The following is a 215,148-nucleotide window of genomic DNA, read 5'->3' on the forward strand; positions in this document are numbered from 1 at the left end:
GTTGCCTGTAGGTAACAAGTATAGATCAATGTGTAAACATGATGTATTTGTCAAACAAACACAGTTTACTAGAGGAAAAAAAATTACCAAATTTATGGAAGCAGTGCACCTTTTCCCATCAACTGAACAAAAGAGATTGGTAAGCAATATTTAATAACTAGAAAATTCTACATAATTTATTGATATTTATTTTATGATTAGTAACTAAAATTTTATAATTTCTAAGAAGCAGTCTGTAATAAATACAGCTGTTAGTGTTACAGGCAGCTGAGAGTCAGGATGAACTTTTCAAAGGCACTTACCCCTTTATACTGATTATACGAGCACACATCTGAACAGAGGCACTTGGTCATGGAGAGTATTAGGCAATAGGAGTTTATTCTGTCCTCTTTGTACTTGAAAGAGCACCTAGGTTTGTACTAATGAAATGCCAGCAGGTTAAGAGAGGTGATCCTGCCCCTCCATTCATCCCTGTGAGGCTCATCTGGAGTGCTGTGTCCAGTCCTGGGCTCCTCAGGACAGGAGGGACATGGAGCTCCTGGAGCGGGTCCAGCAGAGGCTGCAGAGATGATTCAGGGACTGGAGCATCTCCCTGAGGAGGAAAGGCTGAGGGAGCTGGGGCTGTTCAGCCTCCAGAGGAGACACTGAGAGGGGACCTCATCCATGTGTGTCAGTGTGTGCAGGGAGGGGGCAGAGGATGGACCAGGCTCTGCTCGGGGGTGCCCAGCAATGGCACAAGAGGCCACGGGCAGGAACTGATGCCCAGGAAGTTCCAGCTGGACATGAGGAAGAACTTCTTTGCTGTGCAGTGACCGAGCACTGAACAGATTGCCCAGAGAGGGTGTGGAGTCTCCCTCACTGGGGATATTCCAGAGCTGTCTGGACACAACCCTGTGCCATGTGCTCTGGGATGACCCTGCTGGAGTAGGGAGGTGGAACCAGATGACACACTGTGATCCCTTCCAACCTACCAATTCTGTGATTCTGCTCTTACATTTCTTCCATCTTCCCATCTAATTTCAAGGGTCCAGGTAGCATGATGATGCCCATTGCCTCACTTCCTGCATTTGGTTTATAGCTTTTGATACACAGTTCCTTGGCTACACTTACTATTGTGATTTTAATTACAACTGGAGTGCTCCGTAATTATTATTTTCTTTGACAATTACCACTGATGTACAAGTGGAGGAGTAGAACTTAGAGCTACCTATCAGTCTTTCACAGTACTTAGGATTCTACCACAATAACAAAATTGCTTTTACCTTATAATTACATTTGCATCTTTTATGAAATAATGGAAGTTGAGAATTACAAGAAGCACAGTACATGACTGCAGAATAGCTACACTGATATCAGGAGGATTATGAATCACTATATTATAAAACCACACCTACTTTTTAATACTAAGATGAGCTGCCTTTAATAACATAATCCAGCAAGTCACCTGATATGCGGGTTTTGTCCTGCATCTGATAATGCTCGTAGAGCATTACAAAGATCTGGAAATTACCAACCATTTACAGCTGGATCTTGTAAAAGCATTTTTTGTGCTGATTTTTCTGTGAAGAGACTTGCCAGTTGGTGGCCAGATGTGACAAAACATCCCTAAACTAACAAATACTTTCCAGGAGCGTCACTGGTGAACTGCGGCTCACAGGTGAAAAACAAACTGGGGTCCCCTGTGGGGCAGGCTGTGACTTATGTCGTTACCATGGTGCTCTCAAATGCCTCCTGCAACAGAACAGTTGAAAAGTAAAGCAAGTCCTCTAATGAGCAAACTTTGGTGCCTGGCTAAAGCCAAACTTTGCCAGCTTCGGGAGAGCAGTTTCTCAAGGATGGCTTTACTTTAAAACAGGAGAGAATAAGGGAGGACCAAAACTTTGCACAGAAGTCCTTGAGAGGGAAGCAGTTGTGAAGTATGAAGTCCCTGTGTATGTAGCAGTCCCCAGATTTTTCTCAGATGTCTTGGATGTTACGAGTTCATGTCTGCAACTGCTGGACATCAGGGAATAGTGAAGGGCTGACAAAAGAAAAGGACAAAAGAGGGACAGACCAAAGAAAAGCTCGCAGTCACTCTGAGGAGTGGCAGGACTGCTATGGGTATAGGATATGGAGAAGAAAGAGCATCATGGACAGAAATGGAGCCTGCTGGGAAGGGCAGAGGTCTGTGGTGGGCAGGCAGGCAGTCCTGCAGGAGACTGGTGTGAAGGTAGGGCAGTGAATATGCAGAGGCCAGAGTTAGGTGAGCAGGTCAAGCACTGGTGAGGTGAAGCAGTTACCGTGTGTTGACCCGTGTAAGCTGAGCAGTGTCACTGGAGGGAGAGAGTAAACATTATCCAGTGAACTCACAGAGACCTGTGACAAGCAGGCAGGCTTGCCAGAGCTGCAGGGCACTTTGAGCTGTGCTGCAAAGGCTGACAGTACACCTACATAATAAAAAATATCATACAAAATTTCATAGGTCCCACTTACCCAAGTGTGCACAATGAAAGGATGCAGAAGCCTTCCAGTGACCTTCCATAGGTACACTATCTTTAGGACATTGCTTTGTCCTGCTGACCTAACAGGGTTCAGTGGCAGTTGAACATGTGCAAATCTTGAGAGGTAAGTAAATAGTGCTTATTCAAAGCCTGTAAATGGAAGTATGGAATATGAGAGCTCTAAAAAGAAAAGGAACACCAGCAGTGTCCAAGTCAGGCATCAGGGCTTTACAACTTACAAATGAGTGAGAATAATGGGAGTGAGCTGAGCAAGAGAGAGAAGCAATTACACATAAATCCAGAAAAACTAAAACCTGAAAAACTAAAGGTGACCTACAGAACATACCTGGAGAAAGACAAGTAATCTTTCACGTCCTGTGACCAGTTTCAATGGGAGCAGACTTTGAGTGATTTGAGGAAGACTCCTAAGTTATAGGATTGGGAGGGATATTCTTTCCCATTTTTAAGGGTCTAAAGAAAAATAACAGTAGTTTGAACCAGCACTTCAGAGATGTCAGCCTGGAATCCCCAAGTATTTGCAAGATCCTTAATATATATCCTATATCTCTGAGATGCTAATTTTTCTTTGTATTATTAAACTACTCCAGCTAAACCATGACCGAGCTTAGTGGACATGTAGACAAAGCCTGCAGAGAAATCCTCCCTGTCCCCACTGGTAAAATGATGCCATGTCTAAGGGAAGTGCACTGTGCTTCTCCAGAGGAGAAAGATGGTGGTATTCTTCCAGTGCACTCAGTGCTGGCACCAACCTATGGAAAATAATGGCCACCTCTCCATTGTCAGGAGAATGCTCACAAGTGGTGTCCTTATGTTCCCCCTAGAAAGGTTGTTGTTTCCAAAGAAAATAAGGAATATCAGTCTACAAAGCTGTTCAGTTGTTTCTCCCCTAAATACAAGTATGTCATTCTCTCTCAAACCTGTTTTGCTCATTTGTTTTACCACGGGACACCTTGTGAAATTCCAAGATCATCTAACTAAGAATTTCCTTAAAATATATAGTATATAGGTCTCAACCATTTTAGTGATTCTATAATGTTATAACATAATTACAGAGATCCAGGCATTATGGGAGAAGTCAACAGGGAACTGATGAACTAATTCCTAGATGGCAGATCTTGAGTATTAAGCCCAAAGCAAAAATATCCACCATTTCCATGAACAAATAAACAAAAACTCCCAAAACCAACCAAACAAACAAACAAAAATGAGAAGCCCCACAAAAACGACAAATAAAAATCCATGCACTGGTTCAAAATAATTAATTGTGTCAAACTGTTTGGTTTCAGGTGATTAAATCATTGTTATATTAAGAGTAACCTGGAATAACTGCATTAAAATTACATAATATTACAGAATACAGCACAATATTGCATAAATCGAGTTCTAATATTATTTTTTCTTTGGCCTATCACCATGAGCACACACCTGCACACATAACAGTGATTTACTGGAGTGCACACATTTATCAGCACTGGGTATCAAGGAGAGAACCCACCCCAAAGGGTAAACTTTCCATGCTGTGAATGGGGATTTACTCACCAAACTCCCATTAATGTTAATGGGAAAACTGTGCAGCCTGATGCCACTCTGCTAAATTATTTTCTTTCCTTGTTGTTCTATTTGGGACAAAACAATTGCTGACCTGGGACAAGTGATACAGTTTTGCATTATTTACCCTGTCCTATGATTTAATAGACTTTGTAATGACTGGCAAAGACATTGAAAACAACATGATTACAACTTCTATGTGGCTTAGATATCACAGTTTCCTTTTTTATCAGGATGTGGGCATGTGGCACAGTTAATTAACCTTTCCCTCTATGGCAGCTTTCCCCCACTAAATCTGTGCTCATCCACAGAAACTACTACTGGGTGGCTGGAGCTCAGCCCCTACCTAGAACTTAGGTCTGCAAAGGATATAAAAAGCAGTTTGTGTTGAAGAGGGTGTGCTGAATTCTGAGGGGAAATTACTTTTTTTTTTTCTATAAGAGACCCCTCCACTGTCCATGCTTAACACCTTGGATATGAATCCAGTTTTTACTCCAAAATTCCTCCTTCTCATATACAATATAACACTTGAAAATGTACACAACGTAAAATATCTTGTTGTGCACCTGGAAGGGGAAAATTCCTTCTGTACTGTGTCTCACTTCCTGAATGAATATGCTTGCCTGTCTAGGTACAGTGTCATGAGAAACAGACCTTCTAATAATAACTCAAATTTGGGCAGAATGACACACACAGCCATTAGAGTAATCAGTAAGACAAGAAGACCTTAAAAGATTTCAAACTATACAAGAATCCCACAAGCCTGAGTCATTATTTACATTACCTTTCCCTGGATCTAGCAAAAGACAGCAAATTCCACCCCCTCACTCCTCACACACACGAACAGTTGGTGTTTTCCCATAAGACAGTCCTATCCTTCAAAGACTAATTTCCATAGCCAGATTCCCCCCAGCCTTTTCTCTGCTGGAATCTGTTCCTGAATCCAAGACAGCAGAAGCTGGTGAGTGACACTTCGTGGAGTGCCTTTTAATCTGTTTTCTTACAGGTCAAAAGAACAGAGAGGCACAACCTGAGCTCAGATCTTTTATAACAACAACATAAACCAGTACATAAATTAATGTATATATGTATAAAAGCAACATATTAAAAACAGGGACCACTTATCTACAGTGTTGCATCCACTCCCAAGGAGGATTCTCAGCACTCTTATTTATGCAAAGGAGTTGCAGGAAGGCCTCCCTGCTTTCCTTTGCATGATGTATGAAATCATGGCTAACCAGCAGTGCCTCTAAAAAATTAGCAAAACCACAGAGTAATTATCCAATCAGCAGAAATGCAGAAGTGAGCACTCCTTTGGTACCAGAGACACCCGGAGGGCTGTTTGCTGCTACAGACAAAGTAAGCAGTGTCCTGGGGACAGGAAAGTAAAGCCCCTTTTTCCCTACAAAAGAAACTGTGAGATTCAGGATGTCTTACTCGGACAAAGAACAGGTTGAGGTGCATGGGGCAGCAGTTTGGGGCAGTCCTCACACAGCACCTCACCCGAATCAACAGCAGCGTGACTCCTGTCCTTTAACATTTCAGAAAAGTGACAAATCACAGGACTAAAATCCCTAAACTGTCTCATATTTTACTACTTTATTTCCCTGAAACTACTACTGTTCAAGCTGCACTGGCCTAACCAGCTTACAGAAATTTTCACTCCTTCAGCCTCCTCCGCAGGCACTCTGGCTCCGGCGGCGTCACCAGCGCACTGTGACGTCCCTCAGGGCTTCAAACCATCCCCGTGGATTTAATCTGCAGATTAAAACTTCTGCTGCAAACAAGACCACTGATAATTAAAAAATGTTTTCAGGGAATCATCTGTGAACAAGCCAAGCAGCTGATTTTGTTACTCTTGTCTCTTTTCACTCCCTATCCTGCAAGCGTCCTGCTATGCCCTGACAGATGTACAAAGCCATTTCTGGGGGCTTCTCATCCACCTAGAAATGGATGTAGTTCTTCCAGCAGGTGACAGAACTCAGCACAGGACACAGAGAAATGAAGACACGAATTAAAGAGTCTATTGGTCACTTCTACCAGGCAAGTCTGATAGAAACAGCATTATTTAAAAAATACATGGCCCGACTCCCACTGTAAATACCACCAGAATGTACACCCCAAATCTACCACCATATGAAATTCAGGATATTGATGCCTCCATTTCCCAGTCTAAAGAAAATTGATTACCTTTACCACTGCTGGCTCAAGAGCTTTATAAATATTATTGATAGCACACAGGTGATTTTCGTACATCTTTTCAATTTTCTCTAAATCCCTTAGAAGCCACTTTGACTAAGATACTTCATAGCTGAGCATTAAGTGTCTGGATGGTAATTAAAACACACAGAGTGAGTCTGTCAGCCCATTCATCTGTTCAAGTCACAACACAATCATTAAAAAACAGGATTCATAATATGGACTTTCCAGCTTTGACAGCAAAGCCATTTTACCTCACCACCTTTTATCATGGAGCATTATTTTAATGCTGATTGAATCACACCTAACTCCCATGGGGCTACTCCAAAATCCTCTCTAAAATGGAGACATAATTTCCTCTTAAATAGTTCATCAACTTGTCAATATTTTCATCACATTCACTTCACTATCACTGAAAACCTTGCCTTGCCTGTTCAACTTTAATTTTATAAGAGCTGTGTATTACATTTCAGCTCCATATAACACAAAGGAGCAGAACATGTTTTAGCTAATTAATGTTTCTGTAACAAGAGTGGTTGAAAAATATGCATCAAATATTTATATAATTGGCTCCCCAAAGCAGTATTGCCTTGTTCTGAGTGCTGAGAGACTGAAATACAAAGTCCAAAGACCTGGAGCACAAAAGACCCCCGTCTGCTTTCAATACTACATTACCCTGTGTGCATTCTCATGGGCTTTGGGAGGCATTCATTAACATGGATAAAGGTCTTGGACTCATATTCAATTTCCCTACCCTTTTAAAGTTAATGTTAGCTAATATTAAGATTTCCTCTGCACCTTACAGGAATTAATATTTTGAGACAATTAAAACTTTCACACTGAGTTCTTGCAAGATGTCTCACATGTAGTAAAGGCATGAGACGTTTTTACTGGGATTATCCAAAAATCACGTTGATTTAGGAAGAGAACATCACTTTTTTTTCAGGGTTTTAATTACTCCTAAATTAAGGAATATCTATTATATTATTTTTGCTACTTTTCCCCTTTACAGCTGGCAGAAGACAAAGCCTTTTCCCACTGACAAATGGGGAGCACCTTAGTACAATGAAATATTGTAAATTTAATCCCATAAATAAAATGTAGCTGCAGCACTATAGGCATTTTTTTTGGTTCAGGTTGGGGGTTGTTGGGAGGTTTGTTTGGCAGGTTTGGTTTTTAAGTTTGTGCATTTTTTTCCCCACAAAAATTCAAAACCACATCTTGGAATATGAAGAAGAAAAATCCAACCACAACCATCACCATCAGTAATATTATTAACAGTGCTGCACAAGCTGACACACTGAGGATCTTAAGGACTTCCTTCCCTTGAAGTGTAATGCAATCAAGGAAGTTTAATGAGGCATTTTCAAAATGATGCTAGCTCTAAAATTCAGATTAGATGAGTTTCTTGGAGGGTAATTTACTCTTTGTTTTAGAATTGTCATCATCTTCCCCTTGAAATAATTTTCATTTCCTAGTTGCTTTTTAGCAAAGTACATTTAGAATCACAGAATCATTTCCAATGTGCTCAAAAATTATCCTACTTTGTCCAAATGCCAAGGTGCATCTCCAACCTCTTCTTATTCTGTGCCTATTATGCTTTGCCATAAGTAATACTAATTGAATACAGTGTGTGTTGCATTTGCAGTCATTAAAGCAGCAGTGCAATTCAAATTTAAGGGAGCTACTGGTGCTCCACATTAGGTAAAACACAACAGTTTCCCCAGAAAAAATAACTAAAAAAAAAAAAAATCAATTCCAAGAACTGCCTGCAATATCCAGGGTATTTATTGTCTCTCCTGGGAATTGAGATGCAGTTTTTGAGGGCAAATTTAAGAGTCCTACCAGGTTTATTTTATCTAAACTTCTAACATTGTAGACTGGTCAAACGGGCCAGCCACAGATTCAAACATTATTTTAACTCGTGGCAAACCATGCAAAACAGTAGTTTCTTATGCTGCTGTCATCAGAATTGAGTAGGGAGTTGCCTCTTCTTTCCACCAAATATCAGTTCCGCATAACCCTAAATTATCCAAATTCAGTTGTTTTCATGAGCACAGGCTATACTGGACCATCCAAATGTTCAGATGTGAAGAGACAACCAACCAAATTGCTCCTTGAACCTGATCTACCCCTTCTGGTCCCTGACACACAGCACATCAAGACTGGAAATTGATAGTGGAAGTATTTTTTATGACACATGAACACATGCTGTGGATCAGATGTGATTTGGACATACAAAATATAATCTCAGTTTAAAAACAGGAAAAAAAACCCCAAAACAAAACAAAACCCACCACAAACAAACAAAAAGTTGCATTAAAAGAAAAGAGTTTCTCTAGAGGATAGCAATAACAAATGATAGAAAGTTATTAGGAAGTTGAAAAATTAGTCAAAAAGTCCTTAATTCACAAATAATAACTGGGTGGTTATAGAGACAGACCATAATCTTATTTTCCACAAATTCAAAAAAGAGTAATCCACTTCTCCCCACACACAAATTGTATATCTTCACTTGTTTTCCTTTCTCTATTCTTTGACACAATGAATTGACAATACAAATGAGAAAGATGTTTGTCAGTAGTTATTTAGCATATAACAACCATAATAACACCAAATGTTTAAGAGCATCATGGAAATTCCCACTATTGCAAAACAAAAATAAAACCAAAAAACCTGATGTTTTAGGGCTATTCTGAGTTTAATGAACTTATAGACACATATTTTTCCCACCAATAAAATCAGAAATTGTTCTCATATCAGCTCAACATGCAATTTTAATCAATATATAAGGCCAGCTGTCCCCTTCACATGTTCCTAATCAGCATTTTCTATGAAATACACAGCAAGAACCTTCAGCATGTTCCAACATGAATTAACTAACAGAAGAAAAAAAACTCAACAGTGAAGTCAGAAAAAGAAAAGGAAGTAAAAGCCACATGTCATGGGCAGGGAAGAAAAAGGATAATGCATAGTCCCTTCCAGTATTCTCAGGAGATTCTGGAGGAAAAAAAACCTCTTTCCCCTTTTGATTAGACAGCTTATGTGCTGGGACAGGCAAGGGCAGGGCCCAGGAGTGACTCTGTACATACACAGTTAGAGAAGCGATGGAATTATATTTTTCGTAATTTTCGAAGTCAATCAATTTTTTTTCTCATTAAAAAACTGAACAGCAAATGGTTTCCTGAGAACTTCCCAGTTCATTTACAAAAAGCGTTTTCCTCTTCGTGAGGAAAACTGTGACAAAAGGTTTTTTTCTTCATCAACACTCTACAACATCATTTATCATTTTGTATATTATTTAAGAGCATATGTCATCACTTGGAAAGGAGCTGAACCAGAATTTGTATCCAGCTGGACTTCGGGTAAGTAATGAGTCAAATAATCAAATCCAAATCTCCTGCTAGACTTTTTGGGTTCTGATGAAATTCAGAACTGAAAGAAGTCTCCAGAAACAGCTCTTCTCATGGGTTTTATGAAACTTTTTTATAAAAATCATAGCAGCAAGACAGCCATGTATTGAACCATAAGCCAAATGTTCAGCATAAAAGAATCAGGATCTGAGATCACCCTTTTCTCTTCAGTGCAAGGATGGCTTAGCCAGGCTGTGCAGTGAAATACAACCCAGAGCCACCTGCAACCCAGCAAATTAAACAAGGAAAATGTTAAGAGTCAAAAGCCTTTTCTGTTTCTTTCCATCCCTGCCAGTGATTTAACCTGCTCACACTATGCCAAGTCAGTCGGACTCACATTTTCAGACGCAATCTGTGATTTGCTTCACGTTTTGGAAGTGTTGACTGGATGCACTGGAAGCAACACGAGCTGTAAGTCCTCAGCACCTAAGTTACTCAAGTTTGGTGTAACAAAGCAATAGAGCACCTCAAACTAGAACCCAGCAGGGACTTCCAACAGATGTAAATCCCCATGGCTTTCAAGGAGGTACAGAGGGAGAGCACAGCACTCAGTGCAACAACAGGGGATTTGGAAGACCTGAGCCCAAGTAACCCAACCACAGCTCCCAGCTGACACGACCATAGAACCAGGCAACACCATGCACATGTGGGGGAATAAAAACATGAGAGTCTGGGAGGTTCTCCTGTTGCAGCACAGGAGCTGTTCATTTCATGGATGGAACAAAGAAAGGACACAGAACTTACATATGGCTGATAAGAAAACTGAGAGTCACACTGAAAATCACCGAGTTATTCTGAGGAAATATGAAATGTCTCAACGGTGCTTTGTGTTCCAGCAAAGTATCGAAGAGATATTTTCTTCATTTTAACAATATTTAAATTTATTTTTTATATATATATGTAAGAAAAATGTGTTTGCTGCATGTCATAAGAACAATAGATAAAGAAATATGTTTTCTGCTGAAGAGTGAAATTGCTACTCAATAGCACATTGAACAACAATAACAACCAGAGGTTTTTCAGGTAGTAAGAACCAAGCAACACAGAAACACCTGTGGCATCTTCTTGGCTTCACACTGTATTTTAGGCATGTATAAATAATATACGTAATACACAAAAAATATATAATATATATTTAATAGCGTGGGCAACATCTTTCTGGAGATCCCTCATTGGGGATGTTCAGTACTGAACCACTGTTCAGCAGTAACAAACTGTCTTCAGGACCAGCTCCTCAAGCTGGGCATGAGACCCATCTCCAGGACATCCCACATTTTCTGTGTCTGCAGAAATGATGACATGGGAACCAGCGAGGATGCGTTATGAGGAAAACAGCATATTTTTAAGAGATATTTAAAATATATTTATTTTTAAGATGTATTAAAGAGATGTTTTTAAGCAGCGATTTTTAGGAAAGGGCACGGGTGTGATTTGCCTCTCAGTTAACATCGATGCAAGGCAAGAGGGAAGCACAGCCGGGCTCCTGGCCCAGCCATGGCCACGTCCTGCACGTGGCCACCTCTGACACCAAAGTGGCCATTCCCATCGGGACACCCAGTGCCAGGCACAAGGCTCCAGCCTCCCCCTCTTACCTCAGGGTCTTTCTCAATCTCCAGCCCCGCTTCCACCAGGTTGCGTTCGAACTCCTCCCGCTGCAGCCGCTTCTCCTCCTCCAGGGCGTCCAGCGGGCTCAGCGCCATCGCCTCCACCCCTGGCAGCCCCGGCCACTCCTGCAGGGCCTGCTGGCCACCGTCCTCCACACAGCCCTTCCCGGTGCCTCCGTTGGAAACCAGGGCCAAGGAGGCAGATCGGCGGGCGCGCTCCGGTGAGCCTGGCCCCGGCGGGGGCCGAGCGAGGCGTTTTCGGTAGTGGTAGGCTAACACATAGTCCACCTTCCTCTTGCTGTCCCTGAAATGCATCCCACTTGGAGATGCCTTGTCCATGGCCCCTCTTTGTGTCCTGTCCAGGTAGTTGTTGATAATCTGGGAGAGAAACACAGGAGTCTCACAGACAAGACACCAAAAAAGCCCAAGGAGAAGGTAGGTGTGGGGTCTGGCTCCACACAAGCATGTGAATCATAGAATCAACCGGGTTGGAAAGGACCTCCGAGATCATCAAGTCCAACCCTTGATGCAACCCCACCGTGGTTACCAGACCATGGCACTGATGCCACATCCAGTCTCATCTTAAAAACCTCCAGGGAAGGAGAATCCACCACTTCCCTGGGTAGCCCATTCCAATGGCTGATCACTCTCTCTGTAAAAAATTTCTTCCTAATATCCAACCTAAACCTGTCCTGGCACAGCTTAAGACCGTGAAACTGTGAAGAATCCAGATTGGAGGTCAGCTGGGGGTAGGTGTGACCTACAAACATTCACTGCACACCAGCTTCAGTCACACTTCATTCCTCCTCTGACCATAAACAAATGGCTGGAGACAGTGGCCTTATCCCAACATGTGGGATGCCTACCCCAAGGGGCAGGCACAGAGGAGCAAATCCTCACTGTCTCTATGTCCTGCACATACACAGACCACACAGGAGAAGACACCCACACTTTGAAATGGGATGGAGAAGTGAGAATAAGGATCACATCAAACACTGGGAGATGAGAAAGCATGTGCTGTGGAGCAAAGCAGGGCAGGGAAGGGAAGCAAAAACCTGTCAGATGCCAAGAAACTGATCTTGGCTGGAACAAGAGAAATATCTTCAATGCAGTTCAAGGTCAAGAAGGGCGGGGATGGACAGAAACACTTTGGAAAACACCAGGGATTAGAAAGGGTACGTGCCATGGATGGCTAACAGTGAGAGTTGACTTGTATTTTAAAGTATTATGAAAAGACCATGTGACTGATCAGTAACACTGCAAAAGGAAATCAATTATTAATAGCATTCAAATCACCTAAATTGCACTCAGTTTCCTCCTCAGACCATCCCTGCTTCCTCATCTCCACTCTCTGAACCTTTCTGGGATGAAGTTGCTCCAAAGCTGACCCTGCCATCGTGCCCCATTCTGCAGCACCCGTGTGGAACTCTGACACCTGGGCACTCACTTGCACTTCTTGTTCACTAAGGGAGCCCATAAGTTTTCCAAAACTGGTACCAGGTAACATTCCCAGCACAATCCTGTAGTGCAAGACCCTTCACAGAGCTCTCCATTCAAATAGGGTCAACCTGATCCAAAGTAACCTAATTCCAGACATTTATGGTTCCTATAGGTGGCTAAACAGGCAAAATCTTGACAGGTACCAGTTACAGGTTTCTTCTTTCCCCTTCCATCACCCACACTGGTAGTCCCAAATGCAAAGTTAGCCACACATGCTGCATGGAAATTCTCTCATTTATTACCACAATACAATTTTTTGAAGGTATTTTATATAATACCTTCATATTATTATATATGTATTATTATTATATTATTATATCTGTATTATTATATATGTAAATATCTCCCAGATTCTTGTTTTGCTTCACTTAGTTTTCCACAAAGTAGCTTTCAGCCATCATATCACTAAATGAATCTTGGTTTTGCATACTACATCCTTCATTCTCCCACTAAATTACCACCAAATGATTTGTTCTGCATATTACACTTACCACACGTTTTCTGTATATAGACTTCATATGTATACACACTGTGCATACAGACTTTATGTAGCCCCTTTAGGTATATCTAAACTTACACTTTCTGGCAGAATATAAAACTGCATTTTATTGCCACTCCCCATTTCCTAATTAGATATGTTTTCATGTAGTACTCACGGGCAGTCCATGCAAAGCTTCTGGATCCATCTCTGCCACAGTGAAGAAATACCCTCCTTGTGGAGGCAGATTTCTAGTCTCCCTCCCAGAGAGTTTCAGGCTATAGAGCACAGGAGTAATGACATCACCACCACCAGGCCACTGGCACAAGGCAGTGCATTAGCTGGTTCTGGAGAAGATGAGCTCTAAGCATCCTCTCCTCCTTTATTGGAGAGTGTGGGCAGAAATGGGAAGCACAGAAAAAAAAAAGCTTGAGATGGAACAAGGAGGTTGGAGAGCATAAAAAGTCACTCAGAGGTTTTCCTGTTTATTACCGTGTGTAGCCAGCTGCCACATCCCAGCCACCTGAGAGAGCACCATAGCAACGTTTGGTGTTGCTGGAGTTACACAGAGCAATAGGATGAAGAGGTTCAACAACAGCTCTCTCGCCCTCTCTCTTGTCTCTTTTCCTCCCTCTTACCAGCAAAGTGCTATCCCCCACAATTATGGGTGTCTGTTGCACAGAATGCAAATCAAAATTCCCATAGATTTTAGTGAAGACATTTCCTGGCCCTAAATTGGCACTGCTTTCCTTACCATGTGACATTCTGGCTCAAGAAGACTTTAGTAGGGAGGAATGCAAAGAAGTTGCAATTTTCCAAAATGCCACTGAATGAACTATCAGGATCTTTTGCCCCTCTTTTCTCACAGTCATTGCAAAAGTCAGAAACAACAATTTAAATTATTATCTTTGGCATCACTTTCACTGCTTCTAGTGACGTTTTCAAGACAAGAAGCCTTCAAATAAAGCAATAAGAAAATGGAACGGTAGGATCAGCATTTCATGATGATTTTATTGTAGTCCTCTGATAGCCAATATATCACTACAAATACATCCCAACAGCTCTGTTCTGAAGACTGCAGCCACACTACATTTCTGTCTTCCAATCCAGGCCCCCCTAGCCCCTGGGCATGTCCTGGCTCAGGGTTTGAACAGACACACCCAACTTAGTCATCAACCTGCAGATCTTTTCCTACACTAGAGGTTATGGCAACCCCCTTCTCTTGCTCTGAAGGATTTTGGCTAAAGCAAACAATTAAGAAAAGCTTGGTGAGATTACTACTGCAGCAATTAGTTCTTCCTGTACACTGAGAGAGACAACTGAACCACCTGGGGCTGTACTATCAATTTACTTTTATAGTGGCTTTCCCAGCTCTGGATGGATTTGATTAACACACAGGAGGAGCGCACCATGCTTTGCTCACCCTGCTTCAAGCCTCTTCCTCATCTCAGAGGCATTTGAGGTAAGTCATTGAATATTAAATCCTACTTACAGAGCTACTGTAGGATGCCATTTGTGCTTCAAGAGCTCCATTGGTCCTGCTGCTGTGCAAGGAAGTCCTGTTGTGAGGAACAGTGAGGTATTTGCTGTTGTAGGCTGAAAAACAGTCCCTTGCTGGTTTTGCTGCCTTCTGTCCATTCAGAGTTGGGTGTGAGGAGGGTAGAGGAAAGTCTGAGAATGAGAGATAGGTGTTGTTGTATCAAGCAGGTTTAGTGCAAGTAGTTCCCCAAAGGACTGGAAAATACAGTTAAAAGACACTGTTCAACTTCAGCTGCTGCACTTCAGTAAAGGGAGAGGGGTGAATACAACTGCAGAGGAACAACAGGTGTGAACTGCTGGGGAATGGTGAACAATGGGGTACAGCACTACCCTGGCTGGTCAACAGCATTTGTACTCCTGAAATTTGGTCAAGAGGTTAGGAGCTGGAAAGTGTGCTTGCAGCTGGCTGAGCACCTCTCAGGACATCAAAGAACAGAACCATAGGTTACTCTGAGTTGGAAGGGACCCACAAGGGTCATTGAGTCCAATTCCTGGCTCTGCACAGCCCCAAGAATTCCACCATGCGCCTGAGAATATTTGCAAAATGCTTTCCCAATCTGTGTGTCTCCAGTGACTGCACCCTGGTTCTCTGGATGCAGTGTTCATGGCAGGTGGAAGCCAAATGAACACCAACCAGTCGTGCCACATTTGCTTATGGCTTACAGCTAGGCCTGAAATGGATGGTGTTTCAGTTGTGGTGTGAGGTGAGCAGATCTAGTGGCATCAGGTCGGTATAGAAATTTGTGGATAATGGTGATTTTCCCCAAAGTAGTCTCTACTTTTGGACATGTAATGGTGTGAAATTCTCATTAAGTACATCTAAGTTTATACCTATATATTTTGGTTTGAGGGACTAATGTCTGGAATCCTTTACTTTTAAACTTGTTCACCATCTCTTGTATTTGACAAATTACAGGGCCACAGTGCAGCATAACAGACCTTAAAGTTCATTTAGTTCCAACCCCCTGCCATAGCAGGGACACCTTCCATTAGACCAGGTTGCTCAGAGCCCCATCCAATCTGGTCTTGAACACTTCCAGGGACTGGGCATCCACAACTTCTTTGGGCAGCCTCACCACTCTCACAATAAAGAATTTCTACCTAATATCAAATCTAAACCTACTCTCTGTAAGTTGGAGGCCATTCCCCCTTGTGCTGTCACTCCAGTCTCTCTCCACATTTCTTGTAGGCTCCCTTCAGGTACTGGAAGGCCACAGTTAGGTTATCTCAGGGTCTTTTCTTTTCCAGGCTCAACAATCCCAATTCTCTCAGCCTTTCCTCATAAGAGACGTGCTCCATCCCTCTAATCAACTTGCTGGCCCTGCTCTGGAGTCACTCCAACAGATCAATTCCAGACATGCAGTAGCACAGTGAAAAAATGCTGATAGAAATGGATAGAGAAACTGTGTTGACATGCAGATGTTTCATACTCTTTCCCCCTCTAGTGGTGCCATAACTGAAACAGGGTTGACTGATCTGTACCCACAGTTTCTTTGAGAAGCTCTTACTGTGGGGGAAAAACTACAGCTTGGTCCTTCCAGCATTAGTGTTTTATCCCAAGGAGAAGACAAAGATGTAGTGCACCCATCTGTCCACTACCACTAGAGAGACAAAGCACCGGTGCCTCCCCAGTCAGGTCGTTTATCTTCCCCAGGAAAAAGAAGTAACAGCTCCGGTATGTCCAGAGAGACACTGCATCCATAGTGTATTTCCAAAGTCTGGAATCCATATTTCCCCCTCATTTAACTGAACTCCTTCTATGCCCTGTAAATAAGCTCGATCTACTTACCCACAACCATGAGACAGTGGGGAGACAGTGGAATGCTGAAGAAGGAGAAGCTTGGAGATGGAGGGAGCTGCCCCCTAAATGTTATGATTATTCTTATGTTTCCTATCAATAATAGAATAGGGTCCAGCAGCACTTGAATAGTACAGTAGACTGACTCACCAGGCTTCCCTTTCTGATCTCCCAAGGAGATTCGTGCTTGGTTTACTTTAATGAAGCACATAATGATGCCACAAGGGAAACTCCAAGGAAAATAATTAATAAGTGAAGGTTTCATTCCCAAAGGCCACACACAATGTTTCTCCAGTATTTTCAGACTAAGTCTGGGATATCTCACAAGACCTTTACACAGTCAATTAAAGACCTTTTTTATTTCCAGTCCTTTTAACTAGGCCTAGGAAAAAAGCTGCAGTTCGTTTATAATAAAATGATTTCATTTCCATTATGCTTCCCAGCCTCCAGAAACTGTGTCACAAATCTGAGCTTAGCACTGAAACTGGTGAGGCAGTGAGGGACTCCCAGTCAGAATAAGTTTTTTGATGGAAATGCAATTGTCTTTTCTGAATTTGGAAGACTCCTGTTCTCTCAAAAGCTTTTCATCTTAGCAAAACAAACTGACTGAACCAAAATGTTTTGTTTTGAATGAATTCCACATTGATAGAACTTGCCTGTGGTACTGCAGAGCCTCAGGGGCTTCTGCTTCAGATGCTGCCTGACCTCATTCTACCCTGTAAGGCTTTACTACATCTGGCCTTACATGTTCTCATTCTGTAAATATTCTGGAGGAATTAGTACCGATAGGAACAAGCTGTGTGTGTATGTATGTGCATATATATAAAGATTTTATATATGCACACATGCATAGCTTTGGTGTATATTTATATGTCTCCCCAGAGAACAGCAGTACAGTGAATCTTGAATTCAGACTGGAAAACAAATGTTCAAGAACCACAATCATTCTAGAAAAATAGCTGGGGAGCCATCCCTCCAGTCAAACTTCCTGAAGTTGTAAATGGCTTCCAAGGACGAGACACCTCAAGGACAGAGATCAGTGACCAGGTCTGACTCCAGTGCCAACTCACAGCCAGTCACCACCTGTTTGCTCACTCAGTCTCTCTGCTCTCCTTTGCTTCAGCTTTTTGTAAATTTAAAGGTTGCCCACATGTGCACCAGTTGAGCTCCCTGCCTGTGTTTCCAAGTCCTTGTCCAAAGTGCCAGGATGAAGATGTTGCACATGCTGCCAAAAGCAGAAGGACTGAGAGGGTGTGTTAAAGGACCACACGGCTTGTAAAATAAGCAGTAATGGAGTCTGCCTAATTAGGAGCTCTGTATTAAATCCTGAGTAACAGCCAATTAACTGATCTGAGTGGTCCAGATGATCAGATTATCACAGCACAGCTACTTGCAGAATACGCTGTGAGTGCCATCCAGGGTGCAGACAGTAGCCTGCTTTCATTTATCTTCCTCTCTTTCCAGTTAAGTATTAAAAATTCCCTCCATTTCTGAAAGACACCACAGTTAGATTATTGCACAGACTCCTCTGCAAGGCTGTTCAAAAGATCTGCAATTTAGGAGCACTGTTTGGCAAACTTATTCCTTCCACCCTCTAAGAGGGCAGGAAAAATAACTACTTGAATTTACTGTTTCTATGGAGCTTTACTCAAACATATCTTTTCTAAAGGATATATATATATATATATATAAATAAAAAGATGCAATATGGTTGCTCTTTAGGTCTCCAGTAAACAAATGACTTCTCACCTCTGGATATGCACATCTAGAGTTGCTGATTTCAATATAGCCAGCTGCACTTGTATAACTGATTTTAGATAAGTGTTCTCAGAAGCCTTATTTGAATAACAGAAGGATAGAATTTGACAGTTAAATTTCAAATATCTGGTATTTCTTTTTTTTTTTTTAGGATGGTTCAAGAACTATTTAGGTGTTTAGTCCTTTACTACTTAACTGCTACTAAAATCAGTCCCATAGTTAAACTCTGCATTGGATGGTTCTCTTTATAAAGAGTATTTCTTCTCTAACCATATTCTGGAGATTGGGAAGGAAAGGGGGAAGCACCATTATGAAAGGTCAAATGCAGAGGAAGACAACTGAGATACTGATTCCTACCCCAGAGATCCTCCTTGCTGATTGTCCTTGAGGCTCAGCATGTGGCAAATCAAACTGGGTGTTGGGAAGTGGTTCAGACAGGCAGATTCACCTAGGCTGTCCAAGGCATTACTCAGGACTTGTCACAGGTGGTTTTGCCCTTTTCCTCTGCAGTCTGAGAGGTACTCCATAAGCACTCAGATTTGCCTTGTGTGTCTCTTGGTGGGATCACAGGTGAGTGGGAACAGGGAAGAATTGGCACACCTGAAAAATTATGTTTTCTGCTTCTAGCTCCACTTCTTCCTCCCTTTGGTTACATCCCCAGTTTCATTCCCCAGGAAGTCTGCTAGCCCAGGGCATATGGCTGGGACAGGGTGCTGAAAATTAAAGTGGTCAGGGAACCATGTGAGACTGCTGCCTACATCAAGCCTTAGCAGAACTGTCCATCTCTGATCTTGTCTTAACCCTGATTTCTTCCAAGTCACACCTATACTTCAATTTCCCTGAAGCTTCCTAAAAGTTCCTCCTCTTCATGGCAGTTTTCATACCTTCTAAGCTGAAATTTGCTTTAATCTGTACCATGCTGCATTAGATGGTATTAGAGACAATCAAAACAGCCCTGTCTTTAATTCCTATGATTCTTAAAAGGCACTGAAATGGTGGTTTTGAAGACACAGTGGAAGAAATCTCACTCTTCTGGAGTTGTGTTGAGTTTGATGGAGATAGATTTGCACGAGAAGTAATTCTGGAACAAGCTGGGCTTCTTCATCTACATAATACAACTCTGTCTATACCTTTTCAGACTCCTCTCCTGCTGTTTGTGGTTTTTTCTTTGTTTGTTTGTTTTCCAATTCTACTGTACATGTAGACATTACAGAAAGCACCTCATTTTTCTGACCTAAAGCCCATATCAGGACTAACTTTAACAGTGAAGGACCTGAGATAGAAAAAGGGCACTGGAATAACTCAAAGATCAGCAGTAGACATTAAATCTAGTGCAGTGACATTAAATCTAGCACACTGTGGTCTGTTATAGATATAATTTTAGGAAAGGAACTGGATGGGAGAGCACAGAAATAGCAAGATTCTGTGAGCTGTGTAATAGTTTGGAAATCACAGCAGAGATACAGCCCCAGCAACAGTGAGATAATGTGGAAACAACCACAGAGTTTAGACTGTAACAGCAAAGCAATAGTGACTCAACATCAGCTGAATGTTATTCTAAACTTGAACACTGGGAACTCAAACACAAAGGTTCTATGCACTGAACAGATTTGCTCCTCCTGGATGGGAATTGAGAGCTCGCTCCTGCACATTGTCTTCTGGAAAAGGATATTGCTCACTCCTCACAGTTGCATTGCAATAAGGCAAATGCAGGGGGAAGCAGGAGAAGTCCAGCACAAGGCATTTGCCTAGTGATTGTCTTTTCCACATGGATCACAACACTGACCCACAGCTGCACTTCCTGAGGCTTCAGAAGAAATGAACTCTGCACGTTTTATCTCTGAACTCTCTGTATGTAACCTGGGCCATAGATTTCACTTCTCTTTTCCCCAAATGTCCTGAAAGAAGGCAGAGGAATCCTTCCAAAGTATTCTTTTCTCTGTTCCCCACCCCCTTTCCACCCATCCCACCTCATAGGCAGCAATTAACAGAGAAGCAGAGAATAAACTTACCGGGCATGTGTGTTTCCATGTTGCCTGGAGGTTTGGCTGGAAGTTGCGTCAGTGCTAATAGGATGTGGCTATGCTGATCCTGAGCACAACCTGCACTGGCTTAAGCAGTGAGCAGCACCAGCAGCTATTTCCATCCTGGCTTGATCCTGCTTTAAGCAAACCACAAACAAGCTAATTAGCGAGACCTTCTGTTTTGGTGATTACCCTCATGGAGGAAGGAAGGGGGAAAAGACAATGCTCCCATGACATGAGGGGCCGTGGCAGTTCTCTGCTGGAACTTCAGCGTCTTGTCTTCATGCTCCACAACGCCTCAACAAGCAACACAACAGGCATGTTTTGTCCTAACTCCCCAGAAGGCAGTGAGAGGGAGTGGAAGAGAAGAAGCAAAAAAACCAGCTAATGCAGAACCAGGGCTCTACAGCAGAGCCAGCTCTATCCAAAGACCCATCATTGGAGGCTTAAACCATCTTGGAGGTGGTTTCTGTGGGGAAGAGTGTCTTTATATCTGCAAAGCTTTGCAGTGCTTCCAGGTAGGAGGTAAGTGCAGAAACCTTTCTATAAAGCTCTATTTCAAGTTCTCAAGTTACCTTACTGCCTGGGTGCAGCACTGTCATTTCCTGCATGAAATATTCAGGGGATTATCTTGTAATCAACAGTCTGATCAGAATAGGTGATGGGTCCTGCTTAGCCTTCAACCTTACAATTTAAGCAATATATTGGGAAGAAAAGTTATTGATGCCCAGTGCCATCCAAGAAAGGACTTTTAGTTGCTAATGATAATTGGAGGGAGATGTAATTAATTGGACCTCAAATATTTTTCTTCTTTTAGCTTATTTATGATGCTATTATGATTTTTCTAATGTGAGAGGGAGAAATGGATTTATTCAATGACTGAATAAAGTCCAGTGGTTCTACTAGCTTGTGAAGTAGGACCACGCATTCTGTCATGACTTAAGGAAGGAATAGAAGTTGTCTGTGTCACATACAGATGTGCTGATGCTCTCTGGCTGTGCTATCAAACATGCTGAGTGTATAAAAGGATCACTGCAGCTGTTGTGTCCCAAAAATTGGGCTGGGTGATGTAAAATTTTCCCAGAATGGCTGAGAAATCTGTATGGTGCTCTAAACTCATTCATCTACCCCACTGTTCTTAGTCCCTCCTTTGGAATAGCATTTCCTAATTTCTAAGTAATGTATCAATAGGTATCAAACACTTTTTTCTTTTTACCCCTGCTAGTAACTCTCAGAACTTCATTCAGAAGTTTTGAAAACAATTAATCTCTTTCCTAGATAGAGAACAAATCTACTGCTTTCTATACACTTATCTCAGGGAGAGGGAAATGAAAACTTTCTGAAAATTACACTATTTTATATCCACAATCTACACTGCATCTACTAAGCACAAAACCAGAAAGGCATACCTGCTAATTTTGGAACAGTATAGGAATGTAGAGCCAGGTCCTGCTGGGATCACTATGGATTTATAGCTCTGCCTGCACAGGTTCAAATTACTATGAGCCATAAGGATGGGTGCATTACAGGTAACACAGTTAGCTCAGGTAATAAATAATATACACAGCACGCAATATGATAGGAAGCAATATCCAGGTGGTTAGAATGGAACTGGGATTGTAGTCTATTTTAAAGACTTTCCAATGGAGAAAATCATATCTTGGCATCACCGTGTTTCCTGAGGTACCTGGGCATGATGTTAGTTGATAAGGCAGAGCTGTGACAAATAATACCAATATACTAGATTGTGTTTCACTGCTGTAGAGGAGTGGTGCTTGCAAGTCTGTAAAAGTTAGCAGAGAGATTAGGTGCTTTTAATTATTAAGAAGTTATGTAAGACTCCTCCCCAAATCCATTTGACATTCCTGTAAATCTATCCTGTAGCACACTCAACAATCCAGACAGAGTTCTGAACTGCTGGGATGTGTCCCGAATCATTGGTGGAAAGGCAAGGACTAGGGTAGCTCCAAGCCATCCAGAATCACAAACAGTCTCTACGAGCTGGAAAACAATACTTGGGGGGAAAAAAGCTTGGATTCATGCTCAGATTATGCAGCTCTGTACTAAGCAGAGTAGCAAGTCCAGCAATTGTAGGCTGGACTACGCTCTTCACTTCTGTCAGGGAAGGATGCTTCTGAAAATATTGGAGCTGCACTAAATGCAACTGCTCCATGAGAAAGGCAATGAAAGGTCCATGGAGGGGGTTGGAGCCCATGGTCTTACCAGCACCACCTGAGCCTTAGGCAAAAGACACCTCTTTTAGGGCAGGCTGCCTGAAAAAGTTTAGTTCTCATGCCAGCAAGACAAAGCCAAAAATGTATGTACACCTCCTCGTTCTGCTAAAGGAGATGTAATATTCCCTTCCTCTTTTTCTTTCCTGCCTGTCTGTTCCTATGACAGGATTTTCAAGGAAGAAGCTTCTTCTGGCCTTGAGCACAACAGGGATTTGGAACACATAGGCACTAGCCAGGCCTGAGTAATAACACATAAACCACCCCAAAGTCCACAGGACTCTGTTCTGTAAGCAAAGCCAGCAGGTTCTCATGGTCTAAGCCGGTGCCTGACTCACACAGTTATCTGATTAGAAGACCTGTCTGCAGCCATGAAGCCTGAGGCTGCAATCCTGTCAGCTTTCATGAGATAAGAAGGGTCAGTCTGGGTGAGAAAAAAAGGAGCATTCCAGTAACAGTAAGAGGAAGACACTGCCTTTACCTGCTATCCACTCCTTTTCATGGAATCAGAGAATGGTTGTGGTTGGAAGGAACCTTAAAGTTCACCCAGTTCCAACCCCCCTGCCATGGGCAGGGACACCTTCCACTATCCCAGGTTGCTCAGAGCCCCATCCAACCTGGCCTTGGACACTTCCAGGGATGGGGCAGCCACAGCTTTTCTGGATGAGCTTCTTTGAACTCTTTCTCTCATTTGCTCTGCATGGCTCAGGCTGTGCCAGTGCCTCACTGCCCTCAGGGGAAAGACTTTTTTCCTAATATCTAATCTAAACACACTCTCTCTCAGTTTGAATCCATTTTCTGGTCCTCACCATTGCAGGTGGCTGTTCCAGGACTTGCTGACCTGCAGCTTCAGATGAACTGCTGTGCAATGGGTGACCCAAACCCATCTGTCAGGGAGCTCAACATTCAGAGCCAGCTACAAGAAGGAGCTGGTGTGAGGATGGAGGTAACCTGGTGACAGAGATCTACTGCAGTAAGTGGGGCTGGTACCATTTAAAACTTAGTTTCTCTCCCTGGTGTTATTGTGGTCCTAGAGCAGAAGATAGAGAGATGCACAGAAGGCCTGCACTTCTAGCACTGTCCAGCAACAGAGGACATCTTGAATGAACAATAAAGACAAAAAGGGCTTACAGCTCAATGTGTGTTGAATCCACAGCTGAATGGCAAAACAGAAGAAGCAGGGATCTGCCTGGTTCCACTAAAAAAAAAAATACATCTTACCTTTTCAGCTGAAAGCACAGGAGTTCTTGCTTGCTCCCGAAGAGAGCCTTTCATGCAGATGGGGAGGTGTTTTGACTATTTAAACATGTGAGAGTGGCATTCATTATTAAAAAAACGTTAATTAAATGAGACGTTTAAATAATCCTTGTCTTTCAAAAGTGCAAATGGAATTAACAAACTTCCCTCTCTAATATTTTTGAGAAATTAGTGCTTCCCAGTGAAACTCCTTCACTGACACCAGATTCCTCCAGGACCAAAAACATTCTGGAAAATCTTTTGTGTTCCATGGCCTGGTCAGACAAATTGGAATTTAAATCCTGGAAAATTTATCCCTGCTAGCAGTAACTACATTAAACCTGCTACGGATAATTCTGCATTTGAAAGAACTCTAACTTTTGTAATTAATACAACAGATGAAGTTCTTGTATCTGGAAATAAGGGAGATAATCACTGAGCTTTCTCCTCAAGTTGGTCTGTGGTAGGGATGAAGTAAATAAGACTCTCCCTAACCCCGTTCACAAGTACTGAGGACTTGCAGAATTTACACAGCCTGTCCTCAGCACACAATTTCTTTGCATCCAGCTTCAGGAGAAACATGTTCATGCATTGCAGAAATGTATTTGGTTGTCTGAGCCATTACCAGTACTGCTTGTGTATCAGGAACATCATGCTTTTACTAAGAAGTACTATGACATAAATACTGTAGTCCCTGAATAGAGTTGGGGGGAAAAAAAACTTAAAGTGTGTCACTCAGGACTGAGGTGGGGAATGCAAGGGTAATGCCTCTGAAGAGAATGCTGAATGATTTGGGATATGTTCTTTAAGTATAAGCAGCTGATTCAGGGTTTGATTTTTTTGTTTATGGTTGTTGGTTTGAGTTTTTCCTTGGACTACTTTCCACGGAGAAGATGAAGGGGAACAATACAATCTGAAATATTTCTAGTATAGAGCACCCCCAGATGAATCAGAAAATACTCTGTTGTGCTAGTAAGTTTTATTGTTTGCTGTGTCGATACAATTAGTTAGTCAGGATTCTACAGGATAAAGACAGTCTACAGAGAAAATGAGGCTTGCACTGTGAAGTTCCTTCATGATAAAACTTCAGATTAAACAACTGGGCTTCTGGGAAGGACTCATTCTGTACACTTCCGAGAGTAGCATTCGCACTGGGAGGCAGAAGGGATGTAGTGCTGCACCACCGTCCCGTTGGCACATCGGAACGGGATCGTGACTGTGGTGGTTTGAGTGGCCTTACAGCAGCTGCACAGGTCTTCCCATTTCTCTGTCTCAAGAGAGTACCTGGTGTTGCTTCTGCACTTGCCCTAAATGGAAAAAAAGAGATAGGAAGGCTGAAGAGCGCCAGACCTCATTCCACTCAGAATCCCAGTTCTTCCCTTCAAAACATCCGCGGACGGCTTTGCCTGAGTTCTGTAAGCATGAACTCAGAAACAGGGGCCTGATTCCAGAGTGTGGGATGCTGCTCAAAGAGTGATGTCTGATGAGCATAAGCACAGGAGAGGTGAAGAAACTGGTCACACACACAAAAAAAACCCCGTAACTTCAGTTATCACAGGGCTGCTGTGCTGGCTGCTGAGCACATACGGTTATCGTTCAGCTGTATGAGATCAGACATTCAGAAAATGCTTTGGCCCAAATGGTGCAAACCACACATCCATTGTTGTCCTGCTGGCTGCTATTTTTTCTTGTTCTACTTGTCTGGCCACTTTAACAACTTAGAACAAGCTGTCAATATCTATAGCTATAACCTTTCATGCTTTAAAAAGAAATGGCCCCATATCACACTCTGACAGAGTCCACTTCTTTCTGTAGCTCCTATTTCTGACTCTAATGAAATAAAACAATACATATAAAATCTGTACTTTTGCAGGTGAAACTTCAATACATATCACTTTATGGCTAAGGACCACTGACTTTGTGGACAGGACAAGAGGTCAAGAATTATTAGTTATGTCATAACTTGGGCTGTATACAAGAGTTGATTAAAATCCCTGTATGAGGGTTGGTTATCTTGGACTGAGCAGCTTTCCCGCTGCAACCCAGTCTGGGAAGAGAATGTCACCTTTGGTTCCCAGTCTCAGAGAGATGGGAACACCCAGAAGGGAAGCCATGCTCCTGTTTCAAAAGGAAGTTGCCCTATAAGGTATAAGCAGTGACGGGCTGGAAATTAACCTTTTAATCTGATTATGGAAGAAATGCACAAGACATGTAGAACACAACAGCTTAGTGCCAAGGCTAACAGAGAGTTATGTAGCTTATAGAGCACAGAACTCAAAACATGGCACTCTAGTTTAAAGGTCTTTTAAAGTATCATTCATCTAAATACCTATTTATGTTCTCCTAATGAACCTCAGAGCCTCGGTGCTTAACTATGGACTCAGATTCAAAAATCAGCTTTACCAATGCAAAGATAAAAATTATTTTCTTTTTTTGTAGAAATTCCTCACAGAGCCACTTCAGAGTCATTAATTTCCAGTGGAAGCAAAGGAAAGTGGGATGAACAGAGCCTTTGTGTCTAACATATATGCCTTTTCTTCATGCTGGTTTGAATAGGGAAAATTCAGCATCACCAAAAAAATGTTTGCTTTCACAGGAGAGAAAGTGGGGAAGGACAGGTCTTGGGGCAGAGGGTGGTTGCTTTTGTTAGTTACCTCACAATGAGAAATGGGCACTTCCCTTTCAGCCACACATCCGTTGATATTCCCATACTGCAGTCTGGTACTTACTGGCCTACATTCCACTTCCACACCTAAAACAAAGCACAATTAAAAAGTGTTTGACACTGCTGAAAACTGGTTTTTGTAACTCAGTTCCCCTTATTCCTGAAACTGCAGGTAGCAAGATATTATTCCTGGTAAGATCCTTAGTGAGGGGTGTCTCCTTAGAGGAGTTAATGTAGAGTTGTGTGACTGTATCACACTGCAGCCCTGAAATTCCACTGGAGAGCAGGGTTCCCCTCATGTTTCTTTTCAATTGACTGCTTTGTTTTAAAGTCACCTTGGCCATCTAACACCTGCCTTTTGGTTTCTGTGTTACACAACTCTCCTTTTAAAGACAGTTCAGTGGCACACGGGGCAAGCAGGAGTACAGGGAAGGGTGACACACGTGGGAACCCCAACATCCTGATGAGAGAAACAGAGCACCCTGAGCTGGCTATCCCTGTGCCTGTCACAGGAGAGACATCCCATTGCCTTGGGATGATGCCCCTTCAGGGACAGTCAGTGGGAGCAGCAGCTCTGCAGGTCACCTTAGAGACTGAGGAGTGCCACTGCCTTCTGGGCTGGGTGGGACTCCTCATGCAATGCTAGGGAGGAACATGACTGACTTGGCATGGGATTTTTAGGAGAGGAACAAAAGGTGGGGGAAGAGGAGGATTAAGTGGTTTGGTGAGGAACAAGCAGGGGGGAAAAAAAAAGAAAAGAAAGTCAGTGTTTCTGGCTCCAGGGCTGGAACTACAATTTCTCTTTCAATGATTTCATCACTTCAACTGATAAAAATTGTCCACCTGGAAGGATGATTGTGTCCACCCAACTGTCATGAGATGAAACACAGCTTCATCCCCTTTTTGATCCTGACTTATCAACTTGCTTTTGAGTTACTTTATTACTCTCATTTACTTTTTTTTTTCCTTCTAGGCTGTGCCTCCTCTGCAAAGGCAAATGCTTGTAACTTAACAAGACAAATACAATTGGGATCAACAGAGAAAAGGTGTAAGAAGCAGAGATGCAACTGTCAAGTGGTAAAATAAGGAATATCCTTTGCAATTATCAAGTCCTCTGCCAGTTCCACAAAAATCCAGTGAGAAAATAAGCCCGTCCACTGACCACTGTCGTGCTCCTACGTGCTTAAAACCTGGACAAAAGCCCTCAGACAACACTAACAAACTCCAGTTATGAAGGTATTACATAGAAAGGGAAACTGGCTTCTGAAACAACCTTTGCCTAAAGACATGTAGGACTCTACTGAGCCAAAGGCATCACCCTGGGCTTGAGAGGAGTTCTTTGCCCAGTTCTTATGGTACTGAGACATTTGGAAGATAGACTCTCTCAAGATCTTGCAAAGCAATGTAATCTGTGTCCATGAGAAGCTAATTATGCTCTTGTCAGACTTTAGGAATAATTAAATTGCTGTGGTTTTACAGTAGCTTTGCCAAGCCTTGGTGTTCCCTGGAGAGGATGTAACAGGCTGAGTGTTGCTACTGAGTGCCCTGGTGGCAAGATATAAATACAGAGGAGGGAAAAAGAGTGTCTGCTGTCTAAAAGTATCTGTTTGATTCAAAGCTATGTGTTAATCACCATCCTTCAATTGGTAACCCATAGTTAGCTGGCTGGAGGCAGTATGCTGGGTTTTCCCTTATGAAAGGCCCTGAATAGGGAAGCACAGGATTGTGCTGTAATACAGGGCTTTTCAGTTTTGACAGACCTCTATCCAGGCAAACAGCAACAGGAATAAGGATTTGAAGGTCCATACAATATGGGAGTTTTTAGGTGCGGAGCACTTCACTCAGATCAGTTTGCTTTTGCTGCTGCAAGGAGGTATCACCTTTAAATAACTGTTTAATGGATATTTGTATTGAGCTGTGCTCATTTGGGACTGGGTTTCTCCTCAGCTACTGATTGGCACTCTCAATTAGTGCAGCCTGCCCACCACCCTTCTCTGAAATCTTAAATCTGTTTTTGTTAATAAATAATTTTGGGTATTCCTTACTTGAAGCCTGGTAGATCAAAGCTCTCTCAACTAAATTACCTCTTTGATCCATTTGATGACAGTCTATCTCAGTAGCTTTCTATTTCTCAAGCCAGAGCTCAGTGATTATATAGACAGGCAGTGGCTGCAAACTCCCTAGGAGTTGACATCCTTCATCAGGGGTATTATTGCAGCAGTTCCTGTGCCAGTGTGGTGATGGGCTGCTATGCTGGCCATCTTTTATTTATTAGCACATGCATAGCAAAAAAAAATAGAAAATTTAAAAAGTAAAAGACATAACAGGACAGGCAGGCAAGATGTTGATATTCTGACCTTATAAGAGAATACCAATCTTTTGTTACTTCTTTTAAAATTTTAAATATCTACAGTATTATTAATTTTTTACTTACAGGGAGAAAACTGAGAGGTTTTCTGTTCACAAAAGCATCAGAGATTCATTTTAGAAATGAGAACCCAACCCTGCAATCCTTCCTTATGTAAGCAAAACCCTTTCCTACACTCACAGCCTGACTGACATTTGGATACACGAAATTAAGAGTTGCAGGACTGACTCCTAAACTGCCAAATTTAAGATGCAGCCAGGCTGTTCCATAGGAATGCACCTTTGTCAAGCATTTCCCCTACCATTTTTTGGTTATTATATCATCAAAAAACCAGTACTGCTACTAGGCTTTGGGGTTTGGTTTTTTCTTTTGCTAAATTAATTTTAAGTTGATTGATTATTCATGAAGTGTTTTCCTCACATATTCAGTAGTATCAGGTTATGTGCCTTGTCAGGCTGTCTGTGCAGTGCTGTTCCTGTTATCACCAGAGGAACAATAAAATAAAGCATTCATAATTAACATCTGCATAAAATGTGGAGAGTATCTATTTCTTTCTAAGCACTTGTGAATACTGTCAAAACACGTGTTCTAGATGACAAAACATGACAGCAGGATCCCAATCAGAGGGTGGAATTCTTTGCTGGTTTATTACAACCACACTGCTGAGCTCTGTTTCATTTAACTGCACATTATGCAAAATGCAGCTCCTTACACAGTAGCTTACACACTCTGCAATTTCCATACAAGACTCCTGGCTCATTTACTTACATGTGTCACAGCAGGTGTTACCAATTTTTGCAATTCTGCCCTAAAACAACAAAAAAAACCAGAAAATTCAAATTTTGGCACAAGCGATACACGTTTGTTCTGCTGAAAGAACCCAAAGAATGGGTATAACAGGATATTAGGGGGAAAAAAAACCACCTGTATCTATATTGTATAAAAATATAAATCTACTTTAATAGTCTTTTCTTTATCCTTTTTAATGCTTTGAACTGGTGGCTGTATTTGCTGATAGCTGATTTGAAATAATTTATTACATTAGCAAGTTCAACACCAGAAAAATCTTGCTTTCACCTTCTAGTAGGAGCCCTCTAAAGTAAAAACATCGGATATAAATAAATTCCTGGAAACCAGAGTGATAAAATCAATAGCATTCAACTCTTATATCTGTTTAAGAAACGAAGTTAAACAGCCATTCATTATTATTTCAGCAGTATAGATGAAAGTATGTCTATTCCACAATAGCTGAAAATGTACGAACAAATCAGCATAAAACATCACATCTGTCAAGCCAAAAACTTTGTTTCTTGTTTCACTACTACCATTCAGAAAATAATTCTCAGAAATATGTGTATGGTGCAAATTGTTGAAAACCCATAGTGAAAGGAAAAAAGGAGCAATATTTACTCTGCAGGATGATGCCATTGTTGTACTAAGCCCCTGAGCTTCCTACAGCATTGTAAAAATTCATTTCCCTAACCTCAGAAAAAAAATGTCTTAGCATTTCAGATGCATATTTATTTGGAAAAAAAAAAAGAAAGAGGGGTTGATCTGATTGTTTTCTCAGTTTGTGTAATTATTTACTGAGTTTTCCTCTGGACATCAAACTGAAAATTATATTTTATGTATTTTACATAAATATAAAATTTTATATATATATATAGTTATATATATATATATGTTTGATATGTTTGATACCTCAAGTAGTCAGATTCATATTAGTCTACGATGCTTTATAACAGAATTACTTCTCCACCACAGTACTGCCCCACAAAAAAAACAACATATATTTTAAACAGAGAAAACTTATATCTTTCTGAATTTCAAAGGAAGTTCAAATTCAGTTTAGCCAAGGGGTTGGGAGAGGGCTGGGGTTTCCCACCCTAACACACATAAGGTACCCATATACAGCACCATAAACATGACAGAGTCCATCAGAAATCCTGGAAACAGGAGCCATTTCACTACTTACTCCTTCAGCCAAGCATCTTCTGGAATCAAATGGAGGACAGCTCGTGATTCTCCTTTCCCAGACAAATTCCCCTTTCTCGTTGACTCTGCAGGAGTGACTGTCACAGCCATCCTGAAGGGTTTCATTTGGCTGTAAAGATTTAAGGGTTGTTAGCTTCACACAGAAACAACCGGGGACAGGAAGTTTTCATTCATTTACTGATATTTCAATTAACCTACCATGGTGGTGACATTATAAAACACAGAAATCTTTAGTGAACAGAATTGTTTATCAACTATTTACTCATCTCCTATTTACTTCCACAGCCATATTGGTTACAGCTCTGTCAAGACTGCCAAAGCCTGACCTTTTCCAGCTCTCAAAAGGGAAGAAATTTTCCATTAACTTGAATGAGAAACTTCTCTAAGTGAGAAACTTGGGAGTTTAGCCTATGAATTGTCTTTTAAAGAGATTAAAACATTAAACTATTTGCCTTCTGACTGAGTTGGGAGCTTCTTAAAAAAAATACATAAAAACACGCCCCCACCAACACCCAGGATCATTTAGGTTGGAATAAACCCTTAAGAACAAGTCCAGTCATTAACCTCACACTGCCAAGCCCACCACTAAACCATGTACCCAAGTGCCACATCTGCACACCCCTTAAATCCCTCCAGGGATGGTGACTCCACCATTGCCTTGGGCAGCCTGTTCCAGCGCTTGACAACCCTCTTTCAGTGAAGATGTTTTTCCCCATATCCAATCTAAACCTCCTCTGGCACAACTTGAGGCTGTCTCCTCTTGTCCTGTCACTTGTTACCTGAGAGCAGAGCCCGACCCCCACCTGGGTGCAACCTCCTGTCAGGGAGTTGTAGAGAGTAAGAAGGTCCCCCCAAGCCTCCTTTTCTCCAGGCTAAACATCCCCAGCTCCCTCAGTTGCTCCTCACAGGACTTGTGCTCCAGACCCTTCACCAGCTTCATGGTTTTTCCCATACTCTCCCCATGTAAAAGTTCTCTCAGGAAAGGAATGAAGGAAAATTTTACATGCTGTGCCTTGTGACAGATGATGGGTTTTAACCAGAAAAATATGCATTCCTGTTTAAGGACCTATCATGCATCAAGGCCAGGCTGGATGGGGCTCTGAGCAGCTTGGTCTAGTGGAAGGTGTCCCTGCCCATGGTAGGGGGTTGGAACAAGATGATCTTTAGGGTTCCTCCGAACCCAAACCATTCTAGGATTCTATGCTGAATTTTTTCTTTTTAAATTCCTGTTTTCAACCTAAATTATCTATGTCACATTTTAAATTAGATTTTAATTTCCTCTAAGTACTTGTATTGCAGTGAAAGTTCCTTGTTTGCAGGTACATCTGAATGTGGCTCTATAATTTTGCACTCTGGTATGAAGCAGCCTATTTTCTCATTTACTAACAGACTAACTTTCTTGGTCAATCATCCTGAGATATAAAAGAAAAAGCACTAGTAATCCCATGCTACCTAATCAAAAAGGAGGAGGAAAAAAGCATTTTCCTTGGGTTCAGCAAAAGCCTGTGATACCTTTACATTTATTCATAAATAAAAGAAAAAGTACTTAAAACTTACTTGAAGATATTGAATCCTTCCATCTTTCAGCCTGATGGTACAGGAAGTTGGCACACATTTTCCACAGCAAGAGCCAGGGATATCCTGCCTTCTGTAATTCTAGAAGGTAAAGGACATTTTTCTGGATTTATTTTGTTTTAACTATGCATCCTACATTTATTTTAAGAAGGATTTTTAGAAAAACTAAAATACAGTGGATGAAGTGATAGCCAGCAAAATGCTTTTTTAAACAGTAGGACTAGACTTGCTTAACCTAATTAGTTGCATACTTTTCCTTTTTAAAAGGCTGGCATTAATCCTTGTACTGATTTATTATACAATGGAGAAAAAAGTTTATTTCCAAGTACAAAGCCTCCTGTGCCCACAAAATCCAACATTTTTTGACTATAACAGTTGCAAGGTCAGGATCACTAAACAACACACAACAGTAGGAGAGGGTAGCTTGGAAAAGTAGTTGGAAGTGCTTAAATCAGGGAGAAAAGGGCAGGATAATCAGTGGGGAGGGAAAGGGGAGGAAAAGGCTAGGGTGGAAAATTTGGACTATGGAAAGAAAAAGGAAATGGCTTGATAAAACAAGGAATTAAAGGGCATCTGAGGGGCTATGATATAATAGGGAAGGGAGGAAGGGAGAGGGAGAAAGGGAAGAAGAAAGGGAAAGATGGGAGAAAGGGGTAAAGAAGAAAGGAAGGAAGGAAGGAAAAAAAGCAAGGAAAGAAAGGAATATGGAGCCCCATAAGCAGCACAGAAGGAAAAAACAGTGGCAAGGAAAAGAGCATGGGAGAATGACCAACACTGTATGGAGAGGAAGAAAGATAAAGAGTGGATAATGGAAAGGAAAATAAAAAAAAAAACCAAAGCAGAAAAGAACCAAGTTAACACGTGAGGTGTCCCACAGTAATGTCTCCAGCTGCTCCACATAACCAACAGCTGCTTATGATGAGCTGAACATTTTCAAGACAACAAATACTTTCTTCTTGAGTGAAGGCATGCATGTCATCCATATGTTTTTTATAGAAAGAGAATTTGGGAAAGGTGGGGGGGTTACTATTAAATCATTGGGAGAAAACATAGTTCATTGTTATTTAGGTGAACTTGCTCTACTAGCAAAAATGCAAGCACCTAAAGTAGGTCGTAAAATGTCCAAAAAAAATGACCCTCCTGAGCAGAATATGCTGCAGTTGGCTGCACTTCAATTACCAGTGCATTTACTTTCACAACTTCAACATCCAGGAGAAAACAGGTGCTCCTGAGAGAATATGTACTCTAGTACATATCTGGTTTTATCCATTATGAAGGAATTGCTGAATTGCTTTTGATCTAGGTATACCATGAAGTCAAAGACTTTGAGACAGCAACGATCCTAGGTCTGTGTGTGAATCCCACTGGCCTTACAGGGAAACATTCTGTGTCTTATTTGATATTTTTTACCCCTCAAGCTCCACAGATTCATTACAATGGCTAGAAAGGGATATCTATACCTAGACCTGCAACTTCCCTTGGGTAGCTGCACATCTCCCAAACACAAATTCATAGCCCTTAATAAGCCCAACTGGAAATGGCCTTTCCTTCAGGGCTTTTTGTTCAGTCTGTGCTTTTGGGTCAGGTGAGGGAAAGGAGTTGTTTGGGAATTGTGTGGGTGGTGAAAGAAGCAGGAGTGGAATGTTTCCCCATTCTTTTTACCACGTATTATATTGATTCCTCTACCTTTAGTTCCTACAGCTGGTTTCTTGCACTGAACAGCAAGAATGAATGTTTGTGTATTTTGTGTGTGGGAACATACATATGCATACGTGTTTCTGGCCACAGATTCATTCTAGTGTATCTGGTTTTTTTCATGGATCTGCCAGGTTATATTTTGTGGAAGTGAGAAAGATGCTCAGCACTGAGCTTGGCCATTTATTTACCCTTCAGAAGCTTGTGTCTATAATCATATCTTACAGGAGGGGTGATATTAGAGTCCAGAACCACAAAAAGCATTCCAGATTCTCTCTTTTCCCACAGGCCACATCCACATCAGCAAATAAAAGGGCTCAAGGCCAGCTTTCTGGCCCTGCAGACAAGCAGAACACATATGTGTGACTAATCTGCATTGTCCACACAAAACAGTCTGGCCTTGGGCTGTCCTGTGCCCAGGCACTATTTGGAAGTTTTCTAGTCTCAACAGGCCATCTGGGACACTGCAGACAATTCTTCAAGCTAAGGGGTGTCAGGACACAACCTGAGCCTGCAGTTTTGCTCTATTTTGTTAATTAGTAGAGACGAATCTCTACAGAAACTTGACTTACTACATTTCCAGTCTTTTCCATTTCTGCTAAGGGATTGAAAATTGAACTCATCCAAAACGCTGCCCCTTTATTTTCCAGGGACCTTATCCATGTATGCCTCTCCTGGACATCAGCCAGGAATCCCATATGATCATATTAGAGATGTGGATTTTTGGTGCTTGCACAGGCCCCAGGGTTTGGTTGGGCCCACTGGACTTCATCCATTACCCAGGAAAAGGCAGAAGAGAAAGGGGCATTTAAGCCTTTTTCTGTGAAACCTAGTTGCTGGTTTGTGCTCTTGGGACATGGGGAGATTAAACCATCCTATACAACTTGCTCAGGTCTCCTTCTACTTGAGGTATTGGTGTCAAAAGAGAAAACTATTTGATTTAGCAGAGCTGGTCAGGCCCTCCACTCACGCAGTTGGTCAGTGAAGTAAAAATGGGAGATATTTTCCTTTGGCTTTCCCAGTCAAACTCATTCCTTGCAGGTGATGGCAGCAAAGCAGCAGCAAAGACTTCAAAAATTCAAGTGGAACTGATGGAGACAGTCACCTCAAATCACCTAAGGCATGGCTGGGAAGTGGACAGAAATACTAGTGAGCCCAGCTATTGGACAATTTGGAATAGTCATGGAAAAGCCCTGAAGGATGGAGATCTGGCTGAGCTGCCAATCCCTGGAGAGACTGTAGGAAAGGGGACACAGCAGGTCCTGTTGCAAATGATTTGCCAAACATTATACTGCCTTAAAGGTAAGTAATCCAAAATACACAATAAAATGTGCCCATGGAGCTGACAACCATGTAAAGTTATCTTTCCTGTGCTGTGGATTTATATCAGATTTGGTCTTATATCATCTAATTCATGGGAAGAAGGACACAGAGCCATGACTTCTCAGAGAAACCTGAAGAAAGGCAAAAGGTCCCAGAGTTATACCAAACAGAAATTGGTGTGTACAGTGAAAACAGGACCTTCTCATCAGACAGTTCTTAATAAGAACATCCAGACTGCTCTCACTTACCACTGGGCATGGTGGGCAGCTCACTTTTGTACATCTCAGAGTGTATTTCCGAGGCATTGGCTGGAAGTAGCAGTCACACGTTGTGCACTGATCCACCATCAGGCGCCTCCCAGCCTGAAACATCAGAACCAGCCTGTCAGTGAGTGACTGTCTCTTCAGCAAAACTCAAATAAACAAGCCATTTTATCTAGGATAAATCTCTTTCATTAAATCTTGCATTGTAACTCTTTGCTAGACAAACGAGAAAACCAATGCCCTCAGTTTCCAGAGACCCAAACCTTTGCATCTCTAGTTCCAGAACAAGCAGCACAGCACAAGGCTATTTTTCAATAAAGCCCTTTAGAAGTTCTTAATCTGAGAAATAGCACCAGCATTTCTTACTCCGTTGCTTACAAAGCTAGCAAGCAAGAAAGGAATCCTTGAAAGCCATGAGGAAGATCTTATCATGAGCTGTCCTGACTGTGTGGTTGCCAACAGTTCATTTTTCGACTGTAATGAATTGGTTTGCCAACAGGTTTTTATTCTTGAGCCACCACAACCCACAGATGATGGGTAGAAATTGCTTGTTATTGTTCTTGTACTAATACTGCTTGGAATCTCTAAAGCCTTAAAAGCTTAAAATTGAGAAAGGACAAAATAAAACAAAATCAGAAACAGAATTACTGATTGAAGGACCCTACTTGTCCATAGTTACAAGCAAACCAGTGGCTGAGCTGGCCCACAGTGCAAATTCCCTGAGCTCTTCCCCAACACCTTCTTTGCTGGACCCCATCACCTTCTCAAAGCAAGTAAACTGACATTTCAAATGTAGAGCAAAAATGCCAAACCATTAAACGTGAAACAAAAGGATGTGGGGTTAGTAATTGGATTCCCATCACTGAAAGGATTTCTAAATACAAAGTCTTTCTTCTGCCCAAGTGCAGAGCCTTTCATTTCAACCCCAAAATAACAAACCACTAACACTGAAGGGACAAAGTGGGAGAAGTCTATTCAAGATTTTCGCAAAGAACTTCTAAAAGCTAATAAATAAGGTAAACAGACATTTCATATTGCTAGATTATGAAAGCTTTGAGTTGTGCTTCAAAAATCAATGGAATGCCACTGCTGACTTCCTTTGGAACAGGAACTTCCCATGCTACATGCTGTGCATATCCTTAGATTCCTTTTTTAATTATTACACACTAGTAAATGTTCATGGAACAAATGGAGCAAAAATAAGAAGCTGGATAAAGTAATTGTGTAAAGGTAATGCACTTGTGGGTAGTTTAGAGCCAATACTCTGACATATACCCTCAAGGACAAATGTTCTGATTAATGGATTTTAGCTACCTTCTTATTCTGTGCCCCAGGACAACAGAGATCCTCAGGCCTCAGCCATTTTCTATAAAGCACCAGCAACAGTCATGGCTTTTTTCTTGTTTTGTGGAGGTCTAGAAAAGAGATCCTCCACATACAACATGATGGAAGAGGCAATACCAGTGGGGGGAGATCTCACCTTGAGGCCTCAGCATGGGACTCAGTTTTCCTGGTTTAACTTTTTGCAGTGAATATCATTAAGCTGGAGCATTAAGAAACCTCAATGGATACAGGCATGAGGATACACTCCTATTTCACTATGGGAGAGGGATGGTGGGCTGGTTTTGGCTGGGGTAGAGCTAATTTTCTTCCCAGTGGCTACTGTGGGGCTGTGTTTTGGATTTTTAATGAACAAATTCATTGTGATAATATAGATGATATATATTTTACACACACACACATATATATATGTATATGGTGATAATATAGAGCTGGTTTTGCTGTTGGTGAGCCATTGCTTGCACAGAGCCAAGGTCTCTTCTGCTTTTCCTGCTGCCATGCTGGTGAGGAGACTGGAGGTGCCTGGAAGGCTGGGAGGAGACAGAGCCAGGACAGGTGATCCCACATGACAAAAGGGATATTCCAGACCACATGGTATTATGTATATAAAGTGAAGGGAAGATGGAGGAAGGTGTGGACGTTTGGAGTGATGACGTTTGTCTTCCCAAGTCACTGTTACACGTGATGGAGCCCTGCTTTCCTGGGGATGGCTGAACACCTGCCTGCCCATGGGAAGCAGTGAATTAATTCCTCATTTTGATTTGCTTTGCTTGCATGGCTTTTTCTTTCCTTGTTAAACTGTCTTTATCTTAACCCATGAGTTTTCCAACTTTTACCCTTCCTGTTCTCTTCCCGACCCCGCTGGAGCGGGGAGTGAGTGAGCTTGGTTGATGGCTGGGGTTAAACCACAGCAGATGGATAGCAAATACCATATGAAACTCCAAATTTTTTGTTTCATCTCAGCATTGGAAAGCATTCAGGCACCGGAGTGATGGTCCTAGGACAGAACACGTGGCATTCAACCCAGTGACACGAGCATTGCTCTCCATGCTCGCAGCTCCACACGCTCGTGTACATGTACACATGTTGTGGAGTCAGTAACTGGACTCCTTGCAAATCTGGGAGATGCCCTCATCATGTTGACCTGCTTCAAACTGTGGCTGGATTTGTTCAGTTTAGTACCACAAACATACTTAATTCAGGCCTTCTAGAAGAATGCCTCAGCAGCTCCAGGCTTTAACACCACAAACAAAAGGTTTATAAAGCCCCAACTGATATTATAATTGATATCCTTGTCGAATCTTCTCATAGTTCTGACAGTCCAATGAATACAAAATAGATAGATAAAGTTGAGTTTATATCAAAAATCACTGTTACAGGCAGGAATACAGAGATTACTAGAGACATGTTGAAATGAAATCCTCACACACAAGCGCCTCAAACTTTAGGGGACAGGTCTTACCTTGATCCAAACTTTGCTTAGCATGGCAGAACTGAATGAAACAATGGATTGATACATCTTTTCTCCTTTATATAACACACCTATCATGTGTTTTCTTGGCTAATGTGAAATGAAATGTCAATATCTGCTAACCCCTCGCAACCAAAATAACCTGCATAAAGCCCAAATCTACTCAGGTCTGCCTCAAAAAATGCCACTCAGTAAAAGCCTGGGAACATAGATGAGCGATACAAATACAGCCACCTGCTTGGAATTCTGCAGTTGAAACCCAAAGCATTGTTAAGAACAGCAGAGTGAATGCAGTGCAGCAAATTACTGGAACATAATATTGGTAACCAGACATAAGACAAAATGTAAAGGGATTAAGGACACAGTCAGTTACCAGCACGGCAGTAAAAGACTCAAAATTTGGAACTATTCAGTGCATGAGTTAAAGCAGCAAAGTTTTCCCTTGATATAAAATGAAACTTGAAACCTGTTCTTAAAGGACCCAGAATAAAGGTTTTGAAATCCAGGAAGTAAAAACTTCTGTGGACAGCACATCTTTCCTGACCAGGACTCTGGAACCAGTCACTGGAGCAGAGAATAGTACAAGGCAAAGCTGTAGTAACGCCAGCTACTTGAAAGCTTTCAGACATACAGCCAATTAACTTATAATATCTCATTAAATTAAGCTTAATTGAAAAGTTCATTCATTTTAGACAAGTTCTAATATAATAAGAATTAATCAAAATGAAGTTTTGTTCAGCTGAAACACTTCATAAATTTAATTATAAATTTGGATAATTTGATTAAATAGGAAATTTTTTTTCAATACTGTAGAAGCAGAAATGTTTTGAAGTCTCAAAAATACAGGTATCTCTCATTTCGCCTTCAAAGTGGCATTTTGTTTCAAAATTTGCTTATACTTTATTTTAAAGTATTTTTAAATATTTCAAAACACTTGAGAAGAGGAAAAAAAAAGACTTTACTTGACAGATCAGGTAGAGGTTTTGTTGGAAGAGGAAAAAAATAGTTGGTCGTGAAAGTACAGCATGCAAGTGGAGAGACAACTGTTTGCAACACAGAATTTAGATATATATATATATGTTTATCCTATATAACAGAAGGTGGCAGGAGCTGGGCATTACTATCCTGCTTGACATTCCCTACAAGTACGGTCTCTATAGAAAGCCACAACTAGTTCTAAAAACACACTATAGAGGATACAAGGAGAAGGATCAAAGAAAAGAAGATTTTTTCAGATTTTTACCACTTTTAAGCAAGTGTTCTGACAAGAAAGGCAGGGTTATTTCTTGGATTTAGTTCTCCAGGGAAATAATCCCTACATAGAATGATGGATGCTTGATGACATGACTTTAGCTCTAAAATACTGATAAACTATGAAAAAAAAATCCAAGCCAAGGGAAATAGATGGAGAAATGTTCCCCTGCCATATCTCCTCTAAAATAGAAGGAGATTTGAGTAAATTCACCTTTAAATAAATGAAAAAGGAAGACATATGTTGACAAAGCAGGAATACAGAGGCTAAAAGTTAGGTTAAATGACTAAAAGAGAACCTGTTTCCCTGGGGGATGATGAGAATATTTAGAGCTCCTTGACACCAGAGGTGCTGCCAGAATATGGATTTAGGGAAACAATGGACAATTGACAGAGCTCGCCAAAGATAAATTCGGCATAAATGAGATCAGATGCTTAACTCCCATCATTCCCACTGCCATGGGCTGGGTTAAACATGTCTTAATCTATCCATTAAATACACAGTTGAGGAAAAATTTCCTCAGAGGGCATATCAGCAGGGATCTTGAAAGGGAAAAGAGGTCAAACAGTGAGGAAGCTCAGCTTTCCTGTTCCTGCTAATAGCCAAGGAGGGATACCTCTCCTTCCACACAGGTGGAGCAAGTCTCCATCCTTTTTTAATCTGCCTTATCCTCTAAACAGAATATGGGAAGTTTTTGCTTCCCTGAAGTGGGCAAGGATCATTTCTGAGATTAACCCTCACAGATAGTTTCCTGTGTGTTTGGTAGTCTGCAAACCATGACATAATGCAGATTATCACAGTTTCTAAGCACTTTTCTCAAGCATCCTTTCAAGATAAGGAAACATTGCTGTCCCTATTTTGCAGAAATACTCACTGTCATATAGGAAGACCATGACAGGGTCATGAGCTGGACACAGACATGCTGAGCCCCTTGCCACTGGTTTTACTCCAAGGTCTCCCTTGCAGAGATTGTCTATGAAAAAAGCTGCCCTTTATTCTCTCTGTGTATATTCTGGGAAGTGTGTTTCCTTCAAAAGTTCATTCATATATCTAAATCTCTTACCATCACAAGTAAAAGGAATTGTGTCTTACCCCAATTACAGTGCCATTCAAAGGACAACCATTCAAGGGGACTGAAAAAGAAGACAATATTCCATTTAGCATTACCATTATAATGACAGTACCAAGATTTAATCAATCACAGGTATGACTTATTATAGTTCCAACTTGAAAAAATGTACACCAAGTTTCACTGTAAAGAGTCATATCTGAGCCCTCTTACATTATACCTTGAAAGGCAGCAATATTTGTCAGTTATCCTTAATTCCACATCAAAATATCCCTTGCTGAGCTATTTTTTAACAAGTACATGGTACAATGTAAACTTTCCCCTCCAGTTCAAGCCTCAGAAGATGCACCCAGGTTTTCTGCAAGTTAGAGTGTGTATATCCTCTCCTCTTCCACTGCTACCTCCTCACTCTGTGGTTGCACACATAGTTGTCAACTAAACGTGACTGTGAGTCCTCTCAGACTGATGCCACTTAGCCACATCTTTAGATTTGGACTTTGGAGCCAAGTCTATGCTAGGAATCACAGAATCATAGGCACATTGGAAGGGATGAAAGATCATCTTTTTCCAACCCTCCTGTCATGGGCAGGGATACCACTATCCCAGGTTGCTCAGAGCACCATCCAGCCTGGTTTGGAACACTTCCAGGGATGGGGCAGCCACAGCTTCTCTGGGCAACCTGTGCCAGGGCCTCACCACCTTCACAGGGAAGAATTTCTTCCTAATACCTACCTAAACCTGCTCTCACTGTTTGAAGCCATTGCCCCTTGTCCTGTCACTACCTGGTAAATAGTCTCTCTCCATCTTCCTTGTGGGCTCCAGAGCTGGAGGCAGCACTGCAGGGGGTTCTCCCCAGAGGGGGCAGAGGGGCAGAATCCCCCCTACCCTGCTGCCCACACTGCTTTGGGTGCAGCCCAGGGCTGGTTGACTGCCAGCACACGTGGCCAGCTCATGCACAGCCACAATCTCAGAGACAGGCAGAGGACACCAAGGCTGCCTGCAAACTCCCTTTTCCTGGTAGGCACTGGAAAGAGCTTTGAACCTTCACAGGCCAAAAGCATCTCAAGATTTCTCAAATGCCTAGCAATGCAGAAACAAAGCCCAGTATGTGTCTCTGAAGCAATGCAAAAGAGCTTCAACAACACATGGTTCAAAAGGAGACAGTGAACAGCAGCTGGGAAGAAGCTGGAAGGAATGCTGAGTTGGAAGGGACCCACAAGGGTCATTGAGTCCAACTCCTGGTCCTGCACAGGACCATCCGTTTGTCATACACAAAACCTTACCACATCTGCAGGAAGGACAGCAGTCAATTATTTGGTTGCACTGCAGCTCAGTTCCCTCTGGGCAGGCAGGCACATCCATCTGAGCACAAGAAACATTCTTTTCCTGCACAAAAACCTCATTGTTCACCTGGACACAGGAGTTGATAACGCAGCGGTTGAAGGGGGATCGCCACTCTGAGCCGACCTGATGGGAAATTATAAAAGAATTTAATATAGGCAGCAGTGTTTGTGCCACTGGAGAGAGAGAAAACCACCATGGCCAGCATGCTGGTTTGCCAAAAGCACATTTACTGCATCAGAAACAGCCTGTTCTCCACAAATCCTTACCATGACAATCACTTTATAGAGCTGCTTTGTTTGTAGAGAATAGGAATTACAGGAATAATTCCTAGAGGTGGAAAATAAAAGGACAGGTCAAATCACATATGTAAAAAGTACTCCTAAGTAGATTTAAATCTGCATTTGTTGCCTGGTAGCTGGATGCACTGCATTGCTGTGTGGCTGAGCTGGCTCTCTTTTTGCTGGAGCCTGCTGCAAATGAGCTCTGCCAAGCCCAAAGAAGGCTTTGGCAATAGGCTCTAGACCTGAAAACACTTGTAAATGTAGAAGAGACCAGATCCAGGATCTGTTGATAGTTTTACTGATTATAATCACCCATGGGGTCAGACAAAGCAGGAACTTCAAGTGCTATTTATGGGAAGGGACATCACCACAGATCAGAAAGAAGATGCTGCCACAGTTCAGTGCTGGGAGGAGCTGGTCACTGCTTTGCAGCTTTATGCCTCCACTGGTACCATCCCAAACACACTTCAAGAACAGTGAAAGTGAAAATCAGACCCTCAACTGCAGTAAATTCAAACATCTTTGCTCTCAGGCTACACTTTCCTCTCGTGTGTTAAATATTTAGTTCTCAGTTAATGACAAAAGATTTCAAAGAGGACACAGCAAGAAAGAGACTGCAGAGTATAACACAGTGGGACATTAAATAGGGCTTCTGAAGACTTGTTTTATGAAAGTTATTGATCCACATTAAGAAATGCCCTTGTTAAAATCAGGGAAGAGGCAGGCTGCAAAATGATATGGTAACATGTCTGGGGTTTTTTAAGACAGCAGCAGATCCCTTTGTCAAAGAAGGAATTAAAAAGTTAATACTAAATATGTGAAAGTGAGATGTAGATAAGGACACAGACACGTTATAAAGAACAGCACTTGGAGGAAAACAATATGGAATGGCCTATTATTTTAAATATATTTAATTTACTGTTCTTGCCTTTGTTGAATCCAAAGCTCTACACAGGATTAAGCAATTTAAGGCTACTGAGGCTGGCAAAAGCTTACCAAGGGTGGCTGGGTTAGGGATAGAGTGCTGAATAGACTGAAGGAATTAAAATTGTAGGGAAGAAAAAAACTAATGTCCAAATAGCTTTGCAGAGTGGTAGAGTATTTGCAGTGCATTTTAAATGGGTGTTGCATGCACTCACTTCCTGGCAAGTCTTTGAATCCTCAGGGAAGAGGCACATTGCTGAAAATAAACCATTATTTTGAGGAGAAAACAAGTGTGGCCTGGACCACTGTGGTCTGATCTGACATGCAGCAATCATCTTCAGCAACCAGAGAATAATTCACCTTTCTATCCTCATTGATTTCCTGATATTTCAGTGTGTACCAAATAGGATATTCTATTTGAATAGGACTGTGAAAATCAAGCATTCCACTGCCCCATCCACCTGCTGTCCACAGAGCAGTACAAATTAATTGGGATAATTTAAGCAAATAGCTGACAGCATTATGTCCCACTAACATTCCTTCAAGCTACCATTTCTGAAATCAGTAATTTTACACAAAACATACTACCCAGAAAAGGGTGGGGAAGGTTTACTTGTTAGAATCAAGTGGGTAAGTCACATGCCACGTGAACCATTGCTCCCCAGTGCTGCTTGATGTGTAGAAGAAATAGCTGGTGTCTTCTTCACCTCCTTCTGTGGAACATGAAACAATTCCAGGGTGTTTCTGCTGGAAGAGGAAGTGTCCACACCACTGGCACCTCACCTGATACAGAGGAGGATCTGCATCCCCCCGAGGCCGAAACCGCGGCTCCTCACAGGCAACCTTCTGGCACCTCCCACAGCACTCCCCTTCTGGGACAACATACTTGTATCCCTGGAGGAGAAAAGAAGAGGACTGACTGATCCAGGAACAGAAGACAAATGAGAAGATTGATCCTAAAAGGGTTCAGTGTTTAATGTCAGCACCAGTTCCTGAAAAGGGGAGCTTGAAAAACAACTGTAAGGCCACACGTTGCTATTACAAGTGGTTGACCCAGCACAGCATCCTGTTAAACCTTTAACATTACCTGTCAGAAGAGATAAATTAAAATGCACACAACGTTAGAAGCAGAAATTCTTATCTCATTAGTTCCTGCCTCATCTGTATTTTGAAGACACATTCACTGCAGCTACATGGACTAACTCGAGATGCTGTCCTTGCTCAGGTCATGCCAATCAACAGGTGGGCCTTGTGTAGTTTCTTTTAGCAAGCTGTAAAGAGCAAGTCTTTCCAATAATACAGTCTGACAGAGGAGTGCAGAAGAAAAAATAAGTCCACCTCTAAGGTTGCCAGAATTTCCCTGCTATTAGGTAAATTTTGAGAGAAAACTACATGTGAATATATATCCAGTTTAAACAAGCCCACTAGGTTAAGTCACTGTTTTTACATACAACACATATATAGTTATGAGATTTATTTTTTATTTTAAAAATATTTTACATTATATATATAAATATATTTATATAAATACATATTTTATAAAAGAAAATTAAAAGGGAAAATTGTTCTTTTGGTATCTTGGAGATTAGTCAGCACTCAGAACTCCCCTTCCCACTCCTGAGAATTCAAGGGTAGAATTCAGTCTGAGCACATTCAAATATCTGACTGCCCTGTGCTTAAGCAGAGAGAAAAGGTTGGTCAGATGTAGTCCAGGGATCAGTTTTGATTGATCATTTCATCTTTTCATACAATCACAGAATCATTTAAGTTGAAAAAGACCTTTAAGATCATCAAATTGAACCATTAACCCAGCACTGCCAAGTCCAAAACAATATAAGCCCATACATTAACTGCAAAAGGTATTTTAAAAAAATTCTAGAAATTAAGATAAAATAAAATGAAACTACTATGCAACACTAGAGATAATGTAACTTATCGAAGTCTAACACTTAATTATGGAAAATTAAATAAGCAGCATGAAAATTATAATTGAACAGCAGATACATTCATAGAGCAGAGAACTAAAAAAATCTTGTGAATTCAGGGAAATTATAAATAGGTCAAATTAAAAAAAAAAAAAAAAGAAAAAATACCACAGAAAGAACAGGAATCCCAATTCTCACTTTTAATACATATTCATCTCCTGAAACAAGTAACCAAATACTTAAACATTGGAGTATATAAGTGAAAGAAAGCAATGAGCTTTAATCTAATTAGAAATAATATATTCTACATTTAATAGCCAAGCAGCCTCCAAGGGGCAAAACATAACACTGATTTCAATACAGAGTTGAAAGAAAGATGTTCTACCATAGAAAATACTGTTCATGTGAAAAATGCCAATGAAAATAAGCATTGAACTGAATTACTGAAGTATTCCCAACTGCTCCCTCCCTTCATAAAATATCCCCAATTTGCAACATGAAGCACATTAGCAAACCTTGGTAATCAGTGAACTTTGATATGGAAGTGTATTTCATATAATATTATAAAATGTGATGCCAGAGTTTGACCCAGCTTTGGGGGGAAAGTTGTGTTTTGTGTTTTATGCTACTTTTAGCTGCTAAATACAGGTCTGAAGCATTGGAAGTATCACATGCAACTTTTTATTTGTGTGGCAAACTCAGAGAAGTAAAAATCCATGACATGTTTGTGTCTAGAATAAAGCAAAATCCAGCTGCAGGACCCAAATTTCACTAAGTTGGTTTGAACAGAGACATCTTAAGTGCAAAGAGGTGCTACACAGCAGACTCCAGGGGTGATTTGCACCTCTAAGGCAATGACAAGATCATAGAATCATATAATGGCCTGTGTTGGAAGGGACCTTAAAGATCATCTCGTTCCAACCCCCTGCTATGGGGGCTTCCACTAGACCAGGTTGCTCAGAGCCCCATCCAACCTGGCCTTCAACACTTCCAGGGATGGGGCAGCCACAGCTTCTCTGGGCAACCTGTGCCAGGGCCTCCCCACCCTCCCAGGGAAGAATTTCTTCCTAATATCCAATCTAAACCTACTCTCTGTCACCTTGAAGCCTTTCCCCCCTTGTCCTGTCACTCCAGGCCCTTGGAAATCGTCTCTCTCAATCTTCCTTGTGGGCTCTCTTTAGGTACTGAAAGACTACAATTAGGTCACCCCAGAGCCTTCTCTTTTCCAGGTTGAACAATCCCAAACTCTCTCAGCCTTTCCTCACAGCAGAGCTGCTCCATCCCTCTGATCATCTTGGTGCCTCCTCTGGACTTGTTCCAGCAGGTCCATGTCCTTCATGTACTAATGTAGGGTTTGGACAGTTCAACCTGCCTGAGTGGCCCTTTTGGAGCTTGGTGTGTTCAAAACCTGAGGACTCTGATTCCTAAGGGGAAGAAACACAGGAGATCACAGTTCCCAATCTCAGCGCCTGCTGAACTTGTAACACACCCCTTGAACCACCTGCAACAGCCTATGAGCTCCTTAAAAAGCAGAGCAGCTCTCTGTACTTGAGGAATAAGGTGGACAGTGACTCCTCACACTCACAGATCCTCCACAGCTTTAGAAAATCCCACCTTTTGCACCTCACACGGTGGAAATTTTGGCCCACAGGAACAACAAAAGCTTTATTTTACAGGACTAAACCAATTTTCCTGCCCCAGGAGGGAAGGGGTGAGGCACCACAAGGCAGCCCTTGTGTTTGAACTCCCTCCTTTATTCTAGTGTTGCTCAGGACACGTAGTTCATCTCTTCCAGAGTGCTAAGGCTTTGGCCAGAAAACTCTGTCCTGCCTGTTGGCCAACAAAGCAGGAAAGAACAGAAATTATTCCTCCACATAGTGTTTTGAAGAAGGCTCCACTGTTTGCCTTTTACATATTGAGATGATGATACCTAGAGAGTGTTGGGAGGAACCAAAGACAATGAAAATGGCACCAGTAAACTGAGAAAAAACCCATTGAGATGGATAGAAGTCAACTTGAAATGCTGAAAGCAAAATCTTCAGTGGTGATGAGCCAGGACAATTCTGGAGACTTCCCTGGAGCTGCACTCATTTACCACAGGTGAGGACTTACAAACAGAGTTAAGTCTCTAGAACATTAAAGTACCATTTCCTAATTCCCATAACAAAATATGCTTTAAAATGCAAGCAGGATGTTTGAAATTACATCCTGAGACTTCCACAGATTTTAAATGAGATTCTGCACATCTAATATTCAGTCTTCCCTTTACATTATTTTCTTTGGCCTCCCCTTAATATACGCTATTAAGCCATTTACTACCATGCTTTATATGCTACTTCAAAGCAGAATATTCCTTTAAAATACGGGAGATTAAAGTCCTAGCTTTTGCAGTCAATATATATTATAACCATCATTCACTATGCTTTTGCATGTAAGGCACAAATATTCTTTATTTTAAGTTAATTGATCAAGATGCTTGGAAATCTAACCTAATTAATTTACAAACATTTGGCCAGATGGTTTTGTCTTAAACACTTACCCCAGAAACCTATGCTCTATTGTTCTCATAATCATCTAATACTTTAAATTATCCAATAAATTCGTTCATTTAAATGAAACATCCACCTTTTTTCCATAGCATTTATTTACCTTACTCCAAAATTACAGATATGATTTGATTCGAGTTTTGCCATGCTAAGGACAACAGTACCATCTTTCATTCATAAACATGAAGAAGCTAGTACAGATTATGGGATTTTGGGGTTCTTTTTCCTCTTTTTGTGTAGCTAGACAAAAAAACTCCAAACTGTTTTCACAAAAGTCAGAGGACACAGTCATACAAGATACTGCACAACTTTAACACCTGACAATGAAATTAATGACCATGAGCAGCAGAGAACCTAAATGTCACCTTACTAATAATCTATGATTAAAGTATGTATTTAATGCAAGTACAACTTTCAATGCCATTTAATCTGCACTGAAAAATAAGCTTTAAAGTCTATTCAAACTGCATTACAGCACTACTGCTATCCTTGATACGTATATCCATGAATCAGGAATAAGCAAAGGAAAAAAAAATCTGAGCTATCCAGGTACTCCAACAGCCACAGTTTTGGTTGTACAACTTTGATACCATTAAAGGAGCAAAAGAAATGACAGATTCCCAAAAAGAACTGGCAGCATTTCCACCTAGTCTTTTTATTTGTTCTTAAACAGGTTGGGGGGTTTTTTTTGATACTGCAATGTCAAGGAACTGCAGCTCTGCAATATTTTATTGAATAACAAATCATTGATAAAGTTATGGCTATGAGCTGAAACACAGCCAGATATTTCAGATCTAGTATTTCATAGTAACTGCCATACTAGAAACAACAAACTGAAGGGATTCTCTTGCAACAGCTGAAAACTCTCACATCTACCCTCATGTTTTCACTGCATTTGGCAACCTCAGAACTTTCTCATCCGACTCTGCACTTGCAGAAGCATTTAGTGTGGTTTGTTAGTTTTTCTTCAATGGACTGGGTTTTTGCTCTGGCCCTAGAGAATGATGCAGCATTTAAGACATAGCAGAGGAAAATATCATTCAAAAAAAGTTTATATCTTGTTCATAGCATCTCAAGTACACACATATGTGCTGTCCAGCCTTGTTCTGGTACAGAGACTATAAGTTAAATTATATTGAAACATAGTTGCATTAAGGCATTTGAAATTCTTTGAAAACCAGGGCACAATTATCTTAATAGAGTTCAGAAATGAGAATTGCTGTACAGATATTGGTTTGCTTAACTGAAAAATTCATAGTCAAATTTCAGTGCATGATTTACTGGTTTAAAATACATAAATAAATTTAAAAGATAATTTAAAACTACTTAGACAATTCGAGGTTTCTGCCAGAACATTGAGTCTTGAGGTGCTGCACATAAATGCTCTATGCCCAAGGTCAATCTCTGCCTCCCAGACACATTATTAAAGATGTTACAACACACATTTGGAAATGTTGCTTGGTCAACTGTTTGAATTTTGTGGGTCTGATGCAATATGTAGCCTTATACAAACCTTTTAAAACTCAGATTTGAAGAGCATTAACCAGCTCATCTTTGCTTCTGCACTGGGTAGTAAAACAAATTAGCTGCTTCTGTATTTCAGTTCATGGTTCAAGGAAGGACAAACTCATGGGGAAAATCCTGGGTCAAAAAAGACCTCAGAGAATACTCTGAACCCCAAACAGTTGCACAACACATGGACCCTGCACAGCCTCCTCAACCTGCAGATTGTGAGCACATGAGACCACAGATATGGAGGAGCTGCTTCAAGTCATACAATCATGGAATATTCTGACTTGGAAGGGACCCACAAGGATCACCAAGTCCAACTCCTGGCCCTGCATAGGACAGCTCCAACAATCCCACCATGTGCCTGAGAGTGTTGTCCTTGAACTTCTTAGACAGGTTTGGTGCCATGACTACTTCCCTGGGGAGTCTTTTCCAGTGCTCAACCACCCTCTGGGTGAAAACCTTTTCTTAGTACTCAAGTCATATTCCTCCACCAACTTTTTGTACCAATTATCTGTCTGTTCCTGCTTGACTAGCTATGTCAATATAACAGAGCAGCTCATACTTCCTTTGCAGGCTTCCAAAACATGGAATTTTATGGCATGTAGCAGATGTCTGAGCGTAATAAAGGCCACAGCATGTGGTGTTATTACTGCTACAATGGGCTGAGCTGAGCAACAGACAGATCTGAAATGTGAACTTCAGAAAGTGAACTTGAGCTAGAACAGACATTTGTAATTGAACTTCAGGCATCATGAACACTTATTGTGCAAGTGGTGTAAATGACAGACACTTCAGGATGCAGTTTTTCTTTTATCAAAATACAAAATAAACTTGTCACTGATTTTCTTGGCAGCAGGATACGATCCTAAAACAATAACACTAAAATCAAGTCAGTAATGCTCAGGCCCTCTTAGACTCCGTTCCCAAGATAATTTCGTTGCTACAACACTTATTTTCTATTTTTCTCCGGTTTCCCTGTAAACAAGCAGGTTTTAAAGCAATCATTTCAGATCCCCATCAGGGCTCTGCTGGCTAAAGCACTGTTTAGATGTTTACTCACCCGAGAGCAGAACGTGTTACACACTTTGTCGTGACATTCCATCATCTGAAGTCCTGTAACATCATCCCTCATACCAGTGCAAGAGCATTCCCTGCAACCATCTTCCCAGGTCGTTCCAACGGAGTAGATTATGTTGTTGTGCACACACACCTATTAAATGCAACAATTAATACATGAAAGAGCACACTGCTGCTGTAAGGGCACACTGCTGCCTCCAAAAGGCTGCATTTTAAGGTGTGAAACCCATTAAAAATTTTATGGAATACTTTGACCCCCTAGAAATGCTACAGGTCTTAAAACTGTGGCCATTCTGTTAATGGAAAGGAAAAATAAAATCTAAAGCTTTCCAAAGAATAAACTGGAGAATTTTATCTGCAGTTGGTGGAACTGCCTGGGGTCTGACTCAGTTTCCCTGTAAGTATAATGTGACACAATATTTAGAGATACCAAACAGTGAGTCCTGTAGAAGGAGCCTTGCATGCAAAACTTCTTCCAGCTAAATCATCTGACCTGGAAAGATCCTACCTGGGGCTAAAAGCACTCATTCTCTTGTATCCTTAGGCCATCACAGCTACCCCAAAAAGCAGGGCCATCCCTTCTATTGAACCTTCTATTAGTACATTTTACAGCACAGTGTCAAAGAGAAGAGCACCACTTATTTTTACAGATATAGCAAGTAAGTCCCAGAGACATAAAATGAATTATGCAAGGTCATGAAGTACTTAGAAACAGGAAAAAAAAAAGCTAGAACTCCTGAGATGCAAGAAAATGTAACCCTATGTTAAAGTTTAATGAGAAGGCTCGCTTGCCCTGCAATTTCTCCTCTAAGCAAGCCTACCTTAAAGGTAGACATAGTATAAAAGCTTAATAAAAGGTATGCAAAATAAGAAAAATATACCCTAGTGAAGCTTTAACAGAGTGAAGTATTAATTTGGCAAAATCTTAAAAGTGGCAATATAGTTCTTATAAGATACAACACCTCCAGCAGTAACAAAGGTAATCAGCAGGCACAAGGAGTTTAGGTCTAAGGTATACCAAATATTTCCATAAATTTAGTATGGGATTGGAAGAATATATATTAACTGTAGTGATGCAAAGACATGTAGCTCTGTTATCCCAAACCAAATTGGAAATCTAAAAATTACCGTTGAAATTCCTGTTTGAATGACCTTTAAGTTTCAAATGGTTTGGTACATATATATATATATATCTCAAATATATATGTATTTTATATATATATATATAAGTATTTTATATATATATGTAAGTATTTTATATATATGTTTATACTTTTGGGTTTTTTTTTTAAAATTTGGTTGTTCCAAAGCCACAAAAAATGGATTGGTTCTGTCAGAATAAATGACTGTAATAGAAGAAGCATCAGTATATCTTTCAGCCACATGTAAATTAAAAGTGCCCTGGCACCATTTTCCAGCAGTCTCATCAGTTTGTTAATACCTGCTTACTTCGGTGCTGCCACTCCATGTATAAATGACACTGTCACCTGTGGAGAAGACGTTTCTCTTCCCTTACCCTGTCTGGAACGCAGGTGGTGGATACACAGCCACAGTCATTGGTGAGAGACGTGGAGAGATACCCCAGAGGGCAGCTCACTGTCGAGTTCCTGCAGTTGCAGGTGCACTCATATTTATCACAGCACTCGGTCTTCGTAGCAGTCAGCTCCCGATGCGGGGGGCAGGAAGGTCTTGGAATTGAGCTGCATGCTTCCCTGTTGCAGGCTACCAGGAAAAGGTGAGTACCATGTCAAACTCATGGAATCCCAGAGCACTGCTAGAGAACAAGACAGTTCTCTGGCAGCAAGGCACTTATTGCTACTGCAAGCTGTTGTAAATCTACTTAAAGACTAAGTAGTAACACAGATATAAAAGGCTCAGGTCAAAGATTGTGCTGCAGGTTCAGGAAAAGTTCCTGCCCTGCCAAAATATTCTTGTCTCATATACAAACAAGATGTATAAAATAAGCATAAAGGTCAGAGCGCACATGTCCAAGAACAAAGTGTTTCTCTAGTCTTTAATTCAAAAGTGTACTCAGAAACTGCCAACACCCTTCTTTCAAGTATGTGAAATCATTACATGTCAGTTGGCTTCAAAATTAAACCTTTCAGAAGGGAGAAAAATAATGTCTAAAGGAAGTTGTCAGTGTTGCTCAAATGCAATGCTCCAGTCTCTCTCCCTGCTAAGGAAAAATATCTTACCACACGTATAATTTGGTCTGCATTCTCCTGGGTTGGTCAGAGCAATCTGCTGGCCAAACTCACAGACAGGGGCAGGAGGCAAATGACAGGAAACCAGATCACAGACTAAGAACAGAAATTGAGAGTGTTTAAGACCATGCCTGACTAGTCAGTTCTCAAGACACACACACAAAATGCACATCCCCATTAAACTTTTTTTTCCTACACTCAATTGCTGTCCTAAAATATGAAGTATATTAGAGTTCAATAGGTCAGAGTTTGTTTTCAAAATAGCTTAGAGAAGAGTTCAAGCTTGGGTTATGGGGATTAAGGTTCTAATGTTATATTTAATGTACAAATATAGACCATGCAAAAATAGATACTTGAAAAAAGACCATTCTAATGTCACTTAGACAAAACCAAATTGTTCCGTTCCCTTCCTCAACTGTTACAGAAAGAGGGACAAAGCTGGAAGTGAAGGGAGAATCACATCCTTAGGAGCTCTTTCTTTTTCCACACGGATGACTACACAGTCATTCAGTGGTTTCAAAAATGCAGCATTTAAATAAATTTAAAAAAAAAAAGGATTGTAAAACTTAGGAATATCTGGTAAAAGTACAGACAGAAGAATCCAAAAGTTTATGAGAACCTACCACACTCGTACTCGGGGCAGCACTGGCCGGGGCCCCAGCGCAGATGAGGGATTTCACACGGACCACACTGAGCAGCTGGAGTGAGAAAAAAAAATCCATAAAACAAGTTTGGATTAGAACTAGAAAACCAGGGTACCAAAGACATCAGTTCAAGCCCAGTCATACTTAGAACAAAATGGATTTACGTTTGAGAGTTGGGCAAGGTCGGACCGTGCAGTTTATTTTCTGGTTATCAAGACACGTGCAGATCATGCAGGGCTCATCAGCAGGAATCCATGTTTCCATGTGCTGCAGGAAAAAAAAACCAACAGATTGTTAGAAAGAAATCAAATATTCTGGTCACTGATATGTTAGTGATGGGAGGGTGTGAGTGTGAGCAACAGTAACTTGGAAAATCAGAAGTCTCTGTGGAGGGTTGGCTGGTTGCTCTGTTAACACTAAGAAACTAAGGAGACACATAATTCTGAAGTGAGTGTAGTGTACCAACTTAGCAAAGGATGTAAAGAATGCATGAGTGGGATGAGGAATTACTATTGTTTTAAGCACGAAAAATGTTCAGATGTTATACATGCAATTGCAGGCTATTGTGAGTAACAGTAGAGCAATTATATACCATGATTGCACATTCAGGGGTAATAAGGGAAACATTATTATTCTGGGAAATACATAGAAGTGTCTGCTTTTCCAAATTAGTAATACTTGAACACAGAGAAATAAACAGTGCAGTTTGTTTTTTTTAATTAAGAATATTTGGAGTGTCATCACTTGATTCTCCAGTGGACTGAAGTCTAGAAAAGCACTATAGTAAACCCCAAAACTGAAACTATCATTGTAGTGACTACCTGGAGGTGATAAGCATGTTCAGAAACCACCAGTAAAGTGATTTTTCAGCCACTGCTCCTTCCCACGAGAGAGAGGAAATCATTGATGTTGAAGATGTAGTTGCCTCTACAGAACTATCGACATTTAACACCAATGTGAGTAGGGAGGTAAGAGGGAAAAGATGCATTATGGGATAATAATGTTCATTTGCACAACTGAACCAGGTTAGGATGGCACAAAGGCAAATGGTTCATCCAGAAAACTCTGGAGCAAAACTAAATGCTCTGCTGAGCCCTTGAGTGATGAGAAGAAAGGAAGGAAATATCTCAGCATGCTGCCACCTGTACCCAGTGATATTTATATGTTTTAAGCCATCCTAGGAGTCAAAAAAGCAGTTTCTTTTCCAAGGTTAACCACATGGCAAGGATAAAATGCCAAGCATGTTAGAACAAGCCAACCAGAGGTTTAACAAAGCTTAGGAACCAAATCACATAGGGCTGGTTAATCTATAGAAAATACATCCCAGTCAAAGAAAGTTTGCATCAATGTATTGACAGTAAACTATCTTGGGAAAACCACTCTGCCCTCTGCCAGGACACTCCATGGCCTCAGGGTTTAACAAGTCCTGAGAAGGCAGCAGACAGAGAATTCCTACATTTGCAGGTGGGTGTGTGTAAAGATTGTGGCTATTTCATTTTTCTCTTTCTCTCAGAAAGAGAATCACGACATTTGCTCTAACATTTTCAGCTGGTTTGATCTTCATGCAGGTTTTCTTCAGTGTAAGGAGGAGTCTCTCCCTAATTACCAGAAGAAATTACAAGAGAGCACAGTGTTAGTAAAGCTCTTTATGAGTGTTGGTACTGAGAATCCAGGCACAACTTGGGCTAGAAAAGAACAGAGGAATGAAGGGGGTTAAGGAAATCATGACCCATCCCCAGTTGCACTGCCTGTTGTATTGCTCACACAACTAATCCTTCAATGATGGAGACACAAAACAACTGTGTGAGCTGATCCCTCCTGCCCTCCACCAGGCAGCTGCTCCTGAGCCTGGCCATTGGGGAATAGATGAGAGGTTGTTGAAGTTAAAACCCAATAAGGGACCTGGGACAACTCCTGAATTTCAGAACTCCTGCAACAACAAGTAGGTATCACTGCAGACATTATTTCCAAGGTGTGCACTGAGCTTTTCTCCACAAGTGCTTGAAACTATTATTTAAAAGGAAAATGCACTGCATTTCCTGAGGATTCAGGGATTTCAGGCACACAGATTCTAGACTTTAATCTACATTTGCAATAACTGTTTCATATAGAATTATGGTACAATAATAGAGTTGTCAGGATCACCCAGGAGTTGTGCACAACTGATTTGTGTTTAGAGCAGTGATTATACACATTGCAAGCTATATTTTCCTTCAAGAGAATTAGTTATATTTGCAAGTCAAGGGGAGTGATCCTGCCCCTCCACTCAGCTGTGGTGAGGCACATCTGGAGTGCCATGACCAGTCCTGAGTTCCTCAGGACAGGAGGGACATGGAGCTCCTGGAGTGGGTCCAGCAGAGGCTGCAGAGATGATTCAGGGACTGGAGCATCTCCCTGGGGAGGAAAGGCTGAGGGAGCTGGGGCTGTTCAGCCTCCAGAGGAGACACTGAGAGGGGACCTCATCCATGTGTGTCAGTGTCTGCAGGGAGGGGGCAGAGGATGGACCAGGCTCTGCTCGGGGGTGCCCAGCAATGGCACAAGAGGCCACGGGCAGGAACTGATGCCCAGGAAGTTCCAGCTGGACATGAGGAAGAACTTCTTTGCTGTGCAGTGACCGAGCACTGAACAGATTGCCCAGAGAGGGTGTGGGGTCTCCCTCACTGGGGATATTCCAGAGCTGTCTGGACACAATCCTGTGCCATGTGCTCTGGGATGACCCTGCTGGAGCGGGGAGGTGGGACCAGATGACCTACTGTGATCCCTTCCAACCTGACCCACTCTGGGATTCTGTGACATGGGGCTGCATCAGCACAGCTCTGGCCTGGAACACTTGCCTCACTAAGTCAACTGCATCCCCTGTTGGTACCCTACCACCTAAAGAAAGGTGTTCACTCTGTCAAGTTTGATGCTTTTTTCATTATGTTAATCAATGCAAACAAGTATTTAAAAGAGATGTTTAAGCCACTGCTTCCTTTCAGCTTAACCGTAAATATTCATAATACATCATTCTTTCTGAATGAAATGTGTGTCTAAATTTGCATGTGTAAAATGGAGTTATTCAGAATACATACATTCATTTAGCTTTTTGTAGTCTATCTTTTTACTTAAACAATAAATATCCACACACAGAGGTTTCTGTTATTTACAGAAGATCTAAGTTAGAAAAACTATTACACCTTTGACAACAAACACAAAGGTTTGGTGGGCATGAAAAAAATCCAAAAATCTCATTAAGAATCTAAAACCCATAAAACATTGAAAGTAGAGTCCCTTCTTCAAATCCTGTAACAAAAATGTAGGTTTCAGAGGACTGGCTGATTTATGTGCAAACTCCCTGAGCTGAGTAGTTGGGGGTGAAGAGGAACCACCCCTGTTACCTGGAACAGGGGACACAGGGAGGAGCTGTCACACCCTCTGTTTGATGCTGGAATCAACAGCACCCATAGGTCTTCCCAGTCCCACACTGACACGGAGAGGGCTGACTTAGCTGAGCAAAGTGGATTTTCAGAAGAACTAAAATGATGAATTTCATCAAAGGAATAATTCTCATCAAAAAAAAAAAAAAAGGATATAGACAACTGTGACTTGACGTAAGGTTGTCTTGTTCTCACTGCTCCCCATCAATACTGAAAATATTTTGTAGAATCATAGAATATCCTGAGTTGGAAAGGACCCACAGGGATCATCGAGTCCCACTCCTGGCCCTGCACAGACACCCCAACAATCCCACCCTGTGCCTGAGATCGTTGTCCAAACACTCCTGGAGCTCTGTCAGCCTTGGTGCTGTGCCCACTGCCCTGGGGAGCCTGGTCAGTGCCCAACCACCCTCTGGGGTAAGAACCTTTTCCCAATATCCAACCTAACCCTCCCCTGACACAGTTCCAGCTGTTCCCTCGGGTCCTGTCCCTGCTCACAGAGCAGAGATCAGTGCCTGTCTCTCTGCTGCCCCTCCTGAGGAGTTCAGTAAACTTAGCCAAGACAACACACACATTATAAGTAAGGGTTCCAGATTTATGATTAAATTGTCATTACAGGCAAAAGCCTGCTGAATGGGGGTTATGCCATCCCTCCACTCTTTCCTCCAGACCTCCCTCCACATGGATTTGTCGTGCCTTTCCAGGTCTGTACAGTCCCAGCTGTGAATTTTATATCCATCCCAGCCAATTTCACAGTAGGGGAGCTACAAGGGGCTGACAGACAGCCAGTTATGAGGAACTGAGCTAGAAGATAAAGCATCCAAAGGGGATTAGACTTGTAGGACAGATTTACTTGTGAAAGTACAAACCCCAACCACTCACAAAGGTAAGTTGCCACGTATGTAGTTACCTGGTGGCGTGTGCCATCTTCGGTGACACACTGTGTGCAGACCTCTTCACTAACACAGCTGTCACCAAAAATCACCTGTCCCTCTGGACAGAAGCAGCCTTCTGTGGGATAATCCTTGCAGACACTGACTGTGGTACTGTTCTCACAGCTCTTCACGCAGGCTCTGTGGCAGTGATCATATGTCAAGTACGTGGCACATTTCATTGCTGAGGAAGACAGAAAAAAAACCAACCACCTTTATCTAAAGAGATCTGAAACACAGATCAATCTTTCCATTCAAGTTTTCTTTAGGATTCTTTGGATTTTAGAAGGGCATCAGCCTTTGCAGACACTAACATCCTGGAAAATACATTTTTTAAAACTAACAAAATCCACAGTGGAAAGTGATGGAAGGCATTTGCCTCTGTTACAGTCCATGCAGAAATCAGCAAACCACATGAATAAACAACACATGACTTACTCTGACAATGATACAATGGTTTGAATGAGTTGCTCATCCAACTCATCCTGCGTAACTTTGTTTTCAACACTGGGCCAGAGACATAAGAATTTAGAACCACTTTTATGTGTATTAGAGAAGCACTGATAACTGCATGATTAGAAAACATCCAGGACAGACTAAAACATTGAATAAATTTTTGATTATTTTTTTTTAAAAACAACTTGATAGGCCACAGTGTTCCCAGGAAACTAAAGAAAGCTGAAAACCATTTTGGTACTTCAAAACTGCACCTGCTAGATTTCTGTTTCTTTTTAACTGAATTGCCACATTAACAGAAGTAGCTGAATTAAGGAAACGTGCATTCACCTCTAAGTCCTTCTAAAATTTTTGCTGGTGCATTCACAACACTGGGACTATTGTCTCTATAAGCAAACACAAAATTAAGGCTCCAGCTATTCAAGAAACCTATGGATGCAGCTTCCATACTGTGTACTCCCTCAAGCCTACTTTATTTTTTTCTACAGCTTCAATTAGGAAAAGTGTTTCTTATTTCCCAGTCTGTGACTGCTGTGAGGTTTATAAAACTTTTTTTCAGTCCCCTGACAAAAAACACTGAACGAAAATTACTGAATGAAGACCTGAGATGCCAAATAAATGTTCATCAGCTGAACTATCTACACACACCCTACTTAGCAGCCAAAGGAAACAGAAAAGTAATGTATTTAATATTAACCCTTTCCTCCTTCATAGGAATCCAATTATTTCATAGAATCATAGAATGCTGGGAGTTGAGAGGGACCTTAAAGCCCATCCAGTTCCAAATCCCTGCCATGGGCAAGGACACCTTCCACTAGACCAGGTTGCTCAGAGCCCCATCCAACCTGGCCTTGGACACTTCCAGGGATGGGGCAGCCGCAGCTTCTCTGGGCAACCTGTGCCAGGGCCTCCCCACCCTCCCAGGGAAGAATTTCTTCCTAATATCCATCTAACCCTACTCTCTGTCAGTTTGAAGTCATTCATCTTCATCTTTCTTGTGGGCTCCCTTCAGGTACTGGGAGGCCAGAATTAGGTCACCCTGAAGCCTTCTCTTTTCCAGGCTGAATATATTTGACTTCCAGAGAGTATATTCACCTATGCAGGCAGAGCAGTGACAAAGGTCTTGTACTGCTTGGAATGTCCCAATATGGCATGACAAACCCCCAGATAAAATGCTAAAAGAATGACAGGGACTCACTGGACTGGGGAGAGGGAAGCAAGGTAACCCAGAACCAAGCCATTGCTATTAAACATGTTTTGGTAGAGTGATTAAGCTGTACTATTCAGTCATTAATGTAATCTGTATAAACCAAATGTTGGCAGTTTTATTTTGGCAATTGCACACAGGCATGTGCTTGAAGGAAGATGATGATGCTGTTGTTAAGACACTAAAGACTTTTATGCAACTAGTGTTAAAATGAGCAACTCTTTGTCTATCCCTATACACGCTGTGGCACCAGAGGGGAATTTGAAAAATGCAGAGAGTTATTAAGGTAATCCATTGACATCCAGCTTTGGATGTTACAATTTGCAAAGTCTGACTGAAGCACTGAATTTGGATACAGGCTGGCAACATTCTCTCTCTCCTTTCTAGGACTATACTCCAAACAGACTGTGTTCAATATCCTATTATTCCTGAAAGATATTTTAAAAATTAACTGGAGGCTCAGACCAAATTCACATTCTTGACTTCCTATCCTATAATTCCCTCAGTCTGAGTTTAAAACATGAACAAAAGCAGAACATGGAGTGATTTTTTATTATATCATGCCATTAGGATCCTGGTTCTCCAGTTCTGAAATGGAAAGTACCAGGGCAGAAAGAGGTAAAGAAAGCAAAGCAACAAGAACCAACTAAACTAGAGAGGCAGGAGATGTGAAAACCAACTGGGACAATCAAGACAGAGTAATGAGGAGGTGGCTGGGAAAGAAAATACCTACATACATATACATCTGAGATACTCATATGAACCAGAAATACTGAGTGAATATCTGAATGTCCAGTGCCATCACTGCAGACAGTGAGAGGAGAAGAAACAGGAAGATAAAGCAGAAGCACTTGTCTATAAGAACTTAGGACAGTAGGCATACAAAGCAACAACTGTTTGAATTTGGCACTTGTCTTGCTAGTCTTGATTGGGTTCTGGGTGATTTGCAGGACTCACATCCTGCTATGTTCCCTTCTCACAGCACAAACTTTTCACTTCCAAAACACAAGCAACACACAGGCAGAAAGAGAACCGCATCTGCAGAGCAAATTACAGCTGGTTCAAACAGCATAGCATGGCATGTCCTGGCAAGAAATGACACCACAGAGAGTGGCCTTTCCCAGTTTCTCCCTGTAGCAGAAACTTAAAATCTCACTGGTTCTTCCATCACATTCTCAAAAGTTTAGGCTTTGGTTGAAATGGAAGGAATTTTATGAACCAACTACAAAGAAAAGTCTTATTGCGTGTCATTATGCACAGGTATGGGAAGCAGTTCCACTAGTCCAAAGTATGAGTTTCCATGGCCACCTCAGACCCTCCAATGTCTGCATCAAAGCAAGGACATCTGCTGCTAAAACAGGCAGAATGAGAGCAGGCTCTCAGCCCAAACCTGGTCCCATGATGGTTCAGTGGCTGCAGAGTCAGGTATTCACACAGTTGTGTGTACCTGTGCGCAGCTTTCACAGTATTTTTATCTCTCTAGCCTGCATTTTACTAGTTAGCAGCCTACCAACTTTTCCACAATATGCAGCTCACTGGATGACAAACCAGTTATCTGATCCAATATGACCTGTACAATAAACGTGATCTGGAACTTCTGCCCTGTTGCAAAGCCTTCAAAAATCAATATTACACTGACAAGACAGTCACTGTCACCCCCATCACACAGTGAGACGATTTCTACACCAGTTTGAACGCAGAGTAAAACCCTTACGACAGATCTCGGGTGTTCTCCAGTGCACGCAGACATCGTGCTCCCTGCAGAGGTGAGCGTAGGAAGTTATCATCTCACAGGCTTCGTCCTCATAGCAGCTGTTCTCCATGCAGGCCTCGTAGAACATGTTGGGGGAGATTATCCTGTGGCACTCCACAAACCCATCGGAGAGCAGGAGGTGGCAGAGGCTCGTGGCGTGCTCAGAGCACCTGTCTTCCCTCCGGATCTCACAGACCTTCCCTGGCTCTTGCACTGCCCAGTCTTGGATAAACACGCTGCTGTCAGGAGTGACAGAGCTGTTGCGCAACGTGAAGTCGTTGACATGGTTCTGGTCACACACCCCTGTAGGAGGGTGAGGAAAAGGAAAAGGAAAAGGCTGAATACAGTCAGCAATAAAGTAAACCTGGAGAAAACAGGGGCAGGACAGATGACACTGGTTGGGGCGGCTCAGTGGCTACCAAGGGGGAGAGGAATGAATGATCACAGAATCACAGAATCAGCTAGGCTGGAAAAGACCTCTGAGATCATCGAGTCCAACCTTTGACTCAACACCACCTTGTCACCCAGACCACGGCACCAAGTGCCACATCCAGTCTCTTCTGGAACACCTCCAGGGATGGTGACTCCACCATCTCCCTGTGCAGCCAATTCCAATGTCCAATCACTCTCTCTGTAAAGAATTTCTTCCTAATGTCCAACCTAAACCTCCCCTGGTGCAGCTGAAGACTCCACTCTCTTGTCCTACTGCTGGTTCCTGGGAGAAGACACCAACCTCCACCTGGTTACAACCTCCTTTCAGGGAGTTGTAGAGAGTGATGAGGTCTCCCCTGAGCCTCCTCTTGTCCAGGTTGAGCCCCCCCAGCTCCCTCAGCTGCTCCCTATAGGACTTGTGCTCCAGTCCCTTCACCAGCCTTGTTGCCCTTCTCTGGACACACTCCAGCCCCTCAATGTCCTTCCTAAATTGAAGGGTCTAGAATTGGACAGTTATATCCCTTATCATTCCTATTATAAATAGAGGCACAAAAATGGTCTCCATTCCCATTTCCTTTTTAATTGAGGTACAGTTTATGCCACAGAAGTTTAAGCTATACCATAAATTATATCTATGGTATCTTGAGGATACCATAGAATTAATTCTCCCAGGTAGTAGTCCCCCTCTCAAGCATTTCACCTTCCCTGCAAGCATAGGTCATGCCTCTTGTAAACACATATGCAGCAATCTAAAGTTAAACCCTCACACAAAAAAAGCCACCAATCTCCTTGAAAATATGCCTTTCTAAGGCATTACTGGGAGTCAGTGGTCAGTGAGCTGTTACACTGCTGGTCATAGCAGAAAAACTACACAGATTTGCAGTGCTCCCTCAGCAGTGGGGGATCAGTTCAGCCACAGAGTTTACAGCTTCAAAGCCACACAAGTTACAATAAAATAAATAGAAGCTCGAGCCCAAGTGGGGAGCTGTTAAAACTACTACCTTTGAAACTTACCACAAAGGCCTTTTGTTCCTGAAGAAAAGCTCTTTGGATTAAGTTTAAGAAGAAATTCATTGTTTATTGGAGTAAATGTGAGATTATGTCCAAGATGGAAGAACTGGATTTCATGGATTACTGCTCCATAGACAGTGACTCCAAACAAAGAGTTAGAGTAGGGGATACGAACCCTTTCACCATTAACAGTCACCTGTTTTCAAAAAAGGCAAGGTCATCACATCAGTTTTAGCAAGCAGTTAAAAATCAACCCAAATTTACAGCTGAAGCACATTTTGACTTCACAAGTACTTGAAGGTTCAACTGAGTCTGGATATAAGAATCAATTTTGCTGAAATTTTCTATTGAGTCTGAAAACCTACAGAAGTACTTGACCTTCATTTTGTGAATTCTATGAACAACTCTTTCAACATTTTCCCCTATAAGTGCACTCCTTGAGCATCAAGTATTGACAGAGTAGCAATCTCATGCCATGAAGTTCAAATAATGCCTACAGGCCCTGATTATCAATGCCTCAGTGAAAAGTCAAGGCTGCCCATCATCATGCAGAACTGGGTGTAGGTGTTTTGGTCCACCCTATTTTGCTACATAAGTCAGAAGTGATCATCTTTGCAAGTTAGACAAGTTATGTCTGAGGACCCAGAGATTGAAAAATGGGTCATACTGGGTTCGAATACTTCTCTGCCCATAAAACAGATGTAATGCATACTAAGATGTTCTTTCTTCTGACACTTAGGCCCAACCACACAAGGTAAAAACCACCTCTCTTCAGTGAGCCAGTCATTCACAGCTTTGTGAGGAGCAGAGTGCTCTCCCACTTACCAAACAAAAACACTGTATAAAGGACCTCTGCCAAAAGAGGAGAATCACGGTGCACAATGCCCTGTCTATAATCCCTGCCTTTCTGGATGAAATGTCAGGGAGATGCTGCCAAACCCTATGTTCTTGACATTGTCACACCAGCACAACGTGGAGAACAAGAGGAAAAACGTTATGTGAACGTTATGGCTCGTTATGTGAACATCGACTGTATCATGAAAAGGAAAAGAGGCATTTGCTCAGAAGCCTAAAAATAGGCTGAAAGGGTTCAGAAATTAGATAAAGGGAAAAAATTGTCCTCATAACCTGGATTCTATAGCATGAGCAGCCAATGCACAGATCAGTTCATTGTGTTTAGCTTACGGCCATGTTACTGAAGAGCTGAACAGATACACCACGATGTTTCACTTCCATGGAGTCCATGCAGTTCATCTTTGGGGCTGCTCTGCAGGGTCCTTCATGGAGGAGAACTTCAACATCGTGTTGCATGTCTTGAAACAAGGTGTAGGAGCAATTGCCAGCCAGCTTAAAATTCAGCCCATCGAAGGTGACAATGTGTCGAGAAGAACTTCCCATACAGACACCTGCAAACAAACAACCACCAAAGAAAGCCATATAGGCATTTGCTTTAGTTTAAATTAAGACACTTTCTCCACAATCATTATGGGCATGTGGAACCAATTAATTGGGAAGGCGAGGAAAGTAATGAATTGCAAATGATCCAGCACATCATTGACAAGAAATTTTGGTAAATACTTCATCACACGTGGTGTTTTTTTGAAATATCTTTGTCTGGAACAATTACTATTACAAGAGATTTAGATAAACCCATAGAAAATCCCTTTGCCTGAAATTTGCTCACATTGAATATGATTTAGTAATAGATATTATATGAAAAATAAAACAGGGAAAATCCCTTCCATATTTGTAGAAAGACCATAACACAATTTTATAATTTTTGCATTGTTTCTTAACTATGGCATTCTATTTTATTCTGTGTAGTATTGCATTTGAAACCAAATAACACTATTTCACTCCTATCAAACATATGTCCCAAGTTAATACCTGGGGACTTTTTTTTTTTCCCAATTGGAAACAGGAAAAAAGCAAGAGAAATAATATGCACAGGATAAACCAATGGTCAGCTGACAGCTCAGTGTTCTAGTCATTAGGTGGTAAACACCTCCTTGTCTTCACAAACTAGAAAACAAGGAGAATTATAATCTCAAGAATGCCAAAACAAAACCTGATGCTTCTGGCTCCTATGTTTTCAAATCTCTTGCCTAAAGATAATAAGGACAATAAAAGCAATGCCAGCAAAACATGTAAGGAAGAAAATTATCATTGTTAATAATTCAGTACTTGGCTTCTAATTGAGATCTGAGAATAATCAATGACCTTCAAACTTAATTTTCCAGGAAAAACAGCCAGTCTATCTTGTGTACTGCTGGGCACTGAGTTGTCAAGAGATACATCCCTTTGAGAGCACTGGAGCATCCTCAGGCATTTTACTGTATCTGCTTATTAAGTTCATATATAAACAACAATGTTTATAAAAAAAGCTATAAAACCATGTTTTGCAACCTTTGTTTATTCATGGACATCTAAAAAATATTCTAAGGATAATGGGAATCCTTTCAAAATTCTCAAAGGCATTCTGTAGCACAAAATGCACTAATGCAATTTATTTTAAAGTAGCCCAAGAGCACACAATACTCATGGGTCACACACTGCAAATCACGTTACTATAAAACTATAAAGCTTGAAACTAGTTCAGTAAGTTATACCTTTAGTTACACCTTGGTAGTCTAGTTACACCTTTACAGTGTAACTCCTGAACTATTCTCTGAACTTTTAAACGACATAAGAACTCTTTTTCAAGTACTTCCTCTCTACAAAACCATTTGTCACATCACCCACACTGTCAAGCCATCACTTGAAAGCATGTTTTAGCTCTCTAAATAAGTGAATCACAAGTCAATTTAAGATGCATTGCCGTGATTCTGCTGTGGGTTTTGGCTCTGACTTCAGCACACACAGCATCAAAATCAGCCTTTCCACCTGCTATGAATGTTGCTTTAGTTGACCCAGCATCACCCTGGTTGCACTAAGTTGTCATTAAAACAAGGGGCCTTGACCCAGGAGTTCTTTAATCACCTGGATGAGGTTGGGGTTTTTTAATTCTCTTCTTCTATATCATATGAAAATTTACTATTTTTCCCCTCACATTCTGCACCATCTTAGGAAAAAAAATATTTGGGTATTGTGGCTCATTAAATTCATAAAGAGTTGTTAGGTCTTGTTAAATACCAACAATCTCAAGTGAACCATAGGTCTTTTCCTGATAATCAGCTAACTGTGCAAATGATAATTTTCATTTCAGCTTTTCAGAAATTTTTTATAAAGGCACATTTTGCATGCCTAAAGTAATGTCTTCATGTTGATCCTATGTATGTAGCAAGGATCAAGAAAATTATTAAAGATGGGTCAGTAACATAAGGATAATATTTCAAACATTATAAAATACTTAAGACTATCTAACTCAAGTCTTTCTGCCTTTCTGAAATACTTATATCAAAACAGAAAGGTTAGATTTAAAGGGTTTGGATAATCAAACACACTTTTAGGAAATGCTAAAACTTGGGGTGTAAAAATTTTGTGTGTATAACAGTTCAGGGATCAAAATCCAGCTACCAGCTTAGTTATTTCAAGCAGTATTTGGAATAAATTGTTCTTAAATCAACCAGTTCAGGAGAGGATATTTTAAATTCAGGTTATACTTTATGAAGACAAGTTATATATAGGGTTGTGACTTACTTTCAAAAAGCAATCTTATTACTTAAGATGTAAGCTATTTTCTTTTTAATGAACTGGTCACCAGCCTCAGGGCTGCATCTCTGTACCCTGTAAGTGTGAGTGGGTACATTTAATTTCTGTTCCTGTCATCCCAGCCAAGGCACCACTCACACAGAGTGTGAGATTATATGGAGACAGGGAGCATTTTTTGTTGATGTTTCTATAATACATGTGTGTGACTGAGGTCAGGTCAAACCCTCAAGCCTAGGGGCCGAGCAAGAATAAATCACTTGCTTACAGCCTGCCAAGGTAAATTCCTGTTTGCTTCCATACATCCTCCTTCCCAGTACACACAGCTTTGGAAATGGAGTGTGAGATTCTCTGATAAAACACTGTAGATCCACTAATGCAAAAAATAAGCTCACAGCAGCCCCGAACTTGCAAACAGCACTGGACATTCCAGCAACAGGGCAACTGTCATGCTCCTAGTTATTTTGGTTAATCACTGTGCAGCAATTAAACAGCAATTCCTCCCATCCCAGCCACCTTTGATGTGTACAACGGCTGAGCAGCTGCACTCAGCATCACATTTCTGAGAAAACATTTCAAGTGATGGGGAAGGAGAGGCCACACATGCAAAGAGAGATACTCACAGGGACACATCCAGCGGCAGCCACACGTTTCTTCAACCTTCACAGCAGGGAGGTTGCTGTGACACACCGGCTTTGCCATCCTCTCACAGTTAATGTGGTGGCTCTCCAGAACTGTGTAATCTCCTGGAAAGCATGTCACAGTGTGGCACTGGTCTGGCAATGTCCATTTATCACCAGGCTGGGTAGGGAGACACGGAGATTCAACAGTGAGAAGATGGGCAGGGGGCAGGAAAACACAAAGCCTGGCTGGTGCCACAACCCCACAGTTAACAAGTACAGTGACTGTGACTCAAATTATCCTTGGAAAACTAAATAAAGGCATGCAGTGTATTAAGGACTCCATGACAATTAGAAAGTTGAAATTAGCAACACTAAAAAACAGACTCTGAAATTCCAAGCCAAAGGTAACAGTCTTGAACAGGAAATGCTTTGCTACAACAAAATGAAGTGTCTGATACTCCACCACTTGCCGTCCTACAGCATGCATGGATAGCCCAGAGTCAACAAAGAATTGCCCTCAGCTTTGCTTTACATTTCAAAGCCTTTAGTCTTCATAAGCCACAGATGGTCATGGCACAGCAGGAATTAACAATATTTGTTCCAAGCTAGAAAGGCATGGAATATTGTAATTATTTTATCCGAAACTCTGAAATTTTAAAACAGTTCCTCCCTTCCCAAAGGGAATTTGTTTCTTTACCATATAAATGTTATTGCATAAATGTAGTGGACTTGTAAAACTAAAAATTAAATGTAAAATATACTCTTAGTTTCTAAAGGCCAGTCTAAATTTTAAGGTACCAGGATCACATACTAATAAATGACAGAGAAATAGATGTGGTCACAATCTGGAGTATCTCAAGACTCCTATCTGCAAAAAGCTGAGCTCTCTGGCCCAAATCCCACAGAACTCTATACTCCATAAATAGGCTCAATGAATTTCAAAACAGTGTTCATCCCTGAGGTCTGCATTCCCAAGAATATCCCCAAATGTGGGAAACAGCACTTCCCAGACCTATCTGTACAGAGGTGAGTCCAGAAACACCAGCACAAGTGAGACATTGGTTCTACGAACTGGGTTAACATTTCTTGATATCCACAAGCAGAAACACGTGGGAAAGAAAAAATTGCTATGGGGGAAGGTGATCTCCCATCATGTCCTTCTCACTTTAACCATCATTCCCATAAAAAAAGAAGAGCAAAGGATTAAAACAACTAGATAACAACATAATTCACAGATGAGTCTTGTCACTGAATGTTCAAGCTGAGAATAACACTGTGAAAACATTGCTCTGTATCTCTGAGCTATGTGATTCCATCAAGTCTAAACAAGAACAGTCAGACTTGCAGCCATAAAAAAATTACATATTAAATACAAGTTAATTTATTGGATCTGTTTCAGGATTTTGAGAAGGCAACTGAAAGTTGCTTAATACTTTTCAGGTTTGTGAGCCTAGAGGAAGCTGTGAAAAAGTGAGAAGAGGAGCTTTAAGTATGGAAAAAGTATCTAGATAGGAAGAAATAGAATGTTTTTTAATTATAGTTGTCTCGCCTACAACTCACTAGAAGAGGAGCACCTGGAAGGGTACAAATACAGCTGTGCAAGTCTGGCTTCCATACATATTTAATTGTTTTTATTTCACTCCTTAACAGGACATCTATTGGAAAACATCTAAGAGCTGGACAAGAATAGCAAAGCACAGCACAGTAAAATGAAAATACCAGTTGAAGTATCACAAAAAAGCCAAGAATCCTGGTGCAGAGGAAGATGCAGGGACTCTGAAGACAAAGAAAGCCTAAATCCCAATTGATATGAAATCGTAGGAGTTAAACAGGACAGAAAGGGAAGGAAAATCAGGGGTTTCTAAACAGTGAAGGATGTCTGCTGAAAGCAGTGAGCCTGCCAGGACACCGCAGGAAGCCTCAGACTTCCTCTCTGAGGGAGCTCTGAACCTACAGACCTGGACTTGTACACTCTTCCCTTGCTGTGCATCTGCAGGAGGGAGAGACATGTACCTCGAGCAGCTTTCTCAGCTGGTACCTTTTAATTTAGTCAGGGGTTTATTTGTTTGTTTGTCTGTTCTGCAAGCCAAGAGCTGAGCTATATGGGAAAAGCCATGGCACAGACACTGCTAGTTTAGGAACGTGGTTTTTATTGCCATACATAGACTAGAAATGCAGAAGATCAAAGATCACTTCATGATGAAATGCTACTATTATAAGACAAGTACCCACACTTTTATTATCATCTTTATGCCCACTGAAAACCATCATAACAAGACTAATGATGAAAATTAACTACATTAACAAAAAACCTTTATCTACCATAATTGTTCTGATATTCTGTCAGCTGGCAAGTTCAAATATGAAACCAGTGGCTCTTTGCACACCCTGTATTTAGCACTCCTGCAACTCCCTGCCACTGGATCTGATGAGTACTAAAAACTTACATGGATTCAAAGAATGGCTGAATAAATTCATGGAGGAGAAAACTATCTAGCCCTATCTAACAGAAAAAGGTGTCACTATCACCTGAGGGTGTCCCTGAGACACAAATTGTTCAAGGCTGGGACAGTTCCAGGAATTTTCACACATATTTAATTACATTCCTCCCCCGGTTCCTATTTTTGGTCACAAAATACAGGGGGCTGGATGGGATTTTGGCCTGTCCCAGCACATTTGATCTGCTATCCTTCTGCTACTAACAATGACCTTAGTCATGAATCTTCCTTCAACAGTCCTTTCCAGGGCAGAGGTAATAACAAAACCAAAAAGAAAAAGTAACAAATCATGTTGTTCATGATGCTGATAGGATTTAGGCTGATATTTTTGATCCTGAGTGCTCTGATTCCCTTGCAAACTGCACGAGATCAGTTCCCACAATCTCCAGGTGCATGACAGACATCCCGCCTGGGGAACTGAGCCTCCTGCAATAACTCTGAGTAACCCCTGGAATATTGTGAATCCAATGTAAAAGCCTGTGTTTTCTGAATTAGGGAAGAGCCTTGATTCTTCATCCCCGTGGATTTGTGGAATTTGCTGGAAGAGGGGAGCAGAACAGTGGCACCTCCCTGCCAGGGAGGCAGCAGAGTGTGGGTGCTGCCCCGGGACACTCCCACGGTGTCCTGGAGCCTCCCAGGGATGCTCAGCAGCCTGTTCCAAAAGGCAGTGGCCACCACAGGGCCTTGTAACACCTATTTTTTTCTGGCTGACAGAAGAGGTAACACAAAATCCCCCTAAAGGCTGCCCTTTGAAAGTGTGGCTTGTTTTCCCAAGGACTGGAGCCCGGCCTGTTTCCCTCCAAGAGCATTTTAGCCAGAACGGAAATTGTGCTTTGAGTTTATCACCGACAAAAATGAAACCTGACATGTCTGAAATTCAAGTTTAGCCTTCCTAGCATCTATCTGCACATACCTGTGTCTGCTCTAGGAGCCCCGAGGCCTGGACACGAGCAAATAATCTGATTATTTTTTGGTTTTAACTAAAGAAGTTTTTCAAATTTATTTTTTGTTTGTTGGTTGTTTTTTTTTTTTCTTATTTAGGCTGTCAGCCTCGAAGCCTCCAGATTATTAGTGCCTGATTTAGCTAAAGCCTTTCTGTGTTCTCACCAGCTGACCGAGGCCAGCCCTGTAAGGCAGTTTTGACATATTTCCTGTGTCTAGACAATTCATAAGCATTTCTTTATTAGCCACATCCTTCCTTACAGTCATGTCTTCACAAGGGAAAAATCAAAGGAATATTTTTTAAGGTACTAGAAATTCAAGATAAATCCTAGACTAGAGCTCATAACTGATCTCTACTAGAAAAGATGGCACAAGCTTATGCTCATATTTTTAAAAGCATGAAGGATCATATACTCTCAAAAACCTTGGTGTTTCACCTGAGATGAAGAAACTTAACCTTTTATAACATCTAGATCATTGCTTCCTTAGACCTGGATCACTTTTGAGAGATCAGACAGGTTTACAAGCATTTCTGAGCATTTTCTCAGGATCAATAAGAGCTTTACCACGAACGAACACAGAGAACTTTGCTTCTATTACTTAAGAGATTATTTGCCCTAAAGAGATAATTATCACACAATAATTATCTTTCTATAAGATTTCCACAGGGACAAAGTATTTGTAATTTTAGCAGAAGGACAGGGTCTGCAAAATGATGTTGCCTCCCCCTGCACATGCACCTTTTTTTTGGCCATGTTTAGCTGTCCCAGAAGTTCTTTCACCAGGAGAAGGAAATGCATTTTTCATTGTCAGGGAAGACACACATTATTACAAGTTTTGGGTCTGCACTGCCTTCAGTAGCATTCAGCACTGCAAGATGAGGTGTCTCCTTTGTGTGCAGAGTTACCCCACCGCTTCAAAAGCTAATATTTCCCTCCTAAAAACAATTCTTAATATTTTCCCATACTTTTTTTTTCATGCTATCTCTGAAGATATTCATGCTCCTGCACAGACTTTGCAACTTGAAAGCCAGATGGACAACCCAGGCAATACACTTACTTTTTTTTTGTTTCCATCCTCATCCACACATTCTCTGACAGGGTCTGAAAGAGAAGAAGACATATTTTAGTCATCTCACTCCCTCACCCAGCCTTTTAAGTGGCGGTCACCAAAACACAGAGTGCTTATTTAAAAACATGATTTAGGCTGTAAGTTTATTTGTGTGTGTTAGAATGTGTGAATCCCTACCTCAAGACTGCAGGCTTTTGTACAAAGTGTATAAGAGTAAGTCACAGAAGGTATAACCTTTGTTACTTCTCCCATTTCCTTACTTTTGCAATGACACTGATCCCAAAACAACCTGTGAACAATAGCTGGGCTGTAATTCTACAGCACTTCTGGTACTGACAGCTCCACCCAGATGGTACTTTAAAAAAATTCTGACTTTAACTCTGAGTGAAGGTCCAGCCTTACTTCTGAATCATTTGAGGAACTGAGAATATTTCTAGGAAGTAGCAGGTGATGAGAATTTACACACACATTTATTAAATGCCAACAGACAAATACAGCATAAATGTGCAAATAGCTGCAATAAGAGCACTCAAATTCAGCTTCCTTACATTCAGGCATTACTGTGATGAGCAGTTTTTTTATAGAACCAGTTAAATGGTCACAGGGTACCCACTGAATTGCAGTTTCTATGTTTATGTGCTCTCACTACACACCTAGAGATATATGGGAAGCAACCTCATATAGGTACTATGGCATGACAAGGTGATAACCACATGTCTAGGAAATTAAAACACTGACTAGCAAACTCTTTCTAGAATATTATACTATGCTATCTTATATTCACTATGTGCTCTGTCTTTTCCAGGACAAGTAATGTATTTTGAAAGCATTTAGGAAATCTTTTAAAAACCTTTTTAATAGTATTATTTTTGGTACACTTCCATACATAAGGCAAGACTCCCTCCGTACAAGAAATCCAACTGTGTGAGTCTGGAGGGGAAAATTATGCTTTACAGATTGTAAGAAACTTAAAACAAACAAAAAAATCCAAAGAAGAAAATAAATCCCCACCAAAAAATCAGACTATAATTTTTCAGCCCACAGCAAAGGCTTTACCAACAGCAAAAGGAAGAGCTAAATTTTTCAAATTGAGGTGTTGAAGATTAGAGAGCTATGATTCAAGTTTTTTTGAGCTGTTAGAAAAGCTTTCATAAAAATACAAAGCTCTCACCTCCAGTACTAATAGGTTATAGCACAGATTGCAATAAGAAAATAGTTACTGGTTCCAAATTCCTGCTCCCCACCCTATATCTTGGATCAATGTAATTTACAGCAAGAAAAATCGCGTATTTTACAGTGTGAAGAGAGGAAATGCATCTTTAAAAGCTTATATTAAAAGAAAAGAAAGAAAATGGCAGCTGTTTAAATCTAGAAAATGGCAGCTGTTTGATGCTCTGGAGAGATTTTAAAATGCCAGAAGTGATCCCGGCGGAGAACGATCGGATATCTCCAAGCTGGGCTGTGAACGCTCTGCAACTTCCTCATTCTCAGTGGTACTTGGCTCTGCAAAAAAGTCCACTTATTGTAAAGGAGATGGAACTAAGCCCTTGTAATGCTGGTAAAAACCTGTGCAATGACTAACACTATGAGACAGTAGTTTGTGGTGAGAACACGAAGATGCTATTGGAATAGAAATAACAATATGTGTAATAAATATCTATACACATACAGATCAAGGAGGCAAAAGTAGTAAAATACTGGTCAGTGTTGAATCAAGGGTTCCTTAGAGGAGGAGTATTTTCATGTATAAATAAATTAATATTTGTTTAAAATATTTGACACTTTTTTCCCAGTATTGGTTTTCCTGGAAAAGTTAATTACTTATTCTTCTTCTTTTTTCTTCTACTTGGGCTGAATTTTTTGTAGACACACTCATCACGTCTGAAAAATAAGCAATTTGAAATCTGTGCTCACAACTAACATTTCTGAAGCATGTCCCATTCAGTCATGACAGCTTGAGCTGCCCTTCAGTTGATGACCAGCCCCGATGATTAAGAAGGTGACAACTCAAAAGTTCAGGCCCAAGCAGTTCTAAAAAACCTTGCTGGAAGCTGGTTGATTGGAATACCAACTGCCTACACGCTTTAAAGGCTCAGGTTTTGTTTCACATGGAAGTGATGACAGTGGTCTAGGTTAACACTTGTGATGATTGTTGGTAAAACACCAGCGAAGGAACTCTGGGTTGACTTCTACAATGAGAAAAGTCATTCTGGTTTGGGCATTTCAATTTTTGTGTTTTGCTCCAGTCATGCAGCCACAACTATTGGACTTACCCATGCACACTTTTTTGATAAATTCGCTGTTCAATGTGATCATAGTGGATAAATCTTCGAAATTCTGGAGCTTCATGATTCTGGTAGCAGCAGATGGCCCAGCCAAAGTCCTTAGTTGCTCTTCATCATAACTGTTCCCAACACCAATTGGAAAAAGGGATACCCCTAGGAAAAGAGAAGAAAAAGGTTTTAATTAGGCAATGCACAGGAGAAGGAGACCTTTGCTCATGGGAGTGGTGGAGTCATCATCGCTGGAAGTATTTAAAAGGCATGTAGATGTGGCACTTGGGGACACGGCGTAGTAGCGGCCTTGGCAGTGCTGGGGTAGCAGCTGGACTTGATGATCTTGAAGGTCTTTTCAGACATAAATGATTGTAGGATTCTATGGGGCTTTTTTTCATTTGCTTCTTAAAAAGAAAAATAAAAAAGAACTGAGAAAAGTTTTTCTCCAACAGTTAATTGTAACCTATTCCTTGCATAATTCCCTCCACATTGGCTAAAGGCAACTAAGGGCTGAAATGGTAATGCTCTAATCACAGCATTAACTAGGATGAGCTCTATTCATCTCAAGCATAGTAAGATCATGCATGGTCAACAAAATGCAGCTGCAGACTTAATGAAAACATCTTCACTTTTTTTATAATGCAAAAAGTCTCAATATATTTTCTTTCTTCAGTTACATGGCAATTGGATTATTTTCAAATCATTTAATTAAAAATAACACTTGGTAGTTGCTGTGTAGTCCACACCTTATTCAATGGCTCCCAAAGCAACCTTCAAAGTAAGTCAAAGTTCCTCAGCTGAACACCTGAGGAAGCTGAGGTCAGAAAGAACAGACAGAAAACTTGAAAAATCATCATGCAGCACACACTGATAGCAGAAGTATATTCCTGTACAGGTCAGTGCGGAATCTGAGCAAAACCTCCAATTATTATTATTATTATATTATTATTGTTGTTGTTGTTGTTGTTGTTACTATTATTATTATTATTACAGTGAACCTTTCAAGGATCACTGTCCTGCAACAGTACTGAATTTATAATATCAGATGCATTCCTGTCATTCCCGTCTATCCATAGTACTTTGGAAAATGAAATGCCACTAATGTGTGAAGCCCGTGGAAGCTGTTCAGCTTAAACTGCAGATTGGTACTGAATTTACCAGTAACTCCAAGGCATCTTCATCAGGCACATTTTGTTCAGGTCTGTTTCTTACTGGAACATCGTGCACAGTAAGGCCAGAACTTACATGAACATACCAGTGTCTTAATCTTCCATCTTTTGTTATAGCACATTACTCAAAAAGCAACAACCCTATTTAAAAATAGTGACAGTGAAAGGAGATTTACTGTTGAGTCTTGCAGAAAGAGCAGCAGCCTCCACAGAGTCTTCTGACCTCCCCGACACGATGACTATGGCAACCTTTGATGCGCTGGGTCTGCCCCCGTGGGATTCTGACATTGCATTCTGGACTACAAAATCGATGGCATTTCCTGAGAAGAAATGAAGAGATAAATAAGAGATACGATAGAAAACTCAGAAGAGACTATAAAACTAAATCTTACTTTACTATTAGTATGTTATAGTAGTAGGTACTGAAAAATAGTGATTCTCAGAGGACTTTTAATGCCTGCTTTATTGCTGCTACATGAAAGATCTCAGCTTTAAGAACCTTCCAGTACTATTTACACATCCCAACACAGGAGGACCGTCCTCAGCTACCCAGTTTCTGCAGTAATGGGAACTTTACTACCTTTCCTTGGCCACAAGAATAAAGCTATGCTCCTCACTTCAGTGCAACGCCACAGTAAGACTTCTGGAAAAGGTAACTACTAAAGGAAAGAACATATTGCAGACATGATGTTCTTATTTCCCAACTGCCAAGCAACAGTGACATCCAGTGGCGATCTGATGCACAACTTCACACCATGCCGAGCTGTACACACGAGTTTCTCTTGCTCCTAGTGAAGATCTATTGCTTCTTTAATTTCATCAACTTTTAGTATGAGTGTGAAAAGCATACCTTGCCTCCCCACTACCAGCAACCTCTCTGAAGTCTAATCTCAGAGTAACCCATAATCTAACCGGGTGGTCCATATTAAAAACAACGGAAAAAATCAAAACCACACCAGACCCCACAAAACTTGCAAAGAAATTCTGCCTTAGCTAGCAAATCACAAACTGGCTTAAATTGGAAGCTGCTGCCCTTTCATTTAACATCTGTGAACACTCAGGCAAATTTTTGTTGAGAATCATGACCTCAGCAAGAGAGCACTTTGTTAGTACTTGCATTTAGACATGTATTCGCACAAATATTTATACTGGGAATCATGATATGCAGCTTTCTTAAAAGCTCCTTTGGGCTTGAAAGTTATCAGGTCAGGAAGTAAAAATGGTACCGGGTGACTGATGTGACATTCAGGGCAAACAGTGAACAGTGAACAATAAACACTTTAAAAGACTAGTTCCTCTTAGTAATCTGTAATAACTCTGGAGCAGAAATAGGTTTGCCTAAGGAATTCACTGTGCAATTTATAATAACAAACATATTTGAAAAACACTGGAAGTCAGACCGAAGATAATTCACCAGCACACCCTCAGTGTACCTCAGCACACCTCAGCACTCGGTACTTTGCCTTTCTGCATCATGTCACCCAAACTTATTCAGTGACAGAAGCAAAAATCCTTTTCCCAAGCTGCTGCAAGCATGGACAACCTCTAGGAATCTCAGTCAGCACACTGACTATTGATAAGGCTGAGAGAGCTGGGGTTATTCAGCCTGGAGAAGAGAGGACTCCAGGGAGACCTCACTGTAGCCTTTCAGTACTTAAAGGGAGTTTAAAATGAAAGAGAGAGAGTGACTTTTTGCATGAGCAGACAGCGACAGGACCAAGGGGAGTGTTTTTAAACTAAAAAAAGAGAGATTTAGATTTGATGTGAGGAAGAAATTTTTTACTCAGAGGGTGGGGAGGCCCTGGCACAGGTTGCCCGGAGAAGCTGGGGCTGCCCCATCCCTGGAAGTGTTCAGGGCCAGGCTGGATTGGGCTCTGGGCAGCCTGGGATAGTGGGGGACATCCCTGTCCATGGCAGGAGTGTTGGAAAGAGATGATCCTTAAGGTCCCTTCCAACCCAAATCATTCTGAGATTCTATGATATCATGGCAACAGCAACTGGATATTCAACAAAGTTTCAGTAAGAGTTTTAGGAAGAATTTACCCCATGGAAGAATCTAGCCTAGAAGAGATATCTGAAAAAAAACCTCAGATGTTTCCTTTGCCACAGCACTGGTTTGCAGGTCAAGCTTCCTTCTCAAATACTGTTGCTTCCCCCACCCTTCCCTGTTGTCCTATACACCCCTACAGTCCCTGACAGCCTCATATCCCCTTTCCAACTTATCCAGCCACTTCTCCATTGGCCCATTATCACTAATTCCTCCACAGCCTCACATTCAAGTGTCATCTCTCCACACAGATGCCCAAAACTAAAGATCTGGGACCAACCAGGAACTGCTGCCAGGCCCTGTTGGACCTAAAGCAGGAATAGGATCCACACCAATTTCCCCTTTTATAAGCTTCCATCTCTCACGTGGCGTTACCTCCACTATAAACCTCCCCTCTAGAAAAGGTCACCTATTTTCCCAAGCCCAACTTCTTAAATAGAATGATTCATGTTTGTTTAAATCAATTCAACAGAATGCTTTCAACAGTATTTAAGAACACAACAGGACGTCTCTCTTCTGTTTCTTGCTATGCAATTATTATCTTTTATTTAGTTCTTACAACTGTGTAGATTAATTTCATTCCTATCATTTGATTTTCATTCCCACTATAATTCTGAATTATATTTTATATATGAAATAAAAATGCTTCGGAGTTTCTGTTCAGTGAAAATCTCAACATTTTGAATGTTTTTCTACATGCAAAAAACCACATTTTAAAGCACCATTATTGTTCAGGTGATGGTGATTCCATTTCACAAACTACTATTCCTGACCACAAAAATTAACTAACTCCAGGTATTAACTCATGTCCTCTACAGTTCTCACAACCCTTGCTACAAATGGTTTTGTGTCTGTAGAGGTGGAATGTTAGATGCAAAGTGGCAGGTTAGCTATAAATAACTGAGGATAAAACAAAATACAGAAAATTATTATGACTATATTCCAAATCCCTGAGATTGCTCCAGGATGGTCACTGCGCCAGAAGATTGACTCATTTCCCTTTTGTCCTATAAATAATTACAAAAAAAGAAAGTATTTCAGGTTTTAACTTTCAAATATTTTAAGTTAAACTTTTGCACAGTAAGAATCACAAATGATTTTTCATTCAATTTGTGACAAGCACTTGAAATTTCTCTGTTTGCTGTTTGTTTTTTTTCTAATGACCCCTTGACTTTTGTGTGTTGGTGTGGTCACCAGCAGCTCCAGCTCCCTTTCTCTTTCTCACGTTAATTCTGAAAATTTTCAGAAACTTCCATACATATTTGTAAACTGGAAAATCCATTATTTTTATAATTTCTCGTAAAGAAATCAAGTACCATTGCAACAGAACCAGTGACTATTTTAAAGTCCCCCAAAACCAGTTACTCAATTTAATGCACGGAAAATTTGTTTTAGTGTCCTAAAATCTCTTCGGATTTCTCCCCTTATTTTGAAGCCAGCTCCCGAGAAAAGAGCCAGGTGTCTGAAGACATGATCAAATGAACACTTTTGTCCTGCTAGAGGGACTCAAAGTCCCCATCCCAAACTGGAAGCTGTCACTTCTCAGCTGTTTGTCTCTATTTCTCACCACAGAGGGATTCACCAAATCCCTCAGAGGCCACAATAAAAACTCTCCAGCACTAGTGAACCAACCAACTTGAACACTATGACACAACAGTAAACTGACATTTCCACACCAATGAAGGAAATTTAACATGTTTACACTGAGATAAACACCAACACAAGGCTGTATTAAGATCAGAAAGAGTGTTCAAAGCATAGAAACAGAGAGAGAATCACAGAATGGTCTGGGACCTTAAAGCCCATCTCATTCCAACCCCCTGCCATTCCAACACCTTCCACTATCCCAGGTTGCTCAGAGCCCCATCCAACCTGGCCTTGGACACTTCCAGGGATGGGACAGCCACAGCTTCTCTGGGCAACCTGTGCCAGACAAAACATCCCTTGGCAGCACTGACAGGGGGTATCATACAAGCCCCAGTGAATTGAATGGGAGGTTTGCTATGGGCTTTAGGGGTTGGTTGCACATTCTTAAGCATTTTCTCTGTGACCCTAAGCCTGGAGTAGCAGCCAATATGTTCCCACATACTGAATACAAGAGTAAACTCTGTTACTGTCATGTATTCTTTTTACAAATGGTTTCTGTTTCTTACATACACAATGTGCTACCAAAAGAAAAAAAAAAAAAAGGCAACAAACAGGCTTTGGAAGTAAAATTACTTCTACACTCACATGTATTATAGGCATCAGACATACAACCCATGAGAAATCAAGATGGAAGTCTCAAAGGCAAGAGCATTCACTGCATGCAGGAGAACAGCAGAACTGAGAGCAGTGTGACACAATAAAATATCTATTCCCAAAGGCAGCAGATGCTATGGGGAATGTGTGTCTGGTTGTCTGTCCCTGACTTCTTGTCCCCTCTTCTCCTTCTGCCTCCTAACCTGTTACACTTGTGGTGGCCCTGACAGGCATAATGACCACAATTAACTTCTCACATGCTCACGCCCTCCCTTCCCAAATTTCACATCTAGACATTTGTCTGAAGAACTGAACAAAAAGGCCTGGCCTGCAGGAGCACTGAGCCCTTCCAGCTCAGTCAGTAGGGCTTGACCCAAATCATTGGGTATGTCCAGGGAAAAAAATGCAAATAAATAAAAAGAGAAAACAAAATAGCAGTTGATCTATATGGGCTACTTTAAAAAAGGTGTTTCTAAATCAAGAGGCATTTCAGTCATTCCAAAGGCTGCCAGCACAGAATAGCACCTTCTGCCCATCTTCCAGTGCTGATACACTCCTGCCTTATTGATACTATAGAGTATAAAAATTGTCATGTTTGGAATAATCATTAAAGCAAAACCAACAGAAGATATCCTACAAGGCTGAAGGCTGGGGAGGGGAAAGGAGAAGGGATGGCATTACTCCATGATCCTCTCAGCTAAGACACTGAAAATCTGATGTTCAACTTCTGACAGTCAGAAAGGGCTTTGTAAGAACCTTTTTTTGATTGAATTCAACAAGACTATTTAATAAGGGCTAATTAGCTAAATAATTTTTTTCCTATTTTTTTTTAATCACCTGATGGACTTTTAAGCCAGAATTGTATTCTGAAGTAATAATTCAGAATGCAGAAACTTCTACACGAACCAAAGACTGAAAGCTGGTTAAATGGACATAAACAAGCTTAATGATAAAAGACAATCTGCTATTGAGTAGGGTTGGAGGTGTTTACTGGGAGTCTACAGGGAATTACACCAGATTCTGCCTTATTGAACAGTTTCATTAATGATTTGGATGGAGGAGGAAAAATGTGTAAAAAGGCATGCTAATAATCTGAATCACAGATATTAGATTTGGAGCAGTTATGAACATTATGGAATGATTTGAAAGAGCACAAGGTGCCCAAGAAATGTATGAAATATATCCAAGAAGTGAAAATGAAGCTTCATCCCAGAATAAGCCAACCTGGAACACACAGACACGTGTCTGTTTGGTGGACACCTCAGGGAAAGCACAAACTTCCTAAGAGCAATGTTTGCAATTATTCTCTTTAATTTTGTCTGAAAGGAAGAATGAAATGTAAAGCCCCCCATGAGGGTCTGGGAGTTGTGACAGGCAGGGGATTCCAGTTGGACAGAGGTTCCTGCGGGGAACTTGTGAATTAGTGCCTTAAGAGCCACTAACATTGCACATTTCTGCAACATCTTGACCAAAAAAGAAAAAGTACTGCAAGAGGCCTTAATCATCCACAAGTCCTGAAAGCTGCCTGGGAAAGAAACAAAAAAGAAATGGTTCCTCAGAACTCGAAGTGATACAGAAGCAGCCAACACTGTCTGAATGGTGGATATTCCAGATTGGATCTATTTAACCAAGGACTTGTCTAATAAGGAGCAACCCTCCATAATGATAATCATGGAAACATAGAATGGTTTGTGTCAGAAGGGACCTTAGGTATCATCCAGTTCCAACCAGGGTCACCTTTCACTTGACCAGGTCACTCAGAGCTCTGTGATCCTGAAGCTGATCTTGACATCTTAATTTAGGGTCTTGAAATTGAGTTGGGATTTTTTACTGAAAATAGAAGAATATTTTAATTTTGAAACAACTTAGCTATTGCAAACTGATCCCACAGATCAGTGCTTTAGATAGTCAGTTTTGAGCACACTGATATTCTGGCACTAACATGTGTCAATTAACAGAATGGTTGAACTTTTCATGAGCATCACAAATCTCCGTCCAACACCTCACCAACACTGAAAGAAGCAGGCTACAAGGCCCCAAAACCTCTCTTCTGCTCTCCTGTCTCTGCAGGAAATCACAAATCCTGCATTTTGCTTACCACCAAGGGCTTTTGATGATCCCGGGCCTCACCAGGAGCACATTCAACTCACAAACCTTGTAAGGAATTAACTGCAAAAAAACAAGCAAGCAAAAAAACCTGGAGGACAGTGAATTAAATTAGCTCAGGCAAGAGATTAGTAGGCACCCCAAGCTGGCTTCAGAAACCAGTTGGCACCACCAGCTCAGAAATACTAGCAGGAAAACAAGTGAAGGAGATCTCTGTCAGTGAATGGGAGCCCTCTGATCAGAGCAGCTGCTGGCAAACCCACGGCCTTGGGTGGGTGATGGGGAGCAAGATTCTGGAAATTCTGTATAGACCACATCATCTGGGGCACAGATCTGCAAAAGGGAAAGTGCTATGGTGGGTCTGTGCTTCCTAAACTACAGTGACGTTTAGAAGAAAAAGACAATTTATACCTTCCTAATCATGACAGCAAAGATGAATGCTGCTAATCAAATATTTTAATAATAATTGGAAGTTGCAGTAAAACTACTGAAGTGTTTTTTTTCTTAGTGGTGGGGAACACACATTTCTTTCCCTGATGATGCTTTTAATACAGTTGAGCCACACTTCCTCCAAATTTTGAGTCTGAGGCAGACAGTGGGCATGGGAAACATCAGCCTAAATGAGGGACTTTTACTAGCATTATAAGCAAGCAAAGCCATGTTTTTATAAAGTGTTAAGCAGTATTTACTGTAGGGATTGCTCAGTGTGCTCCCTGTGACTCTCCTAAACACCAACAAATGCTGAACAGAGGCACATTTTTGTGATCCTCAGTTCTCTTGCACAGATCACTTTTTGAGCTGAATGAAGGCTTATTCAGTCAGCTCTTCTTGCAGTTATTCTTCCTTTTTTTTTTTTTTAGTTGTTTCTTAAGCGAAGTTGAAAACAATTTCATGATGTTTTAATATCCCCAGAGCTTCTTCTTGAGCCAAAATTTGCCTGATGTTATTGAATGTCCCCATTGCATAAGCATGGGGAAGCTTTGTGGTATAGGCTGATTTTTTCTGGTCTTTCTATGCCCTCAAATACTCTGTACTAAAAGGTCTCTCTCTCTTCTGGAGTTTCCTTGTGATTTAGTGATGAAGAAAAGGGAACACTTTCTGCTGATGACAACAATCTACAGTTGCTCTCTGCACATACAGCTTTTTTGACTAAATTAGCCTGATTTGGATCAGCAAAGACAGAATAAAGATTACACTGGATTGTGCTTCCACCATAGGGAGGCCAGTGCAAATGAGAAGAAACATCACCAGTCTAATAGCAATGGCATTTCTGATGGGTAAATCCTGAGCAAGCATAGGCTAGAAAAGATTTCCAAGGCTGACTAAAGAACTGCAACATCCTGACGGAGCCATCTACACTTCTCAAGCAGCCTCTGCATTTCCAGAGGCTGAAGGACAGACACAAAGACATGAATGGCCCTACTTTTCCTGTCTCCTACACAGCCAGGAGGATTCACACACGGTACAAGGTGCAGGACAGGACCGCAGTGACTTATTTTCATTACTTCATTTGGGAGGAACTACTTCTCCTCTATTCCATTTTGGTTCAGTATAGCACATCCCTCATCACGGTCTCTGAGCATTTTCCAATGAGACATAAACAAATCACTAACGAGGATGTCATGTGGCTGCCTCTCCCATTTCATTTCCCAAAGGCCATGTTTGCTCTGTTTATCCTGCAGCTCCGAGTGCCTTTCTATGCACATTACATGGAAGGCTTCACAAAACTTATCTCTGTGTATGCAACAACTTATCCCACAACGAGCCTATAGAAGTCTCATCAGCCATCTGGTATTTTTATTTCTCCAGGCTGAGAAAGCAATCATAGCTAATCCTCCTGCGAACTATGGAAGTCAAGTTTTATTTCTCACTTTTCTGGACCAATAACTCTTTACAGTCCAAAGTAGGCCAAAGACCCTAAAAATCTCTGTATTCCTTGACTCTTAAAGGACCCTAATGCTAGGTGTCTGCCAGAACAAATGTGGTTCCAATCCAGAAGAACAAAATTCTCAGTATATGTGGTGAAAGATCAGATATGCTGCAGGAGAATCATTTCTTGCTGAACCCTGCAACTGATACATGTGTGTGCACTGAGTTTCCACAGACCCAGTGAGAAATCTGTGTGATGTTTTAGCACATGAAAATTGAAGTGGACATGTTTTTCAGTTGTCTGGAACAGAAGATGACATTTCACAAGGAACTCTTAGCTAAGGTGCCGCCTTGGGCAATCCTTGCTCCCTGGCACCATCCCCAGTCCTTGTGCCAGCCCAAGTCCTTGTGGAACCAGCACAACAACTTGGATGAGGGAGCTGAACCACAAAGAATATAACTGCTGTTTTCCTGGTTTTCAACCAGGTGGGTTAGACTGGCTCAGCACAAATATCTGCAAGGGCAGCTACTGAAGTCAGTGTAAGCAGTTCTGCTGCTAAATGTCTAATCAACTTATCAGCACTGAAAAGTTAATGATCAAAGTCTTTACTTCTTAATTATGTTTTGCTGGTTTGGAAGGTAATGAATGCAAATCCTGAGAATTACTTCAAGGCTTCTTTCCAAAATGCATTAAGATAAACTATAATTCGTGTAACCTACTAATACATTTTAATAGAGAAAATTGAACCTTAACAAGCACTATACACATAATAAAGGTATGAATGAACAAAAAAAAAAACCAAAACAACTTAAGAGTCCTACTCCAGAACACTACCACAATGGCACTGACATAAATTGCTGCTTGGGGTCAGGCTATATTTAGCATTTCTGAGTGGTGGTGGATTTCCTCCTCTTGCTTGAACATCAACATGCAAAAAATCACTCACCTAGTCTGGTAGGACCTTGCTCCCTTTGTTGAATGGACTGCACCATGTCTACGAGCCTTTCAGTCTCTTGAGGCACGTTCCACGAGATTTCTAGATTATTTTCCCTGGCATATTGCAGAACTGACACATGAACTGAAGCATCACCTGAAGCAGAAAGAAGAAAATAAACACTTTAAGCAGTGCATATGAATGCCTGAAAATAAATCTAAAGGATACCTTGTGCTTGTGATTTACATTAAGCACAACTAGACAGTGATTTTTCCATCGGAGTGTGGAAGTTGCATTTTCAATCAAAAGATCAAAACTGAACAATACCCATATGAAAAAAATACACAGCTGCTGGAAACCATTGATTTTCTGTCAGGAGTCAGCATGCAGTGCTTTACCCCAAATCAATTTGACCATGATTGAAGAATTTCACTTTATTGATCTCCAACATTATTCCTTTTCCATTTTAAAATTGTCTAAACATCACTTTTTTATGTGCACATTCTTTTGCACAAGCAGTAGTCTGATGCCCCATTTGTCAGGTGGGCCAAGCTCCCTGGATGACACCATTCCATGCAAAATTCCTTCTGTCATACATCACTGGAGTGACGTGCATGGGACATAATGCACCCAGGGAGTTTGAGCAGCACAAGCAAATGAAGAGAAATTCCAAGTTCTGCTTTCTTCTGACATCCTGGTTCTGATTATACATTATGTAAGAAGTATTAATAAAACTGTTAACTGAGAGTTGATATAGATAGTTATAAAACATCAGATTTGCAGAATTGAACCAGGCAATACATTGCTTATAATGATTGGCTGTATCTCTCCTCATGGCCTTAGAAGGACTTCTACTGTGTACTGAAGATATTTATGTATAGACCAAAATTAGTCTTTACCAATTCGTTGCAAAACATTTATGAATGAAGTTAATCATTGTTATTTCATCTACCCAAATGTTGCAGTCCTATATTGAATATTGGTTACCATCTACACTTTATAGTTTTTTCATGGAGAACTATTTCATAGCTAGTTTATTGATGTCCTTTTGTTAATGATATAACATTTGCTATTACAGGCTTCAAAGATAAGGAAGACACCTGGACTAAAAGAAATTGCCTCTTTATTGTATAGTTTGTGTTTATTTCACTTGTCTTGCTTCTTTATATCATGTATGCATGCAATTTTCAGAATCACAGTGTCTTCCACGTAGGATCTCTAAAAAATCCAAGTTATTCTACACATAGAGAAATGCTATACTTTTCCTCTGTGAGCTCTCTAATTATCACCTCTTTTGGAAGCACAGGTATAACACAAACATGTCAAAACCCAGCAAGAAACACCACAAGTAACAGCAGTTGCTTCCTGGAAATGGTTTAATGCTGAATTAAAAAAGTACAATTCTAATTAAGAAAAATAATCCAGGTTTGTTAAATGCTACAGGGAAAACAAGGGATCCTGTGTAGCCCATGCCATGTGGATGGACTTGGTACAATGGCACACAAAGACCAAAACCTTGCAGTCAGACCAAACCTGAAGCAAAACCCCTCTGAATTACCCATTCTGATTTGGACCAGAACTAAACTTGAGCTATTATTTTCAAGTATGTTGAACCCAATTCAGAACTGAACCAAAACCATGTATTTTCACTTTTCTGTCACAATAATATTTAAGTAAATCTCCATCCTGTGACAGAGACCCCTTGTCCTGTTTGGCACACACAGTATTTACATGGAAGTGCTCAATACCACATGTCCAAGCTACTCCTCATCACACAGTTCACAGAACTGGATGTCAAACCTGTATCTACCTGAACCACAACAGCTTGATTTGGGAGGAAACTGAACTGTATCTCAACAAAAAACTTGACTAGCCTGATTTCCCCGATACAAACTTCAATTGGAACGAGTTATTTAAAAATAAAAATTGAAAAACCTACGCTGAGGAGCTGCTTTGTCCTGTACAAGCAAAAGAACACCAAACACCTTGGTGTGTTTTAGTTAAAAGACAGGTACGTACTGATCACGACACTTTCAATAAATGCCCGCACAAAGCTCTTCATTTCCTCGAACTCTGCTGCTCCAATGTTGGAACTTCCATCCAGAAGAAACATGACATCCATAGGTTTGTTGCACAGCTCTGAGGGTGGGGTGGAGGAAAAGGGAAAAAGGTTATTTTATACATGATAAGCAGAAGTAGCATCTGCTAATCTATGGGTAGGAGCAGAAAGGGTAGATATATTTGTATCTTGGGAAAACAAAGCAGGATAATGACCAGTTAAAACAGTAAGTGATGCCCCTTTAATGAAAACCCTGAGATTCATATTCAGTGGGATGCATGAGTATTTCAATTCCTGCTTTTGTACTAATTTTATTTTACTCTCAGGGGACTAAAACAAAAACCAACAATAAACAACGACAACAAAAAAACCCCAATACAAACCAAGAACAAACAAAACAAAAACAAACTAACAAAACCCAAAAAATAACTTCATCACCCCCAAACAAACAAAAAAAAAAGCAATAAAAAAAGAAAAAGCCAATGAAGACTTCAGGAAACAGAAAGTAAATTTTTGTATTATACTAGAGAAGAATAAGTGGTTTTCTCCTCCAGCCGATTTGAAAACTACTGTACTTTACTGACAAAAGAACACAAGAAATTCTGAGCCTACAGAAGGCTCACTGCAGGTCTGTGCAGAGTTCTGCTGAACTGGGGCAACATCTTCATCCTCTAATGAAGGCAGATAGTCCTTCCCTGGCATTTGGACAACAAGATACCAAAACAGACACAGGGGTCCTTCAAATTTCATCAATTTGAGGGGTAAAGGGAAGAGATAGGATAGAGGAAATTACACAGAAAATACTTCCAATTTTACCTATAATTTCAGTCCAACGTCTGTGAGAGCAGCATGACTGCAGTACTAATTCAGGTGCTTCTTCAATAAGTCTGTTATAACTATTCAAGATAATTGGGTTATTAGGCTGACTGATCCTTCTGAGCTCTTGGATATTTGCACCAGGGGTTATGCCTATGGGAATAACATTTATGCTCCTGGGGGGTCGTGTGATAACATCTGTGGAAGGACTGGATGACACCATATATACCAAGCGAGGAACATCTTGCCTGCCCCCATTCGCTGTTGTAAATGTGTGTTTGGAAATATAATTGAGGGCATTCCCAGTGTTGGTAGCCTTCCCTCCTTGGTAGGGTATGCCCCTCACCTTCTCAATAATATTTTCCTTTGACTGCATTTCCCTAAAGGAATACTCCAGAGTGACAGTCTCTGAAAACTGCATGATTGTAACATGAATATCGTCCCATCCCACGTTCATTCCTGTGACCACCTTCTCAATGAACTCCTTCGCTTTATTGAAATTTTCCTCCCCCACATTGTCAGAGCCCTCCACAAGAAAAGCAATATCCAGCTTTTGGGGAGGGGGCTTTGCTGAAGAGGGTGGTGGGGCTGTGGATCCCGAAGGGGGAAGGAGGACACCAGACATCGTTGGAGCGGATGTAGCCAGTAACAGAGGACTTTCTTCAGGCCCAAGTTCACACAGACCATCAATGAGATCATCTCCCCTGTCCATTAGTTCTAAAACGTTGCTCACTCGGTAGGATCTATTAAGTGGTGACTGCCTTTCAATGAACTTGACTTGCTCCACGTTGATGTGGGGCCCGATCCCCACGGGTATTACTGCAATATCTCTATTCTTCATCAGTTGGAGGATGCCACGGACTTTTCCTGAAGACTTGCTTGCTATAAATAGCACTGCAATTCTGGCAGCATTGGTCCTTTCTGCTTTTCCAAACACGTGAAACACAGTGTATTTAAGGACTTCAGAGGCAGACGCTTCTTTATCACCAGTGTATTTTATGCCTTGGACAATTTTTCTCATCTGGGAGTTTGTTTTAATGTCTTTAAGGCCAAGATAGATTGTGGGACCACCCCTGTACACCAGAACTGACACTCGGATTTTCTTTTGGGAGATGTGGAGTTTCTTCATCACACCAATTACAAAAGACTTCAGCTGTTCAAAGTCCTCCTCTGACAGTTTATTGGAGCCATCAATTAGGAAGGCCAAGTCCATCATCTTGCTGCACGAGTATTCACTGGCTGGGCGCTCAATATCCTCCTCTGGAATAGGTGTTGTCAGTGTTAGGGTGCTCTCCACGGGCTCACAGGTTACACAGGTTAAGTTCTTCCCTTCACATAGACTACGAAAATTGGAAGCAACTGTAAATAATAATGCTTATAATAACACATCATCCACACATAATAAAAGAATGTTCACACAAAACCAATTAAATATCTCAAAAGCACAACAAAAATAAAGTACGACATGAAGGATTTTTTTCCCCTCCAGCCCATTTCCCCACAACTCCCCTCAAGGTATTGTACAGCTAAATCCTACATGTTTATGCACATTTGTCCTTACATAAGCCTTTGGTAGAATGTGTAAAATCCATGTCTGAAAACTGTCCAGGAACCCACCGAGCATCAACACAGATGCCTACAAGCTAATGGTGGACTGAACTGGTTAGTCCAGTTTGCTTCACAAGGAAGAAAACCATGAGGCAAACCATGAGGCAAACTGGAGGCAGCCAACACAAAGTAAAACCCTAGAGTAGAAAAGATGTTTTAGTTCTGATACGACTCTGCACATTTTGTACAGGGGCCTGGATTACCCAGCTTTTAACCTTGGTGAAATTAAGCCTTTTTTCTTCCTCTGAAGTGCTCCGAATTCCTGGTTTTTTTTTCCTGACTTCATTTTGTTCTGAATACAACATTTAGCACATGTTTGTCCTCCATTGTTTTTTATGTCTCTTATCTTCCTGTTATTTGCCATGATTTCTTTCAGTCCCTTTTCTCATATTAAATGGTTTATTTCCAATATTTCTACTCACCTCCATTTTTCCCTTTCTATATCAGCTCCTATTTTCATTTTCCCCCATCTCTGCCTTTTCCACTATTCACCCTTCTGTACCACTGTGAGTTTTTTCCACCTCTGTCACCCTCCACCTTTCAGGAACTTGTTTATAATTCATCCACCTTTAGCAAGTCTTTAAAACTTCTGCCCTTCTGATTCCTGCTTGCACGATTCTCTTTATCTCCTAGAATCATAAAATCATTTGGGCTGGAAGGGACTCTTAGAAGCCATCTAGTCCAACCCTCCTGCAAAAAGCAGGGACATCTTCAGCAGATCATGCTCCTCAGAACCCCATCCAGCCTGACCTGAAATGTTTCCCAGGATGGGGTATCTCCTACCTCTCTGGGCAACCTATGCCAGCGTTTTACAACTCTCATTGTAAAAAACTTATTCCTTATATCCAGTCTAAACTGGCTCTCTCTCAGTTTAAAATCATTACTCCCTGTCCTGTCAGAGCAGGCTCTGCTAAAAAGTTTGTCCCCATCTTTCTCATAGGCTCCCTTTAAGTACTGACAGGTCACATCAAGGTCTCCCTGGATAATTCTCCTCTCCAGGCTGAACAATCCCAACTCTCTCTGCCTTTCCTCACAGGAGAGGTGTTCCAGCCCTCTGATCACCTTCACTTATCAGAGCAAAGAACATGACTGTACTCACACACAGGGTGGAACAGAGTCAGTCTATATGTTCTCCTTGTCTTACTGGACAGTCCAAGAAACAGAATAGGGAAAGGTTGTGAAAGAGCAAGGATCAAAAAATGCTTGTTTTCACTGCCAGAGAAAACCCAGGATGTACAAACTAAACGAGTCAACAATGGAAGAAGGCGTCATTTTCCAGGAAAATGCTTCACTTTACACATGGCACCTTCATTCAAGTTCTCTTAGTTTAAGTGTTCTGTTCTCTTCAGGCTTATTGTAGTATCTTCCTAATTGCAAAATGCACAGCTACTTCTGGCATTAGCATACAGCAGCAGAGGATTTATTATTTTAATCCTAATATGAACAAGGCTCTTCTAGTTTCCAATTTCCTTTGGATATTTGCTATGAAATTCATTTTTGTGCAATATTTTCTATTGTTTGTACAGATGGTGTAGGCATCTAAATTAGGTGACAGTTATGCAAAAGGATGTTTCCCTAGTGAGGTAAGTTTTCCTAATGTTCTGAAATCTTTTGTGAGCAGTGGTCAGTGTATCAACATTTAAGATAAATTATTATTATGGATTACAAAAATTAGGGAACAGAGACTCATTTATGGAGACTCTTTTTTGACCTTTTGATGGAATTCAAGGTTCTTTGTGTATATTGTTAAAAAAATATATATTTAATTGATCAGCCTTAGAGCTCAAGCACGGACATACGTGAGCTCTGGCAAGAGACTGGAAATTGGAAGTTTGTACCCATTTAGAGCTTCTGTGAGGTTCAGAGCACTTGGAGTGAAGGTGTTAGTTTGCCCTAATAACTGCTGCGGTTTCACAACTCACTTTCCATTAAATCTGATCAATTTACAGGATGGAAAAATCTCTTGTATTCACAGCATTATAAGTGACTGGTGAAAGTATCCATCAAGGGTCCAGACATCTGGGGAATGCCAAACTTTCAGATAATACATAATATGCCACAGGGCATTATACAATTATACAGAATGCAAACAGTCTCTGCTGCACTGCAGCCGAGGGTCCTTATCCTGCTCGGTGCACAGCACCCTGCACCCTGCCATGCATTCCATCACATTTGGAAATGCATGCATGCAGGATCAGACCGCCTTAAAATCTTGTGGAAATTGGTTTTGCAGTAACAGTACACAATTCCAACTGCTAATAATCTCAGCAAGTTCTACGCTGAGTGCACATTCGGACCCTGCGCCATGCGCGGGATATTTTTTAGCGCTGGCAGAGGGAAAGAGTCTGACAACTTTATTGATGTTGAATCACACATTGCACAAAAAGAAGTGAAACATCTGAAGCCAGGAGGGCCACCTACACATGGGAAAAGGCCTTTTTTGAAAGGAATTTATGAATTTTAGTTCAGCTGACATCCTATAATCCCTTCCGTCACTGAAAAATTTCAGCTTTGGGCTCTATGTGAAGGGGAATTGATGTAAAAAGTGGCCTCCAAGCTTTCCTGTCAGCAATACATTTAAATTTACACCAATAAACTTATTAATGTTGATGTACTTCACTCCTGTCCCTTCATCCCACTCAGCATTCACTGCACAAACCCATCATACCAAGACTGACAGTGCTGTAGATCATCTCTGTTCAAAACTACTCTTCTTCCATGTGGGATCTTGTCATCTCCAACTGCACACACAGGACAGTCTTCTGGACTGACACAATCCAGGGACAGTTCATCAAGTATTTTCCCTGTTTCGAAATAGCACATCAGTAAAAAGATGCCAATTTTCACAAATTTTAAAACTAATCAGTGCACTAAAAACATATTGACTCTTCTCAGGTGGGCTCAAACCTTCTGAACACTCTGTTTGGTTTTATGGCCACTGCCAGCTCAACACAGAGCAGTATCTCCTTCCTTCATAATGGCTTTTATTTAGATATTGGAAGTACTTAACCTGGTGTATAACCTGCAACAGCCAGCACCACATGGAAGGTGAACATATCTTTAGAACAAAACAGGGGAGAAGACAGGAGAAAATGGCATTTCCCTTTGTACATGTGCATTGTTTATTTCTCCCCCTATCCCCTACCTCATTCTGGTCAGAGACACCAGGGCCCAGAATAGTTATTTTGGTTCTTAAAATACCTTTTTTCTTTGCCTTCATGTCTTCTTGCTCTGTCCTTAGGAACAATTTATCTGAGTTTTCAGTCTCCTTTTGGCTCTTGTTTTGCACTCTTTCTCTTTCACCCCATCTTTCCTCTCCCTGCCCCATATTTACTGTATTTTTTTCCTTTCCCTTTTCTACGAGGTAGTTGTTGGGAACAGTTAAGCTGGAAGCTCAGGCTCACAGGGGGATGCCTGCTGGGCACTCTCAGGAGCATCTTGGAGGTATTAAGCCCATCAAGGCAATGGGTTTCCCCCACTGTCATAGCTGCTCTGAAGGAGAATATTTTATCAATGTCCAGGACAAGTTCATACCCTACTTTAACCACATAGCCAACAATCTCTGTTGCCACACAGCCCCTAATCCTCCTGTCCTCCTTTCCTATCCACCTGTTCCCATCTTCTCTTGTTCTTGCTGGCACTGTTTCATCCTCCTCTTTTAGGCACCACTTCACGCCCTCCCCCACACTGTGCTCATTTCACAAACCCAAACCAAGATGATCAACCATCTCCCTACTTAGGCAGTAAGAAATTGTGGTGAAAACACACCAGTAAGCCTGTCAAGCAGAATAAAAAGATAAGTAACTGTTTAAGTAAAGTAAAAGATGGACTTACCTGCAGGACAGCGTACGTGGCATCCTTCCACACACTGCAGAGGACACTCCAAAGGCTGTGGGTGTTGGCACGTTATAGGACAAGCAGGCCCACAGCTGTTATATCTCCATTCACACTGATAGTCTAATTCATTTTTATTCAGGTCCTCACAGCTTTGTGCTATGCAGGGAAAGAATCAGAGGCAAAAAATGTCAAACCAGACTATTTATTCACCATGCCTCTCAGAACTATGACACCAAGTGTCATATAAAGCGGACCACATATTCCCAGAAAAACAAATATTTCCACCTATAAACAATTTTTACTTATTTATTTTTTTACTACATGCAGGGCAGGCCACTTCTTCACACTTGCATCTTTCTTTTACATAATGAAGTACTAGACTAGAGTCTAGACTAGAGATATTTGGGTTTGATAACTGCAAATGCAAAAACTCCACAAACTTTAAGCTTTAATTAATGCACACATATATATATGTATTACAGAGAACGTTTCTGTCTCTAGATTTGTTTGCACCACACATTATGTCATCCTCTAATTGATGGAATGGAGTTTTGAGGTACGACTCTGAACAGAAATAGAAAAGGGAGTGGAAATGTCAGCGTGATCTGCCAGCCCGGTCCCATTAAGGTGAGGTTCTCTGGACATGAGTGGAAGCAGAGCTAAGTCTGACCAGCTTATCTGACCCAAAATCCTGAACCTTTTCACCCAGTTCTCCCTCATGTACCCAGTACTCACGGCACAGGGTCTGTGACCTCCAGTGAACAGCGACCCCTTTCTGTGCGCAGACATGAGCGTAGGCTGCGATGGTGTCACAGAAACAGGCACAGTCCCCAATAGATTCACAAGCACAAGTGTCATACATGCAAATGTCTATGTAGGGCTCAGGATTCACCTACAAAAGAGAAACATGGGGCACAGTACACTCAGTGATTCCCCTCATCTCCTTCCTGCAGACATATTTAACCTTCAGATGGTTTGGGTGCTCCACTTGTCAAGAGTTGAGGTGTCACATAAATCAGTGCTGATATTCCTCCTGATGTCAGCAAGACCACACCCTCAAAGATGCTATATAAACGGCAGTTTGTTGTCTCTTACTATTCCCCATATGAAACAATTTTATATGTTTTTAGGTCTCATTCCCATCCCTCTTGTGCAGCACTGTGGGTATTTACATTAGCTCAGCTCCCCCTTCCCTCAGGTCTCAACCCTTATGCTTCACTTCATGTACCAGTCTCTGGGCTGTACAGTAAAATCTCCCTCAGTTACTCTATAGCTTAGTCCCATGTGGTATTCTGCATTTTCCCAGGAAGCATCAGCTACAGGACAGGATGAGAGATGAGAACACGAGTCAGCCTCCTCCAAGTCCCATGTGCTGTCAGCACAACCACACCTTTCCCCTTAGCTATAACCAGTGTCAGCACAGACCACACAGAATTGAAGAAAGTGAAACACATGACTCAATACTCACAAATGTTTTGCATTCTTTGAAGAGATCTCCAGACAAAATGCTGCATGACGTTTCTACCATCATCTGCTTCACTATGTTTCCATCACACAGTGTAGACATCAAGGTCTGTTCCAGGTTGGGCTTAATATTGTAAGAGACAGTAGAGATTGCATTAGCCTTGCCTTTAAGACCTCAGTGCTCCTCAAACTGAAGCAAGAGGCTCACTAGCAATTTTTCATGACAAAGGTAATTGTTCCTTTGAGTAAAGTTTCAACTCGTTGTACAACCCGCACAGATCCTGCCATGGCAGAATGCAGAGCAGAGCAGATCACCTCCTAGATTTTCTCCAGCTCTTACTTGTACACTGCAGTTTTAACTTAGACATTTTGATGACAGTAAGACACTCTGTACCAAACACTCATCCTGAAAAATGATCTTCCACATCTCTGCAGAAGGTCAACAAGGCTCAAAAATATGACCAGACTTCAGCAGACAATATCCAAGGCCACTGCTGAATGGTTCAGTAGTCTCTCTCTCTCTCCCATTCAATTTATCTAAGAGCACAGAGCACTTGCATTGACATGGCATTTATCACTGACACTCTACAGGTTCTGTCCTGTGCCTGTTACACTGAAATGAGAAGCTGCTCCTTCTCAGTCTTACTCCTCAGTATTGCAAATTCCTCTGTGCTCCAACCAACTCACATGAACAGTGACATTCAGCATTCAACAACACTGTGGCTATGTCACACTTGCACGTAATTAGCAAAGTAACCCAAAAGATTTCATGTGATCAAGAATAAATGTTTCATTTCAACTTTCTGATCATTTAAATATTTTCTTAAAAGATCTAAAAAAGGGTTTTTTTTCTTCCCCCCACCCTCCTCTGACCATTTAGACAAATTTTCAAGAAAAAGTTTTTAGCCTTAAAAAGCATCAGCTGCATGAGATGCTTCATTTTACAAATGTCAGAACAAGTTGTCTTCAAGCTGCTTCCTCACATTTTTTGATTTGGAAATACTATGGGTTATTATTATCATTTGCCAGCTCAATATAAATTTATTACTCAGTTCCATTCTTTCAAAACTCTGTATTTGGAAAAGAGAACACAGACTCTCATGTGTAATTTAATTAGTACCCTATGAAATCTCCAGCACTGGGACATAGATAACACTTCCAGGTAGCAGGTACCCCCCCCAAAATTCAGATGCAACCATAGATGGCAATAAAGTCTCATGTCCCCTCTCAATATCCTGCTCTTTCTGATCAAGCCATTCCAACTTTAAAACAATAACTGAATGCTGTTTAGAAAAAGAATGAGAAGCAAATAGAAAGAAATTAACCTAAGTATTCTGTTGTTTGTAATGGACAAACTAAGATTTGGGATATAGAAATTTGGATAGGGAAATACGAAATTTTTATCTGAATTCCCTGTGACTGAAACTTACAGCTGGTTGTCTTCAGGTTAAACTGTAAAATGAGATTTCCAGTTATACCTTGATTTCAAGCATCTGGGTTGGATAACTCTATGAACAGCCCCTACACCATACAGATTGGCTGTTTTGACATTCATCCGAGGCCAGGCAACACAGCAGCATTGTGTAAGTTAATTGATCTCCTATCAGATTTCAAGAAATAACATTATTTGGCAAAAACATGGGGAAAGGAGTTAATTTCTACTTATCCTTTCAAACCTCTTTGCCCACTCCTGAGTGATACTGTAACCCACACTAATTAGTTTTCACAATTCGTTCACACTCACCTTTTCAACATCAGCACAGGATGGATTAACTTTCCAAGAATTCCCAAAGTCAACTGGATCTACTTCAAGATGCTCACTGCTGCTGGTCAAATCATTGTTTTGGATTCCATCAAAATTTCCACACAGACCACACACTTGATCCTTGCAGGGAAAGAAACACAAAACACATAAATCTTACATCTGTACACTGGCTGAGGGTTTTGTTGAGAAGTCTTTTTTAGCCTCGAGCTTTAATGCCATGAGGCTTAAAAGCTGAATTACCCAGGGTCTTGCCAAGTCCACTAAAATAGGCATGGTCTTTCACAGAAAAGTTTAGCTCTTGTTCCCATTCTGCTTAGCTGAAAGTAGGACCACACTGTCTCCAGAAAGCAAGACAACTCTAACCAGCAGTGCCTGCTGGCTGTACTTGGAGTATGGCCCCACAATCCCATTTTATTTCTGGAGATGACAGTCCTCAGGAATCTGGCTCCTTACACTGCTCTTCCTGAATACAGAAGAAATCACTCAAGGTACAGTTATTCTGAGGCACCTCAGCATTCAGCCTTTCTGTCATAGCTCATCTCCAATGAGCCAGGATTTACACCTCACAACTGAACTACCAGGAAAGCAAGGCAGTCTAATGGTATTACCAAAGAAAAGCCTTTATTTTCAAGCAAGTGCCTAATACTCCATGGAAATCTATCAGCAAGTCTGCATTAAAAAAAGAATGCTGTTCCCCAGAGAGAGGGTAAGGGCATTCTTTAGTGAGAATAAGAAGAAAAGCAAAAAACACTTACTTTGAAATTGCCTTTTAAGATAACAGAGACTCCCATGGCCAGATCCCAGGTCACACTGATGCTCTTGCCCAGTAAAATGATGTAATAACGGCCAGACTTCATGACTTCTAAATTATTTTCATCATTAGGAGGTATCTTGATGTTCACCTGAGCAAGAGAAGCACATTGTGCTATCAACAGTGGCTCTAGTCACTATTTCAAGTCCCAGTGGAACACATGCTCATAGGTTAACAGGTACTTTCAAACATGCTGTTCCCTAGAGAGTTCCCACACACTATCCAGATGCTCCAGAGCAAAACAGAAAATTGGGATACACGTGGAGTATTTCAATCTCATCCCATTTCTATAACTTTTGGATGTGGTCCCTCATGCTCCCAGGAAATAACATACACTCACCACAAATACTGACACACAGAGCAGTGAGAGCTGATAAAGAAGACAGGGTATTCCTAATTAATGATCAGTTTAGTATTTGGTCAATGGTTCACTGAATAATTACATGTTGGTTTTTAGTTTTTTGGGTTTTTTTGGTTTTTATTTCATATTTTTAGGAAACTAATTCTGTGCTCCTGAGGGCTGGCAACAACCAAGGGATTGGCTAGGTTTGAGTTTAATAGGAACTAGAAAAACCACATGCATCAGTGGCTTCTGAAGGACCAGAGTCTGATCTTGAAGTCAGGAAGAACTTTCTTTCCAACTCCACACCAACAGGAAAAATCCAAAGAGATTCCTTTCAGCGTATCTTCATTTTTCCATTGCTTTCCCTTCCCCTGCGACTATTTCTCTTCCATCTGGCTGCAACTTCACTGCCTCCAGCTTCTAAGAATTTAAGAGATTAATTTAAAACACTTTCTTTCACACCATAATCCCCTTTCAATGGGTACTCTAACAGAATTATTAACCACATTTGGAAAGAAAAGTCTGGCACAGCTGTTACTTTAAGCACCATTAATGCATTAACTGCTTAATTGTGAAAGAGGCAGATGAAAAGTTTCAATCAGTACAATCAAGGGAGAAAGAGGAGCCCACAAACTATTCATCCACTCCCTAGTTTGAGGGAGAAATATTTCCTTATTCCACTGTTCTTTCTTGCTCAATTCAGCAAAAGCTCAGCAATGAAATTCAGTTCTCTTCACCTCTGAGTTATCATCAGAAACTTTTATCCCCAAAGAAGACAGTTCACGTCTTCCATGGATCTCCTAAGGAGGGCCTTCAGTGTTTTTAGAGGAGAACATGTTAAAAATATTTAGGTACTGGAAGTTCTTTTACCTTCTCCTATGGCCCATGTATGACTACACAGCTTAGTCACTTGGTTGCTTCTAGAGCAGCTTTTGTCTTTCCAAACTCAGGCAAAAAACAGAGGACAAAGTTGAGCTGGGAGGTTGACCTAAATTACAAAATTTCTATGTTTATGGAGGCTTTTTTCCCAACCATGAAGTCCAACTTTTGACCTTGCAAACTGGCAGATTTATTTCACAAATCTTGGCAAAAATTATTTCACAATTTTTTTTGTAAATGTCAGCCAGAACTGTAACATATATATACTTCAATTAAGTCCCCATTTACCTAAAATTAGAAGCTGCGCTCAAAACAGATCATCTTAAAACAATGCTATTTGGAAACATTTTAATGGAAAAAAAAAATAGTCAATACCTGGGCTTGCTTTTAAGGATTCTTGTGGAAAAAGAGTGCAGGAGGTCATCACTGGGTGAGAATTTGCCTAAGAGTTGTTTTCCCTTGATCTCTATTTTGTTTGCTGTTATTTCTAGGCAAACTTGTTCTAGATACTGTTACACTGAGAATTAAACTCTCTAAAAAGACAACTAAAAATTCAGGAGGGTTGTGTGGACAGATCCACACAACAGATCCAGCTCCTGCAAGGACAGGCTCTCTCAGGAACCAAACACTCTCTGTTGCTGGAATCACTGGATGCTGGATCACCTCCTGCCTTTTCTGGCCCTTTCTTAGGAGTCTAAATGGAAGCACAGCTTTTCTGAAAATCTGTCACCTAAAGAAGCTTTCAGACAAAGCCTGACTTGATGGAATGATCCCTGTACTGCTACTCACCCTCAACCAGGCAGGGAATTCTTTAGCAGTAAAAATAAAGAATTGGGTAATCGATATGTCCTATGTTTGTTCCTCCAGCATCCCAAAGCCTACATGGATCATATGCTGCCAAGATGTCCTGCACAGACACTGTCAATAATGGGCATGTTTTCTGTCTTCCTGTCAAGGATCAGTGGCACTTTGCAGGAAATTCAAAACCTGGTACAGCTTTGTCTGTTAACTCAAAATAAGGCAAATGCAGAGTGGTTTCACATTTCACTGGGAACATTCTTGCAAGTTCTCTGGTCCAGATGCCAGTTCAGAGCACAGGACTTCTGAAAATGGAGCGATTGAAACACTCTAATCCACTGCAGCTCTGCAGTGCCTGAACACAGACGGCCTTAATTGTTGCAGTGCTCAAGGCAAAGAGCTGAGTGAACTCTGCCCTCTGGAAAGCTTGTTTCCTGCTGGGGAGGGACATGGGAGATGGAAGTGATTCTTGGTCAGTTCTTCAGTGTTTGGGGGTAGGAAAGGGGAGGAAAAAGAAGAATCCAGTCATCTGGATATTCCATCCAGCAATTTAACATTCTGCATTATCAACTCATTTGAGCCATGACTTCTTTTTTTTTACTGTGTGCTCAGTCCTTCAGATTGTTAAACTAGGTCTGATGTTTTACTAGTTATGAGTCAGTGACTGGGTTTTCCAGAGAGGTTGTGGCTGCCCCATGCCTGGAAGGGGCCTAGGGGAAGGTGTCCCTGCCCACAACAGGGGGGTTGGAACGAGGTGGTTTTAAAGGTCCCTTCCAACCCAAACCATTCTGTGTGAGACAAATTTGTTGGCATCAAGGAGAAATACCAAAATGGCATTATACCTCTTGGAGCAAAATGGGTCATTATAATCCTCCTAATCTTTTCATTTTATGATCGAGAACCCCTGAGCACGAGGTCATTTATGCCTCATATTTTACTAAACAATCTGTAATTCTTTTCCCAAAAAAAATAAAAAAGGAAAGCAAGAGAAAAGAAGCATACATACATTTCCATTAAACAACTCTATTTCCCCTCCTCCATACAGAAGGATAACTCTTTTGCTGCACTTTTCTCCAGTGAAGCCGCAACCTTCATTTGCAATTAGTATCCTGAATGTTCCAGAGTCATCCCTGCAGAAATCCTATCAGATAAAAAATAAATCAATGAGTCAGTAACATGGTACATTTTAAAAACACATACAGAGAAAAACACCTAGAGCCAACAGAAGCCTGAGATAACACCCTGTGTAATCTTGACCAATAGGATATATGTTGGCATGTCCAATATTCCCATATTCATTTATTTTGTGCTTAGCCTTGATATTCATGAGGTCCATCCCTGAATACACAGATATTGTTTGATTTACAAGACTCTACAGCTTCAGTGCTAAAATTAAAATACAAATCTAGAAGGTTAGGTTAGAAAGAAGAATTAGGAAGAAATTTGCACAGTCTTGAGTCAAAAGTTTGATACCCACGCTTTTCTGCCTGTACATGGAAAATAATTACAGTAATGCCAACCTATTTCTTGGGGAGCAATGATGTATCGTAATATATTGATTTTCTTTTCTTTGTGAGGTCCATCTCTCCTCTTTGCTGTGAGGGAAGTGGATATTTTCAATGTACTCCAAAAGAACTGGTGCATGGAAGAGGACAGTGACTGTGCTGGAGGGAAAGAGCAGCGTCTCTGTTCTGGGGGAATTTAGGGAAGGTTTACTGAGCATTCCTTGTCCCAACCAGACAGTAAGCCACTAGAACAGGATAAAGAGTCTAGTGGAGAATGAGGAAAAATTGATTTTTTATGGATATCCACAATTCCATGTTAGAGATGAGGTTCGGACAGCTCTTCTGTCACAAGGTTTGTGACTGCCAGCTAGACACGTGACAACCTAAATTTCTATACAACAAAATGCAATCTTCAAAATTCTCGAGACATCTTTGAAGTCTGAAAGCTCTACTCTCCTCTACCATCCATCTGGCTCACTAATTAAATATTTTACTGTGATTTATCCCAACACTGGCCTTCTCACCTGATGTAAAACACCTTGTATATTATCAGGCAGCTTTAGCATTTGACATGTTCTTACCTGAACTAATACATACAGACAGTTTCCTGGAAACTTGTATTTCAGTCCATCAAATGTCAAGTAATGGGCTGTGCCAATAACAGTGCAGGTGCCATCACACAAATTTTTGGTGCACTCCCACTTCCGACCCTGGCACACACTGTGACAGAGAGAACAAGTCAGTGACAATTATCATTATTGCAATGTATATAATAAGCAACAAAAGGCAAGGTGCTTTAGGCAAAGTGAAAGTGCCACAGTTTCTGCCCCCAGGAGTTCACTACCACACACCAGATGAGAGGCTCTCTCATCAATATAAATTAGCATATGTCAGCATTGGGTGTATAAATCCAAATTATGCATTAATGTTAAGTGAATAAGGGATATGTTTCTCTGTTTCTTAAAAACTGCATGTAGGAATACGAGTTTTTTGAATCTCCCTATTCCAAAAAGTGGCCTGGACAGGCCTCCTTTGGAGTAATATTTTGTAATATCATTAACATTTTATTTTGGATATGCTGCTGTGCTTCAAGTACCATTTTAGAAAAACAGGGCACCAACTCTGCTATTTGCCCTTTTCCAGAGATATCCTGGAGGACCACAAGTCTTGCTACAGAAGCTGAAGGTATGAAAGAGGATCTTTCCCTCAACACCCAAAGGCTTTTGATCAGTGACATAAATTGATTTGCTAACTAGCAAGAGACGGAGCAAATAAAATGAAAACCAAGGTCAATGGGGAGTTAGAACAGCAGCTGACACCATATCAAATAATACAACTTTAATAACATAATAAGCAATATCTTGCTTGAGGGTGGCAAAACATTCATCTACTAAACACTCTATGAATGCAGATGGACACCATCAGTGCCCCAGGAATTTTCTAATCAAGTTCTGAAAGGGCAGGGAAAGGGGAATTTTATCTGTGCTTTACAGAAATAAAAACTCAGGGATAAAGAACCTGAAATACTTTCCCAAGATCAAACTGCTACCCAAAGAAAAACCAGGCACTGAACTGAGTCCTCCAGTAATGCCTTAACCCAAACATAAGCGTTGGTTAATCCTGGTAACATTTCACATTATAACAAATATTCTGCAATACATTTCCTTCAACGAATGAAACTTCAGTAATATGAAACCTATTACACCCTCTGACATTAATTCTCTGCTAATAGTTAGAGCAAGACCAAGGTTTTGTGTATATGTGCATGGGCAGATTATAAGGTACGTGGCGGAGCAAAATTCAGATTAGCAGATTCCTGCTGTGTGTGCTGCTTCCTAAGTGTTACTCCAAAACTTTCATGGAGCTCTGCAATGAATTCCCAATACATTGCATAAGAAAAGTTTTGCCACTGGCTTAGGCTTGGAGACATTCCGTTGTTCATGAATTAGGGCCTCCCATATGTCAAGCTGGATGTAAACGCCAAATCTGACACCTCTGGCCCATATATTGCGTTTGCAGGTGTTCACATCTGGCTAAGAACAAGTGAGAATGAGAACTCCTGCAACAGCAGTACAAAAAGCAAAAACAAAAGGAAAGGAAGATCTGACCTCCAAAATGCAGACTCTCAATTCTTATTAATTCTCAAAGCAATAGTAATTTCCTATATCGCTTTCTAAATGACATTTGACTTGATATTTGCTGAGAACTATCGTGAAACTTTTCAAAGACACATAGTTCAAAAAAGCCCTAGTGGCATTTTTGAGGGACCCCTTTTCCAATTTTACTTTCACATACAAGAAAAATACCTAAAATGTGAGGAAGAACTTTTTATCAATGAGACAAAGCCTGATTTCTAACATTTTCTTAACCTCGACATTGAAGGAAATTCTATGTATTTGAGGAAATGTCACTTACAACAGGCAGTCACAAGAATGAAGCAACATGGTTATGACTATTTTAAGATCAAAGATTATAAGAATGACTGAAAATAGAAGGACTGTGCATGGTTATTACGAAGAATCTTGCAAATTTCACAACAACACCCAGGAGTTTTACTCTTCTTGTTTCAATAAAATTTTCATCGTGTCTGTTTTTCATCTGAGTCACTTTTACCTATATGAAATGTAAGCAGATTATAGCACTTGTATCTATACAAAATATCAGCTTCTCCTCCATCTTTCTCCCTTTCAAATCATACTTTCCCCCAGGTTTAATTACAGTGGATTATTCACAATGTTATATGTAGCTACAAAGGAAAGAAATGAAACAAAACACCGAAAGGTCAAAATTTCCACATAAAACCTTAATTCAAGTCTAACTTACACTAGTTAGGAGTGGTCCCACTAGTTTAAGAATACAAGACTTGAAATCACTGTTACTCAGAGGTCAATGTACCAAACAAAACCCAAGCCAAAAGACTATTCAACAGTGATTCTCTGATCCAACTCCACCCAGTCACGCAGAAAATAACAAACATTGTTCCTGGGGTGCCACAAAGCTGGTCAGGGACATTTTGGATAGAATTTATGACAGATTCTGAGGTGCAAATTCAAGGAAAACAGAGTTTTCACACTATTGGTGGCTCAGTGTCCTACACCTTGGACTCCTGGAGCTCTGCAGGGGAGAGCCAACATTCCCTCCAAGCACACATGCAGAAAGCAAAGCACCTCCAGTGCAGCCAGTGTGCTGTGCAGGCAGAAGACAAGAGTGGCAAATACATTCTACCTCCCCAAAGGCTGTGCTGAGGACTTCCCTCCATGCAAATTGAACAGCCCATCACTTTCTTGTGAACCTATAAATTCTTTTTCATGGAGCACACAGGATAAGGGTGAAAGACATGGAGCACTTTTTTCTTCTAAGCTATCAGAGGTTTCACTCTTTTTTCCCCCTGATCTATCAATGGGCTGAGCACTCTTTAGAGATATAAGAGGTCAACTCTTTCTCTGCCTAAATCTTTAATATTTTTCTGAAGGGCATCTATCATAATATAGCTGGCACATCACACCCTTTCTGCTGATGCAGCTTCTGGCTGAAAAGGACTGATTTGAAGGGTCTCAAGTAGCAAAAAAAAAAAAAAAAGGGGAAGCATGACAGAAAAGCTTAGTGACAAAGTGCAGACTCCATTCCTCCCACTCCAGAGGAGCTCCTATATTGTTATCTTGTGCAGCAAAATCAAGGAGCAAATCCACGAGCTAGTGCCTACAGAGGATTTGCACAGACACACAACCTATTTGTAAGGTACCAGGTACAGGTTGTTAGATATTATTAGAAGTTTTGCTGGGTCTTCATGCAACATGCAAAGGGAATGCGATGGTCTGTGCAAATGTGCTGCAAAACCTGAGTTCCTATGAAACAGACCTGTTAAGCCAACAATATTTGGTGTTATTAGAAACATGTCAGATGCCCAGGAGAAAAACAGGAAAGTGATGTTCCAGTGGCTCACCAGGTGTTGCAGTCCTTAGTCACTGTCTCTCCCTTGGCATATTCTCTTCCATTGTGGAAACAGGGGCATCTCTCAGGAGCAACACACCTGTTTTCATGTCGCACCTACCAAAACACAGAGTTTGTCACCACCTGGGTCTGTTGGTACCTGTCCCAACAAAGGGGAGCAAGGAGTGAGGAGCAAACAAAGAACATGTGGATAAAGAGCAAAGGAACAGATAGACAAAATGGTTCAAGATTATCTAAGGTAAGACAAGGTACAGCATTACTAATATTTTTCCCCCATAAACATAAATAGAACTACGGGCAGATATATTACATCTTGCTCCCACCAGCTTGAGCTGCTGGGGGAATGGATTAGATTATACAAGAATGTCACAATGAGAAAGTCACAATTTGACCCAAAGCAGGGTGCAGTGGGGATAAAACAGGTGAACCCAAATATGGAGAGCAGGTGAATAGCACGTGCTTCTCACACACAGCAAACTCAAGGAAGGCCTACCATAAAAGCAGCCAGACACAGGGCTCAGCTGGACTAAAAACAGAAATAGGATCACTGAGGAGGAGACCACGAACCACAGTGCCAGAAGAATCCATGTGCAAATGCAGATCCTGTTGTCACAGACAACAGACCCTTAACAAAGCCCACTCTCCTCTGTCAGCTCCCCTCTGAAAATTGCAGTAACCATTCATTTTCTTTCAAATCCTTACTTACTTCCTAGAAGGCAAGATAAATATCAACCTACTTGAGATTTTATTCCACTCTCACAAACTCAGTTGCTGGGAAATAGGTCATTATGTACTATCTACAATTTTTTCTTTCTCAGTTTTACCCTACTGATCTTAGTTTCTCTTTGTATAAAAACAAATAATTTTTCCCTCTTAAATGAAAAAAACAAAACAAAAACAAAAACAAAACCCCACTAACCAAACAAAAGCAAGCAATGCCTTTAGACTATTTGGTTTTTTCCATCCTTTTTCTGTTTTCTTTTTCTGTGATTACTTTCCATTTTGAAGACACGTAGTTTTAGAGAATCAAACACAACCAAAACTGGCTATGCTGAATTTTCACTCAGTCGTGGTTCTGCAAAGTCAGGGATAGTTTGGCTCTTGCTTCATGGAATACCTAAATGGAGAGCCCTTCCCCTTTCTCTCATTCAAAAGTCACAAAATATCACCTTCCCACTTTAAACTCGTTCAAATCATTAAAATAGTTTCTTTTTTACCATTAAATACGGGTCAATGCAGTCTGAACACCAGGTTAATAAAGAGGAACAAATCTGCCTTTTCCTATGGGGACCTAGAACTGTCACCCAGAACAAATAATAAAAAAGATTTCACAGCCTGGAGTCCCTTCATTCTCATGCAGTTTCACGTGCTCTGTGGTTTGTGGAAAGCTGTATTATGCCAAATAAAAACCCTCCGGTAGAAGCAAGATGGAAACAAAGAAATGCTTTTCTAGATGATAGAGCTGCAGCTCTGCCTCAGACTTAATTGTTACAAAGGATGGTGAGAAAACAGTTCAGAAGAGACCACATGTTTCCAAGGGAGTTTAATTCCTTCTTTCCTTCCTTTCTGGTGGCATTTAGAAAAAAAAAAAGCACTATATGACTTCACACTCCTGGTTACGTTTGAGTTTTTGCAGAGTGTTCAGAACACAGTTCACAATAAACTCGGGGGCTTGCCTTGGGATACAAAACTTGGGATTAGACAGCTGGTTAGTAAAAGAAGGATTAGGACCTATTCTACTTGCTCCTCAACATCTTCAGAGACTGGTATTAGTATTTCTATCACAACCAGTTTAGCAACTGTTGATCCAGTGACAAAGAGGGGAGAGCACCTTGCCTGAGCACTGCAGAGTGGGTGGGTTGGGTTTAGAAAGCAGGACAGAAAAACCCAGAGTGGACTTTCACTAGATGACTAAACATTTTTTTGCTGCAAAACTCAATGAATTATGATTTTGTTAACAGTAACACACACAATCTACTGGTTATACTGACACCACATCCAAAAGCTGGTCTACATCTGGCAGCCCAGAGCCATGCAGCATTACAAGCACTATCTGGTTCTACAAGACCAGTAGCACTATCCAAAAACAGCTGAGTTTTCTGGGGAAGTCATAGAATCAGCTGGGTTGGAAGGGACCTCAGAGATCATCAGGTGCAACCCTTGATCCACACTACCACTGTGGTTACCAGACCATGGCACTGATGCCACATCCAGTCTCATCTTAAAAACCGCCAGGGATGGAGAATCCACCACTTCCCTGGGCAGAATTTCTTCCTAATATCCAGCCTAAACCTGCCCTGGCACAGCTTAAGACCATGCCCTTTTGCTGATAGCTGCCTGAGAGAAGAGACCAACCCCCACCTGGCTACAACCTCCTGTCAGGGAGTTGTAGAGAGTGTTGAGGTCTCCCCTGAGCCTCCTCTTCTGCTCGAGTCCATTCCCCAGCCTCGTTGCCCTCCTCTGGACCTGCTCCAGTCCCTCCATGTCCTTCCTGAACTGAGGGGCCCAGAACTGGACACAGCACTCCAGCTGCGGCCTCACCAGTGCTGAGTCCAGGGGAAGAATCACTTCCCTGGACCTGTTGGCCACACTGTTCCTGATCCAGGCCAGGATGCCATTGGCCTTCTTGGTCACCTGGGCACACTCTGGCTCATGTTCAGCTTCCTGTCAATCCTAACTCCCAGGTCCCTTTCTGCCTGGTAGAGGTCCCTCAGTATAACAGTAGATAGCAGTCAGTATGGAGATTTAGCAATCCTGAGTGCTTGAGATGATAGGAGGCATGAGCTCTGGGGAGATAACCTCAAAAAAAGACAGGTCTGTAATGAGAACAGCTCCTGTTTGCACCAATGAACACCCTGACAAAGATGCTTTACATCCATGGGATTACAAGTGGTTGACTAGCTGATTCCCCCACTACTGAGGGAGAAGGCAGAAATGTCCATCATTTCCTTGCTCTGCCTTATTAATTGCTAAACGACAAAGTCTTGCAAAGGAAAGGACAACATTACAGATTTCAGAAGCTTTAAGATTCTTCTCACCTGAACTTACAGGGGGTGATTATCCCACACTGCACTGGTGTGGCCTCACCTCAAGTATGGGGGCAGTTTAGGGCACCACAATATGAGAAGGATCTAAAGCTGTCAGAGTGTCCAAAGGAAGGACATGAAGATGGTGAAGGATTTGCAGGGGAAGCCACACCAGAAGTGGTTGAGGGCACTCGGTCTGTTCAGCTGGAGAAGAGGAGACTGAGGAGAGACCTCACAGCACCTGCAGCTTCCTCACAAGGGGAAGCAGAGGGGCAGAAACTGATCTCTTTGTGACCAGGCACAGGACTCGAGGGAATGGCTGGAGATGTGACAAGGCAGTTTTAGGTTGTATGTTGGGAAAAGGTTCTTCCCCCCAGTGGTTGGGCACTGACCAGGCTCCCCAGGGCAGTGGTCACAGCACCAAGGCTGACAGAGCTCAAGGAGTGTTTGGACAACACTCTCAGGCACCGGGTGGATTCTTGGGGTTGTCCCGTGCAGAGCCAGGAGCCAGACTCGATAATCCTTGTAGATCCCTTCAAACTCAGGAGATCCTCTGATTCTAAACTCCATCTCAATAAGCCTAAACTTTGATCTCTCCTGGTCAACACAATTCGATGAGTATCTCTGTGTCAAGGGAAGCTCAGATATTCACTCTGTTCCTCCTGACACACCTGCAGGGCTTCAGCAGAAAGTCAGCCAAAGGTATGAAGGAGTACAGGATTAAGCAAAGGAAGTGGGTCATATTAGAAGCCAATAGTTAATAGGCTTTAGAATAATAGACTGGCCTGGGTTGGAAGGGACCTTAAAGAACATCCTCTGCCATGGGTAGGGACACCTTCCACTATCCCAGGTTGCTCAGAGCCCCATTCAACCTGTCCATGGACACTTCCAGGGATGGGGCAGCCACAGCTTCTCTGGGCAACCTGTGCCAGAGCCTCACCTCCCACAGTAAAGTGCCAGAGCCTCACCTCCCACAGTAAAGAATTTCTCCCATAAATGTATTGTTTTAACTAAAACAGCCTGTGACCATTTCTGTGTAGACAAAGACAAGTCAAAAACATGTTAGGAGAGAGCATGAAAATGTGCTGGTTAACACTTGACTTTTCTTTCTTATGTTAGCTGCACACTTCTTATGTTTATGTACCCACCTCCTCATGAAGACATAACACAGGATAAACCTCCACTGAAAAAAAACAACTAAAAAAAACAACAGAGTTAGCTACGTGGAAAAATCAAAATAACACTCAGGTAAATTTTAGTTGAAAACAGTTTGGAAGGAAAAAAAAAAACAACCTTCCAAACTTTCCTGATTCATATGTTTAGGGTTTATATTTTTTTTCATTTTTCTACTGATATAAAGTTCTAGAATTAGTTTTATTTCAGCAGTCAGAATGTAACAAAATGTTTCATTTCACTTTAAAACCTTAGTTTTTCTTCAGTCGTTGGAAATTGAAAGAAACTAATTTTCTAGTTTTGGAGCGTCTGGATTTTGTGCTTTCTGATTGTTCTGCTCCTCTTTTTCCCCAGAAAGGTGGTTAACACTCCATTTGTATATTTATTAATATTTTCCAATGGGAAAAACCTGGAGTTCAGTAAACTAATCTGAGAAAGCATATTTTTCCCCACACTTCTGCACATATGTTATGATTTATCTTTTCTGCTCTGCAAAAGGGTGACAAGTATGGAGAATTTCCCACCCTCCAGATGATCAAAGACAGAAAAAGAAAAACTACTTTTTGTGACATACTGAACATTTTTATTTGCTAGAAATCAAAACAATGTAAAATACTAAGTCAAGATGAGCTGGAAAACTTATTTTTCAGTTGAAAGAAATTAGGTTTTGTCTGCATTTTCTGGGGAAATAATCAATTGGTTGGCAATTTCTCACCCCAGCAAATTTTCCAATTGAAACCAAGCCAGCTGGAGCATCATGTTCATGAGCAATCATTGATTTATTTCTTTTTCGTTATTTTTCAGATATGTAATTGAAAATTGGCAGGGTATTTGTCCACACAGATTTTAGACTACGGATTCCTCTGTTTAAGACTGATAACTAACTGACCTGTAAATATCTCTTTACACATGTAGGGATAACTTAATTACATATTAACTGCCACATACACTTGCAAATTGTACTGGAGAGCTGTTTATGTAAACTACATATCTGACTGTGTTTCCTGATGGAATCATAGAATCATGGAATGGTTTGAGTTGGAAGGGACCTTAAAGATCATCTTGTTCCAACCCCCTGCCATGGGCAGGGACACCTGCCACTAGATCAGGTTGCTCAGAGCCCCATCCAAACTGGCACTGGACACTTCCAGGGAAGGGTGAATCCACTACTTATGAACCATTTTAGGCAAGCAAGAAGACTAATTATTTTGCTAACAAGTTATCCATGATCATTGATAATTTTCATATGCTACAGTACCACAAAAAAAGTCTTTAGTAAAAAGGCACAGTTTCTTCCAGAACATGCAAATATTTATGGGAACAAATATTCAGTAATCAATAATTCCCACAGACCTTCCTGCAAACAGCAGCTCACCTCTGTGAGTGCTTGTAAATTAATCAGGATTACAGAACACCAACAAGGGAGACCAACCAGTAAAAGAAATATTCATTTCTTTTTCCACTCCCCTTATTGCTCCCTTCTGTTGGCACAAGTCTGGAAAACACAGACTTTGTGACTTTGCAGAGCTTTGTCTCATTGTGCCCAGCCTAAGTTAGGAAGAGGTAGGATGGAAAGGAGCAGTTGGTCACCACCCCAGATCCTTCTCACGTTGTCTGGTAATTCTGGGAGCACAAAGGCTCACTGAAGAACACAGAAACAAGAAAGAATTCTCCCCCAAACCTCATCCTATTGGTGAGGAGGAAACTGCTCTTTGACAACCAGCTGGCAGGTCCTGTGGAGCCAGGAGTAACACATGGAAAAGGGGACCCACACGGCAAAGGCACTGGGGTTGATCCCATCTTTGCATGGGATTGTCTCTGCACCAGCTTTTCCCAGCATGACTTTGGTGTATCTTCTAAATTCTATTCCCTGCCAGATGGGAAGCCAAGGAGAACAAGTAATTCCAGGCCGAGCTTAGTGGAAGATTGAACCATACTGGCATCTAGTGGACAAAGAACTTATTTTACTAGTTCTTTAAAAATAAAAAAATACTGAGCCCGATCCTTCTATCCAAAACCTGTCAAACCATCTTGAATTCAGGGGTTTGTTCCACACCACTGCAAAGTCAACTGGAGCTTCCAATTCCAAAAGGCCAAAGACTGCTCCCGTGGCAAGAATTTTATGAAGGAATTGTTTGTTCCAACTTACTGAAAAGGAATACACAATTCTGTGCTAAACATGAAGGTTAATTACCAGGAAGCTGCTTTTGGGGAGTTTTCTTTTTCCTGTTGAGTCGTTATCATAATTTGTTTTCCACAACTGTGTCCAAAGATATTACCATATCCTGGAACTGAAATAAAATCTCAAGCCCCTTCACGAAATCAAAGAGGTCTGACTGTCACATACAGAGAGAAAACTGTTCACCCTGGCAATTTAGGAACTTTACAAGTCCACAAGCTTTTCTAAGTTTAGTTCTCCCACTACTATTTAGGAATATTCTTCTCTAAACAGACATACATTTGAAAACTGAAATGTGAAAAGAAGCAACACTTTTTTTTTTTTAAATTGTGAAAATTTATGGATGCTTTCAAATTCTGTTCTGTACTTTTTACTTTGTACCTCCAAGACATTTCACAAGCCTGAGCTTTTGCCTACAGCTGGCATTTTATTCTGGAGAAGCATCTATTGATATAAATGTGTATATATCAGCAAAATATGGTAGCAGTGTTCAAGAAATACGTTAATATTAATGCTAGAAATTACTGTATTATGAGAATTTAGGGGAGGGCTGTTTTTCTAGAAAGATAATGGAAGGAATCTGGGGGCAGAAAACACCTGTGTTGATACAGAAGAGGAAAAAACAACATACCTTTACAAAAAGACATAGTTCCAAGTGAAGTTAATTGCTTTTTAAAATGAAATTTAAAGTAGTGAAGTAAATTCATTAAAGCTGAAGCCTAAGCATAAACATACATCTAAACCCTAAAAGTAATAAGCCACATTTCATTTGCTAACACTCAATGTCCAATTCATATTCATGAGCCTGAACCTTGAGCAGGTATAAAGGATAAAAAAAACCTAAAAATAATATTTTTCATGTCTAGACTTCCTGGGATGCAACATTTGAGAACATCAGGCTTTATTATGTGCCCCTCTCAGTCTGAAAACTGTACCAGCAATGCCTCCAAGCACCACAGCTATCAAAACCCATCTCAAACAAAATAAAGACACAACCTCAATTCTTTTTCCAACATTTGCTAGGTATGTTCATCTGCATTTCATGCATTGAACATCAAAAGCTTCTTAGACTCCATCACTTTCCCTGGACATGGAACTCAAAATTGCCATTTACTGAACTTCATAAAGAGTGTACTATGTGCTCCACCTCTATCCTGGGCTAAACCCCAGTCCCCTCTGAGATCCTGGGCGTGACTTTTCACCTGCCCAGATGTCTTGCTCAGCACTGAACTGATGCTTGTTTCTACTGCTCAGAGAACAGCATCAAGAGAAGTGCTCTCATCCAGAGACAGAGAACTGCTATTCTGTCTACTTTTTATCAGGGCTCTAAATTGACACTGAGTTCACAGTCACTGACCGAGTAAAATCCTATTTACTCTATTTAAAAAATTACTAAACTATTGATTAAATTTGAGGGTTGCAGTGGGACATAAACCTGAACTCCAGAAAGCATCTTAGCAGTGAAAAAAGCATGCTCAGCACACCACCTGCAACTCCAGGACACCTTGTGGCATCATCTTAGCAAGTTCTGTGTCCCACATTCCTTCACGTGGGGAAGTCTCAGTTTGGCACAACACACAGGAAGGGAGCAGTAGAGATGGAGACTTGACAAGGGCAGGGACACCTTCCACTAGACCAGGTTGCTCAGAGCCCCATCCAATCTGGCCTTCAACACTTCCAGGGATGGGGCAGCCACAGTTTCTCTGGGCAACCTGTGCCAGGGCCTCACCATCCTCACAGGGAAGAATTTCTTCCTAATATCCAATCTGAACCACTCTCTGTCAGTTTGAAGCCATTCCCCCTTGTCCTGTCACTCCAGACCCTTGGAAATAGTTTCTCTCCACCTTTCTTGTGGGCTCCCTTCAGGTACTGGAAGGCCACAATTAGGTCATCCCAAAGCCTTCTCTTTTCCAGGCTGAACAATCCCAATTCTCTCAGCCTTTCCTCATAAGAGAGGTGCTCCATCCCTCTAATTAACCTGGATGTGGGGTCAGTATTTGGGATGCAGGTGTCTGTGTACTTCTAGCTCTGACTAGGGAAGTTCAGAAAGACTGAGGAGGTGTTTAGTAGCAGAGTTGAAGAAAGACATAAACTGGTCTTAAAAGTGAGTTCTGGCATTTTGATTATTAATTATTATTACAAACTAAAGTTCATCTTCTGTGCAGATATACGAATACACATTCTTTAAATCAGCCACAATTTGACAGTCAATACCTCACAACCACCTATTTCCAAGGTGCAAGAAGACTGCTGGTAGAAAAGAAGGAAGGCAAGAAAGCAAAGAGAATCTGCTTCTCTGTGCAGTTAAGCCTGCTTACCATCCCTTTTGGACAGGCACATCCAGATATGCAGCCGTGGCTGATGCACTCCAAGTCATAGTTCTGGCAAGTCTTGGCACACTCCAATCCTTCTGCTCTTGGGTTGTTTGCAGGACACAAAATCGTTTCCATGGGGGGTCTGCACAACAGGCTCCTTTTTACTTTAAAGAATAATTTTACAAAAATTGCAATTAGAACTCAAGTATTGCTAGCACAGTATTTTTTCTAGAAGATGGATCAACGTTTCTAATAGAAAACTAATTTTTAGAATATAGACACTACACCACTATGCCATGAAATTGTAAAGAAAACAGTCCCTACTTTCCATGAAGTGAGCTCAGTTAGGCTGCCATAAAAGCAGGTATTCTAATACTGAAGCAAAAAAAGCTGCACTAAACATAACAGTGTAATTCCAAACATTAACCATGTCAGTGGAAAACTGATATTCCAAGAAGCAACAGCATCACATATGATTGTATTTAGAACCACTTCCCACACGGAGTATAACAACTTTAGTGACTGTAAATAACAACACCCTTAACTTAAACACAAGCTCTTTGAAACTTCCAGATTCTGTCAGAAGGTCAGAATGTCCCAGGAAACTCCAGGTCATTATTTCAAGCACTATTAGCAACATGCCTCTCTGAGGTTTTGGTAAGTCTTAGCACCCTGATAACAACATTGGTTAGAGATACACCTCGAAGGTTTCACCTGAAGAACAGGTGAGCCAACCTGGTGGTCTACCAAGAAACATTAAGCAGGTCACTACCCTGTACCTACAGTCGGATTTACAGTGTTTTCCACTAGGAGCTTTGGCAACAAGGATGCCTGGTAGTTTACCAGAAGATGCAAAGACCAACAATAACCCTTTGTCTCTAAGGCACCGGCAAATACCAACCAAAAACCTTCTCCAAGCACCGTGCATTTGGCAGTGTGCCATGGAAGACACCATGTTTGACACTACCCCTGGGGTTCACGAAGGGATCATAGAATCCTAGAATATCCTGAGTTGGAAGAGACCCGCAAGGATCGTCAAAGTCCAGCTCCCAGATATTCCCAAGCCTCTCCAAATCCCCACTAGCCCTGTCCCCTCTGAGATGCCTCCAGCCTCAAACCCCCTCTCTGATCACAACCCCCTAAATTCTATCCATATATCAGCAGGAATCCCCCAAAAATCCCATGGCACTGCTGTTCTGTCTCCACTGCAGTGCCTAGCCCTGTGAGGCAGCTGTCAGTCTCCAGGAGGTTTTATGGCTGGAAGGCACAGTGGGAGCCTGGCAGCAGTCTGACCTTCAGGCCACAGAAAGCTTCATTGGCACCAGGAAGAAGAGTTTGCAACCTGCCAGTCAGAAGCAGGAGGTATAAGCTGGTTAGTCACTGATGGCACGTGATCCTCAAATCTGGGGGCCTCAGATCACTGACAAGAGACCCTTTAACCTCTTTGGTTCAAGAGAGATTGCAGTAGCTAATTATGATTTTGAAAGGTGAGACTCAATGAGTTCTGCATCCTCTCAGGTAAACATTTTGTTTCTACCCTATAACCAAAAAAAAAAAAACTAGAAAAATACTCACAAGCTCACCAGCCATTGCAACCTCCGGTACTTCTTCCCTAATCTACATTATCAAGAAATTGAATAAGAAAAAAAACAAAACAGGAAATAATTATTTTTTAAGACATACTAACTTCTGGCAGATGGCCTCTCATCAGCAAAAACATCAGGCAGGAAGGCACCAGGAGCTCTGTTTGTACTGCAGTGCATGAAGCCATTTTCACAATAGCTTAAAAAAAATCAAAACAAACAAATAGAGCTTATAGTTAATCCAACGACATTTAGCTTTCACTCACATTGTGGTTTTCAGACAACAGGAAACTTGTCAGTACTAAAATTACACCTCTCATTGGGGCTGATTTGTTCTCTCCATCCACTATGCCTGCCAACCTTAGAGGCTTTCTTTAGAGTTGATGTGATATACTAACATAGTAACCCTGCTGTCTGCTAGCCCTGCCCTGCTGAACCCAGTGCATCTGCACAGGGATAAAGCTGGGCAAGGTAATAGGCAGTTTTGCTGTGGAGAGAGGTAAGGGACAATCTAGAGCATGAAACTCAGGATTTTTGTGGTAAAGGGGAAAAGGAGAAGATACTGCTCCCAAAACTGGGCTTGCCAGGAGCTGCCCAGCAATTACACTCCTGCTCTCAGTGTGCTGCTACTCAACAATTAGAAATGCTCTTTAATATTTGTATCTCTGATAGAGGTAATTAGGTTTTAATGTTTAAGAAATGTATCACAGTACATTAAAGTGACATTTTAAAAGCCTACAGAGTAGGTATTGTCAGTAATTAAACTCCATTTCAAACTGGTAGGAACTGTTCATAGAACAGGGCTAAAGACTGTTTTCTGGCTAAGGTGGCATTTGAAATTACGTGGATAGAGATGCAATAGCAAAACTCACCACTTGGTGTTTTGGAGGCACGGGAACTGACCCTGTTAACCACTCCAGCCATCCAAAAATTTGAGTCAGAGTGTTGAGGGATGAGTTACGAACGGCGCACTTACCACATGGTGTAATGATCCGAAAAAACATCCTCTGGCTGGAAGATCTCCCCGTCATAGTAACAAGAGCAGTGAGACTTTGGCACACACTGCTCATGCTCATCCAGGTAGTGCCCAGGGGGACAGTAGCAGCCTTCCACACAGAGCTCCTCACAGTCCTCATCCGGGTAGGACAGGGAGCGGCAGGTCTGGTTGCACGGCGTCCCGCACTGCTGGTACACCTGCCCTTCAGGACAGGCCATTGCTGTGGGAAGACATGCACATGAGGGAGACTGGCATTTGATCCGAAGCCAACCAAAGGAAAAGCTGCCTACACCAGTCTGGGAAGTGGGATTGAAAGGTCTTTATTTATTATCATCAGTAGAGGCCTGTATTGCGCTGTCTCTCCCTAACTCTGCAGCACCAGTGCAGCCGAGGGCACTGCTTGTGTAGGCACAAACAAAACCTTACTACATGCAGTCCCCAATAAGTGTCAGGACTGGACTTCAACTCCTGCAATGGAAACCCATCCACAAAATTTCATCCTTCAACATGAGCTTTGTCCAACTCCTGTTATTATTTGGATAGAAGCCTTCTGGTACCCGAAGATGAAGAGAGACTATTCCAAGGGCATGGAGTGACAGGGCAAGCAGGAATGGTTTCAAACTGACAGAGAGTGGTTCAGATCAGATATTAGGAAAAAAATCTTTACTAAGAAGCTAGTGAGGCCCTGGCACAGGTTGCCCAGAGAGGTTGTGGCTGCCCCATCCCTGGAAGTGTTGAAGGCCAGGTTGGATGGGGCTCTGAGCAACCTGGCATAGTGGGAGGTGTCCCTACCCATGGCAGGGGGTTGGAAGAAGATGAGGTCCCTTCCAACCCAGACCATTCTACGATTCTACATGTTAGGAGCATTACAAGTGTCATGTACACATTCACACCCTTCTTCCTTTCCAACATGGTTAGGGACAATTTGGTCAAAATAAGCATAAAAGTACTTTTCTACCTTGATAAGCAGGTGCTGCAATACTTTACAGCCTCACATCCCAGAAGCACCTAGTGATTTCCATGGAAACAGGTGCAAATAATGAAGTAATTTAGCAATCATGGAGCCAAACCCTGGGTACTAACGATTTTTGATTATGAACTCATCTTTATGGAGACCAATTATGGACTTTGGAGCCACTTTGGCTTCTTTGTTTGTATAACTTTCACTTCCAGAGTGCTGATTTTGAGGCTTTCACCTCAAAATCACATCAGCACACATCAGCATCAACACTAGGTGGCAGCTACGACAACACATTGCAGAGGAGAAGAAAACAGATTAGTATTATTAAGGGCTTTAATTTAACAGGCCTCCTGATAACCAGGATTTACAAAATCTATTGTTTATAGCAACCTTCCACAGCAAACAGTCAGATTTATAAGATGATAAAGAAGGATGTTCAGCAGAGCGGGTGAAGCAGCTGCAAATAAAAGTTGGCACATTCGTACCTTGCTAAAACCAAGATCAAAGGGTTACATAGAAAGCTCTTCCTCTCCTTATACCTGCAGAATGATGTGATAATCCCTACCCTCTCTTCTGGGAACTGTAATGGCAGTGGCAGGAAAACAATAACAAGGCTACAGGCCTGCAGCCTCTCCCAGGTGTCAGCTGGGCTAACAAAGCAAGGACTTCATGCCAACAAATGTCTCACAAAATTCTTCTGAAATGAAGAATTACTTCTGCCTACTGAAGACAGACATGGTGGCACCAACATCTCCCCAACTTCTGTTGAGGCTCCTGCATTCCCATAGACAGGAACACAATCCTCTACCTTAAGGATCCAGCCCAGAGGAATCTAAGGTGGCTTGAAGCCTCCTCCAGAGCAAAGATCTCCCAAGTTTGCGACTTGTGCCCAAACTATTGAATACATCTTTCAAAACACAGCCCAAGAAATTTATGTGTGCTCATCCACACAGTAGGCAGAGTAAATGCTTCCTAACTCAAAACCAAGTAGATGAAAGGTTCACTCATAGTAACAGGAGTCTTTGGCAGAAGCTCACAGAACCGTGCTTCTAATTTACATAAACACAATCTTTGCAGTAAATCAAATACTGAACAGGCACAGCCCAGGGCTGAGGACCATTTTAAAAATAACTTTCATCACTAAAGGCGTGTCCAAGCAGGAACAACCATGAGGCCTCAGCCAAAACTATTATTTGCTACACATGAACCTCTAGAAACAAGGAACTGCTTTGACAGATTTCAGGCAGGTACATCAGTTTACTAGACAGGATAACTGAGCCCAAAATCCTGCCCTATTTTCTAGTCAGTGGTGACACTCCCTGTCCACAGTGACTACTTTACAGTGGATCCCTTTCTTAGCTCAAATTTGTAACTCATTTGGGTGAATGGCTTCAAACTGAAAGAGGGCAGGTTTATATTAGATATTAGGAAGAAATTCTTTACTGTGAGGATGGTGAGGCCCTGGCACAGGTTACCCAGAGAAGCTGGGGCTGCCCCATCCCTGGAAGTGTCCATGGACAGGTTGGATGGGGCTCTGGGATAGTGGGAGGTGTCCCTGCCTACTGCAGAAGGGTTGGACCTAGGTGACCCTTAAGGCCCCTTCCAACCCAAACCATTCTATGATTTTATGATTTACTTGCCCATGCACCTACTAGGATTTTTGAAACATTCCCTCTTTTTCCAGCTATGCAACCCAATGCCATGCTCACAGTCCGTGTCCCACTCCACTGCTCCATCATCTCCCAGCAACATCTGTTTTTAACAGCAAAAAGGTGAGACAACTGACCTGGGAGGGGACTTGTACACTGTGTAATACACTGCCACTAAAAAAAAACCTCCATCCAATTACTGCCAGGAAAATGAGAGGAAAAGGCAAGGTACATTCAGTCTTTGTGGATGCCTGTTATGAAAACTAAACAACTCAACACTGTGCTCTGAAGCACAGCCTATCCCAGGAATAACATGAGAAACAGTGGGAACACATTGGAAAAATGTGTATGCATCAGACAGCTTATGCAGCTTTTGTGGGTGGAGTGAAAGAGGCATAAACCCCAACCAGTTTCTTGGGTAACACAAGGTGAAAACGTTATCACCCCCGGCTCAGAGGCTCTGGGTGAAGGTGCACCCTGTCAGGACTAGATTTAACACAGCTCCTCCCTCCATGCTGAGGCTCATCATGTGATGTAGCCACCCCCAAACTCTGCTCAGAGCCTGCCCTTAATTCCCCACTCCACCACTCTTGGATTTATCCTATACAGATCCTCTTACAGAAGCCAGACAAAGACAAGGACTGTCCCAGCTCTACCACCTCAAGGAAAATAGTGGGCTTAACAGTGGGTCCTAAAAACCAAAGATCAAGGGACCTGTTGACTGAATCCCCTTTGCCAAAGAACAATACGTGCATACATGTAGACACATATGCTACAGAGAATCATAGAATCATTTATATTGGAAAAGACCCTAAAGATCATTAAATTCAACCATTAAAGTAACATTATCAACTCCAACACTAAACCATGTTCCTAAGTGCCACATCCACACAGTTTTTAAATACCTCCAAAAATCACCATCCTGGGCAGCCCATTCCAATGCTTGACAACCCTGTATGTGAAGAAATTCTCCCTAATATCAAATCTAAACCTCCCCCGGTGCAACTTGAGGCTATTTTCTCTTGTTTTGTCACTTGTTACATGGGAGAAGAGACCAACTCCCACCTGGCTACAACCTTCTGTCAGGGAGTTGTGGAGAGCAATAAGGTCCCACCAGAGCCTCCTGTTCTCCAGGCTGAGGCCCCCCAGCTTCCTGAGCCCCTACTCATAGGGCTTATTCTCCAGACCCTTCCCCAGCTCTGTTACCCTTCTCTGGACACCTCAATGTCCTTCCTGCAGTGAGGGGCCCAGAACTGGACACAGGATTTGAGGTGTGGCCTCACCAGTGCCCAGCACAGGGGGACAATCCCTGCCCTGGTCCTGCTGCCACACTATTGCTGATCCAAGCCAGGTGCCATTGGCCTCTTGCCCCCCTGGGCACACCTGGGCTCATGTCCAGCTGCTGTCACCAGCACCCCCAGGGCCTTTCCCGACGGGCACTGGCTCTGGTGCTTAATCATGGTGGGCTGCAGGAGTGTGAGTCAGGCCTTAAATAATCAAACAGCAGCTAAAATAATAAAGACATGGGAGTTGTTAGCCTGACACACAGCAGAACTGCTGTGCTGCGGTAATGACTTTCCTCCCTGACACTCCTCCACTTCAAATCAAGCAAACTCGTTCTGTCAAGTCATTTCCCAAGAAACCAAATCTCTGTGGACCAAGGCAGGAGTGGAGCACACATTCAGTGCAATGGGCCATCAGCACAAATTACACAAGCTGCACATTCTCATCTTGAGACCATTAAAAGAGGGATTGCTCTCCTTCATGTGACAGGAGATGTCTTGGGCATCAGAATCATTTAATGGGGGCTGATGGATCTGCAATCAGGGAAATCATCACAGTGTGAGAGCACAAAGTTCAGAATGCAATGCACAGATAGGAAGGAGCAGCTCTGCACTATTAAAGTTTAATTGTGAAAATTGACTTGCTCAATTACAGAAAGAACAATGGTGCATTATCACTGTACCATTTGTTTCAGCCTCCAGACCTGCAGAGTTTTAAAAGGATTTTTATTCAATTACTCTTCCACTATCTGAACATTTACATAAATTAGGTAAAATATTATGAAACCATGCAGCACTTAAACACAAACTGGTTTGCTCTCATTCGCAGTAAATATTCTCCAGCCTCCAGGAGCTGTGGTTACTGACTTTACTTGCACAGACCCTACCAGGTGGAAGGCCAATGACCCCTCTTTTTCACTCTTTTCCAATTTCTACACACTCAGTTTATAAATGTTCTTCCCACCCTCTGTTTGGAAAGAAGCAGCAGAACAGATCTGGAGAGCTGCCAAGCACACATACTTTTCCCCAAAATTTTCAATTGTCTTCTTTCCTTAATAACAAAGCTGCTCAGGAAAATGGAAAAACATCCACTTCACAAATATTTATGGGGAAGAGAGTGTCCATGCTCAATCAAAATTGCATTGCAATGGATTTTTCCCTCCCACATTGACCTAACAGAGAAAGAAAAGAAACAAAAGGTGTTGGATTCTTCTGCTCCAGCCTCTTAGCCATTTGGCTGCTAATCTTGCACTGGATAAGAGACATGTCAGAGAGCCTGTGGGATCTCCATCCTTGGAGATACTCAAAACTTATCTGGATATGATCTCAGGCAACCTACAGTAAGTTAGCCCTGCTATGAGAAGGGTGGTAGCACAAGACTGCCAAAATTCCCTTCTGATATAAGTTTGTCTCGACCAAGTACCTGCCTTTGTGCTTTCTCCAACCCCTCACATTTAGCTACATCAGGAGTCACTGATGAGGTCAGGACATGGGAAGCATGGGCCTGAAAAGTAGGCAATGCATGGATTACTGCAAATCACTTGGAGATTCCTACCCTGGGATAGTCAGAAAGTTTCCAGGTGAATACCTAAAGCTTAAATACAGCTGAAAATGGAAATCCAGTTAAAAGTTGTGCAAAGGTATGGCAGCTGAGTGCTTCTCTCCCCCAGTGCAGAGCAGTACCTGGGAAGAGCTTTTGCATCCTTGCTAGTGTAGAGGAAAGGCAGACTCTCTCATCATGCCATATTTAGCACCTTGCAGGAATCATCTCATTCTAGATTTTTCATCCAACATTGCCAGAAAAATTCCTTCAAGACAAGGAACATAAGTGGGTGCGGCAGCATTTCACTTACGGCAGAAGTCAGGTTCTCTCCACTGGACCAGGATGCCCTTCCTGGCACAGGCTGCTGCATAATTAGCAACAGCAGAGCACAGGCAATCCTTGCCACTGGAGCAGGAGCAAACGTCAAAGCGGCAGTTCTTCACGTAGGGAGTGGGACTGACTTCGTGGTGACAGGTTTCAAATGCAGGAGACATCAGAATTGAGCAGGAGTCCTCAGCATATTTGGCTACAAAGAGAAAAATTACATGTTTGCACTGAATCGATCAGTGGCTTGCAAGAAAAGCACAGAAGAATAAAACAGGATCAAGCAGGCACAGATAACATCATAGCTCATATGTCATGAGCTCTACTGAAAGAATAATGTCTCACTAGTAAAACAAATCAAGGAAAAGCAATGCTTTTATATTCTGTTACCGCTGTTTCTGGTGCTGTACTTCCTTTTACAGGGCCTGTGCTTTCTGTTGCTTTTTATATTTGCAAAATTAAACCCTCTAGGCTGCACTACACTTACAAATCACCAGTGCCTGCTTTGCCCTACAGCAAGAAATTTTTTTCTGTGCTTGCTTCTCCCAGGAATCAGAGGTTGCTGGAGCACTTGGGACAAGAAAATTGCTCTGAGAATTTATCCCCATTGTCCAGCCAGGAGAGCCAAGCAGTGTGGAGGGAAGAAGGAAGGGTATCTTTTGGGATGCAGTAAAATGAGGGAGACAAGGAATTGAGAAAAGTGTTTAAGCTCTAAGCACAGAGGGACCAAGAAAAGGTGTTTTCTCCATCCAGAGGATAAAGATGGTATTGCTCACACTTGCAAGAGGTGTGCTGTGACTGTGATGGTCTAACTCCAGCTGTGGTCCTAACTGATCAGCAGCATGATTCCACAATACTGACTTTTGTTTTCAATTTTCACAAAATATTACATTTTCCTGCATTGATCTGAGCCTCTGGGGGTTGTTTTTGTTGTTGTTTGCAAGGTTTTTTTAAACATATATTACAGCCTCCCTGCTGGTAATATAAGCACTATTAGCTTCTTCTCTTTCTCTTTATTTTCTTTTATTTATTTTCAATTGTTATTGTAGCTTCTTCTCTTGTTCTTTATTTTACTTTTAGAGGGTTTTTTTATGTAAAATTAAAGATCACAGTTTGGAACACATTTTCATTTTGGATGGATTTCAGTACCTAAACGAGGATTGAGGTTGCACGGGTCACTGTCTTGTTTTAACAAGTCTTGGCAGTCTGAATTGAGCTTCCAGGAGTTTCCAAAATCTTCCAGAAGAGATTCCACCATGCCAGAAGGTGTAAGAAAATCATCCCCTTGGTTTCCATTGTAATTCCCACACAGGCCACACATCCTTTCGGAATAGACTGGAGACAGCTGAGGAACACAACATTAGCTTGGTCATCCTGCAGAACAGGCTACCATGGTATAGCAAGATTTTTTAAAGAATTCACCATACACAAGTCAATAATCAAGAAAATTATCATTAACACTCATTAAAATACTACAGATGATGTAATTCCACCACATTTTTAAACCCCTAGAAAAATGCTACTATTAGTAGCAGCAGGACAATTTTTGCCCAGTACAGTGATAATTTCAGATGGTAACTGAAGGTTACTAGGAGAAAAATAGCTTATTTTTGTGCCTTGATCATCAGTCCAGTTTAGTCTTTCCCTGTTTTCCCACTTCATGCATATAAATGAGCAGGGCAACACTGGGGGTTGCATATTTTTAACGTAGTGAGATGATTATACTTCCAAGAGCAATCTGGGAAAAGATACTGCACCTGAAACCATTTCCCATTTTAAAGGAAAATTTGAAGATGAAGGAAATTTAAACAGGTTGCCTTGTCACAAAACAGAGGCAACATCAGAGGAGATGTTTTCCTCAACATTATTGAGGGAAAATCAGGAAGAAACAACTACCCCTAAAGCTACCTCACATTAGAGCTTCCTCCTGCCTAGAGGAACTTCTGACACAGTAAAAGCAGCATTGCTAACAACCCACAGAGCAGATGCACTTTTCACCATGCCTTATTCCTGCTGCAAATCCAGGGGCAGCTGAAATGTGACCCTAAACCTAGAGGTGAACAGGGAGAAATCTCCTAAGCAATATCTGCAACACAAAGGCACCAATAGGTTTTATTTTAGTAGGAACTGTCAGTTTGTATTAGAAGTAAAGCTCTGGGACATTACAAGTACTACCAACTACTTGAGAGCTGACTCACGGTTTTAATGCATAATTAAAGATAAAAAACATCCTCCAAAAGATACCCTAACACTACCCGCCATTCAAACAAGGTGGTCAGAGAGTAAATATGGAGCATCAAAAGGAACAACCATGAATTATTAGAGTATATGAGTCCTTACTACTCCAACAGTCAAGGAAGCTACTCTTTCATGTACTCTGCAGATGGAACAATGACTCATAGAAATCCCAATTCTGGTGTATTTTAGAGAGGAAGCTCAAATCACAAATATCAAGCAGTCACAGAAAGGGGAGCCTTCTTGAGGAACACAAAGAATTTTTGCCAGAAGCCTGGCCAAGGTGATGGAAGTGTATCACTTCCCCCAATTGTCAGAAATACTTGGCAACGGGTCAGTCTACCAATCCAGCATAAATTAACTCTCCAAAAGCAGTTGAAAAGATGCTTTAGATACCCAGTAAGGGAAGGAGCAGATGATTGGAGAAACTTCCACCACTTTTATGGGCAGAGGATGTGGAGCAGAAAATTAGATTTGCTTTAAGGGAGAGAAAAAATTTGCCAGGCAATACAGGCCTCTGACCAGGCAGCAAAATACTTTGAATACTGAGGAAAGTCAAAACTTCTGAGATGTGCTAAGGGACTGAAGTGAATCATTCTAAGCCCAAAAAGAACTTGGAGAACAGAAATACAGGTTAAATCAAAAAAAACCAACCACAAAACCACAGGTGCTTTCCAAAGTTATTCTCGACTTCCCTTATCTGTTGTCTTTTCAATTCTTGAACTCAATTGTAAACCAGCTTTCAGGAACCTTTACACTGTGCCAGACGTGACATTTAAGCCAGATTTCAGGGCAGGCAAGGAGAATGCAAAAGCAAGGCCATGGTTCAGAGAGGGCAGCATTCACTGCTTGGTAGAAAGTCCCAGGAAAACTGACTTTCTTGGCAAAACTCCTCTCAGTGAGCAGAACCACTCCACACAGGGTCCAGCTGCAGATCCCCTTTTACGAGGGGGGTTCAAAGGCAGCAGGGGCTGTGGTTACAGCTTCCCTTACAGCTCATTTCCTTTAAACCTGGCTTGGGTATTTCTACACTCTGCTCTGGTCTGCAGCACCAACAAACCCTAATTGTTAATCAAGCCTGACTTCAAACATTCCTCACGGTAGAAGGAGCACGCAACACATCTACAAGCTAATTCCTTCTTCCTGGAAATTATGAGTAACTGTGTCCATGAAGCCATTTTACTCCCTTATTTTAAGTCATTCATATCCATTGTTTTAGACAGGACAATCAAAGCAAATAAAAGCAAAAACCCAGTTTGGAGGGTATCTGCTCAACAAAACACAAAACTATTCCTGGTTAATAATGGTTGTCAGAGCACCAAAAAAAAAAAAAAAAGAATATAAAAAAGAAAAGAGAGGAGAAAAAAAGCTACCAAGTTGCTGTAGGATCAAATGTTTGTTTCTGCAATACAAAAGGACCTGTGTATCACTCCGGGGGTAGCAAAATAGAAAGGAATTTCTAACATGCCACACAAAGCAAGTTCTCACTTCAGACAAGAAAACCTTTGTACACAGGGTGGGAAGAGAGGAGGGGTGACCAGTCAGAAATAAAACAGACAGAAAGAGTACCTTCACCAGGAGTTCACCACGGCCATCCCAGTCAATCTGCAGGTGCTCCCCATAGGAAAGGCGAACTGAAGTCCTCACCACACGCTGGATACGGAGGGCACCTGAAGACAACCCCAGAGTGTGTCAGTCAGTCAAGGCAGGAGGTGATGTCTCATTGCCTGGGACAGCTGTGTCGTGCTGAAAGGGCCAACAGAGCAGGGGGCACACAGGCCCACCAAAGCCAGGGGTGCCCGCAATGCCCACATCACGTTTCCCAAGCTTTGTGCCCCCTCAGCAGTTGACATCTGCATGAACTTGCCCACAGGCTCTGCTTCAGGGCACTAAGGGGCCCTAGCAGAGGATATATGTGCATTTTGCCAAACCTCAGGCATTAACTGTGACATTTTGCAAGATGTAGAGACAGGACAAAGGGTAATGGATTTAAACTGACAGTAGGTTTAGATTGGGTATTGTGAAAAAATTCTTCCCTGTGAGGCTGGTGAGGCCCTGGCACAGGTTGCCCAGAGAAGCTGTGGCTGCCCCATCCCTGGGAGTGTTCAAGGCCGGGTTGGACAGGGTTTGGAGCAACGTGGTCTAGTGCAAGGTACCCCTGCCCATGGCAGAAGGGTTGGAATTGGATGGGCTTTAAGGCCCCTTCCAACCCAAACCCTTCTATGATTCCATGATTTCAAGCTTCTGGATAAAAAGTAATACTTTCAAAAAGAATAGACTGACAGTGGCTTTCACAAGTCTGATAAATGTAGACCAGCTTAATTCTCCTGATTTTAGAGGATCTGAGTCAACATGTGTTGGCTGCACAGAGAGAAGCTAAAATGACAGAGCCTGTAGAAGAGACTGCACGTGAGAATTTGGTACTAAAAACACTTTTTGACTGACCTGGGCTAAGGCACAAAAGGAAACACTAGTAAGTAGGACTCTTTCAGTGGTTGGCCAGAGTCAGCCCATGAGAACACACCTTGTAGCAAAGGGATCTGTATGTCTTGTCCATTCAGTGAAACTCCTCCACCATGTTTCATTTTAATGATGCTGTTGTCCATATCCCGGATCCGGACAGAAGCTGAGCGAGTGCACACGGCATCAGGATCATCTGCACACTACAGAGAAGGGAAAATCTGCCTCAAGCTTTCACTTTATTGGTGACTCAGCCCCAGGTCCCCAGAAGGCATTTCAGCATCTAAATTTGGAGGTGTTGGGTGTCACAATGCTTTTATGGATCTGGTTTCTGCATCCCACAAACACTAGGCTGGCAGCCTCCCCTCCATTATCCCACTAATCATACACCAGGGAGCTCCCTGTCTCAGAGCCTGGAAAGCAATCTCTGGGTGCTACACCAGACCCCAGGGAGCAGCCCATGCCAGTGACAAGCCCCCAGCTGTAGCAGGGGCAGGAAGGGGTGGAGATATCCTGGGGGGGAATGTCACTGCACTGACCCACATAGCCCATCAGCCTGGGAAACAGCTACGAAGTTCACACCACCCAAGACTTGTGTGGTATTTATTTTCCTGGCTGTGGGTTACACAGCTGAGGAACAAAGATTGCAGGGCCCCAGGTCTCCTCCCTGGTTTCGAAAGGGGAGTTTCAGTGGAAACCTGTTCTGCAGGTTCCCAAGCACAGATGATCTCAGAGCTGCACTATCAGAGCTTACTAATGCCCGACACAGACGTCGATGGTGTGTAGAACCGTCACAGCCCAGTTCTCCAAAGCCTGGGATTCTCTGTTGCTGTAAAACAGACTGATACTCCCCTTCTCTCTTGTCAGTCTCCTGACTCCATCACGCCTCTCCCTGCCTTCAGTTCCTCCATCCCCATCACCTTTCTTTCTCTCTGCTTCTTTCAGTGCCCTTTTCAGTCTCTGGCTTTCAGCTATTCCCCATGGTCAATTAATCATGACCACACTAACCTTCCTGTGACACCGACCCAGGATCTCCATCCCTCCCTGCACTGGCCTGACTCCTTTTCCTGCCCCTCTCCAGCTGTCTCCACTCCTTGCCTCCAGCTGCCTCTCACACATCCATGGGGGGTGGGATGGCAAAGTCAGGAGCTGCTGACTGGCTACAAAAAAAATCACCAGACAATATGACTAAATGGAAAGCAACTCAAGGCACTGCTCTGCAAATGCACTCCCTTTGGTATCCAAGGAAATGTCCTTTCCCCACAGGCATTCCCCAGCGGCCAGGGTGCTTTGCAAGGGGTGAACCCTTGCCTGAGTTTGTTTGCTCAGCTGGCAAAGAGGTGGTGAGGGCCCATTCTCCAAACCTCCATCTCCAAGTAGGCTTCTGGGAATGTCAGCAAGGAGAATCAAAACACTTATTAACTAAGGAGAAAGACTGTTATTTAAACTAATTATTTCACAGGGAAATTGCTCCTGTTGCCCTGTGCATCTGCAATTCCTATCACGCTCTCCCAAGAGGATGCGCAGACGCTCCAGCCAAGGCCGCTGTTACCTGCACGGTCTCAATGATCACAGAGAAGGAATTTTCCACGCAATCCTTGGCAAATAAGTACTGACAAATCCCGCTGAAGGTGAAATACTTGTTGTCAAAGCTTTTGAAGTGGGACTGGCCGGTGACAGAGCATTCTCCTGGAAAAGGCAAAGAGCCATTAATCACCCCCCCCGTGCCAGTGATGAGCAAAATCCTGCCTGGCCCCCACAAGCCACTGAGGGGGAAGAGTAGCCTGGTGGAACTGCTTGTACAAGGCCCAAGCTCCCTGCAGACCAGAAAGCACCAGCAAGATGCTTATCTCACTGTTTATTCCTGTAAGGCATTACCAGTAGTAACAGAGGCACCAACAACAGCTGGGGAATACAGCACAAATCGCACTCAGGAGTTGAAATCTGTGCCTATGGAAAAGCCTGTGTAACATTTCAAATGGATGATCATGAGGACATCAGTGAAAAATGCCCTGGAAATTTATCACTGTCATCTCATGGTCACGAGCTCGTGGAAAACTAGGTCATACCTGGTACCTGAGATAGGTGCTGGTGGCACTAAACCATTTTAAACAGCAAGCCACGCTCTGTCATGTAGGAACTATGTTACCCCCTCCTTACAACGGGGAAACTGAGGCACAGAGCATGGAAGTACTAATGCCTAAGGCTGGCAAAGCTGGGAAACACACTCAGGATTATCCAGTATTAGTCATACACTGCATACAATTGGACATGTTGCCTCTTTTATCCATGTGCAGAAGCCTGCAACATCTTGACATTACATACTTTAAATCCAATTTTACTTAACCCAGTGGGGCACATCTGCATCCATGGAGCTGGCAGCAGAGTGCAGGTGTCTTTACAGAGTTGAAAATTAAAATTCTTAACAAAACTTGTTGGACTCTCATGGCTGCTTTACTCTGAACCATTACCTCAATTAACTAGCATAAAAGTTAAAAAATAATTCTATAATTACAATAGCTACATCTAAAGTCCTTACAGAAAAATGTGGAAGTCTGGCAAGCTCACTCTTCCAATACAAAATGGGGCTACTTAAATATATCAACCTTTTAAGATGTTTTGGTAAGTTGGGGTTTTTCATTTCCAGGCAGTCAGTAATCCAGATGCCACAGCTGGGATCTAGTACCCTGTTATGCAAACACAGGGGGAAGCTCAACTTCAGAGTCAGTTAACTGGCTACCAGATGGGGAAAACAGATCTAAAGAAAACTAGGCCTAACCCACCACATTACAGTTTGATTTCCAGGGCATTCTCTGCAACTAGGAACCAACAGGACAGGTTTGCAGCTCGCAGAGCTAGGGAACTGCTATCCAAGACAAGTCCCAGCCCTTTGGCATTGCTCCTGGAAGGGAAATTTCTTTCCTGAGGCAAAGTCTCTCCTTATGAGTCCCTCTGTCTGCTCCATTTGGTGTAATGCATCCCAGGAAATTTCCTGAAACCTACTGCCTTCATAATTATTTCAATTATGATATCAGCTTGAGAGCTTCTTGCTAGTGCCAGCCAGCTTCTGCTAGTTGGCTGCCCTCCCTCCATTTGGGAACCCAGCTTTATCACCAAACTTACTGGTGCCAAACTGGGCAATTCCTTCCCACAATATCAAAGCCATCTTTCCTACCAAACAAGTTGGTAAAAAAAAAAAATAATGGAACTACCTAGAGTTTATACAAGTACATAAACTTTCTGGACACATGATTATGATTTTAGAAATATTTGTGGTAACCAACCAACAATAAAAACATGCTGCAATATTGCTGCAAATAGAGACAAACTGCACAGGGAGCAATATAAATCTGGCTACTTTGGGAAGTTTTGCTGCCCTCCCATACTGTCTCAGCACAGTTTACTGTTGTTTGTAGGCACGTGTACAACAATGAACACCTCAAGCACAGGGTATAGCTCACTAAAAACATCATCTCTGGTTTGAACATTTGCACAGACCACCACCACCCCTTTTTTAAGTGCTGACTCATGGAGGCAAGTGCTCTTTCAGTCTAAAGCAGGAGGAAATGGAGCATTGATGGGTCAGGCAAGCTTAATGTTTATAGAAAGACAGACTTTTTTATTGAGCATTTTAAGACTGTTGCGACGTTCCTAATTTGTGAGTATTGCACAGTCTTATTTGCTCTTTTCCTGTCCAGCCATAACCCCAGCCTCTCCTCATCCCTTCTGCTCTGAGTTCCCCAAATCAAGGAGAATAATGAGTTGAAGGAGCCGTGCTGTCTCCCTGCAGATTTCTGCACACAATGCAAGAAGGGTCAGATGCTGCTTCAGGTCAACCAGGTGAACATGGTGGCCGAACATGGTGCAGGAACCAAGGCAGGGGTTGAGCCACAGGACTAGCAGGAGGAAATAATTTGCTGGCCAATGCACAACATGAAAAGCCACATTCTCCAGGCAGACAAAAACCTGGGACAGCAGCCATCAGTACCCATGAGTTTGGGAGGTGGAGGAAAAGGAGCAAGAGCACCTGCAGAGCTGCCTCTCCAGTCTGTCACCATCCATGGAAGGCAGGGCAGCCACCTGGGGCTGTAGATCCTTCACCCACAACATGACCTTTGGGGCCCAAATCCTGGGGGTATTGAGTAATCCAATCTATTCTCAGTACTTCCAACTCTCCCATCAACACAAGTATGCTGATTCAAACAATCAATTTAGGAATTGTATCTGGTCAAAGAAACCTAGGAATGTTCCTCTACCTGAAAGCCAGTCCTCTGAATACACAGACCCTTATATCTTGGTAAATCAAGTAAATAAAAAAAGAACCATTCTTCTCACCAAACAGGATTTTTCATTGCTACACATAAACCATACAGCACAATGTCTGACTTGTCTCACGAGAGGAACCTACAAGAATGATCCCATCTGGATGCACTGGAGCGAGCAAGCAAGAACAAAGACAGATTCATCTTTTGTGTGGAAAAAAAACATATAAGTGGGATGTAAGTGGGAGAGATGTAGGCAAGGCTTGCTTGTCAAAACCTGAAAAGCCAACATACCTGGGCATTCCCCATTGCTGCAGAGCCAGGTGCCACGTCGACAAATGCTAGAAAACAAAAGGGCAAGTTAGACAAGAGGATGTGAATTCAAATCTTTTGTTGCAAATTTTTCCCAAACTACTGAAACACAGGTCCCTGTTCCAGGGAAGTTAGACCAGTCCCCAACATCCTCTCCATCTCCCATAACCTCATTTCTTAATGTACTCATCCCTTCTTACCATCATTTGACAGCAACTGTTGGTGATATGAATGGAAATTGTTGTAAAATTCAAGAACTTCTGATGTTCCCTGCCAAAGCTCTGTGTTTAATATATATATTCAGCTGTATTCCACTGATGTGGAATGCGTTTTCAGTGCAGTTCTCAAGGTATGTTCATCAGTACAACAGAATCACAGGGCGAGAAAAAAAGTTTGAAGGGACCTTTAGAAAAATCATATACTACAACCCCCAACTGAAAGAAGGCAATGTCAAAGGTATACCAGGTGGCTGAGGACCTTGTCCATTTGAGTTTAGAAATATCCAAGCTGAGGTCCCACAGACTCTTTGGGCAGCTGTCCCAGTGCAGCATCATCCAAGGGGAAGAATTTTTCCTTGTATCAAAACAGAATTCCCTCTACTGCAGCTTGTGTCCATGGCTTCATACTCCTCTGCTATTTGCCTCTGAGGAGAGTTTGGCCCAGTCTTCTTTACAGCCTGTCTTTAGGCAGTGACAGTCCCCTCATTGCTCTTTAAACAAATCTATTCCCCTTTACTTCTCCTCACAGACTCCCCTGCTGCGATCACCTCCAGTGTCCTGCACAAGACTCCCTCCAGTCCACAGTCCTCTCTCTTGCATTGCTGGGCCCTGGCAATGCTACTCCTGTCATGTCCTCATGAGTCCATCACTGGAGAGCAATAATCCCTCTCCTCCAAGTCAGTCAGACTTCTGCTAAAGACTTGAAAACCATTTGTGGGGAGTCAGTGTATTAAGGATAAATGCAGAGTCAATGGAACGATGCTCTCCACAGCAGTATCAAGTTTGAATAACAGGATGCAAAAAAAAAAATACAAGCAACATAAAAAATAGCCTGTCAGGCAGCACTCATCTCCCAAGAGCACTGAGTTTGAACAATGTGGCCAAGCTCCAGAGAGCTCCAGGGAAAAAGACAAAATGCTAATGTCATGGTTCATGTTCTGTGACACGTGGTGCAGGTAATGAAAACGTTCTGATTAACAAAGATGATGCACAGACCACCTTTCTTCTGCATATCATGGTTTTCACTGAGTCCTCCTGTACTCTAATTGGAAACTTCTGAGTACAGAGTTGTCTGAACTCCTTCCACAAATGTGTCTACACTTTAAATAAAACCAGATCAGGAATATATTAGTCATTCCCCTTCCTTTCTTTAGACTGCTAGCCTTCCCCTTCAGGTTGGCATTCCTGAGTTAAGGAAAAATCATGGGCCATGCTAGGAAGACTCATTAGCTTTGTGATAAGTTCCAAGGACGTGCCTTAGGCTAACCCCTCTTGGAAAGAAATGGGGCTTAGAGGTTAAATAAATGTAGGAAGTCGAAACAAAGACACCACTGCTGACACTAACCAGACATGGGAACCTGCCGGTCAGTCTTATCCACAGGAAACAGGTAGTTCTGTCTGTTTGAAGGAGTGTGACCTCCACATTGTTCTATCAGATCAAATATCCCTTTAAAAGCAGAGCTGATTTTGCCTTTGTGAACAGCTCACTTCTTGGAAGGGGCTGACAATTCCAATAAGAGAGGCAAGTCCTTTGCCAATAAAAGGAAAATTTTAAAAAGTAGAGCGATTTCTAGAAAGATCATCCAAAACAGTAACCAGTGACCCGTGTGCAGTGACTCATCTATGGCAGCCACACCAGAACAACACAGAGTTTACCATGAGTTGCAGTCCTGGGAGATGGTGAAGCCAGGAGGATAATGTTTTCCAGAGTGGATGCAGGAGCACTCGGAGCTTTCAATGCAGTGTTCACCATCAAGGAGCAGCCCCTCTGGATAGGTTGGGTAGCATCAGATACATGTACCACACACACACAGGGACAGAAATGCAAATACAATTAGATTTTCTAGTTCTTCATATATTTTGGCAAGACTTCATGTGCATTATTATTCATACTTAATCACATACAGCAATAAAAAGGAATGAGGCTTGCCAAAAAGCCTCACAGGGGCTGCTGTCTGCTTTCCCTCTAGTGCTGCCTCTCCCTCAGATGTGCTGAGCAAACCATTTCTGGTGCTCCCAGTTAAGCTCTTTGCTTAGCAAGTCCCCAGGTCCAAAACACCTGACTGTTGGGAAAACTCTGCACTGACTGCAGTAAAGGGTGTCCAGACAGGTTTTGTGTTAGACATAAGAGGACCAAAGGGTAGGCAATGTAGGGAATGAAGAAACAAATTTGGATATCATGTCAGTCTAGCAGAGAGGTCTGAGAGAAAGAAACATCATGAGGAGCTGTGGAATCTCTTCTCAACTTCAGCAGAAGCACAAAGCAAAAGGGCCAACTTCCCTTGAGGTTTCCATATTACACAACTGTAATTACCTGCTCTATATAGAGAGTATTTTATCTACAAAGACAAGTGGAGGCACAAAAGAGTTACAGGACTTGTCTGAGGTAGCACTACAAGCTAGAAAAAGAAGAAAGGACAAGTTTCTTTCTCTGCAATCCCTATATTGAGAGAGAGTTGAGATTCCTCCATTTTTAAAAGAGCTGCTGTAGCAAAACATTTTGTTTCTTGAAAACCTCTCTCCCTTCTCCTCGAAGGACTCCTTCCAATAGCCTGCAGAGACTTTGGCTCTTTTCCCTGGCAGCAGCAGTCACCACAGACAGCGAGACACAGGTAAGTGCCCTTTCTCCCATTCTTTCCATAGAGCTGCCTGGAAAGATCTTGGCTGCTTAGAAAATCCTTTCAGTGAGGGATATTCAAAAGAAGATCTGAGCATTTAAGAGATGCATGGTTCTCCAGAGAGCACAAGAAAACGGAATGCCTGCCTTTTATCCTGGCAATAGTAATTCCATTTACAGCAATTAAAGGAACTGTGAAGCATTTAAGGGAGGAAAAGACAAAAAAAAAAAAAGAAAAAGACATTTGTTGAACAGATCCTTCAGATCCTTTTTACACTTGGAGAACTAGAAGAAAGATAAGCAAAGGTATAATCCTCATCCTAAATCCCTCTAGCCATCTGCCAGATTCTCCTGGTTTTCTATTAAACTCAAATCAAGGTTCTTCCCTTTTGACTGTGCCCTAAATAAAAGTTTTGAAACCCTGATTATTTCTTTCCATGCAGTTCCATCTACCCATCTACTTGTTCCTCATGCCCTATGCCCTTCATGTGGAGCTCCTGCTTCTGTGCTCTTCAGTGTCTGTCCCCTTAGACCTTTCCTGTGCTGAACTGACCCGTGTGCCTACCAAGGGAAGAACACAGTGAGAGCCCTTGTGCAGCCAGTGGATTCATCTCCTTCAGCTCCTGCCAACACCCCCAGGAACTGCACAAAGGTAGCAGCCAGATCCTTCCCAACAAAATAAGCTCCTGTGTCTGGTTCTATAATCTGTCACCCTCCATGGGCACCTTCCCAGGTCCTGCCACAGAGTGACAGCTTTGAACCTCCAGTAAGTAAGAGAGTGGCAGATAAATAGGAAACTACTAAGCTCTGAATGCAATGACTCCTCAAATGAGGCTGACATTGTCATTACTGCCTTGTTTTGGAAAGCAGATTATGATCTCCCTAAGCCTCCATTGCACTTGGTATCTTGTACAGAAGGACAGTAAATACCTCCGTGCATTCACACCAAGTCCAGATTTGACAGGGTGAAAGGCAGAGACAGTCCTATTGAAAACAAACAAAACCAATGAAGCAAAAAAACAGCCAAAAAACAGCTTGGTCTGGAAGCATGTGGAGCTTTGCAGCCAGGAATCAAACTCTCCCCCTGCAGTTAAATACAACAGACAGAAGAGGAAGATTGTGGTGGTTGAGTTTCCCCCTTTAATCCAACCTCATCTCCCGTATGAAAGATTCAATAATAAGTGAAATTATTCATCTGAAATCACAAAGATTTTTGAAATTATATTGTGAGCTCTACATGGACTGGTTTTTTGCAAGAAATTATTTCAGTATGTGCTCTGTTGTTTCTTCCTCTGTGTGCCTCTAACCAAAGCAATTCAGAAGGAATACATCAAGGATAAGCAGTCCCTCACCAAGAAATAAAGGCAATCCTAGAGTAGTAGTTGGTACTGATTTTCACAGAAACATTTACTTTTTAGCTGGGTCTGAAAAATGGCCCTTTCATGGAGTGAGCATACAGGCATTACAGAAACTGGTTTATTCTGGGCCTTGAGCACAGAAAACAGAAGTGTTTCTGATTTAAGAAAATTTAGGGGAAGACACAGCTCTCCTTCTTCTAATAAAATAGGTAGCATGACTGCCAAATGTTTCTCTTTAAATAACCCAGTAAAAAAATTACCAGGGCAGCTGCAGCCATCAACACATTGTCCATGACACACTTCATTGATATTCAGGCTCTGGCAGGTTTTGGTACATGGGGATACACATTCTTTATACTCCATGCCAACTGGACATCTTGGCCCTGAAACAAATAAAAGAAATTAGAAATGCAAATTCTTTAATAAATCTTAAATAAATAAATCCCTTAATTATCAAAGGCTGAACCACAGAGACATCAAAAAGGTCATATCCTCTCCAATCATTGATTCTTTTTTCAGAAGCAGGACCTTTAAGAAACATTTGATTTTCATTTTGCTGCAACACCATCACATGTCAGGTAGTGTAGTAGATACTTAATTTGTCTTCTAATAAATTGAGTCTTAATAGCTAAACCCAAGTGCATTAAGAACAATCAAACAATGGGGAGAAGTTTTGCAATAAGTCATTCGGACAGACAGTGTGTTCTGTACCTTTAAACTATGCAGTTTGTGGAATTATACTCTTTGGTAAGACTCCTCCTTCCAGAGAACTGCCAGCACAGGATAACACCAATGCCATGGTACCTTCACTGCTGCCAGGCCATTATACAAGCACACACTATAGCCATTCCTTCATTCCAGTGCACAGACACACCATACCCTTCAAGACTGTGTGGGCACGGAGTGGGAAGAAGAGATTACAGCCTGCCCTTTCCCATGAAATCCTCCATTGAAGGAGGTGGGAGGGTAATGGAGGAGTTGTCTTGCCCTTGGTGCCCTGGGCTTGGGCACCAGCTCACATTCATACAGCGTGCCCAGAACTAGAGCCATTCCCATACCTCCAACATAACACCATCATCATCTCCTGAGGCAGCATAACAGCAGAGATGAAGGGTGATGGAAAATTAAGTTCCTGATGTGGTAGCAGGCCACTTCTCTTTTTCCTAACTCATTAAAAAAAACATGGCTTGCAAATTCAAAGGTTAGAAATGAGCTTTAGAGCTCCTGGGATCACAGAAAGGTTCATTTCACTTGTGGCTTTAATCAGACTTACAAACAGCCCCAGCAAAAATGGGTTCTCTGGATCACACCCTGAGCCAGGAGATGAACCTTCATCAGATCCCTTTTATGTCCCAATGGAAAGGTAACCAAATACTGCTAGAACTCAGACTCTCCTTCATGTGCAATCTCTATTCCTGGTGTACAGTCCCTCCAACAAGTGGTTGGCAGTATCTTCCTGCCCTAACCATCATCTGAAGGCACAGTTTTCTTCAGTGGTGGCCAGTGGCATAATGCCTTTACCAGAGAAGAAATTGTTGTCAGTACAAACAAGTCAGTTATTCCACAGAATCAATTTACATAAACATGCTGAGAAAATTGGGGGCTTTGTGTAATGAAAAGCTATGAGAAAAACATCCCAGTCAGTCTGTGCACTTCCCTGTTGCAAAATCTCAGCAGAGATGCAATCAGGACCTCTGACGAGAGCAAAACTGGGCTAATAAAGGCAGCAGTTCAAGATGCAATCAGGATCCCTCACCTAGACAAAAACTGGCTTAAAAAAGGCAACATCCCAATTTCAATGTAATTGGTTGAAGCAAATAAAAGGTGAAACAATTGTTTTTATGGAAAAAAGGTTAGAGGGCCTTTCACTAGATGCTGATTCACAAGTACCTGTTGAATAATGTCACACATTTGAACCATATGTGAAATAGCTCCTAAACATCCCAGTCTATACCTTTATGTACCAAATAAGTCTTCACAGACTTTGTAAACCAAGGTGGCACATGTTAACAGCTCAGGATCTTCTTTACAGAGGATTCAAACAATTCTGTCTTAGGGACAAAAACTTCTAGAACAAAGGCAGGGGATGGAGAGCTGAAGGAGATTGTAACCCTGAACCAACATCCTTAAAAAGCACTGGTTGCTTTTAGTTGCAGGACATAAATCTGCAAGACAGGCATGATCTTATTTGGGATAAGCAGCCTAGGAATCATTCTGCCAGCTTACTGCATGAGCTCTCTTCAGGCCAGCCATCCAAAATCACCCCTTCGTGGGCACAGCTCCTTGCATAGTCCAGGAATGCTGGGCAGTGACAGTCCACGTGGGTGCAGGCACAGATGTCTCTCTCACAGAGACTGATGTAGGGCTCTGGATCTACTCGGTGGTGGCACCGGGAGAAGGTGGAAGATGTTCTCAGCAGCTGGCAGGCTTCCATGATGCCCTGCACAAGAATTGAGGAGCAAAGGCAGAAAGGAGAGAGAAAAAGAGACAAAATTACTTCCTATAATCTCAGGAAGAAGGTAGAAAACCCAGCTTTTCCAAACATGCTGTCAGCACTGCTGTTAAACAACATCACAGTTATTATTTAACACCACCATGCAGTTAATTACATCATAGTCAAGAGGTAATAGTGAATAATGTCCATTCCTTCACCACATCCACATGTACAGAGGTACATTAATACACTGATTATTCTAGAATAAGGTGTCACACAAGGGGTGTTTCAGACAGAAACATGTCAGTCAGCCAGCAAATGGATGGAAGCATTCTACCTTCTTCAATCACAGAGCTCACAGAATATTCTGAGTTGGAAGGGACCCACAAGGATCACCAAGTCCAACTCTTAAGTGAATGGCCCACACAGGGGCAAAACCCACAACCTTGGCTTTATTGGCAACACATTTTAACCAGCTGAGCTAATCTCAGGGCCTGCTTTCCACCCAGCAAAGAATCAGATGGTGTCTGGTTTACCAGGAAAAGAGGAGCCTAGGACTGAGGCACGGAGGAAGAAAAATTATCAGGTCATCTTTTGAATAATGGTGGAACAGGGTAAGTTTTAGAGTGAAAGACTGAGCCTGACTTGAAATCCCAGGAATGAAATTTGTTTCCCACTTCTGGCCACACCTGCCTGTTGCTCCTGCTGGCTTGTCCAATGCACAACAGCTCAGATAAATAGCAGAAAAATAACCCAGGGAAGAAAAGTAATTTTTTTCTGCTCTTCTGGTGAGTTAAGTCAGCATGTTGACAGCAAGAGCGAGGGGAAGACAGCACAGTGAGAGGGGGGAGGATATCAACACCCCCCCTTTCAGACAGCAGCAACCTAAGAGGAAACTTAGCTGTACGTGAAAAGAAACCTAAGTGTATGACTAAGTTTTCCATGGGAGGCCCCTAAATAGATTCTTATGTGCACATTATATCACATTCAATAACTCTGAGGTCCTCAATGCAATTTTCTGAAAGGATGGCACTGAGTTTAGATAAGTGGGAAAATTATTTCTTGATATGACCCTGGCACAGAGAGTTGAAGCATAATTTTATTCTACTTATTTGTCAGTTTTTTATGTAATCGAGTTATGTTTCATATGTTACATTCAGTGGTTGGAGGTGGTGAGCATGTTCTTCAGACTATTTCACAGTAACATTACTCCTGAATACATTAACATACATTAACCTGAGGTTACAGCACATACAAGTTGCTGTGTAAAAAAAAAACAAAAAGGAAAAAAAAAAAAGTCTTGCTTTCTCATTTTTGGAGATGAAAAATCCCACAGAGTTGAGCAGTCAGCAGAAATTTAGAGATCTTCTCTCAATGGCAGCTGTTATACCTGTACAGGAAAACTGCTGAGTAGAAAATACTTATTTTGCTAAAGGGTGCTTTGTTCAGGTGATCAACTCAAGCTAGTACATGCCTGAACCAAGATAGAATTTCTTACTTATGAAAACAAACCAACCAGAAATGTCTAGTCCATTTTGAGTTTAGCAAAGGGCTCAGTGAACAACACAGAGGTTTTGAGCTTTCTGAGAGTGGTCTTGGGGAACTTAAACCAATGTTAACTGAGATCTGAACACGGTGGTCCTTCAGAAAATCACTGGAATAATTCTGATGCCTAAATAGCAGCCACCATGCTGAATCAGAGGGGGGGAAAAAGGAGAAGGGAGGGAACAGGAACTACATAAATGGTGGTTGGTGCTGCTGCAAGACTACACAGAAGTACAAGAAAGCTGAAAAAGTGCCCTAAGGGTGGAAGTAACAACAACAGAAGCAGCCAAAAAAGCTATTAAAGCAGTGCTTCAGGATGAAACTGAGAAAACCAAAAGTGAGCTCAGAGCCATTCAGAGGATGAGCAGCACAGCAGCTCCTGGATCAAAGCCTGGATCCAGACAGTATCAAGTGCACCAGAAAACCAGTATCTGCAACAAGCCCGTTTAGGGGCTGTGCTAATAAAATTTCTTAACAAGGAACTTGTTAAAAAGTTGATACAACTCAACTGTTATGTTACAGTGAAACTCAGACTGTATGTTCCATTAAAAGGAAAACTAGCAGAAACAATTTTTATGACCATGGTTATTACATATCAGTAAATTTTAGATGTGAAAGCAACTTAAAAAAATAAAGTAGTTTATATACACACAAAAAATTAAACAGTTTTTCTTTTCCTATAGTGTGTTCTTTGGTCTTGGACTTGTTCAGCAACAGCATAGCTAAAGGTTGAGCTCTAGTTGATTGTTAAGAAGCCAAGTCATGTGTTAAAAAGCAACAAAAAGTCCTTTTTTTTTCCCATGTAAAGGTTTTCTTGCCATTCAAATTTCTTCAGATTTTCCAGTGACTTTATAGAAGAAATTAGAGCTGAAATTTTTGCATCCTTTGGATATATCTCAACTATTGTGATGAATTAATGAACATAAGCTGAAATATCCTAGAATCATACAATATCCTGAGTTGGAAGGGCCCCACAAGGAGCATCCAAGTCCAACTCCTGGCCCTGCACAGGACACCCCAACAATCCCACCCTGTGCCTGAGAGCATTGTCCAAATGCTCCCTGAGCTCTGGCAGCCTTGGGGCTGTGCCCACTGCCCTGGGGAGCCTGTTCCAATACGAGTAAATCCAGAAAGATACAAAACAAAAAAAAATTCACCATGAGGGTGGTCAAACACTGGAGCAAGTGTTCAGAGAGGCTGTGGAGACACCAGAAATGTGAGTGGACAAGGACCTGAGCAGCCTGACCTAGGATGGCCTTGTTGGAAGCAGGGAATTGGACTCAATGACCTCTAATGGTCCCTTCAAACTTAAACCATTCTGCAAATTCTTCTTATTTTCTCTCCCTTTCTTTAAAACTCAGTGGTTGGGTTGAACTGAGAGAGGTCCTTATTCTTTAGTTTAGGAGGCAGTGTGATATGGTGAGCATCAGATCTTGGCAGCCTCATCCACTGCTGTAACACTCCTGCTCATGGATCAACAGCTCCAGAAGCTGCTCCACACAAATATTTAAACCCAACAGACCAGGGAGTGAAGCCTCAGGCTGAAACAGTGCTTAGAGTAAAGCTGTCTGTAAGATTAAAACTAGAAGAACTGACTGCAGTATCCAAAATACAGGTGAAAGTCATAAAACTTCTCCCTCCACTTCTGTAGAAGTTCTATTTTAAATGTTTCTTTAAATGGCTCAGCAGCAGCCTGGCACTAACAACCCTTAGTGACCACAAACTTGCTGACCTTCCTTCTTCCCCAGTCCCACCACACAGAGTTGGAGGTGGAATTTTGTACATTCTTCCCATTTCTGTGGCATTGCCTTCTGCTGCTGCATGAACTGCATTTGTCTGTTGCTTAACAAATGCCATTAAAGAGATATAACCTAAAAAATAACAGCAGAAATCAGACACCCCCTCTCATTCCCTTTAATTTAAGCCCTAAGGTATATAGATGCACAGAGTTTCTCCAGATCATTCAGGAAGGGTATATTTATGGAATCACTGAATTACTTGGGTTGGAAAGGACTCTAAAGCTCCTCTAGGCCAATCCCCTGCCATGGGCAGGGACACCTTGGACAAGACCAGGTTGCTCAAAGCCCCACTAAACATTTCCAGAGGTGGGGCTGGACCTCTGGACCTTTGCTGGACCTGCTTCTGACCTCTACCATGACAAATTATGGTTCAAAGCTGAAAACTTCTGCTTGCTTTCCGATCTGGAGATGAATGCTATTACTTTATTGCATGTGGAAGTACTCTGTGGGATAACGAGCAGGACTATTTCTTACCAATCACAGCAAAATTTGAATTTTGGGAAAAGCAGAAACTACTTGAATTTCACTTTCAATCATTTTCACATCACGTATTGTAAGTATAATTTCCTAATAAGAAAGAAAAAAAGGAAATAATACAATGAATACAGTGAAGTCTGGCCTCCACACACCATTTATATTAGATGTGAAATCTAGAATATAAAGGTAACACATGAGAACACATAAATCAATTGCAATGTTTTAAAAGATAAATATTTTTGTTTTCAAGGCTGCCTCATTACTACAGTTTTCCATATTACTCTTTAATACTTCAACATCCATGTTACCCATGCCATTGGTCACCTGAAAGCTTCTGAGATTGCAGCACTTCATTGAAAAGGTAGCCTAAATCAGCACAAGCAAGTGGTGAAAAAATGCATCAGACAAAGCAGTGAAGCTCCTTTCCAGTAACTAAAGAGCAGCTGCTGAGGGCAGGGCTTAATAGGAAAGCAGCAGCTTACTTCCTCCTTCTAAATCTACCCAGTTTGGAATGCTCTCTGGATCACAAGGCAAGGTAGACAACACGTAGTCACATATGTGTAAGATGTGTGTGTGTGTGTGTGTGTGTGTTAGAGGTGGCGGGCAGGGAGAGTCCCTGAGCAACAGTGGAGTAAGAGTGTGAGCTGGTTCAAGATTTTCAGCTGATACACAGAGACATTAGTCAAGACAAAACCACAAAATTTCCAGTGTTTTCTAGGATTTGAAGATAAAATTGCTACAGAGCTTTCTAATTTCACTGCATAGAATCAGAGTGGAGGGGACCTTAAAGATCATCTCGTTCCAACCCCCTGCCACGGGCAGAGACACTTCCACTATCCCAGGTTGCTGAGAGCCCCATCCAAGCTGGCCTTGGACACTCCCAGGGATGGGACATTTACAGTTTCTCTGGGCAACCAGGGCCTCACCACTGTCACAGAGAAAAACTTTCCAGTATCCAATATAAACCTACTCTGTTAGCTTAAAGCCATTCCCCCTTGGCCTGTCACTACAATTCCCAATGAAAGAAGTCAGAAGTCATCTCTCCAAGGGTGCTGTTGGACTGGGAAGGGGGACAGGGAGGCTGAGAGAGAGGGCAAAGAGAGCCACAGACCTCCCAGCATGAGGGCACAGGGGTGGGAGGAGTGCTCTGAACCAGAGCTGTTGTTTTCCTCACCTAACAGCTGATCGGGTGCCAGGGAGGGAAGGAGGCTGGGAGACAGAGGAGATTTACATTCCTGGAGCTGAAGCAAGCAAACAAAGCACACTATTAAAAAGCCCTACATTCTTCAGCAGGCACTTGTTTGGCCGGACTTCTATTAATAGCTCTGTATTTATTCTTGCACAGGGAATAAATTAAAGTAATGTTAAATGCTGTGAGCTCATGAACTCACACAAGAGAGAATATCATTTCATTCACTTTGCAGGAAAGCAAACTTTACCCACAAAACATCAATATTTAATATGATCCGTAGAAAACTCACAAGTTGCAGTCGACCCATCAGACTAGAGTTTGCCCTGCATGCCACTCCCCAGCCTCAGCTGCAATTTTGACATTTTCTAAACGTTAAACTTGCCTGAATAGACCAACTTCCTACATCCACAACCAGTCACAAGAACTAGCCCTGAAACCATGTTTGAACCACCATAGAACAGCCTGGGTTGGAAGGGACCTCAAAGATCATCTTGTTTCAATCCTCTGCTATGAGCAGGGTCACCTTTCTCTAGACCAGGTTGCTCAGAGCCCCATCCAACCTGGCCTTGGACACTTCCAGGGATACAGGGGCAACCACAGCTTCTCTGGGCAACCTGTCCCTGGGCCTACCACCCTCACAGGGAAGAATTTCTTCCCAATATCCAATCTAAACCTCCTCTCTGTCAGTTTGAAGCCATTCCCTCTTGTCCTGTCACTCCAGGCCCTTGGAAATAGTCTCTCTCCATCTTCCTTGGGGGCTCCCTTCAGGCACAGGAAGACCACAATTAGGTCACCCCAAAGCTTCTCTTCTCCAGGCTGAACAATCCCAATTCTCTCAGCCTGTCCTGCTGTGCAGTCCTGTCCCTCAGAAGATGTCAGCCAGATAGGAACTCCTCGTGCTTTGGTCCCACCCTTGGCACCACACACCATTTCTCAAGCCAGGTGTTCAATCAGTTCTGACCGTCACAGAAACAGCCCACACACACCAGGTCTGCTCAAGCAAGAAACACAGGCTGGAGATTCCCAGCCTGAAATCAGGGCTGTCATTTCCTCAGCCAGTTTTGCAGGCAGCGAGGCTGAAGTGAATTTCAGAATATGTCTGAAGCACCCCCATCCAAAAGCTTAGTGGAAGTATAAATTTAGGGTCAGAACTTTGCAACTTGTCCAACTCTTAGTTAGCCTTTTCCAGGAAACTGAAACCAGCACTCAAAGTAGCTGGTTAGCAGATATGCTCCAGGAAGTGTTACTACTTTTGAGAAATGATTTGAACCTAGTTTAGCAAGTGTCAGTCTACAGGACCTGAAAAGCAAAAAACTAACAGCTCAATTTTGTCCTCAGTTACTCTGGTATAAATCTAAACCTGGCACCTACCAAGTAATTCTGATTTACAACAGAGTACATGGAATTAGATGTAACCCCTCAGTGGGTGAATTCACCATGACATTCATCGTCTGTAACACCACATGTTTCAGTATATATTCAAAGCTACTTTCCTCCCTGAGCTGGTGACCATCTGCCTGCATCCACACTGTGTCTAATGGAAACAAGGAACTTATTTATATTTATAAAAGACAAGAAAAAAATAGGTTGATGCAGCAAAGGGGGTCACAGAGTTGGCCAAGACAAACAGTTCTGTGTTTATTCAATAAATCAGCACTGCTATCTGTATGCATAGCTGAAGGAAGCATCTCCTCCTAGCAAGGGAAATTGCCTGGTGGCAAACAGTTTTTGCAACACCTACAGAAAACATCTCCTCTGTCAGAAATAGCCTGGCTGGAGCATCTTCTTGCTCTGCTGACTCCCAGGTACATAAACTGCAACACATTCACAAATACAGTTTGGGGGGTGGTGCCCACAGAGGCTTCAGAACTGACACTTCCCTGATGGTAGAGTCAGAAAGGGAATTAGCTACCTCATTCTACAGGCATCACTGAAACACACCTTTCCTAAGTAATAGCAAAGTTTCTTTGGCAGCAACTCACACTTCAGGCTCAAATAAGCTGTTGCATTCTCTGCTTGATTGATACTCGTGTGCTAGGTTTTGGGGTTTTATTTGGGGGGAAGGAAAGGGGGTTATATATATATGTGCTCCAGCTTTAGGTAGAACAGGTAGGGTTCAATAGGAGTGAAAAACTGCATTCACTAGTGAGTGAACAGTTCCTTCCTCAACAACTTATGTAAAACTGGTCAGAACATGCAGCTTCCAGGGTCACTTCTCCACACCTTTACCATACAGTCCAATTACCAAATTGAAAAACAGAAAGGTTAGCATTAAAAGAACAATCCCAGTGTGCAACAGCTGGGAAGGCCAGTGCAGAAATCCTCCTGCCAGCACCAGCAGGGAGGGCACATCAGCTCAGGAACTGCAAGCACACGGCTGCATCCAGCACTCAGCCCCACGCTGACAAGGGCCCAGAGGCAGCAGGAGCCAACGCTGAGGACATGTCACTTCAATCTTCTGCCTTCTGCCTGCACCTGACCCTGCTGCACCACAGAGGGCCCACAGACAGCCACCACTAGCCCTGTGGTTCACACCTGACAGGTTGGAGGAGGAGCTGCACACCTTGCTCCAGTGCAGCAGCAAAATCAGTGCCTGGCACAGTTACCTCACACCACAGCACCCCAGGAACACAGCATGGGTATCTCCTGCATCTCTCATCCTAACCACTTGCTGGGGGAGGACCAGGTTAGGTACAGATGCGGATTCAAAGAAGCATTACCCTCGTTGCAGTCTACAACTTTCTCAGGAGGGGAAGTGGAGGGGTAGGCACTGATCTCTGCTCTCAGTGACAGGACCCAAGGGAACTGCATGCAGCTGTGTCAGGAGAGCTTCAGGTTGGACTTTAGGAAAAGGTTCTTCCCCCAGAAGGTGGTTGGACACTGGAAAAAGCTGCCCAGGTCAGTGGTCATGGCCCCAAACCTGACAGAGCTCAAGGAGTGTTTGGACAACACTCTCAGACACATGGTGGGATTCTTGGGGTTGTTCTGTGCAGGGCCAAGAGTTGGGCTTTGATGCTCCTTGTGGGTCCCTTCCAAATCAGGATATTCTGTGATTTGTGTTCTCCTGCCAGAGGGCAGGTGAGTTGCCTTTCAGGTAGGGGAGGACTGAAACCAGAATAGCATCTCACAGCACCAACCTTCTCTGCAATATCAGATGAAATGTTGCAAGTGTTGCTTGGAGTCTGCACTCTCTTGCAGCGCTTGTTTTCACTGTGCAAAGCCCAGGAGTTTGCAAAATCATAACTGTTCCCCACCAGGGTCCCTGGGAATGAAAAAGAGGAGAAGCACATGGCTGTTGAGGGGTTTCAGCAACAATGGGCAGTACTGGCTATTCTCAAGGTGACAGTCTGCTGGAAGCTGTCTTTAAAAATAAAACCTGTCATATCAAATGGATTTCTATTCTAAGAAGATTGACTGTAGAAAAGCCACTATCAGTGATCTGGACTGACTCCTGCAGAGGAGCTCTCTGAGCTCAAGGACACACTAAAACTTGAAGAAGGCAGATCCCAGCACTTTTCACACCTGCATGAATGTGGTAGAGATATTGCTGGTAAGCTGTAAACTGCAGAAGCCAAAGCACACCTACACGTCTTCCTACTATTTAGAAGTTGTCAATAAAACACAAGCTATATTAGAGAGGCAAACAAAATGCAGCTGTTTTCCCCACACAAGCATTTAGCATTCCTGATCCCAGCTAGCCTTGATTTTTCTCCTATCCAAAACTAAATCACGTGTGCTAAGAAATGGTTTGAGCCCATCACCTGTGATGACAATGATGATACATCTTCCTGTGTAAGATTTGCACCCACTTTGCAAAAAAGCAAAACTGAAGGAGTTTGTATGGCTGCCACTTCCTGGGAGATGCAAAGCCACCTCTCTGCTTTTCTTGCTCCATCCTCCTGAAAAGGGGGATCCTCCCAGAAAGAGAATGCTCCCTCCACCCCCTTTTCCCTCTCATGATCTGTCTCATTTCAGGACTACCTCTGCTTCCTTCTGTGGGTTTCTGCTACAAAACAGTTCATTTCATGTGTCTCAGTTCCCTACAGTTGCTTTTTAAAACCCTGCTGTGTTGCATGTGAGAATGTCAATTGCCACCATTAATGCACTCTCAAGACCTTTATGCAGAGAATGTGTTGAAATACAACCCTGACTGAATCTGAAGAAAAAAAAAAACAAACCAAAAAAAACCAAAATAAATACATTCCAAATATATCTATACTTTATAATATATGTAGATATAATAAAGACTCCATTGAGCTACCTGCTGCACGATAAGTACAAAAACACAGAATATACTGACCACTAAAACTGTTCCTAAACTATGGGGCACTCATGAAAACTGCACTGAGAATGCCATGGCAGATGCATTAAAGCCTGTAGCCTTCAGTAGACTTTTGTGCAAACTAGAAATTAGGGACTTACAAAGGTAGCATGTGCTAGGCCCACAGCAGATGTCAGAGCAGGAAGACTCAAGAGGAAAGGATGGCAGGGAAAGGTGGTAAAAGGTGTGAAATTTTCATCCATACAGCCAGGGCTTGGCACAGGAGAAGAGATGCAGCAATAAGAACACAAGCCTTTAGCTCAGCACAGATTATATACATTAGAGCAACAGTGGAATCCAGCCTGAGGAGAAGCAAGGTGCCAAATTAAATGTATCCCCTTCTGTTTGCAGTAATTCAGTCTTCCAGGTATGTAACAGGAGTTGGGCTCTGCTCCAAAGCAATACTCCTCTGGCCCTGAATGCACATCCATGCCAGGCTTCCTGCTGGCAGGGACCCATGGATGCTCATTCATAAAGAAGTTAAGTTTTGAAGGCTGGGACAACTGTTGGCTCAGAAATGCCAGTCACCTGTTTTTCCAATTCTCCCCCCACAATATATTTTTTTTTCTTCTGTGGTCCTTGTAAATTTATACCTCTTATACAACTCTTTTACAAAATATTTCCATCATACTATTTTAGTTCTTCTGCTGCATTCTATGATTAATACTTTCAAGTGAGGGGTCTAGAGAGTAACTCCTATGAGGAGCAGCGGAGGGAGCTGGGGGTGTTCAGCCCAGAGAAAAGGAGGCTCAGGAGAGACCTTATCATTCTCTACAACTCCCTGAAAGGAGTTGGAGCCAGGCTCTTCTCGCAGGTAACAAGTGACAGGATGAGAGGAAATGGCCTCAAGCTGTGCCAGGGGAGATTTAGGTTGGACACCAGCAGGAATTTCTTCACTGAAGGCATTGGAACAGGCTGCCCAGGGAGGTCATCGTCCCTAGAGGTGTTCAAGAGCAGAGCACTCAATGCTCTTGTCTAGTTGACAAGTTGGACTTGATGATCTCGAGGGTCTTTTCCAACCTAAATGATTCTGTGATTCTGTAAATTCTTTACAAAATAAATAAATTTCAAACCTTGTTTGGAGTTGTTTGGGTTTTTTTTAGAACCTGCTTTTCAAACCCTCTTGTTGCCAGCACCTGACTGTATACTAGCAAACAGTGGAAATGTGAAAAGGAGCTGGACATGAAGGTTTCTCTGATCATCAGAAGACCTCTAATATGAAATTATGAAGTGACTTGGGCCACTGAGCTACTGAACAAATTGGCATCATGGAATAAGTTATTTCTGCAGAGGGTTCCTTTGGAGAGGACTCTCACACTATGCACCCTGTCGATCAGTGTGGGGATTCTCAAATACTTCATCTACTTGATGAGGTTTCAGGGAAAAAAAGCAGAGAGGGAGAAATGCCTCCAGAACATCTGACTGCTCTGGGCAGAGGGAAGAGCAACTGCCAACACCTCTGCCTTTCCCCACAGCACCTACTTTTCCTTCTGCTGAAAGACTCGAGTGGGTAGGAAAGGAAAGGCAGTGGAAGAGATAACAAAAGCAGCCTAAAAAATTATATTAAGTGTGCAGGTGATGTTATCAACAGAGCATCCAGGCAGCTGAGCTGCCTGATCTGGCACTGCTTTCCCACTATGCCCTCCTCTCCTGCACAGCAGAGTTTTGTTTTCCATCTGTCCCTTCAGTTCCTTCAGTTTTTTTTTCCTTCTTAAGGCAGCCAAGATTCTGGTGAAACAACTCATAGCCAGGGCTCATCAGAACCCTACACCCAGAAACTGTCTGTATGGCCTGGGTGGGACTTTTGATAAAGAACTTGTTTAGTCTAAGTTTTGCAGGAAATGTGTTGAAAATAGAAGCTGTCACAAAATGTAATGTAAGCAAAGCATTTGAACACCAGTGCTGGAAGAACTGCTGCCTGATATGGACCACGGTACACAGACAGATACCAGCGTGCAAACTGGTTGCTCAAAAGCCAAGACCCCCAGGCAGCCGGTTGGTGTGCAATCTCCTTTTAGGACTCAAGATGGGTTCAGGAGGTAGATCTTAAAGGACAACACAAATCTCACCTTCTCCTAGCATCCCAGAGACATCACTACACTGAAGACACTGCAAAGGTCTTCAAGGAGAAGGCCACTCACCAACCACCTGAGCAAGAGGCAGGGTCTCTGGGGGGCATTCTTTAGTGCTCTGATTGCTGCCCTCACATGTCTCTCACTTTGGAGATGCTTACAGATAGGTGATGTTCACTCTTGACAGAAAAATCTGTGTCCACACTGATATCTGAGTCTCACAGTCACCAGTTCCTTTCGAAATCTGTAGCTGGTATGCTGCTTGTTTACTTTGAGACCTGTGGTCAGGCAAGGCAAAGCATTAACAACACAACCCTGTGCTCAAGGCACCCAGTGGGAAGCAGGAACCCTGACCTCCTCCAGATTTTCCATATGGCCATAGGCCCATCAGATAACTCTCTCAGGGTCTGTTAACTCACCTGTAAAATATCTGCAAGAATTTGCTCAAGACACTACAGTCCTGTGAGTTTTAATTGGTAAATAGAGTCTTAGTTGGTAAAGAACCAACTTTCACATGTTGGTTATTTACCAAGCAAAGAGGGGATTTTGTTTTTTAGGGTGGGGTTTTTTGTTTGGGTTTTTTTGGGTGGGTTTTTTTTTTTTTTTACACAGTTTTACATGGTTTAGTACATAGTTCCAGATGAGCAAAACTATTGGCAAGGTTGACCAAAATTGACCCATAGTTTGCATCAAATTAATGACATGAAATAATGAAGTCATGGGCTATAAAGTCTTTCCTGCCCTCTCCAGATCAATGAACATAAAATTAATAATATTGAGCATGAGAGGGAATGAGCCATCCCCCAAAATCCACAGCCTAGTGATGAAGGTACACTCCTCACAACAGAAATGTCTGACCTCGATTCCAGAACCAGATTAAAATAGGTTATGAATGCAGGTTTTTTGACATCTCAGCTGAGGTCCTATTACAAAGACAGGTGCAACATAAGTCATCTTCACCTTTACCATTTGTGACAGCTTAATTCCCCTTGCTTCCAAATGAAAATGCAGGAAAGAAAATGAGATCACTTACACCAAACAAAATCTTTAAACTAGCCTAAAATCAAATTACTGATATTGTTTAAAATGCCAAGAAATTTTCATTTCAGAATGACCAAAACTTTCATTTACTTTCCTAGGAAATAAAAAAAGATTAAATATTTATTAGCTGCACTACTATCACTGTGAGTTTGGAACATGCTTTAAGAGCTTCTGATACCAGGTACCACACACAGAGAAGTTGTATATTCAGTCATATGCATCTATACTACTTCTGGAATGAAATCATTACCTGAAATATCAGATTTTTCCTTGCAGATATTGTCTGCTTCTACTTGTTTAACCTATATTCACTCTCCTGTGAACAGATATATTCATCATATATTCTGTATTTAAGCAGCTTAAAGGCTGGAATATGTTGCTGACACCTGTAGCAGGCTCAGAATATCAAGACTTTATCCAAAATTCTCCAGGGGTATTGTTTTATCATTAATATTTTAGTAATTTGGAGACAGATTCCCAGAAACATGCCTCCTGCCAGTGCCAAGAAAAGCATCATGGGATGCTGAATTAATTTAGGTTGGTATATTTTTTAATTCCATTATGCTAAGAGTGTGTGACATGGACAAAAAGGAAAATGACGGATTAATATCCCTGTGTTGGACTTGAATGATCTCTCCAGCACAAATAGACTTCACTGACGACCTGGACATCCAAGCACACATCACAGCAATATCACAAACCTATAGGCTGCCTGATTTCTTTGTATAAAGACCTCTCCCAGCTGCTACCAAACAAAAAACCCTACAAAGTTTCCAAGACCTTTCTTTTTATATTTTAGTTATGCTTAAAGTGTGAGAACAAACTCTCAAGGGGCTTGTTTTTGCTGCCATATCCAATAAACAAACAACCCCGTACAGGATAATCCATCTTGTTTGTAAGTCTAGACAGGACATGAGCACTTCTCCACAGGATGAACTATTGTAGTAACCATGTTGATGAGAGTGACTCAGCACCCCCATCCTCTGTCTGAAGGGCAATGTGTGCCTGCAACTTTAGGAAGAGGTTCTTCCCCCAAAGGGTGGTTGGGCACTGAACAAGCTCCCAAAGGAAGCAGTCACAGCCCTAAACCTGGCAGAGCTCGAGGAGTGTTTGGACAACGCTCTCAAGCACATGGTGGGATTGTTGGGGTGTCTGTGCAGGGCCTGGAGTTGGACTCGATGATCCTTGTGGGTCCTTTCCAAGTTGGGAGATTCTGTGATATCTGAAACCTACAGGGAAGGCTTTATTTTTATTTTTTTCTTTAGTCAAGAGCTAATGCCTAAGGCTGCCACCTTCAAAGCCGGGTCCTACCAAGGTAAATCTGCCAAGGTATCACGTCTCAGACCCTCCAGGAACTCAAACAGCTGAACATCAAAAGTGTACACAGAAGCAATGCGTGTTATCCTCTCGGCAGTTCTCAGTTTCCACACCAAAACACAATGAGGATTCATAAGAGTGCCATGACAACATATGATTGGGTGGATCATAAAGCATTAGTATAAATAGAATATGAGTATAAATATATCAAGAGGAAAAAAAAAAAAAGCAATTGCACACTTCACTAAGTTTTAAACACTCCTCTCTTTGTGCCTCCTCTATTTATTTGCTGTAAGTGGTACTGTCCAGGCACACAGCAGGTGCTTTGCCTCTTATTTCACCACCACCCTAAAAATAATCCAAATACAAACAATTAATGAAGTTCTATATTACTCTCTTCGGGGCAAAGCAAACTAACTCTGTGTTATTAAATCACAATAATTTCTTTCCCTAAAATATGGAAAAAACATATTTTCATTTGTTTTCAGTATAAACATTGCCTTTTTTTTGAAACTGTGACAAAACATGGGATGAAAGACAACATTTGTGGGCTAGATTCTACCCAAAACAACTCTGAATTCTGCACAAAATCAGGATCTGGTCCTCTGGTGCTATAAGGGAGCCCTAGAAACAGGCCATCCCATCACGTGAGTTTCCTCCTATGCAGACAGACACAAAGGTGATACAGAAGAACCATCTGAGCTACAGCCTGTGAGAGACTTCAGAAGATAACATTTTGGCTGCAGACCTTTCCATTACAGTGGTTCTTACAGGCAAGGACTAGCAGCAACCAGACAGGTACCATTCCAGGGTAAATCAACACAGCTTGAAGGCCAGGGCATCCTGAGCTGCCTGACCAGCCTTTAAAACACCTGGAGGAAGGTTTCACACATCTCAGCTCTCTGTGACAAGCTCACTGGCTATAGCACAATACCTGAGGCACAACCTCTGTGATCACCTCCTTCCTTTGCCTCTGACGTTCAGATCTGCACGGTGTCCCTCAGGGCTTTCCAGACGAGAGACCATAATCTTGGCAACATTAGATTGTTGTCTTTTCCCTTTGCACACTGTGCTTCCACTGCATATTATTCTGAAGCTCAAAGATCTTAATGCATTTATTATCAAGCCCATCCCAGAAAGCTATCTAATGGATTAGAACTGAGGCCCCAATCTGATAAATTCCTGATTTTAACAGGAAGCAGTGGGCACACCAACAGGAGAGTTCAGTCTGCTGGTAACCTTAAGGCAACCCTTTGGTGCCCTCAGATCACTAAGTCTTTACACCAAGCTCACATCCTGGGATGGGTTGACCTTTATGAGATGTAATCAGGCTGAAAGGAGAGCAAATAAAAGTTGCAGTGAAAAGAGAAGGGTAAATTTCTTCATAGGCTACCAGTAGGCTGCCAGCTCTTTTCATTTAAAGAATATTACCTCTCCCAGCTGCTTGTGTTGTCCCTTACCTGGAAGTTGGATTCAATAGTTTGTTTTTTTTTTTTTTAAAGAAGTGATCTGAATTATTAAAAAACTGATTTTACTTGAAGCAAGTTAAGAATCGCTCCAATGAATCAGCAGAGCTGCCAGAGAGACAAACAGAGCGTGGGTGGAGTGACATCCCTCACTGATACAACAAATTCAAACATAACTCATTCTAATTCCTTCTAAATTAGTTTAAATGAAAGCTCTATTGTATCAGAGTGAAATACTGGCAGAATTGCTGACACACAATTGTGTTTTTCAGGCTAAAAATCAGAGAAATGTATATCCACACAGGATACTGTATAAGGAAAGCTCTGACTTCTGTAAGAGACACAGAAAACACATGTTCTATGTCATCTTCTCTATTTTTTTTTCAGCTCCTCTAAGCAGTGACCTGGTCATGGACTTCATTACACTCAGAAATCTGTGGCTGTGAAAGGACTGCTTTTGTTTTTTTAAGAGGGAGGATACAGCCTCCAGCATGTAAAACAAATACAGTATGAAACATTTAAACATGAGCAGCAGAGGGGTCTCTTCTACATTTGAACAGGCAATACAATCTCCTTTTCTGTTCCTGCTTTTCATAAAAGCCTTACTACTATTTACTGTCTTGAGAAAAGCATATAAACTTCATAATCTCAACTCACTCAGACATTAAGGTATCCAAGCCCTGCCAAACAATTCTGTGACCAGAGTTTGTTTCTCATTTTTTACACTGCTGAAGAACATATTAATCATTTTAACACACTATGAGATATGGTGGTTTTCTGTACACAGAAGCTATGCTTATGTATCCCAAGTGTCAGTAAGACATCTCTGGAGCACTGGAAGGCTCTTTTTCAAGTTGCTTTGTCTCCCTTTCTATTTTCTGAATAATTTATTTTTATTACATGTAAAGTATTACATTACCATTCTAATTTACTAATGTATTAATTAACTTTCAACCTCTGTCTTTCAGGTGAGTGCTCAGAATTAAAAGACACTGAAATACCAAAAATCAAGATCAGTCATAGGACTTCAAAGTCATATTCAGGGCTTTTCAAAAACTCTCAGTCTTCACCCACACTGGTAGACTTCACATAAAGGTGTACTGAGCAGCAAAAGCAAAAGTCACTTCTCACCAGGAATTGGTGTGATACCAGGTGCACCTCCAGTCCAACAGCCCTTACAGACAGGGAAATGTCATTAAAAGGTAACCACCTAATAGAACAGCAGCCCATGCCAAATCCAAGTACAAACCTGCCAGCAGCAGGAATTTAATCTCCTACTGTTGCAACGCTATTTATTCTTACTCCCACTTGTCTAACTCATGAAAAATTAGAGGTTGGATCAATGTGTATGTCTTACATCTATTTTGCTGTGTCTTCTTCTAGTCAGTCTCCCCACATCCTACACTGTACATGGATTAACCTGGAGCTTTACCTTTGTATTTTAAAGTTCCAAGGTTTCTAAATGTGCCAAGTTCAGATGCCTGGGCTTCTCGCAGCAATGAGATGTGACAGCAATTTCTTTTCAGGAGAAAGGGAGATGAAAGGACTTAGACAGCTTTTCAGAGCACCAAGATGAGGTACCTGACAGGTTCTGCAGAAACATTTTGCTGTTTCAGCAAAATCTTTGTTGAATCACCCAACAGGAAAAGTGTGCAGAGCATACATTAAAATGCAATCAGTTAGTCCTAGTCTTACCTTCCTGAGTTCTGAAGTCATCTTCAAGGAATTTATTAAAATTGCCACACAACCCACAGGTCTTATTATAGTGCTTTTCTTGAAGGAGTATCTGAATGTTTCCACTGATATCAATCTTCACCACAAAGCCATGCTCATCACTGGATATTTTATGATAACCTGCCTCCTTCTCTATAAATATACCATTGGAGGCAAAAGGTATGGAAACCCTGTGAAGAAAAACAGGAGATTCTCAGAATATGACACACACACACAAAAATCAGGTTGTTTTCTGTTGGAATACCAGTTCCCACAGGTACCTTTTCTCTTCCTGCATCACAGCTCCATCTAAAGAGAAGCGGAGATTGAAATATTCCCCGAGGTACACAGAGATGCCAATTTTCTCCCCATTCTGGTAATCACCTGAAGAGATGAGATATAACCAAATACTGTTAGTTCTGGGAGTTGGGAGGACAATTTGTAAGTACATATTGCAGGGTTGGGAGCATATCTTCTAACATACAAAGAATTTGTTCCAGGCTGTTCAAATTGAGGAAGAAAATTATTTAAGTTGGTATATGTTTCCTTTACACAGTGACAGGATCAGTTTACTTAAATTTACTTGCAGTGACTAAAAACTCATGTTAAATACTAAAAACATGTTAAACTATGACCAATACAGAACAGTCATCAGTGAATATAAAAACATCTACCAAAGCAGATTGGTATGAAAGTAATATCTAGTTTTGGTACACATATCATCAGTTTCTAATCCCAAGAATAACTCTGCAAAGGTTTATGCTAATTCCAAGGTCTTCTGTCCTCCAGGATGGGATTTTTCTTACTGGGGTGATTTAGCATAGAGATAAAATTAGTTCTAGAGGGTCGAATAGTTCCTATTCCCATACTCAGCTTTAAGATCCACATTCTCCTGGAAAATTCAAAATTAAAAAAGGTCTTGCTTTCCCTCTTTAGAAGAGCCAGTAAGAAAATCTGTTTCTTAGCATCTTATTTACATGAGAGCTACATTAAAAAGGGATAACAGAAGCCTCAAAATTAATCCTACTTTCTAAAATAAGCCCAAAAAAACCAACACAACCCACCAAAAAGAAACCAAAACTAACCAAACAAACAAACAAAAAAAAAAAAACCAAAACCAAACCAAACCAACCAACCAAACAAAAAAAAGCATTAAAGCCCCTCAGCCAAGATCCTTTTTATGCAGTGGTCCATCCTATCTGACAAAGAGCAACTACTTGGGTTTTTTTCAGTGATGGAACCCAGGTCAGACTCACCTAAGAGCATGAAAGAGTGCTTGTGACAGTCCCCAGCAAGGAGGTAGCTGCAGTCCCCAGCAAAATCATAGAAAGAACCATCAAAAGTTTTGATATGATCATTCCCAAAAAGGCTGCAACGGGAACCTGATGACTCCTGAGGCAAAGAGCCTGATAATCCTGGATATCAAAACATAACATAACGTGCAATTTCAAACAGTCATTTTGTAGTTCAGGAATTTATCTGATGGAATTTATCACCATTGATCATCTCATGTCCTAGTAGCTTCTAGGCAGACTGTAAGCCTGGCATGGCAGTCCATGGGATCAAGCACAGATTTTTTTATTACATACATTTGTGAATTGGTTTTTTTTGCTTTACTTCTACCGACCCAAACCTTGCATGGGTAATTTCAGTCCTGATTGTTTGAGGAATGCCATTTGTTTGTTCCTGCCTGCAATCCCATTAAATTCTATAGGGCACTAGCAAAGCCCCATAGTTTGTTCAGCCAAACATCACTGACTTCAGGGAATTTTTGGGACTCAACATAGTGCTCGTTTCAAGGTAAAGAGACAAAAGGAATAATTTTATCAATGTCTCCAGCATGATGAGAATAATCCCTTAGCCCGTATTGCAGGACTGGATGGGCAAAAAGGAGGAACAGGGGCAATATCTCACAGATGCAATTGAAAATAAGTTGTAGTCCCTAGACAGCAGAAACTAAACATGTTTTCCTACCTGTGACTACAGTGGCCAGCAGTAGGTTTGTTTGCAGCACTGCCAAGAGGAGCATCTGTCAAAAATCCAAAAGAGAGAGTTTAGAACACTCTTAGTTTAGGACACACAGTCTGTTTTGTGACTCCTCACCACCTTCTATCCTCTCTTTATACAGGTATTTTCAAGGTTCTACAACATTTCAGAAAGCAATAATCTGTGTAGACAGTAGTTCAGATACCCAGCCATCCTGCTTTAACAAGGTAATCTAGGAGGATAATTGTTCTTTGTTTCCATTTTCACCTCTCATTGCAGGAAAACGGGCTGCTCCACAGGAATTGCAACCCAAAATACACACATACTCCAGTTTACCTCAGTTAACACATTGCACACATAAAGCCCTTCAAAACACAGCATTATTTATCAGACAGCCTGACTTGAAGAAGCACCTCTCACTGGGGCAGCCAGCTTGGCTCCAGTAGAAGTCACCTCTGCTGCACGAGATTTGCATCCTGCCCAAACATTCACAAAGGGAAAGAACATAAAGGTTTTGCACCAGCCAGCAGGTCTGGTTGGCAAAACACCACAACCACATGCATTTAGTCCACTGATTTCAGGGTGATAATGTGCTTGAAATAAGAGGCAAGAAGTAAAGGGAGGAAATAGTGCAGAGATTAGAGACCCAGATTGAAAACTTCCATTCACCAAAATCAGTTTTAGCATTGCCTCCTGCTTTCTACAACCAAAACATCAGCCTTTGTTCTCTATATGTCTATAAGCTACCTTCTGTACAACCAGGCCTTTAAAAATAATATTATTAATAATAATAATAGGATAGGAGTGTCATGCACATGGTGAACTACATGTGTTCTGTGACAAGACATTAACAGTTCAGGATGAAAGCTGCAGGGAGCTCCATCTAAGGGTGAGAATTTCAGTGATAATATCAGCAACTAGAGAGGCATAAATATACCATACTTAATATATTAGTGCCAGGACACCAGACACACCTTTTCCTAAAAGCCCTCCAATTAAAGATTGGAATGCATTTTGCAAAGACAAATTCTGATTTCAGGTTACAGACACACATTTCTTACTGCTGTTAGTTATGGAGGCCCCATTCACAGCCACATAAATGCTGAGTTTGCCTTGTTTGCAAGAGACAGGAAAAGAAAGATCTACTATGAAATTCAGTCTAACATAATGCTGCTAATCCCAAACTGACAAGAGGCTCCAAGGTAGCCAAGAAGTGGCAACTGCATGGGAATGCAACAAAGTAATGGTAAGGAAAACAACAGGCATTACCTCAGATTACACACTTTCTAGTGTATTTTTAGTGCATGCACAGTGTAATTGTGACTGAATCAAATATTGCTTTTCTTTATTAACCCTTCAGCTTTACAAATCAGGCAAAGAAAAAAAGACAGGGCATAAACTCCTTCCCTTCAGTCACCTTCCACCTCCCACTCTATTCTGAACTGCAGATGAAGTTTCCCCCAGTTCTTGTGGAGCAGGTGCCACTAACAAATCAGAACACAACCTAGTAAGATCCAGCATATCCCCCTCCATAATTTTATTGCTGGCTTAATTAGAAATGAAAGTACCTTCTGTGTGAGATTCCTCTTGCACATGAAGAAGAAACTCCTCCAGTTTCCACCTATAGCCTACAACACCATTGTTCCCCTGTTGCTTCAGAAATCAGGACTGGAATGGCTTTGGTCTGAAATTTCTTGTTTTTGTACAAGCCAGGAACTCTTGTCCATTTTAAAGGAAAGATAAAAACAAAACGTCACATCCGCCTGACCCTCAAGACAATAGATTAAATTGCTATCATGGAAATCAGCAGCCTTAATTGCCAGAATGGTACAATGAGGGGAAGCAGTTTTTAAAACTTACATGACAGATAAGTCTTTGAAATCCATTTTGCATGTGTATGTGTGACAAATCTCACTGGCTGAGCCAATAGGCAGCATATTTATGTGACAGACTATTGTTAAAGAGGAATAGTAGGATGCTCCATACCTCAAAGACCACAGAACCAGGTAATATTTTTTTCCTACAAACAACTGCCATAAAGGAGAAAAAAACAAAGAAAAATTCAGAGCTAGTAATGACCTGGGCTCATTCTCTAGGTACAAACACACTTGAATTCTACCACATTTGTTCCTTGAAATGTTGATGAGGGTACCCTCTGGAACAACAAGTGGTAACAAGTTAATCCTGCACTTACTTGTTTGTAGAGTGGGCACAAGTTTTATGGGCACATCTTTTATGGGCACATGTGCAGCACTGAGAAGAAAAATGCAGAGCAGATGACTTCTTACTTTACTTTCCACGTATTATTTTCAATAGCAATTCATATTTTCAATAGTAATTCATATTTTCAATGAACAAAGGGGTTAGGAGGTGACACATGCCATTGACTGGGAGGTGTTCTCTCCTCTTGGGTCCAGTTGCCATGTCTCAGCAGGTCCTTCATACCTTTGAGAGCCTGAGTGATCCCAGAGAGATGTTCTCCCTTTCATGACAGGAATGCCAGTATTACTCATGATATGGGGAATAAGATCTATCCCCATGGTCACTTATCTTCTCAGTTTTAACCCTTTCAGTCCCTGAGCCCCAAATAAGTCACTTAACTTGGTAACTTCCCCTTGCAAATCCAAATCCAACAGGCCTTTGATTCACATTTCTTTGTTTCACTCTATCTTGTATGTGTGAAAGTCCCTTTAAAAAAAGTCCTTAAAAACAGAAGCATTGCTCGTTCTGGTCTGTAGAGATCTCTTATTGTTATTACAAACAGTAGCCAATTACTGAAGGACACTGGGCTGTTTAGTCTGTAATGGGATGGATGGCCCAGGTCTTCCTTTATTAGATTTTGTGCCACTGCCTTCACACCCTGACAAGCTGAAGGCCAAGCAAGGGACAAAGCAAAAGTCTGAGCCTATCAAAAGGTGCTTTGGAGAGAAACAGGCTGCAGAAGGACAGGTTACTGAACCTGGACTGAGCCTCTGAAGATCTCGAGCCCTCCTCTACGTGAGGGGACATTTTGTGTCTTTCACTGCCAGTGACTAATAGATGGTTCAGATAAACTAGACATCAAGACACATTTGAAGTGTCTGAGGGAGCTTGGGAAACATAACAGAAAATTAATTAGACAGACACACAGAGAACAAGCTTCCTTTTCCCCTCCTGGCTCTTTGTCCTCTTAAAAAAAAAAAAAGAAATGGTAATTAAAGAATGCATTTATTGGTTGATATCCAACAGAAAGTTTAGTGGTGCTTGAGTGGATCTGAAATGCTATTTTCCAAATAGTACACCTGAGACAGAGGAAAAAATATATAAACAACTATGCATTGTTGTCAAAAGAACATCTATAGTCCATTTTTGGAATAGCATAGGAAGTACTTCTGAGAAAAAATATCCCTAATACTGCTTTTCATTGCTTTGTTCAAATATTAGTTTGCATGCAACAGGTCCATGAGAGAACACACACTTGTCACGGAGTTTGTTACACAAACAAATACATAAGTGCCTGGATTATGAAACCTGCAATGCTGAGTGTAGGAACAGTGATGAAACACGCAGGGCCAACAACATCCAGGGCTGAACAACACCAAAACCAGCCAAAATAAACCACAAAGATTTCAGCCTGATCCCTGCCCTGCTGTAAGTATGTTGAGTTGAGGTATTGTACTTAATTTCTGCAGGCAATGGCATTGATTGGTTTTTATGAGGTCTGAAAAAGTGTTCTTGGCATCTTGAGTAAAGTGAACTCCCCGATGCACCCAAAAATCAAATGAAGGATGGAAATGTAGGAAAGGACAGAAAAACAAAAGATAAAATCATGATTAGAGGTAGGAAGCAACTTCCCTGAAAGGGGAAGAAATTCCTAATCTTAGAAAAATCATTGAAAGAACAGACAAGGAGCACCTATCACATAAAAACAGCATAGAGAGGTTAAGTAGGAAATAAGTGCTCATTGTTTCTCCCAGTGTAAAGGCTGTGAGCAAGCAACAAAATTTTCAGGGAGTTGCCTTTAAAGCACAGAACTAGAAGGTCTCAGCACAGGTTACTATGTCAAAAAAAAGAGTCAAATTAATGAAGGGCTACTCCATCACAGGGGTGGACCAAACCTCGGGGATCAAATGATGAATCAGAGAGAGCTTGTGGCTTAGAAAGTCTTTACCTTACTGAGTATTAGATACAGAAACATTCTTTCTTATAACCTTTTCCTAAGCAATGCTGCTAGCCACCAAAATCCCACCTTTTGGTAAAAAGAAAAAATAAATACCAAAAACCACAACACCAAAAAACAACCAAAAACCAACAAACAAACAAAAACCCCACAACCAAGACAGATTTCTTTATCCTGTCCCAGGCTACAAGGTCTGTATCAGTGGTTTTTCACAACTGAGATTCACATTGACTTTCCCATTAGTGACCCACCAGTGAAACTCAGCATAAGCAGCAAGGAATAAGCCAAAAGCAAGAATAATTGCAAACAGTTCTGAAAATAAGAGCATCTCATAATAGTTCCTGAAAGTTTAGAAAAGTTTCTTCTGCATTCCCTCTTACCTTTCCCGTGCCCAAGGAGGAAGGAAAGAGAAGGGGGGAAAGATAGGGGAGAGATGGGGAGAGAAGGAGAAAAAAAAAGGGGGGGGGAGAATAAATCAAAAATATCCACACAGCTGGTAAAGTCCACATAACCACGTATTTGAACTTTTTTCTTTGGAATATTTAAGCTACTGTACTCGCTGGGGAAAAAGCCAAGGTAGATGCACAAAGCACACTAGTACCAAAATGGAGTATTGATCTTCCCCATGCAGAAAAATCCTTGGATGAGATTTATAACTCCATCATTTTTCATTGACACATTTTAAGGGCATAAGTAAGGGTAGGGGAAATAAATCAGATATTCAAGAGTAGGAAGACAGCCCTAGTGGCTGAAACAGCAAACTTAATATGTCCCAGCAGTGCAGATGGTACCAGGAGTAGGGGATGATCATGTGGGCTATGTCCCTGAGTAGTGCTGGAGCAATGGAAAGATGGATAATAGCCAAGCTGTGTAGCAATAAGAAAGCTGGAGCCACCATCCGTCCCTCTGTCAGCTGCACACGACAGTGTAAAATAAATTTCAGCATCAAGCAGCAAAATAAATGTCTTTGAAGGGCATTTCAAAGGGGTTCCAACCCCCCCGTTGGAACTACACCATCTTTAAGATCCCTCCCAACCCAGGTCGTTCTACGACACAGAAATGCCCAGAAATTCTATTTGAAAAACTGAACAGTGCCACTGGCTCTAGTTCCTTTTCCTGGCACAATAAATGATGGATAGTTTAAAGGTTGATACCCCTTCAGAGATGATAGGAGGCACCAATCACCCATATTTTGCATTTGAAAACCCTCAGCCTCCGGACATCCTTCCACACCCTGGGAAGTTCACAAGGCAAACCAAACACTTGATCTGTCCTGACTGGGCAGCCCAGCAGGGAAGAACATTATTCAAGATAATCCTTCTTACTACCGGTTTAACTCCTTCCCTTGTGGCAAACAGCTGGGATTTCCAATTTTACAGCCTTTCCCAGGGTTGTATTTTGAGTCATCGGAGCCAAAAGGACCTCCGGCCCTTTGGTGCTACTCTTCAGCACAGCTACCAAATCACCAGGCTACAGACCTGGCAGGTAGCAGTACAATGATTCTACAACACCTCCAGGGAGTAAGAATTATCCCGTTGAGAGATCTTCAGCTGGTGCCAACTGGTGCTGCTCTGCTGAAGTCAGTGGCACTACTTTACTCTGTGCTTGCTAAAGAGCCATAAATTTGCATTACATTACAAAGAGTTACCAGAAACTGAACAGAAGGGCAGGGGAGAGATTATTTTTCTCCTGGTTATGGATAATTTATCCCCTATGTAAGTTAGGCATTGCCTTGATATGCCTAACTGTACCTTCTAGACACCAACCAGTCTCAGCATTCCCAGGAAGGGTGTGCTCCCATGGCAGAACAGCACAGCCTGGGAGGGGATTGCCCATTTTCAGTCTCCTCCTCTAAGGGTTTGGAAGCAGTTGCTCACTGCTCTCTCCTTCCCTTGTTAATGTCTTAAATCTCCACCCCTGGGTTGAAAATTTTCTGCACAAAAAGAGTCAAACAAGGCAAATTCAACAATTTCCTCCTCAAGTGTGGTTTTTCTATTTTTCTGCCTCGACTTCCCAGCTAGTCAAAACTCTAGTCTTACTGGTTTACACGGTGTATTTACAGGTTTTCCAAGCAGGGTACACAATACATACCTGATATTCACTTTACCAAGTCCACAATTAACTCTGTGGGATGTTTTCTATCCATGAAGCCCGTTCCAGACAGAGCAAACATTTCAGCATCCTTGTCATAACTTAACATCAGCACTGACATCAGACACTAATCAGTCAGCCACCACAATATCACCATCAGGCTGCTGAATTAAAAAAATATATACAGTGTGAGGGAATTTTCCCAATAATATAACAGGAGAAAATGAGAGCCTGAATTGTGCAGCATGATGTCATGCCAATTTTCAACCCCCATGCTTTAAAAGCAGTTAATCCCTCTCTCCAGGATTAAATTTGTCCAAACGCATGGCTGCTAAAAGGTCTTTAGCTGAAACCATGAAAATAATTACCAACTAACACTTCTAGGCTGCAGATCTGTAAAACAGGTGCAGTAACAATTCACCTTGTGATACTATATATACAGTACAATAATTAATTACTACATTAGGCAAGCACTCTCAGATACACACCAATATCTCCAAATCTTATTTATATGAAAGATGTCCTCAGTTGGTCTTTTAACTGGAATATCTGAGGTTTGATCAAGCACCAGGAATGGTTGCATGTGCAAATATACACCAGTTTATACACACACTCACATAAATCCACCAATTACATCGGTGTTGACAGGAAAGTATTAATATACTGTGAAAGAAGGAGAAGTAAACAGGAACAGCCAAAAGACAGGAAATGTCCTCTTAATGTGGGTAGATAGATGAAAAAAAATAGAGGAGAAAAGACTTCTTTCTCATATGTGTGTGTGTTCTTACAAATAATGTCTGGATTTGTAGGTTCTTATAGTTAAATGTCTTGATTTTGTACCACCTATCTTGTAAGTATCTGTGATTTTGCTCCTAAAACTCAACTGCCCTTCAGTATAAATCCACTTATTATTTCAGCAGTTATGGCAACTGAAACAAGAGCTACAGTTTTCCAGATGAGAACTAAACAGACTGAGTGGCTACTTTTGCAGAGTGGGGCCTTGCCATTACAGAAAGGAGCAAACACAGACTCGGTGCTGCTGCTTTGAGTAGCAATTTCATCCCTCTCCCCTTCTGTAATAAGACAGAAACAATACTTTGTGTATTTGCATCACAAGTGTGTCAGCAAGGATAAATTAATTAACATCTTCTTGCTCCACGCACAGGGCTGGTCTAAGGTCCCAGGAGAGTTACTAATTATGTAAAGTTTACTAATGATAGACTTCCTGAGATGCTGCTGCATGAGCACAGGTTTCCATCCAGGGTCACAACAAACATCTCTCCACTGCCCAACTCAGACAGCATCCAGAGCCAGCTGGAGCTTCTGTGTTCAAGGCTGACCCCTGTAGGTTTGTCCCAAATTAATTATTTTTCAAACTAGAGCAGCACCAGGGTTCATTCAACATCTCAACACAAATGTCAGCAAACTGTTATGACAATGCCAAACCACGTTAAAAATGCACACTGTAACTCGGGTTTCTGCTGGCTCAGTACATTAGTGACAACTTCAGAAACACCTCTTACCACGCTTCCTCCACATACCTGCCCCCACAGCGAGTTCAAGGCAATTCTCCACCATACACTTATTAAGTCAAATCAACTGAGCTCCCAGGTTGACTCCCTGAAGTGCATTTTCCCTCATTTTTAATGGTTTTCATGACTCATCTCTAACTCTGTCCAGAAACCAGAACTAGAGCCAGGTTTAAATATCTAACAGTGCTGCTGTTCCTGGAATACAACATTGCCCATATCCCTCCCTCCCCCACCAGCACCTTCTACCAGCTCACCACTGGTAGAAGCTCACTTTAAATAGCATAAGGCAGAGATAAATGTCATCATACTCTACCAGAAACAAACCACCTCAGAAGGATAATTATCATTCAGCAATATATAATTAACGTGATGAGCGCTCGGTTGTTGTTGAGTTTTCTCGTCACCCAAATGAGGTGCCTAAATATGTTGTATTAATACAATTTTCCAAAGTTGTGATCTCACTAAATATTTGTAAAAATAAAATATTTGTAAAACACAATGTGTTTTTCCTAAGGCCACCAAAATTCATAGAAAGTTCAAGCAGCATAATGTCTACCCAGATCCTTTCACATAAAGTATAAATTATTTGGCCTTGTCAGTTTAAAATATCCAACATGAATTTACAATGATGTTTAGCAAGACTGTAGATGTTTGCTGCCCTCATAAGTAATGAAAAAAATCGTCACATCACTTTCTGATGAAAAGCTATTTTTACATAAAAACAGGTTACATTAGTGCTGTCAAAGTACAGCTGGATAGAAATACCAGTGAGAAAAGGGGAATCTTATCCATTAAAATATTTCTTCCATTAATTCCAACTTTGCTGGGACTTCAACTGTCATATATCTAAGTGAGTTTCAATCACTATCTTCACATTGGCCTTCACTTAATTAAATATTTATACATGCTTTCAGCCTCGTTGATTTAAATATTTTTTGAATATGGGCTAAAAAAAGGAAATTTCTCTGACTAAATATTACTATACCCTTTCTAGTGTCAGGAAACTTCTGCACTAAAAACAGTTGTAAAAGACTGAGTTTAGTGTTATGAATTAAACTGAATTGCAGAAAGATACCAGTTCCCATTGAAGAATAGGGGGGTTCTGAAAATCTTCACTAGGAACAGTGACCTTGGTCCCCAGGATTGAAATTTTGTCCTAGGGAAGATATTACAATGCATCAAGTGGAGCCAAGATTTTACCTTAAATACTTATTCCATTTTCTTAATCACTTTTGAAAAAGAAAGGGTGTGATTTTAACTCATTTCTATAATGGTGAGCAAGAAACAACTCTAATAATAAGCAGATCATGAAGACAAAAATCCCGTGTTCCTCTTTCTGAAATGCTGATTTACCCCAGTACAAGACAGAGCATGTTACTCATTGTGGAGGACAATTAAGTCGCAGAAACATTCACTGCTCCTCGTGAACAATTGGCACCATTATGTGACCAACAACTCTGTGTCCCATGCACATTCCCCACCACCATCCCTCTTTTTCCTGCAGTCATCTAATATAAACACAAAGGATGAAAAAAAAAAAAAAAAAGGGTAAAACCCTCAGATTTTCCTCTAGTTCCTGGTTTCCTTCCTCATACTGGGATAGAGTACATATCCTAAAATCACAAGACATCAATAACAATACAAGAACTATGAAATAATAATTGGTTCTCATATGCCTTTTGATTTTTTCTAACATTCAAGATTAGCATTTATAAGATTTTCTTCAGACACAAGAAGGGTATGTTTCTGAAACATACTTCAAGATAAAAAACAAAGCTGAGATATTCACAAGAACTCCCAATCCCCACATTTAGCATTCAAGTAAAAGATAAAACTGTCCAAAATACTATAAATTTCCAAAATATCATCAAGCAAGTTGACAATGCAGATAAAGGGATTAGAATCACAGAATCATAGAATATCCTGAGTTGGACAGGACCCACAAGGATGACCGAGTCCAACTCCTAGCCCTGCACAGGACAACCCCAAGAATCCACCATGTGCCTGAGAGTGTTGTCCAAACGCTCCCTGAGCTCTGTCAGCCTTGGTGCTGTGCCCACTGCCCTGGGGAGCCTGGTCAGCCTTCCCCACCCTCTGGGGAAGGACCTTTTCATAATATCCAACATAACCCTCCTTGACACAGCTCCAGCCATTCCCTCAGGTCCTGTTATTGGTGACCAGAGAGATCAGTGCCTGCCCCTCCTCTGCTCCTCATGAGGAAGCTGCAGATGCTGTGAGGTCTCCCCTCGGTCTCTTCTCTCCAGCTGAACACACCAAGTGCCCTCAGCTGCTCCTCACACAGCTTCAAATCAAGGCTCTTCACCATCTTCACAGCTTCCTTTGGACACTCTCTAATGGTTTCATATCTTTCTGATATTGTGGTGCCCAAAACTGCCCCAATGTTGCAGGTGAGGCCGCCCCAGGTCAGAGCAGAGCAGGACAATCCCCTCCCTGGCCCGGGTGAAGATGCTGTCCCTGATCCCCCCCAGGACAGGGTTGGCCCTCCTGGCTGCCAGGGCACTGTTGACTCATGTCCAACTGGCCACTAAGCAGGACCCCCAGGGCTCTTTCCCAGCACTGTTTTCTCATTCCCCAATCTGTCCATACATCAGGGTTGCCCCATCCCTGATGGGGCAGAATCTGGCACTTCCTCTTGTTGAACTTCACAAGGTTGGTGATTATCCAGCCCTCTGATTTGTTGAGGGCTCTCTGCAGGGCCTCCCTGCCTTCGAGGGAATCAACAGCTCCTCCTAATTTAGTGTCATCAGCAACCTTAGTTATTCCTTCAAGTCCTCTGTCTAAGTCGTTTATGAAGATGTTGAAGAGAACTGGTCCTAAGGTGGAGCCCTGTGGAACCCACTAGTGACCAGTCACCAGCCTGATGGAACCTCAATCACTGTAACTCTTTGTGCTTGACCCATGAGCCAGTTGCTCACCCATCACATCACACTGGAGGTGATGGACAGACAGAGAGTGTGTGTGTGTCTCTCCCACTGCACTGTTCCTAAAACTATGGAATTTTATAAAAATGGCATTAAAAATTAAAAATACCCTCTACGTTTGACTTGATCCAAATAAAACATGGATCGAGTAGTCCAATCTTTTTCTATTTGGAGTTGGGCAAGAACCATACAAAATTGCATCCTAATAAAAGTTTAGTTTTTCAAGAGCCTCCAAGCTGACAGTTACCTTGGGCTCAATATTTTATGAGCCCATTTCCAAAGGCTTTATCTTCAGAACAACAATAAAAAGACAGTATCTTCTGTGCTCGCTTAACAAAATCCTGGTCATAAACTGTTCAAAGCACAAAACAGTTAAAAATTAAGCTTACTTTCTGCATCAAACAAAAGTAGTCAGAACCTATTCTTTTTTCCTTCTCTTGCTTAGTAGAAAAATGAATGGTATTTAGAAGGAAAGTGACTGAAGATATTTGCAAGCATGAATGAATAAAAGGTGTACATTAAAAGGTATAAAACACAATGCCTTAAATCATATGCTTAACATAACATCCACACAGCTCTAATATTCATTTGAAGGTGGTAAAAGTGGTGTCTTCAGGAGTTCCACAGATTTCATTTACTGTCACTTGTTCAAACTTTCACATTTCATAGCTGTCAGGATTTCAGTTCTCCACAGGAGACTACACCCACCTTTCAGACCTGGTGTTCAGGTGCTTTATCATGGTAGTTGCAATGTCTTTCTTGCTCTTTCCCATTTCACCTTCCAACAGAGGGCATGAAATCATCTTCAATCACATTTCAACTGGAAAATGAACGGCAAAGGTTTCCAAAAGCTAGCTCACAGTTTGCTTTAATACGGACCTTTTAATTAACGTGCCGTGACATACACTTCTTTTACACACATTTATCTTCCCATGTATTACTCTGTTTTTCTCTCCTTGTACCCCTGATTTAGGAAACACATTCCAGGTCACATCATCACTTTCAGACCCTCAGGGGATAGGAGGTAGAGATGCACAGGAGGTACTGCCACAGCAGGTGCCACACTAATTGCACAAAGACAATTCTACAGCAATTACAGTGATGGCAGAAGTGACAAAACCGATTCCAGGGAGATATTTTTCCCCCCTCACAAGTCACAAACATCCACTATTTTAATGAATACTGTAAGCCATAAACTAAACAGAAGTTCCACCTCAACATGAGGAAGAATTTCTTCACATTGAGAGTGGCAGAGCACTGGAACAGCTGCCAAGGAGGTCGGTCGTGGAGTCTCCCTCTCAGAAGACACCCCAAACCCACCTGGACACACTGCTGTGTCACCTGCTCCAGTTTTATATCAATTATAAAACATATTATAGCATAGGCATTCCTTTGGGAAAACAAAAAGAAAGAAAAATACCTTTCAATTATTTAAAACACTGCATTCTAAATCAGGAACAGAGTCACATCTTGTTCATTAAAAGACAACATGAAACATAATTCTCATAAACACATACTGCTTTTCTTCCAGACTCAAAAGCATCAAGCCAATTACATATATCTAAAACTGAAAATGCATCCCACAAGACGTGTTTTATTTATAAAGAGGAAAGAAAAAATACTTCCATTTTAGACCCCTAGGAGTACCTACAAGACTAGTCACAGACCAGTGTCCCACTATAGTAAGTGCTGTCCAAACACAGAACAAAATACTCTGGCCAAACCAAAGCACCAGCAGGAAGACCACAGAAAGAACACTTGAGTGAGGAAGTTATGCTGAAAAAATTTTACATATCACTGAGTTGACCTTAGCATGGTTTGGGAATTTACTAGCTTTAGAAGTAAAGTAAGTTTTAAATATTTTAACACTACTTTCAGCTATTTGTAGCTTCAGTCTAAAACTTGTAACTCGAGTTAGAGCAAAAAGGCCTGTTTAGAGAAGACAAACCAAAGAAAGCATTCCCCAAAGAAAAGCTGTAAAGTACTGAAGCCTGAATTTCCAGTTACGAGAACTACAGTGTTACAAACATGGGCTAAACCACAGATTTAATCCCGCCAGAGACTGAAAAACATCCAGCTGCCATATTTAAGCACCAGAAACCAACTTGTATGACATGTTATTATGTCCAAATCTGTGTTCCATGAAACTGTGGAAGGGCTCTGTCCTGAACTGGTGGTTCTGGGGCACTGAACTCAAGTTTATGATGAGCTCCTGCCCGTGGGACCAGGCTCTGCCAAATTTCTGGTCTCCTGATTGATGGTTGGGGATTAACAGCACTGGAAAGTAAAATTCAAAATTTCCTGAGGAGATGTATTTTAAGCTTATTTTTCATCTTAGTTTAAACCTTACTTATATACATATTTTAATATATATTTAATTCTTAGGCCCCTTTTGACCAAATCATGTTTTTATGTGATTCATGAAGATAAGCAACCTTGGTGGAATGGGAAATACTGTCCTCAGCAAAAGAAAAACTGAAGCACCCACTCAAGCAATTACCAGCATTGCCTCAGCTACAAACCAGTCAATGGTTTTTCCCTGACGGTAGTTTGTAAATAAAGGAGGGGTATTTAACTCCACTATCATTCCCAACATTATTTATATATGTATAGACATATTTTTTTTTATGTGCCATCTGGAAAATCTGGCATGGGATTTGCAAAGTTCCTGTCCTGCCTCCTGGTGAAAAGGCAGAAGCTCAAAGTATGGGAATTCCCATTAGACCTGTAAAACTCCACAATCTGGTGGTAACTGAGCTAACTGGGAAAAAAACATTTTTGCCATTTAGAAAATTTTTCATTTCCAAAAAGTTTTCATCCCAATTTGGGAGGCTTCCTACATATCCTACCTCCCCCACTACCTAGGAGTCTAAGGAAGATGTGGGCTGAAAAAAAGGAAATTGGGCAAGGGGGCAGATTGATATCTGAACCAGAAGTACCACAGGCACATCACCTCTCCTGATGATCTAGAATTTTCCATCAATAATGTTAGAAAGCCTCTGACCAGCTGTATTGAAAACTCAGGAGCCACAGCTCCTGTCAAACAGTACCACAGTGCCCCTTCTCATCAATTAATTTGCTCAACAAGTAATGCACCAAGAGAACAAGGAGGCTGTTTGAAGGACTTTTGGTGGGGACAAAGGAAGGCTGGTGAATTTACCCAGAAATGCCACTCAACCAGGCAGGAAGATAAATCCTACAAGGATGCTCTGGATAGAATAATGCTCAGAGCAGTTCTCAGTCTGGTTTTATCCAGTTGCTGCTGAACAGAACAGGAGCTGAGCAGTTCAGGGACATAAAAGAATGCAAATACTATTCACATCATTTATCCTGACAGAGATTAAAAAGTGTGATGGCAGATCTGCTCAGACCACCACCCTACCAGGGTGCCCATAAAGAGCAAAACAGGACCTTGATGGTGGTTTTGACTACAGAACTGCCAAGGACCTGACCAATATTGGTTCACTAATTATTATTCACTAATTATTGTGCCTCTCCTGTCTACAAGTAACTTTTGTCTCATCTTTTACATACACTGCAAACTATTTGGAGCTGGCACCTTCCTGCTATTCTCAGTTTGTGCAGCACATATAGTGAGGACTGGGTGCACAACTCTTGTTACAAATAGCATCGGCACCACATCACCAGAGGGAAAAACAAACCAAACCAACCAAAAAAAAGGTCAAAACTGAGCTCTACCACATGCACTGAACTTGTTGAGTGTAATCCCATGGAATGGAGGGAAGGTAAAACCTCGGAGAGTGATGAAAGACACATTCATACCTAGGCTAGAGTTTACAGCCATCAAGGAGCTAATCTCACAACTGACATAAATCCTAGTCTAGACAAAGCTTTATACACTGAAAGGAGTAAAAATACTCCTTTGATGCAATGGCATCAAATACAGCTTCACACCCTTCTGTAGTGAAGGTTGAGACCATTTAGCTCAGGCTAGAGAAGATTTTAAGCACCAGAGGTTCATGCTGGCTTCCACTGCCTTTTCAACACACCATGTAAGTTCAGAGCCCCTCAGATACGGGCCTACAAAGCCCACACCAGCTATTTGCAAAGGTTATTTTGCATATTTGTGTCCCAACTGATGCCACAGTTGGTTACCTACTGCCCCACAGTGAGAACACGATGGTCCTCAATGCTGTTTTTGCAGAAGTCCCTCACAACCTCATGCACCAGGCCAGTCAGTCCCCCTGATTCTTACTCCCTCAGTCCATTTCAAGCATTTTACATATCTTAGGATGCCTCATGCAGGAAATAACAGAAAGGGTGTTGCACTAGCCAAGAAGAGGGAGTGCAGTGGATTAAGAGATGGTAAGGAACAAGCACGCAGCCAAGGCACTCCAATTCCCAGTCACTGCCAGGAAGCCAGACTCCAAAATATTCAGCCAGGGTTAAAGGAGCACCCTGAAAAATTACTTTTAAAAAACTGCACACATCTCTACAAAATAGTCATTGTTAAAAATCCTTGTTCACTGAAGGTAAGGATGTGCAGCAATAACTTGTTGTCAGTGCTACAGAAATCTCCAGAACCCAGAGACTAACAAGGTAAGGCACTATAAATGCAAACTGCTGAAAAGTGAGAAATGCAGAGTTAAAGGCTGCTTTGTGAGAAGGTGGATACTTTAAATCCATCCTGCTCGATGCAAAGCAGGAATAAATCTAAACTTCTCTTGCTGTTGTTACAGAGGCTGCCCAGCAATTACTCCTGGCCTCCAGAATAAAACATTTCTACCACAGTAAGGGCAGAGGACAGAGCAGGAGGCAGCGTGGTCAGTGCTGTGGTGAGTCCAGCTGTGTTCACTGGCACAGGGAGGAAGAACAAGGCCGGAGGGGGATGTGTGTATCTTCCAAAATGCAAACATGCAGTGTTTTGGGAGAAGTTATGTTCTGAAAGCTTTCACCTGTCAGATGCCAGGACTTCCCTCCCTGCTGCCCCAGCTACCCTGCTCTTCAGCACATGTATCATTACTCTTCTGCAACTTCTGTTGCCATAGAACCAGTCTTGCTGTGGTTTGTATCTTGGCAGATCTTCAGATAGGAGGAAAACATCCTTTCTGGCAGGCACAAGCCCCTGCAACATCATGAGACCAAGTACAGCAAGGGCCAGATTAAATCTGAGGTTTATTAATACTGACTCTGGGCAAAGGCTTTACTCAATATACAATACTAACTTTTCCAGCTCAGGATGTGTTAGGGTGAGGCTGCTCTCAAGCATGACTATATTTACTATAATCCCAGATCACATGCTGGTGTATTAAGATAAAAATGTCTTTGAACTTTTAAATTTATTTCCCTGGATATTTTTTTTGGTACTTATTCAGCACTGGTACTAGTATCACTCTGATAAGAGAAAGCAGGTTACATTATTCCAACTGTGCAAATACAATTCAAACTGTTTCTGAGGAATATTTTCTATGCACTTCAGAGTATGGAGTTCTAAAATGATAAGAACACACCTGGATTTGCATCCAGCAGAAAAAATACCTACTGGGCTGCTGCTGGCTGTGCTGAGGAGCCCTTGAAATGAAAACAAACCAACCACAAATCACACTAATGGGAAGGCTGTCACTTCTGGATTCAGTCCTAGAAATGAAATATAATAGGAGAAAAGAAATATTGGCTTTAGTCCCAGATACAAAAAGTAAATCATCAGAGAGTAGAGAATGACATTCCTCTCCTCCCCTTCATCCCAAACCAGACATCAGATTTATCGACACGAGTAATCAGAAACTTTCCCACCTCCTGACAATCCAAGTTAAAAAAAATTGAGAAAAGGAAAAACAAATCCCAAAACACAACAAACAGAACAGCTGTATATGGAGACTACACGTATCTATCATATCTATTAAATACATGATACAATTACCTACAAAATCAGGAATCTCAGTTCAGCTGTAAATTTCCACAGTTTCCTTGGAGTGGGGAATGTTACACACAGAAGGTATTTTGTGAAATTATTTACATCTATATATTTATGTATATGTATACATGTATAGGTAGATATAGATAAATGTCTGAGGACTGAAGTATTCTCAGTTTCCTGACCTGGTATCTCAAGCTTCCCCCTCTCAGGTGCATGGCCACGGACTTCAAAAGGACTAGAACATATTAAATGGCAAAAATCCTAGTAATAATATCCAAAACAAATATCATATCATTGCTGTGGGGCTTTTAGCTTTATTTTTGTATAATCTAACCTCAGGTTTGAGCCCACATTCCATGAAGCCTCAGTAGGATCAAGCACTTGGACAACACATGTTTAGACGCTAAAACTAATGGCCTTGAATTACAAGTGGAGACTTTTTGAAATATGCATTTCTAATCCAGGTACTCAAAGAGCATGTGGGACTTTCCTAAAAGTTTTGCTACCAAGTGGCAGCTGAGCAGTGGAAAACCCAGCTTTCACACGGTTGTTAGTTCTGTGGTCAGAGAAGAATAGCTGTGTACTCAGCTCCCAGAGCCTTCTGAAGAATATATTCCAGTCCTCCAGAGCTCTGGTATCTGGCAAATCTTCAATATCACATACTTGATGACTATCCTAGTGTGCTCCAGGATAATGCTGAATTATGAACCCAGCCCTTTGCACAAAGTGTTCCCGTGTTTTCTTTTCAAAAGACTTCCCTCCTCCACCCAGAAAGTTAAAGAAGCGATTCAAGCCCCGCTGTGGTAACACCAAGTCTGTGTTTTTAGTTAAGAGGAGGGCAAAGCAGGGAGAACAGAAGTTTACAGGGAAAGAGGGACAAATCAGCAGCCCTGATGAGAAGTTAGAGCCCAGGCCACATGGAAAAATCTGTGCCTCTCATCCTTTCCATGTAAAGGATTGAGAGCAAAATGTCCAGGAAATGAGAGTGCTCACATCAGAGATGATTCGAGAGAAGCATGAGTCCTGAGGAAGCAAAAGAATTCAAGGTAAGCAAGTATGCAACAAAGTTTAAGAAAAATAGATTTAGAAAAATAAAACAATCAAATGGATCAACAATCAGATGGACCTTGGCCCGAGTGCTGCCTCTTAGAGGCTGAGTGACACTTGTTATGCCCTAAACTGCAACCTCAAGCCATATCCACAGGGGGTATTTTTTTAATTTCAAAAGATACCTTTCAAACACCTCTTTCTGAAAATTTTTCATTACTTGCTTTGGAATAATAAAGATACTTGGCAAAATCTTCAAGCTTAAAAATTTAAGTTAAGCACTTCGTATAGAGACTTAAAAATAGAGATATCCACACACCTAACTCACTGCTGAGTATTTTTAAAAGACTCTTACTTTTTAATGATGGCAAAGCCCTCTCAGGAGCTTTGGGCTCCTGCTCTGTATATAACTGACAGGTTAGCAATTCCAGCCAAACATTTCCTCAATTTTCCATGATGAGTCATACCAAACACTGGACAGCTTCATGGCAACAAGTTTGTATGCAAGTAATGGAAGGTGCAAATGAAATAATTCAAAAATTGCTAAACTACAAGGTTGGTATCTACACTTAATATTAACTAGACATGTCAGATTTTATAGCACATTAGAGACCATACCTGGACAGGCAGAACTGAGGCTCATTTCGTGTACACTTGTGTTCAGGTTCAGATATACAATAGGTTATTTGAAATTTTTAGGAATAAGCGGGCATGCTATAAATCAAACTCAATGTCACTGTAGCTAGCAAGGAACCATACAATGCCCACAGACAAGCAAGATCATAATATTCTGTTAGAAAAGTGATTTACTGCTTGGCATTTCTTGAAGTTTTAGAGCCATCAGTGGACTAGACTCACATGCCAGTTTTGAGACACACCTCTGAGTCTGCCTCTGCCTACTGGCATTTGAAGACTGGTTGTTAAAGTTAAAAATTCTACTCCTTTTTTTCCCCAAGACACTCCAAAAGGTCTACTGCTTCTATTATTTTTTTCTAGGTCTAGGTTATCCAGGTTTGGGTCTACTTTACTTCAATCCCTTATCCTCCACATCATCTGGAGAGACTGCTCCTCCTTCCTCCAGGAGGAGTCTTCATAGGTTTATTGAGGAGCTATAATCCTTTAAGGAAATAAGAACACCCAGTCTAGCCCTGAGAAAACATGCCTTCAGGTATCTCAAAAGATTTCTGAAGAGAACATAATTCCCTCCTACTTCAATTATGCTCACTATTAACATCTTTCCCCTTCAGTTTGGAGTTAGAATCAATTGCCTTCTAACAAGGCTTCTCCAGAGCCAAGTCTTCTTTATACATTTTGGCTTTGGAGCACTCAACTTCAAACTCCTAAAAGAGGTTACAACTTTTTAGGAGATCCTCACTGCTTGCTGTAAGGCTCCCTTGCAGCAATCTAGAGAGAAACTCAATTGTTCCTTCACACTTCCCTGCCACAAGACGCTTTCTAAAGAACTCAACAGTGCTTTAAAGCCTGAAAGCCACAAGCCTGCTGGATCAACTGAAGTCCCCTGTCACCCTGACCTGAGGTCATGAGCTAGAGAAAAACTGACCAACCAAAGCTATAGATCCAACCCAACTTTAGAGCAGTAATATCTGAAGTTATGGCTATGCACGGTACAAATATAATTTCAAATGTAACAGTGAGATAAATAAGATTACATCTTAAATCAAAACCAAGGGATTTTAATTGTGTCTGATAAAAAAAAAAACAAAACAAAACCCAAAATAATATGGTGATGCTTATTTACAACCTCTTTAGCTTCTCAGGTGGAGACTCATTTCAGAAAACATTACATAAACAAGACTTACCATTTAGAGATTCTAACGCTGCCTCTTCGCAAACATGAAGAATACCCAGAAATACACATACCAACCACCATTTCTAAGGAGGCTTTCAAGCCTTACTTTATGACTTGATAGGTATGGAAGAGATGATTTTCAATGATGCCCTGTCTTGATTCTTGTTTCGATCCACAAGTTTCATCTGAGGTTTTGGCACCAGGTCAGAGAAGCTGCAGTTGTCAGTGGCCAGCAAATTGAAGTTCACCTGGGGCTCACCAAGCAATCCTAAGACCTATGGTTTTGCTCCACAACAAGAAAGTTTCACAGCTTATATTGACATAAGTAGCATAATAGCTGTGCTTTTAAAGAAAGATTTTAAGTTTAACATAACACAAGCTGAGGTTGAGATGGGAAGAAATACAAAGCCATGGCTTTAAAAAACATACCTTATTCTCTGAAAATTCTCCTATGGAAACAAGCCTTCCTGACTGATACCACAGGGCACGTACTGGCCCAGATTTCTCCAGGAGGGTTTAATTAATCATTTAATTAATGGTGATTTGAGGAGTTGAAGAAGTGTGTGTCCATCATTTCAAGGTAGCGTGAGCCACAGGAAGAAACACATGAGAATAGTTGTAAGATATAAAACATAGTGCTCCTTTACTTTACTCACCACATCTTGTCTTTGATGAAAGAACATTACCTTGCCCCTAACAGTATCATGTGGAAAAGGGAAAGCACATTCAGCAACCTGTTCATACTGAAAATCTTGCTTTGCTTCTGGATTTAATGTAAATACAGCCTTGTCTGGGCACTCACTAAAGAAGACTTGGCAATCAGCTCAAATTTGCTGTGGCCTACCTCATCTTAGCTTTTACATTTCTTTTACCTCTTCTAAAGAGCAGTCCCATATATGATGTATTTCTTTCCTGCGCTATTTCCTAAACTCTAATAATTTTTTCAAGAAAGAAGGGAGTTGTTTCCATTTTACAATGCCTGAAAGTCACAGATTGAAGGTAGAAACCTATTTTCTTGCTCTCACTCTTGAAGATACAGATTGGTTTGCCTCAAGCAGGTCTTGATGATCTATGCTTCTCTCATTCCATCACTGAAGTGATTAAATGTCCAGGTAAGCACAGAGAGCAAAAGAATCAAAGCAGATAAATTTCAACTCCCCAGACCCCATCCATCACCTCTATAAAGCCTCTTGCAACAGCTTCCCAGCTGATTTACATTTGACAACAGCAAATGTGATTGGCCAAATGCTCTGAAGTACTTGAGAACAGGAAGGAGACCCATCCTATCATGCTTTTCAGTAGCAGCTGTAGCAAAATAAATTACATAATGTGTTGCATATACTAGCTGGATGCCTGCCCACAACACTTTGCCCTCCACTCTTATGATATTAGAACAACTAAAAATAAAAATGTCAACACTGCATGACACTGGCATTACTCTCCAAAGCCTGAGAAGATACTCAAGTCCCTCTTGGTAATTTCAGAGATAAATGCTCACCTGCACTTTTAAAAGAAGGGTCCACAAGGAACACATTTTAAGTCCTTGTCAGCTGATTTTCCTAATGTAAAGGATGTGACATGATTAGAAGCCCTCCTTACATACAAAGATAAGCTGCAGCCCAACACCACTGGCAATTAAAGTCCTGTTAGGAGTTTTCCTATGAATAATAATCCTGTGACACCAGCTGGTGAGATCAAAAGCAGCAGTTGTCACCTGTGGGCATTGAACCTTGTTCCAGGTCTGCAGGAAAGATTTTGTGAAGTGAAAAAAGAGATGCTGAAGGAAAGGGGAAGTGAGTTTTTCACAGGCTTCTCAAGCTATGAAGCAATCTGTGGTGTGATCAGTAGGAAATGACTGGAGACCTCATGATGACACTAAGAGTCTGTAACCAGAAATAGTTGAGAAACCTTATTCTTGCTCACTTATCATCCCACAGAGGCCATTAAAGTCAATGACTTCACTAGAATTACAAAAATAAACAGTTCATTTTGAGATATAATTCCATAATACTTTTTTTTCTCAGAGACCTCAAATGACATCTGCAGAACTGACAGGTTCGAAGGAGCACTATTCAATACTGCAACTCCTCCTATTCAGCAATATTTCCTCCTCAGTTCTCAAGACAATTAAAAGAAACTGAAGGGAGAAAAGGAAAATAACCAAAAAAAATGTGAAAAGAATTCAAGATCTAATTGGAGTGGCATGGGAGGTAAGGAGTAAGAAAGATAAATCAAGGGAACAAAATATAAAGCTCAACCCTACAAACAGCTACCTTTTTATCCACGTACCCAAAGCTATACATAGCTGCTTTAATAACCAAAGAGTGGTTTGCAAGCTTAAAATTCATGTGTTTGTAAAATAAAGAATTTGAGAGCAAAACTGGAAAACAAAGCCTGATTTAGTCCATCATGAATTAAACCTGTGCTGGAATATCTGTCTAGGTCAGCTTCCTCAGACACGTGCTTTTTTGGAATTAAAAATTAAAAACTTCACCTGCAAGTGCTGTGTGGTTACCCAGAAATAAAACCCTCTCCATCTCAAACAGGGAGGATGTTACTCTGCCACAGCTTATCTAGAATGCCCTCTAATTGATTGAGTCATGCTAAGTTTCAGTGAAGATAGAGCTTATGGAGCTTTTTTGTGTACCATAACACACCCTAATAAACCACTACTGCTAAAAACAAAAGGCATCTTCCATTTTTTTTTTATTTTCATGTATGATTTTGTTTGTTTGTTTATCATTGTTGTTTTGTATAATTCTTTCTTTGTTCTTGGCCTTTGCATAAAGAAAGGTAATTTTCTTTATGAGAGAACAATGGGAAGAATCTCCTGGAACACTTCAGCATAACTAAAAAACTGGGGGAAAAATATCCCCACTTTCTTTATTGCTAAACATTACTTTTCCTGCTCTCTTACACTGAATGAAAGTTAAACTCTCAGCATTCTAAAAGCTCAGTTGCATAACTCCAATGTTCCTAGGTAGCTGTGAAAAATATTTATACTTATACATTCGAAAGGATTTATAAGACTGAGATTCTGCTGGAGTGTTCAGACTGCTTTGCATCATAAATTTAAATTGTAAAATACCTAATGGAACCACGAATCTCAGATTAAATATAATATCTTCACCATTTCCCCACCTGGCAGTGCTGGGAAGAACAGCCTGAGAATGCACTGCACAGCTCTGAGTAAACCAAATTCCTGATGCCTTCTGCTAATGGTCTGTTTGAGCTACATGCTGGAACCTGATACACAGAGAAGTGTTTACATTTTAACTGAAACACTATTCAACCTGTGCAGGTAGTTCCTCACCCCTCCAGCAGTGTAAAAGTGCTCAAGAGTAGCCCTGGGGGAGCAGCACTTGGAAGGAATCACGGATGTTTTAAAAGCTTGATGTAATGAGTTATTCCTTCCACTGGAGATAAAGGTGAAAACCAGGGACACCTTAGTGCCCAGTAGAGAATAAGAATGCAAGAGAGTGTCTGGGTATCACCAGTTTATGCCAACAATTCACACCAGGGGAAGCTTTTCTGTTCAGAGCAACAATTTGGTTTATTCTAAATAGCACCATGTCAGAGCCCCAGTCAAGGGGTACAAGTTAGAATCAGTGACCCTTGGTAGGCACTGGCACCTGCCCTTCACAATAATGAGAGCACACTGTGGCCTGTGTTTTCTCAGCTATCAGACACAGATCTCAAGCCATGCACCGTTTTCTAATGCTGCCTGTATTTCTCTCTCATGCACTAGAAAAGCCAGGATTACTTTTCCAGTGCCTTCTATAAAAGTCCTACCCGAGCCTCAGTGGCTTGATTTTTAATCTGACAACTAGAAAGGTCTGCCCTAGGTCACCACACAGGCTACAGTGCTAAATTATAGCAAGGGAGGTGTGGCACATCGTGGGTCCCTGTGCTCAAGAACCTGATACAAGATCATGAACCTCGATAGCAGCCACAGCCTGTGGCCCTGCTTCTGTCCTCTGCTCCTAAAATAACCTCATCTTTACCAAGAGGTCTGACACATGCAGAGAGCAAGATAGTTAGATGAATCACACTTGTTACAGCCACAATTTCCAAACAGGCATTTTGCAACCTTTCAGAGTAACAGCACTTGTCACTACCAACAGCCTATTGTTTATTAAAGCTTTGGGCTCCTGTCCTACAGACACGAGACTGCTCACATGCTGAAACCAGGGACAGGTACTGCTGTCTGAAGCAGGAGGGTCTCAAATGGTAGTTTAACTTGAAAAGGAGTTAAACCATATTCTACACGTTCAGTGGCATCAAACTGCTACCATGAAAAATTAAGGGACATGCAGGCCATTTTTTGCGTTCTGTGACAATAAAAAGGCAGGTGTGTTTTCTTTTCCCCAAGTAAAACTATAACATTTTCCACATCCCAGAATGGTTCAGGTTGGAAGGGACCACAGGGGGTCATCTAGTGCCACCTCCCTGCTCCAGCAGGGTCATGCCAGAACACATGGCACAGGATTGTGTCCAGGCAGTTCTGGAGTATCTCCAGCAAGGAAGACTCCACAGCCTCTCTGGGTACATCTCTTCCAGTCATTGAACAGGAAAGAAATTCTTCCTCATGTTCAGGGGAATTTCCTGGGCATCAGTGTCTGCCCATTGCCTCTTGTCCTGTTGCTGGGTCCCACGGAGCAGAGCCTGTTCCTGACACCCTTCCTTCCTGAAATGACCCACTTTCGTCACTGGTATTAGCAAGAAAGAGTGTGAGTTATTTGGAATGGATGATTGTACTTTGACTAAAACTTTAAACAACGAAGAACAAAATATTTTTTGCTTTTTATCCCATGCATTTTATCTGAGACTTCGAAAATGATAAGTGATTACGAAACAATTTGAAGCAACTATGAAATAAGGGTTCCTAAGTTCATATTGAGATTTTCCAGTAAAATGATAACTCATTATGAAACAATTGTATACGGGTTCCTAAGTTCATATTGAGATTCTGCAGTTGCTTTCTTGACATTGTCACTCCTTACGTGTCATACACAAATGTTTTATGCCAAATATTTGCAAGGATGTGCCTAAATCTCTTCTAAACTTCTTCAAATCTCAGTTTAAAAAAAAAAAAAGTATATTTAAAACATAGAAAATTAAAGAAGCCTGGCTTTGGGTTTTCACTACCAGCTACACCTCCAGTTACAGAGGAAGACTTAATTTCCAGTGAGATCTCACAGGACTTTGTGGTTTCTTCAAAGCCTTTCTCTCGTGGCAGAAAGCAGACACACTTCCAGGATGCACAGCTTTACTCACAGCACGAGTTCTTCCAGAATGTATCTGTTATGGATACCAAACACCAAATACTTTTCTACCAGGAGTGGAAAAAGGCCTTTGACACGGAGTTATCGGCGTGACTGAATCTGTGAGGCATTTTTGCAATGACTCATTCCATTTTGCAATGGAATTACAATCTTGACTCTCTTGCTCCAGGACCAGCCTCTCCCTCGCAGCCCCAGATGTGAAAGCCAGCAGGAACCACTCACCCATCCTGGCTCTCTCCCATCCATCTCCACTCCAAATTATTGAAATGAACAAAGTAGGTGCCTGTAAAATATTGTTTGATAAGGTGAGAACAGAAAAAATAAGGCACTTAACCTGAAGTGCCAGAGATGAACTTGGGGATGGATTTTGAGGGAAAAGAGGAAATAGAAGTCACAAACTCTACGTCAGTGTCATCTGGGTCATCCTAAACTCTCAACTCCCTGACAGTAGAGAAGTGGTGTGTTTCCTCACCGGATGGATGGATCCAGCCTAGCACACAGTGTACCACAATCACCCCTTGCACAGCAAAATATTATCACTGAAGCTAAAAAACAAGCAAAACAACCCCTTTGGGTTTTTTTCTTTTGTGTCTGGCTGGTACAGTCAGAGATGTATTTCTCTACAAGGAACAAAATTATTATTTTTCTCCTTTAATCCACACTTCTCAAGAAACTCTGTTAATCCCTAACCTTCACTGGGAAAAGCTTCGTACTTTATCTCTCTGCAGTTCCAATAGTTTATGCCTGGCTGTTTAAGGGAGCTGAAAGAAAGATTTTAGAAGACCTGAAATTGTTTATGCAAAGAAGGCTAAAGGCCTCAAGGTCGTGGACACTCATCTTTCCACATATTCACAAGGCAGAGATAAGGGGAAAACGGTCAAGGAGGCTGGGAACCACAGGAATTCTGCTGTTCTTAACAGTGGATCCCACTATCCTTTAATACAGTCAGGAGAAAAAGCGTCACTCTCCCTTGCCTTGCTATACAAATCAAAGGATCAGGGTCCTTTGGATCATGCAGACAGAAGGGAAAACCCTTCCTGGTGAGAAACAAACTTCACAATTGGCCCAAGCAGGACAGTCAGTTTCACATTAAAGCAGAATAAAGTTACTCAGCTTATCTGTATATGAAAACTAAGTCAGTGTTGTGTCTAGGTTATCAGAAGGGTAATTTTAAAAGGCTTCTGGTAAACTCAGATTGCTTCTTATCATCAATATCCTGAATTTGCTTTCTCTGTTGCAGTAGGACAAAGTAACACTTTAACCATCCAGTACAATTTTTAAGTGCAGATAATAAATAGTCATGCAGAATGCCTGTTATGCCACGTAAATACAAAGTTTTAAAACAATAAATCATTTTGAAGTACTTCTACAAGGGCCTTGAGTTTCCATTAGTGATTTCTATTATGCAGAAAATCAGTTGATTACTATCTCATTTCACTAGTTAGAGAAGTTCAGGTACAGTCAGAAAGATGCATCTACCAAATGATCAGACCTTTGAAGAGTGAAAGACAAATGTTCTCTCCGAATCCTTCACACGGAATGACAAATAAAAGCCACACGAGCACAGATTCTAATTATTTTCATTCCATATTCTTGAGAATATTAAAGATGCACAAATGTATTTCACTTCCTTATAAATTAATTCACCAGATGAATGAGGAGAGCTTAATTTTTTACAAACTCACAGGAGGTTTTGATCCAACAGGTCCATTTCTGGCTTCTGATCAAAAGGCTACTGCCCATGAATTTTAATGGGAGTTCCTTTAACACAGCATAAGCATGAGAAGTTTAATAATACAAGGGCAGGAGAGGAGGTATACAAAATTTTTCCTTGTTCCTTAATTTAAGAAAGTTAGGGGAAGCCATATTACTGATATTAACTAACAGCATAAATTCTTAGTGGCAAAGTGACAAAAGAAAACCAACCCAAAAGCCATACTGAAAATGAGTCTGAGCTCAAGAGTGAGACATAGGACTTGCCCTTGCTCAGTTTATACAAGAGTTTAGTCATTTGCTCTTACTAATTTCAGCCTTGCTGGATCTATTTTGTTGTGTCCAGCCTCTATCCCTCTGCTTACCCTCATTTTACAGAACAAACCAAAATGCTTGATGTAGAATTGGCTTCAAGTTAAGCACCATTCACCCTCCTCTCTTAAGTTCATCTACTACCAGCCTGTGTAGGGACCCCAAACTAAAAGCAGCAGCAAACTTCTGATGGCATCCTTTGATATGCCACAGCTCCTCGTTCTGCTGCTTTGGGACTCTCAGAGAGTCAGGCTACTTGGATGCTTGGTGGAGGCAGCAATGACTCACAAAAAAGCCACACAGCAGCCAGCCACCCTTCCCAAACTCTCCTTTGCCATTTATGCCTGTCCTGCAGCAGCAACAGAACCCTCTTGGTTTGGCTACTCACAACCATCCTTGCATTTTTCCAAGCTCTTTATTTTTTTTGTCTTGCTTTCTAATGGAAAGGTATTAATGTTTTGTAACCTGCTCTGGGCAACAGCTGCCCAAGTCAATGTCTCTCCCCCACCGTATCACCTCTGGAATGTGCTCTGTCTTATCATTTATTTTGGCAACAATAACTCCAACATGTTTTTACTTGCATTTCAGTAAGGCTTCTCTGTTCTTATTGTTCTGCTGGGGGGGGGGGGGGTGTTGGCTCTCAGTACCTGTTGAATTTCTAGTCCCACTGTATTAAAGATAAATTAAGGTACAAGCCCTCAGCCTTCATTCCTGAGCTAACAGGATCAGAAGTTGGGTGCTGAACTCCCAGTTAAAATTAAAGGAAAATTCTTAGCTGAAATTCAACATGTTTATTCTCACAACTGGGGTGACCTAAGGGCACGTGCACAACCAGTTAGCATGGATCTCTTGGCAGGCTGAAACTTATCCCACCTTATTTTCCTAAAGTGCATTTTTATAACTTTATACAGACATATTTGAAAGATTAAAGGAGTTAAACTATGCTGTAAGTTTATCTGGTATGAGAAAATACCCATTTCAGCCAGACTGATGCATTTAAGTTAAATTAAACATCCAGAAGAGAGCCACAAAGATGATGAGGGGTCTGGAGCATCTCGCTTAGGAGGAGAGACTGTGGGAGCTGGGGCTGAGAAGACTGAGGGGAGATCTCATTAATGCATATAAACATCTCAAAGGCAGGTGCCAGGAGGATGGTGCCAGGCTCTTTTCAGTGTGCCCAGCGACAGGATGATGAGCAACGACCATAAACTGAAAACACAGGAAGTTTCACCTCCCCACGAGGAAGAACTTATTTACACTGAGGGTGGCCGAGCACTGGAACAGCTGCCCGGGGCGAACGTGGAGTCTCCCTCTCTGGAGACATTCCAAACCCCCCTGGACGCGTTCCCGCCTCACCTGCTCCAGGTGCCCCTGCCTTGGCAGGGAGTTGGGACTGGGCGATCCTCAGAGGTCCCTCCCAACCCTAACCAGTCTGTGACTCTGTGTTCTATGCAAGAGCAGGGGGGAGGTGGGTGGGGAAGGGGTGTTTGGTTGGATAGTAGGACACAGTTCTTCCTCCAGAGGTGGTCGGGCACTGGAACGGCCCCAAGCCTGGCCGAGCTCAAGGAGCGCCCTCAGGCACACGGCGGGACTGCCGGTGCTGTGCTGCGCAGGGCCAGGAGCCGGGCTTTGATGATCCTTGCGGGTCCTGCCCGCTCAGGGCGTTCCGTGACCCCCTGAGAGCGCCGGCCCGCGCTCAGCTCCCCGTCCCAGCGCCGCGTCCCCGAATCCCGCCCGGCGGGCCCGGCGGGGCGGAGCGGGCCGGGCGGGCGGCAGGTGCGGGCGCGGCCGGGGCGGCCCCGGGGGCGGGCGAGGGGAGTCCCCGGAGGATCCTGGCACAGCCGGATTTAAGGAGCGGCGCCGGACGAGGGAGCCTCGCCCCGACCGTGCCTGCAGGAGCCGCCACCATGCCCGTCAAAGGAGGCACCAAGTGCATCAAGTACCTGCTCTTCGGCTTCAACTTCATCTTCTGGGTGAGGCACCGGGGGCCGCGCCCGCCTCGCTGCCCGGCAGGGAGCCCGCGGGGCGGGGGGGGGGACGGTATTTTGGGTCGTTTTTCTTGCTTGTTTTTGCCGTCTTCCCTATTTTCAGCCGCCCGGCAGGAGAGGGGGGGGTGCCCGGGTGCTCCCCCCTTTATTTATGGGGTTTTTTTCCCGTAGGACCGCGGTTATCACAGGGCGGTCTGTGTGTCCTGCCGGGCGGGGAGGGGGTGCTGGGGCTGCGGGCAGCTCGCCCCAGCGGTGCCGGAGGGGGACATACGGCCTTCTCCCAGAAAATCCCTGCCAGTCCTGCTCCTCGGTGGCTTTCCCGGTGCCGGGGCTGTACCCGGGGGGAGCTGTTTGTGGTTGTCCTGTGTGTGTGAACTCCTGGTGGGAGCCTCGGTCAAAACCGCGGCTTCCCTTCGCGAAGGGAGCCCTGAACTCGTCCTGATCTGTCGGAGCACAGGATGAGACCGTGTTCTGTAGTTTCTGCCTCTCTCTTGCCCTGCCTGTCTCTAGTTGGCCGAGGGGTCTCACAAAGCACGGCTGAGCTGAGGGTCGTGGCTGTTCCCAAGCTCTCGGGCAGTGGGCATCTCAGTTGTCTGCTCCATGGAGAAGTACGAAGGCAGCGCAGCACAGCTGCCTGTGTGCCCGATGGATGGGTGTGGAGGGGGAGGTTCAACGTACAGATTTTCCTAGGGTTTTTTTGCCACAGTGGAGAAGTGCGTGTGTGTGACCCTCCGATGTGGAGGAATTAAGTCGGAGCTGCGGAAAGAAGCCCCTTCTGGAGCCAATTTTACAGCATTGCACGTGGGATGAGTGGAAGACGCAATGGTAAATGGATTAAATACTCGTGATGTTCCGAGTTAAAGCGTGGCTTTCAGCAAAGCTGAGAAAACGGAGAGGGAAGTTGTGCAAAAGCAGTTGACACAGGAAAGCACAGTATTGCCACCCGAGACTCGTCAGGAGAGTGAGCAAGGGTGTCCCCTCTGGAGGGGTGTAGCTGAGGAGAAGAAAAAGCCAAAAAAAACCCACTGGCTGAGACCTCTGGATCAGTGAGTTTCTAAACGTCATGTTGAAACAGACTGGTTTGCTTTGTGGTTGGTCTTTTTGTTTGTTTGTTTGTTTTAAAAGCTACAGAGTTTCTACAAACTGTTTTATAGGACAAAAGCGCTTGTGGTTGCTGCAAAGAAGCTCTTGACATGAGCATCGTCACCTTGTTCTCTGGGGCCCAGGGCTGAGAATAAAGAGCATGGTTTTGTTTGGCTCAGGAGGTACCTGTTGCTTGGGAGTGTCGTGGTAATAAAGCTCTGAAGCTTTACTTGCACCTTTTGAGTGCTCAGTAAGTATGGACACAGAATTGACCTGTTAACTTGGTGGAGGGAAGGAAGAGTAACTGGCAGAACCCAGGTAGGATGTGGGGGAAAAAGAAGAGTGAGGAAAAAAAAATTAAAGGGAGAGTAATGCATCTTGAATATCCCAGCAAGTGTCTGGAAGCTCCAGGAGGCAGTAAAATGCAAACAGCTTGGGTTAGCCCAGAGGTAGGTGTGTGTTTGACCAGCTGGAGTAGTCCTTGGCTTTTGGGAGTCACCATGTGTCATTGTGCCCTGCCGAAAGCGTTGAGGGGGAGTTTAGAGCACAGTGTCCTCTATGGAAGAATAAAGTAGCAGTATCAGGCCTGTTAGGCCTCAGTGAACAGCATACAGGGAGAGGTGTCCCGGGGCTGGCAGCAATAGAGGGAAACCACCCTAATAAGAAAGGCGGCTTTTAACATTTCCTACAGCCTTGGAGATGGGAAAAGTCTGTGGAGTAAAGGAAGTAAATTGAACAGAAGTGTGGTACCAGAGTGCAATTCTCTACTCACTTTTAAAAAATAAGTTTAAAAAATAAGTTCACCCCCCTAAAAGGGCAGATGAGGGATTTAAAAAGCCTGCAGCAAACCTGCAGGTATCTGTGGCTGGCATGTTGGGTGGCGTGTGTTTGCATCCATCAGAGGCTTGAGGGAGGGAGAGAGGAAGCATAAAGGCTGAAACAACTTGGTATAGGAGGTTATTAAAACAAAAATTGGGGAACTGCCAAAGTTGAAGCTGTATTGTAAAGAAGGAAGTAAAGGTTCATAAATGCTGGTGGGTCAAATACAAAAGATCAATAACGTTAGCCAGAGGAAAGGTTTAGGAATAATTACAAAAGTAAACCCAACTAATAACCCCTCTTCAGACACATTAGGACCAGGGAGCTTCCCAGGGAGTCCTTAAGAACAGGCAGTAATAGGTCTGAGTGTTAGAATCTCGGTAGTGTCATTTTGCAGGACTTCATTTTACTGGGGGAGATCTTACTGAAGTTCTGTGCCATAATGTGTCTCTGACTCTGCGTCCTGCACAGGCTTGAACTGACTTCTTGATGCAGAGGAGAAGAAACAGCAGCAAATGCTGGTTATCAACTCTCCCAGGTCGCACAATAGTTACTTCAGAACTATAAATGCATTGCAGTTGGGTAACCCTCCCTGCTCACCATCCATCTCAGTGCTGGAGGGCTGGAATGCGGTGAATTTGAGGCTGGGTTTTTGCTTTATGCTGTTCTGGGATACATGAAGAGTGGCACACATGGTGCATCTGGAATAGGCAGAGAAGATTCTTCAAAAAGAAGCAACCTAGAGTTCTCAACTAGGTGGTTCGGGGCAGATGCTGCCACAGAGCAATGAAGTCTTGGGAGAAAAGGATCTGTGATGGCTTCACAAAAGCACCAGGCGGGTGCTCAGCACCAACACAGCAAAACCAGCTTCGGAAGTGAAGGACCCAGAGAAGAGGGAAGATTGGCCTAAAGCTGCGTGAATCCATGGCATGCTGGTGTCCTATGAGCTGCTCTGGTCTTCTGCCTACCTTGGGAGGATCACAGTGGAGCTTGGTGATGTTTGGGAAAGGAAGAGAAGGGTTTCTGCCATCAGAAACTGGAAGTCAGCTGGGATTTTTCAGCCTGGAAACAGATGAGGGAAATGTGCTAGAGGTCTGTAGGATCCTGATTGTCCAGGTAATAGGTGGGGCCTGACTATATTGGAAGAGCCAGTGAGCAAGAACTGTGGGATATTAAGCCTATAAAGGGGTCACTTTTGGAAGAAAAGTGTTTTGACTGTGGGAACAGCAGTGGTGTTTTCTCCACAACAGGTGCTGTGGCAGTAGATAGGTGAAGGGTACCTGGCTCACATGGGGTTCAACCTTTCATTAATTTTTCTTCTTTCAAGGTGCTGTCTTGTGTCTTAGCACAACCTTGAAGTGCTGAACATGTAAACCAGGAGGTTAGTCCTGGGAAATTCTGCTGTCTGCTCTGTTCTAATAACCTTTTCTGAGGAGCACCCTGTAGGATGTTGTGCTTGGATCTGGTGATAACTGATCTGATGGCCTTTCTCCAGCTAGGAAGGCTGGAAACTACCATGGTGTTCAGTGAAACTTTTGGGACTTCAGAGCTTGGGTTGAAGTCTTACTTGTGGCCTGAGTGGAAAGTGGGGAGAGACCAGTGGATGTTTGCTATGAGTGCTTCTGAAGTTGGGTTAAGCACTACACTTGTAGAGAATGGGTTTTACTTTTGTGTTTGAATAGCTCAGTAAGTTGGGTGATTCACACCCCTCTCGGGTGGGAATGAGGGCTGGCTGTGTTTTTTTCCCTTTGGATCAAGTGTTGCTGCAAGCACCAGGCTCCTTGCTGGTGTTGTCACACCCGGGTTTGCAAACAGCTCTGCTGCCTTGGTGCTGGCCCTGGTATCCCTGGCATTCTGCTCTGTAATGAAACTTGTACCAGTTCAGGTCTTCAGAAGTTTGGCATTGATTTGGGGTGGGGGAGGGAGGGGGAGGGAGGTAAGCTGATACTTAACTTTAAAGACTTTTTTTTTTTTTTCCCACCAGTCTGGTTTGAGCTTGGCAAGAAGTCAGTGGAAGCAACACATTATGTGCCTTAAACCCAAGCAGTGGAGTGGTCTTAGCAAAGCTGGCTTTGAACAGCCTTCAGTGCTTGATTAGCTGGAGTTGTGCAACAGTGACTGCTTCTAGCTGAACAGCCTTAACTCCCGAGGTTTGCTCAGGCTTGTTGACCCGGGTGACAAAGCCTTTTCCGAGGAAAACTGGGGGTTCCTGGGCAACTCGGCGCACGCTGGGCAAGTGCCTGCGTGTTCTCCCACTGCTGCGGAGCAAAAAGCAAGGGCTTGCTTCTTTAAAATTAAGTGCTGGAGTTTCCCCTTGTGAGTTTTGTGGCACACGAAGACATCAGCTGCTAATATTTATAATGAAATGTGTTTTAGGCACAGAAGTGCTGTAGCATACAGTCAGGGTTCAGGTTGAGGTTTTGAGCAAGTCATTTACTTGCTTTACGCTATTAGGCAAATGCCTTGTCCTGGCTCCCTGCTCTCCAGAGTGTTTTATGAGCAAATGCATTTGTCTGTGGTAGTGCCTGCTAAAGAAAGATGAGCAAAATTAGGCCTGGAGAGCTCTTTTCTTTCTGTGACTGGAAGATAGGTGTGACTTCATTCTGAACCATAATCTCAGCTGGTCGCAATTCAAAGGGTCTTTCCTGCTCCAGTGGAGCAGAGGACTTGCAGGATGGACAGGTAAATATGCATGTTTGTATGCATATATGGAGGCACATACAGGAGGGACAGAAGTTAGTTGCTTTAGCTTGCCCTAATCTGACTGATTTAGTATGAATCCAAATGCTGCTTGGGCTCAGTTCAATGTATTCTGACTCCAGTTAAGTGCTGTGAAGTCAGGACAGAGTTGGACTGTGTTGCCTTGAGAAACCTGATGTGAATCTACTTGTCCTTAGAGTTCTAGCAGACCTAGCTCCTATTTGCAATTCAAATTGCAAATATAGTAGGCTGGCTTCTGAATAGGAACTTGTATGAAATGGGCACTAGTCTTGGCAGTGGTTCAGGAATTCTGTAATGCTGCTCCTACTGTACTGGAGCACCATTTTATTGCAATAAATGCTGTGACATTAACACAGGCCACAACATTCTTGAAACTAGCTAAGCAGAAAGAAAATACTTCCTTTCCTATCCTTTTTTTTCCCAAAGAAGTTTGCAAATAGCTGCAGTTTCTTGTGTAACTGCAGCACTCATTGCACATCTGTTAGGGAAGCCTTTTTTTTTTTTCCTAAAGAAGTTTGAAAACCTGTGCTGTTGTGGATAACATTAATCCTGTAATTGAGGAATGAGAGTGATGATGAGCCTCATCTGTACTTACTGTTTATGGGGTTTTATTTATAGAGGACAGAAAAAGACAGTTCATTACTACTCAGTATCCTCAATTTCTTTGCCTGCTGCTTTGCAGTGTTACAGGTCTGGTCCTGGCTTTGTTAGTTGAGTCTTTACACAGTGAGAAAGAAATTGCTTGTCTGTCTTATGCAGAGTCAAATCTTTAACTAAAAGTTTAAGTGTCTATGAAGTGAAGATGGTGGCTTTTTCAGTGTCCTCTTGGCATACCTTGGGGAAAACCTACGTACGGAGCAGTCGTGTAGAGCCCGACATACCTTCCTGCTTCCAGAAAAAAAAAATCAGTAAGTGATTGCATCTGTTGGATGCAATGCTTAGCTGACAGCACTGAATGTAGTATTCATCTTTGACTGACTTCTGTATTTCCACAGTCACTTTCTGCTGGAGGTAATGCCATGAGCTTGGTACAGGTTGTAGGTGACCTTGGCCTGAATGTGCTAAAATAGCAGAAACCCACAGTTTCATGTACAAAGGCTTTTTCTACAGACTTTGAGCCACGTATCAGGAGTTCTTGCAGTGTCTCATTTCTTCCCTGTCCCTGCCCTCCACCCTGTGGAAGTGGAGGAAGGGCTGTGGTAGTAAACTGCTGGATGCTGAGGGAGGGTGTCCCCCTCCCAAAGCTTTGTCTCCCAGCTCTAAGGATTTGATAACTGCTTGGATCTTGAGCTTGAGAGTTGGTTTCCCCTGTGGAAAGATAAGATGCTGTAAGGTGTCTGTTGTAAGTGGGGTACTTGTCTTGGGATTGTTCTTTCTCAGGATGGGTCAAGGTGACAAGGTGAGAAGGGACTAAACAAAATGGTCCTTGCAAAATAGTGGTTAAATCCAAAAGAAACTTTCCAGCTTCCCAAAGTAGTGTCACGCATTGTGCTACTATGGGATATGTTAACGAAATTGGACTTTATGTTTTGGAAAGCTCAAGTTTTTAACCTGTGTTTACACCAGCACCATTAAATCTAATTATTCCCTGTGCAAGCCTTCTGCTGGGAAACCATATCTGTGAAACCTCAGGTGTTGGGAAGGGAGGAGTGGAATGCAGTGGGAATTGCTTGATAGTATTCTGTGCTGAGGAATAGTCAAGTTCATGTTCAAGTTAGCCAAGGATGGTGAGGGGAGGAAGGCAGAGTGTTCCATGTGGCTCCTGCCTCCAGGATGGACAGGTTGTTTCTCATCTCCCGTGTATCCTGACTGTGGTCCTTTGTCAGTTGGAAGGCTAAAAGAAAGTATTATCAGAGATAAATACTGGGACACACCCTTAGATATACCAGAGGCAAAATCATGTCCTGGTCAAGGAGGAGGAGGGCACAGCAGTGGAAAGGGCTGACTTTGGAGAAAGCACTTGTTGGTGTGGGATGGGAGGAGGGAATTCTTTCACAGCAGGGCTGTGTAAGATAGGAAGGCAGACCAAAAAAAGCTGTTTTTCCTATTGCAACAGGCAGAAAGAATTGTACAGGAGTGAGCTTTTGAGACAAGAGGAGTATGTTAGCATGTGATGCAAAAAACCCAAGAAGCCTGCATAGAACTGAAGAGGAACGACCAGATAGTTCTGTCCTTTTTTAGCACATGTCCATTGCAGCCACAGAATGGGCAAGTGGAGCAGAAATGAGCTGGGAGCTGTGATTGGTGGCTGGGGAAAAGCAAGGAAGGCTCATCAGCTTGAGCAGGAAACTCAGTAGCATGGTGTTACTGGAAAATCACTGCCATAAACTTTCCAATGCCAGGATTGAGTAGTACCCCTTTAACTTCACATTTTGATCAGATTGGAGAAAAAAAAACAACCTCTCTTCTAAGCTGCTTTTTCTATAATTGTCACTACAGAAACATACTACCTTACACGTCTGATAAGCACACAAACCTGCCTTTAACTTTGTGTGTGCAAAACTAAGAGACCAACTTCAGGAATACAGAGTGCTATTCTTTTTCTGTTAAATTTCTTTTCCAGCACAGGATAGATCTACTTAGAAACACTCCCTGTTGCTCAACTCCTATGACAAAACAGGTCTGTTAGATGGCAAAACGCTTGGATTTCCAAAAAAGCCCCAACAGCTGGGTCTGCAGGGGATCTGCTTCCATGCAGCTAAGGGGAGGGGGCTTGCACCCCTTTCCCAGGGAGGAAGAACACAGCTGCCAAACCTGCTGGCACAGCACTGGGGAGCACAGAAGTGCCTGTGCATCAGCCTCTGCTGTGCCAGAGTGGTCAGAGGTTCTGCCAAGTGCCCACAGGGCTGTGCCTGCCTCTTCCTCAGAGGCTGGTGTTGGTGTGTCCTTGTTTCTCCTTGTTTTGATGGAAATTTGAAGCTTCGAGTTACTTGCCTTCTGCTTTAAAACTGCCTTTTTTAGTTCAGTGGTCAGTGTGGGTAGGAAGAGCACAAACTTGAGAACACAAGTCTGCTTTCCTTAAGAAACTGGGACAAAAAGTTGCTTATTATTGAAAGAAGGAGCTGCATTTTATTTCTAGTCCAACATGGAGAGAATTACCACTTTAATTCTACCAGTTTTGCAGTGCTGTGGAGTAGTTCACTGGCCTGGTGTTATCACTGTTCTGTGATCCCTTAAGTCTCTTGCCTTCTTGGCATCTTCTTAACCTTTCCACAGAGTGGCTGCTCTTCCAAGGAGAAAACATGCCACCACTTAACTCTGGGTGGTGGTGAGGGAGGGTGAAGTTTTGTTTTTTGAGAGGAGCTGTATTGGGTACACCATCTCTCCCTAATCTGAACTGACCAGTTTGTTTCTGAGGAGGTCATAAACTAAGCTTTCTCCTTTGCTTGCAGTTTTAAGGTTATCTGTATGGTTGTGGTATGGCTTAAAGTTTCTTCACAATTTGAATACTCTGGCCTTAAAGGTCTGCTGGGGGATCAGCCCTGGGTTTTAGTCCTTTTCTGTGCCCTGCTCTGTTTGCAGTGCTCTCTACTCAAACACTGAGTCTTGTCAAGCCACAAATACTTGTAGGTGGGTGAGAACAGCTGGGTATGCTCAGGCTTATGTCTTTGCAGTTCATGAGTTCTAGCAAAACAAGCTGAAGCTGTAGGTTTCTTCTAATGATGCCTGGATCCCTATAAAAGCTGAAGACTGTTCAGTGACCCAGCAGTGAGTCCCAGTGTTGTTAAATACTGGATGCCTTAACTGTAGGCTAGAAGCTGTTCATGAATTTTTTTTTCCATCACTAAGCTCTTCTGGTTTTTGAGCTGAGATACTGAGGTGAGATGAGATTGCAAAGGCTTTTTGAAATGATGCTGTAGCAAGGAGTGCAGGTAGAGCAGCCACCCTTCTCCCTGCCAGTCCCCATGTTGCACCTCTCCCTCCCCTCAGGGTGCTGCTGTGGCACAATAAATGGAAATAATAACCCTGCTGTGACATGGTGTGTCGTACAAGGTTCTTCAGCATAACTTAATGTTGTCAGTGTAGCCCTCACAGGGCAGGCAGGCAGGAGGTATGTACAGGTGTGCTTTGTGAGCAAGCACCTGGGACACCAACAAAGTGCCTTTTGCGTAGGTCTGGAAATCTCCACTTGGGTTTGGCTCTTCCTTTGTTGTGTATCACTTGATCTGTTTTCCCTGCAGCTCCTCTTTGAGGCAGGCTTGGGACTCGGGTGCCTGCCATACAAGAAATGCTGGTTTTCTTGGCACTGCTGCTTTCCCTTGCTGATACCTGAATCCTTTGCACTTCAGCTGGGATGTTTCCTGCTGGGAAGCTACAAGGGATATCCTTTCCCTTAAAAGCCCTCTTAGCTCCATTCTCTGCCCTGTGTGAATCTTCAGAGCTGTCCCTATTTTTGAAGGACACACCTCAGAGTTAGGGGAGACACCAATGGGCTTGGTGTGGAAGGGATGTATCCACTTGTGCTTTCTGTGGGAATGCTGTCCATAATCCCACTGAAAGTTGACATTAATAAATGCTTTCCAGTTTCTTGGAAGCAAAACAAGAATGTTGTTTCCTTCTAGAAGGGACTTCTTATCAGAGATAAGGCTTTGTTGGGTTTTTTTTTGCTTTTCATGCATTCTTTGCCTGACCAAAGCACCAGAATTTATGAACTTATTGCTCACTTTGAAGTTTAAATTTTTAATGTCTGCTGTGATGTTTGGGGTTTCTGTCCTCATCTCACTTTTGTAGAAGTTTTTTTGGTAGTTAAGTGGCCCTCAAAGGAAGAGCTGAGAAGCATGCTTTCCAGCTTTCTAGTTTGTCCTGGTTTCTTTTTTTTTTTTTCCTTTACATGCAAGACAACCCCATGTTTTTCTTTTCAAGGGAGGATTCAGTCTGTTCACAGTAAGCTGTTAGTGTTTGCCTTACCAGAGTGCAACACTCTCTTTCTTGCAACACCCTTCTGATGCCTTCTGCAAGATGTTTCATCCAAAAGCTAATTTAATTGCAAAATGACTTGCTGCAGACACAGGCACCAATGTTAAGAGGAACCTGGAGGCATGCAGCAAAGATAATAATGAAATAAAACTAAATATTACCTAAAATTAGGTTGTTTTGCTCTACATCAGCAATGTTGCTGCTTCAGCAACCAGTATTTTTTTCCTCTCAGTATGGTGACTTAATGGGTTGGTTTTATCCTGTTTTGCAAGGAAGAGCACTCTTTCTGAACTCCCTTCTATTCTACACTGAATTCTTTAACAGTCTTAATACACTAAAACTTCTGGCTGGCCTCACAAGGCACTTTTGCTTGTGATACACTTGTCCTTCAGTGTGAAGATTTTAAGATCACTAAGCCATGCAATGTCATTGCAGTCACACAGAATGAAACAATGGGTGGTCAGTGGAAATACTGACACTTGGCTAAACCTTGGATATTTTCAGTAAGGAACAAAGATGGCATTGTTCTCCTGTGGCATTGGACTTTGTAGTATGTAAAGCATCTGTCAACAAGGTGCCTCGTGTCTGGAGTGAAGTTTGTTCATGTTTTGGTGTCCCCGTCCTTTTATGCTGGTCCTTTGTCATCAGCTCTTTAAATAAAAGCTGTGTCCTGTGTTTGCTTCTGATGTTGTTGCTAATGTAAGGGTGAATGTATTAATTGGTATTATTTAACAAGGCTTCCTTGTTCCTACAGCTGGCAGGGACAGCAGTTCTTGCAGTTGGACTATGGCTTCACTTTGATTCACAGACCAAAAGCGTCTTTGAACTGGAATCCAACCAGACGACATTTTACACAGGTGAGCTGGGACAGATCACACTGATGATGGCCAGACTGCTGAGAAACCTTTGTCTTCCTCAAGGGTGAAGACAAAACAGCCCTACACAGCCTCGGTGGGGCAGAGAGCATCTTCCCCTGGCTGGTGCTGAGGGCCAGCTGCTCTCGGGAGCTCTGATGCGAACAGCAGCGCTGTCACGCGAGTGGTTTCTTGGCTCTTTGTCCTTTCTCCCGTCTTAAATCCTGCAGTTCCTCTTTGGTTGCTGTTGCTGAATATTTTGTAATCCTGAGGCTCCTGGGAGACACAGAGTATGTCTCTTCATGATGCTCCTCACAACATGAGTCAGCAGTTTCACACCAAACTAGATGAGTAACCACACATGGCATCAATAACCAATTTTTTTTCCCAAAGTGACCAGCCTAAGGTACCCAAACCCACAACTCTGCCTCATCTCTCAGAAGGAGCATGTGTACTGTTGTCTAATTCTTACATGTCCACGTCTGCTAATTTATACTGAACGGAATGGGAAGGATGGATAAACATCTTGGTCTGTATGAGCAACTATTCCAGCCAACCTGGATCAATGTAGCTTCAGCCAGCCCAGGTGGAAGTTATTCTGTGACATTCTGTCTGCAGTATGACCAGTTAAGGGACACACACGTTTTCAGTTTGTTATGCTGGTGTCATAGGTGTTCCTAATTGAATTGGATTTTATATGAACTCTGATTCTGTCATCTATGGTCACTTCTAGGCTTGGATGGGAAACACATAGACTTTGGTAGTTTTCCACTGGAGGTGCTTTGAAAGCACCTCTCCTATGAGGGAAAGCTGAGAGAATTGGGATTGTTCAGCTGGAAAACAAAATGCTTTGGGGTGACCTAATTGTGGCCTTCCAGGACCTGAAGGGAGTCCACAAGAAAGATGGAGAGAGACTATTTCCAAGGGCCTGGAGTGACAGAACAAGGGGCAATGGTTTCAGACTGGAAGGGTAGATTTAGATCAGGTATTGGGAAGAAATTCTTCCCTGTGAGGGTGGTGAGGCCCTGGCACAGGTTGCCCAGAGAAGCTGTGGCTGCCCCATCCCTGGGAGTGTTCCAGGCCATGTTGGACGGGGCTTGGAACAACACACTCTAGTGGAAGGTGTCCCTGTTCATGGCAGGGGTTTGGAATGGGCTGATCTTTAAGGTCCCTTCCAACCCAGGCCATCCCATGATTCTGTGAAACAAAGCAGCTGTGTTTGAAGACTTCTAACAGATGGGAAGCAAATTCAAATATGTACCTTTCTTAATGTCTGTCATCTTCAATTTGGACAATGCTTATGCATATATATTTCGCATCCCTGTAGCCCTTGGATTTGCCAGGTCCTCTGTGGTGTCACTCACTGGCCATTCACAGGGTGGATGGCTTGGTCTTTCTCTTACCAAAAAAACTGGCCCCCATGCTGGGCTACTCAGACTGTCACAACACCCAAACTGGTGCCTGAAGGGTCAGTGAAGACCTGCATGTAGGTGCAACTTGGGTTGCAGCCTCATAGTACCAGGGTAGCCTGTGCCTACAGGGAGCACTGGTAGGAATGGTGAGTTAGGCTTGTGCAGCCTCTTAAGCTTCTCTGTAAGAAAACTTATATTTTTGCCCTTGATACGATGGCATCATAGCAAACTGGGTGGTTCTTGCAGCTGCCAGGAAGATTTCCAGATGCTTTTAGGTGGGCCTTGGAAAGGGAACAGAAATTTAAACTTGGCTGTTGAGCTAAATATTTAACAAGTCTTATTTTGGGTAGTCTAAAACAACTCTTTCACCTCCTGAAACATAAAAGTTTTATGATGTGATACTTAAGCTACTGGTTGAATGCAGCCAGTGAAACCTGCTTGAAATCTCTGTAGGTTAAACAGAGTTTTTAAAAGAAGCTTAATAGGAATTCCTCTTTTAACATACTTTTCTGGGAGTGGCTGCAGTTTCCAATAGGAAATGAACAGAATCTGTCATTTTGCACCCAGTACCAAAGCAAGTTACTTCAAAGGCTTTCTGTAGAACTGAAAATAAAGTGATGGACTCCTATTTTAATTTTTCAATTAGAAAGTTTAAGATGGGATAAAAAAAATCAGTGCAGGAATTTCCTGCTGATAAGAAGTGTCAGGCTTAATCCCTTACGTGTGCTTAACCAAATAGAAACTTATTTTGGGAGCTGATCTTACTGGTTTGCATCCACAATATATCACTTGCAAATGCTTGCATCTGGCTTTCTTTAATTAGTATTGACTGGACCTCTGAACTGTATTTTTGTCCACATTGATAGAAATGTCATACATTCTCCATGTTGTGCTGATTCTTTGATGTTTTACCACCACAGTAGTACTTTCTTGCCATCCTTTGGGAGTTGTTTTCCTCACTGCATCTTGCTGCTCTCACCGGCTCTCAGCTCTGATGCTTAGGCTGGCAGTTCCCAAGTTCAGGAGCCAGAGGATTGGGCATAAATGGAGTCTTTTAGCCCAGAAATGTTTGCTTTCTCTGCTCCAACACGCTCACTTACCTAAATTCTGGGCAGAATATTTTACAAGCTCTAACACTTGTTACAGTTTGAGGAGGTATCTGCATCAAGAACTCTCAGTTGTTGATAAATCGCTATTCCAGCTCTAACTGCAACACACCCTTCACCTGAAGATAAGTTGGTAACTCTGGTTCTGAGCCAGTTTTTAAAAGTGTCTTGTAGCTTGTTTTACATGGCTTTATTTTGCACATTTTCTGAAACTTGTGAAACTGCAGCAATGGTACACATCAGTTGTTACAGGTTGAAGGTTTTATTTATCAGTATATTTCCCTGCAAGTTATGAGATGTTTGCTTTGAAAATTAAGCACAGGGTTTGTTGGTTTTTTTTTCTTTTCTTGGAACACCTCAGTAAAGAAATTTAAACCTCGGTGAAAGCTGCAAATGCTGTTTGTGGAGCAACTGATTTCATACCTTGCTGCTGAGGTCTCGACTAGTCTGTATATATGTTTATGTTCTTCTCCTCCCTAGGTGTTTACATCCTTATTGGAGCTGGGGCACTTATGATGCTGGTTGGTTTCTTGGGATGCTGTGGTGCATCACAGGAATCTCAGTGTATGCTTGGCCTGGTAAGTGTTCAGAGTAGTGCCTAAATTTTTAGCAGCATGATGGGAGAGGAAGGAGAATATTCTGGTGCAGTTAAAAGGCAGCAGATTGTGATTGTTTTGGGCTCTGCAGTGTTTAAACTTGTGGTCACCTACATAAAATGTTAAATATAGTTTTTAATTTCTGGCCCTAAACCCAAATGTTCATGCTATATTTGAATCAAGAGACTGAGTGTGTGACATACTCAGACACTGAAGTGTCAAGACTGGGAGTATTGTAAACGCAGAACAAAAGTGTTGATAAGAGTAATGCTATTTACTAGACAGTTTATCCTGGACCCTGAAGGTTGTGCAGTCTTCAGTCTTTGAGACCAGAACTGTGGTATTTGATCCTTGAAACAACAAGCCTCTACTGTTCCTAATCACAGGATGAGCTCTTCTGGTTGACAACTGCTCTGCAAGCCAAGTATTGGAGAGCAACCTCATTGTTTTCAGACTGGAGGGGCCAGTTGAGCTTAGTGGGCTCGTGCACATCTGTACACTTGCAGAACTACTCATCCAAATAACCAGAAGACTTGGTTAATAAAAGACTTCTACTATAGCCAGTGAAAGAACAATTCCCCTTCTGTGTTATGGAAGAACTTAAATTCAAGTACTTCTTGCAAAATGATGCCTCTAGCCCTTTGTAATTCTGAGTATCTCTCTTTAAAGTGCTTTTAAATGATAGTGGTGTTTTGGACCTGGTAGTCAATTAAAGACAGAGAACACATTTATTTCTATTTTATGGGATACACAACAAAGTGACCATAAGCTCTGTGGGAGTTGGTGGCAAGCTAGGGATTAAGTAATGACTCCTAAAGCAATAGGAATGACAAACCAGGGAAAAGAAGTGGTGTCAGCTGTTGTGATGTGTCTGAGTGACTTGGGCAACTTCAAAGTCTGAGTTAACAGATGATGGGCTTTAATTAACACTGATCAAAAAGCAGGATTTCTGCTTGGAGAGCACTGCCAGGCTTTCCAACGCTCCTGGGAAGAAGTGCTGACCCAGTGCAGTGTGTCCTCTTCCCTAGTTTTACCAATGTTCCAGACCTCCAGCTGGGAACACTGAGTGATAGTTCCCCCAAGTCTGGACAAACTTGCAGTAAATGTGTGTGATGCTGTTTTGTGGTGCTGTGGTCTTCATTAATAATGTGGTCTTTCTTTTCTAGTTCTTCTTCTTCCTTTTTGTGATTTTTGCCCTTGAAATTGGTGCTGGAATCTGGGGATTTTCAAACAAAGAAAAGGTAGGTTGCTCTTTGAAGGTGGAGTGGTGGGATGCTGGAGTGGGTTTCCCAGAGCAGCTGTGGTTGCCCCATCCCTGAAGTGTTCAAAGCCAGGTTGGATGAGGGCTCTGAGCAACCTGGTCTAGTGAGGTGTGTCCCTGCCCATGGCAGGGGGGCTGGACTAGGTGATCTTTAAAGCTCCCTTCTGACCAAAAATATTCCATGATTCTGTGAATGTGCCCACAATTAACAGTCTACTGAGATCTATACCAGTATGAGTCAAATCCTCATTACCCAGGGAGTTTGGGTGAGACAAAGAAGAGTGATTCAAGCAAAACAACATAAGAAATCTAATACCTAAATGAGACTGTAGCAGGAAAGCCAGAATCCAAGAGGCTGTTGCCTGCTAGAGTTGCCCTCTAGGCAGTACCTGGCAGAGCTGGGAAATGAAATAGGCTATCAGGGAAGCTTTACCGGATAGGAGCCAGGTCAGCTAAGGGCTCAGTGTTTCTGCACCTGGTGACCTGTCCCTCACCAACAGTCAAGATTGTCTTGTTTTAAAATAAGATGCTTGGTGATCAGGGTTGCTTTTCTGCTTGTGTTATACAACAGGGAAATTATAAAACCTTCTTGAGTGCAATAGTGAATATTTTTGGCCAACTGGTGGGCAAAGACTTGGTTCTCTCATTCCTTTTGTGAGGCTCAGAGCTTTGGAAAGGAAAACAGTCTTAGCTGCTCAGGTGTGGCTTTTAAGAGTTAGGCTCACTTGTTTCAGGTGAGAAATACTGCCCACCCTCTCTTTTCACCATCTATTTGTACATGTCAAAAGAATGGGTACTGTAGGCTGCAGAATTTTTGTTGACTGACTTGCTCAGTGTAAGCTTTTCACAACAATATTAAGGTAAGACAGTCATACACCACAACTCTTTGCTGTCCTGTAGATTATTGACGAGTTGAAGGAGTTCTACATGGACACCTATAAGAAGAGAACTCAACCAGGTGCCAAAGAGACCCTGACAGCATTTCAGCTCGCTGTAAGTACATGGTTATACTTAAACTAGACAGTAATGCAGCTTCTTCACTCTTTTGTCCATGTCATCCACTCCCCTGTACAAGTCAAGTATCTTACTAACTAGAAGAAACCAAAACATTATTAGTAACAAATTGCAGAGAAGATGGCTTTGTGTAGTATCAGTGAATTAAGTATGTCCCTCTGAAGTGCCTAGAACTAGTTCTTGTTTTTCTAAAGCTCAGAAGCAGGCTAGGAAACCCTAGATCTGTGATATTGAGCTAGAGACACCCTAGAATGCATACCTGTGTATCTGTAAGGAGTCCATCTCTGTGTCTGTAAGGAGCACAAGCTGTCACCAAAATAATTGTGTGTGTACTTAGTGAGATCTAGCTCTCTTCCTTTCAGAACCTTGTCCTTTAACATAATAAAGACTTTTTAAAATTAAGTTTTATAGCAGTCACATTGACTGAACTTCAGATTTGCTAAGGTCTGTAATAAAAACTAATCTAATTTATTTCTCTCTTTTTTACCAGATGCTGAGCAAAAACAAGGATTATTTAACCTGACTCTCTCTTCCTGTTTTGTCTTGTAGCTGAACTGCTGTGGCCTTACTGGAAGTATTGAGCAGATGTTCATGGAAACCTGTCCGAAAAAGACGTTGGCTGAGGCAATCACTGTAAAGGTAAAGCATGACTTAATTCACCATCAGCTCTGCCCAATGAGTAGAATGAGAAACACACTTCTGAGTAAACCCTTCCAGTCCAGGGAAAGTTCACGTGTCACACTTGGTTACCAATCTGTGTCTGTAATCAGTCTGTTCATTGCTGTTACTGTGGAAAGAACACCCAGGGTCAGCAGGAAATCTGGCCTTGCACAGGAAATGTGCATTCTGTGTGTCACAGACTGATGGAGTGGGCAGGGAAAGATGAAAACTTTGTCTAAAATAAACCCATAATGCAAGAGAGCTCTGTTCTCCTCACTGCTCCTATTGCCACAGCACCTTCCTGGTGCTTCCCTGGGAGTGTCACCTCCCCTTTTGGGTAGGGAGACAAAGCTTGGAGGCAGGAGCAAGCCTGGAGTTTTAGCAAGGAAAAGGAGAGGGGGTTAATGCGTTGGTAGCCTGTTAAGGTGAGTTTGTCACTGTCAAGGCAGTTCTCTGTGTCAGGTTTTCCTGTTGGAATATTGCTGCAGAGGTGCCTGTGTGCCACAGATAACAGGAGACACAACTTGTATAGCTCTTAATTAACCCTCTTCCTCTTTTTCTTACAACTGCCTTGCTTCATGCTCCAAGACAGTCTGTATGAGTCTTCCAATAGAAAATAAGGCTCTTAATGGAATTCCATCAATTCCATTAATGACTTAATTTTTTTTTTTACTTTACTTGTGACAACTTGAAATATCTGACCACATGAGACCTTCAATCCGTAGTCACACCTGAATGTTTAGTCCTGCCCATGCAGTCTGTTATGAGTTAGAGTGTATGGGAGCAGCTGAGACAGCATGCAGCTCTTACTGTTTGCTTTTATTCTGCTGTGTGTTTTATTCATCAGTTGACTCCATCTTGTGATGTGTTTATGGCCCAGTCCCAACTGTAGAAAAGCAGTGGATAGACTGAGATCAAAGGGATGCAATGGAGTGGCTGATTTGTGTTGCCTCTAAGAAGCAGTGCTGTATTGGTATTGTGATTGAACTGATTCATCCTTGCCAGTATATCCCTTTAATCCTTGATTCAGTCTTTTTTTTTTTTTTTTGGACTGGATAAGGAACAACAATGGAAAAAAAGTAGCTTTCAGCAGCTCACTGTAGTTTGCTGCTGGAACAAATAGGACAGGAGCTGGGATGAGACTTTGACCAGCTACCAGGCTCTTCAAGATTTATACCTCTGTAAAAGTACCACCTTTTTCTTGGCTGCCACATGCCTTTTCTGGGGAAGGGACTGTGCTTACATTTTTATTTTTTTCAGTTGCAATGGTAATTTGTTGTCCTGGCATCATCAAACTGGCCACTCTGGGAGTCTGCCCATTCCAGGGATGCATGCAGCCCAGGATATCCTGCCATTCCCATGCAGTGTGGGTCCATAAGGTGTCTGCAAAATTCCAGTAGCAACTGGAAATACCAAGAGTGGCTTCAAATCTATTTTGAGAAGGGATGAGCAGTGCAGCAGCAGTTTAAGTGCTGACATCCATTAGTAACAAGCCAAGCATGGTACAACTGCTGTTGGTCCTGCTCTACCTGATAAACTGCAGGTGTTGAGAAGGGAATCCTGCTGTAGCCAAGGTGCTGTTAAGAGATTTAGAGACTTGAAGAGTAGATTTAAACTTCCACACCAACTCTTGTGTTGGAACATCCCTGGCTTTGTTTAAGGATGTGAAAGTAAGGCCAGATGACAGCAGCTTTCCAAAGAAAGCTTTCTCTAGTGCAAGCAGACTTGAGCTCAGACAAGCAGAAACCAACCTTTGTGTGTGTGAAACACTAATGAACTGTCTGTTCTTTCCAGTCCTGCCCTGCTGCCATCGATGACGTCTTCAAATCAAAATTCAATATCATTGGAGCAGTTGGCCTTTGCATTGCTGTGATGATGGTGAGTTCCCAGATTATTTAGAGGGATCCTGTGTGTTAAGATGATACTTAGAGCAGGAGTCTGTAGAACAGTGCCTGGCATAGCAGCCCACGTGGCTATTCCACTAAGGACAAGCCCCAGCAGGATCAGGGTGTGTGCTGCAGGGCCCTGAGGCAGTGCAGAGGCTGGGATGTCTCAGAGATCCCTGCTTCTACTTTGGATTAGATCTGTCTCCTTGTACCTTTAGCAGTGGTGAAATCGTATCGGGGGGGAGGGGGGCATATATATAGAGTGAAGATGTATTGGTCATGTCACTGGCCCACTTTTTCATCTCAGTATCCTTTGGGTTCTTTATCTGCATATCTCTTAGGGATTCTTGCCTTTCTTTCCTTTATAACAGCTAAAGGCTCTGTTAGAGAACTGAAATAACAGTACCACTAAGAAAACTTGTGCTTTTGTGTTTGACTTCTCTGGAGAAGATGGATGCAAATATGCTGGGATGGTCAAAGATTTCTTAGGAGATATGGCAGTGGTTTACAGCTGATCTATTCTCAGATATTGAGGTGAAGGGGATTCATGAGAACAGAATGAACTTTGGGGGTGGAGGGGCAGGTACTGCAGAATAGAGTATATAAATACAGAATGAATTTGGCCTCTGGGCTGGGAAGAGCAGCTGTGCTTGTCCTCATGCTGATAAAAGAACATGCTTTGGTTTCCTGATTTGCAGTGTGTTTGCTTTCTTTACAGGTTATTGGCATGATATTCAGTATGATTCTCTGCTGTGCCATCCGCAGGGAAAGAGAGATGGTCTAAGAGCTACAAACCCAAGACTCCTGCACTATAAAATCTTTGTCATTAACTTTAGTGTTCTGAGAGCATTTCTAAAAAGTTATATATTTGTTACCTTTTTAATGCTTTATTTGGTACTGATGTAGGTTTTGCTTTTTATGTTATAGGTTAAAATGATAAAGGTTTATCTGACTCAACACAAATATTGTACATAAAATATCTGACTTTCTTGAAACTTACATAATTTGGATATAATTTATGTTGGAGACAATTTGATAATAAAGAGTAAGATGTATTGTATTGTTTGTGGGGGAGGAGAGATGTTGCTGTATTGATTAATCCTACTGTTTGATGCATAGCATGGAGTGGAACTTGCATAACATGATAAGTGTTAAATCACTAGGGCTTTAGTACAAAGCAGGAAATAACTCCTATATCAATGCCATGTTTGAAGGGAATTCCAAGGAGTGGGAGATGCTGTCAGAGCACGTTAGAGAAGGCATGGCCATTCCTCCTTTCCTTGGCGTGTGTGAACAAAAGCAGGTCTTAATAACATTCCTAAAATGTCACTGCAGTAACACTTTACTGTCGCCTTCCTGGAGGGTGGCAAAGGCTGAGTGTCACCAGGGTGATGTGCAGGCACTGGTGCCTTGATGCAGCCAGGCTGGGCTCTGCTCTGGAGCCAGCTGGGCCTCCTTACATCAGCCTGTCTGCTGGCAGAGCTGTCCCCTGACGTGGCCTAGGTCCCTCGGCAAGGCAGATTCCCTAGTGTTTGCTCAGGATTTTTGCACTGGCTGGCTTTGTGCATTCTTTCTCCAAAGCCACAGGGGTACAATCTCAAGGGCTTACAACACGTGTGCCAAATCTCAGGTTTCCAGGTGGAATAAACACAAGTTGCATGAGAAGTTACTGTCCAGCTCTGCAGTTGCAGAGTTGTGGCTTATCCTGTTTGAGTTAAAAAATGGATGTGGGAGAGAGTGGAGACATCAGCGTGGAACCCTTAGCTTGAAGAATTACCAATTTGTCCTATACTTCTGCTCTAAATGGCTTTTTAAGTGGGTTTTGTCTCAAATACCTTCTGGTGGGGGCTGCCCATGGGGTCCTTACCAGCAAGTCGATGTGCTGTACCTCGTATTCCCTCACTGTAGTATCTCATCTGTGTTCTCAGAAGCTTCTGGTCTTTGTCCTCTGGGTGCTACAAATATCTCTTGGTATTCTTTGCTTGTTCCCACTTTTCTCTTGCAAGGAGGTTGGTATTTACTATGAGAAATACTGGATTTTGTGAGGGTTGGGCTCTTTTTGAAGCTCTGAATGATGCATGAATGTATTGCCACCGTTGTGTTACCCACTGTCACTTGTCTAAGGCAACCATGCAGCTCTCCTCTGTAATATGTTGCACTGTTCTGTGTTCGTGGGCTTTCTGAAAAAAGAATTTAAAAAAATTCAAATGGTAATCATGCTTCTGTGTGTCTTGCAGAGAGTGGAATAACTCCTGAAAGGAGCTGATCTGATTTTCTTCTGTGGGTATATGTGAGAACCTGGAGGGGAAAAAAATGTCTTACGGGAATTTGAGACCCACCCTGTCCCTGAGCTCTGGCAGAACTGAAGTAGTGTTTTTGCCAGCTGTGTAATTCTGTGTGTGAGACTGAATGTGGCACCTGAAAGAGCTGTGGTGAATCTGTCAGCCATCATCAAATTCACTGCTGACTTCAGCTGCCCTTGGGTGTTTTTTTTTTTTTGTTCCCTCTTCCTGGAATCATTTAGGTTGAAAAAGACCCTTAGGATTATCAAATCCGTCCTTTGACCAATCACCACCTTGTCAACTGGACCAGAGCACTGAGTGCCACATCCAGTAATTTCTTGAACACCTCAAACCCCCTCCCTGGGCTGCCCTGTTCCATTGGCAGAATCCAAGGAAAGGGTTGTAAGCAGGGAGAGGAGAACTGAGCTGTAGGCTCAGCACCTCAGAGCGTGACCGGCTTTGGGCAGGGGCTGCAGAGGAAGCTCTCAAACTGACATCCAGCTCAGCTGAAGATCCAGAAGACTTAAGTGAATACCTGCCACTGTTCCTGTGTTCCACAAAAGCTGTAGGGGGTTTCCCTGGGAGTTAATCTTTAGCTTGCAAAGCTGCTGCCTTAACCTCAGTGTTCATGCAACACTCTCTGCTCTGCCCCTACCCCCCTGTATTTTTTTAAACCCTATAGCCCAATCTTTTGCCCTTCTTTTTAAACATCCTGTTAATGTAAGTTGGTGTTTTCTGAGGAATCAGCAGAAAGGGCAAGTCTTGTTTTACCAGAGAAGATAGAGCTGATCTTTATTACTGGAGTATTACTTCCTTTTAGCAAAAACATGGGCTACAGATGCAAAACCTCGTTGCCCTCATCCTAAGATGAGCAAGCTAGCCTGGAATGAGTGCTTCAGCAATGAATATTACTGACCTGTATGCTACGTTTCACTTTACAGGTAGCAATTGTGATCAAATTTCCTGAAGAATTGGGTTCTAAACCCTAAAAGTCTGTAGCGCTGACTGTCCGAGCAGGGAGCAAGTTCCCATCGTCAAGGTAGGGCAGGATCAGAATGTGACTTGTGAGGAAATGTAGGGAGGCTCAGATGTGCAAAAGGGGTAATAGATTTATTTTTTTTTTTCTGGAAAGCAGGAATGGGTGAAATGCTTGTGGAGGGAGAGAGAGTGAGGGATCCCTCTTCAGAAAGCATCTGCCCAGGTTTTTTTGGGCTAGCAGAGAAGCATGTACTGGTGCTGGGAAAAAGTCAGGAGTAGGAAAACATTATCCTAGAGCTTCACTGTGATGTCTGTTGGGGGGAATAGATAGGATGAAGGAAAACATACAAAAAGAAAATACATCTTTGTCTCTTCTATGCCATCCTAGTTCCCCATCAGTGAACAAAAGGTGCAGCTATGTTAAAGCCTCCCTGGAATGTAAGAAATCACTCCAGAAAGGAAAAGGGCTTAAGCAGCTCTGTTTCCAAACACAAGCAAATTTCTTCTTTAAACACAGGTCCTGCTAATTTGTTGTTGTAAATTTGCTTAAAAGAGCTATGTTTTATGGCCAAATGCAACAATATGCATTCTGTATATCTATGGGAATTGCTTGTGGATAGCAAAAAGTTGTGGGATCTAAGTACTTTCTTGGGTTTGGATAATACAGAAGACAACTGGTAATGTAAGCCCCGTTAAGCACTTTTAACAGTGCTGGCAGCAGTGTTTGATGTTAAATCATGGAGTCACAGGGGAGGGACCTTAAAGGTCATCCAGTTCCAACCCCCTGCCACGGGCAGGGACACCTTCCACTAGCCCAGGTTGCTCAGAGCCACATCCAACCTGGCCTTGGACACTTCCAGGGGTGGGAAGTGCTCCGAGGCTGTTCTCAGCTGTGTCCCTTTGCTGCTGTGAGGAAAACAAGGGCAGATAAAGCCAAACTGCTGAAAGATGTGGCTATTTACGTGTTGTAACCCAGCATATGGAGAGTATGGGAATTTGCACCAGGAAACAGCCTATTGCAAGATTGGAAAAAAAAAATGTTTGACCAAGGGGCAAGGATTTAGCAGTGAAGTCCTAAGGAAAGCTGGATGTAGTGATCTGCAAGGTAATTGTGCCAGGGGAAAGATTTCTAGACTTACTTTGGAAAATTGGAACTAGCCTGTCTTGGGAATAGAGAGAGTCTCAAGCCAGCTGCGTGGTCAGCTCTGTTGGAAGAAGGTGCACCAAGGCAGGGGGAGCCTGGTTTTCCAGGGGGATGGGGCTTATTGCTGGAAAATAGCTTCATTCTTTATAGTAGAGCTGGGAAAGCTGTCTGTTGCCATTTTACAGCAGTCTTAGGACATAAGCACCATCATCGAGTCCAGGAAAAACATCACAGGAGGTTCATGAAATCGGGAAAGGGTGTGGGAAGAAACTGGCTACAGTGGAAAGAAAAGGGTGAGCCCCACACCTTGGGAGGGTTGGAGTAAATCCTATCCTCTCACACACTGCAGAAACTTAAATCCACCCTATGTTTCAGCATTACTCACAGAGAAGATGTGTTTGCAGAAGGGGAGGATGTTGTTACCTGCAGGGTGGCTTCCAAAAGAGCTCCCAAAGGAATTGCTCCAGTAGACAGAAAAGCCTGGATTTATTTTGACAGGCTCTCCCAGTCAGGACTATACTTCTTGCTCTCCACCCATCAGGAGAAAAGTGTTTGCAGACAGTTTTTAGGAACTGCCTGTACATCTCCACTATTTTTGCTCTTTGGATAAATCCCCAAGTCCAAGCAAGCCTTGCAGAAGATGGGCTCAGAGCAATTGTCCTGAAGGAGGGGGGGGGGATAAAAGGTAGTGGGGCCTAAAATCCCAGTGATAACTGTGAGTCAGATGCTGCTTCCATGGGGGATGTGCTGAGAAGTTCAGGCTCAGCCCTGCCCTGTTTCCTTGCAGGCATTTACAAGCCCTGGCAGAGCTGCCCAGCCAGCCTCCAGCTGCAGGCAATGATACAAACAGTGCCAAGGCTGCCTCTAACTACTCCAGCATCTTTTTTTCATCCTGTTTTCTTTATTTTTCACTGCTGGCAGCAGGCTGATAAGGTGGGGGCAGGTGAGGCTCTGTCTGCAGCTGCCACCCATGAGGGTGTCCCTGGGTGAGAGTTGCTGCTCCAACTACAGAGCCCAAGCTGGGTTTTGTTGGGTTTCTAAATTTAGGGGGTGGTTTATGCCTTGGCCACTGTATAATTATGATTATAAAATAGCCACCCCTTCAGTTTCTGTCTTTTGGCAGCTCTCAGGAGATGACCTAATTTGAACTGCCAGCAGTGAGGACCTTGAACCCTATCAAAAGTCACTTCTAAATGAACCTAGAACATGTAGACATTTGCCAGACTCTGCTGGCAGCGATAAAAATAGGTTAGTGAGATTTTTCCACTGCTGGACACAGGCTTCCACATGTGTGGCTCCCACAAAATGAATCCACAAGGCAGCCATTCATGGCATGTTGAATGCTTCTCTTCTCTCCCTGCTGATTTCAGGATCAATAGATATTCAGGCTGTGGCTGAGAACTGACCTTTTATGCCTTGTTCTAACGCTGGCCTTTAGTCCTCGGCTGGCCACGCAATGGGCTGCTCCCTGTCTGCTCTGTCCCACCAGCACCACTGCTCCCTTTGCAGCATGAACAGGGCAGGTCCTGCTGGATGAAGGGAGCTGCCACCTCCAGCTGTTGCTCCTTGGCTGTGTGTGAGGAAAGAGGAGGGTGGAGGAGAGCTGGGGGAGCTGCACCGCAGGACAGGTTTTTCGGCTTCGTGCTGGCTGCACCTCCAGCATCGCCTCTGCTCCTGGAAGGGTGGGGGAGTCCTGAACAGCCCTTTCCAGACCCACAGTCTCGCCTCAGCTGGAGGTTTGTAATTAAAAGAAATAGCTTTAAACATCCTTGGGGCTGCTCTGTTGCTGGGGTTTCCCCGCCATACCCCAGTGCCTGGTTATCCTGGCGGCACAGAGTGAGTTCCCAGCAGGGAGTTGGACATCTCCATAGCTCAGCTGATGTCCCACCATCAGCAGCACAACAGAGGCAGAGGAGAGCTGGGGCCAGTGTTCAGCAAGCTCATGATTCATGGCTTGAATCCATTTGCAGGATTCAAACAGTGTAGATGCAAATAAACATGAAGAGTGGCAGTGGGTGTTCAATGAAGTTACTGTTTTGCCTCTCCCTGTGTGGGACCAGCCACTCCTTTGCAGCTCTCTGTGACTTTATGGATGTGAAAACAGAAAAATCTGTATTGTTGAGGGGGTGCCAGTGGGGTCTGTCCCTGTTTGCAGATAGAAGCCACACAGCTGTGCTGTGCCATGGGGCAGATTGGCTGCTCCACAGGTGAGAAATGGCTTTATTCACAGTGTGAGTTCTAGGGGCAGCTGCTTGTCCTGACTTAGTACCAAGATACTGTCCTCCAGGAACCTCTGCCCTCACAGGATGGCTGCTTTGTAGTATGGGAGCACTGTGATCTGTAGACCCTCAACCATTAATATCACCAGACCACTCAGTACAGAAAATGATTTGCACTGTGGTTTTACTTCTATTTTCCTTCTATTTAAAATTTTCCTGGAAGACTCATAAGCATTCAGCTGCTAAGTGTGACACAGAAAGGGACTTTTTCCACTCGTGCACAGCCTGTGGCTGCAGCCTTTGTCCTCTGTGCCAAGCTGAAAGTTTGTTTTTGGTGTGCACATCAAAAGTGCTCTTGAAAAGAAACCAGGGTGGCAAATGTGATGTAAAGAGGTGGAAGAGGGAAGACTGAGTCAAGTCGCCCTCTCCTGATCATGCAAATCATGTTTTAATGGCAAGTGTGTGAAGTGAACGAGTGAGGCCTTTCTCTGAAGAGGCAGAAAGAATATTACACTGCATGCATTAATTTTTACATCAGAGGCTGTAAAAATCCCCAGGGTCTGTGGACAGTAAAGTTTGTGGATAATTAGAATCATAGGATCACAGAATAGTTCAATTTTGGAGGGACCTCTGGAGGTCCAACCTCCTGTTCAAAGCAGGGTCAGCCATGAGGTCAGACAAAGTTACTCAGGGCTTCACCTAATCCGACTCTGAAAACCTCCAAGGATGGAAATTTCAGAATCTCCTGATCCTCTGCTGGGCTGGTGTCCTGATGAGAAAGTTTTTCCTTATGAGTTTGAACTTCTCTTGTTTCAACCCATGCCTGTTGTCTGACACGGTGAGGAGCCTGGCTCTGCCTTTTTGGTCATCTCCTCACAGATCCTGGAAGGTTACCATTAGCCCCCTCCCAGCAAAATGTTCTCCAGGTTGGAGAAGCCCTGTAGCCCCAGTATTAATGCTCCATCCCGGCTGTCTTCCACCAACAGTTTGCCAGTGCTTTTCTGATTACTGGGGAGTACAAAATGTTTTGGGGACGCAGTGTTTCAGATGCAGTTTAATGACTGCTGAGAAGCTGGAGGTAATAACTTCCCTCAGTCCTCTGATTCTGCTCCTGCTGATGCAGCCCAGGATGCTGTTGGCCTTCCTCACTGCACGGTGGGCCATTAGTGGCCAAGGTCAGAACAACTCTGCCAGTGAAAAACAATACACAGTTCCTTTGGAACTGTGTGGGTTGGTGAAGGTTAGTATGCCCATGCTCAAGGACTTTATAGTGGAAAAAGAAACAAAACTGAAGGTAGAAATGGGGCAGAAAGATGAGCAACCAGCAACCACCACTTGGCAGGTCGTTCCTGTCAAGGATTGCTAATCCCACGTGCCAAGGTCCAGCAGTCAGGGTAAATTTCTCCTCTGTGTGACTGCCAGCTTGACTCCACCCTTGCCTTGGCACTGCAATTAGGAAAAGCTGATTTTTGCTGCCATCAGTTCCCCTTCCTGAGCCTGTCAGTGTATATCATGAGCTGCCTCCTCTATTTTTCCCAGCACTGGGGACACAAGTGACCACATCCCTTCCTGGAATGGGAGCCTCTTGCTTACTGTGATGGCATCTTGTCACACCATGAGAGGACCCCTCCTCCCTCGGGCTGGCAAAGCTCCCATCTCACTCTTGGGGGAGATTTCTATTAAAAAACTTAGGCTTTCCATCTATAAGCATTTTGTTTTGCAATATATGTCCTATTTATCTGTAAAATTAGCCCTGCAGCTGGTCCCAGCAGTTCCTCCATGCTTTTTGTGATTTCTGTTATCAGCACCTCGTCGTTGCCAGAGTTAAAGTGTCTGGGCTAAAACTTTCTGCCTCAAGTTAAATGGGTTTTTTGTACCTACTGAAGTATCTTTGGTTATTGCCAACAATGATTCTAGTGCAAAAAATGTTGGTTTGCCTGGGTTTAAAAAAAAAAAAATCAGCCATTTAATTGAAGCACAGCCTCTGTTATGGAGGCAGTGCCTGACAGTTGTGGATGGTTTCTGTCTTTTATTAGCAAGGTACCCATAGCTTTTTAGAAAGGAAAAGCCACACAAATGAGAGATTCTGGGAGACACCTGAATCTGTACAGTTCTGATAGACCAGGTGGGGAAGTCACCAAAATACTTGGGCATTCAAGCATGTCCCTGGGACTACACTCAGCCCCACATGCACCTGAAATCTGCAGATACTCATCAGGCTTTGCCCGGGAACAAGAGCTGTGCCATGTAATGCAAAGCAAATTTTCTCAGCCTGGCCAGAGCTGAGTTGGGTGGCTCTTGCCTCTGGCTTGCCCCTAGGAGGAGGTGACCTCACCTGACTCCCTGGGAAGGTCTCCCTGTGTGGGAAGCTCTTTCCCAGATGCATATGGACATCTATGGATGTGCCTGGAGGTAAATACTCCAGAGGCAAATTTTCTCAAGGTCAAGGCAGGAGGAAGGGCCTTTTTATACAGCAGATTCCACCAGGAACCCCTTCTCTGCCCAGGGAATGGCAGGGAGGAACTTCCTCCTGGCTGGGAGTCACCCAGTGCCCAGGCATTGTCCCAGCCCAGGGTGCCTCATTCTGGGGTCTTTTGGAGTTAAGGCCATCAAGGGAGACAGGCTTTTTGGATCCTTATTGGTATCCTGAGCGCCCAGCTGTTCTCTCAGGAGGTGTATCTGCTGTGCCAAGCTTACTGATCTCATTTCGGGAGCCCTGGTAAGGCAGCCTTGAAGTTTTCTCTCTGGTCATCCCTCCTGGTTAACAGGTTCATGCCAGTTCTCTCAGCCTGATGCCCAATACTCCATGGCAGCTTCACAGGGCCATGTGGTAAAACTCAGTCTTGGGTGTGTTTCCAAGCTGCTGTAGGAGCTGCGTGGGACACAGCAGTGAAAGGTGCTGGATGCTGCAGAACCACCTCCTGGGCCACAGCCAGGAGAGAAGGTTTTCCCACCCCCACACCTTCACTGCTGCCCTGGTGTTGCAACCTCCAGGACAGCCTGATGCCTGGTGAGACACTTAACTTTGCAGCTGGGTGGTTGTGGTACTTCTTGGAGCTGGGAGAAAAGAGCAGTTCCAAGAGCATTCATGTATTTTACACAATGACCTCTTTTATAAGGAAATCCTTGCCACATCCAGGCCTCTGCGTACCCCAGGATGGCACTGAGAGAGAGGGTTATGCTCCTCCCTTTGGGACCTTTTGATTTTCCTTGTTGTTTTTTGAGAGAAAAATGCAAAATCCCACAGTAACCAGTGACCTCTTTCTTTGTGCCAGTCCTCAGAGCTACCAGGCAGCAACGGAGCTGGAGGCACTTCCTGAAAATCCTGGGGGAGATCCCTAGCCCCTGTAACCTGGAGGGGATGGGTAGGGGCTGAGGGCACCACATTCCCCTTCCACCTCTGCTCCCCTCTCTGGCATCAGTTTAAAATAAAGCAGTACCTCATTCCCTGTGTTTGCCAGGAGCAGCATGGAAAGCTTTCCCTGGGTGTCCTGAAGCAGGATGGCAGCAGTGCTGGGAACAAGGTGAGACTTGCATCAGGGGAAATGAAGCTGAAGAGAGTGGCTGAGAAAGTAAAGGAAGGGAGAAAAACAAGGGAGGGAGAAAAGGGTCAGTGCTAGAAATAGAGCAGGGAAGGCAAAGGCAGAGCATAAGGATAAAGGTGAGCAAGAATGGGGAATGACAGGAACAGGTAGTATCTGGGAGAAAAGGTAATGGTCTGGGCATACAGGAGGTCAGACAAGATATAAAATAAATAAAGGGCTTCTCCAGCTTGAAATGCTGGCACTACAATAGGGTCTAGCAGCTGTCTCTTTAGTTTAGATGATGAAATCAAAGCCTCCAGCCTTCTCATGGTCAGTATGTGGCAATATGACCCCACAGCATGAACTGTAGCTTTTTCCATTTATTAAAGAAAAAAAAGAAACCAAAACAAAAACCAACCAACCAAAAAAAAAACCAAAACCAAAAACAACAAAAATAAAAACAAAACAAAAAAAACAAACAAACAAAACAAAACAAAACAAAAACCACCAAAAAACCCCAACCAGAAGCAGATCATAAATGAAATTAGGACTGTAATCTCAATCTCAGGTGACACCAGTATGGAGAGGAATGAACACATGCATTATGACATAAATCTGCAAGATCTGTGCTTCCCTTTTGGTAGGAACTTGGAGGCTCTACTGAACAAACCTAGGAGCTCAAGGAAAAGACAGAACTGCCTTGTAATGAAGATACATTGATTTTGTCCTGCTTCAGGCCCAAAGTGATGTGAGGCAAGTCACACAGTGGAGGTCTTTCCATATTCCTCATTTTCTGAGTTTACTTGGCAAAGTACTGGGCACACACAGCAAGAGCTGAAGTGTGTAAGAGCCTTGCACTACAAAAGCCTTCACCTCCTGAAGAAAGATGCTGCTGTTACCTCAGCCCATTGCCAGTACCTGTTTCTGAACTTAAAAACGTTTGTGTGCCTGAGCTCCCAAGCTGTAAAGTGAAGATGTAGAAGACAATTGTGATGCTGCCTCCTACTCCTGCAGGGTGCCATGTGAATACTTTCATGTTTGTGGGGCACTGACAAACAATACTGTTGAGCATCATCAAAATGCCACATGGAAATTATTAACTACTCAGTAAGGAATTAAGATTATATGAAGTAAATATGGTCTCACCACACACTGGCTGAAAAGGCTAAAAAGCTCCCAGTTGCTACCTACTCACTGTCTGAGACAGAGGCTCTGAGCTAAAAATGATCTTTACATACCACTTCACATATGCATAAGCACAAAAGAGCTGAATAAAAGGTGTATCTTCACAGCAGCACTTCCTAATTTTTGAATTATTAACTGAAATAATTTTCTGCATTTTTTGAAGTGAAACATCTACAGTCTTTAAAGTGCCCTGATACTCTCTAAAATGTGACTGTCACTGCTTTCACATCAGCTGTGCTCTGTGGAAAGTCTCTCAGTTGGGCTTTGTTTGCTGCCTACCAGCTCTGTTCCAAGCAGGATATTTTCCATTTTGCACACAGTTGCCAGTAAAAAAAGTCCTAGAGAATTCCACACATGCCTCTGCATCTCTCCAGATAACAGCTCCTTTTTATGTTAGTGAAACTATGTTGTAGCTAATTTTGTGCAAATACTTTTGAGGGCAAAAGGTGTTCCTGAATCATGAGCTTAATTTAGTCGATGCTGGGTGGGCTTAGGGTTCCTCACCCATTTTCCCCTGTCTAGGTTGGGTTTTGCTGATTCAATAAGTTAAACAGAAACAATTCTTATTCTAGTATTTTATTCAGCAGCATCACATTTATACAGTCACTTTTCAGAGCACAACAGGGAATTCCCTTTCCTCCTCCTTTTAATTTTTTTTGCTGTGTTTCCAGGACCTGAGCCAGGGCAGGATGAAGGGAGGTTGTTGGGTGCCCAGTATATTATTCACCAAGAGCTTTGCCCGTGGGAGGAGTCCTGCCCACCAGACTGGAACCTGCTCAGGCTCCAGAGCAAACTTTCCTAAAAACAGCTTTCACTAAAGCTCAGCCTGCTGGAGGCACCATTGCCTAAATCAGCAGAAGGATTCTTTAAATTCCTGTAGGACCTGGTGACCTTCCTCTGGGCTGGAGGGCAGCACCTCTCTCCTCTGGGTTCTCACAGATGCAATCACCTTCTCGACCAGCCAGTGGTGCTGCTGGAGACCCTCTGCTTCAAAACAGCCAAGCAGCCTCCAGCAGAGGAATGATGTTGCTGTGTCTCCCCTGGAGATACACCCACACCTCCACAATCACAGCTCGGGTCAGGTTGGGAGGGACCACA

The 215,148-nt window shown here is 42.2% G+C and overlaps 2 protein-coding genes across 2 annotated transcripts; one reads left to right on the top strand and one right to left on the bottom strand.

Moving 5' to 3' along the window:
* Nucleotides 1-24,789: 24,789 nt before the first annotated feature.
* Nucleotides 24,790-157,300, bottom strand: VWF (von Willebrand factor). The gene is made up of 52 exons (XM_018086235.3): nt 157,201-157,300; nt 155,621-155,675; nt 154,903-155,061; nt 153,928-154,030; nt 153,629-153,837; nt 144,854-144,978; nt 136,496-136,709; nt 134,530-134,652; nt 131,951-132,062; nt 130,059-130,105; nt 127,055-127,191; nt 125,567-125,705; nt 124,612-124,712; nt 121,957-122,152; nt 120,794-121,009; nt 115,027-115,267; nt 114,155-114,249; nt 112,471-112,631; nt 103,767-103,870; nt 100,405-100,543; nt 99,325-99,459; nt 96,243-96,389; nt 95,467-95,607; nt 93,727-93,846; nt 92,994-93,150; nt 92,256-92,414; nt 91,090-91,225; nt 86,814-88,153; nt 85,958-86,077; nt 83,951-84,094; nt 74,917-75,060; nt 73,569-73,733; nt 71,284-71,327; nt 66,785-66,962; nt 63,699-63,919; nt 62,517-62,709; nt 61,032-61,373; nt 57,633-57,838; nt 53,471-53,573; nt 53,286-53,360; nt 52,654-52,758; nt 51,972-52,177; nt 50,439-50,588; nt 44,179-44,289; nt 42,130-42,313; nt 40,870-40,910; nt 35,699-35,812; nt 32,415-32,513; nt 30,838-30,966; nt 29,631-29,670; nt 26,484-26,581; nt 24,790-25,136 (listed from the first exon to the last, which is right to left on the bottom strand). Exons 1-52 carry the CDS (start codon nt 157,225-157,227, stop codon nt 24,948-24,950), a joined length of 8,439 nt encoding a protein of 2,812 aa, XP_017941724.3. The 5' UTR covers nt 157,228-157,300; the 3' UTR covers nt 24,790-24,947.
* A 26,876-nt stretch (nt 157,301-184,176) lies between these two features.
* CD9 (CD9 molecule) lies at nt 184,177-204,926 on the top strand. The gene is made up of 8 exons (XM_018086244.2): nt 184,177-184,374; nt 194,684-194,786; nt 197,782-197,879; nt 199,064-199,138; nt 200,059-200,151; nt 200,722-200,811; nt 202,627-202,710; nt 203,437-204,926. The coding sequence occupies exons 1-8, from the start codon at nt 184,309-184,311 to the stop codon at nt 203,500-203,502; spliced, it is 675 nt and encodes a 224-aa protein (XP_017941733.1). The 5' UTR covers nt 184,177-184,308; the 3' UTR covers nt 203,503-204,926.
* Nucleotides 204,927-215,148: the final 10,222 nt, after the last annotated feature.

Source organism: Manacus vitellinus, unplaced genomic scaffold (genome assembly GCF_001715985.3).
Source record: "Manacus vitellinus isolate BGI_N305 unplaced genomic scaffold, ASM171598v3 scaffold_90_pilon, whole genome shotgun sequence".
NCBI classification, from domain to species: Eukaryota; Metazoa; Chordata; class Aves; order Passeriformes; family Pipridae; genus Manacus; species Manacus vitellinus.

Bases quoted from the DNA above. Each gene is read 5' to 3' on its own strand.
- VWF (XM_018086235.3), bottom strand. From the start codon at position 157,227: ATGTGCAAGAGGAATCTCACACAGAAG. The intron at 50,589-51,971 runs GTAAGGGAAGAG...TGCATTTAATAG, and splicing joins CCACCTGCGTTCCAGACAGG to GTGTGTGTGCACAACAACAT. The intron at 35,813-40,869 runs GTAAGACACAAT...CTGATGTTTCAG, and splicing joins TGAATGGCACTGTAATTGGG to GCTGGGAGGCGCCTGATGGT.
- CD9 (XM_018086244.2), top strand. From the start codon at position 184,309: ATGCCCGTCAAAGGAGGCACCAAGTGCATCAAGTACCTGCTCTTCGGC. The intron at 199,139-200,058 runs GTAGGTTGCTCT...GCTGTCCTGTAG, and splicing joins GATTTTCAAACAAAGAAAAG to ATTATTGACGAGTTGAAGGA. The intron at 202,711-203,436 runs GTGAGTTCCCAG...CTTTCTTTACAG, and splicing joins TTTGCATTGCTGTGATGATG to GTTATTGGCATGATATTCAG.